The sequence below is a fragment of the Orbicella faveolata genome, unplaced genomic scaffold (assembly GCF_042242905.1).
Source record: "Orbicella faveolata isolate gen_17 unplaced genomic scaffold, um_ofav_v1 contig_25, whole genome shotgun sequence".
Taxonomy (NCBI): domain Eukaryota; kingdom Metazoa; phylum Cnidaria; class Anthozoa; order Scleractinia; family Merulinidae; genus Orbicella; species Orbicella faveolata.
Genome location: NW_028301553.1, coordinates 25,826,693 through 26,109,008, shown reverse-complemented (window position 1 = coordinate 26,109,008; position 282,316 = coordinate 25,826,693). Strand labels below are relative to the sequence as shown.

Here is a 282,316-nt window from a genome sequence, read left to right as displayed (position 1 = left end):
GGCGCCTTTGTCAAATGAATGTATTTGTCACGTGACTTGTGTGGCCAAAGTCACGTGACAAAATGTTTCTGTACAAGGCTGGAAGTTCGAACCCGTTGAGCAGCCTTGTACCAGGCTTTGTGCGGAGACATTTTGGCTCGTGACTTTGGCCACACAAGCTCACGTGACAAATAGATCTTGACAAAGACGCCGCAATGACGTCGAAAGCTTGGTGTGGGTTTTTTTCACACTGAGGGTTTTGTTAATCATCACGCTTATTTTAGTCAGGTTATGCTTAAATTTTATAAGACAAGTAGTAAGTCCCCGTATATAATAGTTATGCTGTGTTATGCCCTGTTATTGGTGTGAAATAACACTGTTTTTTGATCCGTTATTTTCTGTAGCTGGGTCCTGGAGGTGTCATGGCGTGTTTGCAGGGATTCCTCTTACGGTACTTGTTGTATGAACAGTCATCTATAGAACAAGTTAAAAGGTAAGTGTTCGAAAGGTTGATCAACATGCCTTCCTCCATTCAGTCACGTGGGTCATTACGGACGTTTTTAAGAACAGTTGCAGGATCGCGCGCTTGCTCTGATTGGCTTGGAAACCCTATCAGTCTGGAATATAAAACACGGAAAAGTATGCTTTATTATTTATTATAATATAGATAGGACCCTGCGCGCGCTCTGATTGGTCAGAAACCCATGTCTTATTACAGTACAAAACATAGTAAAAACGTGTTTTATTGTTTTTCGCCACATTACCTCTATATCATAAAGCAAACGAAGAAACCTAGGGCGTGTATTACACTGTGATAAAACACTCCGGACATTTGAGAACACTCGAGAAATGTAGAAACACTCGCCTGCGGCTCGTGTTTTCTACATTTCCCTTGTGTTCTCAAATGCCGGTCGTGTTTTATCACAATGTAATACACGGCTTAGGCTTCTTTATTTGTTAATTATCTACACAAAAAGATATTATGTAGGTAAAGCCATGTATCATACTGTCAGAAAACAGGTCGTTAGAGAACTTAGACATGAAGGAAACCATTCGCATGCGACTCACTGCAGGCATTGATAGGGCATTGCAGCCGGACCCAGAGGGCATGGATTAAAATGCTATTGATTTTTTTACTTTCAACTCTTTTGGCAACTGTCAATGAACAATCTTGTAAACTCGCGTTTTCAACTTTGCCTGGGATTCTTTCAAAATTTTGCAGAAATTATCTCGGTGAAATATTTTAACCTCCATGAGGTTGCTTTTGATTATTTAGTTTAAGTTCCATAAATCGAGAAACTTTCACGGAGAAAAGTCAGTACAGATAGACTTAACTTGGTCTGATTGTTTGAACTTGAACCGCTTAGAGCGTATTATCTGGGATCATAAATAAGCTCAGTTCAATCGCTGTTTGAGATAAGTCAGAGTACTCCGAAAAGCTTATAATTTCAATAGCTGTTTCAGTTCACTTAAACTCTATGAGCTTTGAATGTGAGTAAATGCCCGAAATGAGCCTGTTACCTTGATTTGTTCCTCTGTTTTTCATAGCATGTTAACACCCATGTCTTCAGACCGTCAGAGGGCACTGATTACTGCCATGGCAAAGATGTTATGGCAAGCTGGAGGATACAAACATGCCACGGTCGCACTGTGAGTCTGATACTTGTATCCTTTCCCCTTCAGGGGTAGAGAGTTGCTCACATTATTGTACTGAGGGAGAGACTGGTGGTATAAGTGTGGGTTGGAAATCGTGTTTTGGTGCCGTTGAGCGTATTCCTCACCAACATCGTCTACAGGGTCTCTCATCTTCCCACCCTTCCCTCTCCTCTCAAGGTGAGAGACCCTGGGAACGACGTTGATACCTCACTTGACAAAATTTCGCAGTTGGTTATTATGCCGAAGTTTCGCAGAAGTTACAGAAGAAGTAATTATAAACGCAAAAGGGTGGCTAAAATTGGGAAAGACTAAGATGGATTACGACTAGCCTTCTACGCAGACGTTCTTATGGATCGCATTCCCCCCTGGAAAGATCACGTGACGGGCTCCAAGAGCGTCGGCCTAGGAGGCTAGATTTGAACTTGAAAAATTTAGGTTTAATTTTTCAAGATTCCTACTCGTGACGTTACCCCTTTCATTTCTATTTACAGACCGTGTGGTGAATGTAACTGGATAACAATGGAGGACTACAGAGAGGATCAGCTTACGGAAAAGGTATATTCGTACAGTTGAATTTCTTTAAAATAAAATTTTCCTGCTCAGTCTCGCGGAATAGATAGTGTTCTGTTCGAGTACTTTTCTCTTTTTTTCAACTTTATTCCCAAACGCAGACATTTGTGCATCGCACTAGAACAATAGTGCAGGAGTTTAGCCTCACTCTTTCTTCTCCGATTGGATAAACGGTTAAACGGGGGAGGGGAGGGTGAGGGGGACTTCTTCTTCCTCGCGTTTTTTCCCCCCCCTACCCCTTCCCCGTTTTACGTCTGCGACGCAGATTACGCTACCCTCCTAGTTTCCGAATCCACGACGGCGGACACCCAATCGAAATGCGCTCTCTCCGGCGCTTAAAAAATTCACCTTCATTGTATGCAAGGGTAACCATCGATGGACTTCTGTAGGATCCCATGCAGGAGAGCTGTAACCATGCAACAGAAAAAGCGCCGACAGTGATTAGTTATAAGCTACACCGATTTGTAGAATTCGAGAAGCCAAAATGCCTACCAACTTAGCTATGAAGCCATTAGAGGCAGGTTGTTTCGAACATAGAGTCACAGGGCTTATTAGAATTAAGAAACGCTGTGTTACATTGGATAATGGACGTGTTTTTTCTTCATAGCTTCATCTGTTTAGATTGACAAATTTTGCCGATCTTGAACGATTCCTCAAGAAGCAGTTATCTTTTGTAAGTACATGATGTTGCAAGATGTCTATCTTGTCATTTTGGCCCAAGTTGTGCGAAGGCCAGGTAACGCTTTACACTGGATTAGTGTTAAATCCGCCCTGGTTCTTAATGGTATGGATCTACTGGTTCTGTATTTGTCTTTCTCTATGGGGTCCAGACCTTTATAATAATCCTCTTGCTATCTATTTTTTTTATTTTTATAAACACCAAGGATTTATGTTACCCTTCGTGAATAAGAGTCCCACTCAAATTCCACCTTTTCACCTTATACTGACCGAGAATGCTTGGTTATTAGCCTTTTATTCCCAGGAGATCATCATCCCATTTCTCCTTACAACGTTATGACCTTGTCAAGCCGATAGGTAGTGAGAATAAAGAACCGTTAACTTGGGATATTGTCCTGAAGTGTTTGGGCCTAGCACCATAATATTTAAGTCAAATGTCTGCAGTCCTACATTTCAAACTTAACCATTCTCCGTTGATTTAATTTTTTTTTTCTCGGTGATTTTCTTTTGTAGTTCGAAAGCACAAACGGAAATGGTTGCATCCTGCTATTATATTCTGTAATCTTGTCAAGAACAATTGAAAGGTATGTCTGATTTTTTCGTTACAAACGTTTCTATTTTTTGTAAAGTGCGTCGAGTCTACACGCACAAACGTCTACGTTTACGCGAAAATTTTACGCTGTGTCGATCCCTTTAACGTAGCCGTTCTTTTTTTGCAACCATTACACGTAACAGCGTTTTCTAGCGACAGTTAAAGCCAAAGTCAAAGTATTCAGACCAAATTGATCACTACTCTGAAGCGCCTACTGCCATAAGAACAGTGAAACACAGACTCTCCTCCACAAACAGCCACCTCGAGCTCTCTGTTACAGCCACCTGAATACAACGGCCAGGATTTTCTTTCCGACCGTGCGCCAATACATTCATCTTCCCGCCTATCATTGAAAGGTCCCTACTACAGTGAATTCTGCTCTAGGATGGCCGTTATTGAGAGGTTCAACTCAGTACCGATCAGAAGCCGAAGCGGACAGACAGCGCGGACAACCATGTGACCGTTGTTAAAATGTAAACGAACGTGTAACCGGTGCCGAGCGCGGGAAAAACATGTAGCATGTGCCAAGCACGTGTGAGCATGTAGCCGGTACCAAATACGGGAAGACATGTGACCAGTGCTAAACTCGAACCGCCGGAAAACATAAAACATGCACCGCGGCCAAGCGCGGGAAAACACGCCACCGATTGCAAGCCGGCGGGAAAAGTCGTGCGAGTCAAATGACGATTGATTTTGGTCTTGCATTTGATTGGCTGAGTAAACGTTCCATCTGATTTGTTACGGCGGTCCTTTGCACGATTTTATTGACCAGTCACGGAGTTCAGCAACCGTAAAACACACGTAGACGTAGCATGTCTATAGAAACCGCCATATCACATAGATTTCAGACCTTTTTTGCACTCTGTATTCATGCTTTAAATGTTTCTGGTTATTTTTGTGTATTTCCAGTGTAATCGAGGACCTTGGAGATCCGAACTCGACTCTGATGGGCCCCCACGACTCGTGCACCCAGGTAGGAAACTTTGCCTCAGTCAGTTGCTGGAGCTTCTTCTTGCAAAATGTCTCCTATGATATTCTGATTGTGTACAAACACTTCGAGAGCTTTTTGTTGCTTAGCAACACGTTTCCTGAACATCGTGGGCTCAGTAGAAAGAGGCGACCGTTTCAGATGATAGACTGCAGTAAATATGAAGTAAACTTTTAAATTTGCAATGAATATCACATAAATAAATAATTTCTTACTCTTCTCTGCACAGGCCATGATTAACTTGATGCTTACCGGCAGAGCTGCTGCTAACGTATTCAATGGCGACATAGAGTGCAACAAAAGTGGACGAAAGCTGGTAAATGACGAACTGCATTCTGTGTTCTGTTTTGTCTTAGTTGCAGTTTTTTATTTGATTTTTGTCTGACAGATCTGTAATGATAAAGTTTGACACGCATTACACACTCCGATAAAAGAGAAAAAAAAAACATTTTCGTTCGAGCTAACTTGATGATTAGCGAGTCAGATTCAGATTCGAGAGATCTGGATTCGAGCCTTTGCCAAGATCACCGGCTATGTTGTGTTCTTGAGCAATACATTAGCTCTCACGGGCGCCTCTCCACGCAGGAGTATAACTGGGGACTGGCAAATTGTTAAGGACACCTGGTACCTGAATGGGGTAGACTGAATATTATGGAGCACTTGTTATTGTACATTCCATCATTGCTTAACCTTTTTTTTGGAATTTTGATAATCTTTCCCCAGCTCTCCCCTGTTTGATATAGGGTTGTGTACTCTCCCCACCCTCACCATATAGCTTTTGTAACGTTTCTCTCGTCCGCAGGCCCACCCTCTGCATGGCATTAAAGATCGAAGTGAGATCGGATTCTTATCTCTTGAAGAGCATTTCGATCCTAAATCGTTTCAGGTAATGTTAAAATGGGATAGCACGAAAATGACATCCATCTTTGAGCTAAGTAAATACTTGGAGACTGTTTGAGGATAAGTAACATGACGTAACATGTCCCCTCTGTGTTATTTGCTGACCAGGTTGGCAGCATGCTCAAGACTCCTAAGTTTCCAGTCTGGGTTGTGAAAACGGGTGAACGATATGGCGTGCTGTTCTCACTCAACAAGGACCTCGTCAATGATTGGTCAGTTAACTTTTTTATCTATTAGACTACTTGAGCCCCCTTAACGTTTCTTCTAAATCTTACATTTTTCACATACACGTGATAAGCAATGAAATAATACACATTCGGATTAAACACGAACCACATTTACACCAATTCCGTTCCTACTTTGAACCAGTGTCCATAAATCTCCGTTGATAAATTTTCCTTCACTTTCTTCCCTCTCCAGTACTTACTATCCCCTCGCTCTCCTTTGCTCTCCTTACCACCTGTGTGATGCGAGTCATTTGTGTGCTACAAGGGAAGTAGGATCTCTCTAGCATATGACTTTTTTGTTGTTGTTGTTGCTGTTTCAGTTTTCTCACATTAACGCAGTGTCTCTATTTTCTTTCTCAGGAAGCTGGAGCGAAGATTTGATTTACTGTTTTGCACTGGATCGGCAAATCGAAACAGTGGTACTTCAAACGAGTGTGTGTTGACCATAGGTAGAAAACCTTTTCTTTTCTATTTCTTTGTAACATTTTGGGCCACGTTGTCCCGTCGGGCGGCGATCAATGACTTTACATGCTTCTTACACAAAGCATGCTGGCGAAAAAACCTGAGAACAAGTGCTGTTGGCAAGACCTGGTTTTCACTGCGACCTATGTCCAAGTACAAGCATAACGGTAGTGAGGGCACCATAACACAAGCATAAGCATGTACGCATGTGCAGAATGGATACTGAATTGCCTTATTTTCGGTTCCATATCTCCTCGATAAAGCAAAACAAGATGGCGGACTTATCTTATGCTTGGGCATACAGCAGCGCGTTCTCACTTCACATAAGCTTAAGCACAAGAAGAACAGAACTTTTTGTTCTGCGTATATTTGTGCTTATGCTTGTGTTGTGGGCATCCCCACTACCGTGTTTACTTGCGCGTATGTAAACCAGGTTTAAAGTAAGGCTTAGAGATTAATTTAAACGGCGATTAAGTTGTATCCCTTGCAATTTTCACTTCCCCACGACAGAGCACAACAGCTTTTTCAGAAGACCTGCTTGTTGTTTCGTTAGAAAAGTCCAAGTTGTCAGAGAAAAACTTCGTAGCTCGTTAATTGTAACAAGTGATCATCAGTTTCACCACGCTGTTGTTGTTCCTTTTCTTACAGACACAAGAGATGTGTTTATCCCTGATGACGTATTCGGTGAAGAACCATCTGACTTGGAAAACTGCGTAAGAACCAAGTGAGTAGAGAATATGGTCGTATAAAGACATTTAGTTATTGGTTACACCGCTTTCTTTCCTTTTAGTAAAACGAAACTTTTCTTACAAAAGTGATGAAGATGCGGAGATTTTAAAACATCTCCCCTAGGTAACTATATCAAGTTTTTTGGCGTGGCTCTAATTTATTTTCGATTCATCTGCACCCCTCACCGCTACCAATTGTCAAGCTTTTTTCAAGTTTTTGTAATTTTTTTCCACTGGAGCTGGGAGAAGAATAGTATGTACAGCGCGAATTTGTACTTCTGTAAGTGTTTTGTTAGTTGAACACGCTTTTACTCAAGACAACGATTCACATCACGTTTTCGTAGCCCCAGTGGTTCCGAAAAGTAGTACTAACACCAAGTTCTAATTTGTCATAACGATCACGGCGCAGCAGCCTTTGATCAAATTACTTCAATGCTGCACAGTGTATTAACTAAATACCTCTAGTGCAATCTGTGCACGCACAATGGCCAAGTTAAACGCATCACTTTCTGCACTGCAAAGCAAGTTAGCTGATACGTTTTTGACTGCCGGTTCCTATTACAGATGGCCTGGAGCACTGATTGAATTAAAAGATGGAAACAGCTGACAGGCAGCCATGAAACAAGTATCGTCCGAAGAGGAAGGGAAAATTGAATCAACGTGCACAGTTGCAGCGTCTGTGAAGGATGTTCGTGGTTGCTTAGGAACAGAGATGGTCGTTATGATGACAAGTTGATCGTCACGTGACAGTGTGGGCATTACTCTTGCTTTGTTCCGATTGAAGAAATATCGAAACATTTTGTTTGTTTTAGTCGATCACAAACTAACTCCAGCCCAAAAAAGGCTTCAATTTTCATTGTTTAAAAAACAGAAGGGGCCTCAAATTGCGAGAAAATGTTGTCCAACTAGGAAGAATATTTTTAAAAGAACTTGTATGTAAATTTGTCGAGAAGTAACTGTATGCTGCCAGCTTTGAGTGAAGTTTAAAGTACCTAAAGTGCTGTGCAAATTATTTTTATAATCAGGATTTGTTGGGCCAAGTTTTTGTCATGAAAATGCGTACTATTTTACAAAAAAGAATATAATTTACGTGAAGTTCCTATTTAACTACATATAAGCGAAAGCTGGTCAGTTTTAAAGCAAAGTCGGTGTGTAAATGTTGTTTTCTAAGAAAACAATAGTTGTAACCTGTCGTTTGAGTGTAAAAAGAAAAATATAAATAAAATTGTGAATTTTAATTTAACTGAGGAAGCCAACCCTTTTCAAGAGTATTGTAGAACATTGCTGAACGTAACTGCTGTTTCAGGAAAACCGTACCATGGAATGCCTGGATCGAAAAAGGAGCGAGGGTCCTGGGAAGGAGATAACTTTACTTTCACTCATTCTGTCTCTGGTGACTGGAGACGGGAACCAAACGACAATTTAAATTGTTAATAAATACCATATGAGTGCAGTGAAGCTATAAAAGGGTGTTATTTTAAAATTATCTCATTCCTTGTCGGATACGAGAGGGTGAATTTCAATCGACTGGATGGTGTGGACACTTCATTGTGATCTAAACGAACGGATATTTTGAAAACGCGGCAAATTTGTGGTGCGGTTTTCCCTGTTTGAGTTGAATCATGGGTAGTATCCGTGGTTGAATTAAACGAGTGGAGAGCGAGCGAGACAGAGTTTTCTTCCGAATTATTTCTCGCACAATCTCCTCAGGCTCTAAAGTTGTTTATATTCTGGAAATGTGCGACAAACGAGAAAGGAGATCAGAGGAAATAGCGTTCCTGATCACTAGATTCCCTGTGCAAGTCAAAATGAAGTTAGAGTCTCAGAGGTGGCGGAGCATTTTGAAACATGGGGGGCTCATCGTTAAGCCAAGCACATACCTCTATTCATATTTTACAAAATGTCTTTTGCGTTGTTCATTTACACAAACAAACTTCTTTGCGATGTTCAATGTGTCCGTAATAAAGTTATGACAATGCGGGAGGAGGCAGTTGTTTAAACGATCCTGCTTCACCGTGCCTCTAAGGTGGGTTTCAGTTTGTGCTCGGAAGTTGCCAACGTCCTATGGGGCGCCGTTTGTAAAAAAAATGATTTAGCTTAATTTTGTCATTTTTTTCGTTATTTACTAAATAAAGTTTTGTGATGATATCATACGTCGATGATTTGATATAATAAATCCTGATTTCAAATCATGCGCTTATGATTTGATATAATAAATTATTATTTCAAAATCACAATTTATTGAACATATGAAATAAGTTTTAGTTAATCAACAACTATTGTTTCGATTTTGAGCTATGTGCTTTGCTAATCATCTGTTCATCGACCTTGGATGGCCTCACGTGAGAATCCTGAAAACCAGCCAATCAGAGTGAACTTTAGCATCTTGATACGTGGTTGCTAAATTTGGCCAATGTCTTTTGCTCTCACACGAGATAGACTACAGTGCGACATTTTGTCTAGAATATTTTCTATTCCCTCCCACCCACCCAAAAGCACTTGCCCGCTCATAGGTCTCTGTAGTAATATAGTTTGCCTGAGGGCTTTTCCAATCATCTAGGATATTTTGTAGTACAACTTAAATTGTAGGGCGACATCAGTTTGACACCTAAGTTGTAATGTACACGATTATAATAAAAACTCCTGGTATAACATGTCAATCTTGAGGGTTCAAGCACCACTTTTAGTTGTATTTAATAGATGCGTTAATTGTTAAGATAAGCAATGGGACTCTTAGAATAAGTACCTCTTTTGAGGTTTCTTTGTGTACACTCGAATTAAAATTACCAAAACGAACATTTATAACTTTTAGAGCAATTACATACCACATTTGAGGTAGTTTAGACATGTCAATCTATTGAAGGATCTTTACGATTCTCAGAGACACTTAAGTATGTTACTTATCTGAACGAACTAAGTACCTCGCTTAGGTTTGTTTATGTCGATTAGAACAGTCTGCCAGTCCAGTAATACATACTTGAGATCATAATTCACAATTTATACTTTTTTATATTGTTACCGTTCTTTGCAAGTTCTGTTAAGGTTGGTCAAATAAACACGGGAATGGGGATGAAGTGCTCCTCTCGTCACACTCTTGCCCCATAGACTCGATTTTCGGAGGCCAACTCCCTCCAATTTTACCCCCTGGAGTTAGGTTAGTGGAGGCCCACTCCCTCCAGTCAGAGAGGAGGCCCACTCCCTCCTCTCTACCCAGGAATGTTTACAGTTGCCCTGAGTGAAGGCCTACTCCCTTCTCTCCATCCACTGTCTACATCTCCTTGGACTGTAGGTTTTGTTTTCTTGACACTCCAGGGGTTCATGGGGCTAAAATATTAACTGAGCACTCTGTCACCCAGTTCCCCATTTTCAGCCACACAAAGTTGTTGTTGTCCTTATTTTAAGAGAAGCAAGGGGAGGTTAATTAATCATGTGTTTATTATTTGATTTATTAAATCCTGATTTCAAATCAGACGTTTATGATTTGATATAATAACTCCTGATTTCAAATCATATGTTTATGATTTGATATAAATACTAATTTCAAATCTTGCGGTTATTATTTCAAATCACGACTTACTGATTTAAAATCATAGCTCAGTCATTGACTATTTGATGTCCAGCGGATGATGGTTAATTCAATCGCTTATTTGAAACCACGAAAAGCCTTATTTCAAATAATAAATCATTATTTGATATCAGTAAAACCATGATTTAATTCAATAAGTAATAAGTAACCGCAGCGCGTCTATGTGACTTGGCAAGTGGGTTACTAGCGCGGGAGTAATCGTAAAGATGACTAGTTATCGAGGTCAATCGCTTCTGCGGTCTCTAGAGCCGTAGAAAAGGCGGTTGGCCAAGTTTTGTCATCGCTTCCTAGCCTTCCTGGGAATTCAGGTTTTGCTCTTGCGACACAAGAGGTATGTACTATTGATGTATCACTGCATATGCATCGCTGGGTGATGACCTGTGTGTCGATGTGTGATAAAAAAAGAACTCATTATTAAAAGATGTCTTCCCTGCGCCTCTTCTATTTCTTACATGTTGCGCTGCATCATTAGTTAAGGGGGTCGCATGTTAATCGGAAAGCTATGAGTATATTTAGGAGGGAAAGAGGAGAGAACAACCTGACATGGTGGGAAGGAGAGGCCTTCCTGTTGGCCGTGCCTGCAACATGATATGGTAAACAAATTTATATGTGAAGAGGTACGTAAATAGGCGTAGCATTGAGACTCAGGTCTGGCGACAAATCGGTGTAATTTGTACCATTTTGCGGGAATATATATATTTAGTATATACCACACAAGTGAATAGTACTTTTCGCGCACGCTGATTGGCTAGCTCGGAGGCGATTAGCCAAGTACTATTCACCTCCGAGCGCGCCAATTTTTTTGTCCTACCATTTGTCGGTATATTGTCACAAATAAAGTTACTCTTTGGTCCGCTAGTTATTCAGCTTGTGTGGTATATGCCAAAACAATTTTCACCTCAGTGTCGGTGAAAGTGGTGGATATTTACCTCCACTTCGGTGAACAATTGTTAAATATTTCATCATCATCATCTTTTTATTTGCCTCGCCGTAAATAATAATAAAAATAATAATAGTCTCGCTACAGTAGCTATTTCCGGTAACACCACTGTGCACTGCTTGTGATATGTATTTATCATGTGGACATCAGGTTCTTAAAAGCCCATCATGTCGATTTTTCAGTCCAAACTAGAATTATGAACGGGTTAGACTTTGTTAACGTTTACTAAACAAACCCGTCCATGAGAAACATATTTACGTACCTCTTCACATACACAGCATGAAATTTTAAATTTACGAATCCGTAAAGATGTCGTAACTGAGTGCGCCAGACAAGCGAAAGGTCCAAAAGTAGGTTGTTCTCTCCTCTTTCCCTCATAAACATAGTCATAGTTTTCCGATTAACATGTAATCCCCTTAACTAATGATGCAGCGCAACATGTAAGAAATAGAAGAGGCGCAGGGAAGACATCTTTTAATAATGAGTTTTTTTTATCACACATCGACACACAGGTCATCACCCAGCGATGCATATGCAGTGATACATCAATGGTACATACCTCTTGTGTCGCAAGAGCAAAACCTGAATTCCCAGGAAGGCTAGGAAGCGATGACAAAACTTGGTCAACCGCCCTTTCTACGGCTCTAGAGACCGCAGAAGCGATTGACCTCGATAACTGGTCATCTTTGCGATTACTCCCGCGCTAGTAACCCACCTGCCAAGTCACATAGACGCGCCGCGGTTACTTATTACTTATTGAATTAAATCATGGTTTTACTGATATCAAATAATGATTTATTATTTGAAATAAGGCTTTTCGTGGTTTCAAATAAGCTATTGAATTAACCGTCATCCGCTGGACATCAAATAGTCAATGACTTAGCTATGATTTCATATCAGTAAGTCGTGATTTGAAATAATAACCGCAAGATTCGAAATCAGGATTTATTATATCAAATTGTAAACTTATGATTTGAAATCAGGATTTATTATATCAAATCATAAACGTCTGATTTGAAATCAGGATTCATCATATCAAATCATAAACACACGACTTGAAATAAGAATTTATTATATCAAATCATAAGCGCATGATTTGAAATCAGGATTTATTATATCAAATCATCAACGTATGATATCGTATCACAAAACTTTATTTAATAAATAACGAAAAAATGACAAAATTAAGGTAAATCATTTTTTTTACAAACGGCGCCCCATAGGGCGTTGGCCACCTCTGAGCACAAACTGAAACCCACCTTAGAGGCACCGTGAAGCAGGATCGTTTAAACAACTGCCTCCTCCCGCATTGTCATAACTTTATTACGGACACATTGAACATCGCAAAGAAGTTTGTTTGTGCAAACAAACAACGTAAAAGACATTTTGTAAAATATGAGTAGAGGTATGTGCTTTGCTTAACGATGAGCCCCCCATGTTTCAAAATGCTCCGCCACCTCTGAGACTCTAACTTCATTTTGACTTGCACAGGGAATCTAGTGATCAAGAACGCTAATTTTTGGGGGCTGAGCTCCCCAAAAATTGTCGTTTCGGGGGGGGGGGGGGGGGGGAGCGCCTTGTTTCGTCGCCTATGACTCAACTTGTTTACTTACGGCGATTTCATCATAAAGTCTGTGATTGTCTGTCTACTCTATCTCTGAATCAGGTGTTGCTGACCGTCAAGTTTCGCCATTTTCAAACTTGAGCCAACAACAACTAACATGTCGCAACACGTCGCAACAGAGTGGCCAAACGCGTGCAACATGTTGCGCTCAACAAAGTTGCGATATAAAGTCGCGTTGAAATGTTGCGATCGTTTGGCTGGGGCTCTCCATGTACCAAAGTTAAGCTTAATTCTGTGGATTTTTCAAATTTTCGGGAAGGTATTGCCCATTGGTTATTGTATTCTCGCGGTAACTGCTCATCACCTAATTTGCAATTTCAGTAATTTTTTTACCGATGGAACTTTTCGCCTACCGCCAAAATTTAAGTTAAACGGCACTTGCCAAAATCATTTTCAGAAAATGCATTATCCGAGGTTGAGAGAACATGTAGCAAAATTACCGTGATAGTTTCCTTCAATTGGCCGTTGTAGATATGATTTAATAAGAGGTATATTTGTTAGGAGTGACAAATACAGACTGGCGCACAACTGGCACAAAAAAAAGTTTAAAAAAAGTTACGCTGTGTACTAAGAAACCTTTTTGGCTTGAGCGGTCGGTTTTCCCATTACAGACCACATGATATTCTCTAGAGAATTGACTAATTATTTATTCATATACACGCGACTGTTTGAAAATTTGAAAGCAAGAATTCTCATGAGTGTCATTACATGGTCTGAAATGGGGCAAAAAACCGCCCAAGCTAAAAAGGTCTATTGGGCAGTGAGATCAGAACAAGAAGGTCAGCGAAGATCTCAGTATCTGTAAGTAACAAGGATAACTGAATCATCAACAAAATTAAATTTATTTTGATATCACCATGCTAGTATTGACTGATTTCCCCTTAATTTAATTTGATTGTAACATGATCTCACTCAAAATCTACTACATACCAAAAATCAAAACTATTATTAACATTTGGAGCTCGAACAATAAACCCTTAACTACCATGAGTGATAGACATCAACTTTCTCCTTACAAGATCAATACACTGTCAAGCAGTCACGTGGTGAGAATAGGGAAAATCATCAACTGAGGGGACGTTAATGTAATCCACCACAAATCGGTGAGAATCCACCACAAATAAAGGGGTTAATTCTGAACTTCTACCATTACAGAGGGGCCTTTCCTACTGTTTTTCACTAGGAAAATGTAATTTGGGTCACTGGGACTAGAAATCACAAGCAAACAATGGGAACGAGACTAAGGTTTGGGCAACGATTGCATGGGAATTGGCATTTTAACCCCTTCCCTTCTTGACTCTCCTAACTGGCAGAGATTATCTTAATGTTCTAAGAAATTCTCAGAAGTAACATTGAATAAAGTGTATTGCACTCAGTAAGGAGAATTGATGTTTTGAGAACCGACACAAAAAGCAGTGATATTCTTGTAAGAAAAAAATTGGTGTTGGCTTTTCTAGCCACTACTTTCGGTCTGTTTCAACTAGCATTAACTGGCTTACGTTTAAATGGTTCTGTTACGTATGAATAAATGTAACTGAGTCTCCAATGTTTTAAATGGTGTAAACGTAATCAGTGTCTATCAGTAAACGAAAACTTCCATTTAATTTAATCATGAAGCCAAGAGCTCACACTTCAAAAGGTAGAAAAAATCACTTAAGACAGCATGTCATGGTGTCTTAAGTGTCTAAATCGAAAACAAGAACTTTGAGACATTTTTAAAATGATATAACTCGTGAACAAAGTCTACCGTTTTTTTTCGCCCAAGGGACTTTTTCTTTATCCGGGTGGGCGCTGGCCACGTGATTCATGAATTCTGATTGGTTGTCTTTGAACGTGGCGCCACAATCTTCGCACACGAACATCTTGGCACGCCTCTCACGGAAGCCAAACTTATGGACCACGCCGTGAACACGTGTCTGGTGTGCCTCCAATGAACAGCGCTGAGTGAACGACTTGTCACACTGTTCGCACTTGAATGGCTTGATGCCAGTGTGAGTTCTTACATGACGCTTCAAGTCAAATGTATCGTTGAAGCCCTTGTCACAGAACGAGCACGTGTAACGCTTGTAGAACGAATGAGTTTTAAGATGCCGGTTGAGCAGCCGTCGAAGTGGGAATGTACTATTGCAGATTTCACATCTGTGGTTGTGGGTGGTGTTTGAAGATATTTTGCTTGCTTCGTCGCGACACTTGTTCGCCAGCATGCTAATCTGAGGTCGAACACCGAAACCCCCATTGGCCGTCACCCAAAAAGGCGGGCTTGAGGCTGTTCCGGTCAGTTCAGGGCGAACGTTAACTTGCGGTGTTTTAGTTTCTTTACTTAGCAGCCAAAGGGTTGAATGGTCTGAAAACACCTTTCCGTTTGGCTTTTCAACAGCGCGCCGCTTTGCATCTTTAGGCAGCAGTAAAGTTTCAAGATCATCTTTTTTCACATCCGTCACCACTATGCTCGTGCTTACACTGTCTGGAGATGCAGGCGAAACAGGGGAGTTGTCACATTCTCTTTTATCCACAGGGCTAAAAGGTTCAGAAATGCGACCATTCTGATAACCATTCGAGTTTCTTATGTTCTTGATAATACTGTGATCTGGAGAATTACTTCTTGATTTCTCGTCACTACGCAGTTCCTGTTCTACTGATTTCCTTTGATGGCCTCGCTTAGGATCTTTTCCATCAATGATTGATTTTCCATCAGTGATCAGTGTATTTACAGCACTGTAGTCCTCTCTGATGGGTTTCGGACTGACTAGGCCATCTTGTAACCAAGCCTTGTGCCTTTCAGAGGAGAATTTGGACTCTATCGGTTTCTTGTCTACCTCATTCGGGCTTAACATCACTGTCTTTTCTCTAGTGTCATGCAAGAGACCGTTCCGTTCCCCCTCCACCTGGGAATTCCAGGCGTCTTTTTCAAGGGAGCCATTCAAAACTCTGGCCGCTTCTTCGTTTGCCGGTGTCCTCAAGTCAGCAGGAAACCACACCGTGCTTGGTGCACTTCTCCTTCGCTCTCTCGCTGGGTACGCACTATGATAATTAAATATGTTCATATAAGGCACAGACATGCGCCTGTCATAATGACAGCGTTGGCTGGTAGCGTTGAGGTCCAGCTCAGATTCCATTCGATCAATGATCTGTTCACTCTGTACTGTGCTCGATTCGTCTTGTTTCAAACTTTTCTTAATAATCCCTGAGTCTTTTTCTAGACCCTTGTTTTCTTCCAGTGATCTCTGGGGCTTCACCTCTCGGTGACTGAAACATGGTTCGATCGAATTGCTGACACTTTCTGGACTTACACTGCGGGCTCTTTGATGACCTTTACCGGTCAATATTTCCCTTTCTTCGTCCATCCGTTTTCTTTTCAGTGAGTCAAAAACGTCTCCAAAGGGTCGGTGATCAAACGAACAAATCTCACTGCGCTCTCCGTTTATCTTTCTATCAGGAAATGGAAATTTTGGCGGAGTATGGAACCCAGTTGATGATGGTAACCATATTGACGAAGTTGTGTCTAGATAATGGTACGGCGGCGGTACACTCTTATCATTGCTGACTGTTCCTCGAGTTTCTACATCATCTGGTGTCTTCCGACCAGGATTTACCTTTAACACACTCTCTCTTCTTGGTAACGATCGACCATCCTCTAAGGTCTGAGAGGATTGCAACTTTGAAATGGGCACAGCATGTTCGGCGAAATAATTACCTTGTGTTAATAACGGTGGAAAGAAGAACATCCGATGGGGCATGAATGGCCAATTTTCCATTAGTCTTTCTCCTGTAACACTGTTTCGCGAGAATGAATCGAAGATTTGTTCCCTTGGAATGCCTCCTCCATGTGAAATACGCGTGCTTTCAACACGATGGTTGTATAAACGTCGCAATGTGTCCTCGTAGTGTTTGACGTTCAACATATCGTCTCTTGACGTTGAAGAGCAACGTTGAGAGAAGTCACCGATATCTGAAGACAAAAGGCAAAAATAATAGTATTAATCAGTGTTAAAAATGGACGCAGAAGGGTAAATTGTTGAAAAGAGAGACGAAAACGTGAAATCATGATAGCTCTTAAAAGAATGTATGCATGTGGATCACACAGGCTTAAACAATTTGTAAAGGGCTTTAACATACATTTGTTGTTAAGTTTGACTACCAAATTTCGCAGTTCCACATGTAGGAATGACACATGCTCCAAGAAACAAACCAAAACGAACGAGATTTGAGAAGGAAAGTCCCATGCGTCTTGACAGAATCGTTTGCAAGATTAATTTAACTGGTATTTGAACTTACTCTTGTTTTTGATACTATTGGTTTGCACTTGTAATAACTTGTTATTAGGAAATGAGAGCGACGCGGCGCTTCTTAAAGTAACGGAATAGATAAGTAACAAAAACAACACACTGCCGAACCACAAATAGAAAAATTCTTTCACGAGAAAATCCCAGTCAACTTTTCGTTTGCTTCCAGAATGAATTATGAATGAAACTGTCGTAAAAACCCGTTATGCTATTGGTAAAAGCAGACGTGCTATTAGAAGAGAAATTCAATGCTGTCAAATTGAGGGCAAAATGTAAATTTTGCTCCATTTGTTGTCTTCGAATGGTGTCCAAAACGCTGACAAAACAGCTTCAATACTTAAGCGGATTATGCCGTGAAAAAATGCAGTGTTTTGACCACGTTCAATAGGCCAGTGCAACACACACTAAGGTCTAAACCCTCTTTAGACGTTGCACTTTCGAAAACGTTCAACTTGAAACGAAACGGTCTGTGATATGGATATGCATAAGAATCGGAAATTAGCAAACACTGTTTAGTTTAACGAGAGTGCTGTGTGCTTTTGCTAACCAAACAAAATCATGTCGTCGCTGGAACCAGCTGTAGTTATCTGGCAAGCTTTTCGTGTCCATGTAACACATTCGTGACATCTTGAGTAATATTCAGCAGAAGTTTTCCTGTAGACTTGCCCCTCTGACCCCAAACTAACTAAATCTTGTATGTCAGAGATAACCCCTCAGAAAACAAGGCTTTACCCAGAGGATTATATCTCCCGCCCGCCGTCTTTGTTTCAGAAAACACGCGAATGTTTCGCGGTTGGCTAATTACGCTCAAAATTCAACCGCGCGAGAACTTGTAGCGCCTCAAAATATACCAACAAAAAAAGGATCACACTCAGATTTGCGCGAAGTTTATTGATTTGAAATTGCCGATAGATTTAAACACTTTAGGCAATTGTTTTTAATTGCAGTTCAAAATTTCATCGTCTTTGAAATGATAATTTCACTTGCAAGGGCAAGTTTCCGGTTCGCGTCTTAACAGAGAAAACGAAATTGCACAATTTAGTGTAAATTACAGTTTTCGAGCGAAACAAAAAAGGGACAGCCTATCGTTTGGTTTTTTACGGTTTGAAGTCTTCGGTGGACGCGTGCTACATCCGTGAACAAACAAAGCGACCTTTCAGATGTCAATAGCAATTTCCATTAGCTTCTTTATGTAACCATCTTTATTTCGCATTTGAATATGAAAGCCCATTGAAAAGAACTATTAAGTTTCGTTTGTCAATTAACTCGAAGAAAAGATTTCCAATTTTCACTTTTGTCTCGATCATTTACAAAGCTTTGCAAGCCGTCGAGCCGATCGAGTCAAAACTACAGTTGATCGCACTAGCTTTAAAATTTCCTTTGTACGAATTTGCGTGTATCTTAAAATGCATCCAAATGAAAAAATTCCGTGACGATCAGTTGTTATTGCGACCACCATAAAATGAATTATAAGCCCCTGCGGCGGCTGTTCAGTTGTGTTCTTTGGCAAGCGTTCGTCTTTTGTTTTATTCACAGAACACAAAAAGAGACCGTGTTAGCATAACCTGTTAAACGCTTGTACCGCTTCAATGGTGATTGGATTCCACGCTACACTTGAAATAACTGTGATCAGCGCAAGATTTTCGTGACTCTGGAGTGGCTTGAGCGATTTAAATCGATCGAAAGAGGCTTGAATATTCGTAGAGTAAAATCGCTTGGTATTGATTAATACTAGACAAAGGGGAAGAAAACATGTCGCTATCATCCAAGATGAATTCTACGTGACCTCAATGCCCTCGAGGAAAATAAGGCCTCAGCATGAATATTTTCTCAAAACATCTCGTTGAGTAAAAAGATCGCGAAATAAAATGTTTTGACGATTAAATAATCGTTCAGCAAATACTCCCCGCATTGAGGACAAGAAATAGGTCACACTAAACGTATTTATAACGGTGGAGGAAAAATTTGCAAGGAAGGAACAATCGATTTCCCAAGACATAGTACGAAATTCTCATCTCTCAACATCAAACCTTACACAACGCAAAAATTATAATTTACTCACCAGTAGCACCGGTCCTGCTTTCTCCTTCGCCAAGATCGAGACGACGCTTCGCCTTTTTCACTAGGAAGGCTTTTGGCATGGTGGTTTCGGCAAAAATCAGCTCAAAATCGAGAAGATGAAAGAAGGAACGGTTCGAACCTTGAGAAGTTTACCCACACCAAATTTGGACCGACTGATGAAATTTCAGCTCGTAACAGCCGTGCAGTTTGTACGACACGTGCTGATGTGATCGGTGCTGCGAACCATGAGAGACCGTTAGAGGTGCGAAGTAAATTTATAGCTCATTCGCTTATAGCGTTCACTCGGTCATGTGATACCGGATTACAGCCAATTACCCCGATATCATGGTATCCGATGATTACGTCTTTGTCCGCTCTCGACGCGAACAATAGCACAAGAAGTCAACAAACACAATACACAATACAAGTCTCTTTGAGGGTCTTTTATATTGGTGTTGTCATTTAATTTGGCAGTTCAATTGAGCACTTGTTACGCGCCGTAAATAGCAGTTTTATTTTGGGCCAAGTGGTTTTGGGCAGCGAAGCGCAAAAAAGATTCGCACCATCGTGAATTTACCGAGTTTCAATCGAAAAGCACTAAATAAATTAACTTCAACAGTCCTATAACGTGTTTTGTCCGAAAAGAGAGTTAATACCACTTCAAAGTTAACCGGACATTGACTTTATTTCGCTCGCCATGGCATTAAGTAAAGAAGGAAAAATGTCTTTTCTTCCCCATGCAGAACATATTTTGTTATACTATGTGTCCATAAAGTGACGACTTTCCGCAATGTGAATTGCGTCAATTCGCCCACTCATTCTGCCAAGTGAAACTACCTACCACTAAAAATAGTACCCGCGTGTATATTTAGTCAACTCATGAATAAAACACAATTCAAGCTGAGGTGAATCGCGTCAAAGACGGCAGCATTCCACATAGACGTCATATTCAAGCGAGCGGTTCGTTTGCAAAGTCGCAATGATCTGTTTTCGAAACAGACCAAAAATAATTCTGGTATATACTTTCTGCTAAGACAGAAAGTTTGTATCGAGTTTTTAATATTGATTACGAACGAGGCAAAGTTCATTAGTCAAAGCGGAATTTTATAGCAACTGTCACAGCTACAGTGAACCGCAAAATTGGAGACCAGCAGCGGACGTGAACTAAAACCACCAAAAAGACAACAGTACAGCTAAAATGAACTTGAGAAATATAAATTTCAAACGCATCCATTGAAATTTTGATAAATAAACATTGAAAACGATTTTTTAATAAAAAGTCCTCCATTTTCAATTAAACCTAGGATCTGGCGTTTGTTTTTTCTTTCGCGGTAAAAATTTATTGTCTTGTTATGATCACAAATCAATTAAATTTATTTCACAGTTATGATCGCAAGCAAGTTTAACAAGCCAAAGTGATAATGCAATTAAGTAACGTGTGAGAAAGCGTTTCAGACCGTTTCAGATCAACAGTAAACCATCGTCACTGTGAACGGTAGCCACTAATTTACACATTGGCACAAACCTAAGAATACTTTACTAGAACATGTAAATTAGGCAGACGTTTTCAAGGTATTAGGAACTGCAAAGGAAAACCAGACAGCACAAGGAATATTTAATAATGAAGTAATTCAAATCGTCTAGTAAAGACACCGTGACTGTCATGTAGTTTAGTAGTTTACTGCTAAAAAAAGGCGAGTTCGAATGACCCAGGGCAACAGTTATCGGAAGCAATGCCGACTGTCGGAAGCGGAATTTTTCATTAATATCCTTTTCTTTTATTGTGTTATATGATTCTATGCGTTCTCTGTCGGAAAGCAAGACCATGACAGTTTATAACCCAATTTCAATATTTTCAAGTCATGCAAGGTTTTTTAGAAAAAAAAAAAACGTTCGACTGAAGCATTTACTGAACAAAAACCCCATCAATTTGTACGTTATAGATTCTTGGTCAAAGATACAGGTTCGACTGATCCTGTGGGTCTAAGACTTTTCTAGAAAACAGCGAAAAAGTTCTACCTCTTCACGAGGTGGAAAATATCTGCCAGGAGATAAATTAGACTGACAACTTCACTGAAAAAAAAATGAATGTTGAAAGTACAGCTTATAGTTTTAATCCGGCTTTCATTGTATTGTGTTCTTGGGCTGGCAAGACACTTTATTCTCACAGTGCCATTCTCCACCCAGGTGTACAAATGGGTGCCGGCTGGAAGTAACCCTGTGATGGGCCAGCATCTCATCCAGGGGGAAGTAGAAATACTCCTAGTCGCTTCATGTTACGGAAACCGGGATAAGCTCCGGCCTGACGTACCAGTGACTTGGCTCGTATGCAGACTTTACCTATACCAGGTGTTTAAAGCCGCTATGTATGATTTTTACTGTTTATGAACGAGTGAACCTTTCCATGGTCATCGGAAAGTCCTGTTTGTGATTACAAAAATTTTAAGATTTTACAGTCAAAAATGACTACCATTAAACAAAAAAGAAATTTAAAAAGGGAAATTAACTGCCATAGCGAGCGCGGTGCATGCAGTGGACGTTTGGAGTGTTAGCCTTAAGTACAACTACACAGTGCAAAGTGCAAAGTATAAAACACTCTGCTCTGACAAAGGGCTATAAACACTCAAAACGTCAGCTTCACTAAATCGCAACGGTGGCTACCTTCAAGTTGATAAATAATAATAATAATAATAATAATAATAATTTTTTTTTCAACTATTATATATATTTATTTTAAATTTTGCTTTTGCAACATTTTTTAACGAAGTTAGTTTTACTAAAGTAGTTTAGTTCCTCGAAGGCCACATAGGTTACGCTGTGCGCCCTATGCGGTCAACGCTTCGCATCCCTACGTTTTACACTGCATATAAAAAGAAATACAAAGCCTTAGAATAATTTAAAACCATTCTTTTTACAAGTCTCATAAAATACTTAACATTAAAAAAGATAAATGCATTTAAAACCTTATTAGCCGGCCGACGCAGCTCGATAGCAGTTATTTTAGAAACTAATACTTTCGTTCATCTAAAAAAAAGATTTGATATGACATATCAATATATCATAAACAGAAATACTTAATAAAAAATAGTCCGCTGTTGTTTTAAGCCGGGGATAAGTAAACCAACGCTCATCCACGCAGATCGGACGAGAAATAAGTTCGTTTCGTAGAAAGTAAAGGCTGCTTGCGTCACCTCAGGCGGCAGTTGTCGCGCTCCAAAACAGTGTCGTAGATATTTGATATTAGCGTTACAAAATATGTTATTGCAAAAAAACAACAACAAAATCTTAACTTGAAATGGCATGAAATGCCTGATGGAGTCACGTTTTGCAGTTTTGCAGGATCATAATTTTCGGAGAAAAAAAAAAATTCCATCCGCTTTTTGATCTTTTTCTGATAGAAAGCGAAGCACAAAAAAGACACCAGTAAATCATTAGTTATATTGATATTTCCAACGAAGGAAGCAAGGGGAAAAAAATTGGGGGGAGGGGAAGTCATCTTTTGCATTTCCTTTTTTAGGTGGATAATGAAACTTTCCGCGTCAATTATAATTACATCACAATTTTATGATAAATGGTGCACGAGTACAGTTGCTGGGTTTTAAATAGCCGCGAGCTGAACATAAATAATCTGATATTTATCACATTGCTGTAAATTGTTTTAAAAGAGTTTTCAAGTGTTTTGGCAGTGGGCCTCTATAGAGACGTATGTGTACGTGTTAGGCTATTCTCACGTCACCTTTCCCATGTTATATAACTTAAAACCTAGATCACATATAATGGCACGCAAACGTGAGTTAAGTAGAGGTACACGTAGATGCAGAGAAGGAACTGGTAAAGAGCGACTTTGTTCGTTGCGGGGCAAATATAGGGCAAATGCCGAGTTCCTGGTTTTGTGTGCTAGTCAAACTGTGATAAATAAAGAATCATTGCATACAAGAAGGAAAAAACGTTTCTTTTTTCGATAAATAAAGAATCATCGCGTACAAGGAGGAAATTGTAAAACAAACCGGTTTCTGCCCTTTACGATGTTTGTTTGTCATGAAAGCTGTTTTTACTGTAACTGCGACGTTTTTATGAATAAAATTTGCATAAAAAAATACGAGTCACAAAGCGAGTTCACTGAGGAAGCTCAAAGGTTACCATCAGTAGGTGATGCCGTGGTCAGTGAGTGAACGTTCAGTAAACCAATTTCGATATATATTTAAAATTCAGCCTAGCACAATAGACCTCTGCACGAGGCTCTGGTTAATAAATCCCACAAACTCTGTAGTTTTTCCCAAGATCCTCGAAGTGAGGTCTATTGTTTTAGGCTGAATTTTAATATATCGAAATTGGTCTATTGAGATCTACTGAGCAATACCTTTGGCCCTGAAATTGTGCTGAACACGGTGGTTCTATTTAAAGGAGTTCGCCGGATGAAACCGGATCTAGTGTGTGACCGTTCAAATGAAAACTATTGAGCAGTACCTTCATGTGGTACTGTTTATTTTGGCTTACAAGGTTGTTGTAACAGTTACATCTGGGGAACAAACCCTGGTGTGTGAATTCAAATAAAAGCTATTGACTAGCACTTTCATGTTATGCTGTTCGTCTTACCGTGAAAAGTGGTTCTAACGTTTTGTCGATGGATGAGACCCTAGTGTGTGACCATTCAAATGAAATTACTGAAGCAGTACTTTCATGTGGTTCTTTTATACGCTTTTCAAGGTAGTTCTAACTTCCAATATTTTCTGTGGACGAAGCCCCAGTGTGTGACTATTCAAATAAAAGCTCATATTTAGCATTACTTTATCGTGATCTTGTTTATTGTGCGGCTGTGCAATGTTAGTATATGAATTCAAATAAAGAGTTATTGGAGTACAAACGTGAAATAAGTTTACTTGGGACAGTATTTTCCGATCCCTTTGCAAGTCTACACCAGATCCACAAATGCAGAATTAAATTCTCTTGCACTGATCTCCACATATACCTCTCGTTTTCTAATGTCACAGGAGCAACGTCAGGATGTGAACATCTCGCAAAGTTTCGCTTAAATTTGTGAAGTTTGTCGTTTGTAATCTGCGTCAATCTTTTCCATCCTTAACCATTCTTGTTCCTTAGAGGTTTATTATTATGTCTTTGGTGTTTTTCTATCTTTCTATCAGTTTACCTTCAATTTAAAGGTAATTTTGTACATGGCCAAAATAACTCAAGATAACGTAAATGAACTTCTTCAACACAAGCGGTGTCATTATGTTTTCTTAGTTTCGCTTCATAGCATATGAGTATTTTCACAGGCAATATAAGGGTTCTTCCGCAAACTGACGTCAATATTAAACAAACATATACCGGATGAGGAAAAGATTACAAAAACAGACTCTATTTTGTTATTTGTGATGTTCTGTTCTCTCTTGACAACCTCTCCTTTGGAGTCCGCAAGGCTCCACAAAATCAAGACCAACGTCGTTAGGCTGATTTCGTCAATTCATGTGTTGTAGCAACATTATTCACTAAAAAAATGTTTAGGATGAACAAAACGAAGTAACTTGTTCTTCCCGGTTGATGCGCAACGCTTGAAGGGATACATAAATTCAAGAGAAAAAACAAAGAAGAAATGTCCGAAACGTTTGTGATTTTTCACAAGATGACATTTGCACATTTGATTTTTATTGATGACCATGGAACCGGAGAGGTCCACTAAAAAATAAATAAATACATAATAAATACATAACAAGCTGTCTCCATGAGAACTTCTTGCAATTTATATAACTGCATGGCCCTTTTTGTCCTTGCTTACAAACGCAAAAGAGATTATATTTGAAAGTTTCTAAATTTGTAAGTGAAGTCTGTATCCACTCGTCACTTAGTTTAGCAGACCATGAAAGTAACCATAGAAACACTCAATTTTAGGTTAAAAATAAATTTCAATCTCTACAAGTGCGGAATCAATTTTATTTTTTACTTTTAGTAAGTGGAACAAAGTACTCAAAGATAACGTGGGTGTATGATGACTTTAATATTGGCGTCATGCTACGTCACGAATCGTCAGAGGATGACGTCAGATCACGTGTAATGGGACAAGCTGTCGACGGACGCGAGCGGTACTTGTACTGGTCTGTTCGCTCCAGCGACTTGACGAACTTATTTTAAATCTAATATCAGCACCCTGGCTACGAAGCTAATATTAAGATATTAGGCGTCCGTCGATTTACTTTGATCTGAACAAATTGACGTGCAGTCGGAAAATAACTAGTGCAACAGAGTGAGTCCTGCTGGTAGACGGGCAGTTATAAGTTTACGTGGAGTAATAGAATAATTCTTGCCAGAAGGCAAGCAACAAGGAGAAAATAATACCACGGAGAGCGAGGAAAACACTTTTCTATTTACAAAACAGAAACGGCCTCAAATGGAACGACGTTGTCAATGAAGTTCAACCTCATTCTTATGGCGAGGGGGGACAATCACCATGGAAACAAGGTTGATACAGGAGAATTAAAAACACGATTTGAAGACATTTGCATTTTGCTGCTTCTTAAGCAAAGGCCAAGGTAAACTGCTATATTATGCCACCTCAAGCAATAAAGCAGAAGTAAGCTTGAACACAAAACTTTTGGAGCGGTTTCACATCAGCTCCGTGTTCACAGGTCTAACTCCGGAATGTTATGTTTCCCAGTAGCATGTGTCATTGATAGATTAACATCTATCTTATCTCATTACCAAGCTCATCATATACCCTCATTTCTTTCCAACTCGAATGTAGTTTGTCATAAGATCTCACTGGATCTCGCTGTTCGGGACTTATTACAATTTCGAAACGTGAAATTACAGATCGACGAGGCGAACAGATCACTGGTCACAGAAAGTTACTTTAAAACTTGCCTTCGCACTCCACCAGGCCTGCTCAGGAGCTGATGCTTCTTTTTTTTTAAAAAAAAAATTAAAATGTTCAATGTTGTTGTTTATAGAGGTCAATGTGCTTAGCTACACCTAGCTAGTTCACAGGCATGCCACTTAAACGGAAAGAAACAAATGTATCAACTAAACATGATAGGCTACTGGCGGGAGGCAGACCAGTTGGCTATTTACAAGCATGACCGAGGAGTTGAACTAGGGTCTACTGAGAAACAACTTCAGCTGAGGGGTCAGAGCGGGACTGGAATCCGCACGCAGTCTCCTTCGTTCTTTGAGTCAAGAGAAATTTGGGGGAAGAACGGTAATTCGTAAAGAAGAAAAAGAAAATATCCTTGGGATTGTAACTGGAAGTTTTTTTCCTTTTTGCAAATTGGCATGCATGTCTCCATCAATGGCCTGACTTACCAGAGAGATTTGAAATTTACCAGTGTTACTTTTAAATAGGTTAGTTAAGCTCAACAGTTTGCGCACACTGAAAAAATTTTAAACGTACCCTGTAAACCAATCAAAGCAAAAAATGTTGCTCTACCCGAACTATTAATGTTCAAACCAAGACCGGTTTATGTGGTTTTCCCACGCGCGCTTTCCACGCGTGAACACGTGCGATTGTTGTATTTGCGGAAAGACCCTGGGAACGAAGGTGGAGATCAATTTCCCTGGTACCAGCTTTGGGACATCCTCTAGAAGACCCGCGCTGTAAAATTACGCGAGGGAAAAGGAAAAATTTATGTACACACAACACGTACGGAATAGTACTTCGGTGTGGCTCGAATAGTGATCCGCGGGTACGAACCAAATTACTCCGTTTAGTTACACTTTGATATTTGGCAACTGATTAAACACAGTTGACGAATATATCCGTAAAGCAATTTTATCGTATAGAATCAGCTGTTGAGGCAGAAAATATTGCAAAAAAGAGAAAGGACACCTTGCATCTTCTTGCCAAATAAGATAAAGAAACAAAATAGACAAAAGGGAAAGCCGTCAAAATAATTTTCATTTGCAAAAAAAACTTTGATTTGTTTGTTCAATGAGCTGGCAGGTGAAACGAAACTTGCCTCGTTTTAACCCATAAGGATTAAGGTACTATCATTATTGATACAAATATCCGGTCAAAAGATCGTAATACGTATTACTTATCCGGGGGGAATTTGAGACTAGTTTGTCAGGTACAACCAAAGTTTCGAGCATTAGCCCTTGCATAGTCCCCAGTCGCCCGCGCGATGGTCAAAAAGTATTTTAACTACTGAGGAGGGGCGCGGGGACTTATGGGAAGGAGAGGAAACGCAGAGAAATTTCTTTTCCTATTTCTCTCCTTCCCATCACTGCCCGCACTCCTCACTCACTACCACCTCCCACTCGGGCTTTCTTGCTCACTCCCAGTCTCCCAATTGCTCTCGTATAGTGCGCTATGAGAAAAAAAGGAAAGCCTGTGGTGCGCTAGCCCGGCCTGGTTGTGCATAATTCTGGTATTATTTTGCGTTAGCTCCCACTTTTTTAAAAGAACTTTCACTCAATTTCAAGTTACAGTTTGAGATTGGCCAAGACTACAGGACCAAAGAAGGAGATGGTTATTGCTAACTAAATTCCTAGCCTGCGGAAGTTGTGCATGGAAAGGAGAGGGGCGCAAGACCCTGTACAACGCCCGTTGACAGTGATGCTGAACGAAAAACTTGCAAAATACCCCTAACATACATTACACTGTGTTCTTGTGAAAGACACTTTACTCTCATAGTGTCTCTCTCCGCCCAGGTGTGTAAATCATTGGTACCTGCAAATTTAATGCTGGAGGTGGGGGGCGGGGGGCGGTAACCCGGGATAAACTTGCATGCCATCTAGGGGATAAGTAGGAATACTCTTAGTTGTTTAATACAACAGAAACCTTTATAAGTTCCAGCTTTACTTGTTTAAAGGATGTACAACGCTATCCAGTGGATAAGTGTTGGCAAAACAAACTACGTTTCCAACTGGATAGTGATTTATCCGCTGAACAACCGAAGCCTGGTTGTTAAGTTTAATATTTTCGGACTGATGGGTCAGGCTGATATACCCTTCTAAACCACAAGATTCCATGCTACAAGGAAACGAAACTAAGCAACAACATAAACTGATATTTTTGTTTATTATTTACTGCTTGCAGTGCATCTGATGAAGAACGACACAAGTTTTGCTTTCTAGAATGTGAACTGTTTAGCTGTCTAACTAAAGGAGTAATTTTGCTTGGTTGCGTTTTTGACAGAGAATGCTGTGAGAGTTCAAGGAATTGTGTCACCTGGTCTTAACATTGGAATAAAAAAATTCTCCTTAATTACCGTCGGTATCTTGTGATGTAACTTTAGAGAATCTGGCGGTAAATCAGGACAATGTTTCCCAATTGAAGATTCCCGTCTGGCTACATACCTACGTTGCACGAACAACTTGTTCTAGCATACAACTTGATTTTCAAATGAAAAAAAACAACAACAACAACACATAAATGTGAAAGTAAAATCGTGTCCATTTGAAGATTAGGTTGACGAGTAAATTAATTTGTCCTTAGAAATGAGGCGTAGTTCCTTCTAGTCCTTTCACGGCAAGCTTAGATTTTAAGCATGAGTCTGTTGACGTGACAACCTGGTGACACAGCTCCTTTAACCTGCTGCGCAGTAGTACTAGAGTACCACAAAATGCGTTTATACAGTCCAGCAGGGTTAGGATATACAAAGCTAGCCGTTTTCGAAGCGTTCCTTTTATTTAAATAAAGATCACACTGCAAAGAAAATCACCTTCGCTCTGCATTTGAGTCTAGTCCAAATGGAGTTTGATCCCAAAAGGTTGTTCTTGCGCTAAAGTCCGCCTCATTCAAGCCTCATTTTCAGTATAGCTCTTGAGAACGAGGCTGGCCCTTACCGCCCTTTTGCACATGATCTTAGCTTCGTCGCGAGCATTTCAGTGATTATAATTAATGTCAGCAGTTTAGAAACTGTATTAACAGAAACATTAAACACCGCATGATAGTGTTCGTGATTCTAAGAACTACATGAGGCATTTACTGTCAGACAGACCATATGGACAGACAGACAACCTTCATTTAAGAACGATTAAAATTAAAGCTCAGTAGCTTATGAGGTCGTGGGAAAAGAGCGAGTATTATAGCCGAGACATTAGAGCATTAAGTAAATCCATTTTAGCCAGGAAGGGCATAACACGCGAAAAGCCTATTACTTTTTTCAAATTAATTAAAGATGACTTCTACATCTAAATCTACATTTAATTACGTTTTTAAAAATCGTGAGACCAAATCTTTCATCGCGACAGCAAAAGTGATTTTCCGTGCCGTGTAAGTCTAGTAAAACCCCTCGAAAACCAAAATCACAGCAAAGCAGCTTATGCCAAATCATTTTTTCTACAAAACAATTTTACATTTCCCAAAATTTTACAGCATACGCTTCACAAACGCGAAATTATGCAACTTCTTGGATTCTCTTTCTTTTCAATCTTCAAGAAATTTACAATCTCAATCGATATTCAAAATTGATCGAATGTTATTTTATATACATTACATAACAGGAGAACATTTTCAGCTGGCGAAATTGGAACATAATGAACGACATTACAATAACTGTGGTTAAATAACATTCGCAGAACGACTGAAAAGGTTTTGAATACACTTTAAAACACAACTAATGTAGTATGTAAATTTGAAATATTATTTAATATCTGTAACTCTGGGTTTTATATAACGTTAACATAACATTGGGCTCATTAAATATGATAAATATTTCTGGGATAAATTATTCTTCGATAAAGTAAGAGGATTTAGTCTTATCAATTAAGGCTAAAGGACTAAACATTTATTGCGAGTGACCGTTGAATGAGAACGATTCGAATTCTCTCCACTGCAAGGGAACAACCTGAACTGAACTAGCTCGAAAATACACAGACGGGTGTATAAGAAAGCTTAGAAAAAATCTCACCGAATTTCAGAAAGAATACTTTCCGTGTATTACTAAACTACGACCTTTGTGTTCTTTCCCTGAGAACGTCAAGCAATGAATGAAAAAAGCGAGAGGTAGATTGCTAAAAACAATGCACTCTATTTTCCTGAGCAGCTTTGTTGAAAAAATGTCATACATAAAGCAGAACATGTTGCTTATTTTCATGACATTAGCCCTACTCCGTGATATAACTGGGAATTCAACGTTCCGACAAGATTTTAAAGAAGTGCGAGCGGAACTTGAAAACGTGAACCTGGCGTTTTCAAGTTTGTCCATTGTGTAATCCATTTCCACCCGCGCCAGCCTTAGTATCCTCACTCTTAATGGGTTCCTGTCTTTGACGAGTACCATTGCGCTAATGCAAACCATTATATATGTATAATTGCTGTGATCTAGAAAGATGAAGATGTCCACGGTGCCCTCTCTATTGTTAGAAAGCTTGATTTATGGTGCGTATCGCAAAAAATATACTTTTGGTGACTAAATGCTTAAAGAACACACGCGTGAGAAACATGCAACACTTCACGCGAGTTTCTCTCGTGTGTCGCGAATCGAGAGAAGAAGAAAGTTGAATTGAATTTCGATTGAAATCAAGAGTGTTGTTCAATTTTAACTGAACTGTCCATTCGCAGTTGAAATATATCTCTTTACAAGACGATCAAGAATTTATAACTAATAGACTTAAAATGCTGTAACCTCTGCCACATCTTATTCAGTTATCACCTGCAATTTTCTGAGCAAATCCTCCATTTCTCCGCGCCCTCATGATTTTCTCAGTCTCGGGGTGAAACTCGTGCAGATGCTTCATAAAATCGGAATTTTCCGTAAACGTGCTGCCGCAGTCTTCGCAAACGAACATTTTCGAGCGCCTCTCTCGGAAACCAAACTTGTGTACCACGCCGTGCACGCGTGTTAGGTGCGCCTCGAGCGAACAACGCTGCGTAAACGACTTGTCACATCGGCTGCACTTAAATGGCTTTATTCCTGTGTGTGTCCTTATATGGCGCTTCAGATCGAAGGTATCATTGAAGCCTTTGGTACAGTACTGGCAGTGATACCGTTTGTAAAAGGAGTGAGTCTTCATGTGGCGATTGAGCAGGCGTTGGAGCGTGAACGAACTGTTGCAAATCTCGCATTTGTATTTCGTCTCGTCGTTTTCGCCAGTCTTTCTGTCCTGGTCCTTGTTTTGGAGATTCGTAAGGCACTCTTGTTGCTGGTGAGATGGTGGTAGAAATGGATGGCTGTGAATGAAGAAATGGTTTCCATTAAACTGCGGAGCGGACGCCTGCTGTGGAATGCTTGGGCAGAGCGAGGACTCCCGATGACTATCCGAAACATGCCGAAGGTTCAACGATACTTCACGAAGCCCATCTAAAGACGCACGAACAGGTATTGATTCGGGAATGGATGGTACCCTGTGGTCGTGGAAGTTAACAACGGCGAAACTGTTGGCTGTTAATGGAAAGTGATGCCTCTGATTCAAAGTAATGACAGAATGTTGGTCCGACGAATGGGCATGGTGTACTTTCGATAAACCGTTTCTCGGCACGGAACTGATAAGTTTAGGTGGTGGGGGAAGGTTTTGTAATTCATATCTTGAGCTGAAGCTACTCCACCAAAACAGATCATTACCATTCGCCCGCTCAGTTGTCGCTTCTCGCTTTTCAACTCGTTCAGCGGAGAAGGCGTCGCCTTCACATTTCAACCTTGGCATGGAAATCGCCATTTCATGCTCCAAGCCCTTGCTTAATGCGCTGTCTCTGAAATCAACCCCCTCGGTCTTTTCCTCCTCGTCAATTAACTCGGCTTTTAACATTTCTTCTGACGAAGTAGGCTTTTCATCTGAGAAGGAACCACAGAAGGATTTCTCGTGAATTATTTGCCGTTCGTAAAATCAAAACAAACATTAGCAGCAGACAGGAGTTAATTAAGGAAAAAGTGTTTTATCTTTTCGATTTTTTGGAAGTTATGAATCATGGATAACAACACGATGGCAAGTTATTTAATAGCTCAGTTTTGCAAATTACGTCAAGCGTTGAGAAAATTTCTTCCTTCCAGAACACTTGCACATAACAAGAATTTTATTTCAATGAAAAGTCACCCAATTCACTACACAAACAATGCGTTTAGAGAAATCTAAAGGAAAAAACTCACAAAATTTATCAATAAAAGGTGTAAAAAAAAACCTCGAAAGAAAAACGTGCTCTTAAAAAATTCACCACAGAGGCAAGATCTTGAGTAAATAAGGTGTTTCAGGGTGTTGTACACAGAAGGAATCATAAAAAAATGTCAAATTGTAGCTAGCATACCCGCATTCGACAAATTGAACGTGTTTTGTCGCTACAGGTTTAATAAGCTCACAGTCTAAATTAACTATAAATATCCACGGGTAGTTTTTTCAACACCTTTGGTTTTTCAGATTTCTGGGCAATTTAGCTGTGTTGTGAAATAAATAATGAACAAGGAACATCTGCAGCGTTTGAGAAAGGTTTCCAAGATTACTCGAGGGATAAATAAAATACTGCTTCGCTCAGTTCAAGAAAAGTTTCTTTTCTTCAGTGTCGTTTTCTAAATACCCGATGAAACCTGTTAAGGGGAGGAGGAACAAATATTTTCATTTAATTTCATTCTGCAATCGAATACAAGCTATCCCACGTGTTCGTTAATAAAGAAAGACAATTCAGTCACCAGAAAAAAGGGTGAAACTGTTCATCGAATCCACGTTATTATTTTACGCATTCAACCCGCATAACACTTTACACTCTTGAGAATCTTTGACACCAACGCAAAAACTAATTTCAAAACTGGTTGCGAGAATAAAACGCAGATTTATGAAACCAGAATAAAAACGCTGTCAGTATCGTATCGTATTTCAGTGCCACGTTTTTGCAATATCACATTTTGCGGTTAGAAAGAAGCGCTGTATCGAAGAGTACAAACCCTTGTCATTCTGTCAAAACATGAAGCAGCTAATTCCTCTTTGCGTCTCGACCTTGCTTCGTAATTTCCAATCATCTGTTATCTGTTAGAAATTGCTTTTCGAAACAACTCGTTTTATCACAAAAGGGCGGCTTTCACATCTTTCGAGCTCAAACCACAGAAAAACCGATACCCGGGTTTTACAAACAACTAGGACTCGCTTAAACGGACCCCAAATGGAATGTTCCATTTGTACACGGTAAAAGGTCACTTGTAAGGTTGTTCGGCTCGCAAGAAATCGGGGGAACAGTTGCACATCCATGACAACATTTAAAAAGAAGGGTTTTGCCTATTTGAATGAATGGTTCATATGAAAAGATTTGCGTTCAACCTAATTTTAATCCCACCTGTAACAGAAATTTTCTGTCTAACAAATTCAAGCACACGAAGGGTGAAAACTTGTATCACAAAGTTCTTCATCACGCTCAAAACAAGAAACATCACGCTTTTAAAACTGAAACTCGTGGCTAGCTTGTATTACATGAAAAGAAGAAATGAAAGTTTACAAAAGGCTTTTCTCGGAAATATCTACAATTCTTTAGTTGCTTTATACAGGTACGAAAACAAAATTGTACAACAGTTTCTACTGTCTGTGGAATTAGTCCAATTTAAAGTAACTCGAGAAAATGTATCGACAATGAAAGATTTGGATCCAACAGTTTCTGGTTCAAAAACGAAACGAGACAATATTTGTAAGTAAACACGATTTCTCAATGATCTTAAAAAGCAAGAGATGTTGAATTAACTTGTGACTTACGCGGATAAGACTGCATTTTTATCTTTTAAAAAATCTATAAAAGGGAAGCAAACAATTATAAAGAACGTGGATTTACTTTTAATGTAATTTCAACACGCTAGGTTTCATTCTAAAAACTTTGATTTTATGCCATGTTCACGGTGTCACGACAGATACGAATCTTCTATCTCCATTTGACTTTTCGTTTCAGATATAAAATTCGATACTCGCAAAAATCTTCACACCTTTATCGATGCTCAAAGGCAAAGTTAAGAGGAAATATATAATTACATTTGAAAGAAGAGTATACAAAATGGTCATAAAATCTTGGTGAGAAAAGCTGAAGCGTGCGTGGTACTTAAAGACAAGTTTGTGAAGTAAACAAACAGCCGGAGAAAAATATATGAATTGTCGATTTTTCTAACATCAAAGACAAAGAATTTTATTTTATAGAGTGCGCGAGTTTTGTCCACACAATAAGTCCATAAAATCATATTGTGATCTGAGTTCTTTATCTCGCATGACAAAGTGACAACACAGGAAGGGAACTCTTCCGTTTGGGTACAGTAATTTTCTAAGCTTGCATTTCGTTGAACAAACTTGGCGCTGATGGGTCGGGTGTTTCCAGCTCCCTTTCTTTCTATTCTAGTCAATTAAAGCTGGCTTGAGTCACTCTAATTTCATTAATTTGGACACCTCGCAGAAAAAGAAAATTTATTGAATTAAAAGCCCTGCAATGTTCTCAATCACAAAGTGGTTTATTAAATGAAATCTATCACCTAGGACGAACCTTTACAAACACGGTGGTGAAAATTAAAATTCTATTAGCAGAGAGCCCCAAAGTAGCCGGGGCGAACTGACAAGCTAAAATCGGCAAACGCCCGCGTGAAAGTTTCGAGAAGAATTGATCTGTTTCTACGAAACTCGAACTCGTGGTTTCGAATCTTGAGAAGCGCGCACCAGTCCTGTCTTAAATCGACTATGTCCCTATGCGGAAACCACTGGGCACATTCTCGAGTGTTCTACTTTTCAGAAAAGCCTTTGATCGAAAGGCATTTACGTTAAGGGGTTAAGTAGCCTTTCTGTCAAGTTTGCGGCCAAAAGAGTAAGAATTAGAAGTAAGAACATCTGCTGTGTTCTCGCAACTCAAATGTCCTTGTCCGGCTGCTGGCCGGCTGATCATGTTTAAGATGTCGGTGCTTTTGCGCCTAAAAATGCTCGAGTTAAGTGTTATGAGTCTTGTCTTGTACCGACTCGAACCACTGGAAAGCTGCTTAGAAAGGCGTGGAAAAAGAGAAGGCCAAACAAAAGTGCCGACCGGGTTTTTGTTTTCGATATAATGCGTCTAAACACAGCGAAATTGACAAGTAGAGAATCGGTTTACACGTCATTTGGAAAACCACGAGAAATGGACAGCATTTGAAAGATCTCGCATTTTAAGTGATGAGAATTTACATAAATTTAAATTAACCATAATTGTTGCGACCGGATCGATTGATTTCTTGCCCTAAATTTTCGTGAACGATTCCAACGAGGGGGAGAGAAATTCACGGGAAAGGGAACAACGCCAGCGTGGAAAAGATCGCGAAGGAAGGAACCGGACGGAATATTTTTGTTTAACGGAAAGCCACGCGCTATGCTCTAAACGCTATACAAAATCTTCATTGTACGTCAATTGATGTATCCATTAGTCTCTTTGTGAAATGGCGTTTATCACTACACAGTGCAAAATTTGAATATGAATGAATCAATGATCTGCATTGTTGAATTCTTTTTTCCTGATTATCTTTACGACGAGACCAAAACACTTATCTGTTATTCGGGGCGATATTTAGCCAGCTAAGCGGTAGAAATCAATTCGGCGCCGAATGCGGCTGTCATTGGCTTTGTGTTTTTGCCTTCAGTGTACACAATGTAATCACTGAAAGCTTTCGAATTACTTTCCGTGACTAGGCAGCGTATGTTTTTACGTGCACACAGACTACAAACATTACCGTGTAATAGGTTGTGGCACAAACAGGGCCCTATCGAATATCCGTTGCATTTAACCTCAATTCTAAGCCCGTTGAAACCGGAATACATTGAGCGCGTCCAAATCTTCGCTTCTCCTCCTCGGCGCCCGAAAAATCAAAACCTATGTCGCCAAAACGCGATTTTTCTCCCTGCGATCATAAAAAGCTCTTAAACGGAAACCAATTGCCAAAGCTGTGATTTCTGCCGATAAGCATCGGTTTACTATTTGTAGTAACATATCCCTATTGTTCTTTGAAGTTGCTTTCTGTACACCCCGCGAGGACAACACTTCGGGCCTTTAAAAAGTCCCATCTCGAAGGCAACATAAACGACCACAGACACAGCCTGAAGGCGTAGATTCGAAAAGGCGACATTTTTACGTGAGAGAAATAAAAAATGGATCCCGTTATAGCACCGTTCGACCACCAACATCTGCGCCCGTAATTCTGTGACACTTTATAACGGTGAACATCACACAGGAAATGTTAGAAAGAAACTGCGAACAAAATCGTTTGTCAAAGGGTCAAGTAGAACAAGGAATGAACAATATTTTAGGCTTAAAGGGAAGTTCAGTTCTTCATGGTCTTACCTGAGTGGTTTTCTTCTCGCGGAGCAGACATCGCGCCTTCCAAGATCTCGCCATCTTCAGTGCGGCGCACTGCTTTCTTGTTCTTGACTAAGAACGATTTCGGCATCTTGCCGGCGCGGGCCAACGTATGTTCAAGTTCTGTAAACCACGGAAACCACTTCTTTAAAGTTTAGACAAAACTGCTCCAGATCTACCGGGTAGAAACTGACGAAGCGAGACGCTAGTCGAGAAGAAAAACCACGCCGCTGATATCGCGCGTTCGAGAAACGGTTTGATACAAGGCCGTTTAAACCGCATACACGCTTAGCGAGCTTGGCTGGCTGTCGCAGGCCCGAGGACCGTTACCTTGTTTGCAAGCTTATTCTTTCTCCCCGAAGCGCGGGTGTGATCATCTGATATATTGTTACGCACCAAACAATGTTAATTAATTTATAATGTACAGCACCTATCAATCATTCGACGAGCCAACGTAGAGTCGGGAACACAGTTTAACAATGGAAAAATCAAAAAACAACAAACATTAACAAAGGCTGGAATCACGTTTAATTTACGTGGAACCCCCCAATTAAAATTTCCCTTCCGAGCATTGACTCTCGAAGAGTCAACTTTACGTCAAAACCACGCCGAAACTGGACACGGTTGAGCTTAAAATTTCTTGGATATCCCACGCAAATTTTTTCTCGCTACTTTTCTTGAGCCGGAGTCGCGAGTGTCGCAGAGGAGGAGCTTCGAGGCAAAAGCCAATTATTTCGGTTAGCAAACAAAACGTAGTAGTATTTTTTCAGATAATGGAATTGTAATTCACAAACGACAGAAAACGCTGTTAAATCTTTTGTTCCTGTGGACCTAGGTGTCCATCGAATCATTATAATTACATCTGGAATGAAAAATAGCCCCGGAGTTTTTTCTTTTCAAGAGCGAAATGGAGAATTTTTCTTTCGCTAGGCAAAGACGGCGAAACAAAGCAAAGGAAAAAGAGATGCAATTTGACTTGGCAGTCGGGTTTCATTTACTGTTTGTCTTACGTGTTTGTAAGGTTTAATTTTTAAAAGGGAGCATGAATAGTGTTTTTAATTCGCGTAAGGCGATTGTCCGATTCAATATGCTTTCAGGCGAGAGCAAAATGCGCCACTAAAAGTGATTTATCTTCGTTAATTTCCTTCTGTCCACGATATCCTCCACATTCATAGTAACGGTAGTTGCTTTTAACAATGCTAACGTAACGGGTGAAGGCTATTGGGTTTATTTCTTGCCAGCCAACTTCATTAAAATGTAAGCGAGAACTAGATGGGTTTATGCAAATCGAGCGACAAGGCCTCCTGTTGCTCGTAATATGTAGCAGATAACACGATAAAACGCCAAACCACGCTCGCAAAATTCATTTCACCGGCCGCGAAGTTAATTTAATTTTACTTCAGCATATTACACGATTAAAAACTGATTAAAGCTACGGTCCACGGTGAATTACACGTTTGAAGAAGATGATTGACTTTCACGCTTGATGCGAGAATAAATTACTATGTGGTTTTTCTGCTGAGAAAAATATTCACGATGCTGAACAACAGAGCACAATTCCATTTAACTTCACGTCAAGAAATTGAAGCGCATTGACAAATTTTCTATTTTAATTTAACGATCGAAAAGAAAAATCTTCGATTTCCTTTATGACGGCTTAAAAGGAAACTACTATTTTCATTATGACGCGCAATTTTTTCCTTACAAACCATTACACTGTTTTGGAGAAATATTAAAAGGTGTTTCTCCATTGCTGAATGAAAGGAAGCAATTCAAGCTGGTAAATTCTTATTATGGAAGCGCGTGTAACTAAGCCACTAGATGAATGGAAAGCGATACGTCTTGCACCTCCCGTCGTGCTCAAAAACCACACGTCTAGAAACAAAGAATGGCGAGAAAACAATCAAAACAACAAAAATATAGCATGCTCATTTTGATTTTAACTCACGTCGGGGAATCCAGCACAATTTTGAAGACTAAATGCTTTTCTATTCTTCTCGACTTCGCGCCCTGCAGGGATTGTTATCAAATTCGCAGATCGACTAAAAGCTTCCTAAGTGAATGTTTTTCTTCCAAGCAACCGGTCCGACCGTTTTATAACAAACAAAACCTTTGGTTTTGAACGAACACCAGCATTAATTTTAGAAACACAGAATGTTATGCGATAAAAAATTCAATAGCTTAATTTCTCGGGGCGTGGTGTAAAATTTGGAGCAAGCCAAATATTTATGTTTTTCCGAAAACACTGAGGGTTCCATCTCACTCGCAACTGGCTTTATTGACGACAAATTATTTTGTCTCCGCGATCTCATTAAACCCTTTGCCTCCAGCTGTAGGGGGAGATCTCTAGGCGTCTTTTAATTTTGCGGCGCGGTTTATTAAAATTACTTTAAGACTCGTGCCAAATTTACCACGACACGCTTTCAGCAAGTCAAGCGAAAGAATATTTAATTTCAGATGCTGTGCGAGGAAAACACTACGCTAAATTCTAAACAGCCGCAACAACACTTGCCAAAGAGTAAACCAAATAGATTTTAAAACAAGAAAAACATAGGGTTCGCGTTAACATTGCAGCACAAGGAGTTAAGCACCACTACAAAAAATCCACATGACCAAAATAGACAATTTTCCCACCGAAACTACAGCCAAAACAATGAAAAACTAATCACAAGCTATATTACCTATTTAATATACCCTGCATAGTGTAAGAAAGACCGCCGACAAGCGAAAATAACTTCACATCTTAACAGAGAAATGAGTTAATCAAGGAAATGTGGAATTATTCTCTGAGAGAAATTCGCGCGCAAAAAAAAATGTTTCTTCCTTCCAACCAGCATAAAAAGAGAATGTAAACAAGAAGGGCAATAATACTAAGTTAGTTGATACAGGTTTCCTTTTAACTAAACCAGGATGTCCATCGGCGTATACTCAAGATGTGAGCAGATGGCACCTGTAAACATTACCTACTTACATCGCGGAAAGCAGTTTGATATAATAGGCGATTCGATGGCTGTAAACAATCCTCTCGGGTGCGTGTTTAAAGTCCATTTGCGCGAGACCGGCCAAACGCCTCGCGTGAGTACAGCAAACCCGTTGACAATCTCGTGAAAGAGTACGTCAGATTTTTTCGATAACCGATGTTTTTATATTCCGCCGACTTGTCAACGAAGAAAAGCCCATGTTCATCAACATGCACGCAACGGATAATCAGAAGTCGAAATTTCCATAAAAAAAAATGATTCCCTGCAAACTTTGACAGGTCGGCACAAAAACTGCGACAAGCTGTTATTAATGCCTTATGGCAAACGCACGAAGTAGAACCTTGAAAGCCTTGATCTTTGCTAGCGTGCATTTCGCAGGCGATGTAACTCGAGATTCTGCCCTGTTCGAGAAAGAAAACTAGACATATGCTAAATGGAAATATTTCAAGTGGCTTGCTTTTTTTGACAGTTATTCATGGAAGAGTATTCGTGAGAACAAGAGTTGCGCTACAGACATGGCCTTGCCCTTTACTAAAGTGCTAAACGATTTTCAAAGCGAAACAATGCTCGACCTTTGGCATCTCTCAGTGCACGCATGAAGTCTTTTTTTATATTAACGGTTCGGTGTTTTCAACCCGTTAACTCTAATCTCTCGCTGGTAATCTTGTTTGGGGTCAAGATGTTTCGGGCATTATACATTCCAACTCGATAAGAAATGCTTTGGAAAGAGCTGGAACAGGTAGGAACAAAGCCCCACAGCTTTAAATGATTTTCTTAAAAAAAAAAAAAAACACAGAGCGCCCAAACGAGAGTATCTTTCTTCGGTAATTCTCCAAGCGTGCAAGTTTTCAATGGCCGTGATGGTTGAGCGATTAATGTAATGGCGGTTAGAACAGTTCCCATTTGAAAAGCCACAAACCTTCATCAATCAGCAACGACTCAAAATAACATTATTGTTATTGCTTTGGCTGCAATCGAAAAACGTGCCACAAAAAATGCCCCACCTTGTGTTTACGTTGCAAGGGTGTAGCAGCACTTAGACACCAGAAAATATTTCATGGTCTGCTGAGCGGCGAAAATCCTGTTTAAAATACTTTCCTCTGAAATGTACATTGTGCATTTGTGCGTCTAATGAGAACAACAAAGGATATAGAAATACCGTAATTAGAAAATAAGCGATCGAGAAATTCACTGCTTAGAATTTCTTTTTAAACTTTACTTTATTTAAGGAGGAAATGTTTTCTGACTACATCGTAGATTCAAAAACCGAACACTAGTCTCGCGAAAGACCGACATTATCAAACAACTTAGATCTCTTTGCTGATTATTCTACAACACATTAATTATTCTGGGTGGAGATGTCAACGACGAAGAATTTTCGCAAAAGCTCGACAAGAACTATAAATAAGAACAAATTCCAAATGAATTATCTTAGGCTAAGAGAAGTGCTTAGGCTGTAGTTCTAAGCCATCTTCGAACGAACGTTGCACATCGAGAGATGTTCTCCCAAGCTTTCTTCTTACCGATAAAATTGTACGTGAGCACTCTTGTAATATGGTTTATTCTCACAGCAAATCGCAAGGCACCGCGTTAAAAACACGTTTTGTAAAGAGAACAAAGAATGCTGTTTTTGCACACTCACTGAAAAGGAACAAAGAACATTATTTTAATCCATCTTGACTCGGGTATTCGGTTACAACCACAAGATCACCTAGGACCACTGAAACGACCAAGTTCTCCTTTTTCAGCTGCTTTCAATAATCGTCTTGACTAATTTATGAGACAGACTAAGTATTAAGCAATTCTTCCATTAGCAAGACGTTAAAATACAGGGATGCAAGAAGAAAGCCCAAATTATCCAAGAACAAATTTGTAAAAAAAAAAAATAAAAATAAAAATAAATGCGAGCAAGGCTGCGCGTGTAAAAACAAGTTAATCCACGCGCAAATAAAATTTTTTCTTCATTGACATAAACTTGCCAGTGAGTTACAGACCTGAGAATTCTCTGACCGAGACATACTTCCAGCAGCGTTGGTTCAATTAAGCTTCTTTTTACTCAGCTGTACTGGTAACAAACATTAGAATATTTTAATTAGGAAACCAACTCTAGAATCGGCAATTAAGAATTTCTAAATACGTTGATAAATTTCGATTGCGAGTAGTTTAACAAGGAAGGAGAAATGGAAAACATAATATTTTAGGAAACTGCAAATCATCAGCGATAAAGTGTGTGTCAAATGATATCTAAAGCTTGCGTGTATTACTGGTTTTGCAGCTTTCAGGAAGAAATACGAGAAGTTAAAGCGATAACGTTTGGCCATTTCGTTAACAATACGCCCCCACGACTTAACGATACGATATTTATAAACTGGGGGTGTAGAAAGCCAAATAGCGTATTTATATTTCCTGACTTGTAGATAAGTAATTGATTTCTCGCAAAAATGAACTTCTCAAAATAGGGAAGTTCGTGCCGGATTTCGCGAAGAAAAATCTGGAAGGAGTAAAATAATATCAAAAGCAACTGATTTTTGAGTTAGAAATGCAAGAAAGAAACCGCTAAAAAGTTTGCGTGATCCGCCAAAGCCAAAAAGAGCCATGTGAATTGAAACCCTACCAGGGCTATTAACACATAGCGGAACGGGCTTGGCGACTGCATGTCGCGCTCTTGGCCTTTCTTGCCTCTTGAGACAAGAGGAAGTTAAATAAAAGTTACCTGCAAACGCATGGACACGAAATAATTTAACGAGCAAAGAGGTTTGTTTATCGCCGCTAAGGATTGACTTCGGTCGGCGAGGGGTCGAGACAATAGGGCGACATGACTGAAGGAGAACTGTTTTAGTCGGAGAAAGATGGTTGAGAGGAGCAAAATACACCATGAATGACCTAGAACGTAAAGAGCCAATAATTTATCTAGCTTTGTCGAGCAACACTCGACAAACAATCAGAAGGCATTATCGAGTGAGTCTGACTAGCAAGGACGAAAGAGGAAATGGATGGCAAGGTGAACAAACTTGAAAATGCGAAGGTCAAGTTATCGCAACTTTTAAAACTCATTAAATTTTCATTTCATAAATTGAGGGAAAAAGTCATGAATGTGTTATACTTTTGACAGAACAAACTACATGCATGCGCTTGGTGACAGGGCTAATTTAGATCAACATGAATTTTCTCCTGTAAAAATCTGTACATTGTCAACCAGGCAGGTGAAGAGAAAAAAGAAAATCATCAACCAAGAGGTATTGTGCTGATATACTACCAAATTCCCACAACTAACACTGATAGAAATTTATGGAAATAGTTACGAGAATTAATCTGTTGATATCAAGTCGTTTCAACCGAGCGCCGCACAAGGAGAATTTAAGACTGCGGATGGTATAGCCTGCAGTGGAGGCGTAATATTGGCTCGCGAGAGGACGTTTTCGTATCAGGCTCCGTGCTTAGCGAGGGCCGTACAATAGTAACACTGAGGGTCTTTTCTCTGCACGGAATTCCTCAGCAAATTTGGTTAATGAGAAAATCTACAGGTAGACTTTGTGAATGAAAAGGAGAAACAGAAAACAACAGCTCAAGCCGGGAGAACAAAAGTAATTGATCTCCACTATTTTCATTCGTTCTTGTTAATCTGTACCTCCTTCGTTTGTATTCTTTATCTATTGTTTCGTTCGACCAATAATAAACAAACTTGTGAATGGTGCAGGGCGCCATTAAAAGGAAGATACGACGATTTCAAATAGATTAAAATGAGTCGTTCAGTCAATTTTTCAAGTACGCCGATTTTAATCCTTCGTAACCATCCTCAATCGCAGATAACCTTCTTCATTTTAGGTTCATTTGTATTTCTTTGGTGTTTTTCTACACTTACAACGTTCTTACTCTGAGCTTTCCTTCAATTTCAAAGTAAATTTGCAAACCACTTCTTAAAATATCGCGACAAAGCTCCGTCAAGAAGATCAGGAAGTTCACGCGGTAAAGTACCCTAGAAACGTTTGGCGCAGCAATGGAGCGGCATCCAAACTGGTTGATTTATGCTCGGCCTGCTCAGCTTTAATTGTTGACATAGCCACGTCAGTTTACACCCAGTCAACATTAAACGTGCGCGCAGTCATACACCGTGGTAACGGACAAACAACCAATAGGACGTAAACACGGATCTTTGTAGAACTACAGCTGAATCACGAAAACAAAACAGTTCGAGATAACGGGAGTTGAGATAGCTGATAGCAAATGACTGAAAAGTATACCGTAAACTTCCGCTTATAAGCCATCCTGATTATAAGCCCTTCCAGTTATAAACCCATCTTCTTGCAGACAAAATATTACTTCCGATTATTACCCCCCCCCCCCCCCCCATCTAGCTAACATGAAATGAGTTAGATTTATTACGATGTTTTAAAGCTTAATTGAAAATCATGAAAAACTTATTTTGATCAATACTGTTACATTTCGAAACATTTTCATTATGCTACTTATAAGCTCCCTGGATATAAGCCCCAGAGTTCGCTCCATAATGGAAGCTAAATGTTTTGGAGTTATTTACAAGTTTACTACTGTACTGTAAATATCTCGGACGCTTAAAATTTCAAATGGTTTTGTTTTCGGACACTTTTTTGTCCGAAATTAAAATCGTCCGAATTTTTTTTTTTTTTTTTAAATTTATGTATCATATTAAAGCAGACATCAGTAAAAGTCAGATGCAATGCATTTTATTTACTTGTTTCGTGTCTAACGCTTAGCACATTGTACTCGTTTTACACTATAGCCGGATGAAAAATGTCCTCGTTTTGAAAACGGAATTATCTCTGAACTAGGAAATGTTGAGTTTGTGTTTGTAAGAGCGAGCACCTTGTAGGCTTTAGATAAGTAACTCCAGGGTTGAAACAACACTCCACAAGCCTTGAGCATGCACAGTTCTTGAAGAAAGATGACCAGAGCATTCCGACATTCCTTTAGGTCGGCGTCAGGTCGCCCGCTGAGAACCAGTGTCTACGGAGGTCTGGTAACAAGATGCCGGACCGATTCTCATTTGCACTGATGTACGGTGATCTACGTAAAGGTTGGCAGATTGAGAAATGCGCAAGGATTCTTCAACTGATTCTGAGCCGGTGTAGGTTTCTGAGTAGAATGCTAACACCCAATAGTGTTGCAAATACTAAAGGAAAGGACCCACTGTCACCGACGCTTTTAGAAAGCAGTAAAAACATGTGCGACGTTTTTGAAGGAAAAGACCATCAAGCCAAAATATTTCCACGAACGAACAGTACTGACGGAGAAACGATACATTTTCGACCTTTACTCGGCGTTTCTCGGTAGATTTTCGGACAGTCGTCGCTTCGTTGAAAATTATTTCAAGAACTCCGTCTGAAAACCTGGGTCGTGGTTGAATACGTTGATAATGAATTAATCACGTGAGATTAAACACATTACTATGAAGGAACTATGATGTATGGTTGAAATGGAACAAAGGCACCTTTCTCGTGACAGACAATGATCCACTTGGGTCGTACAAAGGCCAAGGACGGGTTTTCGTCGAGAGCCTGGGAACGAAGATCAGGCCATTTTCGATATTTTAAAATTCTAACATGGCTCCGAGGCTTGGGGGAATAAAACAAAAGAAATTAATTATTCATCACTCAACATCGATGTGATTTCTTTTGTTTTATTCCCCCAAGCCTCGGAGCCAAGATAGAATTTTAATATATCGAAAATGGTCTATTGAGTGAAGTGCTTGCTGATATGTTTAACGGTGTGAAAAAGATTTAGAACTGTTTTGTATACGAAGGCACTTGCTACAACAAAAGGAAACGTTTACAATTATCGGTGGTTTGTTATTTGTTTTGACGTTTTATTTATGCCACAATGAAAACCCCCGTTTAAGAGCCAACATTTTTTGAAGTCTGGCAAAATAGGTTCTTGTATTTTGGGGTAGTTAATGGCAACTTAGACTAAGTAGGTTCTTAATTAGGTTCTTAATTTCTATGAAGGAGGTAAAGTTGTTGATTACCAGAAAAATAAATAAACTTGTATTCCCAACTGTAAAATGTACTTTCTTGTAATATAAATTTGCAATCTCAAAGTTACACTCCTCGGTTAAAAAGGCTTGCATTATTTAGCTGTAACCCACATATAAGAACCTGGTTCATCTTGATTGGCTAAACAGGTTCTTATACTTTTAATTAAATCACCAGGTTTTTACACGCAGGTTTTTACTGTTTCTGAGTAGCCTTGTAACGACTTTCAAAATTACACAGTAAGAAAGCTTCTCTGCGAAGGTTCCATTTGAAAGAGACTAGTTAAACCTTGTCAATTTTACTGTATTAAAAGCTAAAAGCAATCACGGTTGATCAATAATCATACGCACCTCATCAAAATTTTTGTCCCAGTTTTCGTTGGTTATGACAAAGTCCACAGTGTCGCTCATGTAATCCTCAACAGTTCTAACAGAGGAAAATAAGACGACTAATGTATCTCAACGCAGTGACCGAAAACGAGACAAAGAGAAGACAAAGAAGGAAAATTCGTTTACAATAAAATAAATAACAAATTATACCCTTGTTAAAAGCACTTTCAAATCAAGTCACTTTGTTAGAAATCTTGTAATTTTGTCATTTCACTCGTCTTTTCTCACAATGCATTAAATTTTTTAATACTTTTTCCCTTCAACGATTTTGGACTAGAATGTTGCCCCCTATAACAGTTAAACAAGGCATTTACCCATTATAGGCCGTGATGTATCTTATCAGGAGTCTCCTGGTCTTGCTTTCAATTTCACCATACAACATGAAATGCTTGTGAGAGAAGAAGTCTGGTAACGAGGGAAGGTCTTCTGAGCCCGAGGTAACGTCGTCAGCGGATTCTACTTTACCTGGGAAACGCCAAACAGGAAGAAATAACCCAACAATGATACACTATTTCTAAACGAAGATTAACTGGAACTGAAGAATTCCGACAACACGCTCAAGACAACATACGAGTTCCCACTAATCAGTTTTTAATACTTTGGGAAAGACCAGAGCGCTGAGTTTTTGTTCAAATTTCATAAAGTTTGTCCGCAGACTTTCCCAGGTTAAAAAATCCTTTAATTCACTACAGTTTGTGAACTAACTGACAGACCATAGCGCTCCTAAACTTGCATTTCTTCGTGAGAAATACCTTTGTTTGTGGTTTCTTCTTGTTCATCATCAGTTGAACCACCATAAATATCTTCTGCTTCTTTTTCTTCTTCTTCTTGAACTCTGCAAAGAACAGAATAAAACGTGACACTAGACGTCAGTTCCTCCAGTCCTGGACTACTTTGAGACATGGACATCCCTCCCTCTCCTCTTAAAACAGTGTTGGCAATGTTGCTTGGAACCAAATGTGAACCAGTGTACATTAAGTCACAAACAAATAACATTGAATAATTGGCGGGTAAGAAGAATGTGATTTTTTGAGGAGTCTTAGGGGCCTTAATTTTACAAAGTGCGGATTCTGGATTTGTCTCAACGCGGTTTTGGCCAAAATTGTAACTTGTTGCCAGCCGACACAACATAACAAGCAAGTTCTCCAAATCGGTTACATAGGTATGGCGGGACGCGGGATAAAAGTACTTCGACGAGAGCTGGATTTGCTCATTTTGGACGCCGGATAGTTTCAAAATTGACGGCGGGATGCGGGACGGGACGTTACGCGGAGAACTGCAGCGACTGTAACCAGGCGGGCTCGGGAGAAACATTCTCTTTGTGGCGGGATGGGGGGGATTGAGCTTAAACAGTGGCGGGATGCGGGATTGAACAAGTCTCTACTGGACCCCTACCATCTTGCCGAACATTTCACGGGATCATGATGCAACGAATGGACATTATCAACAACAACCCCGCTAAAACCTGCCAGTGTTTTTAAAGAAGAATGAGGAGGTTTTGGATTACAGGAACCGAAAGCAGACCATTGTTCTCGTATAAGGGACGCACCATTAATTGTTTTACGTAGGGAGGTGGGGGGGGGGGGGGGGTTGAGCAATTTCCAAACATAAAATTTATACACAGCAACAACTGCGGCAAAAAAAATCTTGCAAGGAGAACCATGGGGAAGAAAAATCGAGCAAGTACTCTCTACTGACCAGGTCCTGTGCTAGACTTGAAAAAATTTTTGCACAAGCTATTGCCCACCAAAAAAACCCATGCACAACCTAAAGGTGAGAAAAAAGTCTTTATACCCCGGAAAATTCCCCGACCCCCACCCCAATCCCCCCCCCCCCTAAAAAAATGCTCCGTCCCTAATCTTCAGACTAGTGTATTTGACCTTTTCAGTTCGTCCTCAGTGTCACGGTCACTGGATGATGTCTCTTTTGGAGTCAATGGAGATGACACTTTTTCAGTCTTGTCATTTTGATTTGGTTCTCCAGACTCGTCATCAGTTGAACCGCCATATGTGTCATCTTCATCGTCTGTTTTCTTGGGCCCATCTGACACGAAAAACAAGACAAATAGAATTAGTACTGAACCAGGAAGGAGCTTCAGACAAATTAACTTGCGCCCTTATCAAGCTCGTTACCACTCCTCATTTGCCGGAGAAACATCGTTGAAGTACTGGGAAGTAATTAGGAAGGTCACGTGGGATTGTGGGAAGACACTATTGGCCTTCCATTGATACAATTCGACCAATAATTTTTGAGATTACAAGGCACGACCGTGAAGACAATGATGGTCGTAATGTTCCTGATATGTTGTGGCAAAATGCCAAAATCAGGCAAATTTGCTGTTTGCAACAAATACACCAATCAACAAAATGTTACCAGAAGGGTACACATGAAATTTGGGATTCACCCGGGTCTACATAAAATGAAGGCTGATTTTTGATTTCGCCAGTGGGTTTATAGGCTCGATTTTGTCTCTCTCGAGCAAGCAAGAATTCTTTATTATTAAATAGTAAATGCCAAAAGAAACATGTCTAGAGTCATACGTCTGGACTTACAATTTCATATAACTAACTGCTATAAAAAACTATTTGCAAATGTATGAATAACAGTTAGCCTGGTGTACGTTCCTTCCCCCCCCCCCCCCCCCCCCACTCCTCTCCTTTTCCGTACGCGGCTGCTAATCGAGCAAAGTGGGTAGCCTAGTAGCCCTGTACCACAACCTTGAACGGAGCTGAAGCGCTGAATATTAAATGTTGATGATAACCTCCGATTTAAGCTTCTGAGAGTTTGGTTGTTCATCAAGATAATTGCTATATCGTAATTGATGGATATCTTTAGTATTCTCGGCAACTGGTTACGCAACATAATATGCAATGTAAGGAGAAGCTCATTGTCGATCAGTCTGTACGTATTTTACCTTTCTTTTCAGTGGAAACTTCATCCTTGCTCTCCATGTGAGGTTTCGAGCTTCCTGAGGGTGTGTCGTCCTTTATGCAAACAAGATCATGAACATTGTCAGCAATAAATAAGACATATCAATTTATCAGTTTGACTTCGCATAAATTGAACATCGACTAAGTTTCCCGTTAGGAAATTTTAAAGTGGCAAGGAATGTACTGAAGAAGGTTAATCTCCATTTCAGGTTAAAGGTGCTACGTCACGGAATGCGCATCTTGAAAAAATTAGCCTAAATTTTTCAAGTTTTTCGTTTGTAATCCGTGTTAATCTTCTCCATCCTCAACCATCCTTGTTTCTTTATGGTTTATTTTTATCTCTTTGGTGGTTTTCTATTTAAGTAAACTATTATTTTCAGGTTTCCTTCAATTTAAAGGTTATTTTGTACATGGCCAAAATAACGTGACTGAGCTCCTTTAATCAAAGTCTTGTGTAAGTGTTTCTTCAGGCTTTTGTGCCACTTCTCTTACAGCATAATGGTATCTGTATCTGTAAATTTTCTGGGAAAATCTGACAACAAGTGTTGAATCAACCTGCGATAGAGTAACATCCCGGAACGAGCATTAGGGCGAGGATAGTTCTGAAAAGAACTTTAGTTGGCGACTGATGTTTTGATAACCTGATCGGAAAAGTCATCTTCAGAGACAAGTAAAAAGTGTTAATCAGTCGATGGTGTTATAAGTCTGGTCTGTTAAAACATATTGGTCAGTTTAGCTGTGATGGTATTGGATGTACAACTTGTGTAATGTTTATCAGCAGTGATTCAAACCTGGCATTTTTATTATTCCTAACAACTGTTCAGATATTTTATTGGGAACTAATTGTGCAACAAAAGAATTCAGAGCACTTTTAGAACGCAGCAGCGCTAACGTTTTACGAAGAATGGCAAACACACTGCGACAGCGACGTGCTCGGTCAGTTGTCAAAAGAACTGAATGCAACCTAATAATTTAACACCGTAGCTAATGCTCAGCTAATCCTGGGTTAGCTTAATCGGGCTTTGACTGACAACCCGGCCCAGATGATTGATGCTATTGCTCACGTGAACAACAAATCACGTGACTCATTTATCTAACCTTTAACTCAGTGTCACTCGCCCCAGCTTTCTTGTGATTATTACTGTCTGTGTCCTTTTTCTTTTTTGCCGGCGGCGGTTTAGGTTTGGCTTTTTCCTCTTCGCTACTTTCTTCAGATGAACTGCTATCACCCGGCAAATGGTAGCTTGACAATGAGAGATAAGTCAAAGTTATGGAAAAATTATTCGGTTAAAAAGGCAAGTCAAAAAAACTATTCCAGAAGCTGTGAGTTCGTACTAAAATCTTGGCGATGTAAAAATTATTTTGAAAAATTTCTGTAGTAGAAAGAGGATTCTTTTGGTGCTGTTGTTCTGTTACAGCGACGGAACATATCTTTATTTCTACGCCGTAAGCAAATTTTAGAAGAACGAAAAAAGACAAAATTTCCCTGAAGGAATCCCCTCCATTCTCCACTAAGATCAAAAGAAAACATAGATAACTTACTTTCGAGTTGGCAAGCGCTTGTTCTTCTTGAAACAGTCAGTTATCCATTTCTTGGTCACAATCTTTCCTTTTCCTGAAAAAAAAAAAACGAGCGAAACAACTGTTCAACAAAGGGTTTCAATAAATACAACGATAACCTTAGCATACCGTAAAATTCCGGTCATAAGCCCTGGGCATATACAACTTTATACGGGGTTTGGGTAGGCTTATAAACGAGGGAGCGGGGCTTATACCCTCGGGATATTCCAACCGTTTTGGGTGGGCTTATAAACTGGCGGGGGGGGGGGGGCATATATCCGTGGGAGCTTGATATAAGCGGTATTAAAAAAAGCGTTTCGAAATAAGCCGATGAAACCAACAACCAGCAGTGCACAAAGATGTTTTATGTTCTTTAGAACAAGAAACACAAGGAACATTTAAGGAAAAAAGCCCGGAAAAAAGTACGCAAAGCACAGAGGGCGTTGTATGAAGCTTATTCATAACAGGCCAATACCGGCCGGTAAGGTACACAATGTGAAGGAGGCCTTATATCCGGGGTACCTACACCGGAATAGTTGACTGAGCATGCGTTTTATGTCGTCAGAGGTGTTACCATGAAATAGGCCTTTTCGGTGTTACCTTGGACCTGTTTCAGAATGAGTCCTCGTTCAAAACCTTTCTTATGAAAATGACTTTGATTTGCATGAAAAAGAACCTGTAGGCAGAACTCATTTTCATATCAATGGTTCGCACGAAGACTCGTTTTAAGAGGCGACTCGGAAATGACCTATTTGATGTCAAATGATAAAAAAAATCTGTATTATTAAGATTTGCCCAAGGTAACAACTTCCACATCATTACCTTTAACTTGATTGAACTTGGGCGTGTTGGCGAAGGCACAACTGTGATTGAAATAAGACCAGAAGCTCAAATTAATGTTGTCCTTCAAATCAGGTTATTATAATTGCTCATATTCCATGATGTCTAAGCCAGTGAAAACTCTTGAATTGCATTATCCAATGATCCATTTTTTGATACATCTATTTATCCAATGCTTTCAACCCTTCGAACAACTGGGCCTACAATGAACGACAGAAGTGTTGAGACACTTCGCAGTGAAACTCGATTTTCGAGCATCTTAAAGCCATTTCCCTCCGTTCCTCACCAAACAATGTTGATTTTTCTATTTCTAAGACTGCACAGACCACAGCACCTAGAGTACACAACATCGAATTGGGGACCAAGAGTGTCAAATGCGAATGAAATAGAATAACAGGTTAAATATTGAGTGTCGCAACTACTTTTGTCGCCCATCGTAGGTTCCGTATAATAATCTAGAAAGCTATTTTGCGAAGTTGGATGAATCAGTAACAAAAATAGGGACAACGTTTCACCTTTTAATCACCCATCAAACTTTTGACAGACTACATAACGGAAGAGTTCATTCAAGAAGACTTTGAATTAGAACATAACGCACTTACACGAGCATGCTTAAAACAAGTGTTCTGTATCATAAATGTCCGACTCACATTAGATGGGTACATCCTTTACCCCAGTCTTGCCTAAACTGCGCACCCATCTGCAAGGCTTTGTCACGGAGATTGCCTCGCTCGGGGTTCACAAACCCACTCATTACAAACACAACACCTTTCTGAAACAAACAAATACAAAAAGCGACAAGTGTCACAACATGGCTGTTCCTGAGGCAATAACAACAAACGCAACTGTACGGATTACCCGGTACGTTTAAAAATGTCTATGTCCAGGGGAAAGCAAAAGGGTTTAACCCCTAAAAGGAACCATAATCTCGTTTTGTGGGCGTGACTCGAACGACTGAGTTTTTCTCCTGAGAGGGGACAATTCGGAAACAACACCAGTGGATATTTTCACAACTTAGGACGTTTTTGTGGATATCTTTTTCTTTGGTAGGTAACTCCTTTTATTTTTGCTGAACACGTATAAAAGTACGGCAAGAACTCTTAACTAACGGTGGCCATTCTAGGGTCAGACACAGGTACCGTACCAAAAATTTTAACCCTTAAAGGTTCGGCGATTTACCCTTGTCGCGTTTATGCGGGGGCCTCCCCCCTTCTCCCTTCCTCTCAGAAGTCTACCTGTCTTTTCAAATACGAGGTACACGTAACACAGGACTAAAAAAAAGAGTCGTACGGATGCATCTCAGCTACACCTCTAAACCTGTCGCCAAGAATTTTCACCTTTCTGCCATTCTACACTTCTTTTCTCTTCACAACTCGCGAAATTCGCAAAACCTCACTGAGAACGGAATTTCTTTAAAATCGGCACCTTAGTCATGGTTTCCCATAGGATCGTTAACGAGGTCTCATTTACATTAGACTACGCCTAATCCATCTTTCGATATTTCCCGCGGACATTTCTTTCTCGTTTTTTTTTTTTTTACGCGTCACGCACGACGGACTAAGTGAAAGAGGGACTACTCGTAGTCTACGTTTACGTGAATTTATGACTGAAGTTTTAGTTGCCTTATTGCTTAACAGCGTAACTCCAGACAACATACAGACTCACGCATCTAAAGCACACATGCAGTTACACACGAACGACGAATACTCTTCTACCTGATTTGCTTAGTCCTCGTCCACAATACGCCGCAGAAATTTGAAAACGCAGCTTTATTTCTACGGTTAGGCCTACCGTCCTCTCTAATCCGTCAAGAAAATGGAGCTTTTCAAAAACGTTCTTCAAACCGGAGAAATTGAAACAGGCTCGCTTTTCGTTTTGGTGTGGACGGAAAACATTTTGAAAACGGAGCTTTTCGAAAACGATACAGTGACGATAATCACGTGATTTCTCTATCCGTGTTTTCCTCAAACACAAATCCAAAATGACCGGTGATTGTTGCGTTTTCAAATTCCTCCGGCTTACTGTGAACGGCGAAAATATTTGATGCGTTTTCAGAGTGAAAACGCCGTTTTCAACTCCCTCCGGCGTAGTGTAGATGGGGCCTTAAACGAAGAGCTAACCCTCGAAATGTTTGCTCCTCAAACACGCTACGGTTGTTGATTCACCTTTAGCAACTTCGAATTGAGACACAGATGTTTCACTCGCCCGCCAAAATAACACAGTTGCTTCAAAACGACTCGCTTTTGTGGTTGATAGGCTGTCTGAAGTTCCTGCTGCGCGAACACGCTGCCCAAGTGGACAGATAGGATCGAAATGCACCAATCACAGCCGACCTTTGTGATATAAATGATACCGTGCAATCAGTCGACCTTATCGCCTGAAGAAGACTAGCAGTAAGCTGTCGAAACATCGCGATATACATCTTAAGTGACTACATCGTGTGACAAACGATAATACACTTTATTATCAGATAATTTATGTTCGGAGGACAGACGCTAGCTAGACTCACCATAACTTCATCGAATGAGACTGAACTGTTACCAAGGTTAGGAGATTCTGAAGGAAGAAAACAAGACGATTAATCTGACATAAGACGAATAAGTAATCAGGTCAATAACAACTGCTTTATATCTTCATAGTTTGGCTTATCACAGGAAGAAATACTTCACCAGAGAACATCGCATTTTTTACTTAACGCTTCGTCGCAAAACCCGCTTACGCAGCCGGTTAGACAAAGAAAAAAAACAGTTTTATTTTTAAACTATCCATAGCTGTTTAGACTAATGCAGGCAATGTGTTATTGAGAAGAGGCGTTGGCCAAACATTTAACTCATTTCACGCCTTATCAAGAACTCCACCTTTGAGCTGTGTTGTTTTACATGGTACTATCTGTACCACAGAGCCCTTTTCCCAACAGGAGGATACTGATTGCTGGCAAACTGTATGAGCAACGTAGCAAAATGCTGAGGAATACCTTGTCGTGAACTAGTATCCCATTAGACCAGCTGTACCAATAGTAGCAGGAGCATTCGCCCCCAATTAAGTTAGCACCATCCGAGTTCGCACCTCACTTTTTTGAAAGGTCGACCGACTTCGCTGCATACTCTTGATGTCAGCCTGGAGTATCCTAGAAAATTGAAGTTTCCCCGACTACCTTTGGTTTTACTCTTGAGAGTGAAAACAGTGTTTACATCTCTCAGTTACTACGCTCGCTCTGATCGGTCAATTTAGCGGTCCGTATTCTACTGTACGGCCCGCTCAAATTTAAAGCTGTTTTTATTGCCCAAATGTTTCGTGATTTACCGCCAAGTGTTCTTAACTTTTATAACAAGTTAAAGTTTAAAACTTTCTTTCACTTTAAATTTTGTATTATAACGTGCTAACGACTTAACAACGATTTCAAATTGACTCGTTTTGCTTTCGCAGTGCGTAAGAATTTGAAGTCCGCGTGAATAGAAATCATTACGGGCGCTTGTGCCATAAACTGAAGGGGAAAAAAATCGGTCCGTAACTTACAGTAAAGACCTCGAACTTGGTTAGCAGGAGGCATGTACGAGACTGAATGCTGGAGGTAAACTCAATCTCGGTGCAAACTTGAAAATGCGGGCGCGAACTCGACTGAGTGCAAAACCTCCACAATTCGTCTAGTCACTTCATGAAACCAAAACTGATTATTAGACTATCAGAACAAAAACAAGCGCGAGTCTCATTATTAGAATTTTATGGTAAAACGTATTGATCTTAATAAAACATATATATTGCAGACTCAAAACAGCCTTCTCAAACCCACAAAAGGGACCTGCTCTGTTATAAACTGAATGAGAATCAAATCCGCGTCCATCCTAGGAGAATTGACATTAAGTTAAGACGCTTGCCCTTAAATGATCAGATCTCTAATTTCATCTCTTGTCTTCTTGTATTGAAAAGTTAAGAGAAGAATGATTGGTCGCTACATGCTTGGCCCAGGCCCCTCGTTGGCCACGCACGAAATAGAACTGTTAAAAGGTGGACGGCGGACGGTGTGTGAACAAATTCTCGCGCGCGCCATTCTCCTTCCTCCAGTGAACAGTCAACTGAAGCAATGATAGACTTTCAATCTTTTAGAGGTTATGTTTTGAGGGGATGCAGCACTATCCTTTCCTTTGTTCTGCTTCATCCAAATTGAAATAAGTTTTTATCTCTAGGAAAGTCTTACCTCGTTTCTTTTTTGCTGGAGGTGGCGATTTGCTGTTTTTGTTTTCCTTTGGTGAATCTTCGTATTTCCGTTTTGCACTCTGAACAAAAAAAAAAGGGAAAACAATTCGTATGCCTTTCAACTACGAAATTCTGAAAAGATATTTTAGATCATAAGACTGTCACAAACACTGAATGACTATCTAACGTGACTGTGTTTATATGCTGAAGAGTTCCTTGCACACTGTAGTTCAATCTTTGCCGTTTTCTTCAGTGTAAAACCTGCGTGACGATATTAATAATTTTGCATAAAAATATAATTGCTTGGCAAACTGTACCTCACTAGTTCTCCTCTGAACAGGTTTTTCATCTGGTTTTGGAGAGGATCTTCCTCCAATTTTCTCTGCTCTGTGTTTAGCCACTGGGTGTCTGTCTTTATTCAACGAGTGTCCGTCCTTAGCTACTGGGTGTCGGACGTCTTGAACACTGCTGACAACACTTGGCTTCCTGTCATCTGATGAGGTGGTAGCTGTCGATGCTGCTCTAACTTCAGCTGCAGTAGACATGGGAGGCGGGGAAGCTTTCTTTTGTAGTTTCTTGAAAAATAGACTTCCAGATGAAACCTTTTTTTTCTCTTCACTGTCACTGTCATCTTTTAAAATAAAGCGACCAAGTCTCTTTGAAGCCTGAAATTATTATTTAGAAACAATATTTATAACATCAGCTATTTTTATTACACTTTGGCTTTACATATGTTGGAGATAAAGCGGCCTTGTTGATTATTAGTTGTGAAATAAGCTACCAAGCGAAATTAAAACCCTCCCATCACTATTTAGTTTTAAAAATCGTATCTGTAAATTTGATTTTAAGTGTAATGGTAGAAGATGACAATTGTTCCAACTGCATCTTTTGTAATGCTTAATTCTTTTTAATAATTTATCTCATTAGTTGATTGTTATTAGAAAACAGTTTGCTGGTTTTTTAACTATATTATATTGTTAATTACATTGTTAGGCTTTTTAATACTTCATTAGAAAATAGTTAGTAGGTTACTAATAATGGTAGTAAGACTGAGGAGTCCAATTCAGTCTGTAATCATACAAGTGATTAACAAAATCGGACGACAGCAAAGCGGGAGTTCGATTTGTTAATCACGAGTATGATTACAGACTGAATTGGACGACACGATGTCCTGTTACCAATTAATCAAAACTATGACAAAATTAGAGAAACGAAAAAACCATCGATTGATTGCTGAAAGATTAAACGTCGTTATGAATGCTGAAAAACACAGCAGTTTACTCAACAAAGTGCACCGCAACAGCACCCGCAAAATGACATGTACTGTCCAATTACAAGCATGACGCATACACTGTCCAATTAATGCTCAAATTGGGCTGCTGATAGCCAATCATGTTCGAGAATTTTGTTATAGTTTTGATTAATAATTATTATATTAAGTGTCCCCAATCAGTAGAGGGTTTTTTTTCTCCATCGGCTAGATGTTAAGACACATTAATAAAGCTTATGTATGTATGTATGCCCCGCCCAGACTGGTCTCCTTTAGAGGTTTAACTCACATTTTACGACGAGCATCCCCTACCTTTCATATGGGAGTCCCCCGAGAAAAATAAGTCCAGTAAAAAGAGATTTGACCCCCTGTGGAAACCAATTGCCTTCCTACTGAAAACCTTAATGAAAACCTAAAGGACTACTTTGTTATACTTACTGTGACTGGAGGACTTGCTACAGCTTTCTCTGCATTGTCACCATTGGTATCATCAGGAGGAGAATGGAGGTTGATAAATGACAAGCCATACTGTTCATTCTGTGAGACAAACAATGCACACTTTACTTTGATCAAGGTAAGGGTAAAGTTTGCATACAAGCCAAGTGGCCCATCAGGCCAGAGCTTATCCCAGTTTCTGTAGCATGAAGCGACTAGGAATATTTCTACCCCCCCCCCCCCCCCCTGGATGGGATGCTAGTCCATCACAGGGTTACCCACATCATTTAATTCACTTGTACCCATTTATACACCTGGGTCGAGAGAGGCACTGTGAGAGTAAAGTGTCTTGCCCAAGAACACAACACAATGTTCCATGCCAGGGCTCGAACCCAGACTGCTCAATCCAGAGTCGGCAAGTTCAAAATGCACAGGTATTTATTTCACCCTTTGCATTTCTTAGTTTGTTGGTGCTTGATGATCTGTGTAAGAGAACATTGTATTGGTGTATACCAATATTCAATAGGCTATTGGTTTCAAACAACTTTATTCCATTTGGTAGCAGAAGCATAGTGTATAATTGAAGCAAGAATCAGTCAATATAATATGTAGTATGTAGTTCAAAATCTGCAAAGTAATACAAAAATGTCCATTTATGATCTTCAGATAACAGAAAGAAATACAAAAGAATATTTACCCAATGGTCTTCAGATAATGTCTTATCACAGTTGTTTCTGTGTCAATTGGTCAGTGATACAGTAATTAGGCAATTATTGTTTGTCACATTACGCACGCGTAATTATGTGAAATTATAATCAATGACGATACAAACATACAGTGGAACCCTGCTGACTATGGACACCCACTAATTATGGGCACTTCTGTTTGTTGCAATGAAAACCTCAGCAAATGTTTTCTCTCACTAGAACCTGCTTAAATTATATGCACACTGCATAATAAATTACAGACAACAGACACTTCTCAAAACCAGGTGACATGCTCTCATACAAAGTTAACTTTGATTTATGGACACTGGACAAATACAGGCTGTAAATTTTCATCTTTCTTGATTATTTTGTGGTAGGTGTGGTGGCCTCAGGCTTCCTGCGCTCATCTCAGGATTGAGCGGTCCAGGTTCAAGCCATGACCAGGGACATTACATTGTGTTCTTGGACAAGACACTTTACTCTCACAGTGCCTCTCTCCACCCAGGTGAATAAATGGGCACCAAAGAACTTAATGCTGAGGATAACCCTGTGATGGACTAGCATCCCATCCAGGGGGAGTAGAAATACTCCTAGTCACTTCATGCTACTGAAACCAGGATAAGCTCTGGCTTGATGGACCACTTGGCTCGTATACAGACTTATTATTAATTATTATGATTATTTTGTGATTTATTGTTAGTACCCTGTTGGAAAACAAAATCTTTCTTCAAGTAAATGTGAATTTGTTTCAGTCAAGGAATATAATAAATGATGAGTATTTTTCTGTTTTTTACACTGGCATGAGAACATAAGCACAATGTTGCTTTAGTTCAATTATAACACTGTTCTGTTACTTTCAAATTGTATGCTGACATTTCCATTCATGATGCTTATCCTGAGTGTCTGCTAAATAAGGACACCCTGAAAATAATTTGCATGTCCCTTTGGTGCCCATATTAACCTGCTTACACTGTAGTTAAACTCCAAATTAGTTTTACCACATGAATGTGGAGGTGCAGTGGGCCCATGGTTAGTGACCTCACCTCCGAAACGAGTGGTCCAGTTTCAAACCCCGGCTGGGGACGTCATGTTGTGTTCTTGAGCAAGACACTTTACTCTCACAGTGACTCACTCCACTCAGGTGTATAAATGGGTAGTAGCTAATTTAGTGCTGGGGGAGATACCTTAACCCTACAATGGACTAGCATCCATCCAGGGGGAGTAGAAATACATCTAGCCGCTTCATGCTACTAAAACCACAGATAAACGTTGGTCTGATGATCCACTTGGCACACATGCAGACTTCACCTCACATAAATGATAATAATATTACACTTCGTACTATTTACTTAATTTTGATCAATGATGCACAAACTGAGCAATAAGTTATTTACCTTGTTAAATGGCTGTGTACAGACTAACTTGACTCGGTCCCACTTCTGTGCTGCTACAGGCTTGGAAAGTTTATCAGCACCTGCAAAAGGCAAAATATGATTTTTAATTGAGGGACTGTCCACAGTATCAAACCTGAGCATACACAATTTTAACTCACAAAAATAAAACAATGCTCTTGCTTACCAAACATCCTGACTCTATTGATATTGGTAAATGATTTACTTTCAGCTGGGCTCATGAAAGAAGATGCAACAAGAAGCACCTGAAAATAGGGACAAAAAATATTTAAAATACATACACAGTAGGGTGACTGATGGTGTAAATGTATCAATCCTAGACTGAGGGAAGACTACCTTGTCCCGGGTTTAATTTCTACCTGTGTAAAACCCAAAATGTAACGTATCAGTGTATCGCAAAATTGACCATTTTTTTTAAAAAATTGTTTTCAATTGACTTTTTCATATAGAGCTTACTGATATCTTGTATTTAAAAACAGTGCTGTGGAAAAACATTGATTCCAAGCAAAGCCATAAATGAAAAATGTTTCTTTCCATTAATTATCTCTAATTGATAGCTGTCAACAGGTTGTCACAAGAAGTAGACTCCCATTAAAAATTGGCATGATGGATGATTGTCACATTTTTTTTTTGCAATCAAAGAGCTGCTTCAAATGTGCTGTGCTTTTAGATTTAAGCTTATATACATGTAGTCCATGTCGTGGAAAAAGAAACACAAAAGTTCATATCCTTTGCAAGTGCGAAGAAAGCACTAAAAGCCAAAAAAGGTTTTTGAAATTATTCAACAAGAAATCGGCTGGTGCGTCAGTCACTAGCGACGAAGGTTCCTACTTCGAGCAGGAGTAGTTGCTTTGTCGTTATTTAAGCATCACTCAGCACTTTTGTCATTCGAAGCAGAAACGGCAACATCTCGATGGTATCTTGTGGGTTTCCTTTACAGTGTTACAAAATGCCTTTTTAGTTGTCTGCGGCATCTCTCAACAAGCTTTCATTGCTTAATTTTCTAATGGGTATGAATACCATACTTGATGATATTCCAACTTCTAATTTTTTCTGTGCTCAATTTTCTGCAAACAAAACCTGCACTTACAAATAGGAAAAAAGAGAGTTGGAAATCTGCAACGTGTCCACCATCTTGGAAATTTCAGATTAGCTCAATTTATTAACAAAGTTGAACTGGTACCGTTGATAGTTTTGGGCTTTGTTATTTCTTTTTCCCATTAATTTTATAGGTGGTCAGTAGGGGGATCAGTAAGGAGGCCAGTAAGGGGTCAGTGTTTTGTTGAAACCTGTATTAGAAACTAACATCATTTTGTTAATGCTGCCCTCCATAAGTTTCACGAGAGTCTGCTTTGTATTAGCAAACAAATAAAGAAACAAAAGAAACAAAGTAGCTAATTTGCATTGTTTATGCATCACGGAACTTAAAACTAGTGTCATCTGGTCATCCAGATTTTCCTGTCAAACCCTGTAAGTAACTTCCATTCTCACTGGTTCCCAGCCAAGTCATCTGCCAACTAAATTTATTAATAAGAAACATACAGTTATAAATGAAGACTTGCCCAGGGCAAGCAAAATTTGAGGGCTGTTTGTCAAAATGGCAATCTAATGTTTTCACACCCTGCCTCATATCAGATATAGAAAACAAAACTGTACTTAATCTCAAATCTTGACGACCAATAAATTGATTCCCACCTGAAATTGTTCATTAGAGCTCCATGAAGACCTGCCAACTAACACTTCTACAAGTGCAGAACCATTGTTGCCTGCAAAAATAATTGGCAAAATTCAGTTTGACCCTTTCATCAGAACCTTGGCTTCTGAACCAGCTATTATTAAAAGAGAAAATTACAATAATATTTTGCTTTGAGCAGTATTTTATATGTCATTCTTATTTACCAGTATTGTAATTTAATTTAGTTCAAACTAGGTTTTTGCATTGAGTAACAACTCTCCTCAATTATCTGGGAGACTCCAGGACACAGACTAAAGCTCCCAGTCTCCTGTATGAGTCACCACATCTCCCAGATACAAAGGAAAGGACTCAAAGTACATTTATCATACTTGTATTGGCCAATTTTTGGCAGTTTGGGCAGAAAATTTGGCACATTTGATACATCCTGTGATTAAATCAGCAGAGCTCTACTTTTAAGAGAGTTTTTTAAGGTCCAGGAAGTAAACTTGATGATTTCCAAGGTTTCAATTGTTTTAGATTTGAATCTTTGTTAAGCTGCACTCATTCTATTCTACTCTTCATAAGTCCTGCATATTCCAGCAGCCTACATGAGATGGTAACAAAACAGTTCTTCATTTTACCACTTTCTGACAGCATCCTCACACAAACTACATGTACGTTACTACATCCCAACTTGAAATTTTATTGTGCTACTTAATAATAGCAGTCATTTATAGTTAACAATATTACTCTACAAGGACGTGATGGATACAAGATGATAGATAGCTGGTGTTAGATAGATAGCCAACAAGGCATGACTAGCACCAAGTTGGCTATAAATCATCATCTCACATCCAGCAAGCGCAAGTGGAGCAATTGTTTTATTAAAAATGCCCCCCCCCCCCCCCCAAAAAAAAAAACAAACAAAAAAAAATATGTGTACTGTGTGCTTACCATAATTAATTGTAGAGCATGGTATACCATGATGGCTAACCGCTAGTAAGCCAATGAAACCTCTTGAATTGCATTATCTAGTGATACAGTTTTTAATAATGTCCATTTAAAAATATTTGTACCTACCTATATCAATGGAGTGTATCTGTGTTGCCTTCTCAAGCTGAATAATGAAAAGAAAACAGCTTTTAATCATGCATTAAGTTGCAAATATGTTAGCAAGACTTGATTGTTCAGGGATTTTCAAAAGGAAACTTCCCCAAACAAAAGGTATTTAAAGCAAAATGCCCCAAGATTTGCTTCGGTTGGAAAAGAGGGAGGCATTTATATCGTTTTTGGAATTAACTCTTCCATTAAATTCAACAGTTTTTCTCCATTAACACTCACCTCTAAAATGACCGAAGCCTGTTTCTCTCCTGCAGTCGCACATCTCCATTTTCTATATGTTTCTGATTTAAGCAGGTTCTGTGCTGGCTGAGCCTAAAGAGCAGTTTGAAATGAAAGCTCTTAAAAATTCGTCGTTTCCTGGAAAGTTTTGTAGAAAACGTAAACGAGCAATTTTACATCAGCTGTAGAAAATATCGATCTTACCACATCTTCGCTGCTAAAGGATAGCACATGCCTGGGTCGAATAAGAGGCATGACTTAGTGAAGCTTTTCAAACCTCAGAAATGGTAAGTTTGTGTTGTACTTCAAAGGCAATGAAACACAAACCTCGCCAGGCGTTCCCCGCCACAGATGTGATTAAGCCTGGACTCTAGTTTGTCACGTCATGTTCCCGCCAACTTCCTGTCCAGCTTCTAAGGTTGTGCTACATGTGATTCGGCTGAACGAGCTTACACTTGAACCCCATCTTTACGAATATCATTTTTCAAGCTTTTCGCTTCCTACACAACCCTTGCTTAGGTCCTTAAGAAGAATGTCAGCGAATAGACGCTTCTATATCGGTAAGTCGAAACAATTTCCGTTTATAGTTAAGATAAACTGGTCTAAAGCACGTTCATAGCTCCGGTTTAAAACACGAGTTTACACTCAGATGTTTTTACATCTGTTTTTACCCAGCGTTTGTAAGCTTAATTCTCAGCTGTTTATGTTGTTTTGGTTGATTTTTCACCGCTTCAAACTGCTTTGGTTATTTGCTCATGACGTTATTGGGCATATTTTAGCTTCTGGACGCCCCGCGCCGAAGCTGTCAATATTTCGTTTGAATTGAAGTTGTCACGTTTAGTGTTGTAATCCTACAAACCACCTCGCCCCAGCTGACTCGAGTCAAATGTCACTGATAAAAACTTAGATCAAAATATGAACTGCAAGGCTAACTACAGTTTGCGAAGTCGTGGCTTTGAATTGCACAAGAAGTTGTGGTGGACGTCGTACATGAAACCGTGCACGCGGTAAAATCTGAAGCTGCTATTTACGCTAACATTGCCATACATGTGCATGCATTGAAATTTTTCTCCTTTCAAATCTCTGATCAGTCAGTAGCGGTCTTTTATGAACCCAGAGTGGTCCTCTGGGTAACGGAAGTCGCCATGAAAGAACATCTGTTTATTTCTTCCATAAGAGACCTACTTGTCTGATTTGGGCACTCGACATTTTACAAGACAAGGACGGGTCCAATAATTATTATTGGAAAGGTGGATAGCATTATCCACTGAACAAGTTTCTGGGCTACAATATGGCAGTCGTTAGATCGCCAGAGACGACTCAAAACCCACCAGGGCGACTCACAATGGAGGTTTTATCTGCCAATGTATGTCTTCAATACAAAACAATTGGGTGTGAAGTATTGCAAAGTATGATTCTACCTGTAAAATAAGAATAAATAACAAGTATTTTAATTGGACTAATTTTCTGTTCTTTTCCCCAATTCTGATTTTACTGACGTTAGTGAATGTTAAGTTCACAATTGAAAATTCCAATTAAGGGGAAACCATAAACAATTCTGAGCCATACGGAATCCATCAAGATTGATTTCTCTGTTGACACTTGCCCAATTCTAGACCATAGTTAGCTTGATTTTGTAACTCTATAGACCATTTTACAGTTGTCTGCTCAGTGACCTGGCCTTTGAATGGCAGCGAGGCTGGAGGTGACCTTGTTTTGATCAAGACCTCACTGTTTTTGTTGTGTAAATCAAGTTGTTCTTATGCTAACTAGTTGGCATTTACATGAGAAAAGCAGAGAGGCCTGTATCAAAGCAAGGTCACCTCCAGCCTCGACAACACACACAACTGTAAAATGGCCTATTCGATCTAGACTAGGCACCAAAAACCCCTACCCTATCCCAGACTCGCTAATTTCCATGCAGAAACTTTATCAATATCATAGTCCAACATACACTAACTAAAGCAATATCTTACAAAGTCGCTTCTGACTTTCAGTTTCAACTATAGAACCCAGGGTAAAGAACCTTGTTCTGGACTAAATTATTTACAAACGACCCACTTTCCCAGTAAATTATACCCTAATCTAGACCAAAACTGTCTGATTTTTACACCCTATTGTAGACTAAACTCAGTGTTTTCAAAACAAGCCAGTGGCCGCAAGAGTTCCTCTGCCTACTTGATTATATAATTATTGCCAGTTACTCAGGTTATAGCATAGATCTTTAAGATGGCAGAGTAATTTCAATTTTGCAGGAATAATTTCTCATGCAATATTAGGAAGCAAGCTTGTTAAAAAGAAAGCTCAGATCATCCACTGTATTTTCTGCCCTTCGCATTATCGTGTTTTTGTAGCCATCTCATCTTCCAGTTTTAAATAAGTGGCTGGGTTACCAGACCTTCCAAAGTCTAAAACCCCCAAATCTTGAGGTCTCAAAAATTTACCCCAAAAAGTATCAAGATTTGGGTCCCCAATTAGTGAGATTTACAAAAATGCTTTAAAACAAAGGAATGTTAATGCTAGTAATGCCTAGCAGGGTTCAAACTGCCATAATTAGTGCCAGTTTAGCATTAATTAACACCTTAGGACATGAAACACCGACAGGAGAGTCTTTGACATCTCGTTCTGCCACCTTGAACACATGAAACAACGCGTTTGCGAGGAGAGTTGGTGCTGTGATTGGATATTAGAACAAGGTTTGAAAATAGCTTGGTCCAGATTCCCCAGTGAGAAGAAACGCAAACATTTTAATATTCAATCCTTAAGCGAGTTGATTTGTATTTGCAACTATTATTTTAAATCGAGTTGATTTTAGTCCAGATCTGATTGAGGTTGTAATTCATTCTGGAAAACCGTGAGATTTTGAGGTTAAATTGTGAAACCATGAGATGAGTTCTGAAATCGTGAGTCTAACGACCAAATCGTGAGAGTTGGAAGTTCTGGGTTACCTCATTTGGCTGTTGCTTCTAACATCATGGCAGCAAAACGATCGCAAAAAACTGATTTTTTTCTTTTGGCTTCAAAAAGTCAAGCTTGGTAGGTAGATGAAAAATTTGGCCAATACACATAAGAAATCATTTTGTGAGTTGTTGGACTTTGTTATTGTTCATTCGACCATATGATTACTTTGTTTTATATTATAACAGATAAGGTGGGAGATCACAGCCCACTATAAATGATATTAAAAGACAAAATGAAAAGTCTTTACTTTAACTAGCATGAATACTGGAATCTAAAATTGTGTTGCTAATTGATAGCAACAATTTGAGCTCTTAAGTTCAACTATTTTTTCCTCCGGCCATCAAATTCTGGGGAGATAATTTGCACATGTGGAAGCAAAGCAAAATCTAAACCTGCTTTTGAAACATGACTGTGCTGTTTCACAGTTACCACATTTAAAACCGGAATTTTAAATGAAACTATCCTGGCCTTTTTTTAATTGATAACAATAAATAAAGAATAAGAGAAAAATGGCAAGAACGACCTTTCATTTGGAAATAATTTTAGGTTTGAAAAGATAAAAAAATTTGCATACTTACAAAACAATGAGTAATGTGAAATTTGAAACCTTCAACCAATGTGATGTTTCACATTATTTTTTGCGGGGAGGGGTCATGCCCTCAGACCCCAAGGACAAGGGGCGTTGTGGCCCCTAACTTGTCACAGCCGCCTACTCTTCCAGCTGCAAACATCTACTTCAAAACATTTCGAAACCCCTGTGAACTGCCTGAAAACCATACCCTTTGTAGCGGCATATACCTATATGGCTTATATACAGGAGTACTTACCTCGGACATCGAGTCCCTGCAAAAAGACTTTACAGCCCTACTTGGGGCCTGCAGTTTTAACTGATTATTTTGGTATGCCTTGTTGTGCAGGAAATCTCTCCCTTAAAGCAACAAAAGAGGACTTGGCTCGCCACTTTGGCCTTGATAGCACTCCATACCTGCGATCATCGTCATGGATTGAATTGGCCGTGGACCGGCCTGGTGCCTCACAAGGGTTTGGTTTTATTAATGTTCCAGAACATCTTGCAGGTACATTTTAGAGAAACTCTAGGAGGACTTCTGCTTGTTATATCAAAAAAAAAATGGCTTGGAATTTCTAATGGCACTCCAAGCTCAAGGTTAGCAGAAATCACCTTTTGGCTACAGGGGTTAGAGGTGAATTCAAGTGTAAAGTGCCTTCAGTTAGAGTTAACTTTTAGCCAATCTTGATAACATTGGAAAGTTCAAGAGCTGGATTGATACGCATTTTTGTAACTGTCAACGTGGTAAACAAGTGTTATAGAACTATTGTAACAGAACTTTTTTCTTCAATCTAGGTCAATTGCTTCAATTAAATGGAACTAAACTCTATGATAAAATCATAAAAGTTGAACCAGCCAAAAACTCGGGAGGAGGCCGCAGTGGCAGAGTGTCTATTCCATCAATGATTCCTCCATCTTATGTCATGCCAATTCCACAGATGAGCAATTATGCTTATGGTTCAAACCAGTATAATTATAACCAAAAGGGTTGGAGGAACAGGCGACGCCCTCAAGGCCCTAATGACATTGTGACAGTTCCTGATGATAAAGTGTTGCAGCTCATTGATGTGGGGGTTAATCTACCAAATAAAGTGTAAGTTTCGACAAGTTTGCTTTCAAGCCTAGTGGCCCATCAGGCTGGGAGGTATCTACGGTTTCCATATCAGGAAGTGAAATGAAATAGTTTTAGACCCCTTGATAGGAAGCCAGTCCTTCGCTAAATTACCCCAGAATTTGCTGGTACTCATTTATTCACCTGTGGGGAGAGAGGCTCAAACCCTAACTGCTACATGTAAATCCATATTTAAGGGCACTAACCATTTGGCCACTGTGCCTGTCATAAAGAGTGTAGTGCACTATAATAATGGCTGTATTTGCTAAGATTTTATATATACCAGAGGTAAATATAATGGCCAAACAGCAACTTTACATTTTCATGTCTAGAAGATGCACACAACAGAGTGGGATATATAAATTATGAGTCTAGGTACTGTAAATGTGGGATGCATAAAACAAACAAAATTTACTTTTTCCTTATATAAGCTGTCAAGGTGTGAACTGTTAGAAACTTTCTCTCAACGATTTTGAACCTAATTGAACCTGATGCTCTTACTGTAATTTTGATGGAGTGTATGTGTAATATATGGTGGAGGTGCAGTGGCCTCATTGTTAGTGTGCTCGTCCCCAGCTCGAGCGGTCTGGGTTCGAGCCCTGGCCAGGGACACTGTGTTGTGTTCTTGGGCATGGTACTTAACTCTGACAGCGTCTCTCTCCACCCAGGAGTATAAATGGGTACTGGTGAATTCTGGGGAAACCTAACAAATTGTGGGGGAGTGACCTGCGATGGACTACCATCCCGTCCAGGGGTAGTAGAAATACTCCTAGCCACCTGAATAAGCTGCGGAAGCTATGAGCCAGTTGGGTCCAAGGCTTCACTTTTATGTGTTATATGCCTTTCTAGGTGAATGCAGCGAGTGTGTGTAGTGCCTACTGTTACTGGTTAATTCCAAGTAAATTTGAGAGTATTTTCCTTAATTGTACTGGTTTTCATGTTGGATTGGTCTTTGTTCTTCCCTTTTAGATTTTCCAGAGATATTCGAAATGTTATAGAGCAGGCTGAAGTTGTAGGAATCAAGCAGATGATTCTAACAGGAAACACATTACAGATGAGTCAGTCAGCTGTCCTTCAAGCTAAAGCTCATCCACGTGTCCTGTATGCATCTGTGGGTGTACATCCTCATTTTACAACAAAGGAATGGAATGAAAAAACTGCCAAGGAGATTGAAGAATTAGCAAAGGATCCCGTAGTTGTCGCCATTGGTGAAGTTGGTTTGGATTTTCACAGGAATTACTCAGACGAGAAGGCACAGATTGAAGCATTCACAAAACAGGTACTTCCTCCTAATTTGAGCTATTTTTGTTGGTTAAATAAAGGTTTCAAGGTTTATCAAACAGACCAAAAGCAGTTACAGTTTCTTTCAAGTCAAGTCAGAGTAAATCTTAATATTTACATATAGTCCTTGAGGTGTGCATGCAAGATTACTACAACAATGAAACAAATTTGGTGAGCTGTCAACATTGACATTTTGTCATACAGCATACTTACAGGACCAGACAAAAATCCTCTTCAATCAACCCTTTGAGGAGTGTGAAAGTTATTGCTAGTAGTGCTACTCAAGAAATTATGCATCATTTGTTGGGGGGGGGGGGGGGGGGGGGTCACAGTCTTTTTGAATTACTCTTGACTGAGGGAAAGTACACAGGGCACATTGTTCCGTAAAAAGGGTTAAAGGCAGGACAGTGAGGTTTTCAAAAATCAAGAGATTTTTATTACAAGCTGGCCAAGAAATTCCCAAATATTCCCAGGCTGCACACCTATGTGGTACTGAGTTGTATGTTATTGGTGTATTTAACAGGATGCCATGCAGTGACTGTCAATGTCATATGTGGTAACGATGCTTGGTCACAACTTTTTTTAAATAGAAGTCGTATATAGTAATGTTGTAACCTGACCTGACTGTGCACTTTCTTAGTCCTGTGTTAATCCTAATTCTCCCAAGTGAATCATGCAAAATGTTGACAGGTGGTGAGGAGAATATCTCTGTTGACCTTGGAATTTGCTCTGTTTTCATGTTAGGTCGAGATTGCCTGTGAAGTTCAGAAACCACTCTTAGCACATGAGCGAGCATCACATCAGAAATTCATTGAAGTGTTGAGTCAGTTTAGTGGCAGATTACCATCTATCGTGATTCACTGTTTCACTGGTAGTGTTTCAGAAATGAGTGCCTATGTTGCAATGGGATTCTATATTGGCATTTGTGGATTTATTTGCAAAGGTTAGTGGAGCAACGTTTGTCATTATTTAGAAAACAGCCCTAAGAAAATATGCGTGCTGATTGGTTAAAAATCGTGTTCCTTTAACTCGATAGAAACACAGAACTAGCACGAGCTGTTGACGTAATGATGGCGCGTGCAAAGAGAATTTACATTTTGATGATCAAAGTAAACAAGTTGTTTTCCTTTTTTTTTCGTCGCGGTGCTTTCTAAAAGAAATAGAAAACATGTTCTCCGTGTTTCTATCGCGTTGTAGAAACACTCGTGAAAGTTTGGGAGAACTCGAAAAAGCTGTGGAAAAACTCGCCTGCGGCTGGTGTTCCCACAGCATTTCTTGTTCTCCCAAACTTCCACTCGTGTTTCTGTTTTCTATTTCTTAAATGGTGATCAATAATGTCAAAAAAGGCTGTCATTTGTATTAAGGGTGATAAAGAAAAGATATATATGCCTTCTGTTGACCAAGCATGAGGTCAAGATGGCTAGATATTGGCCAAGTTCGTTTTTTCTTTTGGGGGTGTTCTTGGACCAAGACGGAGTTAAACAAACAAGGTCAATAAACCCACGGAAAATGTTTTTGCGGGACACAGCAGGTAGTCCCGAGCAGGCGAGATAGTACCTGCCCAGTCAGGTAGCCAATCACATGGCATGATTTGGTTTATCTTGCCTGCTCACGGAGCTAGCCAAACAATAAGAGACGTTACGTGGTAATGTGATGCAATTTGCTACAAACACAGATCAAACTTTAAATTTTGAAGTTCTTTTTGGATATAAATCACTCCTAGTCGTAGAAGCCTGACTTAGTCAAACGCTGAAGTGAATTGAAAAAGAAAAAAAAGCCTCGAAGTATTTTTAGGAAGGAAACAGGTTCACTGTCAAGCATGATCTTTTACAACCGTTGGGAATTTATGTTTTCTCTAGAAACCCCTGGCAAAGCACTGAGAGATGCTCTCAAAGAGGGTGTTCTTCCATTGGACAGAGTTCTTCTTGAAAGTGATGCACCTTACATGATCCCAAATGCGCCGGAAAAGGACTTAGATGATGTTTGCAAGTCCCTTCTAAAGAGATGCCAGCCTGGACGAAATGAGCCGTGTACTCTGCCAATAGTAGCTCACACTGTCGCAAAATGTCTCGGTGTTGATGCGGAAGAGGTGGCCCGCGCGTCAGCAGAAAATGCAAGGCGGGTTTTTGATTTGAAGCCCCCTGCACCCACGACACAGCCCGCTGCTGTCAATGGAGCGGAAAGAGAATAATTATTAATGATATTATGAGAGTAAGGAGTCCTTGTTTTAACAGACCTGCAGATAGTAAAAATGGAAATATGCAATTTTTGCTATTCCAGTAAACGTTTTGACAATCGTCCAGCTCGTTATTGGACGTCATTTTTTTCTTCTTTTTTAGTTAATGTAGAATTTTAAGAAATCTCTTAACGTCTTTCTTCTGATGGCTATTTAGTTGGAAGTCTCTTTGTGGCGATAGAGATTTAGATGGCTTTTTTGAAAGCGACAATCATGTTTACCTGTACTACCCACTCAAAAAGGTTTCTGCTAGAAAGTTTCAAATGTACAGTGTATCATTTTAGCATAAGGTCGAAATCAGAGATTATGGGCAAGTCTTGTGCTGAATATTGTGCTACGCCACCCGGGATCGATAAGGTATATTCTGCCGCACATTGGAGATATTTCGGACGTGTAGAACAAATTTACGTAAACTGGCTTGCGGAACAGTCAGATAATTATTATAAGCAAGTATTTTGAAAGGTTAGAAAAAGGGAAAGCAAATCACTTCAACTCAGACCTTCGAAGATTACAATATAGTCAACTATTACGTGTAACAGAGAAGTGATATTTGTTAGTAATTTGTTACAATGTTTTGTTAAAGTTTTGGTCCAGTGTAGTTAATAGTAGGAATCTTGCTATCAATAGATGTACTTTCTGCCAAAAAGAGTCCAGGAGAAAGTGTACATTTGGGCTGTACCTGGCACCAAAAATGTTTTAGGCGAGTGAGGGTTGTGTCTCGGTTGCCTATAAGTTATTTATTAAGGCTAATTCTAGCAATACGTTTGTTGTCAACTTCAAACCCTTGTCCGTCTTTTGCATGAGTAAGTGGTATTTGCTAAGTGTTAGCTCCGTCAGTGTTTAGAGTTCAGAATGTGCTACGTTAGTTTTGTTACATTGGTTTCTGTTTGGGTCAGTTCGCTCTGATTTAAAATACTCAATTCAAGATAAAAGTATTCATTTCGATTAAATAGGTTAGTCTAGAAGTGATTTTCACGTTACAGTTTTTTTAGAGTTTAAGTGCTATAAAAAGAGTTTGTAAAATTGCGATATCGATATTACAAATATTATACTGTTATTGAGAGACATTGGTTCTTTCTGATGTTTTCTTTGCAGTATTTAGTTGCTATTTCTGTTGTGAGAAACACGCAGTAAACCTTTTGGAGGTTTTTATTTGCGATTTAATTACGATAAATGTTTTTAATGGGCATTTTTCTTGCCACAACAGAGAGGCGAGTTTCTTGTTAGGGAGGGGACTGAAACTAATTTGAACCCAGCATAGGTAAAACTCGACCTCTTGCGTTCACATACCATATGTTTCCTCGTGCACTCTCCCATGCGTTCTCCCAGCTGTCCGCTTTCTATTTCTCTTGCATTTCCATGTACGTTTCCTTTATGCGCCACTCATGATTTCCCAGTTGAGTTTGTAGCCACGGAGTCTCAATTTTGTTGTGCTTTCGCGTTTTAGGCCTTTGTTTTCCGTCTTTTAGTTGTTCCGTGCATATGATACTTAGTTTCGCCAATTATTTTCAGTTACGCAACGTTTCATATTTTCGTGTACATTTTTTCATCTGTTTTCTCTATTGTTAAGTATAGCTTCTTCTGCCGTTAGTTTTTGATGTCCGTTGTCATGTTTTACTCGTCGCAGTCGCCAGACAAAGCTTGTAAGTTTCGTTATTTTTCGGTCATCATTGCTTGCTTGATTCATATTTCGTTTTGGTTTCCTGTTCTGTATATTAGCTTGTTTATGTTTGTTTTCGGTGAATCGCTAGTAAAAGTGCGAATTTCCTGACTCTTTCCCGTACACCGTTCATTGTTCCCTATTTTATCCCCGACACCTGGGTCTTCACTCAACACTGGGTCAATACCATGCCGTGGACAAAAGTCACAAAACCCAAACCTTATTGCTCTTGTTAACCAATCCTGGACCGACACCCAGTCCATTCCGTTTGATCTGATTTGAAACCAGTCTCCTCCATTTTGTACCAGAGGCCATAATTTTATGACGGAATACCAATTGATGGGAATAAAACTTTTTGCGTTCGAGAGAACGCAGTTCTAATCGGGTAAGGCGGTAAAATTCGAGTTCGTGTGTGTATCTTTCTATGGACACCAATTTGGCCCCCAAAAACAATTCTTCAGGGGCGAATGACATCATATCCATGTCTCTCGATTGTTCTACAATATTGCGGACTTTCGAGTGGACTGTAGCGGACAAGTTGTTGATTTAAAGTTCGAAGTCGGTGTTAATGGCATTTAAAAACCTTTTCGTACGAACAGAAAGCTGTAGTTTTGCTGCGTGTTGTGTGTTGTGTACCCTCTTAGGACCATTTAGTAGCTTGTATGGGGTGGGTTATGAGTGCTCCAGTTTTCATTTATATACAAACTTGGTTCGATAAATACATCCTGCATTCTCTTTCTTGCTTTCTGTTTTGCCTTTTATGGGGCGATTTTCTACATTCAAGATTTGAACGACCTTGACGAGGCCAACAAAGATCGCCAGCACATCAAGAAGTTTAGTTACTTCATAATGTTTAATATTTAAAACATTTGTTAGGTTACAACTGTATCGTCCAATCCTAAATCACGTTCCAGAGTTTTGCAGTGCTTAGTTACTTTATTGTTAGACACTGTAATGAATTCGACACTTCATCACTTCTGGTAAGGGATGGACTTTTGAGGGTGGGGGAGGAGTTTGGTGGGTGATTTGGTACAGGGACGAATTGTTTTGGGCTCTTTCATGCACTAGGGAATTTTTTTTTTCTCGGGACGCGTGCCGCGGAACGCATGACATTTTTTATCCGTATAACATTTTTTGTTCGGCTCACTGAACGTTTGTGAATCTGTTTTTTTTTTTCGATAGTGGTCGTGTGTATGATTTTCATTTTGGTACAAGTATGCCCATAGGATATTTTTTCAAAATCAGCTATCCCCCAAAATTCATACAGTTCACCCCTAAGTGAAGTGAGATATGGACGAATACATGTTTCTTTGTAACAACGTTGCCTTCTATCATACATGGCAAATGTATGCGGTTAACTTAGGAACAAGGTTGAGTAAATATTTCTATTATTTCGTGAGTTAATGCTAAACGGTACACGCAGAAAAACCCGTACAACAAAATAACCACACAGGGTTAGTTTTGTGGGAAGTCCAAACTCCACTCCTTAATCCTCCTGTTCAAACCATAAGTGAAGGAAAAGACACTTTACAAAGGTACTTGCACTTTCATCCAACACAGTGGTCAATGGTTGTTTTCCAGAAAGGTTCCGGAGAACATTGAAGGCCACTCAGGTTCAACGGTGATGAATGGATAGCAAAACTCCTGTGAAGAGATGACAGCAGTAAATCACAGTAACTCTATTAGTTTGCAATCAGTAATAGATCTAGAGGGGAGGGGTGCGGGCGATACCCCGTTACATTTCGTCAAAAGAAAATCCTTTTCAAAAACTGGCATTCGCGAATACTAACTTCCTGAATAATTTCTGAATAATATTTTAAAATTGAAAACGGGGGCTCGTTTTCGGCTCACAGCAGAGGAATCCGTTTACCTACTGGTCCCTGGATTTAGCTAAGCACGTGATTCGTTGTAATTCAGGCGGGAAAAAGCGTAATAAAAGGCGGGAAATCTGTGCCGGCTTTCGCAGGACATTCAAAGCGCCTTTCGTTGTTTTCGTTGTCTTTTTGCTGAAACAAGGTGAGTTTCTTTGATTTTATTTATCAAAAGAAAACTTCCGCTTTACACTCAAACCTAAAGTTCTTTAATAAGGAACACAAAAGAAGGCGATAATTGCCCTTATCACGGTTTTGGAAGCTCTCTTGGTATGCAGCACGCGTTAGAAATTAGTGTTGTATGGGAATAAGACGGCAAACGATTTTCTTCAAGACTGAATTCTGAACAATTTATGAACAGCATATTAAGATAAATGGCAAATTTGAGGGATGTAGCTGCGCTCAAAATCGTCCAGTCGTGTTTTTAATTTTCACTACATTTTCTATCAATTTGACGTGGCTTTAGAAATTACAAGTTCGCGGAAATAATTACAGACAAATGTACAGAAAATTATAAACACCACTGGACGCTTTGGAGCACACTTTAATACATCCCTCAAATATGGTTAATACAATCTTTTACCTAGTGAACCAACTTTGCTATTCGTAAATTGTTCAGAATTTAATCTTTAAGAAAATTGTTTGCCATCCGATTTCAGTGCAAAACACTGTAACCTATACAAAGAGGCGTGTTGCCCACCCTTCAAGATGGCTTCCAAAATTGTCATAAGAACCGTTTGCATATACAAGTACGAATAAATTTATTTCTTCGCCATTATGCGGAGTAATTTAGTCATCTAATCAGTTCAACTTAATGTGTAGAAAGTAAGAAACGGCTTCTCCTCTTTACCAATGTTTACTCACCGAATATTTTCGAGAGTTGAATAAAAAATCACGCAAGCAAAGGGATTGCGTGCACGAATGGAGGTTTTAATTAATGCTTTTGTTTTCCCGGTCTGATACAAAGAAAGATTTGGGAACTAAAATTGGGTACTAAAATGTATCTATGTTTTGGTTATTTTTTGTGGAAGTGATTCAACATGTTTTTAAAACCTGATTCTCAAAAAAAAAAAACAGTGGCAATATTTTTTGAAATCCGACGAGAGAGTTTTTCCTCATTTCACCAAATTAACCTCAAATTCGGTCCTGTTTGGATTTGCAAGTTTCACGATCCAAAATCCAAGGCAAACATTTTGAAAACGGAGCTTTTCGAAAACGATGCTGTCACTATATTTAAATAAATGATTTCCCTGACCGAGTTTTCCTCAAACACGTGTGGACGGAAAACATGCTCGTTTTCAGCGTGAAATCTCCGTATTCAAATTCCTCCGACGTAGTGTGGAACGAATCTGAGTCTCTTTATGAATTTCAGTCTAATTTCACCCAGTAAAAGCTGATTGGTAATGAATTTAAAAAATACAGGGTCGGCCAGGGATTTTGGTTTTACCGACAGAATTTTTAAGGTATACATTTGTATACGTTGAAACGAGGGCTTCTGATATTTGCTTCTTATTTTGGGTGTCATGTGCTTTTTCAGGTTGTGTGTGTTTGGTGGAAATCTTGGCTATTTATCTGGAAAGTTTTTTACGTTTAAGGTATGTTTCTTTACCATACTGAGCTCCCTCCCTTTCTGAGTGTCGAAAGTCAGGCAAATACTTTTTTTTGGTTTTAGTTTTGGTTTTGGTTTTTCGACATTCAATTGAAAACACAAACAAAGAATGTTACCTGAAGCAAAGGTGAAGGGAAGTTTGGAGAATCCAGGGAGGAGTAACTCAGGAACCAGTTTGTCTGCTCTGGCACCATCACTCTGTGAAATCCATGGGGACCAATCGTGACGTTGGGTGGGGCACCAGGACTAAAATTCCGCATCCGGGGGGCGCGCTGTACATAGCCATAGTAAGGGTGGGATGGGCTGGACAGGTTTGCACATACTGGAAGAAGTCTTGGCTGCTCTTGGAGTAGATTTGGAGAACCTTGTTTCGCACTTAAAACATCATCTGTGTTGGCCTCTGTCAGATTGTTTTCGCTGGATTCGGCAGGATGTCCTGGAAGTTTAAAGAGGGAATGAGTTAGAAGAGAAACCACTCTCAACAGAACATCATTCAAAGTACACTACCATAAGTGATGCGAACAAATGAAATGACATATTCACATCAATGAGAAGCGAAAAATGATAGTCCAGCATTCAAAAAATTACCGTAGTCTTAAAAATGAAACTATTAAACGGGTGTTGTTACGAGTCACACCCTCAAGATTCTGATTTCAAATTGAAAAGAAAAGTCGGGGAACATTCTTCTAGAGCTATCAAGATCCGACTTGTCAGCGACAGGCGGTTAGAACTGACCGAAAAAGACAACGCGTGCTGCTGAACTCAAACAAAAAAACGTGTGTTTTTTTGTTTTTTTGGTTTTTTTTTTTTACAGAAAAAAAAACAATTAAAAAAAAACGACAAAAGAAATGAATCAGAGATCACGAAAAACTCTAAAAAAAAGTTTAAAACTTTTTCAAATAACGCCAACACTATTGTCGTTTTTGGGAAAAGCGATCATTTGTCGACAAAAAATACAAAAAGCAGAAAAATAGAATTTCGCATCGTGTTAGTCTTTATACACTGATGTATCGATGCTCAAACTACAGTAATCATTTAACGGAGAAATTTCGATAATCCTCTGTATTTTCAAAAACTATTTGGGTCATAAAGCTCAAGATTAAGCTAACTTTAAATGATCGGTTACTGCCTCACAGTGACACATTTTTGTCAAAGACAGCCATACTTGTTCTTGCCCCGAAACGATGATTAGTTTCAATCTTGATTACTAAAGAGCAAAGCCTCTACAGCATTCCGAACGTACGACTTAAAAATTTTACCTTTCCCCGGCAAACATGAAGTTGGTAAGGCATCTGCCATTGTGGGGTCGATCAAAGCTTTGCTCGTGTTCAAATCTTCTCGCTTTTGCATCATTTTCTTCCTCGTGCGTAGTTTTTCGCCGACTACCTCCGTTTGACGTCCTGGTTTTATCGCAAGAAGATTTCTTTCCGAGATCAAACCACACCCCTCACAGTTACATTGCCTGTGCGGACAAACATTTCTGTGGCCTTTCAACGGAACATGATAAATGCCGTGATTTCTACAACGGGCGCATTTAGGCTTTTGTCTGGAATGCACTGAGATGTTCGAATTGGATTTGGAAAGCATAATCTTCTGCGCTTACAGTAACTGTAGTGAAGGTGATTAAAATAACAGTTACTGTACAGTAGCAAGATTTGATTGAAAATAACTAAGCCTTCACGGGGACAGCTTTCAAATAGCATACTTAAAATTGATTGACAGCCTGTAACGGTTATTTCTATTGGACGATTTCGGGGAAAACAATCCAAAGATGCGTGTATGCCTTTCCCCCCAAAAACGTCTTCTCTATATTTTTCCGTTTTCTGCTTTAATTTAAGACATACATCACATATACAGTACTCCTGAACGTTGTTAGGAAAGGATAAGCGATGAAAAAGGGACCTGTTGAAATGGAACCGAAAGCTGTAAACAACTCCTTATTAGTCAAAAGAAAGCCCTTTAAAATCGCACGTCTTCAAGAGGTCAGACGTCTTTTTGTGATAGTTCTGCGCGAAAAAAAACACCAGAAACAAACATAGAAGACCAGATTCGATTCGGTAGTAATATAATGGAAGTAATATAATATAATCGGTAGTAACATAATATAGCGATGAAAAAGGGACCTGTTGAAATGGAACCGAAAGCTGTAAACAACTCCTTATTAGTCAAAGGAAGCCCTTTCAAATCGCAAGTACCTCACTTCAAGAGGTCAGAGGTCTTTTTGTGATAGTTCTGCACGGAAAAAAAAAAACAGAAACAAACATAGACGACCAGATTCGATTCGGTAGTAATATAATGGTACCTTAAAGACAAGTAAAACTCTAGGTATCTGATCAGATGGAAGCCAAGACAACTAGACTAGTGTCTGCTACATAACAACGACGTACACAGACCACTGATTACATCAATTTTCTCACGCCCAAAAGGCACTCATATGATTCATTCACGGGTTACATTTGTTTCGTAATCTGATGTGATGAAGGCTACGGACATTGCTTATTGAGCTATTTTCTTCCATAAGTTTTATTGATAAGACGTCCATACGGGCGTTTCAGTAAGGGGTTGGCCTAAAAACAAATGTTGCAATTGCTCACGTGAGAAGCCTCAAAACACTACTGTTTTTAATACCGAGTCTGATCTGAAATACTAAGCCCGTAACTTTGATTTGCGTGTACTTGCGAGTCCGTTTGGTCACTCTACGCAAGTCGAACTTGCAGCTTCTTGCCACAACTTGCGAGTCCGTTTGGCCAAAGCTTAAGGTGATCATCATAATCAGTTCCGCTTCTCGGTGTGGAGATTGCGGCAAGAGGCTTAAGATGGGAGTCTACCTGAATTTAAGTGAAGTTTAGGAAGTTTAAAGAGAGATTAAACAGGAAAAAAAAAGTTTTGGAACACCAGACAGCTGAACGTCCCCCGAAAGGGCACTCCGGGTTGTAGCCTGCGTAACTTCGCGGTTTTTAAGCAACTTGAGTGTACGTCTACCAATTTTTAACTTCAAATTCTAATTTTAAAACAACATCAAATCTTCCAAATTTCCTATTTCCATAAATTTTACTAATCCTTTGAGAAAACTATTTATCCCCAAATATACCCAAAAATCACCAAAAAATGTACAGAACAGCCCAAAACGTAGATATGTGGGATGAGCAGAGAGATTTTTGACTGCTTGAAACGTGAACGAGATATTTGCGTTAAAACCATAATACCCAGCCAAAATACGGCCTTCAAGTTGACCCCCGCCTTAAGGTAGTAGAGAAAATTAGTTTCTCATGGAACCACGTAACACAAAAACAGGCAACTTCTTCTCAAACTAGATAGTCCACACCACAAAGTAGGTTTCCCTTTGTGTAGAAAATCTTCAGTAACACTTTTGACTTCGCTAAGAGAAAGCATTTAGTCCACTTATACCGGGTCACAATGTCTGTCTAGCAATATACAGTAAAGCAAGCTCTACGCAACGAAACAACTGTCTTTGAGAGTGACGTTTTTATTCAGTAGTCCTCAAGCAAAGGAAAACCAAGACACGGCTCACTGTATCAATACGATGGACTGGAGTTATAAAACACTTCGAAGAAAAGGCAAAACTTGTCACTGCAGTTATCAGTCCCTTTGACGTTGTGTAACGCTGGTAATCACCAACGTGACGGCGTGAGAGAGAAGCCGGGCTGATAGTATTGTTATAATGGAGTTCACTTTCAATATTTTACAGCAAAGATCAAAAGTATCTTGCAACTAATATTACTGCGTCTATTTTCGAGTGTCTTTTCAATGTGCGACTTTTATTCTTATTGCTACTCATTTGATTCACTTCTTCTTCTTTTTACTCTTTTTCCTGGACGGCGATCTTGATCGGGATCTCGATCGCTTCTTTCGTGACGAACTTTTCTTGGCGGGTGTTCCACTCCGTGATCTGGACCGTTTACGCCTCTGTTTTCCAACAGGAGAACGACTTCGGGACCGAGACCTTCCGCGCCCGCGGGATGAACTCCGGCTGCGGGATCGTGACCGTCTTGAATTGGAAGGCGAAGGTGTGCGCGACTCGTAGTGCTTTAAAGACTGAAGGAAAAAAACCCAGAAATATCAGATGTTAACGGCAATCTATTGATAACTAAAGAATTATATCAAATAATTTTCGAAAGCTAACGTACCTGCAGTGATGTTGTCAATGGCGATCGTGACCTGCTCCGCGCGGGAGATCTCGAAGGAGAGCGACTTTCAGAGGACTGGGACCGACGACCTCGCTTCTTGGACGATGGGGACTTGGAACGACTGCGAGACTTCTTTCGGCGAGACTCCGATGGGGAGTTAGTATGGCTGCTTCCCTTTTTCTTTTTCTCCTTCGATTCTTTCGGTTCAATTGCCTAGTGAATGAATATAGGATATAAGATCAAGGATTTGACAACGGACAATGAATTGCATTGATATCTCAAGGACGCTTATCTGAAACAACTTCCGCGGAAAGGGCAGGGGAGGGGGTGGGACGGGGGAAGGGGGCCGGGGGAAGGGGGCTTATCAAAGGCGCTAAATCGAATCATTACAATACCATCAGATTTTCATAACTAGAACTATCTGAAGATCAGTAAAGAGATTTGTATTTCTAATCTTAAAACTGAAAACATTAAAACGCTCTAAGGATTTCCTGCCATGTCATCCAAAGGCAGCCATATTCAATGAAATATGATAAATCATGTCTTTCTAACCTCAAGTAACTTGGCCCTGTACACATCGCACTGCTGAGCTAGGTTGCTCGCGCCTTTTGCTTCCAGTTTCTGAGCGTATTCTGCAACTTTCAGTTCGATTTCTCGAAGCTTTCTCCGTCTGCTTTCGTCGATTTCCATGGTTCGCGGGGTTTCTACGGAAGCACTCGGCTGTTCTTCGGGTCTGTTCGGAGAATCTTCTTTGACAGGGGGTCTAACGAACAGAATGGTTACAAATAAGTTTTTTTTTTTTCATTTTTGATTATTACCAGAAGTTAAACATTTTAAACTTCATGTGCAATATAACATAATAGAACAAGCGAGAACTAAGAAAAGAAGAAAGCCCATTTTTTTCTTTATTCGTATGGTTCTGGGCCGTTTTTGTAAAACAGAGAACGCTTACCAACCAGATTATGATTAGATTATGAGCTCGAGACTTCTATCGCGCGATAGTTGACGAGGATGCGTCCGTTATCACGCATAGAAATCGAGAAAGAATAAATAATCTAATTGTTTTAGTATAAATCTACTGGTCGTTCAAAACTTTATCTAAATCCTCTTCACACACACTTCAAAAACGCTGAGGAGCGGCCGCCAGTTTGTTAGCAAGCGCACACTGCTAGGCTACTCACTATCTACCACAGAATAGATAGTAAGTAGCGTAGTCAATCAGAGAACGGCATTCGTGATAGAATGCTATCAGATTTATACTAATCGGTATTAGTGTAAATATATCTCGAGCTCATAATCTACTTGTTTAATAAAACTCGTTGTTTGAATGAAACCCTTCAACCAGATTCAAATCCTTTCGGGTCTGTTCTCGATGATCACGACGAGTACTCACTTTGGTGAAGGCTCACGCTCCTCAATTCTCTCCCAGTCAGGCTGATCCCATTTTGACGCAACGTGAGGAACATCTGATCAAAGAATGAGGTGGTTAAAAAAATTGTAATGATAATCAGCGATGCTAACAATAGACATTGAGGTAGGCTGGAAACCAGTCTCATCTACACTCCGTTTAGGTGAAGGGAAACTCTGGAGAGCGTCCCTTACAATTCTCTGTAGGAAAAAACATGGCGAATAGTACATTTACCCTTAATTCATAGCGCAAGAAAAAATCCGAAAAACGCTCATAAATACGTTCAGAAAAGTTCTAAAACTTTCAACTCTAGCATGCACAGCGTTGTTAACACAGAGACAAAGAGTGCAAAGAAATGGCTGTCCTTGTGCTTTATAGGCTGTGTCAGGTTCGCAAGGCATTGTGGTAAAATGTAAATCCGCCATCTTTTGTCGCATGGAGGATTCTAGGCTCCATCCTACAGCCATAAGTTGAAGGATGGGGCTCTGCGGTCTCACTGCTGGTATTTAGCACTTTGTATCTCAAGACGTGTCTTCTAGGTGCTCAGGTCAAGATGAACCTTGTTGCCAGCTTTCCATGTTGGGCAAAATGTGTTACTGTATTGACTGAATTTACCAATTTGGGCCCGAAACTTCTTACCTTTATCACGTGACTTGTCTGGGGTCTTTTTATTGTCCACTGAGGTGAGAAAGACAAAAACAAACACATAACATAAAAAACTTAAACTTAAAAAAACTTAATAGAAAGGTAATATGAAGCAAACGAGGGCTGCCCCCCCCCCCCTCCCATAACATTTGTCTTTAATTAACAAATAAAGAAGCCTCGACTGTGCTCTGTTCTGTTGTAAAGCACGCAGGAAGCGGTAGAGCACGAAAGAAGTGTAGGGGAAAACACGAGACGAAGTTGAGTGTTTTTCCCTACTTCTTGAGTGCTCTACTGCTTCCTAAGTACTTTACAACAGAACAGAACACAGTCGAGGCTTCTTTATTTGTTTTATGATCAAGAATCCGATAATTTTCCCACGTATTTGGCTGAATTTTCAAACCAAACTTTATTTTCCAAACGAGCAAAAGTGGCGTCACCCGTGCTCTGTTCTCTGATAAAGCACGCTCTTTCAGCCAATTAGAACGCGCGTTATATGGAAACTTTATTATAAAACTCAGTAAATTATTCTTCAGAGTTATATCACTCGCCCAACATGTAGTTTAGCTGAATACACTTAACTGCACCTTTCAATAACATGCGGACTCTAAAATTCAAAGCTCAACCGACAAATGCGTTTTTCGCTGCCGTCAATCAAATGTTTGGCGGCTCCTCCCAGCTTCCGACTACTGCCGAGCGCGCGGTAATCAAATCGTTGAGCACAGTTCAGACAACAAAACAGTGCTCGGCAGTTGTCGGAAGCCGGGAGGAGCCACCGAACACTTGTTTGATGGTAGCGAAAAACTCATTTATCGGTTGAGCTTTCAATTTTAGAGTTCGCATCTTATTGAAAGGCGCAGTAAAAAAACATTTTAGCAAATACATCTTGTGATGACGTTTATAGAGCAAGAATGGAGTGCAGTAGTACATGACCCACTCCTCTATCAACAAAACAAATTGTGACTGAGGCAATGATTTTTGTTTGTTTATTTATTTCCTAGCAGTGTTTTACTTTTCCTCTTAAAGAAAACAAAACAACAACGACGAAGAAAAACTGACTGAGGCAATAGCCCTTTTCAAGGTTACCTTTGCTCATTTGCATTACAATAAAATCTCGCATGTATGTGAGGCAATTTCGGGCTATTTTGTAGTGTTAGCCCGAAATTACCTCGCATCCACGTTGGATTACATTGTAATGCAAATTAAAAAAATTAACCGTGAAAAGTGCTATTGTTACTAGCTACAGCCCTGACATATACCCAAACTTACTTGGCATTCCATCAATATCATCTCCAGATAATGGAACCCCATCAATGTCAATCTGTTTCAAGGGAACGCCGTCCATGTCCTTTGACTTTATAGGGACACCATCAACGTCTAGCGGCGCCCCATCTAAATCATCCTTAGTGCTACCAAAGCTTCCGTCTAGTGGATAGAGAGACTTGAGGGGTTGATCCGCAACCTAGGGCAAGAGAACCAAAAAGCTGGAAATTGGTGAACAATGCTTTCAACCCCCTACAAGCTTAGGTATGCTTAGGTATATGGTAGTCAGTATAGCAATTTTTACACAAAAAACTGTTCAAAAAAACTGCAAAAAACTGTTCATCCATAAAGTGGAAATAACTCTTGCGTCTCTAATAATCAGACTTTACTGCAACGATTGAACTGTTTCATTTTTTTTTTAGATCTTTTAATTAAGGAAAGTTTTCTTGACAGACCAAGAATAAAGGAAGATAATAATTATTTTTGCATTAGCTTGTGCTGAAAGCAAACTTGCATTGTGGTACAGTCAAACTTCCCCTTACGGACACCTCCACATAATGAACAGTTCAGCTGGTCCCAGAGAAACCAGAATTCATATGATTTCTTCCTCTATAATGAGGACACCTCCATAGTACTGACGCTAGGGTCTGCTCCTTTGATGTATGCATCAAAGAGGTTTGACTGCTGAACAATCAAGTTCTGCCAGTTATAGTGAAAAACAAAGTAATTGGGTTACAAGAAGAAACACTTTTTTTCACCTCAGAAAACCATCCTGGCCGAAAGCAAGATCCTCCCAAAAAGAATGACAAAAATTATGAACAATAGTAAGGAGAATTCAAATACTCATCTACATTACCTCTGATTGATTAGATTTTTCACCTTGACCCAGAAATATATTTTGGAGATCATACAAGAAATCTGGGGTGTAGACAGCCCAGTCCATCCATGCTGCAACACAGCGAAGAACTTGTTTCTGAAAATAAAAGTCAACAAAGTTTGAGATAGTACAGACGTCAAGAGTTGCTAATTCACTTAAAAGAAGTCTTCCTTGTGTTCCTGCCATAGTAATGTCCTGGGAATTCCTATGACTCTGTAAAAATCACATTCCCTGGGGTACATTTTAATATTCTCAGCTGGGTTGTTCAAAGCCTGATTAAGCTGACGCAGGATTAGCAAGAATTTTGATTTCAGGTTTTGTAACTTTTCGGTGAGGTTTTCTGATTATAATTTTTGTCCTTCAGTTTTTAGCTTGAGTAATCTCAAAAAACACAAAACATAAGTGAAAAATATTTTTATTCGAGAAAATATAATACTTTGGTTAACTTTTAATCTTTTTGTAATAGTATCTCAATAATCTATTTGTAATGGTTTTGTAATGATTACAAGATGTTTTGGGGCTCACAAAGAGCAGGAACAAAAAAGGGACAGTTTTGACAAACTTACCCTGAAAGTCTCAGCTTTCATGCGAGCATTTATAGCTTTGAAAGAAGCACTAAGGTTACCAAATATCTCTGGGAGCATTGTCTGAAACCTGAAACAGAAAAATTATCCAGTGGGTCTTGTTATCACCAATAAAGAGATAGATCCCTAGAATATACCTTCGTATGGTACTCAAGTGTCTGTGTGGCAGTGTTCACAGTCTCTTAAATCAAGATATCTTGCAACAGATTCTAACACTTAGATTTGAAACTTAACTGTTAAGTGTTATTGTCAATATAATGCGAGAGCAAGTAAAGAACATACTGCAATGTACATGCTGACTGCCTTTTTAATTCATTTATTTCTACTCTGACACAGGTAAAGTCATTTTACAGTTCAAAATTTAGGCTGCAAAAACGGAGAGGATGGACATAGTAGCCTACCCTTTCCTGTAGTATGACACATTTGGTACTTTAACAGAGCAGTTATGCAGAATGTCTGACACCAGGTACAACCGTGCAACCTAGAGGATGAAAAAAATACCTGGTTTAAGGTTAAGTCTTACCAAAAGGCTAGTTATTACAGTACTGATCAGAGATAAGGGAACAACATGTTAAAATGAAATGGTGTTTTTTCATGTGCACATGTTTTGGGGCATCTTTGTGTATATCATGTCAACAACCACCTTGGCTTTTGATAGTGTGAATCATTTCAGAGTATTGCTACTTGACTCTGATTGGGATGCCAGTCCAATGCAGGGCTACCTACAGAATTTTCTTAGGCCGGCATTTTAACATTGGCCAGTCAATTGGAAGGGGTACAGAGAAAAAGTATAATTTCCAAAAAGAGGGTGATACGCCTTCTCACCTTGACCTGTAACGGTGTTTCCAAGATTGACAGTGACTCAGCAATGCATTCAACAACCTGTATAAACACAGTAAACAGGATTAGACAAGAAGCTGCACTGCGATGTACATGTAGTGTGAATACACAGTAACTGCACTACAATGCAGACATGACACAGCAATGTACATGACTTCCTCCCTAGTGAACTGACGAACGGTGACAGCCTGTCGTGATCCATCACGATCATGTTGATCTGCTGACATTTCTAACCCACTTCGTAGGGCAAGAGTGAAATTTTTGTTAAGTCTCTCATGAACAGACATGGTAGCATGCCGTTGCAATCCATCACAGATTGTGTTGATCCACACACATTTCGCTCCCCTTCTGCTTCATAATATCAGGATAAATTTTTTTGAGTCTTTTGTGTCAGAGATGGTCAACCCTTTGGCGACCTGCTCTGGATCAGAGTATTGGGCAACCCTCGCATCTTGGTTACACAAATAACTGCATCTCCAACTTACAATTGCCTTATGGGCAGTCCCTATCTAAGCAGCATTCAAGGGGAGAAAAAATTGCAGAGAGCTATCTTTTAAATTACCTCCTCAGCACAGTCAGCATGATTAACACAGAACACCATACACCTAGCAATCTTGGCCCTTTCTGGCATTAAATCCCTCAACATATCCTCCAGCTTGTCACGTTGTCTGCAACACAAGAATATACACTTACAACTAAGAACAATATCGTTAACACTGGGATGGTTTTTGCAACTTACTTTTTGCAACATTAACAGACTGCTACCTGTTATGATTTAGAACAAATGCACACTTGACCAAAATTGGAGTTGTTTCTCTTAATGCCAGTAAGTAATATATCAAACAAAAGAGAAAGTGTTTTATCACATTTCCAAACACCAAGAAGAGAGTGAAAAGCATGATGCACAGCAGAGCATTTTTGATGACCTTCCAGGTGTTTAGAAATGTGGTAAAACACTGGGTAAAACACTGTCTAAGCAACTAAATCGAAACTAAAACTTAGCTCACAAGAAAAAAAGAAAAGAGATAAAATCATAAAAATCCATGCTAATATTAGGACACTGTCACAGACATAATTTCCTTTGTTTAAACTTGATGAATTAATAGTGAAGGTCTTGTTATTGTCGTGTCCAACTCAACTTATCAAGTTTGACTAAACCAGCACTGCAACTTATAGCTGATTCAACCACCATACTATTATCGTGTTGAATTTAATTGCAATTCGCCTCAACTTTTTTGTTTCCAACATTTGATTCCTTTTTCTAACAGCTCCAGCTTGACAGAAGTTGGCTGCTGGGTTATGCCAATAGCTGATAGTTGACAAGAGGCTAAAGAAATAAACCCTCACTTATTGGAAAGGGAAGCCTTCCGACTACTTGCTGCTGTGGATGACTGTGTAACACTACTGCTGCTGCTGCTACCACTTGAACTGTGTGAGGAAGGTGCAGAAGTTGTTGTTGGCTGTGACGGTGGTGCTAGGGGTGTCTCCACTTGAGGTACAGGTTGTTTATTGGCGTTAAAAGCTGCAGCACTCATGGTGTACTGATGACACTGAGGAGGTCTCCACACTGAACCATTTTGGAACATTTTGAATTTTTCTGTCCGCCACTTTGTTGGTGAATCACCCTAGATGTATGTCATTACATATTGGTGAGAAATTTTGGTTGGAGTACTTCTATATGTCAAGGTACATATCTTGCAGTACCTAACAAAAGCAGGGTTGGAGTGGATTTTTTTTATGGGGGGGTGGGGGACAAGAAAATTTTGGTACAGGTTGGAATGCATACACAAAGTTTGCTCTAAGGTACTGGTAATAATGGTGATAACTTGGGATTCATCTGTTTAAAGACAATTCCATCCTTTGATCGACTGAGCCCAGCTACATGTATACATTAATTAAGCTATATTTCAATGAATCTTGTTTTAATGCCTCTACAAACGGTTCAGCCAAAGTCTGTCCCCTTGAAAATCTATTTTTTGTTCCCATTTCAACTTTGATGTAAGAGCGAAAGTTGTTCAATACTGTCACTCATGTACACTCTCTGGGTGAAAATCTCCAACAGCGTTAAAAAATGTAACAAACCTGGAGGATGGAAAACAACTTCCAGCGATAATAGATGTGTTCTGGGCTCTGGTTGTCAAACAAGAACCTGTTGATGGTCAAAGATTAATACATTTAACACTGTGAATGTTAAAATGGAAGACTTCATATATTTGTGATAAAAACTGAGCAATAAAACAATTGCGGATGAAATACATGACTGCCTTAGAAAATCCTGTTTTTAAAAGAGACATCATCACAGTGACTATGAGGCCTTTTTTATGAAAACAGCACTAAAATAATTTGATGACTGAATACCTCCTACAACACCGAGATGAAGATATTAAGCGACAGTTTGCTATTAAGGCCAGAGCAAGTTGCAAAAATACTATTTTTGAGCAATTTTTGTAAGACACTTTGAACCCACTGAAAAAAATCTCCAGACTATTTCAATTTGATATACTGGTAATAAGGTTGTGTAAGCATAACTCATTACAATATTCAATTTATTTATAGCTTCTGCACACTTAAATAGTTCTATATTCTTAAACAATCAACTGGACCATTATATGTAGGTTTTTGTCAATGAAAATTTCTCTTTTATTCTTTTCACTTTTAAATTTCATGCTCGTTATAACGCCACTTTAACAAAGTCTTCCATGCAACTTTGTAAAGTTTGACAAAAGTCAAAGATAAAATTTCACAATTTCAAATATCTCACCTGTACATAGGGTTATTCAATTCCTTGTTCATAATCATGGCCTCAAACATTGGTCCCTCACGCACCACAAACTCAACCATACGGTGAACAAGGCACAGCAGATTCCTGTTGGAATTACCAAGGTTACCACAACAACAAACAACAGGCCAAAGTTAGTGACTGTCACCATGAAATTGTACATGGTAAAAGTTCATCACAAAGCTAGAGAAGATACATGAACCTACTGTTGCAAAGATAAATTGTATCGATTGATTTAGATCCAAAACTTTGCTGCATGTTAGTAACTCTGTGTAGTGCACAACCAAAAAATGTCAGGGTTTTTTCATGTTTCAAAACTTAACAATACACGAGGCACCAAATGATGTTGAAAGATGAAAGTTGTAAATACTTTTGGCATAATGCAGGCAGTGCATCATACAAAGTCACATGCAGCAAAGAAATATCATCCAAGTTGACTTTCCACAGATAAAATCACCATGTAAACTAGAGCTGTAAGCATGACTATGTGAGGCTGGCTTGGTTAAAATAACTATGTGATGTTCTGATTGAATGAAGCAGGTATTTGTTTGTTTTTTGGAATTATCTTATGTATAATTACTGTTTTTGGAAACAAAAAAGAAGGGATCAATTACAGTCTTAACAGGAGCTAGGCTATGCCATTTTATGTTACTATATACCATTGAAAACTGGTTGTGAAATCAAATAAAAAAATTGTTTTTGTATAAAGAACCAAAAGGATTTTTTTTGTCGAAAAATTGAACAGACAAACATTGGGAATTTAACATAATAACCCTTTACTATGCAGTGTTAAATGTTATGAACCATTCCTGAAGAACAACAAATGTTCAATTCATCAACAGTTTTAAAAGAAAAAGTGAGGCAGTAAACAGAAAGTGACATCGATTGAAAAGACACACAGTACATTAAATTTACGAAAAAAACAACAATAACACATACACTAGTAGTCGCTACAATAATTACCAAACTACAGTATCAAAAAATGTACAGACATCTTAGCAAGTTGAAATACGTATCAATTCCGCCACAAGAAGGTTGCTTGGAAAACACATCAGCCAGGGTATTCCACAAGGGAATAACAAAACAACAGTCAATTTTCATTAAAAAGGTACCTTTCCGTCGGGATTACAACTTTCACGACCGCATTGGCTAAGGTCTAAGAGACAATTGCCAAAGACTTTGTGAGTATTGAGAAAAAAAAAGCCAACAAGATGTAGAACTACATTATTTTACTGTATATTAACATAAGTACAGAGAATCTCTGCTGTAAGAACTGGATTGAAACTAATTTTACAACTGCATGCATTCCTTGGTATGTTACATTATTTTATACTAAAGGAATTCTTGAGTTTACTTAGAAAAAACTGTTTGCTTGGGAAAATATAAGTTAATTGATGTCATTGAGAATGAAGAAAAGGGGGAAATATTCTTCCCGAAAAATTTTCTATTTCAAAGAAGAGTTTCTCAAATGGAGCCTTGCATGTGCATTAAAAACACCAATAACAGGATTGTATCTATAAGGTGAGGTGTCCTTTTAATAAGTTTCCCAACACACAAGCAACAATCTAAAGATACAGCACTATTACATAACAAAATAACACCCAGAAAAGGCTAAAAACATTTCAAAAAAAAAACATTTTAGAAGAAGAACATGCATCTCTAATTGTGTCAAAAAGCAAGGTTATAATGTGGGATTTTGTGAGAAAAATCATGCTTACAAGGCTTTACAAATCGAGTTAATTAAGAGTGGAATATAAAGATAAGTAAGACATAACAATTCAACTAATAGATTGCTTCAAATAACAAAGCCCTGAAAGTCGAATATGTCCTTCATGACCATGGAAGTCTTAATAAAAGTACCAAGAGAAAACATGTTTGAGAAAACAGGGTTTTTCTAAGCTATCTGTGGTAATACATGTAAATTAATGTGTGAGTGCAAAAGACTGTGGTTATTATCTTTGCATGCCTCACCTCCTTATCAAAGCCATTTGCATCAACATCACGTTTGCCTTCCTCGTCTGCTCCCTGTGGGGGAGGAGCATTGGAATAGTCGTCCTTCTTTTTGTCAGTTTGGGCATTAAATGGCAAGCCTGATGGGGGAGGTGGCGTCGTGTCCTCTTGCATTTCAGGGGGAATATAGATAGGGTGGGGTGGTATGGGGACACTTTTGCCCCACCCAAGCTTCATCTCATATGACATGACCTCTTTTCCTGTTATAAAAAATATACATGTGTTATTGATAAGAACTAGTAACTGGATCAAGTAGAGTACAATCCAGGGAGTAACTGGGTGGGAAGTTTCAAACTTGGATAAACCTGCCATGTCAGGCTGATTGAAATTACGAACACAATTACTCTCTAAATTGAATAACAAGAAACTGAATGAAAATTTCTAGCAACCCTGCCCAACCTTTCAATGCATTCAGAGCTTTTTCGCCATCTTTCCTCCTCATGTAGGCAACGAACCCACAGTTTCTGTTCCTGGCTTTTTCCTCTTCAGTCCTGGGCCACATTATTTTTACACTGGCCAGGGGTCCGTACTTGCCAAAGAGTCGCATTAACATCTCTTCTGTCATCTAATTTTAAAAATAAAAAGCTTAGTTTAGACTGTGGTAGAGCTTTGCTCAGATATTGTTTTCCTTTTATATCTCTAGTTATAATGGCTGAAGTATTTCCAAATAATGTTTACATCACACAAGTGGAATACCCTTGGGGGGAGACCCAATAGCTAGCGTGTCAGATCCCAGGGCTGTGTTCTACAAACACCCAGGTGCCACAGGGTACTAACATTTGCCTTAGGGTGACTGGAAAAACTCACTTTATTCATATAAGCTTACGTGCTGGGCACCCAGGATTTCATGGTTAGGAAACTTTGGGTGCCTCATAATTTTTCTTAAACCACAGGCCTGGATCCCAGATCAAGCTTCATGTTCTAGGGTAAGACATTTCACTCCTATAACACTACTTGTGGACCACAATTTAAAAGCAAAAAGAAAAGAAAAAGCTGGGTTATTGGACCAGCATCCAATTTTGTTAAACACTTATTTGACTACTTGACAATTTTACTACTTGGCTCCACAGATCACTTTTTGAAGACTTTTCCAAGGACAGAAACACAAAATAATATAGTGTCTTTGCAACGATGCTTATTTGGAGATCTACATGTATTAGTGCACTACAAAATAAATCTTTTTTCATTCCATACAGTGCAGTGCATGAAATGGATGGCTGACTGGTCAATAGAAGCCTCACAGTAAACATTTGAGAGAATTTCTACTAACTCACTCAATCCTCTTCGTTTGTGGTGGAACATAGGTCTTTCACTAAAGAATTTCTACAACATATAAAAATGCAGCTACAGAAAAATGCACCTAAGTATTAATAATTATTTTAAATTTCAACTTACTGTTGGATTGATATTTCCAATGTACAGGTTTGTGGTGGAAGGATCCCCAGTATCATGTGAACCATAAGAATAGCTTTCCTCTGAAATGAAACAAAATGCCTCAACAAGTTTAACTTTAATATCAGTAGTAGTAACTTAGCATCCTCAAAACCTCTTCATGGCTACTCAAAAGACCTAGAACAGGATCCCCTGCAGTAAATTTTGTGCTGTACCAGCTGTATTGTATGTTTAATGTGGTCATACATGTACACTGTACAATACAGCTGGTACTGCACAAAATTTCACTAACTAAGTATTCATAACTGCCCACTCTGCAAATTGATAAAATATTAGAAATTCACGGTATTCAGGTGTTTCCAATAGTAATAATCCAAGTCCAGGTACAATGCAAAATAGCAGTTCTTAAGAAACAAATCTCAGCTATAGTTTTACACTTGAAAATTCAATTCAATTCAATTCAATTCATAGGTCAGATGTAATTACTGATTGGTACTTTTGTACGAAAACCGTTCAAACAAAACCATAAAACAGAGAACAAGTTGCCAAACATACCCTTTGAAGGCATAAGAAGTGAGGGTGCCATTGTTTCTAGAACCTCTTTAGGAATATCTGCTAAATCTCCTTTCTTGATCCTGTGCCTTATCTCTCGCTCCTTCTGTTGTCTGTTGAAAATGAGAAAATACCATGTAAAAATTAATAAATTTGTTTTTCTATGACAAGAGAATGCCTAGGAGTATAAGACACCAAATTTATCACTGAAGCAAAAGACCACTGTGACTTTCTTACATGTACGTTTTTCTAAGATGATTATTAAAGTCATTATTGCAAGCCTGCAAATAATTTTCTTCTTTAAGGAAGTCATTTGTCAGTCCAGAGAGAATATAAATTTACATGTCACAAAGTCAGTAGTGTGTATGCAATTTCAGCAAATACCATGTTTGAAAAAGGTTCAAGGAGCAATTGAATCCATTCCATATTTGTACTCATTGTCATTATTGCAAATCATTCCTAGTTTAAAAAGAGCTGCGTAATACTGCTTAAAATTCCTTGTAAACCATTTACACTCATTTTAAGAAGTTGATGACAGGTTGACAATTTAAGTGAGTTAATATTAATTTTCATCCTTGAACAAACTTAATGTTCCATATTCACCTTTTTAATTCTTCTTTAAAGATTTCTAAGTTACTCTTCTTCTTTTCCTTCTCTTTGGCTTTTTTCTTTAATTCCTGAAAGAAATTAGAGAACCTTTAACTTTGTTGTACCTGGCAACAGTGAGTCCATTGTGGGGTATGACAAAACACTCGATGACTGTTGCTACAGCTACAGGACACCTGTAGCTTGTTTTGTTTCCTCATGGAAAAGCGACTGAGGATATAAAACTAGCCATTCACATGTACCTCAGTGCCAGCTAGTGAAATAATTAGCAGCTGATGTCAACAAGATCACTACACGAAGAGCAAAGGGCACCCTACTCGCATTGAGAAAGCCCACAGTTATGGAGTGGAGCTAAAGCACACACCAACCTGTTAACTTGCTGTAATCTCTGTGACCTATTGCATAGCTATAACTTACAGATGTTAAGTCCTGTAAAATGCACTGATGTGTTTACACAGCCTCGTGCAAAATATGCCAGTTATAATGATCAACAGTTTATAAAATCAAGTACACACCAACTTGGGTGGAGCCAGTTCAGTCTTAATTTTCTGTTCCATAACAGTAGCAGACAGCTTTGCCATTGGCTTGTACAATGCTCCAGCTTGCGCTGAAGCAGTTTCCTCTGCAAAGACATTACACGACAAAACCTTGTCAACATGGTTGAGATCTTTTGATAAAGCATCAAAGGCATTACCAATAACCAATAACAATAAATTATTATTGAAATATCATGTGGCATAACTGGGTTTTATGGGTTTTAACTTTTATGATTTTGCAGTTTTCTCCACAAATATCTGCAAAAAAGTTCCCACAAAAAAAGGTCCTGCAAAACTTTACTCCACTGGTAAAATTAAACATCCAAAGATCACATGTAGAATGTTGTTGGTGGCATTTATTTAAAACATCTCTTTCATTCAGAAACAAAACAATGAAATTACCCTTGGTACACTACAGGTGTGCTGTAGTTGCTAAAAAGTTTACAGAAAAGGATTGTCTGATGGTCTTGTCAGCCACACTAGGGCAAGATGTACAACAGTGACACTGATTACCATTTTTTACATCTCTGTATGTCGTTTTCACTTGTCTATTGCATGTAGTTTAATACAAAAATGAAAATGTTGTACCTCAATTAAAAGCTACTTCTGAAAATTGCAAAAATTAATACCCAGCAAGAAAAACCAGTCTTTCACAATCGCAAAATTACATGTAGTTCCAACAAAATACAAACAATCACCGAGCCGTGAAATAAATTCTTGCAAAAATTCCATGCCACACAGTAAGATGACATAGTGAGTTTTTAACTGAGTTTCCTTCTCACCCAAAAATTTACCTTGGGGATATATCTTAATAAAACAGGTTATACATCAAAATATAACATATGCAAGGTGTGTAAAACAACAAATTTGCTACAAAACATTGACCATTTCATAAACTGATTTTACATGACAGTTGATTCTGTATTAAAAAAAACTTCCAATACTATTACTGTACCTTTTGTTTCAGGGTTGATCGTGTTACCACGTACAAAAGTTTTACCAGCCACTCGGGAATCTTCAAATGATGCCACAAAATCTGCAAACACTTCTGCACACTCTGATTCTGCTTTCTAAATACACACACGAGGGCAAATTGTTATCAGTCATGTTAAATGCCCCACTAATTAAGGGTTATCAAGAGTCATGTTATGATGCGACTAATCGAACCAGGTCACCTAGAGGAAAACTAACCAATCAAAATGTAAACTTAGAGCAATGTATTGGTAGCTTTCTCGTGTCGGCAAGTAATAAAGGTCTGTTTGACATGAATACAGAAATACTATCGACTCCTATGTGATATAGACACTTTAAGAGATTCAGTCCTTGACAGCGAATTATCATTGTAAATCTAGCTCGAAAAATTTAGGTTGGAAACTCATTTTGCTACTAAACCGAAACCATTGAAAACTGTACTAAGTTTAGAATGAAAACTAACCAATCAACAATTCACAAATTTTCCTGAGAGGTTTGCAACACTTCACACTTTGTTGGGTTTTCAATTTTGTTAAGAACTATTGTTTGTATTCTTCAATGTCATTGGTTCATTTGAGGAAAAGATTGCTATCCTTTGTTCTCAAGTAACATACTAATTGATTAACTCTTTTCCAAGTGGATCAGTTCAGGTAGTCACACTGTAAACATAATCACAGCATCTACAGATTAGGTGTTCTACAGATCTCTTCCTTCTGTACCTGCTATACATGTAAATTTTAACTGATGTCAAAGGGTATACTGTCATTTTATTTCTAGCCTCCTACACACTGTTATTTTGGTTATCATGCAGTGCTTCTTCCCATTAACAGCAGCCACATTCTAATCTGCAGGTTAGTCAGTCATAACTTCCCTCGCATGATCTTGAGCCAGTCATGCTAAAATTTGCTGACTACACCAATCAAAAGCTGTGTCTTGTTATGACTCTTGGGCCAGCAATGTCAAAGGGCTCTCAACATGTCACCTTCATTTTGTCATGATCTTGAAAGGCTATTTGCCCTTGGCTCATGATAACCAGTGTTTTCTTCAAATATCTTGTTGGCTGTACTGAGTAATGCATGGTCCATTTTCTCACGCTAACTTTAGAGCTTTGATTAACGTTTCCCAATACTTTTTCCCAATCTCTGACCGAAAAGGTCGGCCTTACATTTTCGGCTAAGTATTCTCTCTAGTTCATATGGTTGAACTTAAAATACTTCCTCAATGGCTCGATAAAAAGAGCTCTCTATATCAAGCTCATCAATCTTACTTTTTCTTTTTCGTAGCTATAGCTAACTATTTGTTAACACTACTAGATCTTAGATCTCATGATCGGGAAAATTACGACAGTACAGTGGCATCCAATTGATACCTTTTTCTTCTCCTCAGCATCCTGCTTTGATTTAACGGGTTTCTTCAGTCCAGCGTTCATCATGCCGATAGAAAAAGACTTCAACTTGCTCTGTGAGATCGTCTGCAGGAAACATGGTGAAGCAATGAACTTGATTTCAGCGCGTGAAACAACGAAACTCGAGAGGTAAAGTGAACATTTTTGGGCAAAAGTTGCTTACTAAAATATCGGGAACTTGCTTACCTTCATCGATCCAGGAGCTAACCCTTCTGGGGACAAGCCCCAAGGAAGACTTTTGTCTGGATCTAGCTTCTTCGCCGCCATTACATCTTGGTGAGCGTACTACCCAGGATGCTTTGTTCTGAAACGGCACTACGCATGCCTATGTCAATCACCATAACTAAGTCAATTATATACTAAAAATTTTCTTCTCACCCCAAGTCAGCCCGGCTAGCTCAGTCGGTAGAGCATGAGACTCTTAATCTCAGGGTCGTGGGTTCGAGCCCCACGTTGGGCGACAAAATGTTTTTGCTTCTTTTTTTCACTGCCATTTTTTGGGTAGCATGTACTTATTTAAAAATTATACACGCCGAATAGCAAAGGAAAAAATTTTAAAGATATTATCAAAACTCACTTTCTTTTTTAACTAATATGCGATTTTCGGTCGTTCGAGGGTGATTTTTTTCTCATGTGTGTCCCAGGGTTGGAGCATTTGATCGCGTACTGAAAGTAAGTTTTAGAACACACTTTTTACCCCGAGGGATGGGGATTCATAGTTTAAAATGCTCCAGGAGGGAGACTGTCCGGGGGATCGCACGGGGGAGATGTGAAACATTAATTTGCGATTGAAATCCCGCATTTTTTGGTGATATTCCATGTAGGCTTGAATCTTTCTGAAAAACGACGAATATTCCTTTACAGACAGTTTCCCCAAAAAATCACCTTTACATACTCAGAAATAAACAACAGGTATCAGAGGAGGTTAAGTATATAACAACTGGTAACATATATAAACAACTACTTTGTAATGCTACGATAAGCGACATGAGCGACCCCAACAGCTCTGGGGTTTTTTTTAAACAAAACAAAACAAGAAATCACGTGTTGAATAAGCATACCTAAATTACAGAGAGAAATAGTTGCAAATTTAAAATTTGATTCTGTAGATATAATTAAATGCAAAATTTTGAAAAATATAACATCCCTACCACTTCCGCTGCATGAAAAAAATCTTTCTAAAAAGTAGTTCAGTGTGGCACGAAACTTTTGCAGATCGGCGATTTTTTGTAATTTACGGGAACTAATTTTTGCGATTGTAAAAGACTGGTTTTTCTTGCCGGTTATTACTTTTTTCAATTTTCAAGGATTACCTCCTAAGCGTTTAGCCACCAACCAGAACCTGGAAGTTGTTCATGATTAGCCCCCAATTACATGTAACCAGAAGTCTATTTCACTGTCTATTGCTCGTTCTTGTAAGAACATGCTGGCTGATAGACTTCTGGTTGCGGGCTAACCTGCTAGGGGCGAATCGACTTGGTGGCTAAACGACCGGTATAAACCTTTTCGGAAAGTTGCGTTTAATTGTAATCTGTTGTTGTTTTTTTAATTAAACTACATCAACTGAAACCTGAACATGCAGATTGCAGAGATGTAAAACATGGTAATCAGCATCAATCCGGTGGAGTAAAGTTTTGCGGATAAAATTGTTGCGGGAATATATTTTTGCGGGAACTTATTTTTGCGGATCATGCAAAAACGGCAAAAAATCGCAAAACCCGCAAAAATTTCGAGTACGGTCTGTGATGTCACATCCGGCTGAGTAGATCAAGGCCAATCTAATGGCAGATCACGTGTCCAGACGCATGATATCTTCGAAAATATGGCGGGTGATTATACATGGCGGGTATTGTTTCAAGCAAGATAAGGTATTTTGGCGTTTTTCTCTTTTTATTTGCTCTTCTGTGGCATGTTCTTTTATTATCGTACGTAAGATTTGCTCATTCAAATTGAAAAGCAACTTGCAGAAGTTAATGCAAGTGGAAGGAAGTGGTTTTAGAAGGTGAATTTGAGCACATGGCCACAACAGTAACAAATTATGACTTTATTTGGGCTTCAATACCAGTCAGTACATAGTCTAAGCTGTTATATCACCAGGTTGGCCTTCATAACAATTAGTGTCCAAGAACAAATAGCTGTGCATATTTTTGAACCCAGCTGCTTGAAACTATATTGCAAGGCTTTCATTTAATTGACGTTTTTAGGACTTCGTTAGGCAGGAGCTCATTACTGGTTTCCACAGTGGGCGGAACTTTTTGAAATGATCTTCATACCTTCATACAGAAAACTTTCCTCTAGATTGTCAAACCTAGGCAGGCAAAACCATTCTCAATTTGATAGTGCCTGGCCCTTCATGAAACTCTCTGCGAATTGTTGATGTTAACCCTCTAAATTATCAAAATGATTAGAAATCCCTGAATTCCGGTCCAGTTTTAGTGCTTCATTGTATTATTAATATATGGCTACTTCCCTGAGTAGGCAAGTTTAACCAAATCCTGTGCTGTGATTAGCTATCCCAGCAGGCAGGATGGCGCTCTCTTACCACTCGGGGTTATGCGTTATGGCCCATAAAAGAATTTCTATATTGACCAGGCTTGTGTGGTCAAGATGGCTGAATATTGGCCTTGTTCTTTTTTTGCGTGTTGATGGACCTTGACTCTTTTTGGTCCATAAACATGCAAAAACAAAACTTGGCCAATATCCAGCCATCTTGACCCCACTCTTGGTCAGCAACTCATATGTTATTGGACTGGGTGGAGCACAATAATTATTCAGGGTGTAATCGCATGAGTAATTTCAAATCAACTAAACATGCAGATCAGGGTCGATTACTAATAATCCCAATGATAACCAACTTCAAGATTAAAAAAGGCTTTAAAGAACTTCTTTTGAGCAAAGAATTCAGGAGTGTTTTCCATAAGTTATAAACACTGAAGAAAACATTAAGAAGAAAGCTAGGGAAGTGCAATTAAGTGATGTTTGAAGGGCATTGGTATCCAATTACAAAGTTTAGTTGTGACTGGATACCTGCAATATTTTAATTGGACATCCAAGTGACTGCACGATGAATGATCAATTTTGTTATAGCTAGGATTATCAAAATAATTTCTGAATTCTGATTGGTCAATGACATATGCACATTCAGGGTACAGAGTACAAAACTGAGTAACTGTAGAGTACAACATGATAGTTCATAGAGTCACTCAGACATAAATTTAATTATAAAATATAATGTAGAATGAATGTATGTAATATAGTTACTTTAAGAGACACCTGGTACATGTAAAATTTTTGTTCCCACAGAATGAAACACATCAAAGTGAAAGGAGCCTAGTTTTTCAAGACGGCACATGAAAATATCAACATGGAAACTATGATTAGTAGGTAAGTGATAACAGTACAGTGAAACCTGTATTTAGCAGACCCCATATTAAGCGAACACCCTCTATTAAGAGGACAACAAGCTGAGTCCCTAAAATTTCTTCCCACCTTTACTGGATTCAACAAACCTGCATTCGGTGCACACCTCTGTTAACCAATTGACCCCTGGAGATTTTCAACAAAAAAAGCATTTTTGGACATGTTGGACATAATCTGCATGGATATCGGCTAAAGTAGCTCCAATCTACCCAAAAGGGCATTTTCAATAAGACAGCAGCCTTTCTTTCCCACGCTAGCATCGCTTTTTATGACATTTTTGCTTGGGCATGTGCAGAAATCAAAATTTTGAACTAGAAAACGGTACAAATGATGCCAATTTTGGTCAAAGGTGATGATGCACTCAGAAGTGGAACAAAAGCCAACGCTCGTCACGGGTGGCTACAGGCAGCACAGGCATCAATGGGTTAAGCAGATACGGACACAAATAGCCATTGTATCACACAAAACCTGCAATAAGCAGACACTTCAAGGGATTTTTCCTTCTTAAAGCTCAGCTCGGACTCCGTTACAGTGTTCCAGATAAGTGAGGAGTCTCCAGTCAAAAATCAGATAAGGTCAGCTACATGACCCAACAAATTAATAGAAAAATGATAATGATTTGGTGGGAGCAGTGGGAATTGGCCTGTTGGTATTCCTTATTGACACTCTGCCTTGTAAACATATCTGGAACTCTGCTTTAATGTTGTCCTGGGATACCGTTTTAAAGCTGAGTAGCTTAATTTCAAAAGGGTTAATAATTAACTACTATTGCACATTTCAAAATATATGAGAACCTGTTTAGAGCAGACACCCTGTATTAAGCGGACAGTAGTGAGTGTCCCAACAGGCAAGTTCACTTGTAACATCAAGGTCCCATCAATCATACCCAGCCACCTCAGCCATAACAGGTGTTACAGGTTATGGCAGCCCTGACAAATTTGGTTTTACAACTTTCACAGTATTTTCTTTCTTGACTAGTGAAATGGTGGCCAACACAGGTTTTGGAGTAGACAGATACACTGTAGTTCATGATGTTGCCCAATTCTTTTAAAAGACCTGAGTCCTATCCGGATCATGTTTACTTAAGGCATCTGTCGACCGAGTATTGGTCGATACTATCGGCTGATATGTTGGCTGACAGTTGGCTGACATATCAACTGACATCGACTGACACGCATGTCAGCCAAGAGTGGGCTGATACTTCACTGCTACTTGGCCGAAACTTTACTGACACTTGGCCAACACTACACTCATTTGGTCAGCTCTTGTTACTGACTTGAAGCTTCTCTACTCAAATATTAGCTAATCTTTTCTAGCCCTTTGAGAGGGTCTTTTGGTAGCGGTCTTTCGGTGGCGGTCATCCGCTTTTGGCTTTTCATGCCGGCAACATTCATCTGTGTCAAAGACTGTGTTTATTCCTCATCACCACTTTATATATGACCCTCGTTACTTTTGGAAATAGGAGCCTCCAGGGCTAGTTGCTTTCAGAGGGTCATTACTTTTGGAGAGCAAAAAATGATATAAAAAGTTGGTACTACTCTCTTCCTGCCACATGATGAGTTGTTTATTTCTAGATCCTGTGATATTTCACAATGCTTTGTGGCATAAGCAATACCTTCCCTTGTTGCAGAGTGCCTTAATTCAAGTTATCATACATAACTTTCACCTGACTATTGATCAGTGGAAAATAAAATTTTAATATGCTATTGAACCTGGGTCTCACTATTTTTGGTGAGATGGGGTTGTTGAGGGTGGGCTAGCTACTTTCGGAGGGCTTGTTACCTTCAAGGGGTCGCTACTATCTGGATTTAATAGCGGGCCACAATTTTTTGATGTTATTTCCGGGGAGTCACTTTCAAGGGGTCTTTTGGAAGTTTATGGTAGGTGTTTAGCAGTTGTTACTTCAGCTGTCAACTGCTATTGATTTTTCAGCATTGATTTGTTAGTTACATTTCTTCGGCATTTCCTCATTTATTCATTGCTTCCTTCGTTCGTAAGCCAGAGCAATGGAAGTTGCTAGAGTTACCGCAGCATTCCAGCATTAGATATGTATTCAAAATGAGGGCAGTTTGAGCTTCAACTTCGCTCTATCAACATATGAGCATAGGCGATAGAGACTCTTCTTTCGTGTCCCCTGTGGGTAAGGGGACAGCTGCACACTGTACAGATTCAAGACACCTTATTCATTTATCTTTTTAAGGGGACTGTGATGTAGACCTTGGAGACTCAAGCATTTGTAGCTATTAGTGACAGGCTGTTTCTAGCATTAATTTTTGACAGTGTTGTTTTCGCTTGCGCTTGAATCAAATTTGCCAACAAATAACAGCTGTTGAAGTGACAGGTTTCAGTCTTGCAAAAAAATCGAAAGATGACAATGAGTGGATTTAAAACTAACCTCTAAAGTACATTTTCTGCAAATAAGCAAACAGATGTATAACTCACAAAAATTAATTGTTAGGTCTATGATCAATATCTCACTGTATATATACCATCATGGGTCAGATCAGGGCTTCAGGCCAGATCGAATTGCATTTGTAATGCTATCAGTAGTGTAACTCTTGCATTCTGTTTACTCAATTTATATTTTACTTTTAGCATGGGAGTAGCCTGTACAGGCTATCATCAGAACATAGTCTTTAGACTTAAAAGCAATACTTGAATTACCTGGAACTTATTCTTGATTCCTCTGATATCAGTATTGTTTCATTCCATGACATAAAGCAACAAACAACGAAACAGAGCTGCGTAGACAACATGGCATTCAAAACTGTGTGACAATCTGTTTTAGGAAACCCTTTTGATAAAGGGTCATAAATACTGAAGTGCCAAAAAACTGAATGCAACCATAACAGAAGTAAAATCTAGGGATAACAATGAACTGAAGAAAAACTATCATATAATGCGCACATTGCCAGAGTAAGCAAACAGGAATAAATTACGAAAACTAATTGTCAATAAGGGTCGAATCTGGCCAGATCAAGGCAGATTGAATTTTATTCGTAAAATCAACAGGAGTAAAAATGTATACTGTCTATTCGATCTAGCATTGCGCTTGCATCACACTTGTTTGGTTTGGCAGTGGATTTCTTTGCACAAAGCAAGTGACATAAGGCAACCCAGCCGGGGCCTTTGATACAGAAATGCCGCATTCACCAACATGTTCTTGGGTTGCTCAATTGGCAGCATTCACGTGGTCATCAAACCACACTGCAAAGTAGATGAGGTGAAATCAATCTACAATGCCTGACTCCTACCAGTGTTTTGACTCTAGTTCAAGGGTCGACCAAGTTATTTCTCATTATTTTGTGAACTTTCAGGCCAAAGTTCTTTGTTTTTTTTGGCACAAAACAATGACCTTTGGCCTTTTGCCATGCATGCATGTATAGAACAGTTTATTTATTCCAGTTGAGCGAGCAAATAGAGATGTTATTGTTTCACAGTTTAGCTATTGCACCACGTTGTGTTCTTGGACATGACATGTTACTCTCACAGTGCGTCCCTCCCTCCACCCAGATATACAAATAAGAATTGGGTGAATTTCATAGTGGGGCTAACCTTGCAACAGACTAGCATCCCATTTAAAGGGGGGAGGGGGAGTAGAAAGACGCCTTATCAATTGCCACAGAAACTGGGATAAGTTTGGATCACTTGGCCTGATGAAGACTTTACCTTACTTTGTCATTGAAACTCCCCCTGTAGGGTTGAAACTTTAAAAATCTGATGACTTATGAGATCAAGGAATTCCACAAAGGATAAAATGTTTTATTTTTTGTTTCTTACTAGATACAAAATAGAGGAGCAAGGAAAAGAACAGTTGAGACTCATTGGAGAAATCAATTTGAGACATTGGATCCCAAAGTAGGTGACAATCACGATTTTATTTATGTTTGGTATCATGTACTATGAATAATTGTGGGTGTACAAAAAGACTAGAATGCCTGGGGTACTGTTGTCGAGGAGTATTGTTTTGTGGGAGGAGAGACACGGTGCTGTAATGGTTAGTGTACTGGACTGTGCAAGCAGTCTGGGTTTGAGCCAATAGTTAGCTTCTTTGTATTGAGGTCTTGGCCAAGACACTTTACTCTCGCTCTACCTCTCTCCACCTAGGTGTACAAACAGGTAATGGGTGAATTTAATACTGGGTGCCAACCCTGCAACTGACTTGGATCCCATTCAGGCAGGATATAAATATGCCTTATCACTGCAACAGAGACCTGGACAAGCTGTGGTGGTTTTGATTACTTGGCCTGATGAAGACTTAACCTTACCTTCACTGTCAAAACTTGCCCCTGCAGGGTTGGAAATGGAAAAAAATCTGATGGTTTATTTTTAGCTGTGTAGTAGTTTTTGAAATTAAGAGATAAATGATGTCATAAAGGTTAAAACATTTCCTGATTCTTACTAGATTCAAAACAGAGAAGAAACAATACAAGCTGCGCTGAGACTCAAGAAGAAAAAGAATCACATTGAGTCGCTGGATCCCTTATCAGGTGAGTCACAATTTTCTTTTAAAAGGAAGGGTTTCTAATCACTTGATGGTGCATGTGTTAGGGATGTCATTGTTTCACTGGTCAGATATTTCAAGAACCCTTGCTCTATGGCTAACTGGATACCCTTGCTCTTCGGGGTTAGGTGATACAAACATTCCTTAAGAATGCAATGCCAGAGGTACTTTTGTTGTTGGATATTCAAATTGTGAGACAAGGGGCTTAATTGGATCAACGACCAATTATTATTGCTTTCCAGTTCATGCATCAATGCTTCCTTAGTCATTAAGCCTCCCGAGTGATCAGCCTAAAATTTCTCCTGACAGTCTTAAACATAATCATGAAGAAGTGGTTAAGAGGATTTACAGTAATCTCGAAAAAGAGTTGTCTAGATAACTCAAAACCAGAAAGAAGAATTTGTTCTCTGACCAAGGACTCTGAATAAGGACTAAGCAATGAGAAGAAAGGTTAAGAACTAGAGGATATTGTCTTGATGTTGCATGGCTGAACCGGTCAGCGGTGTAAAGGAGAATTCTGATTGGTCCGAATTTTGCAATGCGAGACCTCAGAAACTAATGTTCACTACGCATACTCAAAACACAATACGCATGCTCAAATGTGTGTCATATGTTTGACACAATGATTCCCACACACGTGAAAAACGATCAAAACGTAGTTGTCAACAACTAAAGCAGGAAAAGGGAAACTGCTAAATTGTCGACAATTAAATTTAGCGTTTAGTTGTCGACAACTCATCTCACACACCATGTTACTTGTCAATAGTCCGTGGAGGCCCTTAGAAAACGATTTTTGCTTGTTTGCATAAGTGGTGCATTTGAACAACAATTTGCGTAAATATTTCAATTTTTGGTTGTATTTGGTCGTAAGCGTCCATAACCTTGATTTTAATACTGTAAAAATGTAAAGCTACCCAAAACCTTTTTGTTTTTAAAAATTTCACGAGTTATTTTAAGATTGCATTGGTGACTATTAACCACGCATAAATTCATCCTCAGAAAGAAAATGAAAATACTGCCCGTCTCGGCCGACATTTTTGCCTTATATTTTTCAGTGTGCTATTCGCTGATGAGCTTTTCGCCTGCAACCTTGAGAATGAAGGCTAATTTTAAAGTGCTATATTTAGCCGGTGCTATTTATTTTGTGTTGCTGCTTGTCCTCGTTTTAAGTTGTTCTTAATGTCATTATGTAAACTCCGGGTATTTCTATGATGACGATATAACCAAACGATAAGTGCGTTCCCGATGAGAGAATTAGCTTGTAAACTTTTGTTGAGCATACACTCTCTTTGCCTTTGGGTTTCATTGTACCCATTGTTAATAGGACGTTTAATTTATATGTCTTTCAGGTGTAAATGCTGTGGCATTAACATGGAGAAAGAAGCAAAGGAAAGCAAAGAACTTCGTTTAGTTGTTTCCTCAATGGATCAACGTGTTAAAAGAAAGGTAGATTTACAAGGCAAAGGTTATCTCAATTGAGTTTCTTGCGAAAGATTGTTAGGCGGAGCACGTGTTAGTGATTTCAAACCACAAAACTCGAAAGTGAAGACTTTTTTATTTAAACATATTTGGAATTACTGTCAAATTGTGTAGTTTCTGCGGAATTGTCTTGTATCTTGCTAGTTTTCCAGGAAGCCGTAAATTGTATTTCAAGTTTGTAGAAAGTCTCGTTATTAAACTCGTTGAAGCTACTGTCTAATTGTCTAGTATCTAAATTTACTGAAATCTTTCTAGTTTTCGAAGACGCATTGAAGAGGTTGCGCTTTTAAAAGGGCCAAGAAAAAACTCGACGAGTGGCAAAATTGTCCTTAGAAAAAAAAGTCTGCAATTTTAAATGGTGTCTGGTTTCGAGTCAAACTTATACTGAGTTTTTTGGCGGAAAAAATCTTGCGCCACGTAAGATTTTTTCCATTAAAAGTCACAGCATATGTTTGATTGCTGGCTAGACTCTGTTCAAAAGCGCAGAATTTTTTTTCTTTTTGGCAACCCTACATAGTCAAAAAATAGTAAAAGAGATAGCCTACATTTTGACTAGTTACCAGGCCCTTTTAAAAGCGCAATTTTTTTCATTTTGTTTACTTATTCAAATTCTTTGTAATTAATTTTAATTGATTAGTGAAAAGCCGATAAAAGTTTCATTGAAGACGCGTGTGTAATTGACTTCTATTTGCTGTAGTATTATTATTATCTTTTATATTTTTCAACAATACTAAAATAATGTACACAATAAAAGCCACCACTTTTTGATTTCATTTAATTTTTATTGTCTTGCAATAAGTAACTAATTATTGAAAATCAGTTAAGTTTAAAGAGTGAAGGAAAAAGTTCGCGTTTAAAAACTAAGACTTTTGGCGGGAAAATTTGAAAAAATTTGCACAGCGTTTCCCCTTACAACTTTTTTTGAGAAAAATTTAAAGAGGTTACCCTTCAGAAGTTTTTTTTATCGCCAAAAAATTCTCAAAGACAACAGTTGACAGAATATTACGTGAAAAACTACTGCACCACCTCGCATTGAAAAAGTAATTTTGATATTTCAAAAGGGTTTTTTCCGTCTCGAAAAAAATTTTTGCCAAACAGTCTACAAATTTCGTTTTTCAACGTACTTCGCGACGGTTTTGTGCGAGGTGACGCAAGAGTTCCTCGAGACGTGAAAAAGATGAAATGACAAACGGATCAAATAGGCGACAGAATAAAATTTAATTCCGAAATGGGTAATTTAAATCTCGCAAAGTAAACTTGACCATGAGTTTAATTTCATATCCAATCGAGTTTGATCTGCAACTGTTTGTAGCTTGTCATTTCATCTTCCTCTGTCAGACGATAATATAGATGGTACTCTTCGGAGCAGTTGCACAGGAGCAAGAACACTTATCAATCATTGTCCGCCCGAAAACTTGCTCAGTTTCTATGGTGTTACTTTTTAGCCCACTGTAGTTTTGAAGTGAGTTAATTTTCTCTTCCGATACGACCGTTCGGTCCATTCTCTTTTTCCGTGCAACAGCCAAAGAGTAAACACCACAAAATAATCAATATCTGGTAGCACAAAGATGTTTATACCTAAAATAACGCAAAATTTATTCCGCCGGTTCAGTATATTTTATGAACTCGTCAAAATGTCGGAATAATCCACCGTGAAAACTGAACTATCTCGTTGAAAAGTTTTCGAAAATATTTTACTCTGTTATGAACAAAGCTTATCAATGAAAAATGTTTAGGTTCTTCTTTTGGGCGTCCAGAAATTTAAATGTTAGAAATGACAAAGGAAAACAAACCTATTTTGCAAAGGCGCCACGAGAACTTGTATAATAAGGCACGTTTTTAATACCAATTCATATGCAAATATTACCATCCTTGTTTACAAATTTGTTGCTGGTCTTCCTAGTTTTGGGTAATGATTGTTACATAATTGTTGGCAGCCTTTTAAATCTTGAAAAACAATCAGCACAATTGCTCGTTTTAAATGTTTATGGTGTAGTAGTTTGATGCGAAAGGTTCTCTTTTTGGAGGTCATTGGTAGACAATTAGCTACAATTGTTGAAAACAAACGATGCCAGAATCGAATTTGATTTGCAAATGTTAAAGAATTTAGAGAAACACGTTTTGTCTTGTTGTTCTCCGAGATCCTGAACTCGTCCGTACTTTAAAGTTAAAATAAGAATTCTCCTTAACGATTGTCTCACTTGCTCTTGACTGTAGTTCTGAGAATTTGGTAGCACATGAAGACAATATCTCCTAATTGATTATTTTTGTTTATCACTCTCGTCTTCTCTGCTTTTTTTTTCCTTTTTACAACACCTTTTTTACACCAGATATTGATTATAGAAGCCTAAACCTTCAATATCTAGAGGTTAAACAAACGTTGATTGGTCGTTAAGGTGGCACTTTCAAAAATAAAGAGTTGGTAGTGTGTTCAATAACCTGAAGACATTTTCAATTTATTTTAAAAGTAACTGTGGTACAATTTGCAAGAAAAGCTTCGATTTCCCTATCGCCTTCCGATTTTCGTTACCATTGGGAAAGATTCGGAAGTCTTCGAAAACCTTATAGTGATCTCCGGAATTCTATCGTCGGTGATCTTCGGAAACTTCCTTTTTCTTTAGAAATCTTCGTTGTAATTTGCAATCGAGGTATTTGGCCAGATTTGATATTTGTTTTTAAGTGTGTTTCAGATTGTCGGTACATGCCTGCAAGTATAATTATTTCTTAAATTATACAACTGTGTGTTCATGTGATTAATCCAGATGACCATCCATACTCTTTCAAGAGTAATTTTCATCGTCCTGCCATTTTTCTGCTTTATTTCATCATAAGATTGAGAATTTAGTGGTTGAAGATAATTTTGATAGTAGCAAGACAACTTAAATTTGTTATAGAATAATTTTGTTTGTTTCAAAATTTTTTTTCCTATTTCAGGCTACAGGCATGCGGTCCAATTAGTCTCCTTTTGCATTAAAAAACACTGAATATATCGGAGATGTTATTCGATATGAACTGAGAGAGTAAAGTGTTGCGCGATAATCTTGATTATAGCAAGACAATTTATTCGTTGTAGACTGAATTTCGTTTTTGCGAAATATATTTTTTCGTTGTCGTACAGGCCATTTAAATGTCTCCTTTTGCCTGAAAAAAAACACCCAATGTTACATTACTTTGTCGATTCCGAAATAAAACGTACAGGCGATTTGATCACAAAAAGTTAGATAGTGTTGTCAAATATAGTGCCACCGTAATAACTCAACGTTGTTTATCCACTAAAAATATCTCCTGAAATCATGTCGACCAAAATAGTGGCAACCAAAATCGAGATCTCAGATAAATTACAACGTAAGCTTCAAATATATTGCCACCATTTTAATCTAAAGTTGTCAAATTAAAATTCTTATCTCGTTGTCATCTCCAATGTAGAATAACCATTAACTCGTCGTGAATATCAATATATTCTTTGACTTCTTTCGTTCGCCGGGTCATACCAATGCCGTGAGGCCATTTCCTTTCCTTAAAAAGAAGACAAAAAAGAGCAACATAAGCTCTTTGTCGGGACAAATGTATTTCTAAGATACACTATTACTACCAGGACAAGCAGCGACCAGAGCTCATATGAACCGGCTGCACGTGGTAACGGTTTTCAACTTCCCGGGAGCAACACACAACAAGAAGAACAGCAAATATCAAACAAATTCAGCGCAACGGTATCTTACAAACTTTCGCAAAAACTATTTCCTTCACTGGAATGTTTCATCTTAGTGATCGCAAGACTAAAACTATCTGGTTTTGTGAACGAAGCTGTGTGCAGCTCGGTAAAGAAAATTGCGAGCGAAGGGTTGAACTTAACTTTAGGAAGGTAGAAATTGTTCCGTTTGGTGAAGAGCAAAAAGATTGAAACGTACTCTCACCATTAATATTTCAATACTTCTATCTCGTCCTGCTTTATCTTCTTCGAAGGAAGAACATTACTAGATGTGACATCACTAGGAGCACATAAATCCACGTCTTCACACTATGACCAAGTGTTTGGTTTGACGCATATTCCACAAGTAGTCATGAATATTGATTACAAACTAGAACCAATCGCTGACAAAAACGTCGCCACATATTTTCACGACTTGCATTTTAATTCTCATCCAAAACAGTTGTATCATTTCAAAAATATCAATTTCACTCCATATTTTTGCATTTTAAGGCGTTATTAAGACAGTAATATACGTGAAATTAAATACCTTAACCTTTTGTAAGACTGATTCACGCGGCCGTCATGTTTCGTTAAATACCACTATTTTTCTTTTCTTGTGTAGGTTTTTGATTTCCTCTGATGGCCTGCGAATCAAAGCTTATTAGGTACAACTGGTTAGTAACAACTTAAAAAAAATAAAAGAACTGCTTTAATTAAACCGTTTTTGACAGTTTGATATTTGTATGACTTTATTACTTTTAAGTGTTGTTGAAGGGCATTCAAACGAAATTGAGTTATTTTCGTTGGATGGGTTCCCACCTACTTTCTCCTTGCATTCACAACCCCGCAGGCTTTTGATTGTTTTTTTCACCGTGCACTCACTTACCTTTCTCTTTCCATTTCCCCTTCCAATCCCTGCGCTTTCCGCCACACGCAAAATCGTTCATTCATCTGTGGGTCTCCATCACTGACATTGTGAATTCGTAATGGCTTTTCATATGTGTTATCTCGTCCGTTACGTCGTGACCTCCTTGCGTTATGCGCTTCACGTGCATTGTCATGGGTTTTCCAACGTTCGGCTATGTCTTTCCTTGTGCGTTGAGCTACAGTGAAATTCAGTTAATCCTATCACCAACTGGCCAGAAAGATCTTGCCATATCAAAGGGGTACTTTAGAAAACATGACTAAATGAGCTTTTGATCGGGTCAAAATAAAGTGCTGGTAATAACGAGGTGGACGTATAAACAGGATAGCAGTAAGGTGGGGCTCCACTTTGCGTGCGTTCCTCCATGCGCAACCCAGTGCGATCCCCCTCGGTTTTCTGGTGGGGTCTCTCCTACGTTCCCTGTTGATTCACCGTGGGATCCCCCATGTTCTTTCCCGTCTGTTACACATGCGTTCCTCGTGAGTTCTCTCTTACATTTTCCGTTTATTTACTGTGGGTTCCCCACTGCCTCTTCTTATCCGATATTCCGTGCATTCATTGTTTGAATCGTGCAATTTATCTCGGCTCCCCGTGCGTTAACGTTCCGTGGGCCTTTCCTCGAATTTTCGGTTCATGTTTCCTTATGTTTTCCAATATATTCCTTCATGGTTCTCCGGGAGTCCCTGTAATATTCGCCTTACCTTCCTTGTTTCTGACACCGCGGGTTTCCTATGCGCTCAGTTGTTCCTTGTAGATTTTGCCACAAGTTTCTTGTTCAATCCACGAGCTTTTCCCTCCGTTTTCCGGTTTGCGTTTTACGTTTTTCCTAGTCCTTCCCTGTATGTTGTAACATACGTAATCCGAGCGTTCTTTTATGGTTTCCCAGTGGGTTTCCTCCGATGTTACCCTTACACTTTAATTTAAGTCCCACACACATTTAATAGTTTGTGACACCGTACTAGACTATGATTAGCACTAATTCAACACTGATTTCCTTCCCGAAAGGACCCACTGGTTGATCTCTAACTGAAACCGTTAGATTTCAGCACCTACAGAGATTTAATCAAAAGTTCCTTAGAGCTACCTCATGGTATTATGTATCTATTTTTTTTTTCGATTGCCCCTTGTGTTGTGTTTTTGTTAATTTGCGCCTCTGTCCTAACCCCCCAATACAATTCGTACTGAAACTTTGGGGACAAAAGCAAACCTAGGAGGGGAGGTAGTGGAAATCTTTTTCAATCCAGGTTTAATGCTTTAGTATTGTCTAACAGAATGGACTGAGAGAGTGAATTCGAGGTCCATTTCTAAACCTCTTAGCATGACTTAAGTCATAACAGGAGGTAAAAATGAAATTCTGACCGGAAAGTGGCAATAAATGTTTGGAGGACGAACAGTTTTAGTAACATTTACAGAGTGATGTATTCCAGAAGGAATTAGCACTAAATTAGTACTTTTAAAAAACTAGTGAGACAATCTCAGATAGTGCAATGTAATTTATGGCTCTGGTACAGTAGTCACACTGGTCCTCACACCTACCGTTCTCTATACCTCTTAATACTAATCGAGTTCGAGGTGCATATTGTAAGTTACGGACCGAGTTTTTTCCCCATCGATTTATGGACCAAGCGCGAAGCGCACGGGCCATAAATCGAAGGGGAAAAACAAAGATCCGTAACTTACAGTACGGACCGAGAAAACGAGGTTAGTGAGATATTTATTATATCGCTACTGTGTGTCTGTCGGGTTCGGAAACGATTTCTATTCACGCGGAACGGCTTCAAACTTCTGACGCACGTTAAAAGCAAAACGAGACAATTTGAAATCGTTGTTAAGGTGGCTGAACACAGTTTTTGATACCTGTGTTTCATTCACCTTTTTCTCTCAAATCCTTGATCCCTCGGTCGTCAAAAATGGCAGCAAGCAAGTTAACAACACAAACTACGTTTTTTTTTATGGTTAAGCTGACGTATGTACCGTTGCCATGGCAACGTGAATTAATATAAATAGGCCTTTAAAATCGGTTTTGTTTATTTGCAGAAAATCTAGTCATTAGATTTTCTTTATAATTTGCATGCAACAAACTTGTAACGATTCTCACAAGTTAACACCATTTTGCTAATAATTTAACAGAGAGATCTTTAATTATCCCTTGTTGAAGGTTCACTTGAATATCTAGAATTTCTCTTGTTAAAGTTCAATTATTTTCGATACTCCAGTTACTTATTTCCTGAAGTATTTTCGTGCCAAATTTCGTGAAATTCTAATGAGTGGTTCTCGAGAAATAGGCGTATTTCCGAGAGTGCAATTTTCATTCAATCGCAATTTTTTGACTCACTACGCGTTCTTTCGGTAAGAAAGAAGAAGCTGAGAATTGCTGGGTTCTTTGCATCGTTACCTTTTCTAACATATCTTTGTAATAAAAGACTAAAGCCATCAATACGCTGCGTTCAATTATCGAGAAAAATAGCACAGCTAGCGCAGGTGTTGAGTAAATAAAATGATCGCTCTATTGACATGTTTGTTTTTTTTGCAATCCTTGTGCGCGCGCTGAATTGCATCAGCAAAAGCGCGCGCGAAAACTGTGTTCGGCCACCTTAAGTTACTTTTAAGGTGGCTCCATAGGGTAATCATTTATGGCGTTGCGCGCGCAAGTGTTATGTTTTGAATGCTGTTTTTGCATTCGCTTTCACACCTAGTCCTCTCAAACTTATTACATGTAATAAGCAATGATTAAATAGTGTTTTACTATCATCTCTGTTAAAGTTTTGGGATTTAGTCTTAAATCATAAATACCCAAACAAATGTGTTTTTTACTGTTTTTATGGCTTTATTTGTGATTTTTTACATCATCGCTTCCAGCGGGATACGAATTTTAAACACGAAGAAAGAAGGGTTGTAAAGGCAGTTTTTTCAATATTTTCAAATTTATGTCTTTTACCGAAAAATCTGGTCTTATGGATTTCCCTGAAAAACGAGCTCCGACTAAAGTAAAATATTTACTACCAATCTGCCAAATTTTACGGAATTTCACCGAAGGAAACGCGAGAAATTTCACAGTCAGTTTTGCTTTTTGTGCTCATGTTGACGTAATAAAATATCGAAAAACACTGACGTTTTCCTTTGAGCGCGCGCAGATTACTTCCTCAACGCTCGCGCGATCGTAAAACTATAGGGAGCCACCTTAAAGTGATTCCTTATTATTGCATTGCGCATCCCTACTACGCACGATTTTCGCGTCATTAGCGCGCGCAGATGAGCGCGTGCGCGTACAAAACGTAAGAGATTTCCCTCAAACTAAGGCCCAGTTCATACGTCGCATTTCTGCCGTGTCGAATTCAATTCAATTAAATGCGACAGAAATGCGACTGTGGATTCATACGTCGCACTTGTGTCGCACTTAATTCAGAATTTATACTTTCGGATATGTCGGCCAGCGGAAAATGCTTTAAACGTAGTAGTATTCAATATGGCGGACGCAAATACCGAGCGACGAAGGACTTTAATTTTGCGAAAAATTGTCCGCCAATAGAACAAGAAGGAAAAGGCTGACAACGGAGCAGTACGTGTTGCAATATGTTCAGGTTGCTTTGGGTCGAGAATGGCCAAGTTTCTTTTTCTTTGGCAGGAAAACACTTACGCATGCTCAAACATTAACGTAATGTATGCATTAGATTCGACACGGCAGAAATTCGACGTCTGAATCGGTGTCGCATCTCTGCTGGATAATGCGACAAGACCAGTCGAACGTGCGGCAGAAATGCGGCAGCCGATTCAGACGTCGAATTTCTGTCGAATTTAATTCATTGAATTGAATTCGACACGGCAGAAATGCGACGTATGAACCGGGCCTAAGCTCGATAGCGAAATAAATGCTCCTTTTCTTTTAAACGAGCACGGTGACCCCCACTTTTTATTTCATAATTTCAATGAGAACAATATCCTCAATAACGGAGAAAAACATTAGCAGAAATCTATAGCTACTTTTTTTAGCAAATGAAATAAATACTACAGAGGGAGACATGACGGGCCCAACAGCGCATGTCCAAATTATTTTTCCTTTAAGGATAAAAACATGCAGGGTATTTGAAGACATTTTTTCTGGGACGTAGATGAATAACCAATCAAAGGAAGTCAAACTCTGTGTGATATAACCCGCTGCATTAAAAAATAATCGAGCTTATTTTGCTGCGCACGGAGATGACCAAAAATCACCTAAATAACCGTATTTGTTAGCATTGTGGCGTGAAAACAGGCACGGTGACCCCTCTTTTTTACTATGTTTTTAATATCTTTTTGTCCTGTAACAACAGCATACCAAGTTTCAACGGAAATCTATGGCGGGTTCTTTTACTAAGGAATCACCTTAAGTCGTTTGCAGGTTTTAATACACAATCTTAGAAGTAAACGAAAGTTTTACACTTTTACTTGCTATAAAAGTTAAGAACACTTGGCGATATATCACGAAACATGTTGACAAAAACAGCTTTATATTTTAGCGGCCTGTACAGTAGAATACGGCCCGCTAAATTGACCAATCACAACGCGCGTGCTAACTGAGAGATATAATAAGAGGAACAAGTACTTTCATGCCGACGTTTGTAACTCAATACTTTTGTTTTCCTCGCCAAGGTATGCAACATGATACCATTGTGTCCTCGAAAATTTAAGAAAGATGTGTATGTTTTACACACTACTGGAGATTAATGTTGATAAATGGAATGAAGTTAAAATTAAATGTAGAAATGACATCAACTCGGAAAAAATCCGAGTTCCAGATGCGATCTGAACCCACGACCCTCCGTGATCTAGCCGGATGCTCTAACCACTGAGCTACTGGAGACTCTATGGTGAACAAGGGTGAAATGTGGGTCTTTGACTGGAACCGCATGTAATACTCACTTTGGAGGAAGGTAAAATTCTGATGAAAAATGGAAGAGGAACGATTTTGCTTCATTCAAAACTCAAATTTTCATTTCACCGATAAACAAGAACTAATCTAATTATCAAAAAGTCACGCCGAGTCACGGAATAACACGTTTTTATTCCGTTGCCACCTTTGGCTTTAACCATTAAACCACGTGAAACTAATACACAGTGCTATCGATTTATATTACTGAGGTGCGTTTCAACGAGAAGAACTAAAAGTAAAGATCGTTACTTGACCGAGTCACCCCAAAGACTGATGTAATTCATTGGCGGTTTCAGTAAGTGCCACGGAGCCTGTAGCAATAATTGCGAAGTTTCTTTTGTCACAAAATTACTAGTTTTACATGCATTATTATTAGACATTTTAAAAAGTTTTACTCTGAATATTTCTTTCTAATTGTTTCTTTTTTTTCTATTTATTGTGACTCAAAATTAGTATGGGATTTTCTCAGGCTACAAGGCATTTTTTTAATTGACACGTTAATAAAGTTTCTATTCTATTCTATTTTGTTCTATTCTACTCTATTCTATACTAATGAAGAAGAGACTGACCACAGCACTTAAACAGTGTAACATATTTCAACAAAGAAAAACAGATTTCCTTTTGCCGAGAGTCAGGTAATTAAGTGATCATTGCACTTTTTCAGTCCTGAAACTGGTTACACAGGACAGATTTTAACAAAAACGCTAATTTCCTTCTTCAGTCTCCTTTTCCAGTCAGGTAGGAACACTGGTTGCAACAGAAGTTCCAAATAGAAACAACTCTTTAAGATGAACAACTGGAACAGACTTGACAATCTGGACTTGAAAGGTGAGGGGGGTAGAAGAGTGACGAAATGGAACTATAGACACAATCAGTCCTGGACGTGCTGCTACAAACCTGCAAGATAAAAACACATTTTGCATCCAATTATTGGTCAGCATGCAATTTATACAGAGGTTTATGTCACTGAAGCCTTTTCATACATTGCAGGTCCAGGCAAGTGATGCACACAGAGCGCTACATTCCTATAAGGCTTTCCAAACAGACGCTGAACAATTTTTGTATGTAGCTCTTATCATGCACATCGAAGCACAAAGCAACAATAGCATTCCCCATCAGACGGCAGCCACACAACGCATCCAACGCACTCCTTAATATACGATTACTCCTAGTAAATGACTGACCAGAATCATAGGTAAGCAATGCGTGCAGAGAGCTATGCGGCTGTAACCCTTTTCACACATTATAGACGTATGATGCTAGTCAGTTACTGATTAGAATCATAGGCAAGCAATGCGTGCAGAGAGCTATGCAGCTGTAGCCCTTTTCACACATTACAGACCTATGATGCTAGTCAGTTACTGATTAGACTCGTAGGTAAGCAATGCGTGCACAGAGCCATACGGTTGTAACCCTTTTCACACATTACAGACCTATGATGCTAGTCAGTTACTGATTAGAATCATAGGCAGGCAATGCATGCAGAGAGCTATGCGGTTGTAACCTTTTTCACACATTACAGACCTATGATGCTAGTCAGTTACTGATAAGAATCATAGGCAAGCAATGCGTGCAGAGAACGATGTGGCTGAAGCCATTTTCACACATTGCAGACCTATGATTCTAACCAAGTAAGCAATGCATGCAGAGAGCTATGTAGCTGAAGCCATTTTCACACATTGCAGACCTATGATTCTAATCAAGTAAGTGATGCATGCACAGAGCTATGTAGCTGAAGCCCTTTTCACACATTGCAGACCTATGAAGCTCCTCAGTAACAGGTCAGATCGCAAGTAAGCAATGCGTGCGGAGAGAGATGAGAGAACAGTGAAGAGAAAATGGGGAAACAAAATGCTACAACTGTATGCTAATAAGATATTATGATTAGAAATTCAAACACAGACCAAAATTATGATTTCCTTTGTTAAACTTGATAAATTATCAATGAGTCTGAAGTGTACCTTTGCTTCACAGAATCCATCATGACTTTGCTGGCTTTAATTGTTATATCACAGAGTACTTGAAAATAATACAGCTTACAACACTGTAAGAAAGATATAGAACAACATCATAAATTGGTTCCATGGTAACTGTTATTACCATTAAATTCAAAGAGTTCTTGCATTAGAAGCTAAAAACCTAGACGTATGTTACTGTGGAACATCAAAATATTATTAATCGAGAAATTGTTTTTCCTTAGTCCTCAGTTTTGAAGAAAACTGTAAAAGTGATGTGCTTTTTCTGCAGTCACCATCACCCAGAAGATTTTAAACTTATGTTTTGCTTTCAAAAACTAGAGCTTTTCAGCAAAGCTTTGTTATTGTGGGAGTGCAGAAAAGCTAAACATTTCCAGCATAAATCAAAATAGTTTTTTAAAAAGTTAGCTTATTGTTTAATTACTTATTGAGAACTTTGCTCACTAAAGAATTCTGAAAAATAAACTCATAGAGAGCCTCTGCCTGCAGCTCAGCTGAAATACCATCATTTCTTTCTGTGCAAGTAATTACAATCTCTACGTAAATCATTATTATATCATTTACTGAACATTAAGCCCCCTATAATTTTGAAATCAAAGCTGAGAGTAAGAAGAGGATAAACTGAGTAATTTAGTTGTTCATTTAGGAAAGTACCTTATGATTTTCCTTCCTATTTTAGAAAATAAGATTCACACATTAAAATAGCAAAGGGCTAGCAAAAGATAGAGCTAATGAGAGCCTCTTGTGGGGAGAAAATGCTTTTACAGTTGAACCTCTGGTTGTGACCAGGTCTTGTAACGACCACCTCTCCTTAGGGACCAGTTTTCCAAATTACCCAAAGTTTCCATATCAAATCACTACATTTAAAACCTCCTGTAAGCGACCACCTCTCATAAGCGACCGGGACCACTTTAAAGCCGAAAGTTTGGAATTTTCTTTTGTTTCTAACCTTCTGTAAGTGATCACTGGACAGACAATAGAGCATAAATTGGATAATAAGGTGTTATAACATTATCGCATTCCTTGGTAGTACAAGAGATGGCAATTTCTCAATAGGAAGTACCAGAGTTTTTATGGAAATGGACTTTTTGCATGAATAAAACGTTAAAACAGAGAGTAAGTCTCTGTAGTTACCATATGCTAATGAGGCAAAATTATGACCCGATATGGTCTATGCTCTCGTAAGCAACCACCTGCCATAAGCCACCACCTAGGCTTGACATTTTGGGTGGTCGCTTACTGGAGGTTCGACTGTATTTTAAATTAAATTTGACTGCCATTTTCACTGACTTAGGTTAGATATTAAAGTAATCTACTCAGACATCTCATATTTAATACCTTTTCGAATAGTGAGACAACAACTCGGGAATCTATCTTCATAGGACCATGCTTGGCAATGATGCAAACACGTTCAAGATGCTTTGATTCTCCAAGTGACAACAGAAATGATTCAGCGATTTTGAAGTGTGGTTGTTCAAGTCTGGAAAAAAATCATTTCATCCCTTCAGTGTGTTATTGGAATACAATCCAAAAATGTGCAGTTCCAGAAAATATCCATACCCACCCCATAGAAGGTCAATGGAAACTCTGAGGGGGGTGAGGATCTCAAAAGCCAAAAATTTAAAGAAAACTGTCAAGCTAAACCAAAGGGGATTTTGAAACCAAAAAAACTCCCACGAGAAGGGTATGGATTTTCTCTATTTTCAATCTGTGAATGGTGATACTGAACAGAATTTCAATTGTTTCACAGAAGACAAATGCAAGAGCAAAATGTCAAGAAAAAAATCTTTCTTTGTTGCTTTTTAGCATCTTGAGGTTTAAGTTGATTAATTGTTGACTTAAGAAACTTTAAGAGCAGACATTAAGTGGATGGAACCCAAGGGTGACCACCTAGTGCTAAAAATTACTTCCTTGGTCTTAAAAGGGTCCTCTTACATAACCATTAGCTAGGTACTATTCTGGGATTATCAAGTGGACAAAGTTTGAGAATTTCTTCAACACTCCTTTTTCAGTGGAATTACCTAAAGACATAGAGCTGTTGGAAGTTAAAGCATACTGACAACCATACAATTATTTTCTTTTCCTGAAAATTACTAGATGCTGACTTGCTAAATATTGGCAAACATATTCGATCTCAGATTGCTGAGCACTGTATACACCATCTTTGATGACAGCAACTGTGCAACCATGAACCCTGTTTAGGACATGATCAGACCCAGTTTAGGACGGACTCAAATAAAATTATTATCCTTTTCAGGGCTGAAGTAATGCCAAAAACCTTATCATCTGGCAGCAACTCCCTGTACAGCCCATACAAGAGAGTACCCTCTCCAAAGGGTACTATTACAGCTACCATACAAATCTTACCTGAAGTCTCTAAGTTGATGGCAACATGAAAGAGCTTCTTGAAGAAGTGCCACATTCCCTGAATGACTGAGATTAGCCAAGGTTGCAAGAGACAAGAACTGAAGATTGGAACAGTTCTGTGCTATGGTAACAAGGCAATCCAAACTGCATTGCATGAATGGCGCTAGAGAAAACACACAAAAAATACATGGAATAATTTCTTAAACTGCATAGTTACAAATGACCAGTCAGTTTGTTTAATAATGATAAATTGATAACAAAATTTTATGTCAGAAAAAGCAAGTGTAAAATGAGGGTAGAATCAAGACTGTGGGAAAGTCAGGAGTCACATGTACATGTAGATTCAACCTGTTACCAGGAAACCCCACAGCTACACCTAGGCCAAATCAACTGACAGCTGTAGAAATTAGGTAGCTGAGTGGGTAGTATGAACCTAAACTTGCATTTCCAGAGGGCTGTCCAGGGAAGTGCAGAGAGAGGTCAAATGAAAAGAAAACTGAAATGTTGATAGCTTGCACAACACCCCAGCCACCCTCTCCCTGTGTAAACACTGGACCTAGTTCCTTACAAACCTGCCAGTGTCAGTCTCTTCAAACCTTTCCAGTTGGCAATTGACGCCAAAGTGTCATATGTGCTTTTAATTGTGTAACAAGTTTCAGTGCATCGTTCTGCCAGAGCTCTGAAATTTAAAGAAAATTCTTGGTAAGAATAATAATTTTCACAAAATATTTATCTTATTTGATTCAAAATATATCAACAACAATAGCAGCAACAAATGTAAGTTTCAGTTAGAAATTTAAACTCTCATCTGACAGTTTAGAGTATTTATTTATTAGCATTTGTAAAGTTTTCAAAACTAACATTTTGACATGTTCTGGTATTGGTATCAATTGAAGGCTTTCGTGCAAAAAAGACATATATAGCTTTTAAGGCCGATTCTTATTTTTTGCAGGATCGAGCTCATTTTTGGCAGACTGACTTGTTTTGACATGAAAAGCATCGTTGCGTAATTGTTTTTGTTGATTTGCACTTCGTTTTCGAGAAATAACTTATGCAAAAAACTCAGTTTTCCAAGGGTATCTTTTGGAGATCTTTTGTTGAACGAAAAACAAAAGAAACCTTTTGTTTTGCCAAACTTTGAAGTCACCGAAATGTGGCATTTGCTGCTAGTTTTGTTACTCATATAATTACGCTATTCTCTTACTGTTGCTTTGTTAGCACAAGCGAATAAGGGGCTGAACAGGCCGGATTCGAGTTTGTTTTGTCGTGACACCGGTTTGATACAAGATCGGACGATTTTTTCTCCGGTCTATTTCTCTACTTCTTTCAAAAATAAAAACATCTATTTAAAAGTTAGTGAGACAATCTCAGATAGTGCAGAGTGTAATTTATGGCTCTGATACAGTAGTCACATAGGTCCTTAACCATTCCGTTCTCTCCCTTGGTTGTCAACTAGACCTTTTCCCCTTGCAGAATATGAGCAGACATAAACTTGACAAGACGTAATCTTAGCATTGTATAAGTTTCATGTTTGTATTTTCTTTCAAGGCCCAAAAATAACTTACAATAATTTATTACCGTTTACCAAGACGGCTTTGAATTTTATTGTGATGTTTTACGCTGAGTTTTAGTCATTTCAAATTCAATAATTTGCAGAAGTGGCAAAAATATGACAATTTTATTTTTCACTCCAATGTACGTAACATGATACTTTTGTTTTCCTCGCCGAGCTATGCAACATGATACCCTTGTTTCTTCAAAAATATAAGAAAGATGTGTATTTTTTTACTTACTGCTGGAGATAAATGGAATAAAGCTAAATATCTCATGAAAAATCGAAGAGGAACGATTTTGTTTTACTCCAAACGCAAATTTTCATTTCACAGAAAAACAAGAACTAATCTAATTATCAAATAGTCACGTCCAGTCACAGAATAGCTCGTTCTTATTCACGTCAAACTAGAATACAATGCTATCGATTAATACAACTGAGGGGCGTTTCAACAAGCAGTTTTGAAGGTAGAGACCGAAATTATATCCTGCATCGGTGAGAGAGTCACCTCAAAGACTGATGAAATTAATTGGCAGTTTCATTAAGTGCCACAGAGTCTGCAGCGATATTTGTGAAGTTTCTTGTGTTACAAATTTATTGGTTTTACATGTAACTAACGAGGGAAAGTTTCGGCTGAATATAAACTTTTTGCTCCCTTCATAGAAGAGGAAATAGACAAGCCGCTAGCCGCTACCACAAATTATCAACACCTGGTCCCTGGAGTGTCCATAATAGAGAGTTTAATTGTGCATGAATTTGCTCCCTAGAGCCGAGATTTAGTGTCCGTTGTCCGTTTTAGAGAGGGTCCGTATTATAGAGGCTTTTTTTTAGAAGAAATGTATGAGAATTTTGTTGGTACACTGTACATAGGAAACTGTCCATGTTAGAGAGGTGTCCATATGGAGAGGTGTCCATATTAGAGAGGTGTCCATATTAGAGAGGTGTCCATATGGAGAGGTTCGACTGTACCAATTTAAACAGATGAGTGGAGAGGGCCACTGTGAGAGTTAAGTGTAATTCTCAAGAACAAAACACAATGTCCTTCACTCAGCCAGGGCTTGAACATCGACCACAAATTCTCACAAATTTAATGCTGCTGGGAGAGGGTAACCATGTAGCATCCTGTGCTGCTCAGGGGGTAAAATCCTTCTGACTGCTTAATGTATAATGTGCATAGTTCTTATAGCTTGTATTAGATTTGATTTTAAATGATCTTTAATGAGCTCTGCTGATTACTCCATTGAGTTTAAATAAAGTTTTTCAGTTATGTTCAGTTCAACTCCGTTTAATGGACCACTTGGCCTGACTCAGACTTTGTACAGACTTTGCCTACCTATTAGATGACCTGTAGTAACTCTTCACAAATGTGGTTCCTGGTGATGAAGTACGGATGAGTTCAAATTCTGTTATTTTACTGCACACTTGAGTCAGGTAATCAAAAGTTCCCACACCACGTAACTCACAGCAAGGTGTTTGTGTTTGTGTGTCATTGGCAGCTGCGGCACTGTTTGAGCCTGTTACTGGATCACAACTTGACTGGCAGCCAGGAAGATTCCTTCCATGGCAAACCCTCTTGGTTCTTTTTACCACTTCTTCTTTAAAGCCACGCTTGCTACTCTTCTTGTTCTCAGCTGAACCTAGCACACAGTTGCAAATGCTCAGAGAAGTAAGACTGGTGAATTTGGAGATAATTTCCATGAAGCTATTTAGTTTTTCCTTAGAATCTTGACTGTAGTGAACTCCCTTGAGGTTCAACTGAGTCATGTTTGTGCAGCATAGTGCCAATGATTCCAGCCCTTGAATCTACAGTGAGAATGAAAATATTGATCTCACTTACTATCACTGATAACATTCTTAACATTTTGATTCCTAAGACAGACCAATAGCTAATTAAGTTAACTATACTTCATTATCAGGAAAACTAATATGAAAGTTTATCTAAACTGTTTTAATCAGTTTTATTATATGTATGACTAGCTCGGTGCACAGGCAAGATGGCTCAAATCCTGCCTTGTGATTGGCGGGCAAGATGGAGCTATCTTGCCTGCTCGGGACTACCCACCATGTCCCACAGGAAAAATCTCTTCAAAAGCCATATAATAAATCCTTTATTGACCAAGCTTATTTGATCAAGATGGCTTGATATTGGCCTCATTCTTTTTTTGCAAGTTTATGGACTGCGACTCCGTCTCGGTCCATTAACTTGCAAAAATAGAACTTGGCCAATATCCAGCCATCTTGACCTCACAATTGGTCAATAATCCATACATGTATATATTTTTAATAATTATTAATAAAGTAATATAGTCTTGTGTATTGTAAGTAGTCTTTGACATGGTTTTATAAGTAGCTGTAGCTGTAGATGGTAAGTAATGTCTATATTGAATCTTAAGTAACTGTCAGTAGCTTGCTAGCTTGAAGTAGCGTCCATTTTGTGTTGTATTGTAAGTACCTGCAGTATTGTAAGCAGTGTAAGTGCCCTAATAAAAATACAAAAGTATAGATATGTAAATAAATTCGACATTTGGGTGTAAATTGATTTGATATCCTGCACAAATCTGGGCATCAGCCATTCTGCTTTATCAAAATGCTGAGCTACAAAATGTGGTTCAGCAAAAAGACAAAAACGTTGCTTTATGCTCACACCAAAGGTTGGACATGCAAGGAACCATGAAACTATTCATTAGATCAAAAGCAAATAATTTTGTAGTTTACAGACTTACTGGTGTGAGGCAATTTCGGCAATCTTGTAAATTGAGAATCTTGAGGTTTGGCGAGGAAGTTGCAATCACTTGCAACATATGGCCAATAATGTCCATTCCAGTAAGATTCAAATATCTCAATGACTGTGCAGCGAGGATGGCAGTCAAACGGTCTGGATCTTGTTTACCCAGTGCTCCCAAATCCATGTTAACTATTGACGATTTAGTTGCCAACTTTTCGATGTGCTCATTGCAATTGTCAGATTGCACAAAATAATCAAAATGGGGCAAAACAAATGTATGAAGAGTTCCACGCTCAAGCTCGGGACCTGCTGCCCTTAAAGACATCGCTTGTAGACCAGTTAAATGATGATCATGATTGTACTGGGGTGTAGTGTTTGACAAAGAGACCGTTACTTGTTCTCCTTTCTGAAATTGAAGGCCACTTCCTTCAATAACAATCTCAACACATTGAATGGCTCTCTCTGTTACATCAAACCACTGGAGTGCAAATCTTTTCAGACTTAGTTCACGGCAAATGAGCGGCATTCCCAAGTTAAGTACAAATGGCACAAAAAACTTTAACTTATCAACAAGCACTGGAAACCGAATCATCAGTTGATCCAAACCCGCAAAACCAGTTGCAAGTCCCCTACAGAAAGACACCATTATGTCCCTAAAAGTTTCTCTTGAAATTGGGGTAGGAGGTAGGTAAAGATCACTAGCAGTAATAGACCAAGCCAAAGTTGTAAGATTACTGTTCAGTTTCAAAACAGAACAAAGGGTTTTCTTAGAGACACTGCAACCTAACACATTGAGAGATGTCAACTTTCTGCACTTTTGCAGTGCACTGGAAAGGGCACCACCTTTTAGCCAGTAACATTCTTGCAGATTTAATACTTGTAGGGAATGTTTGTACTTGCTGATGTACTTGCAGATCGTAGCAGAGGAGAGGTGCAGCTTGCCATGAAGGTCCACAAATCTGAAAAGAAAGAAGTACAGTCACTAGGTGCTAAGGTGATCAACATCTACCCTGATGGCCTTTACATTGTATTTTGCTTTCATGGTTATTATAAATACTTCACATTACGCATTCACCAGAAATTTATTAGTCTTATTATTAGCTCATAGTTTTTCTTGAGCTTCACTCTCGGAAAACTGTGCGACCTTCAGAACAGATAGTTAAAATGTCCGCGGACAAATATCTGAGCATGTTTTTGCACCAAATTGAGGTTATTGTATATCTATCATCATCATGTTCAATTTGATTGGGAGGTAAGCACAACAAAAATTACAGCAAATGTTTGGGAAAAGTTCAAAGTCTGAAGTCCACTAATTTGAGAGTGATAGATGTTCTTAAGATTTTATCTCTTACAAGGGAAAGATAGCCAGCCAAAACGTTTTTTGATCAAATTTCAAGAACATAAAGTTAATGTGAGATGAGGAATTGCACTTGATTTTTCATACAAATACAGTCAAACCCCGTTAATCGGGTTACCAACGAGCCACAAAAATCTGGCAGTATTAACGAGGTGGCCGTATTAAAGGGGTTCTTTAAATTTAAGAAAATGACTAAGCCTCTTTTCAGGCCAGAATAAATCAGCTGTAATGAAGAGGTGGCCGTATTAACGGGGTGGTCATGAGGCAGGGTTCCACTGTATCTCTAAATTTTCCAGCGAATTGTGACCCAGTTTTAAAGACAAATGTATGGAAAAAATTGAGGCTACTCTAACTAGGTTATTTCCCTCAAATGTGACCAGTAAATTCTTTTAACTGGTATCTTTAGTTTGAGGAGGCTCCCTATAGTTTTACAATTGCACATGCGCATAGGATGAAAGCTCAAGTAATCTGTGCACACTCAAAGGAAAACATAAGTGTCTTTCGATTTTTATGACGTCAATATGGGTACAAAAAGCAAAACTGACAGTGAATTTTCTCGCGTTCTTTCAGTGAATTTTTTTTTTTAATCTGGCTCAGTTGTAACCACATACAATTCCTATAAAATATCCTATTTTTGTTAAAACCTGTCAGAGCTAATCTAATATATTCACAAGATTGACAAATTACAGAATATTGGAAAAACCGTCTGGACAACCTTGACTTTTTACCAATTAAAAATGTCAGGCAATATCACTTCCATGATGTGGCAAAGTATGAAAAAACTTCACCAAAGGTTAGTATAAATATTAAGGAGTTCAGGCCAAAATGAGGAATATATCTGCCTGTCATTAGATGATATTTTGCCATGGTAACGGCCTTAATCCAAAAATTGACAACCAAAAAATAAGTCTTATTTTAACAGTACCCGTACTGGTAAATCTCTACAGGAAAAAGAGAAATTAACTAAGTTTCCTTTTCTAACTCGTGCTCTATAGGGAGGGTGTTCGTTAATACTCTAGAGAGCCACCTTAAACTCATAAGTGTTTCAGAATCCGAATTCTCCATGAGTTGTTAGACATTAGATTCTTCACCGAAATTTTTGCCGTCCCAAGAAAGATGGCGTCAGAATTAACCGTGAAAAGGTCTATTTTTCTACATTAAAAATCGTAAATCGTTTAAAACCTGTGTAGTCGAGGATTTAGCGCGAGGTCATGCCAGCGTCGGTTCACTCGTGATAAGTGTATAAGTTCTAACGGATGAAGATTTTGAAATATTGTGAATAACATTTCTTCTGGTAGTGACTCCATCTTTGTGGAAAGAGAAGACGGAAGTTTCAGAGACTAGGTTATATAAGAGGATCACGAAACTTAAAAATTCTTCCCAGGTTTTCACGGTCAAGATGGCGGACATCATTGCCGAATGATCACAAACTTCTTAACTTCTTTTTGTGTGAATGATGTCCAGCGAAATCGATTCTGGTGACTTAGATAGGCCATCTGAAACTGATAAAGTAGAAAATGTAGGAGAAGAGTCCGATTGTCCGCAAGATCCGGCAACTGGTCCTCAGAAAGGAACAGAGGATCCCAGTGCGAAAGATTCTGTTGCAGATAGTGGAGTCGCTCATCAGGTTGAAATTCTAACGGTGGGTCAGCAACCCGCCGAGGTTGATAAACAAGCCTTTGTTCAAAATGGAGTTCGAGACAGGGATGGGTCAAGATCAAGCCATTTAGAGGACAAATTAATCGATTCCGAACTTGAACGAGGCGCACCAATGCAAGACCAGGAAGTTGCTGAGGTGGCTGATCAAAATCTTCATCAAAATAAAGACGACGTTGATTCAAGGACAGCAAACTGTGGGGATAAATCAAATGATCGCGACATTGAAAGGGACACTCCAATGGAATCAGAAGACAACTACAGTGGTGAAGTGTAAGATTACTTAATTTTGTTCTTGAAATTGTTTTCTCTACCTGATCATGAACTGACCACCAGTCCACCATCAGGTGAGCCCCCTGTCCCCCCCCTTCCCCCCCTTCCCCCCCCCCCCCGCCCCCGCCCAAAAAAAAAAAGATCAGGCTACTGGCAGTCTACTGACAGCCAACAGTTGGTTGTGCATATGTTCATGCCTAATTAATAAGAACTTTCATTTCACTGTTGGTCTTTTTATTGGCTAACTTTTGGCTGCTTGTCACCTGAGTGTTAACCATTCACTGTTCTAAACTTTCTTGGGAGCTGTTCTTCACTTTTACTGAAGAGTTGGAGGTTGTGAACATGTTTGCGGAGAGGGAGAGGTTGGTTGGTTCCATTATGATTCTTTTAAATTTCAAATTGTGATTTAGATTGCCATTGGGGAAATATTTCAAACTGGGTTCAAAGTCTGTCAGTCCCTGTTTGCCTCAGAAATGCAGTGAGCAGTGTTGTAACTTCCTAAAACATGATACCCTGATACCCCACAGGTTACCTGCACCATACAGAAAGAAACTCTCCATTCAGTTCATTTCATTTCCTTTTGATTGGTTGAAAGACAATGGGAAGAACAATTCTGACAGAGTTACCCCTGTATTCAAATATATAACTTGAAAATCATGTACCATTTTTTGATGAGGGTGCAGTTCTTATTCCTAATGAAGGTAACTGTTTAATTGAACAAGGATGAAACATTCATGGTCATTTTGAACTTGGAAGCACTGCAATTCTGTCTTGCCTCAGTAGGTACTCTGTAGTTCACTATAACTTCAGTGAAGTTCCACAGCAAGTGACAGGAGCTTGGCAAGACTTTGACATCTCAACTTCAAACTTTCTTAAGGGTTGCAAATGGTGAGTGCAGGTATCATGGTGAACAACGTTCAGAGGACAGAAGGGAGGGGAGAGTGGGATTCCTATGCCACCAGTTTGAATTTCAACAAGCTGTGTCATATTACCTTGTATTCAAAGAAGTCCCAGTAACATCCAATGAAAGTTGGAGACCTGCTGAATAGGTTTACATGTATTTTTGCTCCAAGAGCTTTGAGTTTTAATTGCAGTGTAGAGTGCATGCTGAGAAGTGTACAAGATTTTATTCTTATTATTTATACTTTGTCTTTTTTTCCTGCATTGTTTGAAGGTCACCTGATGGCTCATGTTTACTGACAAACAGTGATGATAACATCCTTAGAATATTTAATCTTCCTGTGGAATTATACAGTGGGGTTGCTGTGCAAGGACTGTCGGAAATGGTAGGAAAACTCCACCACACCTCATCCTCTTCTTCTTTCTCCTGGTCCTCCACTTCTCTTCCTTCTTCTTGATAACATGATTTTAGGACAGCAAAAGCACAAGGCATTTTTTATTGCTTTATAGAATTGAGTAATATTAATCAACAGAGTTGTAATTAGACTTCTCACGTTCACATGGTTAGTGCGCTCAACTTGCTGGGGACATTATGTTGTGTTCTTGGGCAAGACACTTAACTCTCACACTGCCTCTCTCCACCCAGGTATATAAATGGGTACCAGTGAATTTAATGCTGGGGGGGGGGGGGGGGGGACCCTGTGATGGACAAGCATCCTATCCAGGAGGGGAGATAGAGATATTCCTAGTAGCTTTATGTTATAGAAACTGGATATAAGCAGCACCCACTTGGCTCATATGCACAGTTTACTCTTTTCACTGACTTTCCTTGTCTTTTGAAGGTGTCAGCACTAAAGATGCACGAGGGAGAGACCATTTATGATTATTGCTGGTATCCCTTTATGTCATCACTTGATCCTGACTCATGTTGGTATGTTTTTAGAATTTTTAAAATGAGGCCTGCAAGTAGTTAATTGGCAACTGACAAATGGCTTCAACTGTAAATGGCTGGAACGTTTTACAACTGTGTGTAATAAGGTAGCTAGTAAAAAACATTTTTATCAGTGACCATGCACAGTGAAAAACCTTGTCCAGCAGGAGATCTTAAGAATGTACAATCTTCAAAGGATCCTTGAAAGATCCCATAATAATAATAATAATAATAATAATAATAATAATAATAATAATAATAATAATATAAACATAATTATTTAACCAGGGTAAACCCCGTCAACAAATGCTGTTATCAAGAGGTGCCCTGAACAACTAAAAGTAGAATTAAAATAAACAAAACAATAAAAGTCGTAAGAACATTACAATAGATGTAGTAAAAGATAAAAAGACCACAGAAGGAAGAAAATATCATGACATCCTGACATAACTGATGTTGGAGACACTAATCAGACCCCTGTAGAGGTCACGAGTATGGAATTTCCTGACTTGAATAACAGATCTTTCTCAGATGGGGAGAACAGAATGCAGTACATTGGTTTATAGTGCAGTATATAAGATTGGCAAACATACCCTCTGCTTATGCAAACATGGAAAAGCCCTGAGATCAGAATGTTACATCCTTGGAAGGATTATGGCTATTTGCATGTTTATTTTAGACACTTGCATTGATGACTTATTTTTGTGAATTACCAACACATTACAGTTTATTGAGCACCAGTCGCGACCATCCTATCCACATGTGGGACGCTTTCACTGGGACAATAAGATGCACTTACAGAACTTATAACCACTTGGTAAGTTTCGTGTCAGTTCTGTTAAAATTGCTAATGAACAGCTGTCAGTGCTTCATCTAGGTATTGAATCTCCTGCAGTGGGGGATGATGAAAACTATCTTAAGCTGGAAAGTTTGACCTATCAACACTTTAACTTGCACACTGTCAAACATATGTAAAGTTGAACCAATTACTGCTGCAGTATGACCAAAGTAAGTCAATGACGACAGTTGCTCCAATTCTATGACTGACTGACAACAGGAAATTTTCCAAAGGTTTTCCTCTGAAATCTTCAGACATCATCAGATAAGGAAAGGGCCATCTTCAATATTCCTAGCTAGGGCATGACATTGTTTTTGTTTCATTATTTGCCATGTGTCTGTTCAGTAACAGATCACAGATAATTTACATCAAAATGTGGTGAAATGTGGTTAGGCTAGTGCGTCACTGATTGATGTTCTTACCACATTTTGACTTCTTCTGTGATCTATTACTGAACAGACACACTGCAACATGAAATCTATCTGTTTTATATAATAACAAAACAAAAACAATAATTGTTAATGATGTCATCTATGCATCTGGCCTCCAATAGATCATAAGTAAGAACCAATCAAAATGCGAGTCAGAAAAATTTGACGTATATTATAATAATACTGTACATAGGGGGATCATATTCATAAGGAGATCATAAATGTTTGATGATCACATTCACTCTTAAATGCTCTGTCAAATGTTTGGGTATTAGGATGAGCTGGTTGCTGCAAATTGTGTGTCATTTAACCTGGATGGCAGTCAGATCTACTGTGGTTTCAACAAGATGGTCAGAGTTTTTGACACAGCTAGACCAGGCAGAGATTTCCAGCAGAGACCAACAACAGGTGTGCAGTTTGAAATACCAAACATTTCTGATAATAAGCGTTACTCTGTTGCTCAGGATTGTAACTTCTAAACTGAATGGAAAACCTGTCAAGAAAAAAAAGCTTTCTCCTCCTTCATTCCATGTTGTTGAACCTGTAGATGCTGATGCACAATGAGCTGACATATAGCTCTTAATAAAGGTTTTCTTTACAAAAGCAAAAGTTTCTAAAAGCATGCAAGCACACTGATGGAAATGCTGGAGTTTAAAATGTATTTTAGGTCAGAATGATTTCAAACTAGGTTAATTTTTTTCAAACCAGTTTATTTAGTTTTTCTCACTCTTTTTCTTTCTTTTTTTGTGGGGGGGGGGGAGGGACAGGAGGGGGGGTTCTTAAAAGAATAACCTGTCACCACCCACCTTCATCAGTACCTAACCCTTCCAGGGGCCCATATCATCCTGCCTTACCGGTACCCGAACCCCCAGATCTCTTTTAATCATTATTTTGTATTCACCTAGATTTGAACACCTGATCTCTGACTTCATAGTCCACCCTTGTCTCCACTACGCCATGTAGTGGATCGTTGCAAATTTTCTTTTATTTAGTTGTCTAATAAGGTGTTGGTCTCAGATTCGCTCTTCCACTTTGATGAAAATTAAACTAGTTTGAAATCTAGATCATCCCAAATGAACACACCCCTCATATGCCAAGAAATTTAAAAAATCAAAATTTGTCATCCAATTCTGGTAAACACAGAGCAGACTGTGCATCACCTTAGTCTACAGAAAAATCATGCCACATTTCAGGAGTTTAATTGGCATGTTGTTCATTACAGTCAAAAAGGAAGGTCAGAATGGAATCATTTCAAGTATTGCATTCAGTCAGGACAACTCTGGGATGTATGCTTTGGGCTCCTATTCAAAATCAGGTTTGAATTTGAATTGACAAATTAAGTTAACGAGAAGTAATAGATAAATTAACATTAACTAATGGAGGGTGTGGTGGCCATGTGGATAGTGCGCTGGACTGCGGATTATGCAGCGTGGGTTCATTGACCAGGTCTGGGTCACTGTGACATGATCTTAAGCAAGACACTACTCTTAGTGTCACTCTACACCCAGGTGTATGCATGAGTGGGTAACCTTGTTATGGAATAGAATCCCATCTAGGTGTTAGTAAAAATACACCAGATTTACTTGTTTATGGCTTCAGAAACTGTGATAACCTCTATTGTGTGTGAATGCTTTCATTCATCAGTGGAGTCACAGATGCCAGGGATGAGGCCATAAGGAAATTTTTGCAAGAGGCAAAGCTGCAAAGGAAAAATCCATACTTTGTTGCTTTTAGCCATTGTGACAACATGTACTATTTGCAAAGTTAAACGAATTAGCTCTAATAAATTTTCCTCTTCTTAACCATCAGTTGGAGTCTACTCAGATTCAGATGGTGAGCTAATTTTTCTCCTCCAAGGACAGCAGGGTGGGGTCACTCATGTCATGTTCTCCCCAGATGGGACAAAGCTATATAGTGGCGGCAGAAAGGTACATGTAGGCAAACCTGCCTGAACCAAAGCTCAGTTTTTTGTATAAACCCCACAGCATTGACACTCTGTTAATGCAGCTAGTCAGAGTTTGTTTGCGGATTGGTCCAGATTTACAGTTTTCATTGCCTTTTTAGTCGGCTGGATTCTTTAATGAGATCTCTAGAGGCAAGAGCTCTCTAGAGCCAAGTACTGTACTGTCCTTGGGCTTGCTACTTTACTCCTGAAGGGTTTTTCTGAGGGGCAACATGACAAAAATGCTGGGAAGTTCTGTGTAGCTAGCATCCCATCCTGGGGGACTGGCAACAATTCTAGATGCGTCATGATACAAAAACTAGTAAGAATTATGTAGTAGGCACTCGCTGTAGACCGATGTTAACTTCCTGCAATAATAAAGGTATGCACTGATCTCTCTGAATGTTAATCTGAAGCACTTTTTTTAACAGGATGATGAAATTATATGCTGGGATGTGCGAAATCCTGGAACAGTCCTGTACTGTATGATGCGCTCAGTGGACACCAACCAGAGGGTGTATTTTGATATTGACAGGTATAAATCAATCATAACAGATGCACTTTCATACAGTTGACACCACACAGTCTGGCTAATGTTCAATAGTCAATAGATTGAGGAATATCGACATCTTAAGTCCCCTCCAAACAGGAATAAACTATCACCAAGTGTTTGAGGCACAGCAACAGGTGCTTCAATTTGAGCCAGGGTGGGGTCACTATGTTGTACTCTTCAAGACCAAGACACCACTCTCACAGTGCATGTCGCTCTTAACAACCCAAGACAAAAGCAGATAGGAAAGTTTTGCACAATACATCACAATTACATCAAGTTTGGAAAATGGAAATAATTAAAAAGCATAGAAAAATGTCTTAAATTTCGTATGAAATTTAATACAGAAACTGCAGTAAAGAGCCAGCTGTTCTGACCACTGACACTGTATACTGTGCTAATATTCATTATTATATATATTGTATTAATATCCATTATTATGTATGCTGTACTAATATTCATTTCGTAGGACTGGACAATACATAATCTCTGGCAATGCCGATGGTTGTGTTTCCATTTGGGATTCTACACTTCCTCCTCTCAATGACGACACAACAAAAGAAGCTACACTACAACCTGTCATGAAGTTTGTGGCTCATGGGGACTTTGTAAATGGTGCCAGGTATGATAATCCTTTAAGTCTCAAAAGTCATGACCAGTACATAATAGTATTGAAACACTGCTGTTCTTCTAACATTGGTCAACATGAGCACAAAGTGATCTGGCCTTTGTTGAAGAGAAAGGAAGTGGTAATTTAAGAACAGATGTTCCCATTTCAGACAATTTAGAAATCTGGTCTGAAACTGGGGATGGGTTTAAGGGCATATTCATGTAAATGTTTCTCTCTTTTCACCAGTTCACTTCATCCAAAAAGAAAAGTCAGCCGTCAAAATATAATTAATCTGACACAATAGAGAATGATTCAGGACATTAAGATACACACTCAGGTGACCTTTGCCTAGAAATGGATATGGAAAGTGAGGTACCTGTATTTTGGTCCAAAGAAGGGTCAGTGTTTGGGGAGCCAGGTGCCACACCCCACCAAAAAGACAAGGAGTACCACCTAGAGGGGGATGAACTGTCACATTAATTTAGTTGCCATGGAAACTGTACGCATGCATGGTTGGCAAGAATGTTTCAAGTTTGGGAATGGGTGTTAAATTTTAAGATATTTGGACTTCTTTTTTTAGTTTCCACCCCAGCCTTCCTCTACTGGCCACAACCTCTGGGCAACGCCAGTTTGAAGAACCTGGGAATGACAGTGATGATGAAAACACAATGGACCAGGACATAGTGGCACAAGTTGATAATTCACTTAGGATCTGGGCAGCTGGCACAAGTGTAAAATGAGAGCAACTCTGAGGCTGCTAAGAGTGAATTAGGAGACTAAAATGTACTTCAAGTTAAAAATCTGTAACAAAAGTAACAGCAAGAAGTACAAGGCTGCTTAGAGACTGGCTCTTTCCTGTGTGAAATTTACAGACAGCAGTGTTAAGCAAACTGTGACGACAGGTACACACAGAGGACCCAACAACTGGGAAAAGATTGTCCTTTTTGGAAATATATCCTCAGATATACTATTATGTATATAGCTTGTCCCACCGACATCTCCAAATAGTGCTTGCCATACAACCACAGTGTAAGAGACTCCAGAATGTAACCTCCAGCGTTTAGTTATTAACATTCAGGCAGCCATTTACTGTGTAGTGTCACTCAGTTGACTTTCCCAGCAAGGGTTTCCTAACTCATTATTTTTCACAAAGTTTAGTACTGGGACTTGTAAAGTGAAGATTCTTGTAACAGACACCAATCGCTGGTTCCAGCAGACTGTGTTTGTTTGCATGTTGAAACCAATCAACTGCAAGTATGACAACAGTACACCCAAGTTGAAATTAGAGGACAGAGAAAACACGCTTGACTCAATCAATGTGAACAGCTCACTCTCTATAATATGTGTATCCTGGAATTCCCTGAGCCAGCCTGTCTTCTAATGAAAATGTTTTGTGGTGCTTGGTTTATGACTGCATTGTGGCCATTCAACTGTTAACTGATGGTGGTTGCTGTCTGACAGTTGACAACCACTTTTTGGGTAGAGGTGGAGAGGGGGCTGTTCTTCCCTTTCAGTGACCTTTCAGTCCAATAAAATGAGCAATAAAATATTAGAACTATTTATTAATAGCAAATTGTCTTATGCAAGAAGTACAGTATGTAGAAGGCCAGTGTGTGTTTTGAAACTATTTGAAACATATAATTATAATTTGTGAATCTAATGGATGTAAAATAATAAATTTGTCCCAAGTTAACCATCACTATCACAGCTCTTGTTTCAACTCCATTGTCAACATACAAATTCTCCATACAGGTTTCCATTCACTTCTTATTGTGCTAGTCTAGTTGAAAAAAAAAAAACGTTTTAAATAAAATAGTTTCTCGTCATTGATCAATTCTTAAATCTCTACACTTGAATGCTTGTTTAGGTATTGGCACTTAATAAGGAGAATCACAAGTTGATCACTTGTTACTTTGTCAGCCAGAATACAAGGTCCTGATTGCACTTGCATTTACATGTAACACCTTTACTTGAAGTGTTAGAAACCTTTGTCATTCAGACATGTAATTGCACTCAAAATTAACTTGATGTAAGCAGAAACCCTGAAAATGGTCTACATAGGACAGATTTACACATATGGTAGGCTTCAAATGAAGTGTTTCTATGTAGCTGGCTGCATGAACGAGTAGTCCCTCTTTCGTTTAGTTTGTCGTGTATTGATCAAAAAGAAAACCACGAGAAAAAATGGCCGTGCGAACTCCTGGGGGTTTCACGCGGCCATTTTTTCCCCGCGGTTTATTTGGGGTCTCACTTGACAGACTAAGTGAAAGAGGGACTACTCATAGTCCTGTGTAATCACAGGATATGTCTATTAGCATAGGAGTGACTGTACAGGGTGATCTTTGCTTACATCACTGTTTACACTTTTCCACACTAACATATGACTTTGTGCAGAGAAGGCATTATGCCAGATACAAATTGACCCCAAACATTTAAAGAGCTGGTAAAACTTAGTAACTGGATACATTTTTGGCTTTTTGGGTGTAATATTTAATGCGAAACTGCAAAATGTCTGGGTGGGAAAATTTTGAGTTTCTAAACCTGTGTTGCACAAAAAAAGTACTCAATACAACAGGCTCAAATTCCTTGGGACAGTCAATAAAAATTGATAGTTCTGTAGCTTGATCAGATCTGAATCATTAATTTTATGACAATGGGGCAATTTTTGGGAACAAAGATTCCCCTCTAAGAACAAAAGAATTCACGGTTCTAAGTAGAACTTCCAAAACTATAATTTGTTCATTTGTGATGTTTGAAAGTAGCAAGATCTGCATTGTGTAGATCACACTACTTTTAAACATGACAGTTCATCAGTTGTTGTTTCTATCCTTCAGGAAGTGTTATAGAAACAGAAAGTGCAGAATAAAACTATTGACAAGGAAGTTAAATCCTTGATGTCATCTTCCAAGTTCAAGTTCTTGTATTTCCTTTATTAGAGATTCCTCTGCTGCTATTTTGTCCATCTGCAAAACAGTCCCAGAAAATAAGTAAGTAAAATAACTCACAGGTTGTAAATGTTTAGCTATAACTGCTTTACTAATTAAAAACCAATGATTTATTAGCTGAACCCTCCAAGTGAATTGTTATGAGTAACACTTTCACATACTTGACTTGTAAAATCAAGCTTCAAAGGTGTTATCTAAGTTAAATTTTCATGTTTGACTGACAAGGTAAAGAGCTGGGATATTAATGTCACTGCACCCTGTTTGTAAAAAGAAACCACAAGACAAGGATACTTTCAAATCCATCCCTGGTACTCACTTGTACATATTACTCTAATATCTGACCTGATTTTTCTCTAGTATTTTTCCTGATTTCTGTTGTTCCTTCAGGTCTTCAATTTGCCGCAGTTTCTAAACCGGAATTCAGTAAAAGAAATATAGTACAACATTGTACTAGGTTAGGGGAAATACACTGAATAGAAGGAGCAAATTCAATTCCAAAAGTGACTCAATTTGATTTCTATTAATAGCAAGCTTTTACAAAACATGCCTCTGAGTGTCTTAGATGAGAATCTCATTCAGTGGCAGATCTAGGGGAGGGGCCTGGGGGGCCAGACCCCTCCTTATTTTGTGTAAAAAATGAAGAAATCACAGAAGGAAGAAAAGCCTGCACGGTAAGCAGAAGAACCCCTCCCCATTAGCTCAAGGTCTGGATCTGCCACTGTCATTCTACAAGAGCTTTGCTCAGATTGCACCAATCAAAACTCAAGTTTTTAAGGAATAATGATAATACTAATTAAATAATAAATATTAGATTGTAATGACACAAATTTCCATCAAACACCTTTTTTAAATTCCTGAGCTTTTTTTCTTTCTCTGGTGGAAGAGTTGCACTGGTCACTGCTGATGATGGGGGAGGTGACGGTAGGGCTGCACTTGCTACCTGCAATAAAATAAACCGAGATTTTAGTGTGTAAAGCCACTGGGATATTAAACTACCTGCATAAACTAACTGTGGTCAGTTCAATGATTGTTAACTGACTCTATTGCAGGTCTGTCAGACAGACAGACAGACAGACAGGCTGGTTGTTCAACTTACTAGCCACAATGAAAAACTAAATACTGATTTACTGGATTGATTTAATCCTTGCCAGGCTTTAAGCCAGAATTTGAAAAGTGGCCATCCAAAATGTGCTATACGGCCTGCTCAAATGAACAATTTATAAGGCAAAATATGAAAAGAAAACAATTTTCATTAGAAAGTGGCTGTCTACAGGACACCTGGACACCCATCTAGCTAAAAGTTTGCTTCTTGCCCTGACAATGCCACATTTGTTTTATGAATTGCTTATTGATTCATGAATACAATGATTACTTCAAAACAACAAAAAAAATTCACACCTGTGCCTCTCCAGAAACCTCCTGTTCTTGCTTTGCTCTTGCTTTTGCCTCCCTCTTTTTCTTGTTCTTTGCAGCAGATTTAGACATTTCCTGCCCTTCTTTTTGCTTCAGGTTTTCTGCAGGTTCATTTTCATGCTGAAATAGAAAATTACACATAATTTAATAATCAACAGCCATTAAAATTACGAGCACTGAATTGTTCAATAGGGGGTCCAGTAATTACTAAATCATGGTATCAATAACAAATTTTGAGATACTAAAAAGCAAAAAGTCACTGGTGTTTCCCACAAGTTCTACAAGCAGTAGAGAAACATTAAGGAAGTCATGCGCATTAAAATGCATGTTGATTGGCATGCAAATGGTGTACATGTAGGTGTTCAATTACAAAAAGAGATTTAAGCTTGTTAGATTTTGTGCCTTCCTCAACCTCTTACTTTAAAGCTATACTTGCATCAATCAACCTAGGAAAGACATTTGCCTCACCACTTTCACTGATGGTGCAGTTCCTCTAAGGCCAGGGGGACGGTAAACATCTTTAGCTGAAAGATAATGTTATTTGTTACTTACAACAGTTATTATTCCATTTAATATTTTTATCCAACTCGACAAGACACATACATGGACCATATGGATAGATCTCCACAATAAAAAATGTAATTTAATCTTTACTGCTTTCATTACAAGAATGCTTTTTAGGGTGGTTTTTAATCCTGAGAGGGGTGCTTTAAACATTATTCTGGCCATAGGTCCAGTAGCCAGCGAATACAGGCGCCTCTTATTGCCCACTGCCGAGGGTGGTTGTACAACGACCCTTGAGGTGGGCGATGAGAGGCGGCTGTATTGGCAGGCTATAGCTCCAGGTTCTCTCCCATGTGACCGACAGCTTACGCTTTTCGATACAGATACAGATGTGCCAGTTTTAGTGGTCCTGTCTACATTATATTGTTATTGGGAGATTTCGTAATGTATTGACTATAAGATGTGAGCTCAAGGCTGAATCAACTATCACCTCATAGAAATCAAGAGCAAATGTTAGTACATCTATTATTTTTAGCACAAGTCTAGATAACTCAATATTGTTCAAATAACAATAATTGCCTACTATTTCTCTTGGTACTGAACTCTTAAGCAAAATGCAGCAGCCGAAATTCTGATGGAAATTTGCAGTTTTGTACGCTCACTCATCAGTATTTTCATTAATAATTTCAATTTTTTCGGGTCAAGCAATGGTAAATGTCCTTATCTCCTGGAAGTTAGTTGACCAGTTATGTTTCTAAATGTTTCCACTGAAACCTTAGAAAAACAAGAAAGTTGCCATTTTGTAAACAACCTCCAGCAACTGCACAGCAATAGCTAATAATCTTCGATAACCCAGCCACTCAATTTGTAACATTTTCACAAGTGACACATACAATGTAGAATTCTACTAAATGCAAATGCAGAGTTTTCTTGCATTTTAAGTATGCCACCAGTTAAAAGCTTAGACACATTAATGAAGTTATTGGCTGATTTGCGTGTAACATCTTGTTCAATGAGGATTTGCAGAGATAGTATTCAAAACTCTAAGATATGTGCAGGACTCTCCTTGCATTTACCCCAAGGGGGGCTCCCAGATACAAGGGACGGGGGTGATGGGGAACAGGGGTGTTTGTCAGAAATCTTGGAAAAAAAACCCTTAAGAAATACCAAGATACCGTTTTGTGGGTGTGGCTTGAAATTGTTTTTCACCCATAAGAAGTACCAATTCTAAAACAACATATTTACTGACATTCACTTTTTCGGCTCCACACCCCCCCAAAAAATAGGCACAGTTCCAGCAACTGGAAAAACAGCAACAAGAAGTGTTGAAGAACATTAAATTGGTGAGAAATGCAATGTAAGTAAAGCAAGCACCAGCCAAATCTATCCAAGAGCACTTAATGTCTACAAGGTGCAACATCATCTTATAGAAAGCAATCCAGGCAGATATTTATGGGGGGGGGGGGGGGGGCATTGGGGTATATTAGAAACCTAACAGGTACCAAACGCCCTTTTTCGAACCCTTAAAGGTACAGCAAGCACCCCCATCCCTTTTTATATGAGAGTCCCCCCACGGGCCATTTACACCTTCCCCTGTCAATCTTCACTTGTGTTTAACAGAAAGAAACATGTGACATATTTACAGTGCAGGAAGAAACTCAGTTCATGAGGGCAACATTTGTGAACCAAAACTAACTTTTCTGCTGCTCTTGACTTGCAGTGGAGGGAACAGCCCGATAATTGATCACTGGTTCTTTGAACACACCATCAGGAACAGGCTGCCACTTAACCTAGAAGCACAGGACAGTTAATTAAAGAGTGACGTCATCAAACCATCACATCAGTCCACTGATGCAATGGTATTGTAATGGATCTAGACAGCAACACAGTGAGCTAAATATGTGTAGGGCCAGACTTGTTGATACAAGCAGGTCCAGCTGTCAATGCCTTGCACATATCAGTAGTTCATTTAGTGCAAGCAATTCAGCCAATTTATCAAGACATTTTCCAACATAATCGGATGCTACAAAGGTGGTATCAATGATAGAAAGCTTATTGACTGAGTTAGGTTGGGCCAGTAAAAAAACATGTCTCTCAACCATTTTGGACAGCATGACCATGACGCCATCACTGTGCCCAGTCTTTTGTCAGTATTTTCCTATCTGGCCCTCTCACTCAATCAAGAAGGTCATGGTATCACCTTAGGGCAGACATACCTCCCAAAGTTCACCAACACTCTTTTCATGTAACAAACTTCCTGTGTAATGCCAGATTTTATAGCTGGTGAGAAAAATGATTCAATGTTGACATTCTATGGGCATAATTTGCATGCATCATATGAGCATCATAAAGACACTGAGAGTGAGCACACATATTTAACGTGACAGGATACAGACACAGAGGGTAATTCTTCCAGTCCCACTGAATACATCTGTTTCATAGCATGATTGGTCTACTGTGTCTAAAAGAAGTTGGTTGCTCAGTTATTGAATCTCCAATTTCTCCTAAACACTGACAAACATTATTTAGAACCGACAGAGTAGCCTTAGAAGTAGACATAAAAGATAAAATAAGATGCTTAAGGGGGGGTTCTTCTTAACCACCAAATTGGTCTAATTGTCATATTTTTGAAAACCAGACCTCCTAAGGATAAGTTGTTTGCACAGGTTTGTTCCATTGAGGAGTCCTGCAAGAGTTTCAAATCAAGGCCATACTTAACAAGTTACATACCAGAATGAGGGTCGTACAGGGGTATTCTCGTGATGTGTGATTGGCTGATTTTATTTTCCATGAAACGTGAATTTAGGAAATTATTCTTCGTGATCTGTGACCCAAAGGTTTTGTGCGACCTGTGAAGTACTTGAATTATTATATTAGTGATTTCACCACCCTATTCTATGTGATTTTGAGACGCCAGTCCTCCAGATGGTTAGAGTCATCTATTGAGAGTGACTTAGGTATGCAATTTGCAATATGCCTTGACTTAGCCTTTCATGATTTTTCTTTCTTCAAACAATCTTTCTAGTGTAGGAACAGGTTATTAAAAAGAGCATCTTATTTGCTTATTCTTGTGATTCGGGAAAACGAAATTTTTATATCTGTGATCCGTGAGCCTCTATTTTTTCTGTTCTTGAACTGTGCCAGAGACCCCGCTGTACAACCCTCCCAAATAGATAAAACCCTAAAACTTAAAAGACATCTAGATCTGAAAAAGTTCATCTAAATTAGTGTCAATAGATTAAGAACCTCCACGTGCTTAATGCTACATATGAGTTTTATGAAACTTGCATTATCATAAAAGTTTAGCAGACTTTCTACAGTAGCTTTCCTCTTTTATGTGTAAACAGTAATTCCATGTGTACGATTATAAAAAAAGGCTAAGTTATTTCTGATTCATAAGAAAAATCGGAACCCTTCCTCTTTTCTTTCAAGTTTTAGGGATTTAAAATTCTGACACGCAGTTTGGGACTGGCACTAGTTACACACGTGAAATTATATTTTTTCAAAGCAAATATTTCCTTATATAAAATTCACCATTTAGCACTGCAAAATGCTCCAAAATAACTTTCTTCTAAATATCACAATCAGCAATCCCTTAGCAACTGCTCTAAATCTGTAGTTAAGAAGGACCCCCTTAAAGAGACAAAGTGAAGATCAGCTCCCAGAAAATCCTGTCAGCCAACTGTCAACTTCTGTCAATTTACTGAGAATCTGATATAGAGCAATTGCTGACAAACACCCTAAAAGTTAACCTTACCCATTTCCTTCCCTGAGCCTTGGAGAGGTCGTAGCTGTTAAAATGTGCTCACCATCTGGAGACCATTCAAGTGATGTTGAGTCGCTGGCCTGTTAAATCATGTTATGATGTAATCATAAGTTATCTCGCTTGTCATTGCCAACACATTCACCACAAATAATGCATACCGCTACATGTGTTTATGCTCTCTAACTGGCCAATCAAAAATATATTACATTTTAAATTCCATGGAGAGAGCATCCACTATTGCCCATCTGAAATTGACTAAGTCCCAGATTGCCACATCCTCAAAGGGGGTGTTATGACCTTGGATGGAAATTCAAGAGACTGAGGGATCAGCTATGCCATTCTTATGGCATCTGGCAAAAAAGCTAAAAAGCTAAAAGCTAAAAAGCTAAAAAGCTAAAAATCAAAACAATAAGGAGAAGAAGGAAGTTTAATACATTATTCTGTTGAGGTGAGTGACAATTACCTGAGGTTTGCTTATAAGCTTTAAATCCTTTCTGCTCCACAGTTCCTGTAAAAGGAAAAAGAATATTTCCTTACACCAATAATAGTGGTTAGAGGAGCAGGCAATGGGTGTATAGTGTTATTGTTTGCAAGAAAACTTGTGTGCCTCACGAGCCTACAGAATAAGCACTGCACTCCCTTAATTTGCTTTTTATTGGGGAGTTGAGGAGAAATGACAAGAAATACTCACAGATGTCAATCTCGTTTTGGACTTGGTCATCATCTGATGCCATTGATGTGGCTTACACTGTAAATTTGTTTCAATTCGAACCCAAAGTGGAAGAGTCTCATGACCCCCAAAGAGACTAACTTTACCAACTTTTGCACAAACTTTACTAACTTTTCTAACTTTATTAACTTTTGCACTTATATTAAAATCAATAGTAATTTGCTTTTATTTAACCATGTGCTAGTAAACATACAATATTTCATTTCCATTTCCAGTAGGTGATATCCCAAAACATTGTGAACCAAAAACAAGGAGAAATAAAATTATTTGTTGCCTGCAATCTAAGGGTTTTCAGATTGGCCGGTAGCTAGATAATAATAAATTTTAAAGTGAATACCAGTTTAACAGTTGTGAAGGCTGACATTTGTGTATTGAATTGGAAACTGAACTCATGATCAACTTACCAGTTGGCCTCTGAGATTTCCAAAGCCAGCAAGGCATACAAGTATGATCAGTTAAGATTGACAAGAAATGTATTAAGAAGTTATTACACTGAGACGATTGTTGATCACTTTTGTGAATTAAAGGTCAATGAACAATGTGTAACAAAATGTCAATGAACAACAAACTACTCCCTAATTTTAGCAGAACATCTCATTATTAATTTCTAATATCACACATAACATCCAAATGACATCCAAAGAGGCATTGAAGAGACCTTACTCAAGTTATGTTAAATAATATTAAATAATCTGTTAAAGATTCCATACATTCAACTTTCAATTCTTTTTCCCTTCTGTTTTTTTTTAACATCAGATACAAGTATATGATTGGTCAGCTTACAATCACAATTGTGCACTTGAAGTTTGCAGTGCTTTTCCAATCTATGATCGTGGCATTGTTTTTCTAAACAGTTGCAATCATGTATGGTCCTTGTACTTGGTTAATAAGATAAATAAATAAATAATATTTATATAATCTGTTAGGACATTATTTCCTTGTGGATTGTAGAACAGATCATTCCTTTGTCCCGTTCCAAAGTCACTTGTGCCCAAAAGATTCCATATGTTGAACTTCCAACTCTCTTTCCCTTATATTTTCTTTTAATACCAGATACAAGTATATGACTACATGTAGTCAGCTCCCAATCAGAACTGTACACTTGAAGTTTACAGTGTTTTTCCAGTCTGTGATAGTGACAATGTTTTTCTAAACAGTTCCAATCATGTACGGTCCTTGTACTTGGTTAATAAGATAAATAAATAATATTTATATAATCTGTTAGGATATTATTTCCATGTGGATTGTAAAACACATTGTTCCTTGGTCCTGTTCCAAAGTCAAACAGAGGTTCACATTTGAGATCAAACAGTGTCGCCTTTGCTGGCATAACTGGTGTGGTTGTAAAATTAAACAGCAAGTTAAGGAAGGAATCAATAAAATTGATTATCCGTGAGTTCAAAAGTGGAATTGCGTAGAATCCAATTCATACACAAACTAAATTTGACTGTTTAACTCTGGTTCACACCACAACTAACCCTTGTACAAAAAGCACATTCAGGAAGGCAAGCATAAGCATTGTTGCTTGAAGTTCACTCACATGAAATGAGCATAGAACAATAAATACACAGGAAAAGCAACATCACGAAAAAATCCAGTGAAAATTCAACAAAAAGTCAAATAATAACTTATTATCATTAAGAAGTAGTGTCAAGTGGCAAAGGATACAACCATAGACCACGCAAAACTCTTTAGAGTTTGGGCTCCATTGTACAGAATAAATTGGTCCTCTCTTGGCTGGAGATCATAAAATGAAATGACACAAGATAAGACACCTAAAATTAAACACACTGGTTCTAGTTACATTGTATTTAGAGTGATGGTTGAAACATAGATCTAGAGCTGTATCAGAAATTATTATTAATTTTGGCTAGCTCCATGAGCAGGCAAGATGGCTCAAATCCTGCACTGTGATTGGCTACCTGAGGAGGCAAGATGGAGCTATCTTGCCCTCTCAGGACCACCTGCTGTGTCCCACAAGACAAATTTCCCTGAAAGCCATATAATAAATCCTTTATTGACCAAGCTTGTTTGGTCAAGATGGCTGGATATTGGCCTCGTTCTTTGGGGGATCACCCTCTCACCTAATTGTACCATGCTGCTCTCTCCAGAGGTGCTGATATACTGTAGTGTTTGTTCACCATAATAAGATGCCCCTGACTTGTCAACATCTGTTGCTGTAACAACAAGGACTGCCGAGCCTAAAGTTAGAAATTAGACTAGCTAAACAATGAACCACTGTACCTGCTGTGATGATTAAATGAACTGCCCTCTTTTCAATATGCAGTTCCTCCCCTACGGTTTTCCCAATAATAATTAATCAAATTTAAACTGCAATCAAGTTCTTGAAGACAGAGAGCTGGAGTTCATTTGGCATTGTAAGTTCAGGTGGCTAAGGCTACAATACATATACGAGGGATGGTGATTGGTAAATGCGAGACTTTGCGAGAAGGTGAAACTAGCATTTTCCTTTGCCAGCCCGAGACATTTTCCCTTCTTCAATTATGAGACTGAGATTTAAAAGCGTTTAAAATGCGAGCTCAAGACATTCAGGTTCTAAGATATTCAGAGGTCATTTAAAAAACAACCAAACAAACAAGCGGGTAATTTGAGACTTTCTTAGCCTTGCAAAAACCTGAGACTGCAATACTGCTTTGTGAAAAAATTGAGACTGTGAGATGTACATAACTGCTAAAAAACAAGACTGCAAGACCCATGAAATTTGATGAAAATTTTGCAAGACCCATGGTTTTTGAAGCACCATTTGCCACCCCATATAGGCTCACCACTCTTCCTTCAATGTACAGGTATCTGGAATAATCTTCTTGAACGGCAATTAAAATTTCACTGGTATATGTCCAAAGCACACTATCTTGTTCATCCAAAATTAAATCAATCATTTGGAATACTTAACTCCTGTAATCTTACAATTTCCCTCCTTGTCGCGTAATCAACCATACATTATTTTTAGGAAATGACTGTTGACTGGGTCAAATTGTCAATGATTATTATTGTTGTTACCCTCAGTCTTTATGTTGTACTTGCCTCTCTTGTTCCACAGCAATTTAACTCTGTCTGCCTTAAAGAAGCTCTTGTTTGCAAGGACAGAAGCTGGACTGTCAAAATTTGGGTGTCTAAATAGCCGTACATAACAAGGTGCACCCTGAAAAACAACAACAAATTAGTATTAAATACTTCTCCCTTGCATAATGATGGTAATGAATTTATGAGTGACTGATCAAGAGAGATTATTACATAAACTCATCCCAATAATATATCAACTATTGGTATAAATTTACTAGCATTCTATCACAAATGCCATCCTCTAATTGGTTATGCTTCTCACTATCTGTTCTGTTGTAAACAAACTGGCAGCCACTTCTTTGCATTTTCAAAGCGTCTGTGAAGAAGATTTTGTAGATTCATACTAAAACAATTAAATTCTTCACTGTCGATTTCCATGCATGATGGAAATCTCAAGCTCATAATCTAATTGCTTAATATAAACACATGTAAAGCTATCTCCGTCAATTTGCTGCAGAGACCATTGAAACCAGGTGGACTTACTAATAGTTCTATAAGCAACACACTTAACAGATCTAATAAAATTCTGTTCCCAAGGCAACTCACTCTTTTCTAGTCCCCTCTAACCTGTTTTCAATATTTTAGTCATTTTGAGCTTACAAACATTGTGTAGTTCCAGAAAATATCCATACCCACCCCAAGGAAGGTTAATGGAAATTTCAAGGGGGAGGTGGGTTTCAAAAGCCCATTTTTTTTAAAGGAAAGTATGACACTAAAATGGAATTTCCAGAGGGGTGGTGGGGGGGGGGGGGGGGGTTCCAAGCTACAAAACCTTCCGTGGAAGGGGTATGGATATTTTCTGGAACAGCACATTAAACCATGCCACAAACTGTACCTAACGTCACATTAAATGCTTGCCAGACCATGCAGATCAGGCATCAATGTCAAATAACAAAATGGAAAGCCAGTCAAAGTGGGTATGAGCCACTGAATTTGGAAAAAGATTATGAAAGGCTGATAAACTGACTTTTCATATTAATCCATATGCCATAGGATTTAACTCATCTTGCCCATCTGCTGAGCTACACATGCCCATAAAATAATGTATTACATGGGACATTTGAACTAATTTAAGTGTCATATTAGTTGTACTTTGAAGACAAAAGCAATTTTCAGTGGAGTGTCATAAAACCAAAGCCAATTGAAATAGAGCAGTTTTCAGTTGAGTGTCGAAAGTAATCAGGCAATTTCTTTGTTCCTGGTTTTGGTTTTAGAATGGTTCAAGACTGTTAAGTAATTAATTTGGTATTGGTTTCATGACACTCAATTGAAAACTGCTCTAATCATTCAAGCCAATCATCAATTACACAAACAATCTAGTGTCAAACCAATCAAAACTCAAAGCAAATACAGGTTTCTGATGCAAAGCATGGGAAATTGTGTGCAGGCAAGTCACAATTGGTTTTGGACAGCACATTGGCACAAGTATTTCACGCCAATCAAATGCACATGAATTACTTTCAACACTCCAGTGGAACTGCTCTGAATGTTCAATTATTAAAGGCAAAAAAGAAAATAACACTTCACCTTTGCACCAGGAACATAAGCAGCCACTGTGAAAGGTGGGGGACCTGGAGACAACTCAAAGTCTGTTACACCTTGAAGCCTTAGCTTAGTGACAATGGACGCTACAAAAGCAATTCACCTATTTTAATCCACTTGTCATTATTGTGTACTCCCTAAAAAATACAATCAATTGAGGTCTCTCTACAGTGGTCACCTTGCAGAAAGAGGAAAGTGGCTGTTGTAAAGAGGTTGATGTTATGGGGAGGGCTGTAACATGACGTCAAAAATAGATTCTATTCTTTGTTTTCAATTGTTGTTTTGTTGGGGAGAGATGGCCGTTAACGAAAGGTTAAAATTAGAGTGAATGTATAGACCATTCACTGGGACAAAAAAGGCCTTTGTAGAGTGATGACAGCTAACTAGATTTTTTTAACTAGATTTTAACTTTAGTCGATAAAATTGATGTTGGGCTATGCCTTTAGTCTATTTTTGTTGAATTTGTATTAGCATTAATTTCTAATGGATGGTCGTTAGATATACAGGTTTTAAAACAGTAGTAAAGATTACACACTATGTTTGTAAAAAGAAAGTGTTTATTTACCCTTATAAAAGCAAAAGTCAGATTGACTTTGGAAGATAGCCTGAACCACAAATTTTAAGGACTTTTACACTTTTCCCAAACTTAATCATTATTAATATGGGTTTGCATCAGCCAAGGTTTCTACCAAGTGACTCTTTTCTTATGTATTATGGTGCAAAAGAACAAATCCATCTTAACAAAACATCATGAAAGCATGCGGCATTTCCCTCAGAACACCATGGGACCACTGACCAACATTTGTGTTGTATCCACTTTCAGAATTTACATACATACATTTACATACATACATTTTATTGTGTTTTAAAATCAAAAGTACAATTAAAACATGCCCGCAGGTTTAAGAGTTGAAGCTTGGCCATCAGATTCATAGCTATCAGAACAGAGGAAATGATCTGCTGTGCCATCCACTCACAAAATCTGCTAAGTACCAGGGGAATTTAGAATAAATGGAGCTCGTGCATATAACAGTAATGTTCTCTCCTCAAAACATCAGGCGAGCTGAGAGTCTTGATGAATTGAAAATTAAGCTTAAATGTACTCTTATGTTACAGTGTATCTGTACTGTTGTCAAATTTATGTTGTACCAGGCTTCATTTAGACTAGCTGTGCTAAATTGGATGCCCCTAAATAAACATTGATTTACTGTTAAATAAGACAAAATAAATCGACAAATTTTGTCCAAATTTCATTTAGCCAAAATAAAGGTCAACTGAAAAAGACATGGATGCTATGTGCAGGATACATACTAAAGTCTGCATCATGGAAGCAATGTACTTCATTAGTGACAGAGCGAGCACACACTGACTCATCCTCACTCCACTTTGGTTGCCTGGAAGGAAACAAAAATGCCAGCATATTTTATGGTGATTCAAGATGTTTCTCTTATTACAATTCTCCCCTTTTCTCTTGCATCCTTCAAGGTTGAAAATTGGATCTTGCCTACTTGCCAGGATGAGACTCAAATCTTTTGGGCATTTCTAACCGTTATTACACATCACAAACTAGAGTAAAATGAAAATGAGCAGGGCTGCCACTAAGGGCCACAACCTGTAACACATGTTACGGCTTAGTATGCTTGATGGGCACCTGATGTTACAGGTCAACATGCCTGTAGTTGATACCATTCACCCATAAAGTAAAAAGTTTGTTTCAGGTGTGAAGATCAAGGCTATAGGTGAATCAAATCTTAATAAAAGGATTGATGAGAATTCTGATTGGCCTCCTGAGCGGTCCTAATTTTGCAAAACTGACAAGATAGATAGACTGCTCATGAATCTGGTTTCAGCAGATAGCTTTTTCAAAACATTGTTCAAACAAAACAGATTGAAAGTAAATTATTTCACTCTAAAGCTGGTATTTCCCAAGAACTGATCACAGAGACACACCAATTTATCAGCAGAGTTTTGAAGGATGGCAGCATTCCAATAGACACTTTTAATTCTTGAACTAGCTTGGTTAGCCCATTTTTGAGGGCAGGTTTTTAGACCTGAGTTGATCAATTAACTTCCAAAACAAGAACTTGACCAATATCTTGAACACAACTACAGACCTCACACTAGGATTACCACAAAGTATGTATCCAAACCATGGCTAAAAATTCATGAAACTTAATAGTTTGCCCAAGCAGTTTCCAGTCAATTTCAGATGGCTTTATACCCATTCAGGTAATTTGAAAGTTGTAAGTTGGCAACACTTACCAGGTCTCCTTTTTCTTCTGTGCAAACCCAGCAACTAATCTCCCTGCCTGAAGATTCCAGATTTCAAGATTGTTTGTTGGTGTAGTCTGATCTTTGCTGACTGGTTACAGAACACAGAAAAAGCCTTTTACTATTACTTTCAAGATGAAGACACCATGGAAATAATTGATAACCATCTGAGAAGGCATATATTACTTAATCCTTTTGATTAGTCTAGATAGTACCTTATAATAATAAGCAAATAATAAGTAAATTACAATAGTTAGAGTGAAAACCACATCAGTGCTAACTAGTTTTCATGCGGCTCCTTTATCCTGGTCCAATTGGAATTTGGAGATGTTGGTTTTTGTAGAGGAGAACCCAGAGAAAAACAATCAGAGCAAGGCAAGAACCAGCAACAAACTCAACCCACCTATGGCACCAGGCTGGAATCGAACCCAGGCCACATTGTGGGAGGTGAGTGCTCTCACCACTGCACCATCCTTGCTCCCCAAAGTTCAATGCCTGAGGGTATTGCTGAGTTACAAAACCACAGAGCAATATTTGAACAAGAGCAAATCATGCATCCCAACTACTATATAATTAACAATATACAAGAGGGAGTGGTGTATTTTCCAGTAAAACATCTGTGTCTATAATTATAACAACATTAAATTATTCATCAGCTCTCAGATTCCTTAACTTTGTTTTAAGAGACCAAGGCTTTTTTTTTCAAAGGTGATTGTTCATAGCTGTCAGGATTAATAATCATTTGTTGTGAGACCTAGAGATCAGAAATGATAAGAGTATATACAAAATATTGAAGGCTTATAGATTTACTCACTACTTCCTGACCTGAGTATTGCTCCCATGTTGACAAGTGAGTGCCTTTTGGTGAAAATGCCATGCAAAATATTTTCTCTTTAGGAATACGGCATACTAAACTGAACTGGGAAGTCTCCACAACTAGCACACTGTGAATTGAACAAACAGTCAGTCAGTAATGCAGGCAGGCAGGCAGGCAGGCAGGCAGGCAGGCAGGCAGGCAGACATACTGATGAACAGATAGAGAGACAGATAGAGAGATGAACTGGATAATACATTATTGTCTTAAAAATCAGTTTACAGCCAGGTCTCATCTGACATAATGTTACATAAGTACACAATCACACATTGTAGGATGTAATGTGAAAAAAGTATTTGAGTGACTGACGGACGGACAGACAGACAGACAAACAAATGGACCAGGATGGATGGACGGATGGACAGAAGGACAGATGGACAGAAGGACAGACAAATCAATTGATTGATGAACTGATCGATCAACTGATTGATTGACTTACTTGGCTAAGCAATGGATTAAGTGATTATTTCATTAATAATTGACTGATTCACTACATTGTAGCCCACTTGACCATAAGAGACATTGTTCTTTTTAGATCCAACTGATTGCTTCCAAACTTCTTTGAAAATTACAAAGCAAATTACTGTAACTGCAGCAATTTAGCTGGAAATGGGAAATAATACACACAATATGCAGTCTTCACCTCTGGCCGTTACACCAAGCAAACAAGGATCCATCAGAACTAAATGTCATTACTCTGCATCTTGGTGAGTTGTCGCTGAAAACAGAAGAATCATATCATTATAACTGCCACAATAAAACAATAATTAGAGGGAAAAGGACGCTAAACCAATCTAAGGATGGCAGATGTCTCCTTTGAGTGACTACTTGCCTCTCATCTTAACTATTTGTTATTAGCCTCAGCTACAGGACGGTGTTCTGTTGGAAATACATGAATCTGATTGGTTTTCTCATGATTTTCTATTTGCTGACAGACAATGATTGTGCATGCACTGCTCTTGAAACTGAATATCATTCTTAATTTTAGGCTAAAAATACAAACAAAAAATTACAGGTTTTGTGCAGTAATTCCATAGTGCCAAACAATATTTATTTGACTACTTACCCTCATTATTTAGGAGTGATAGTCAACTTGGCTACCCCTTAATGACTATTCATTCATGGAAAACTCAGGCTCATGGCCTAATTGTTGATATTATTTAGAAAACATTTTATCACCATCCCTTAGCAGGGGACTTCCAGCAATTCAAGCGGTCACCTTTCTTAAGGTGATAGACTCAGCATTAAAAAAATGGGACAAAAATGGGACACTTTTACTTGAAAAAACAGGGTTATTAAACTCCATAACTCAGCTCTTTGGTTTTGTACATACCAATTACTAAGTTGTCTCCAAACTGATTTTTGTCTGTCTTTTGAACATTTATTGAATTATTCAAGTTTTAGAAATGTCTACTTTCTCCTATCCTTAGCAACCCTATACATGTTCTTACCTGAGACTTACACATAGACTGACACTTCATCAGAATTCACTGTGAAACACTAGCTGACTACTCTAAGGTTTGACTTGAATTTACACAAATAGAGATATTTGTGCAAATATGCAACAAGAAATTCTTTAGTGCTAATGCAATGCTACTCAAATGTTGATATGATCCTCATTTGCTTAAAATACAACAACAAATCAAAGCAACAAGAAACATATCAGAAGCACTGCTCAGATCTGGTAACACTACACTGTATATATACCATCTGTATGAGATTCTCGACTTGTTACTCAGCTATTTTCTCCAGAAGGATCACAGTTTCAGAGTGCATTGGGCCATTCCATTTTTTACTTACACCCCACCCCACCCACAAATCCCCTAAAGAGGGTCTAGGAAATCTGAGGGGGAGGAGTGAGGTCTTTAGAGGCCGTTTCTGATGGGGCAACTATATGAGGTGTCTTTGATCTTTTACAAATCCTGAAGGGGGAAGTGTGTCGGCACTTTAATCTTACTTTCTTGGTGGGGGGGATAAAAAGTTAACTTTTCCGAGGGGGTAAAATTTAAAGCTTCTCGATAGGGGGGCAGGGGTACGGATATTAAATGGAATGGCCCTTCTCATAAGCTAAAATCCAAACGTAAACAACAAAATAAATAATGAAATATCGCAGACATCATCGCTTAAATCTTGAGGAAAAAAAGAAATGCAGTATCTCTTTGTAAAGATACTTTTATGAAAAAGTCACACTTAACGTTGTAAATTACAACCCCAATTTCTATTTAACTTATTAAAGCTTAACATAAAAGGTCATAACATCCACGCACAAACCTTCCAAATCCCTCGTGTTGCCTAAAGGATGGTGAACCATGAACCATAGATAACCCGTCTGTTCCTCTAACTACAACATAAATACAAACAATGTCATGTAATGACCAAGTCTGTAATGAGTCAAAATATATTTCAGCTTTATATTTGTAGAAGTTCAGTGAAAATTCTTTACCAGCCACAAGACTTTCCTTGGCCGCCATGTTGGCGCTAAAGCGACGGTAGAAAACTGGAAACGAATTCGTGAATAATTTTTGAAACGAGGCTACTAATGTCCAGTTTCTCGCGTGGTCACGAGAATGAAGGAAGAACTGTGAGGATGTGGCGGCGATCGAGATAAAAGAGGAATTTCACTACCAAAGAAAGATAATGGAATCCTGTGGACTGGGAATTTTATGTTGCTTAAGGCGATATCAGCAACCCAGGAATCCACAGCCGAGAGAGGTCCCCCAAGTGCAGCTGGATACAGGACACATGGGTGAGTGATTTCAACACTGCAAGTTGCTTTTATGAAAAGAGCCTGTCTGTTTTTCACACTTTGATTGATCGCTTGAGTGATTCAATTTGAGAACTTATGTATACTTCTTTAAGAGCTCGATTTGGTTTTTAGGAAATGAAGTTGTCATTGTGAAATCTGGGAAAAGAATTTGCGGTTCTGGAGCGGCTCTGGCGAACGCCGCAATCCTTCAAAACAAATGCTACTTTGAAATGAAAATACAATCAGGAGGTAAGCCGATTAAGAACCTTGTACCCTGTTAAAAAGGAGACTGTTCTTGCCCATCCTCCGTGTTTTCCCTGTGGTCCCCTGTGAATGACACTAGTAAACCTGGCACGCTCAATTGATGAAAATCGATCATTGTCAAAATAATCCATAATAATTAATCAATTATTATCGATTGTCGCAATTAATTGTTGAAAATCGATATGCACAATTCAACTCCTTGTAATTGCTATCAATTATATCGATATTTGTCATCGATTTTCATCAATCTTAATAGGCAAGTATTGAAAGAGGATACTCTTTCTGATATTAATCGATTATCGATTATATTGATTGGAATCGATTGTATCGATTAAATCGGTTTTCATTCATTGGGCACGCAGGGAAGTAAATGAATTAGAAGAGGAAATTCTCAAAATGGAGGTATTAGGCTACTATAATGACCATTAACCCATTGACTCCTGGATTTTTTCACCAAAAACGCATTTTTTGGCGATTTTCAGCCTTGATATGAGCAAAATTGGCTCCAATCTACTCAAAAAGGAATTTGCAACATGACAGCATACCTGTCTTTCTACTAGCACTGTGTTTTATGACATTTTTTGCTCTGGCATGCTCAGAAATCAAAATTGCGATAGAGTTTTTGGTCAAGAAAGTGACCTACGTCTTTAGGCTTTTTGTGTTTTTTTTTTTTAATTTTTTTTTTCACCTTTCCTTTTTCTCCTTTTTTTATCTTTTTGTGGCAGTGATTGACCTTCTACTGGGCTGGCTTCCAGTTGAAAAATTTCTGAGAAAGCATCATTGAGACGGGCAATTTTTACCATGGAGTAGCTAAGTGCAGTCGCAGGAAATTTTGCTGTGAGTTTTTTGCTCAAATTTCTGAGCATTTTCGTGTATATCTCAGGCTCCATCGAGTTGATCACTCTGATCTGGGTATCATTGGAAATATATATTCCTCCCGCAGAACTTGAGTATAGATGATGCCAATTTTGGTCAAAGGTGATAAACTCAGAAGGGGAACAAAGGCCGGCACAGGACTCAATGGGTTAAACAAGCATAATAACAGCATTAATAAGACCTTTGAGTTGGTTTGGAGGGCCAGTAATGAAAATCAACCAATCACATTGCTCTGCCGCTAGTCCAATATTCTTTAAGTGCTGGACCAGGCACTATCCTGAACTATCCAACACCACCACATTTGAGAGGTTAAGTCATACTCCCATCAGGGTTGGTTTGGTAAGAGGGGTTGGGGGGCTAAGAACCAAATTTTCCTGTCTGTTGACCTAACTCTGGAAAGGAGCATTTTATCATAGCACCTTTGCTAAGCTTGATTTGGTTAGAACTTTTTGAAAAACTCCCTGATGAATGATCTTAGCACTAAATGGAATATTAACATGTGCAACGCTAGAGAAATTTTTTGCACTGGACTGTTGTTCAATCTTGGGTACAGAGCAGAGTTCAACTGATTACATGGAGGCGCTCCATAACTGTGAAATAAGGTTCAGTTATAATAATGTACACATACATGTTTGACTCACAGGTGCTTGGGGTGTTGGACTTGCAACGAAAAGATGCGACTTGAACAAAATACCATTGGGAAACAATATGGAGAGCTGGGTTCTAAGATCTGATGGTTCTGTAGCTCATAATGGAATAGTACGACACAGAATACGAGAAATACCAGAAGAGGGAGACATGATTGTAAGTTTGTATGTGATAGAAAGCTTTCTTAAAATCCAATGCAAACCAGAAGCCCAGTAGTCTGATAACAAAAATATATGTTTAAGCGCTTGGTGTTATTCTTGATGATCTTACATTTTGTCTATTAAACAAAGAGATTCTGTATTGCTGTGCATCTGTCCAGTGATTGATTGCAGATGACACCAAACTGTTGTAACAACAATAAAAGGTGGCACACAGTGTGTTAGCTGAGCTTGTCACTAATGTTCTTGATGTCGTCTGTGATCAATTAGAAAATAGCTCAAAGAAAATTTGGGTACTGATTGGTTTAAAAGAGTGTTTCTATAACTTAATAGGAAAAAAAGAACTAGCACAAGCCCTTGACATAATGATGATACAAGCAAAGATAATTTACATTTTCATGATCAAAGTAAACAAGTTATTTATAAAAGCTGTTGAAGCACATGCCTGTCAGCTCCTGTTTGCACAACTTTTCTCATTCTCCCAAATGTCCACTCATGTTTCTATAACTCGACAAAAACATGGTACATGTTCTATTTCTTAAATAACGAAACAAAAAGATATTAATAAGATCATCTAGGCATCTGTCCTCCAAACCATTATAAGTATGAAATAATGCAAGAATAATTTGACAATTATTATATAAAATGACCACAATTTGCACCTGGCTAGAGTTTCAGTTTGAAACCTCTTCACATCTGTTATGACTTCCCTGGACATACAATGTACATACAAATAGTCTCAAGGGCTCCAACTGAAATTTTACAGCATGCAGCTGAGAAAGACTTTCATACAGATCAAGTGAAAAAGCTTATGGGACAATGTGGAAAGGTATGATAGTAGTAGTTTACCTTTGGTTGATTGAACCTGCGGTGTTTCAGTGCAAAGGAATTGCAAACCACAAATGCTTGTATTTATGACTTTCTTCTATATCGCCCTGACACACTGTGAACTTTGATCAACCAGCGGTAAACAACCTCTAACCATAATAGTAATACCTTTTGGTATTGTTAAGTACATGTAAGCTTTTACACTTCTGTAGGAAAACCTTTCTTGGAAGTTGTACTTGTTCAAGTGTTCTAAAATACTCAGGGTTATGTTTGCAAGGACCATGAGTGAGTATCTACCTCTTGTGGTGTGACTGAACGTGATATTTCCATGTTTTAGGCTTGTACGTATGACCATGTAGAACTTAACTTCTATCACAATGGAAAGCACTTGCACTGTCCATTGACAGGAATGAAGGGAACAGTGTATCCAGTATTCTATGGTAAGTATCACCTGATACAATGTTATACTAAGCCCACTGTTTGTTGTGGCTATAAAGGTTACACTGAACCTGTTCCCTAATGATGGTGATTACACCCAGTGCATGCAACTCTAGCTTTAAGGTCTTTCCCCAGTATTGCAGTGCGCATCCCTACTGCACATAATTTCACGCGTGATTAGCGTGCGTGCATTAAAAAATGGCGGCCTTTTCTTTATGGCTGGACCTCGCCAGGTAAATTGTCATGTTCTCGCAAATGAGTATGGTGACCTATCATTTTTTTTTTCTGTTGTTTTGAACGGAGTAATAAATTTCTCTGTGTAAAATAAATATGGACTAATCCTCAGTGTAGAACAAAAAGCAATCGTCGGAAATGTGAATTTAGCAAGCAATCGTGACAACAATCATGGTGCTATTATAAGGATATATTGGGTATAAACAAGGTGCTGTTGCTGCTAAACAAACATGGGGACCCCTAATTTTTATTTCAAAATTTAAGTTCCTATAATATAAACAATCAATAGGCAAAGTTTCACAAAAATTTCAGTGTAGGTTCTATTTCAGTGGAATGACCTTAAGTTAGATCTTGATATGCATGTTATAGAATAAAAATCTCTTTATTTTTATACTTCTTGGTGAAGACAGGTACAGTCTGTGATATTTAGCAACTTAACTACTTAGCAGTAGTTAAGCAAAGCTAAACACGTAAACGCGCAAAAGCAAATGACAAAAAAAAAGCGAAAAAAGCGTGAACAAACACACTAAGAGAAGTAAGATATACTTATACTAGGAAAGATGACTTAATTTTAGAGGTGAACACAGCAATACTAGAGGCATTTTGAATTTCAGTGCTGAGAGAATTAAATGATTTGCCAGGGCTTTGATGATGGGGGTATATTTAACAATCTTAAGGTATTTCTTTTTCTGTGTCAGATCAATGGGAATGACATAATTATCTTTTAAAACAAATAAGTATTATCTATCCCTCTTCACACATTGCATTATTTTAATACTAGATAATTCAAGTGATCTGCTTGCTTTGTGGGCTTATGATACTACATGATTAATTTGCACTAAGAAACTTCGATTTAATACATGTAACTTGTGTTAAATGTTATTAAATATCTCTTTGTTGATTCTGTTGTTTTGCAGTTGATGATGGTTCAATAATTGATGTTAATTTCTGTGATTTTGTATATCACGCTCCTGAAGGATTTCAAAAAATCATGTTCGAAAAAAGTCTTCTATGACCCATTACAAAGTGAATTAAAGTAGACATATATCTATGTAATTATTTTAAATTATATTATCCTGTATCATAAATTATGAGAAAGGCTTTCAGTATGTAATCCTATAGTCCTTTCCTAAAGTGTAGATGAGAGGAATAATTTTGTTGACATTGTTATTATTATTAATTTTCCTTCTTGACTTTGGATTTCACATTATGTAGTTCCAGAGAATATCCATACCTCCCCCGTAGAAGGAATTTGTTCTTCTAAGACCACCACACACCTCTGAAAATTCCAATTGATCTTCACACATTTTGTTAAATTTTTTGGTCTTAGAGAACCCTAGCCTGCAAACGCAAACATATTTCTGGCTGTCACTTGTCAGTTATTTTTGGCGGAACCAAGTGAAAGCCAGAAATACGTCTGTGTTGACAGGCTAAGAGATCTCCCCACCCCCCACCTCCCAGGAAATTCCAATCTCTTCTGTGGGTTAGTATGGATATTTTCTGGAACTGCACATGTAGGACCATGAAGAAAAAGTGAGAAAAAAAACTTTTAATATCCTCCGTGAGTAGTTTGCTGTTCAAAGCCTCAAAAATGAGTTCTTTGGATTCAAAAAGAAGTTTAAACTTTCCCAGGAACCAGGGTTCTGTGATAGGAAACTCTGCAAAACTGATGCTTGGATTAGGCCAGCATAGTTTTTAATTTAACCCAATCTTAACTGAAAGGACTTGTTACTACACTTTTGTGGGAATTATGAAATTTGTATTGTAACCAACGGTTGCATTTTCTGTTGTTGTCAGTTATCTGAGTAGCCTCCCACGCAGATGCGCTTAGGGCTTGTCACACGTTACATGTGTGACAAGCCCTAAGATTGTCTGCGTGCGAGGCTATCATCTAAGTAAACCTTGTTTAAATGAAGCTCACTTCATTCAGTGTAGTGGGTCATATCTGTGGATTTTGATTCAAAGATTTTGATCCAATTATATTTCTTGTCCTCAAGGTGCAGTATTTTGTTATAGTGCAGTATTATTATGATAATCATTGTGATTGGCAGCAGCAAAGAATCCAGTTGCTAGCTGGATTTTGAACCTCTGGGTTTCCATGTTTTTTAGTAGTACGTAGATGAGTAGGCACAAGTATCTTGAATTGTATAAATCAGAATCACCCGTGACATTCGTATTTTGCATTCTGGTTTTCTTATTTCCTATGTGCTAGAAGTTATGTGGAAATTCAAAATAAATGGGCAGTTATTGTATTCAGTTGAACAGTTTTGGGTGGGGATATATACATATAAGAAGAACAAAATGAAGTAAATCTTTTATCTAGAATAAAATTCTGTTCTTCTTCTAGTCAGTAAGTATAATGTTCTGACTTCATAAGCAAATAACATACATTAGATACATTATGTTAGTTTTGTGAATTTAGCAATAGTCTATATGAAGAAAGTGATCTCTCTATTTGATTGAAAACCTCTGGCCGGATTTATAACTTTGTTATTTAATATGTCATTTCAAAGTACTGACCAGTACTCCCGTGTGAATTTTTATTACATTGTGACATTGTTCAACTGTCATGAGATATTTTCTTTACAAAAAAGGTTGAGAAAGTTCATTGATTACAGCTTTTGAGGGTAGAATGTGAATTTGACAGATTATCTTGGTCCTCTTTATCATGATTTGAACAACCATATCTAGGTCCAGGTAATTAATTAATAAATATTATATTTGCATCTTTCATAGGCAAGAAACTCGAAAAAAAAAAAAGAAAAATCGATTCCAGATATTGTAATAAAATATCAATCTTGGCTTAAATTTTCTTGTCAATTAGTTGTTACCTATTACTTGATCATCTATCGAAGACCCCTGTCACAGTGATATGTGTATCCCCGTGATATGTGTATCCCCGCACACATATCACTAGTGATATGTGTATCCCCCGTGGGGATACACAAAACACTGATACGCGCCTGGACATTCAACGAACAAAATGGCGACTCGGTTGCGAGGTTCCGACGAGCGCTGTAAAGAGTAGAAGAAACCAGAAATGAATTCGCGCCCAACGGAGCAGATTAGGATTTCTTGAGTTTGGTTGAGTTCCAACCGACTCGATTGTATATCTGACTAAAACTTCGAACAGCGGATACGCATATCACTAATTATTTCATGGCGCGGTGATCTCAGTGTGTATCCCCTAAACACAGCCGTTAGATTGGCTATCTACCTGATCGAAGAAAATGGCCAATTATTGCCGAAACGTGCTGGCTGCTTACTCGCTACGACGTTTATACCCAGGTTGAGGTTTGCGGAGTTTGCAACTCGAATGTCTAAATATCTATACTGAAATCGCGTGCAGGGGATACACATATCACTAATTATTTCGTGGCGCAGTGATATGTGTATCCCCAGAAACACAACTGTTATAATATAGCGCATCAACCTTGTCAAAACTGCAGGCAATATTAGCACCCGACGTTTTTACACGGCTTGGGTTCACTGAAGTTTGAAACTCGATAATTCCACTAAAAACGCGTGCACGCGTGCACGGGATGATAAGGGATACACATATCACTGATTATTTCATGAACTAGTGATATGTGTATCCCCATGGACACAGCTGTTATATTGGCTTTCTACCCAAGAAGAAAAATGCCCATAACATTTGCATTGTCAAAACTGGCTTGCTAGAAATATTCACACCAGGCATTTATTCATAGCTTGGGATTTCTGGAGTTTCACTGACCTCGGTTGTACACCGTCGCCGACCGCATGCAGGGGATACACATATCACTAACTATTACATGGCGCAGTGATATGTGTATCCCCTGAAGACAGCCGTAATCTAGGCTAACTGCCGAAGAATAAACGTCGAATATTGTGAAACGTGCTAGCAATATTCGCAGTATAGCAATGTGTACAGCTTAAGACTTAACATATCTTACAAAAAGTCGAACTGAAAAGCGGGTGCAGGGGATACACGAGTGCCACTAATCATTTTATGGCGATCGGGTCGAAGCCGTGATATGTGTTTCACTCCACGAATAATTCAGATGCAAACATGGCGATGAACAGTGGAGAATATGCGTTACTCGAGGGGTGAGAATGCACCGCGCAATTAATATCGTCCTAGAAATCCGGTGCCGTGAAACTCAAATTGAAATATATCTAGATCCATTTGGTGTTCAACTTTAAATTCATTATCTCCTGTTCGCAGAAAACCAGTTAGGATCAAGAACACAATTCCAGCAGCAGATACGTAAACTTTTTCAACTACAAAAATTGAGATTTGTGTTTTACTGAAGCCTGTTTGGGTTAGTCGTTCGTCCAGTAAGCGACCGGACGACGAGAGCGCTTTAAAGGAGGATATTGCTTTTTAAAGTAGAGGGGAGGGGGGTGGGGGATACACATATCACTGGTCGCCATTTTGGAGGGGATACACATATCACTAGTGATATGTGTGCGGGGATACACATATCACGGGGATACACATATCACTGTGACACCTGTCCCTCTCCAGTTCAAACTTTGAGCAAGAAGTCCAAGAGGGACAGGGGAAAAATGTTTGTCTTCAGAGTATTCTGTCTTTTGAGACCCTGGAGATTTGGTCTCACCCTGTCCGTTTTTCGTGAAAAGTATTCTCGTTTTTCGTTTTTTTTTTTGGCGGAAAAGGTGCAGTCTTAGCCTGCGAACAGGCTCCCAGCGAGTACGGAAAAAAAATTTCGGCGAGCGCGAAACAGAAGAACTCGGAGAGCGAAGCGATCGGCTCACCGGGAGCCTGTTCGCAGGCTAGTGCAATCTCGATTTGTCAATCAGTATGGCTCTCTGGTTGTTCGTTCAAGTCGTTGGGAACAACTGCAAACTGGCATGGTCATTTATGTCAACGGGGCCAGGGATAAAGCTGGATTATTTTCGGGGAATAAGGAGCTCGTCGACTATTGACGGAGTGTCAGTAAAACGGCAGGGTCGAGATCTCTTTTTTATGTCTTTTTTTAATTATTATTAATATTATTCTATTTTGTTTTATTTTATTTCTGTTTTTGGAGCCAAACGTATTTTTTTTAATATTTTCTTTTTCATTTTATGTCCTTTTTTCTTTCCTTCTTTTTGACCGAAACGCCGATTTCTCGCGATTTGCATCAGCAGTGCATCATTGCTTTATCTTCCCATATAAAGGAAATGAAATGCGGTAGAGTCCATTTGTCAGGTACATCACAGTAAACAATTCGAGTCACATTTCAGTCAAGACAGTCGAAAATAGAAGTTGCATAGCTTTTTTTCTCTAGGTCAGCGCCAATTTTTAATTGTAATGAAAGTTTAAGGGTAGAAAGATCCCACGTTTGTTTGCCAGAATTTCTATGGACTCTAATTTATAGTTTTCAGTCAAATTGCCAACATATAATGCAAGTTATAACAATTCAGTTTAGAGTTTCTAGAGCCTTTAAGCTTGTGGTTATTTTCTTTTTTGTTGCGTCAGAAAAGCGTTCATGTAAACGCTTTGACCAAGCCCTTTGATGCATTATTTTCAGCGAAGAAGAGAAGTTTTTTTGAAGCTCATTAAACTCGTGAATCTGCCCCACTGTGATCTCGTTTATGGATGTGCACACCGTTGATGATAGCAAATACCATATTATTATTTTTACTATTCTTTTGTTAACAAAAATCGGTGTTGCATAGTTTTATGATGGAAAAGGGAGGGGGGGGGGGGGAAAGACATTGTAAAAAGAAACCTGGATCCACTGACGAAAGCTCGGCGCGAAAAATTAGAACTAGGCGAATAAATTAACAAGTTAACACATCAAGACTTTGCATTTAAGTGATTTTAATTAAGCTTATTAAATTTCTCTCGAACACGTAGGATATAATAAATTCATACTTTTCTGAAGCAATTACTTAAATCAACGTCTGTCCACCTTATGTAAAAACTTCAACGTTCAGCAATGTTGCAAGATTTATAACGAGAGCTGTTCATTTGGCTCAATCAGACTGGGGTCCACTCCGCCGGGCCCAGTCTCCTCCTCTTCATCTGCAAGGGCGTCATAGTCGATCCTTATCACGCTTTGAAACTCGCCTTCGTCACTATTCGCCGTCAGACCCTCTTCTGCTCGTAAAGCCGCTTTTCCGACTCCATCCAAAGTATCACCGACTGCTCCGTCATTGCCTTCGTCGGACTCCTCCATCGTGGTCGATTCTTTGCCGTTGGGGAGGGACTGTAATAGTTCCATCATGTCGCGCGACTCCGCTAAGCTCGTTTTCTCAAGGCCACCCCGCATTTTTAATCCTTCAAGTTCGGCTGTCTGTACTGAGGGATCGTGCCCATTAACCAAGAACTGAGAGCTATCACGATTCACCTCGGTCTCCTCATCCAGGGGGAGATCGTCAACATCTGGATCACGAATCTCATTCCAACCCGAAATTGAAGCGATGGCATTTTTAAGCGCTACTTCAGGAAGATCGGGCATGTCATTTTCGGTATTTCCTTTGTCCTCGTTCGGGACATTTCTGCCGGCTATCGGTGTGGTTTTAGTTTTGTTTGATGGTTCTGCTGGACTTGGGCTGGGGCCGACTAAGTTTGGCTGATTTGTATCAGATCCGTTGGTGGGTGATCTCACATTGCCATCTGGTCTTTGATTTGGGGTCGGCTTGTTCTCATGTCCACCCGAAGATGGACCTGGTTCAGGGTAGGGACCCTCTATCGGATTATATAAACAAAACAGCAGTCTAAAATAGAGGGAGGATTTGAGGAAATCTAAGCCCTCTTCTTCATCGATATGTTCCAAAGCTTCCTGTAGAATCTTGCGCAGACTGTGCTTTTGATCCGGGGAAAGTCCTTCGTCCCTCGCTTCCTCTAAAAAAGTAAACCAAAAACTATATTACCTCGAATACCATGCAAAGGTCAGTGGCCCAAGGATGCGCGGGCTCTATCGACACTTTAATCTTCTTGGAAAATTAAGAGCTAGTTCTTAATCTTCTTCGTTTTCCTGCTTCAAGTGATGTCCCTGACAAGTAATCCTTTTGAAGGTTTCCGACGACAGACCTTTCAATACGAAGTTCATGTACACTGAGACTAATAAAGAAATTTGCCTTTTCTGTTATGCTGTGAGCCGTCAACCAAACTGCTTTTTAGTCGCTGGAATGTGCTTATTATTAATTGTCATTTTCTTTTATCTTTTCTACATTGTTTTTCTTCCTCCGTTGCAATCTTCGATCTCATGTGAAAGGGACTTCTAAAGAAGCCTTCTCAGAATTAAAATGTTTAGAATCAAAGATTTTTACTACATACACCTTTATTTATTTAAGTCAGGGTACTCTGAACCCAGTCAGACTCTGTTATCAAAAGGAGTCTTTTTAAGACATCAGACTCAAACTCATTTTCATGCGAAAGATTTTAGCACGCGGACTCGTTTTGAAACAGAGGCAAGAGGCAACTCGGAAATGGCCTATTCGTATGTTCAAAAATTAAAAAAATTCGTTTGAAATACAGTTCGATTCGTTCACTTACCAAGGTCGTGTGTCTCGCCTCCTGTATGGAATATTCTAAGATCATGTTGGGGTGGTAGACTGGGAAGAGGTGACGAGAAACAAATCTTCAATCGCAGGATCAGCGATTTCTTCAAGACTTGGATGATGTCTTCGTCTCTGATCTCCTTCGCAGCAAGCAACAAAATCTGACGGATGTGCTCTCTTTCTTCCTGGTTCAATCCTTTCTCCTCGAAATGATGATCTTGACAGAGGAGAATGTTTTAGTGTTATTCTTAGAGTAGAGTAATTACAAAGAAAAACGTTTATGATGCTCCCCTCATTGCTTGAGAACGCTAAGGACTGGTGGTTACTGGAAAATGATTGGCCAACAATAGACACTATGAACTTCTATATGAAATACAGCTGTAAACGCAAATAAAACTCTCAACTCTCAAGACAACTATCCTAAAGTTTTGTACAACTTTCAATCCTTCTCTTTTGTCATCACGTCTCTTAAGTCGAATTTTTTTTCAAGTTTTCGGCAACAGCAACCCTGACTTGGCTTCGGTATTTTTCTCTCAAGATCGCGACTTTCCCCAACTAGCTAACGACGGCTTAATTGGTTTTCACTCGCGCATAAGAACAAGCATAAGCCTCATGTGCGAAGGTATTAAGGTGCCGCGATACTTTTTCTGAGGAACTTTTCCTAGCAGAGGCGCTAATGAAGGACAGTTGAAGGTCCTTGGAAGTCTTAACAAGTCTTTGTCAGATGTTCTGTATGCATTCAAGATGTTCAAGTGATTACATATCTTAATATCGTATCAGTGAAATTAAGCAGTGTATTAGAAACTTTTTTTTTTTTTTTTTGATAATTACAGTCTGTACGTTAAACTAAAGTTGCACAAAAATTCTTTCTGTCCGGGAAAAATCTTCCGCGTGTTGCAAGTTAATGATTACGCCTTTGCCACGTGGAGCTTGAAAAATTTCATAGTGTTATATGGGAATTAGTTTTCAACACAAGTCCCGTTGTTGAAAAAAGAAGAGTTCAAATAAAGCCCACGTGTGGAGTATTGTCAAAGCAAAATTGGAGAATGCCAAAATGAATTTTTGCCGTTCTAGCGGTAGGGTACATAATTTTATTAACTCGCAACATGTTCAGTGTGATTGAAATTTTTTAGCCGGCCGCAGCTGTTGTTGAAATAAGACATTTTCTACGAGCCGCACCGGGTAAAATTCTTTTTGTAACAGACCACAATGGTTTTACAAGTTATACCAAGTTCAGTCTCCGCATTACAAATGAAAGACTTTGCAACTTGCATGAATCATCAGCCGAATCCTTTTTCTTATTTATGGGTAATACACAAAACACTAACATTACTCACCGTTTGATTGAATTTTGGTGGGTAAACCAGAGCTTCGTTCATTCTCTACCAAGAAAAGAAAAACAACGAGAAGGGCAAAACCCGAAACACGACCCATCTTCTTCTTCTCTCTCACTCACTGTCAAAGACAAACAACGTGGTGTGGCGTTCTCACCTTTTTAATATAACGGTCTATTGATGATTCTATTGGTCGCTGAAAAAGCGTGCGCTTCCCCCAACACGCTGGAATTTGCAGCGAATGTTTTATTTTTTGTGTCACCTTGGTGTTGCAATTTTAGGTGGGAAAAAAATGAGTTTGAAAAATAAAAGAACTTATCTTTCAAGATGATGTAAAAAAGCAACAGTCCACCTTTCGCAAAGCACGATTTCCAACCCTTAACTGTAAACAAGAGATTATAATCTCTTGCTGTAAAATATTTCTGATTGATAAGATTTTTTCTGTCAAAGAACGCCATAAGTAAGTCGCGTTAAAGTCTTGGTGAGGACATGAGATATCAAAATGGACAGAATGGAAGCTGGTCGAAGAAGAAACAGTCACTCATCGTGTTTATAAGTTTAGCCCATAGGTCTTTTCAGGTATCACTCCGGAATCTCTACATCAGCTATCGCACTACTTTTTGATTGGTCAACTCTTTCAGCCCCAGGAGGGCCCCCTGGAGTCCCATATCCCAGCACCGAGGCAGGATGAGGAGAGAGGTCTGGCGCGAAACACAACATTTGAAAAGCGTAATGGCGGCGGCTTCAGTAGTAAAGAAAGATGGCATTCGTAAGAGGAGTTTTCCTCAAAGTTCTACAAAGCATATGCTTTCGACGCCCTACCATCTACAATGGTAAGGTTTTCCAGTAGTTCTCTGAGTGTATCACTCCTCAGTTTTCTTTTGCTGCTCACAATTTCAACGAAATATAACACAGATAGCTTAAATTCGATGTGCACGCGCAAAGTCAGCTGAAAGCAAATTAGAAGATTATATCTACTACTAGATTTATGATCTCCAAAAAAAGATTTACACTTTTAATAAGATTATTCAAATTGTTAGAAAGATTAGGAAACCAACTTTATGCTGACAGCAGTCCCTTAAGATCAGAACACCTTTTTAATCGAGAGAAACAGTGTTCATAATAATTTTTCTTCCTTAAAAGCTCACTTTTAGTGTGGGCTAGCTTTTAAGGACGGCACACACGAGGAGTAGTCCCTGCGACAAGTTGCGGGGACAAGTCCCATCGTGTGAACTAGCCATTTTTGTCCCAAAATGTAGTCGCAGGGACTTAAATTTGGGACAAGTCCCTGCAACTTGTTCCTCAAAACGCTTGGTGTGACCTGCTTGTAGGACAAGTCCCTGTGACTGGTCCCCTCGTGTAAACTCTTCAGGGCACTAGTTGTATGGCTAATCCCTTTGTGTGTGCGGACCTTTATGTCAAATCATAAATCAGATAGGTGGAGTGGTACAGAGACAAAAAATTCTCATTTTTGATTGTCAGCCAATCAAGTCTAACCAGAAGTGTATGAACTGCATTCTTTGACATAATTACGGTCATTTTGCTCCATGGTTAGACAGTGGGTTAGATTGCTCCTTGTCAGTTCGCTTTAACAAAAGTGAGATCGCTCCACACAAGTAACCAATTTTGGCTTGGCAGTGGATGAAAAAACAAGGAATAATCTATATGCATGTTGGAGCAAACTGACTTTGAGCAGCTTGAAGTGATCTAACCATGGAGAGAAGTGACTGGATACCCTTTGATAAATATTGGAATCAATGGTATCTGGTTGTTTAGCCCCCAACCCGAAGTCGAAAACACTGTCTATTTCTTGTTCTTTAATTGTGAAATTATTTCTGGTTGGGCTTATCCACTTACGGATTAAATGACTTTCATTCAAATCAGTCAGTGGTTGTTAATTTTTGTTGCTGACCAAAACAATCTAGGGGCAAGAATTTCAGTCAGTTTTTACCAGTGAAAGGCTTCTGCCCTCTTGACAAGATTTATCTTTGTACTACAGGCCTCTTCTGCAGATTGGAGGCAACAAAAAGATTGTTGACAAGATTAAAAAGTGAGATACCTGCCTAAATCTTCATTGCAAGTGTTAAAATTGTGTGATGGTATATTTTAATTTGTACAGTATGTGTGGTTACTAATCAGATAGTTTTAAGTTAGGATTTTACTGTAAAATAATTTTGTTGAGATTTCACATGTTTAGTGATGTCTAATATTCTCTTGATCTTACTCTTTGTAACTGATCACATCAGTTTGTGGAATGTAGATGGTGATTTTAATACAATTACAAGGACCATAGTATACTGATTCATTTTATTTTACTCACTCCAAAGTCTTAAAAGTAGACCAACCAGTATTACAACTCAATAGGGCAGTCAAGGTTCCATCTTGACACAAACAGTAACATGTAATTCTTTTTTTGTCAATGTTTTGTTTAGCAATAACTTAGCTTTAATTTCTAACCTATTTGTGACAATGAGGCTATCCCTTGTTGAGCGAATTCCTGGACCCTAAAAAACTGCCAGGTTCAATTAACACCTGGTCACCATGTCTACAATGTTGGGAATTGAATGAACACCCCTCGCCATTAATTGAAAAACTGTGCTATCTAGGTAAGAAAATGCTTGTGTTCCACAGAACACTTGGTCCCTTTCACTTTGAGCTTCTATGTACAAGAACAAGGAAAAAAAAGGAGCATGAAAAAGAGAGAGTAGAGAAACAAAAGCAGAGGTCCAGTCTTGTGATGGGGATCAATGAAGTTACAAAAGCTTTGGAAAGAGGAACCGTCAAGTTGGTGCTGGTATGTGTAAAGATTTTATTGAACTTCTGCTGAATGCCAGTCCTGAACTCCTAGGACTGACCCAAATACTTTGAGTTGAAGGGTTTCAAGCAGGGTCCAGAGAAAATCATTTTTCCAACTTAACCTTCAGACAACCTGTTACTAGGATGTACTCAATGGCCAGACAGTCATTTTCACTGGCCGAAAAAAATTTCCACTGACAACGTCAGTCATTTAACAATAATTTGATTTCCTATATGGATTTTCTACCAGCAATACAGTGGAACCCCACCTTACCACCCCGTTAATACGACCACCTCTTTATTACGGCCACTTTATTCTTGCCCAAAAAAAAGCTCAGTCAGTCATTTTCTTATTTAAAGAACCCCTTTAATACGACCACCCCGTTAATACGACCAGTTTTTCATGGTCCGAAGGTGGTCGTTTTAACAGGGTTCCACTGTAGTCACCTTTGACACACCTTGCTGACTATTTGAACATAGAAAATTTATGCTTACAAGCTTATATCAATCTATGAAATCATGTGTTATTTTTGTTGTATTTTAGGTTGATAGATCTATCCAGCCAGCTGCTCTGCTAGAGCACTGACGAAAGCTCGGCGCGAAAAATTAGAACTAGGCGAATAAATTAACAAGTTAACACATCAAGACTTTGCATTTAAGTGATTTTAATCAAGCTTATTAAATTTCTCTCGAACACGTAGGATATAATAAATTCATACTTTTCTGAAGCAATTACTTAAATCAACGTCTGTCCACCTTATGTAAAAACTTCAACGTTCAGCAATGTTGCAAGATTTATAACGAGAGCTGTTCATTTGGCTCAATCAGACTGGGGTCCACTCCGCCGGGCCCAGTCTCCTCCTCTTCATCTGCAAGGGCGTCATAGTCGATCCTTATCACGCTTTGAAACTCGCCTTCGTCACTATTCGCCGTCAGACCCTCTTCTGCTCGTAAAACCGCTTTTCCGACTCCATCCAAAGTATCACCGACTGCTCCGTCATTGCCTTCGTCGGACTCCTCCATCGTGGTCGATTCTTTGCCGTTGGGGAGGGACTGTAATAGTTCCATCATGTCGCGCGACTCCGCTAAGCTCGTTTTCTCAAGGCCACCGCGCATTTTTAATCCTTCAAGTTCGGCTGTCTGTACTGAGGGATCGTGCCCATTAACCAAGAACTGAGAGCTGTCACGATTCACCTCGGTCTCTTCATCGAGGGGGAGATCGTCAACATCTGGATCACGAATCTCATTCCAACCCGAAATTGAAGCGATGGCATTTTTAAGCGCTACTTCAGGAAGATCGGGCATGTCATTTTCGGTATTTCCTTTGTCCTCGTTAGGGACATTTCTGCCGGCTATCGGTGTGGTTTTAGTTTTGTTTAATGGTTCTGCTGGACTTGGGTTGGGGCCGACTAAGTTTGGCTGATTTGTATCAGATCCGTTGGTGGGTGATCTCACATTGCCATCTGGTCTTTGATTCGGGGTCGGCTTGTTCTCATGTCCACCCGAAGATGGACCTGGTTCAGGGTAGGGACCCTCTGTAGGATTATATAAACAAAACAGCAGTCTAAAATAGAAGGAGGATTTGAGGAAATCCAAGACCTCTTCTTCATCGATATGTTCCAAAGCTTCCTGTAGAATCTTGCGCAGACTGTGCTTTTGATCCGGGGAAAGTCCTTCGTCCCTCGCTTCCTCTAAAAAAGTAAACCAAAAACTATATTACCTCGAATACTATGCAAAGGTCAGTGGCCCAAGGATGCGCGGCCTCTATTGACACTTTTAATCTTCTTGGAAAATTAAGAGCTAGTTCTTAATCTTCTTCGCTTTCCTGCTTCAAGTGATGTCCCTGACAAGTAATCCTTTTGAAGGTTTCCAACGACAGACCTTTCAATACGAAGTTCATGTACACTGAGACTAATAAAGAAATTTGCCTTTTCTGTTATGCTGTGAGCCGTCAACCAAACTGCTTTTTAGTCGCTGGAATGTGCTTTATTATTAATTGTCATTTTCTTTTATCTTTTCTACATTGTTTTTCTTCCTCCGTTGCAATCTTCGATCTCATGTGAAGGGGACTTCTAAAGAAGCCTTCTCAGAATTAAAATGTTTAGAATCAAAGATTTTTACTACATACACCTTTATTTATTTAAGTCAGGGTACTCTGAACCCAGTCAGACTCTGTTATCAAAAGGAGTCTTTTTAAGACATCAGACTCAAACTCATTTTCATACGAAAGATTTTTGCACGCGGACTCGTTTTGAAACAGAGGCAAGAGGCAACTCGGAAATGGCCTATTCGTATGTTCAAAAATTAAAAAAATTCGTTTGAAATACAGTTCGATTCATTCACTTACCAAGGTCGTGTGTCTCGCCTCCTGTATGGAATATTCTAAGATCGTGTTGGGGCGGTAGACTGGGAAGAGGTGACGAGAAACAAATCTTCAATCGCAGGATCAGCGATTTCTTCAGGACTTGGATGATGTCTTCGTCTCTGATCTCCTTCGCAGCAAGCAACAAAATCTGACGGATGTGCTCTCTTTTTTCCTGGTTCAATCCTCTCTCCTCCTCCTCCTCGAAATGATGATCTTGACAGAGGAGAATGTTTTAGTGTTATTCTTAGAGTAGAGTAATTACAAAGTAAAATGTTTATGATGCTCCCCTCATTGCTTGAGAACGTTAAGGACTGGTGGTTACTGGAAAATGATTGGCCAACAATAGACACTATGAACTTCTATATGAAATACAGCTGTAAACGCAAATAAAACTCTCAACTCTCAAGACAACTATCCTAAAGTTTTGTACAACTTTCAATCCTTCTCTTTTGTCATCACGTCTCTTAAGTCGAATTTTTTTTCAAGTTTTCGGCAACAGCAACCCTGACTTGGCTTCGGTATTTTTCTCTTAAGATCGCGACTTTCCCCAACTAGCTAACGACGGCTTAATTGGTTTTCACTCGCGCATAAGAACAAGCATAAGCCTCATGTGCGAAGGTATTAAGGCGTCGCGATACTTTTTCTAAGGAACTTTTCCTAGCAGAGGCGCTAATGAAGGACAGTTGAAGGTCCTTGGAAGTCTTAACAAGTCTTTGTCAGATGTTCTGTATGCATTCAAGATGTTCAAGTGATTACATATCTTAATATCGTATCAGTGAAATTAAGCAGTGTATGAGAAACTTTTTTTTTTTTTTTTTGATAATTACAGTCTGTACGTTAAACTAAAGTTGCACAAAAATTCTTTCTGTCCGGGAAAAATCTTCCGCGTGTTGCAAGTTAATGATTACGCCTTTGCCACGTGGAGCTTGAAAAATTTCATAGTGTTATATGGGAATTAGTTTTCAACACAAGTCCCGTTGTTGAAAAACGAAGAGTTCAAATAAAGCCCACGTGTGGAGTATTGTCAAAGCAAAATTGGAGAATGCCAAAATGAATTTTTGCCGTTCTAGCGGTAGGGTACATAATTTTATTAACTCACAACATGTTCAGTGTGATTGAAATTTTTTAGCCGGCCGCAGCTGTTGTTGAAATAAGACATTTTCTACGAGCCGCACCGGGTAAAATTCTTTTTGTAACAGACCACAATGGTTTTACAAGTTATACCAAGTTCAGTCTCCGCATTACAACTGAAAGACTTTGCAACTTGCATGAATCATCAGCCGAATCCTTTCTCTTATTTATGGGTAATACACAAAACACTAACATTACTCACCGTTTGATTGAATTTTGGTGGGTAAACCAGAGCTTCGTTCATTCTCTACCAAGAAAAGAAAAACAACGAGAAGGGCAAAACCCGAAACACGACCCATCTTCTTCTTCTCTCTCACTCACTGTCAAAGACAAACAACGTGGTGTGGCGTTCTCACTTTTTTAATATAACGGTCTATTGATGATTCTATTGGTCGATGAAAAAGCGTGCGTTTCCCCCAACACGCTGGAATTTGCAGCGAATGCTTTATTTTTTGTGTCACCTTGGTGTTGCACTTTTAGGTGGGGAAAAAAGGAGTTTGAAAAATAAAAGGACTTGTCAGTTTCAAGATGATGTAAAAAAGCAACAGCTCACCTTTCGCAAAGCACGATTTCCAACCCTAAACTGTAAACAAGAGATTATAATCTCTTGCTGTAAAATATTTCTGATTGATTAGATTTTTTCTGTCAAAGAACGCCATAAGTAAGTCGCGTTAAAGTCTTGGTGAGGGCATGAGATATCAAAATGGACAGAGTGGAAGCTGGTCGAAGAAGAAACAGTCACTCATCGTGTTTATAAGTTTAGCCCATAGGTCTTTTCAGGTATCACTCCGGAATCTCTAGATCAGCTACCGCACTACTTTTTGATTGGTCAACTCTTTCAGCCCCAGGAGGGCCCCCAGGAGTCCCATATCCCAGCACCGAGGCAGGATGAGGAGAGAGGTCTGGGGCGAAACACAACATTTGAAAAGCGTAATGGCGGCGGCGTCAGTAGTAAAGAAAGATGGCATTCGTAAGAGGAGTTTTCCTCAAAGTTCTACAAAGCATATGCTTTCGACGCCCTACTATCTGCAATGGTAAGGTTTTCCAGTAGTTCTCTGAGTGTATCACTCCTCAGTTTTCTTTTGCTGCTCACAATTTCAACGAAATATAACACAGATAGCTTAAATTCGATGTGCACGCGCAAAGTCAGCTGAAAGCAAATTAGAAGATTATATCTACTACTAGATTAATGATCTCCAAAAAAAGATTTATAGTTTCAATAAGATTATTCAAATTGTTAGAAAGATTAGGAAACCAACTTTATGCTGACAGCAGTCCCTTAAGATCAGAACACCTTTTTAATCGAGAGAAACAGTGTTCATAATAATTTTTCTTCCTTAAAAGCTCACTTTTAGTGTGGGCTAGCTTTTAAGGACGGCACACACGAGGAGTAGTCCCTGCGACAAGTTGCGGGGACAAGTCCCATCGTGTGAACTAGCCATTTTTGTCCCAAAATGTAGTTGCAGGGACTTAAATTTGGGACAAGTCCCTGCAACTTGTTCCTCAAAACGCTTGGTGTGACCTGCTTGTAGGACAAGTCCCTGTGACTGGTCCCCTCGTGTAAACTCTTCAGGGCACTAGTTGTATGGCTAATCCCTTTGTTTGTGCGGACCTTTATTTCAAATCATAAATCAGATAGGTGGAGTGGTACAGAGACAAAAAATTCTCATTTTTGATTGTCAGCCAATCAAGTCTAACCAGAAGTGTATGAACTGCATTCTTTGACATAATTACGGTCATTTTGCTCCATGGTTAGACAGTGGGTTAGATCGCTCCTTGTCAGTTCGCTTTAACGAAAGTGAGATCACTCCACACAAGTAACCAATTTTGGCTTGGCAGTGGATGAAAAAACAAGGAATAATCTATATGCATGTTGGAGCAAACTGACTTTGAGCAGCTTGAAGTGATCTAACCATGGAGAGAAGTGACTGGATACCCTTTGATAAATATTGGAATCAATGGTATCTGGTTGTTTAGCCCCCAACCCGAAGTCGAAAACACTGTCTATTTCTTGTTCTTTAATTGTGAAATTATTTCTGGTTGGGCTTATCCACTTACGGATTAAATGACTTTCATTCAAATCAGTCAGTGGTTGTTAATTTTTGTTGCTGACCAAAACAATCTAGGGGCAAGAATTTCAGTCAGTTTTTACCAGTGAAAGGCTTCTGCCCTCTTGACAAGATTTATCTTTGTACTACAGGCCTCTTCTGCAGATTGGAGGCAACAAAAAGATTGTTGACAAGATTAAAAAGTGAGATACCTGCCTAAATCTTCATTGCAAGTGTTAAAATTGTGTGATGGTATATTTTAATTTGTACAGTATGTGTGGTTACTAATCAGATAGTTTTAAGTTAGGATTTTACTGTAAAATAATTTTGTTGAGATTTCACATGTTTAGTGATGTCTAATATTCTCTTGATCTTACCCTTTGTAACTGATCACATCAGTTTGTGGAATGTAGATGGTGATTTTAATACAATTACAAGGACCATAGTATACTGATTCATTTTATTTTACTCACTCCAAAGTCTTAAAAGTAGACCAACCAGTATTACAACTCAATAGGGCAGTCAAGGTTCCATCTTGACACAAACAGTAACATGTAATTCTTTTTTTGTCAATGTTTTGTTTAGCAATAACTTAGCTTTAATTTCTAACCTATTTGTGACAACGAGGCTATCCCTTGTTGAGCGAATTCCTGGACCCTAAAAAACTGCCAGGTTCAATTAACACCTGGTCACCATGTCTACAATGTTGGGAATTGAATGAACACCCCTCGCCATTAATTGAAAAACTGTGCTATCTAGGTAAGAAAATGCTTGTGTTCCACAGAACACTTGGTCCCTTTCACTTTGAGCTTCTATGTACAAGAACAAGGAAAAAAAAGGAGCATGAAAAAGAGAGAGTAGAGAAACAAAAGCAGAGGTCCAGTCTTGTGATGGGGATCAATGAAGTTACAAAAGCTTTGGAAAGAGGAACCGTCAAGTTGGTGCTGGTATGTGTAAAGATTTTATTGAACTTCTGCTGAATGCCAGTCCTGAACTCCAAGGACCGACCCAAATACTTTGAGTTGAAGGGTTTCAAGCAGGGTCCAGAGAAAATCATTTTTCCAACTTAACCTTCAGACAACCTGTTACTAGGATGTACTCAATGGCCAGACAGTCATTTTCACTGGCCGAAAAAAATTTCCACTGACAACGTCAGTCATTTAACAATAATTTGATTTCCTATATGGATTTTCTACCAGCAATACAGTGGAACCCCACCTTACCACCCCGTTAATACGACCACCTCTTTATTACGGCCACTCTATTCTTACCCAAAAAAAAGCTCAGTCAGTCATTTTCTTATTTAAAGAACCCCTTTAATACGACCACCCCATTAATGCAACCGGTTTTTCATGGTCCGAAGGTGGTCGTTTTAACAGGGTTCCACTGTAGTCACCTTTGACACACCTTGCTGACTATTTGAACATAGAAAATTTATGCTTACAAGCTTATAACAATCTATGAAATCATGTGTTATTTTTGTTGTATTTTAGGTTGATAGATCTATCCAGCCAGCTGCTCTGCTAGAGCATCTTCTATTGTTATGTGCCACACGGAAGGTACCAGCATGTGCTATTACTGGAATGAATGAGTCAACTTTTCCACCATTGCTTGGAGTCCACAAGGTTTCAACATTTGCATTCAAGGTAGATTAGCGATGAGCAGATCTTTTTCTTTTTGAAACATTTTCTGTTGTCAGGTAATAATGAAAATCAGATCAAGTCCAAGGTACCCGTGTGACATTTCAACTGTCATTTCAGAACACAGATACTCCTACAGTGTTTGACGACTTGGTTGAATTTATCACAAAGATAGCAGAACCACTGTATGTTCCTTGGTTGCACTCTAGAAAAGAAGGAGATACTCCTACCACCGCAAATCAGGGCACTGGTGTAGCAGATGATGATTCTGATGAACAACTGCCACATATCCAGGATATGCATCAGAAAAAGAAGAGAATGGAAGGGGATTCCATGGTTGTTGAAACTGACACTGTCAATTTACAATGTGCTGGTGATTCTGCCGTTCATTTCTCAGACACAAACAATTCTACTCTGAGTTTAGGAGGAACTAGTAATTCTGCTGTAAAAAAAACGGGAATGAACAGTCATTCTGCTGCAAACATACCTGGTACATGTGATGATGATGTAACAAAGGTACAAGCTAATGACAATAGCACTCTAAGTTCACAAGGTAATGAAAGTACACAAGTTGGAGTTGACACTACTGTAACCAACCCCAGTGGCAAGAGGAAAAGGAAAAGAAGAGCAAGAAAATCAAGCAAGACCAATCAGAATAACGTAGGCTTAGCATATCTAAGACCTTGTGTAAAGAGCTTTGATATAGGGAAAGATAAAAGAAATCAGGGAAAGTAATTATTTCATTGTGATGAATACTCAGCTGATTATTATTTATGGTACATATTTTTGTAAAGTGAGACACTAAGAAAGATGTCACAGGAAAAAGTCAAACATGGAGTCAGCTGTTGTTTCAAATATTGTAAAAAGTTTATTTCTAGTGATTCAAAATAAAACATTAAGATTGACCATGTACAAGACAAATATTAAGGGATACGCTTTTTCCCCTCACGTCATCAAGCAGCAAAGGTGTTAGTTTCTAAACAAACTGTTGAGCTGCATCATAAGGCAAATGAAGCACTTGAGACTGAAACACTTAGCTACTACAGTCCAACCCCTAGTAAGCAGCCACCCCTAGTATGCAGCCAGTAATCAAATTCCCGAAGAGGGCTTTTCTATTGTTTTCACTGCTTTTAAGCAGCCACTATCCATTTCCCTGAGGGTGGCCATTTAATAGTGGTTGAACTGTATTATCAACTTGAAGTCGATAAAGGTAAATTATCTGCCATAGGGAGTTTCTGAAGCTGATGTTTCTAGCATTAACCCTTTGTCAGGGAGAGCAACGTGATTTTCCCAACACATACTCAAACTATCAGCTTTAAAAACTAGCCACAGCAGGTATTTTAATTTAGTCAACTAAAAGTTGATAAATATACATAGTTAGAACTGCCACTTCTATTTATTTTGCACTGTTTTTAAACTGAAGGAATAGAAAAATAGACAAAAAATAATACTGGCAAGGAATTAAATATGGAGATAAAAAGAATATTATAAAACAAATACCATATGAGAAGGAAATACCACGACATATCTGAGCCTTTGAAATGCAATAGAGGTCTTAAGATACTTTTTAGACAGACTTCTCTCTCTAAACTGTTCACTTGATTACTCTAAATAATTTACATGTATGAGCAATTCAGATTGTTGCAATAACAAAAATGCAGGGGTTTCAGGTAATATATCAAACACGAAAGACCGTGTTTGACCACATAATTTTCAAAACACAGAGAAGAGAGTTGAAAATACGATGAGCAGTGGAGTGTTTTTGACGAACTTTGAGGTGTTTGAAAATGTGGCCACTGTCTTGAGTGTTTGATATATCTTCTCAATCAAACCTTAAATTAAGGAGAAAATGGAGAAATAAAATCGTAAAAATCTATGCTAACTAAGTCAGATAGGTGTTAACAGTCATGATTTCCCTTGTTTGAACTTGATCAATTATTAATGATTTTGAGAACAGTAGTTTTAGCAGGAGGGCAATTGATTTTCACTGACAGGCAAAGCTTTTTGAACTGAAATTCTCTATAAGGAAAATGCTACATGGTCAAACCAGGAGGACAAAATCTCCCAGCCAGTCAATTTGGTCAGTGTCCAGCCCATAATGAAACCCCTGCAAATGAGCTTTAAGATTATTCATGCTAAAGTTGCTTTTCCTTGTCCGGGTGTGTTGTGGCTGAAGTCCCCTCCTCTTGATTTCATGAATGTGTCATATCTGAAAAATAAATGTTCTTACTGAATTGTGTTTTTTGGGCCACAGCCCACATGTATAGCCCTGAGATCACTTTGACTACAAGCAGAAGCTTATCACCCCTGTTTGAAGTTATATGCTTCTGCTACAAGTTAACAATAAATATTATAGTGCTTGTCCAACAAGCTACAGAAAGTTTTAAATTATTCTGTAAGGGCACATCTCCATTTGGCAAATTTTTGGGCAGTGGTATACCAAGATACCTTTAAACAACTGTGCAATGTATGCAAAAAATTCACCCCAAAACATGCAGAAAATTTACAGCAAAGAAATAACAAAATTTAGAGCAGAATTGAAAACAAATGTTATACCACCTAGAAATACCCCTACGGCAGTTAAATGTACTACAATCATGTGCAATGTAACCATCACCCCACTCCCTGTGTGCCATAACTAGTTCCAAACTGACTATCCAGACAATGCAACATGTAAAGTTATAGAACATCTGGAATGGAAATAACAGCCAGTAACAATAACACATGAAAGTGTTGTGGCAGTTTAAACTATGACTGTTGGCGCACTCCTTATTTATTTGACTGTCTAAAGACCCAGTTTTGGCCAGGAGGCATTGCATGGTGTGCAGCACTGGGAAACAATAGAAACCTCGCTATCGTGTAAACCAAAACAGTAACAGATGCGTGAAAAGCATAATGGTGAATACCAGGTATGTTTCAAAGAGAATTACATACATTTCTTGGTATCTGTGCCTCTCGCTGTCTGATACAGAGGGACCCATAGATGATGCAGCCTGCAGCAAATCTGATTGGCTAATTTGTATTCCACCAGCTAGTTGATCATTAGCTAAGTCTGTCTTTGATACCTAAAACCAAGCACAGTCCTAATTTTAAGCCTGCAATTCCTAAGATGAAGAGATTTTTCCTAATAGTAGGAAAATGAAATCAACTTTGTTTCCTACAACTCTTTTAAGAGTTAAAATAGTGACTTAAAAGTCTGATATGGATGAAGATATCCTGGGAGCCAGAGGGTTTGTTTTGGCTTTGCCACTCACAATCGCAGCATCCAGGGTAGGATAAAGATGAACTGGATGTCGAATATACAAGAAAATATAACAGAGGGCAAATTGTCCTTCAAAGATATGCTCCAGAATTTTGACCAAATTTTGTAGGTCTTGCCATGTCATTTTCATTGATGCCTCCATTAAAGACCTCAATTTCTTTTGAATGGCTTTAAGAATGTCTGGCTTGCAGGAAACTTTTCCAGCCCTTTATTACATTACATACTTCAGTACAGCAAGGAAGTGAGCCATTTTTTTGAATGCAGTCTTTCACAAATACCATGTTATAATCTTAGCCCCTTTTTCAAGAATCTGCTAAAAACATTATGATACAGGATCATTACCTTTCCATTATTCTTACTGTGCTGAAGATTGTCATGGATAACTGAAACCTGAAAAGAAATCAAAGGCTTTCAGTCTTAAGATTTGAAATTTAGAAGGTTTAATAAGCAGTGACACAGTGGAAACCAAGGAGCCAGTGTGTGAACCATTCAAGTCAGTAGGCAATGTTATGTTGACCCTGAAAAGCCTCACTGGGGGAGAAGCTCATGAAGATATTTATTTATGTAACAAATATACATGTATAGCAAACACTCTTATTGTGCATGAAAAACTTAGCATTCTCTAGGAAACTGAAGTGCTAATCAGGCTAACCAGAGTGAATCCGACCCCAACTGGAAGCATGGAAAGCTATTCAGGCCAACTGGAGTGCATTACATTGCAAATGACCCAAAGCTTGCAAAGATTGCATGACTTGCTGGCATGCAGATAAACATGAGCTACTGACAGTAACTAACAGTGTAAAAACAAGGTTAGACCAATTTAATTGGCTTGGCTTTTGAGGAATAATAAGCTATTTTTGACTGGATTCAAGGGTTTGAGAGTGAATGAATGCTGGGTGTCAAAGAGAAAGAAATGAACTACCTCAAGCACTCAGATTGCCTTGTGCTTTTCTATGAATTTCTCTTCAGTTTCTTAAAATTCTTGTGTATTCATATAATATACTAGTTATTCCACAATTCCTTTGGGTCCTTTAACTATAATTCTCTTTCATTATTCCTGCATGAATCTGATCCTACCTCCGAATGTATCTTTGACAACTCCTCTCCAGAGACATCTGTAATATCTTCAACCAAACTACGAACGTAAATAATGTTCGCTTTTGCTTCATCTGAAACTACACCAGTTGGTGGGTCTTTTGCAATTTTTTCACCTTTGCTTGCTTTTTCTGTGTTACTGAAAACACCCTTGTAAAGTCCATTGCTACTGGTGTTCCTGTGGATGGCTGCCAACTGAGCATTGTAAAGAAGAGCTTTGAAGTCTGCTCCAGTGAAATGTTCACACATGTCAGAGATAGCAGGTAGGCTGGTGTCCTGTTCCAAGAGAAGGGATCTGGACATGGCTTGTAGGATATCTAGTCTCTCTGACTGAAAGACAGCAATTTCAAAATGTTTCACATTTATGTTTTTTGTCCAGTCAGAAAATGATGGTTCCACAAAATCTCTCAAAAGCTGTTCTGGTTTGACCCCCTCTTTCTGCCCTCTCCTCCCCTCTGAAAATTCCAGTTTGGCTCCATACTTCCTTCAAAAATTTCAGCCTTTGAAATCACCCTCCTCTGCAGAATTTCAGTGGCCTTCCTTGGGTATCTATGGATATTTCCTGGAACAGCGCATTCTAAATTAATTGTAATTGTCGAGTAATTTGATAAAAAACATTTTAAAGATCAACAAAAAATCAATCAGTCAATCAGGCCAAATAACAAGTGACCATGCAACAATCCCCTAGTCAAATACAATGTAAATTTAGTTTCATTATGGATTGGTTCAGTTGTGATATTTATCTGTAGAACAACAGGGTTACCAATTGAAAATTAGTCTTGAAAGAAGACACAGGGTTTTTAAGGTCAGTCCTTGCTGACAGCATGTCAAATAATAAAAAGGAACAGCTTCTTAAGCCCAACTGGCTCACAGCTCTGGGTGCTTAACTCTGAATGCTGTCACATGAAGTGGGAAGGAGTATTGACACTCCTCACTGGATAGGATGCTAATCCATTGTGGATAACTCCCTAGCATTCTGTGTAGAGGCATTGTGTCCTCATGGTTAGTGTGCTCGTCTCCAGATTGGGGGCATTGCATTGTGTTCTTGGGCAAGATACTTTACTCTAACAGTGCCTCTCTCCACCCAGGTGAGTAAATGAGCACCAACAAATTTGATGCTGGGGGTAATTCTTCAATGGACTAGCATCCTAATACAGGGGGGGGGGGGGGGGGGGAGTAGAAATACTCCTAGTTGCTTCATGCCACAGAAACTGGGATAAGCTCCCACCTGATGGGCCACTTGGCTTGTACGTAGACTTTACCTTTACCTAGCCTTGCATTCTGTCAGGCTGCCCCAACAACTCCCTAGTACACTTTTACTTGTGGGTGGAGAGAGACACTGTGAGAGTAACATATATTGCTCAAGAATACAACTAAATCACATTGGCTAGAGTTCAAACCCAGGATACTCCATCTGGAGTCCTGCTCACCAACTATTAAGCCACCACACCTACTACACCAGAAATACATGTTTAATGATCATTATGCTTACCTTATCTGGTATGCCACAATACAAACACTTGTCCAGTCTTCCTGGCCTGAGAAGGGCAGGGTCAATCAAATCTGGACGGCTGGTGGCAGCCAGAATGTAAACTCCATCCAGCCCCTCTACTCCATCCAGTTGAGTAAGAAGCTGATTAACCACTCTGTCTGTCACCCCTGTGCTGTCATGTCCACGGCGAGGAGCAAGTGAGTCAAACTCATCAAAGAAGAGAATACAAGGCTTGGCACTCTGGGCCCTGAATAGAACAAAACAGTTAACTTAGGCAAGAATGAGTCAATTGATGAAAGCTTAGAAGAGTTTTAATGCTTGCTGTTGCTTGCAACAGCAAATACAAACTTGTGTTCTGCCCAACTGACTCTTGGGTGGTATTATTGAATTTGCAACAAGATTTTTCCAAATATTTGTAAAGAAATCTAACCAAATCTACACTTCTCTGTTATTTAGGCCAAATCTACACTTCTCTGTTATTTAGGATGGGTGTAAGAAAGTACATCCAGTTTAGAAGCAAATAATTCTCTGCCAGGTAACAAGTTCTTACATCATCCTCTCTTTCTAATGGGTTCTTGTCATTTGTGAACTACTAACAAGTTTTTGTTTCTGAGCATGCTGAAAAAGCTGATCACAAATCGCCCCTTTAACAGTTGACTTTTTCAAAGTGTTTACTAATAATATTAACTTAAATGCTGTGGTTGTATTATTTATTTTGTGACAACTGTACAAGAAGCACTTAGTTACCTTGTGAACATGTCTCTGACAGCCTGCTCACTGGCTCCAATGTACTTGCTTAGTAACTCAGGACCTTTGATACTGATAAAATTGAGCCCACATTCCTTAGCAACCACACCAGCCAACAGTGTCTTGCCGGTACCTGGAGGTCCATAAAGAAGAAGGCCAGACCTCATGCGCAGGGGACATTTACTGAACAGCCAAGAATACTGAGAAACAGGAATTTGATTAACTCGTTTAATACAAAGTTAAAAGTACAAATTTTCATTTCTGATAGCTCTGTGCTCCTTTTCATTTTAGTTTAGAGAATTTGATGGTGCATCAAGAGAATATATGCTAAATTATAATTTTCTTTGTCCTTGATATGTCTGCTCGTAATGAGAAATTAGACTTTGATCACAGTCCCTCTGCACTCTGGTCTGATTTATTCTGCATGTCATGTAGGCGCTAAGTGCTCCATGATGCAACAATGACGGATGATGATGATGATGATGATGATGTCACATGTAACTTGTCAGAAAGTGGACAGAATTTTTTTCCAGTACAAAGTCTGTATCACAGTCAGAAAGGCTCAAGAGTTCATTAAGTCATTAACTGATGGAAATTTCAATTCCTTGATTGTTTTAAAATTTTGATTATTCAAAATGACTCAAATAAAATTTTTATTTGATTGTTCTCTGATTTCGCTTAAGGCATGCATTCAGTTACAGGATAATTTACGGGGAATTTAACATGTCCAAAATTTGCTTGATAATTTTTCAAAAGTCATGCAGAGATTTTTATCCCACTTTCTTTGGTCAGTGTACCCCAACAAATAGGTTATTAACTATTTTAGTGTTTTGGTGAAGTTAAAAAACAAGAGACTAGAAAAATATGCAGCTTGTATTTTTTTTTTCAATTTAGCAAATGTTCAAATTTTCACCTGTCTGACAGGTCAAGCTGGTCATCATTGATCCAATCAAACTTTCAGTGTTGAGTTTGGAATTGAGTATCATTTTAATGTTAGAGTGATTCTTTGGTTGAAGACAAAATGGGATCAGTGATAGAACATTTTTTGTAGCGACCACATCGGAATTATGGAAGCATGGTGGCCTCATGGTTAGTGCACTTGTCCCCAGATCAAACGGTCCAGGTTCGAGCCCGGGGACACTGTGTTGTGTTCTTGGGCAAGACAATTAACTCTCACAGTGTCTCTCTCCACCCAGGAGTTTAAATGGGTAAAGGTGAATTGTTGGGGAAACCTAACAAATTGCAGGGGAGTGACCTGTGATGGACTAGCATCCCATCCAGGGGGAGTAGAAATACTCCTAGCCGCTTCATGCTACAGAAACCGGGATAAGCTCCAGCAGCTATGAGCCAGTTGGCTCCAAGGCTTCACTTGTGGACACCTCCCGCAAGCTGACATACAATCACATCTAGAGTTCTGTTCAACAATTCTTCAGTCAAGTTGTCAAGCAAACCTTTGCTGGCCACAGAAGAGTCTCCATGAGGGCTCCCTTAACTGCGGCAAGTCCACCAACATCAGACCAGCCTAACTCTCCTGCAGTGTGCAAACACACTCCTCTCAATGCTGCTGGAGTAAATCCTTCAAGAGCCACCTTGAAATCCTCTGTGGTAATCGCAAAATGGATATCTTCGTCTGTCAATTGAAATAAATCAAGGAGTTTTTTCTTAAGGTTAGTGGGTCAGGAACAGCGCATCTTGAAACATTTAGTTTCCCGGTCAGGGTTTAAACCAGCCTGCAGTGCAGGCGTTTTCCATGTGTTCACAAATTAGCAGTGTTAGCTCACAATTGAGTAGTTTCACCACCATGAATCCAAGATGGCACTCGCTTGCTCACCAAAATACACCTGCATTGCAGGCTAGGGCTTAAATCAGACCTCTTAATCTAGGAACCAATGCACTAACTAATAATCACTTATCCACACAGACTGAAATCAGAATAAAACTCTAATTGAAGTCTTTAATTGAAAGATCTAGGTCTGAAGGAGAGTCTTCTCAAGTGTTTGACACTGGTTGAGTCATTCTTTATAAATCAACCAGATCTAATTGATTCAGACACCTGACTGTCCACCTGACTTATCTTGCTTTTTGATTTAGCCAACAATTTTAGTTTCAGATTATCCATCTGTTTTCGATCACATTTCACACTAAAACCTGGTAAACAGCTGTAATATTTTAGAGAGAGACTTTCAAATTTGCATTTGTCTTATTCATTACCTGTTAACTTTTTCATCTTTCTAACTGCTGCCCTGTGAGAAGCACGGCCAAGCAGTGACTGTAGATCTTTTGGTAAGAATCCCTCTGTTTTCTTTGCCAATAAACTGCAAACAGTGTCAAGATAACTTTTTATCAATATTCCAATACACAGCAATTTTAAGATATTTTAAACAATTAGATTATAAGCTTGACATTTCTATGAGGTGATAGCTGATGAGGCTGAAGGCCAAATCAACTTACACCTTATAGAAATGGATAGAGCCAGCCAGCTTCAGTTTCAGTTCTTGTTGTTGCTATGTTTCAAAGTCATGCAATAGTGATCATGAATCTCCTTCTGTTACTCTTCTTGGGAATATTTAACTAATCTATTAATATTTTCAAACCATTCTTTGAAACTTTGGAGAAACAAGAAAAGGTCACCACAATGTAGACAACTTCCAGCCAATGTACACGAATGGCAGACAGTATACAATCAGATTGCAGCATTTGCATAAGTATACTATTAGAATTCTAATTAAAAATCGTTAACCCTAGGAAAATGCTTTCAGGAGCTTTCAAAATTTTCAAGGATGCTTAATGAAACTAATGTACCAGAATCATTCCATCCAACTTACCTAAGTTCCAACCCCTCAGGGTCCTGCAAGGGAAACCTCTTCCTTATCATTGCATACAAGATCTGTTTTCTTTGATCATTATCGGGTGGGTGGAGCTCCACACAACACTGAAAGATGTGACAGCCTCTTGATGTCAGTAATGAAGGGTGCAATGAATCATGAGACTTGCTGGCTGCTATGACAACTACTTTGCTATTGTTGTTGATCTCCACGGTGATAAGGTCTTTGAATACTAGCAAAAAGAAGAAATAAAGGAACCATAATTTATAAGAATGACATCCAATATGTAGTTTGCTTATACTCTTAATAACAAATTGTTTCAAACAACATCTATATCTTAGATGTATAATTATATATAATATGGTCAGCTTGGAATAATATAGAACTAAACCCCAACTGTGCCAAATTAACAAAATTCTATTGAAATATGTATTGTTTATGTTGTGGTTTTAATTTCAATTAATTTTTGTTTATTTTAGTTTTGTAAGTTAATAGAGAAACATTTTACAGAAGAACACCTCTGCTTAGGCAGGGAATGACACTTTGCACAATATTCTTGTCCCTGCATGCAGGTTTGGTGTCATTGCTATGATATCTTGACTTATAATGCAATACCACACACCTGTGAACAAAATTAATAATCATTTAAATTTTTACATGCCTTTGAATGACAACATGAATATGATTACATTACCGCATTTTAACACATTAACAGTCAGACCACAAACAAATGACACACATTGCATGAGCCACAATTAGCTGAGAGGAACCACAGAATTTTTAATCATGCTAAAAACACATCGTTAATGGCATCTCACCCTGGGCAAGTTGACGCTTGTACAAAGCTTCTCCACCCATTTCTTGAAGGGCACTTGGGGCTGATATAACTTGATCTAAATCATCAAACAGGATGACAGATGGTTGATGCCATGCTGCGTCAATGAATATCTGTTGCCACTGCTTCTGAATAGTGTCAACTCTTTTCCCTACCAGGAGATACATTTTAACCATTTCATATTTTTTTCATGCTGAACAGAACCTTGACAGAAATTAAGAAAATGTTTTCATTATAATAATCATTCCTATTAGGTCCTTATTGATTGTGTAGGAGGGAAGTACAGAATGATCTATAGTTCAAACTGATGATGCATGGATATGTATTCCATTAAGTGACTGAGCTATACCTGAATTACTTAACCCCTTTCTTAGTCTGTCAACATCATGGATGATTTTCTGTTTTCTTCATGTCTCTGTTTAAAACCTGATTTTTTGCTAAGAAATTCTCTTTGTTTTGTCATGTGTTGTTGGGGAGATAACACAAGGGCAAATTTAGTGGGAGGAGGATTGGGAGAAGCAAAAATGATATTAAAATAAAAAATTTAAAGAGAGGTAAACACTATGGTTTAAATAAAAGCAAATACTCTTGACAAGTACATGTACCTCACTGCAATTCCAAAAACATAAAAAAAAATCTTGCCCACCAGTATATGAGATCATACAATATTTTTTTCAATTAATCAATACCTAATCGATACTTTGTGACATTACTAGTATTTCTTGTGCAACAGTTTTCAATTAGGTTCCAATTCTCAACATTTTGAGGGCATGCCCAATTGATTCTGCAACCCCAAGGTACCAGTCACCCACACCCCTCTGAAAAGTACTGTCCCTGATAACATTGTGTGTAAATCATTTTAACTGGTCAGTCAGACAAACAAATTAATGTTGTATAAAAGCGAAATCACTTCTGCAAGAATTTACTCAGCTTTTGGTTTCTGTCCCAAAAGTTGTTAAGTAATATTTTCCACTTTAGAAACAAGAAGAAATCAGAGATGAGTCTCCTCCTTCAGCCGCTCGTGGGATTGTTACTGTGGACAACATGGGTTATCCTCTTTTACTCCATTCCACAGTAATGGTCCCACAACTGACTGTGAGATGAGACTCACAAGATTCCTTCTCATTCCTTAAGTCAGCGTTGAATGAAGTATCCAGATTGTCCCATATGCCGGTGAGACAATTTTCAGAGTAATAGTAAGTATTTTGTTCTATGTTTTTTGATTTCATAACAAGAAATAAAAAACTATTTGAGTAATGCCATGCAACAGTTGCATCTCTGACTGCAATTACTATGGTGGACTAAAGCTTATTATTTACTACAATGAACCCCATTAATCTGGTCACCAATGGGTCGCAAAAAGCTGGCTGTATTAATAGGGTGGTCATCTTAAAGGGGCTCTTTAAATAAGAAAATGGCTGACTGAGCTTTTGTTCAGGCTAGAATAAAGTGGCCATAATAATGAGGTGACTGTATAAACTGGGATGGCTGTAAGGCCGGGTTCTACTACACCTCTAAATGGAATACAATCAACAAGTGTCACATGTGCACAGACTGGCCATTGCTGAAGTTGTTGGCACACTGCATGAGCGAGAGATGTCTTGCCACAGCCAATCCCAGCTCCAGTACCACTACCACAAATTAGCAGAGCACCACTGCATAACCCTGTCATGATGTCACCTCCAAGATGATTGATCAGCGGTCTCTGTCCTAGGGCAGACAAGGCATGATCAAGGCACTTGTGAAATGAATCTGTGACACCGCTATAAAAAGGAATGATGGTTGGCAAAGATAAGAGTTCAACTTCACAAGTGACTTGCAATAAAATTAAACATTCAATCAAAGTCAAGCTTCCATCAAGCAGTAATTACACCCCTTGGGTACCAAAGTGACAACCAAAGTTTCTGTAAGATACATGCCTGAACAATCAGCTGGCAAAAGCAGACTACTTTAGAATATAAGCAAGGGCAGTGTACCAAACAATCAGTGTTATATATTGCTGTTAGTATTCAATGTTAGTTTAAGTTTTAGCAATCAGTCATACTAGTTAATTTTTTTTTTCTTTGGGGGGGGAGGGGGGGTGAGCAATGCCTATGATTTCAGACTATTACAAAGTACATCATAATTTTCTAAAATTGATTTTCTTTGCACCCTGAGAATACCCATTAATGTTATGCTCCTGGGTTGAAAGAAGCACTGTGTGAAAGTTAAGTGTCTTGTAATCAGCTCTTGAACCTGGGAGTTCTACATGTTAAGTCTAACAAAGAAGGTCACTGCTGCTCCCTCACTGTCCCTTCACTGAAGGTAAACCAACAATGTTTGTTTTTTTTACCCCAAGTCCGTGATGCTACACTTTGGATGACGTGGATTGTTTTCTTGAGTACTCAAGGCTTGATCAACACCATACACCAAGTTTTTAGGAGTTCCCATGACAACTGTCACATTGTTAAGAGTCTCAGGTGTTAAATGATAATATGGAAGCCTGTCTGCTGAGCTGGACGTCTGCTGATGACTCAGTACTGTAACCACAAACTGAAGAGGTTGACCTTTTATAAAGAAAAAAATACAAATCAACTCAACTACAAGCAATACATATCTTCATCATAATTAGATGATCTTCTTTTCAAAGAAACAGCTCAGAAATGTTCAGGGTATTTTTTGCAAAAGGGAATCTATGACAATGACAGAAAAGTCCTCAATGATTCTGCCACGAGTACACCTTTAGCCCCCTGTCCTTGTTTTAAAAGCCCTCAAACTCAAAACCATATTTGAAACAAGTTGTATTATCTTTCCCAACAGTCCAAAAATATCTTGTATAACTCTTAAGCTACATGTATTTAATTTGTTTTTATCAAGCAGGCAAAGATAATTTCAATAATCATATTGCAATAAACAAATAATTTTCCTTTGTTTTCTTTGTGGTATTTTCCATGTGTCTGAATCAAGTTAAAGAAACACTCAATTTTTTTTTTAAATTTTCCCTATTTTTTAAATTTTCTACTTGGAAGCATTTCAAGACAAGATACCAAGGTAAACAGAATGGAGAGAGAAAGGCCCAACTATTGCTCTCAGGTACAGGGAAATTCTCGTAGATTAACTCCACAAAAGCATGGCCTACCTTGAAGGACGTCAAACGACATCATCATTCCATTACAAAGTACAAGAGGTGCCTCCATGCTGCAGACAGAAAGGACCCAACCTTGGAAGGCTTCTAATGCTGCATCAGCTGAAATGTCCTGAAGCTGTATGCCGGATGAAAGAAAACACATCAACTTGAAAATATCCTTTACTTAGTTACCAGATAAACTTTCTGACTGTTATCTGACACCTTAGACCCTATTAGGGGTTTTGGGAATACAGAATATTAAGGTAAAAAAAATAATGGGATAACGGATATTTGGGAAAAAATTCATAGAACATGGGATATTTATAACAGGTATTGCAGGATATCAAGAAGGAAAATTGATAACGCTTGAATCTGGAATTAATGTGATATGAAATATTTAGACCAAAAATTAACGGGATATGAGATACTTAGACCTCCCCTAATGGGGCCTCAAACCTTAAGCAATTTGTTTTACATCAAGGTAACAGATGAAAGTCTCCTCATAACCAGTTACAAAAATAAGCCAAGAAGATGAAATTTTACCTTATTCTCAAACCCTCTGTGCAAAAGCTCATTTAAATTTTGCATGATCAATAGAGGTCATGGCTCTTTTTATCTTTTCTGTAATATCTCCATCCCCTACCCTGGCTCATCCTGAATAGCACAACTTACTTTCTCTTACTTCAGCTACCATAATCACTGCAAGTTGAATTTTCCCTGACAGTTAAATATGTAATGAAGTCCCCCAGACTTCATAATTACCTTCTGTTCTGTATCTCCAAAGGGATGCAAGATAATTCCTTGGATCTCTGATGGTCCATGAGAGATGTTCTGAATTTTAACTAAAGACAAATCTCTTGTATTGAGAAGCTGGGACAGTTCTCTGGACATAACAACATGGCCTGGTAAAACATGTTCTGCCACACCCAAATCAAGTGATTTTTGTTTGATGGCAGCACTGTTTATACTGCTTGTCATCACCATCCTTACAATCCAACAAGGAAGAGACACATCTTTGGCAGATTCTGAATCAGGTGATGATTGACCAGTAACACCTGAAAAATGAGAAAATATAAACTCTCGTTGAACTAGCCAGTAACCTGTTGATTCACAAGGTTCAGATACATGGGTGGGTGCTTACTTTAAGACTTGATAGTGTCACTCTCTTAATTTATCAAAGTTTCTCTTTGTCAGTGCAGTGTTTCTCTAGTGGTATTGCTTGTTTTTTGTTTTTGGTATTGATTGTTACTTTCACTTGATTTTGAAATCACAGGTTATCCTGAGCATTTGCAGAGGTTGCCAACATAGTTGACAAGAATTTTCTTTGACCCCTAGCCAACATGACACTGGAGACTGTGCTTATCTGCTGCTGTTTATAGTAAACTAAGAACCAATGTTGCTGTACTCCACACCATGCATGCAATACATGCAAATACACTTTCAATCCAATTTTTGTTTCACAATCTTCCATGTTCCGTTTGCACCTTACATGTTGATAAAATTAGGTACAGGGGATTGTGGGTCTGAACTTCAGGCTTCCAGTGGCTCTTCGACTTGCTCTCTGTCAGTAATCTCCAGTAGTTCTCATCATTTTGTAGCTTTTGTTGTGCAAAACAATGTGTAGCCTGCGAATACAGGTGCCTCTCATCGCCCACCACCAAGGGTCATTGTGACCGAGAGACTCTCTCGCACGCAACAACCTCCAGCAGTGGGGGATGAGAGGCGGCTGTATTCGCAGGCTAAACAATGTGCAGTATTGCAGAATTTCTCACTATTCCTCGTGAACAGGGAATTTGCTACCTTGGGATTCAGTCTTTTCAGGTTTTCCACCCCCGTCATATCCCTTCAACCTAATTAGAAAACCTCACCTTGACTAGCACTGTTTGATGGCTCTGATGGCTCTGATTCTCTGTTTGTAGAATCCTGTGATTTGGATCCTGGGTTTTCCCGGCTACTTGGTCCCAAGTTACTTGTTCGAGATGCAGCCCTCTCTTTTGGAGATAACAGTCTACTTATTTGAACAGTTTTAACAACAGTGCCATCTGGGGGTGGAAATTGTGCTAAGTTACAAGTCCATGACTGCAGAACTAATGGTGGCAGAGATGCAAAATCAACAAACACTGTTGTAGGCTGCAGAAAATTGTGACTTACAGGTGTAGACTTACTTGTTTCATTCAAATTGGTTACATGCATTGTGAGCTCTGGTTGCACACGTAAGCACATATTTAAGTCAATTTCGCTAAAAATGTTTTCATTGTGTGTTCCTGAACTCTGCATTGAAGTAGAGAATGTTGTCCAGCTATCTTCATTCAATGTGCTTTTTTCCTGAGCTGGAGATTTAGAAGTTTGATTTTCACTAGTCGATTTGTCTCCTTCTTGGTTATAAAATAGTGTACGCAAATAACCAGAAAATCTTGACATAAAGTCACTGTTAGTAGGATTACTTTGTTCTTCCAAATTTGTGCTACTAGACGAACCAGCTGCTGACAAAACCTGATTGTCACTGTTACCAAAACGGGAAGCAGAAGCTGTATTTGTCATTGTACGTTCTTGTTCAGTATCTCTATTATTAGCTTGACTGCTTCTTGATGATGTTCCATCCTTACCAGGAGCAATGGAAACCTGTTGCTCTTTCTTTGGCTGTGAAAAAGTTCTTGTCTTTGGTGACACCAGTACCTCTGTAAACTCATCAAGTCTTACACAGTTGGCATTGGGCTCAAGATTAACTATAATTCAATAACAAAAAGAACAGGATCAAAGTCAAAAAGTGATTACAGTGTAATAATTAATGAGTTTTTCAAATGATTCCTAAAACTTACCAATCCGTACAATCACACAAGTGTTATTTTGAATCCAAATTGGTAATAACTGGTTTGGGAACACCACTCTAACTTGGTTAAGAAGCTGGCTTTCAATGTAACCAGCATGAAGTTCCTAAATATAAGAACAGCAACAACAATTCAATAACCAAATACTAGTTTCTTTTTCCATCAACGTATATTACATCGTCAAGTTGTATCTCTGACAAGTTTGCTAGGACTCCCAGTCAAGGTTAAGAAAGGTATCGTTGACAAGATAAATAAGGCAACAAGTTGTTTTACAAATTTTGTCTCAAACATTTCTGGGTAAAGTTTTGAATCCTTCTCTTTCCAAATGAGAATAGGAAAAGGTCTTACAAATTCCGTTTCAGTGACTAATTAAAGGACTCAGTATTCTCCATGGAACTTACTATGTACAGCATTTACCTACTTCCAACACTGTCCTAGGCAGAAATTGGTAAATGCCACAGATCAAATACTAATGTACTTCTGTGCAGGCCACCAGTTTTGACAAATATGGTGCCAAATGAATATTCTAGTTGGAAGCTAACAGATCTTACATTGACTGATCTGCTAGGAAGAGCTACAAGGGTGAGAAATGACAAGGGAGCCCTGGAGTAAAAGGTGTGAATGAAGCCTTTCCAGTCTATAGGAGGCCAGAAAGAGAGCGTGTGAACTGGGTTCCTAATGTGAGAGGAGCCTATTTAAACAGGAAGATAGTTTGCACCATTTTGACCTAGAAAAAGCACAAAGAGAAGGTAGCCAACCAAACTCACCAATATTTCCCAATCATTAGCACTGACTGGATCCACACTTATTCTGTTACATGATGGAATACTTATGACAGGTTCAACTAAGACCTGAAGGATTGTAATAAAAAACAAAAAACACTTAGAAGTAATTTTTAACCTTTGAAACTCTCTGGGGTTCCCATGGATATTTTTGTTACCTGTTGATCCTCATCCAGTCCCAGTGAATTTGCAAACTTCTTTCCAAGTTGGATAACAGATGATGAGCCATAAATGGGATCATGTTTCTTGCTGCATATAACCTCACCAGACCAGCTGGTAAAGGCTTTACCATCTGTCCACTGCAGTTGAAGAGCAAAAGGTTGACCCTGAAATGTTATTGAAGAAATACCTCAATGTTTGCTGCAGATGGAGATTCTGGGTACTTTCCTTTGTATAAATCATTTCCAGGATACTTTCAGCAAAGTCACACAGTTTTACTGCCTGTTGCGTACCAGTCAAAATGAAACTTTACCATCCCCTCCCTCCTCCTGGCAAGATTTGAACTTTTAGTTCAGTGTTTCCTAACTCCTGCAGCAGTACCTGATTACCTAAGGGTCATTCACACTTCTCAAACGATCATCCTAGACAACTACATAACACACTTTATTTACCCCCAAAAATAATACAAACATTATTGGCCCTCCTTAAAGAGGGCTTTTCAGTGACAATGATTTTAACTCTAAAGTCAACATAAGTTTACCCCCCACCCCACCCCCCAGCTATCCTAGATGAGGATATTTCACAACTACATAACTTTCAAATGAACCACATAGCTTAACATAAGTCTAACAGAATCAAGCTAGTGGAAAATTAAACGGTACAAATTCTAGTTACCCGAGTGGACAGTATACCCAAGAATTCTTCGAACACTTACCCGGTAGAATTACAGAGAATGGCGTACCTGAATTCTTAATCCTATCGTTTCTGCAAGGTCTCCAGACAAGCTGACAAAGCAGGTCTTTGATGAATTTGTCTTCACACATGCTGATCTAACCCGATTCATTTTAATTTTAAACGTTAAGGCTTTACATTTATGACAATTATCTCCACAACTAGCAGGCCACAGAGGCCGCCATTTTCAGCTGTATGAATCGCAGGCTCCCGCGAAGAAGTTGGTCGGGGGCTTTGTGGGTTGGGGGATTGGGGCCGAGGGAGGCGGGAAGAGCCGCAGTTTTTCGCGGGAAAGATCTAGACGTCTGCTATCAAGATCGATTATCAAAGATCCCACGTGCCCAGGGTCACAAAGGTGACTGACTGCGTCAAACTTAGTGTGCCTTACTTTTAGTACTGTAAAGGTCATACAGCGTTCTTTCGTTTATAAAGGTCTTTCAACAGATTAGGACCATGCGAAACAGAAGATCTTAACAAAGCTGGGTCTGTCCGTCTGGATTGGAATCCTGAAAGAAAACTACAACAATAAACAACAATAAACAACAACAACACACTTTATTTCTCACATGTACATTTATAAATTAAATTACAACTTTTTAATGTTTACAAATACCTTTTCAGTTTATAAATATTAAAGATAGAGTAAGGGAATCAAGTAAACCATTCGGTTTTCTAGTTGGCCCCCAAACTGGAGGAAGTCTCGTTTTTTTCCGAGATAATTAGCTTTGAATCTCGAACAAATATGCTCAGGTCAGTAAATTTCTAAAAAAAGAAGGGAAAGATATCTCTTCACAGATTTCCTCGTAACATATAAACACTTTTGGTATGTTTCTAATAACAAAATCGTCGCAACAACGCTTTTAGTGTCCCTGGCAGCTCTCCCCTGATTCAGCCAAGACAGTCCTAACTTAAACTTTTCCTCACAACCAGAAATTAATCACCATGGACTATGCCATCCACAGATACTTATTTAAAAACTGATTTCAGGGCAATTTTCTTCAGATAACAGCTTGCTTTTCTGGAAGCCGCTAACAGTTAATAGTTAGGGATTTGTTCCTGGTGTTACTGAATACAGGTTCATTACACTTGATTTGGCCGCAGTAAGAAATTTTGCTTTCATTCACGCGTATAAATTTTGTTACCGTAATTGATATTTTTTAGTGGCAACAGTCCTTGGCGCGCGTGACGTGTAAACCTATGAACATGTAAAATTGACTTTTCGCTGAAAGATGTTCCCTTATTCAATAACGATTCAAACTCTGTCTAACTTATGTTTTTTTTTGCTGTAGACACCAGACGAGTTTCACGTTGACCTGTAAATTACTTATGGAAGTTCATCTTCAGGATGGCAATAAGCCACCTGAGAGTTACCGCAGTGCGATTGGAGTACTAATCATCAAGCCCCGCGCTCCCTGTTTCCCGCCTTAACCATTTTGATGCATGGTACGTCCTGGAAAGAGCTGGTATCCAATCTTTTGATTTGATGAGTTGGTTCTGGTAGACCATTTTCACGCGATTACTACAGTTCTTTAGAGAGGTGCGATGGAAATTTGAATGTCGAAAAGTCTTAGAGGGAACCTTTGCTCTCTTTCACATGAGAGTAACTGCTAAAACAGTTGTCAGTAAGAATTTGGGGAAGTGCGAGATAATATTGCCTAACTCAGTTTTAACAGTCAGTTGTCAGTGGCGTAGCGATAGCTTTTAACGCGGCCAAACGGCAGATAACTGCAAAACGCAAGAACTTCAAAGATAAAGTTATAAGTATCACTATCGTGGACTTTCTCAAAGTCCGTCTCAGTTGTAAGTAGTCCAGGCGCGAAGGATGAGCTTCTTTTTCGCACTCTAGTTTTGCAGACATTTTTAGCTTTCCCAAAAAAAAAAAGATCAGTTGATGGGCCCTTAAAGTAACTAAATGACAGATTTCTCTATCCTTTCATATGCCTCAACTTGCAAAATCCCTACCTTATATACCTGAAACCTGAAAAAGGTACCCCTTTCTGGCGTAGCCTCCCCGTACAGGCCTTTATAGGGAGTACCCCCACCGGGATTTATCCTGGTTCATTTCCACTTTTACTGTGAATGAAATCTTCCATATTAAAAAGAAAAACTGTCAAAGGCGTTTGATCGTGGAAGAAACATAAACGACCGTACAGCAGACTAATTTAACTGTAAGGCCGGGCTTCACTGAAAGTAAAGGCTTGCAAATGGAGAGCACTACCCACCATGATGAAAAAAGGTTGAAACAACTAAAAAAATTACAGTTCCTTGAGGTGAACTCAAAACAGCGACGGCAATGATCGGCAAATGTTTGTTTCGAAGTCGTCTCAAAAATGTCTTACACAGTGTGCGGGAACTAACAGCTTTTGCCGACCACCTAATGTGACCCCACCCAGGCACGCATAATTGCTTACTAGCCAAGACTGAACAAACGTATCATAAAATATTTATCATATTGTTGCCTGACGTTTTCCTAAGCATCAAAAACATTTTCCAGACCACTGAGTGAAATGATACCGGTCCTCTGATCACAATTTACACGCCCTATGAGCAGCACAAACCAACACTCAGAAAGGTATTTTTACAAGTTTATTCCAAGTTTTTCTACAACCACACAAAAGTGCAATGTAGTTTGAAAGTCAAATCCAGTAAAACCAGTTTAGGCAGCTTCACCCTCCTCTTCTTCTTCCTCGTCAAACTCTCCTTCCTCTTCTGCCGTGGCATCTTGGTACTGTTGGTACTCAGAGACAAGATCATTCATGTTGGATTCAGCCTGTAAAAAGTTTGAACATAGAGAATTCCTTTGATACACCACTCCAGTTTCAATGAACATGCTTTGTCAGCCAACATTTTTAATTGCTGAAAATATTATCGTCCATCAATTTGCAGCAAGACAAATTCATGGGATCACCTCATTATAGGCTAACAGGAGAAATACCCTTTAAAAAGCTGAAGGAATTCAGTTATTAGTTTTGTTATCTTTTGCAATTTAAGAAGTGGGTGAAATTAGAAAAAATTATGTATGCACAGGGTAGGGGGTTCTTTGTTCACCAATTATAATACCAAGTTCAATTTTGCTTTGCATTCTGCAGTCTTTTTCTGACAGAATTAACATGTCAATCAAACTAGAACATTGAATATAAGAATAATTACAAAACATCACCTAATAAATAAAATCTTGAGGTATCAAATCCCTAAAACTAACATCCCAAAAAACTGGTATGCAGTAGGGAGAATTAACAATTGAAGCTTAGGATGAACTCCAAATTCCACAACACACCTCAGTAAACTCCATCTCATCCATACCCTCTCCAGTGTACCAGTGCAAGAAGGCTTTGCGCCTGAACATAGCAGTGAACTGTTCACTGATGCGCTTGAACAGCTCCTGGATAGCAGTGCTGTTACCAACAAAGGTGGCAGACATCTTTAGACCTCGAGGAGGAATGTCGCACACAGCAGTCTTCACATTGTTAGGGATCCATTCCACAAAGTAAGAGCTGTTCTTATTCTGCACATTCAGCATCTGCTCATCAACCTCCTTCATGGACATGCGGCCACGGAACATTGCAGCCACAGTCAGGTATCTTCCATGACGTGGATCACAGGCTGCCATCATGTTTTTGGCATCAAACATCTGTTGTGTGAGCTCTGGAACAGTCAGTGCACGGTACTGCTGGGAACCACGGCTCGTCAGAGGAGCAAAGCCAGGCATAAAGAAGTGAAGACGGGGAAAGGGAACCATGTTGACAGCAAGTTTTCTCAAATCAGCATTTAGCTAGATAGGAAAGCATTCATATCATTATAACTAGTTTAAGAGAGGGTAATGAAAACACTCTCACACCATATTGGGCAGAATACAATACAAACAATATAAAAATATTGTTTTCAATTTTTTAACTGCTTGACTTCAAAAATGGACATCTTGCTTTGAGGTGTCATCATTCATTCCATTCCCTGCAAGGGGTCTCTGATATTTGATCTAAAAATTCTCCCCTGATAATATACATGTAGTCTAGTCTGAGTACTGGTAGTATGTCTAATTGTTTATTGTTTAATTACTAGTATGACTACGTATTTCATTCCTTCGTTCACAGCCCCATAAGATAACCCAACATGTAAAAATATTGGTGTTTGATGTTGAATACCCTCCTTGATACCAAAACCTGCAATTTTAACACCTGAAAAATCTCAAGGTTGACCATAAGTACCCAAATCCCTTGTACACAGGAGTCTCCACCCAAACATGCAACAAGGAAGCTGTCTGTTTACTTAAGATGTAGAAATGTAAGAAATCATTAAAAAACTTTGATAAACTGTTTCTCACTACAATCTGCCATTTGAAAATGGGGCAAATGTAGAGGGAAATAGTGACTTGGTATGCAATTTCAGGGATTTCAAATTTCAAGTGTCAAATGATTTAAAAAATAAATTCATTAAGTGAAATATCCTTCAGCTACAATTTGAAAGAAAGCCCAGAGTGGGAAATCCAAGAGACTGCATTTTTAGTTTTCCATAACTTGAAAGACATCTCAGACTGCACAGTCTCAGATTTGTCAATGAAATACTAATACACAGAGAATGCAGAAACTTGTTTGAATGAAAATTTTTCGAAATAAAAGTCCCATAAAAACTTGTTCCTTGCTATGTTTGTCCCGGTTTCAAAATTTGGGATCTACAGTGAAAACGTCCATAACAAAAAATTAAAACTGCAGTTCAATTCATTATTTTTTCTAACATGTTTGCCTATTACACAATGGCTTCGTTTCGAAATGACGTACTTTCAACAAGGAAATAAGGCCAAACGGACACTTCAAAACCTTTTGACAGCTGTTGTTACTTACTTATGACCACATAACGTCATAGATTATAATGCAGTGTCTAAATGACAGGCAGACTTTACTGCAGCAAATCAAAAATAACCAGGTACAATTCTTTATACGGGCAAAATGTTTACAAACTTCCTCTAATCCTAATTACCTGGCCGGGAAATCTTAAGCAGGTTGTTACACCGCTCATTGTGGCAGAAACAAGATGGTTCAAGTCGCCATAAGTTGGGGTGGTCAGTTTCAGAGTTCTGAAGCAGATGTCGTAAAGCGCTTCGTTGTCGATGCAGTATGTTTCGTCGGTGTTTTCGACTAGCTGGTGAACTGAGAGCGTAGCGTTGTAGGGTTCGACGACGGTATCCGACACTTTAGGGGAAGGAACAACGCTAAAAGTGTTCATAATACGATCAGGGTATTCCTCACGGATCTTTGAAATCAGCAGAGTGCCCATTCCAGAGCCTGTTCCACCGCCGAGGGAGTGTGTTAGTTGAAATCCTTGCAGGCAGTCGCAGCTCTCCGCTTCCTTTCGGACTACATCTAGAACAGAATCTACCAGTTCGGCGCCTTCTGTGTAATGCCCTTTCGCCCAGTTATTTCCAGCCCCACTTTGCCCTGAATGAAGCAAAGAAAGAAAAACTTGATTAACGGAAATGAGATGGCGTAAAGATCTGTACATTAACCACTGAATTAATTAAGCATTGCAGAAGAGCAAAGTGTTGACTCTGTTCAGCCTACCGAAAACAAAATTGTCAGGTCTAAAAATTTGTCCAAAAGGTCCAGACCGAACTGAATCCATTGTTCCAGGTTCCAAATCGACCAATACAGCTCGTGGTACATATTTCCCTCCTGAAAATAAAGAACGAAAAATTCTAGTGTGGGAACAGTGAAAAGCGGGTCAGCCAAAATAGTCTTCAGTTATTTCTTCGAATTACGTACCAGTTGCTTCGTTGTAGTAAACGTTTATTCTTTCTAACTGGAGGTCAGAATCACCGTGATATGTACCAGTTGGGTCAATTCCATGTTCGTCTGAAATAACTTCCCAAAACTGAGGAAGAAACGAAAGTTTAGAGATGAATTGATGCGAAACAGCTGTGACCATTTGACAGCGCCACGACCGTTTCGCGCCTGTGATTTTCACGGCAAAGTTACTTCCAGTAAACCTTACCTTAGCACCAATCTGGTTTCCGCACTGACCCGCTTGAAGATGAACGATTTCACGCATTTTAAAAAGGTTAAAAAGTTGAACTCCCACAGAGAAATAACCTACAAACCGACTTCGACTCGAAACTGATTCGCGATAAACGAGCTCCTTGCTAACGTCATAATACTTACGTGTCCTTTTCAAGGAACGTCGTCTGATTGGTCAATTTTGAAATGTCGTGAGTAAATAAGCTTTGCTTGATTGGATAGTTACAGGTGACATTCCCGCCCTTTTTGGCAAATTGGAAATGGAGCTCTTTGCGGCTTTATAATATTTCTAACTTCATGGACAAAAATAATATATTTCTACAACCTTTTAGCAATCCACGAAACCTTTTGCACTCTCCTCATCCGTCTTGCTTTTTAGGTTTGCCTTCATGTCTCTCGAGTGCATATTTTAAGCAAGAAAACAATAAATCTTGCAGCTTCTTACGGGAAAGCATAACTTTATTTAGATAACATGTCACCAAAAGCTTAATAAAGACATGAACGGGTGCCTCATTCACCAAGCGTACATGGCAATAACACTGAGCAGAAAATATCAATTTCATAATTACTGAACTGGAAACAATGGGTAACTTTTATTCTCCGATCGTGTTTTTTCCAAGGCAATCAAACATTTCTAACGCGTGAGGTTTACTTTGTAACCAATTCAAACACTGTATTTGCATTTTTGATGCCAAGACGCTCTCCCAGGTTTTACTTTATCAAATCGCAGCAAAATGTTTATCAAAAATGCTTTGAAAGACAATAGAATGACGACATTTGCGTTATATTATAGCTTTTATAATCCATCAAATATTTTCGCTCGCACGCGATTGGTCTGTATGCGTCGCGTGACTGAAGTGGGGAATATCCGAGTGACATATCCCGCGTGTTGCGAAAAATAACAGAATGATAAACACAATATAGCTTCCATTTTTCGCGCCAAATGGATGGATTAAAAAGTGAAATCAATTAAAAATGTACGTCACAGGAAATACTGCATCTTCCAAGCGCAACAGATCATGAAGTTAAAATGTATTTAAACAATAGCCTCCATTTTGTGCGAAAATATGCTCAGGAGCGAACGGTTTTCCGAGGCCGAAGCTCAAGGGCTCCCGGAAAACTGTTAGCTTCGAGGTACAGATAATTATATAATATCCTAGGGAAAATAGTCCACCATATTCCGCACCAAACGGAGGCTATTGTTTTTATTTAAGACGAACCCAAAAATTTACCCCGAAACAAATTTTTTAAGTAGTCACTTTGGGCGCTTGGTTCCAGTTTTAATTTTCCTGAAATTTCCAGTGACGATTGAATACCATTCAGGGAAAGAGGACAACCTCGCAAGGTATACCCAAATTTTCCAAAGTTTCTTACCTGGAAATTACCTTCCATTTACGTTTTTTGTTCCCAGAATTTCCGGAATTCTTAGTTGAATGGTTCCCATTTCGGAAAAATAATAATTCTCGGATTTTCTGGACCTTTGTAGCTTTTAAGAAAGGGATTGGAAAACAGAAGTAAAAGTGGCATTCACATGTTTCTGTTACGGAGGACTTTACAACCATTGGACCTGGAGCTAGCTTGCAACTGAGGCCCAGTTCAGACGTTGTGCTTCTGTCGCGCCGAACTAAATTGCAATTAGATTTGACTGTAGCACGGCTGGAAAACAACTCTGATTCAGGCGTCATGCCAGAGTCGAACCAAATTCTGGATATACTAATGCCTCGTAACAATTCTCCTCCCAACTCCCCGTGGGAACGCAATCTCGCCAAAATACCTTAATATAATTTATGAATTTTGTTTAGCGCGGCAGAAGCACGACGTTTGAATAACTGCCGTGCCAAAGTCGTGAAGCACGGCAGAGCTTGTCGAACTTAATTGCTTGCCGAACTTAATTCAAAAGTTTGATTCAGACGCCGTGCTTCTGCCGTGCTTTTGTCGAACTTAATTCCTGAATTTAGCTCGGCACGGCAAAAGCACGACGTCTGAACAGGGCCTGAGGCTAATGCGGAGAGTCTTTTCAAATGCAAATTACATTTTTCTCTTTTTAATGATATTCCCCCGCAGAGCCTCCATTGCAAGCTAGTTTCAGTCCAATACCAAGAATGCGAATATAACCTATTTATGTGTCTTCCTGCCAGGGCCACCTTATTCTCGTCCCTGTAGCCCTTTTCGCTCCTCTTAGCCGGCGAGGCCTCAGCACGAGAATCGATTCTAGAGCTACGCACTGGCCTCTAGTTTCATGTTGCCCTTCCCTCGAGCTACTTACTTCCTGAATTTGAGTATGCTCAAGTAAAAACTTATATGAATTTTATTTTATTTTTTATAAAATTACTACTGCAATTAGAAAATATATAATCCACCTCAGAAAAAAAAAACGAGAGAGAGAGTGTCATCAAGTCCGTTTCCGTTACCATATCCCCACTTTGAAATCTCGGCCCCTTCAACTCGATATGCCTACACAGTAGGAGTTACAGTACTTTAATATACCAGTATATAGTTCTTAAATGAATCAGTGGAAAGCAAGTTTGATTTACATTCTATATAGTACTGTTGACCTCCGTTCAAAACGGTTCGTTTCCATGACATAAGAAAACCCTGCAAACCACAATGTCAGCAAATATTCGATGGCGCAGGAATAGAAAAATAAAAATAATCCAAACTTTTAAAACTCGGATTTTTCGATTCAACAATTCGATTCCAGGGTAAAAGAAACGGACCTATAGAAAAAAAAAGCACGCGAAATCGCGGCAAAAAACTTCGTGCCAAAGTCACTTGAATGGCCATCGTTGTCCTTGGCAGGTACCCTTGTTACATGACAAAACAACACGAATCACGCACACAGTAAGGGCGTAACCAAACGACATAATACTGCAAACGTTCTTACTTTCGTTTCTCTCGCTTCTCGCTAAATGGTACACGAACTATAAGGCATCCTCACAGGCTAGAGTGCTCGTGTTACGAATAATAACCAACAAGCGATCTGAAGCTGTTCCTGTGGCTGAGTCAGCTAGCCTAGCCATTTCCTCTTCAATGCTTCAGTAGACCCCACTCTTTATCACCACCAAGAGCTCTAGTTGAAACTACAGTATAATTCCAGCCCGTCTAAACTAGATTCCGAGTGACTAAAGGAAGCTGGTCAAGGCAGGGAATGGATTCTGTTTACTGACAACCAGTTTCTGGTGTTGGTGGGATATGTAGCCTTTGATGTAACCCTAAAACAAACACAAACAAACCGTGTAAGCTACGAGTCCCACCCTTACAGCCCAGGTTCGTACTTTTGTATGCAAAATCTCGAACTTTTTCCCAAATCACTCAGAGCTTTAAATTTCGACAGCTAACACAACTCTCACTTAACAACTACAAAGTGTTGCAAGTCGGAGAAAATTGCATAGTTTTTCTGTTAATTTCATTTTCTACACTCGTTCAAGGTTTTCTACGTTTTTTTCAATGGTGCAAAACATGGAAACGTCTCCAAATGTTTCGATCTCTTTTGGACACCTGCACCTGACTTACCATGTATATCAGATTCGCCACGATGCATTCAACCTCAATAACGTCAATGTCCTCAACCTTCAAACACGGGAGAAAAACTATTAAATTAAAACCCTTAAAACGATATTAGAAGGGAGGGAGTAAGGGAAGGAAGAAGAGGGGTGAGAGAGAAGGAGAAAAAAAGCGAAGGAGGGAAGGGGAAAGAGGATGGAAGGGAGAGACCGTCGAAGGGACGGAGGAAGACATGGGCAGATGGGGTTAAGAAGGGCAGAACAGGAAGAGTGGAAGGAAGGAGCAGGGAGGGAAGAAGGAAGGAAAAGAGAAAGGGAGAGGGGTTGAGACGAAAGCTACAATACAGGAACACAGTCAGACACTGTATTCCTTCTGCTAAATTTAGTTACTTTGGGACACCTACTCGACTAGTTCCATAAACTACCCAGGTGTACCAAACTCCACACAAAAAGTATTTGTCTTCCATTATCTCCTTTTCTTTCTTTCTTCCTTTCTTTCTTAAACACTTTATTTTTTAATCACAATTGTAAATATATACAGGCAAAAACTAACGATAGACAAATCCGACGTTTCGGCGACATCTTGGCGCCATTGTCAAGGGAAACTAATTAAATATGCGATTTCAAGAGTAACTAAGAGTTCAGAGTTTCTAATTTGCATAAGTTAGACAAAGACTTTAGCGCGAACTGAGTCTGATTGTACATTTAAACACGGTCGTAATTGTTTAATGAGTAACATCTCATTAATGAGACAATCAAACTTGTTGTGGCATTTTTTCAACACGCTCAAACAATTGCGAAGGTCATCCGGAATCCTGCCTGCGTGTCTATTATCATAGTGATTGCGTACTGACGAGGTCTTGCTTCTATGTCCATCAACGCGTACGAACAGATGGCCACGGGTGTAACCGACATAACCAGCATCGCACTGGTCACACTTGAAGTTATACACAACGCATTGTTGATCAATGAGCTGAGGCTTAGGTTCGCTTGTCGGGAACTCCTGGGCAATCTTGCGGCTCGTAAACACCGGTTGAACACTAGTCTGCAGCTTCACACTGAGATCTTTCAACTGTGTCTTCACGATATTAGCAGACTCCTGGTCTTTAAAGGGTATGACAACCCGAGTAGTGTTTTCTGTCGTAGATCTGGACCGTAATGAGGGCTGGTCAGCGACCTTTAAATTTAGGAAGGTTTTGACAGTGGAGTCAACAAGGTGCTTGGGATATTTCAGTTTAGAGAAAACAGACTTCAGTCGTTCGCACTCCTCAGTGAAGTAGGACCATGACGAAGACAGGCGATGTGCGCGATCGAGCATAGTTGTCAATAGTCCGCGCTTGTACCTATTATCGACATGACTGTGGTAATGGAGAAGCAGACCACTGTTTGTTGGCTTCACAAACACTTAAGTTTCAATACGAGGCGCTCTGTTTAGGAGTTGAGTACCGAGAAAGGGAAGCATTCCATCATTTTCGACCTCCATAGTGAAGTTGATGGCGGGGTGAGCGTGGTTGAGGGTGTTAAGAAAGTCCCTAGCTGTAGACAAATCGGGCATCACAGTGAATGTGTCGTCAACATATCGACGATAGTAAGGTGGCAGCTTGCCCTCAACATCTAATTTCTCTTCAATAGACGACATGAATACGTTGGCTAGCAAGGGCCCAAGGGGGGACCCCATCGCTACTCCGTCGATCTGTTCATACAGGGATCCATTAAATTGGAAAAGCTGCCCCTTGGTGGCCACACCCAAAAGATCAATAAGGTCTTGCTTTGAAATGTTCAAATCATACTCGGAATTAAACCAGTTGTTTCTAAAGGCTCTGTCTGCGAGAATCGTAATGGTTTCATCCAAAGGTACATTCGTGAACAAGGAGGACACATCATAGGACACCAGCAAGTCACCAGGTGTTATGTTGAGGTCTCGCGGTAGTTCGTTCACAAAATCGAAAATGTCCGTGACTGTGTACTGATTTAACGACAACGGTTTGAGCTTGTTGTCCAACCATTTCGCCAGAGCATAATTATACGTATTAGTCGCTGATAGGATTGGTCGCATGGCTAATTTCTCCTTGTGTGTTTTCGGTAACCCGTACAGGTGTGCCAGTCTAGAACCGGTCGGACGAAGAGACTGGGCCACAGCGTGAGGGAGGATCCTTGTGATGATAGATTGTACAAGAGCCTCCTTTACTAAAAGCGGATGATAGTGCTTGGGTGGTCTACCTCGGGTTTTTGGTCGTTCAGAAGGAATGGGACGAAATTTGCTGGTGTCATTGACAGAAGCTTCGGATAGTAGATGTATATATTCCGACTTATCCATTACAACGACACCTGCTCAGGTGTCAAAGCAAGACCTTATTGATCTTTTGGGTGTGGCCACCAAGGGGCAGCTTTTCCAATTTAATGGATCCCTGTATGAACAGATCGACGGAGTAGCGATGGGGTCCCCCCTTGGGCCCTTGCTAGCCAACGTATTCATGTCGTCTATTGAAGAGAAATTAGATGTTGAGGGCAAGCTGCCACCTTACTATCGTCGATATGTTGACGACACATTCACTGTGATGCCCGATTTGTCTACAGCTAGGGACTTTCTTAACACCCTCAACCACGCTCACCCCGCCATCAACTTCACTATGGAGGTCGAAAATGATGGAATGCTTCCCTTTCTCGGTACTCAACTCCTAAACAGAGCGCCTCGTACTGAAACTAAAGTGTTTGTGAAGCCAACAAACAGTGGTCTGCTTCTCCATTACCACAGTCATGTCGATAATAGGTACAAGCGCGGACTATTGACAACTATGCTCGATCGCGCACATCGCCTGTCTTCGTCATGGTCCTACTTCACTGAGGAGTGCGAACGACTGAAGTCTGTTTTCTCTAAACTGAAATATCCCAAGCACCTTGTTGACTCCACTGTCAAAACCTTCCTAAATTTAAAGGTCGCTGACCAGCCCTCATTACGGTCCAGATCTACGACAGAAAACACTACTCGGGTTGTCATACCCTTTAAAGACCAGGAGTCTGCTAATATCGTGAAGACACAGTTGAAAGATCTCAGTGTGAAGCTGCAGACTAGTGTTCAACCGGTGTTTACGAGCCGCAAGATTGCCCAGGAGTTCCCGACAAGCGAACCTAAGCCTCAGCTCATTGATCAACAATGCGTTGTGTATAACTTCAAGTGTGACCAGTGCGATGCTGGTTATGTCGGTTACACCCGTGGCCATCTGTTCGTACGCGTTGATGGACATAGAAGCAAGACCTCGTCAGTACGCAATCACTATGATAATAGACACGCAGGCAGGATTCCGGATGACCTTCGCAATTGTTTGAGCGTGTTGAAAAAATGCCACAACAAGTTTGATTGTCTCATTAATGAGATGTTACTCATTAAACAATTACGACCGTGTTTAAATGTACAATCAGACTCAGTTCGCGCTAAAGTCTTTGTCTAACTTATGCAAATTAGAAACTCTGAACTCTTAGTTACTCTTGAAATCGCATATTTAATTAGTTTCCCTTGACAATGGCGCCAAGATGTCGCCGAAACGTCGGATTTGTCTATCGTTAGTTTTTGCCTGTATATGTTTATCTAAATCATTGTTGATTACAATTGTAAATTATTTCATTAATGCTATTTATCACCTTCTATATGTAATTTGTACATATTTATAGGTAATCTATTTTTTTTGACACCTGTAAAATTAATGTTTGTGAGAGTTAAAATTAAAATTGAATTGTCACTCGCAGAGACGTTCTCAAATCTTGATACAATGAAACCTCTATTAAGCGGACACCCTCAGGACCTTCCCAAGTGTCCGCTTCAGTAGAGGGTGTCCGCTTAATAAAGGTTTATAACAATTGCGCAATGTTAACATTCAACGGTTCCTCTGCACTGTTATAAAGTTCCAGGTTGTTAACGAAGCTATCCAGAGTTCAAGTTAATCATCTTTCATTACCAACTTTAATTTGTTTGTAATAATGCCCTTTCAATACAGCAACGATAATACGGTACATTTAATCGACTATTTAATCGACTAATTCGAGGACGTAATCCAATGCCACATTGTTATTTCCGTGTGTCCTCGTCCGCTTAATAGAGGTGTCCGCTGAATAGGGGTTCATTATAAAGGGAAATAAAGGCCATTAATTTTGGGACCAGGCTAAGTGTCCGCTTAATAGAGGGTTTCCGCTTAATTGGGGGTCCGCATAATCATGGGGGTTTCATTGTAGTTGTCGACCGACTAAACATGTCACAGGTTTAAATCAAGCTTCAAATTCCGGCTGTCACCTGAACATCGTATGAAACAGCAAGGGAAAAACTGTAAGAAAAATAACTAAATTACAATCCAAGCAAAATGTAACAAATACAAAAAAACAAAACAAAACGAAAAAGAAAAAAAAAAACAAAACCGAACGCTTTTAACCAATGATATCAAAACTGTGAATGGCTGTCACAAAGCAGAAACTTTAAGACGTGACATCTATATCGCGATATTCCGAACCAGACTCAACATTTGGTCAAAATAAGAGAAACAAATAAGTATTTATAGCACTTTCATTTGCATGAGATGAGGTAGTCTGCGCCGGGTCAAGTATCACATATACAGCTGGCGTAATAAGCGACTAGGAGTATTTTTACTATCCCCTGGATGGGATCCTCCGTCTCCGAAGAAGTTTTGTTCTCGCCCCAATTTTCGCATGACCAGCAGGCGAGAAACATTTCTCTCTCACGGAAGCGCTTGCTACCAAGGTTGAAAATAAATAAAAGTGCCTTGCACAAGAACACAAGGCACTGATCCCGCCCGAGGCTGGAACCCAGATCGTTCGGTTCAGAGTTAGAGCACTGATCACAACGCCGTCTTGTCTCCCACAGATCGCGTAATTTCTTCATAGCTCCATTTTAATTATCGATTATTATATAAACAAATTGTTTCACACTGTCCCTCAAGATCGTTAAATTCTTCGGATGTAGTCAATTCATGCCCATTGCTGACACTGTGTTTACTCGAGTTCGAGGTAGTAACATAATACAATTCAGTCATGACATTAAAATGCCTCGGAAAAAAAAATAGCTACTGACAAACTCCAGGTTGTTTTTATGTCCAATTTCTAACATTTGAATTGTGTTATTTGAATTGAACAGGTCATAGACGGTGAGAATGTATTTGATATTGATTTCCTATGAAACTCAAAAGCACATTTTCTTTGTACTAGAAAGAAAATGTGCTTTTGTTTGGGTGTAATTAAATCATCTTTCCGGCGCTAATGATGTTGTTACAGAAAAGGAAAATTCTCCTGAAATATACAAGAGCTTTTCACTTAAACACTAGAATATGATCTGCGGACCTTACAACTATCTTATTTGCTCGCAAAAAGAATAATTTCGCCACTTTACGATGGCGTAATGGCGATCACTCAACCAGGGCGCAAATGATAATAAGATTGTTATTTACACAGAGAAATCAAACATTTTTTTCCACCCACCGCCTAGCTACTGAGTTCAAGGAGATGAACCAAAGGAAAACTAGAAAAAAGAGTCTTGCACTTTTTCTGAAGAGAAAGCGAAGGAAGCTGGATCAAATGTTAAAAGTGACGCCAACATGTTGTCTAAAAAAAGGATGGCGTGACAAGCTACAAATAGCCACGTTAAAAATCTCAAATGCACCATGGTAACGGATTACTGCCTTGAGTCGGCGGGTCACGGAGGAAGGGAGACGAAGTACATAGGCGAACAATCACAGAAACCTAGCCGTGTGTCAATATGGGAATGACAGTATCCCGGCAATCCACCAATGTCACAGCTACTAACCAGCAGCAGCAGCAGCAGCAGCAGCAGCAGCAAGGGCAGTCACAACCGCCGTTAGCCGAGGAGACGGACGGAAGCCCCCGAGTCGTGTTAATCACCGGTTGTTCAACGGGCATCGGCCTGTCGACAGCCGCCATACTTGCTGCAGATGCTGACAAACGCTTTAAGGTTTACGCTACCATGCGAAACCTGGAAAAAAAGAATGCACTAGAAGAGGCAGCTGGAAAGCATCTTGAAGAAACACTGTTTATCAAAGCCTTGGATGTTTGCAGTGAAGACTCCGTCAACAGTTTGGTAACAGAAATCGAGAGCGTAGAAGGACGGATTGATGTGCTTGGTGAGTTGTAACCCAATGTCTTTGTCTATTCCCTCGTTCCCTATTAAAACTTGGCCTAAGATCAGAATTGCTTAGTCCTTTGGGGTGGGTTCTCGCCGAGGAGTCGCGCTTAACAACAAAGTAGTTAACATATTCTCTCGCCAACTTGGGAATATGCAGATCTCCCAAGAGCATTTAAAAATACCAGTTTAGGACAAATCTGGGGACAAACAGAGTGAATTATAGGAAATTGGAAAATAGAGAATTGGTCTGACCTTTATAAGTTAGCCTGTAAGTTAAGGTCATTCCACTGAAATAGAACCTGCACTGAGATCTTTGTCAAACTTTGCCTATTGATTGTTTATATTATAGGAACTTAAATTTTGAAATAAAAATGAGGGGTCCCCATGTTCGTTTAGGAGCAAAAGCACCTTGTTTATACCCATATAAATCCTTACAATAGCACCATGATTATAGTCACGATTGCTTGCTAAATTCACGTTTCCGACGATTGCTTTTTGTTCTACCCTGAGAATTGGTCCATATTTTTTTTACACAGAGAAATTTATTACTCAATTCAAAACAACAGAAAAAAATGAAAGGTCACCATACTCGTTTGCGAGAAAATGACGATTTACCTCTATGGCGAAGTCCAGCTGTAAAGAAAAAGCCGCCATTTTTTAATGCGCGCGCGCTAATCACGCGTGAAATTATGCGCAGTAGGGATGCGCAATGCAATACTGGGGAATAACCTTGACCCGCAACTTAACACACAGAGGCATTCAGTGTTAATGAGACACCTAACAATTTTGTTTCAATAGTGCGGTGTCTTTATGAATAAGTAAAATTAATTGGTACTTCATTGGGCTCGATTTCTCACGAGGGGTTCGCTCGATCGAGAGTGGAAAAAAGAAAAAGACACGCCGGTGGTCAGACTACGAGCGAGTTTTTAACCCATGTTTTCTATTTTTCGCTCCCGCTGTCAGTAAACAATGCTGGACAAGGACTGGTGAGTGTGTTTGAATGCATTCCAATCGAGACAGCCCAGAACTTGTTTGACACCAACTTCTTCGGTGCCATGCGAGTACTCAAGGCGGTTCTTCCGGGCATGAAGGCGAGGCAGAAAGGTCGCATCATCAACGTCAGCAGTATCATTGGAGTGAACGGCCACCCGTTCAGTGAAATATACAGTGCATCGAAATTCGCTTTGGAAGGACTGACTGAGAGCCTTGCTCCAACGCTGAGAAAATTCAACATCAGGTAAGAGAAAAGAAGCAAAAAAACAAACAATAATGTGTAACTATACCCTGAACTCGTAGTTTTAAGCGAAGAAGCGCATAAACTATAGAGCACTGAACTTAAGTATATTTTTGCAACTGCTGTCTAGATCTTTTTATTTAACATTTTCATGCCAGACACAAGTAGACCCAGGCGGGGGAGGGGTGCGCATGCAGGTGTAACACACACCGGGGGTGGGTATGTAAGCCTTGAAATTTTCAGAGTACTCACTCATGCTTAGAGATTCTGTAATGACTTTGTTGGGCGTGAAAGATTCTGATACGGTCGTTTTGCCCGGTTTTGGATTTGCCTAATGCGCAACCCTTGATTCTAAACCATGTGCCTAACAATTTCGAATTTTTCTAGGTTACACTCTAGGCCGATGGACTTCTTTTCAGTCTGGTCTTAGTCTAATACGAGTTAACTGGGTCTGACAATTTCACCTTACATCGCATCTCTCTAATAACAATATACCTGAGTACCCCCATAGCTGGATAAGCGGGTTTCACGAGTATCGCCTTTGATTTTTCCTCAGGTGTTCCCTTATCGAGCCCGGGCCAGTGACCACTTCGTTCACTGCTAACGCCAAATTGATAAGAGAAGGGATCGATACATCTAGTGCAGATGAAAAAACTCAAGCTTTGTTGAAGGAGGCTTTGAAAGAAATGTACCGCACCGTCACATCACATGGCCAGGTGGCTGAAGAGGTTGCAAGCATTATTAAAAACGTGTTGCTGAGTTCAGCGCCACATCTGCGCTATCAAACAAATAGCCAATACGGGCCAGGAGAAGTGCAAGCTAAGTTTTCTGATCCCACCGGAGATAACGCTATTGATCTCATAGAGAGACGTTTCTATCCGGATACAAAGTAACCCAGTCGTGATAAAAAAACGTTCAAGTATGCTAAAAGTGTAGCTGCTATTGTAAGCTGCTATTGCTTTATTATTGTAGCAGCTGTCATTGTTTTAGAGCTGGGGGTATTGTTTCTGTTTTATTTGTTCTATTTAACAAATCGATGTCAGTTTTTCATGCGTCTGCCGTGTTATTGACAATAAATTTCGTCACAACATTGTCAAAGCAGCTGGGGATCTGCAGACTACTTTGACAATGTTATGACGAAATTTATTGTCAATAACAATAGACACATGAAAAACTGACGCATGACCAACGCATGAAAAACTGAAGTCAATTTGTTTTTTTACAATAACAAACTGTCAAATTGTCCGCTCTCAGTCATTGATGCATCGCATTAATTATAAATTCATTTGTCTGTCTGCTTATTGACAATGAAAATTAGCCAATGAGCGCACAAGTCATGACATGCGAGACCTTGCGAGCGCTGCTACATGACCCAATTATGTAGAGAGGAGAAATCATAGTCGGGTCCTCGCATAATTCATTATTTTACCGTCAGAACTGCTGAATAGGGAACAGGAAGCTTGGAAGTGAGAGAGGGGAGGGAAAAACAGCAAGGGGATGACACAGGAGGGCTAGGGAAGGGATGAGGGGAAAATGGGATAGGCGGGGGAACCGAACAGGGCATCGAAAAAGTATCACAAAAATCATAAAGCTTGTAAATTCAAACAAATGTAACAGACTTCGCTCAAACTTTACTGGTAGGATGTAAATGCAAGTGATTTTTTTTTTTACAATACTCTGTGCTTGTTGAACGTAACTTAAACAGACTCACATGAGAGGCGCCCTGAACTAGTTTAAACACACCCCTTCTTAGTTAGATTGGTTAAGACGTGCTCCCTATGAAACTGGAAATTACATTATTATGACATAAATCAGCAATCTCAATGATCGTTTCTTACCTGCATTGTTTTAAGAGCGATAACAAAAGCATCTAAAGGAAGCTGATGAGTTTTTAACAGCAGAGCCCTAAAAAGAAAACAAAAAAAAAATTGAAATGAATATATAAAAGATCTTAAATCTGATCATTCATGTCTTTACAAAAACAACTCCACTGATTAACGAAATTTAGAAGTTACTGATCAGAGTTCACTGCCTATAGCATTTCTGGCTGACTAATAACCTTTTATGCCTATAATTTTGTGCATGGTAAAAATAGGCCAATTTTGACATATTTAATGACTGGGCTCCAAGCCTTGGGGAACAAAACAAAAGTAATGAATTCCCATTAATTTTGGCTCTCCAGAAAAGTTGTTAAGAGCATCTCTTGTTGCTCTCTAACAGGTGCTGCCTCAGAGCAGTCACCTACTACAAATCTTATTGAAAGCACTACATCCAACCACATTATAGTCCTTCTGAAAAGATGCATTAACACTCATTTGCACCACATACTTACACTTTTTTAAACAAGTTTCTATATGTTATGATCTTTAACTTCTCTAAGATAAGGTAAACACCACACTGAATAAAAAATGCCTGGAACAAATAAAGAAAGAAGAATGCTAAACAATAATGTTGGATATTTACAATCATTTTGCACACAGGTGCTGGGTGGATAATAAATCACATTTCTACCTTGGCAAAAGTACACATAATGAACATGTATCGAGCAATACTGCAGTATATTTACCGGTACACGCATTTTACACAGGAAATAGTGTATTTAGTAATTTTTATTCAAACCAATAAGTTACTACGATTACCAGTTGAGTAAAGTGTGACAAAAGTTTGGTCACCAAGTTTTAACGTGAAAATTATGGTAGAGTCATGGGCAACAGGCTCCGTTTCCAGTGGCAACTTGTTGGCCTTTGATGTCATTGGCAGCAAAGCTCACAAAACACAACAGACAATGCACGGCTGTTGATATTGTTACCACTGGAAACAAGGATAGTTTCCTATGACAGCACCATAATTTTATGGCTAAAACTTTGTCACCAAACTTCCTTTGTGCCTTACTCAACTGATAATCGTAGTATTGATCCTGCTTCATTTTTATCATTGTAGTGACATTGTACTTTTTATTAAACCAATAATATATTTTAATTTTTAAAGGCAATATTTTGTTAATTAGGTATGAAGATCCTCTCAGGGAACCTAATAAATCTTCTTTATTGTACTATTTCAAAACAAGAAACTGTGGCAGTGTCAGTGATCGATGCTCAGACTCTTGTGGTCTATTGCCCATAACCTATTTTTTTCACTTCCTTGCTGAATTCACACATCACCAACACACACTGAACAAAACATGATTTCAAAAACTTTCAAATTTGCTTTCAAATTTGCTGGAGGTTCATGAAATAGGTGCCAGTTGATGAAAAACATTCTTCATCCTTTGAACACTAACACCTGCAGATTTGGTCTGCTTTGGTATAAATTACATAACAAAGAATTTTAAATTAATCCACGTTTTTAAACCCTTATCAGATTACCTGTTGTCCCTCCAGTGTCTCATTTAAAAGTGCAAGATTTCCCATCCTGAAAATTGCATGTAAATTATTAATCTCAAATTTCAAGACAAAATCTGAACAAAGTATTGAAAAGCGTGATCTGATGTGCATTTCCTAACTTGAATTCTTACCTTACAGATCTAACAATGTCAACAAACTGAGTCAAGTTGTATTTATAAAGAATTTCTTCTTTTGGTATATAGCCCTGGAGTCAAAGAAAAAGAAAAGAATGACAAATGGATTTCATCAAAAGGCAATTTGGACATCATACAAGTTACTGCCAGTAATAACTTAATAATTTATTAAGCATGATAAAGTTAATCCACGAATAGCAATTATTTTGATTTCAGATCTGTAACTTTTCAGAGATATTTCAATTCTCTCCTGACTATTGATTTGATGTAATGCTAAACTCCAAAAGACATAAGACAGGGCAAAAAATTTTTTCGCATTTCACTTGTCCATCAGATGGGTACTTTCCAGTTTTTGGTCATCCGAACATGAAATCCATGAAACATGAAATAGATGATGAACAACTTGCGCCTTACATAGGAAAATTCATTACCTGATGAGGGAATTCCATGTTAAATTCCACGCAAAAAACTGATATCAGTTTTTCAAGTGAAATTTAACATGAAATTCACTAGTCAGGTCATGAATTTTCCTTGAATCACATAGCCTTCTTTTTAAATGAAAGAAAACCCTGTTTCATTTACATCTGTGAAAATGTTGCAATATTCAACGCGCCTCGCTTTCAAGAGTCGCAATTCCACGCTGAATACCTCACCTTGATAACCAATCAGGGTGAGGAATTCTCTGAGCTATACCATTCTACTAAAACAACAGATAGAAATAAAACATACTTATCCGCATATATCACTTTATCTATAAGTTTCACTCAAAGTGGACCAAAATACTGAACAAGATTTGTGTATTTGCGTATAATTTTGTGTACAATATTGGTGTATTTTTTACATCCTTTTACAACATGTAACATTTTGGATTACATTCCTTACTGCTGGCACTGGTGGTAGGTACAACGATGAGATATTGCAAGCTTTCTTGTTCAGTACTCTGTAACCTGCTTTATACACAAATCTCTAACATTTACCAACAGCATCTTGACTGGTATAAGATACACTAAGATTGCCCTGTAAAGATGGGATAAAAAGAAAAGATTAATAAAACAGCATTTTGTTGGATGCACAACGAAAATGTGAATCACAAAAGATAATTTACGAGAACCCATGACAAAAAAGATTGATGCAATATTCAGTCATAGGTACATTCTCAGCTGGTGTAAAAACCGCTCCTACCAATATCAGTCAGCCTCTCTAATGACTACCTCTTTTTCAACATGATCTGTGACCTTTCTCCCACTTTGAGAACAATAATTATCATCAACTGAATCTTATAATCATTGCTATCTGAAATTGGTTTGGTCTTCTTTTACTGCTTTCACTGATTGGTTTAAAATCTTTACTCAGATGCATCACCACTTGCTCAAATGCTGGTTACATGTGTTTGCTCCAAGTTTTCTATCATTCATGTTTGTTGCAATGAGTTATTGTTAATGCTTTAGGTTTGGTCTTACAACACCCACTTGGAAAACCTCTTTTAAGACTGCAAAGCATGTCAAAACAGTCCAAAATATTATTACCTCTTATTTTTACTGGACGATATGTTACAGTGTTGAAATGCAAATGATAGATATTCATCAGCTGAAAAAGGATCAATGAATGATTATCAATAATATGCTGTGAGAAATGACTACCACTGAGTAATGATTAAGTACAATTATTCATTCATATACCCAAATGTGAAAGTGTTAGAAAACAACAAACCACAAACAACATGACGTTATAGATTTATGGGAAGACTGACTCAGTGTGGGGATAGTCAAAACTAAAGCTTTAATAATAGATAATAATAATAATAATACACGATAATAATTAAAGCTTTTAGCTTTAATTATTATCATGTTTAAATAAAGTTTATTTATCTATGTATCTATCTATCTAAAACTCAAGATTGTTTCCTTAAGGCATATGACAATCAAAAACCAGGAGTAAAATTAAAATGAAACAATACCAGCAGAGACATTGTTTGGTTCACATTATCATGAGATTATTGAAGTCAAGCATTTGCCAAATCGAGATTCCACTGTAAATACTGCTGCCTGTACATTTGAACAGTCGTACACGCTACAGGCTTTGAAGATAACTAAAGAATTAAATTAATTTAACTGAATTTTGGTTTGACGCAACTAGCAAATATGCAAAAGCACAATGGACTCACAAAACAGTTTACTCCAGTAACAAAAAATAATACCTCCATGTGTGACATTTCAACTTACCAGCTTTGAAATCACTATCAAACATTGCCTTCCTTCCCACAAAATATCTAGTAAATAAAGTTGGATAAAAAAAGAAAACAGAACATAATTACCGGGATTTATCTAAATAGCATAAACCCAGCTTGGTTGACTGTTCCAGTTCAAGAGAACAGACTAGGCAAATGCTCATCAGTGCTGGGGTTTAATTCCCAGGGGAGAGCAGAGGACTCCAAGATAAAAAGTTCGGGGATGTTCTTCACTCAAGATGTTCTGAACAAAACCCCATTATTTTTAAGTCATCAAGGTATCTTTTAGGGTTGATCTTCAAGAAATAATCAAAAATGCTATTAGGGTTTAACTTAAATTTTTCAAAAAATTTACATGTCCCCAACTTTTTCACATAGCAGTCCCCTGGGGGAAGGGGGGAATGGGGGAACAGGGGAAGGGGGAAGGGGGGCTAAACTCCAGTTTCTTTCATGTAGGAATACAGTCCTAGGTGGGATGCTGGTCCATTGCAGCATACCACTTGGCATTTGTCAGGTTACCCTGGCAGTCCACAGTTTAAGCATGCAGTGGATAGAGATAATATGGGAGTAAGGAGCTTTCTCAAGAACACAACACCTGGACCCTGGTTGACGACTTACTCTAAGCACACTAACTATTAAGCCATCACATGTCATACACAATCCATACTATACCTGTAAGTAACCAGATGGGCCAGCTTAAACTGGTCTTTTATTGTTGCACTATCTATTGCTCTGATTAGGGGCTTGCACAAGTGAAGTTTATTAATCTGAAAAAAAATTAAACATATACACATATTATTAGACATATGTTAAAATTTTATGACCTTGAAGTTCATTTATTTAGGAACTTTCTTGGCATAATGGAACATCTTGACTGATGGGTATATCAGGTCTAAACTACTCCGGTACGTAAGGTTGTCACTAACAGGTGTCTTCCTGGACCAATACAAGATTAGATGTAACAACTGCAGCTTAGAGACTATAGGGAACTGCAAATTATGCACTATATGATATTGTGAAACCCATGAACCCTTAAAATAGGTTTGAAATGCCACATTTCCATTTTCACAGGAAACACAAAACTGTGAGAATACGCTGCAGTTTGTCGGCCAGTATTTCATTCTAGTTTCAGAAAATATGATTGCTCACAGCTTGTTTGTACTCTTGTAATTGATCTTTTATATATTTCACCAAGCAAAGTGCAAAATATTGTTAAAGAAAAAAAATACAGTGTAGGAGTTGGAGAAGGAACCTATAACATGCATAACATTATGCTTCCTCGTGGTAGTAAACATTTCGGAAACTTTGCTCGGAATCATCTGATTAATGGCTTAACACAGATGACTAGAGATTAGAATTAAAGCATTTCTGCTGTTATTCTACAGCTGCTATAAAATATACTTCTTCTAACATAGAAGGCATAACTTGAAAACCCATATGGTGTAACATTTAATAACTAAAGTTAATTTGGAAAGAAAAAGTCAAGCTATTATTTTATGACATATAAACATTTCAGAAGAGCTGCTAACAGTAACTTGCACCAAATAACACTAAAGAAAATAATATATTGTAAGCAACAAACAACTTGTGATCTAAATAGTACCTTGAAGTAAATCTTGAACAAATGATTGACAAGAGCAAGCATGCCCCACTTCTTGGATACATCAAGGGAAGATCGACTACCAAGAAAAAGCATTTAGATAAAGTTATAAATTTGTTGAATATATAAAAACCGTGGCAGTGAAATATATCAATTCTGCTGAGGAAATAATAGCCCCTGGGTTGGTACATGTACAGACTATACAAGGCTTTTATTCCATGTTTACACTGTACCAACTTCTGATATTGAATACATCAAACAGGAAAAAAGATCTTGGCCTGAATCAATAGCCATCAGGCTTGTAACTTTGTAACTTTGCTACAAGCCAACATTTACCTGACCTCTGGGGATCAATAGACACTGTGTCTGAAACAATAGCCACTGGACTTTAGATTGTGGTAACTGACCTGTCACTTGCACAGACTCTGAAGCAACCCATCATAACTTCTGCTGCCTTCTCTAGCATCTCACCAGGTTTGCCTTGTCCTTTTTTTATTTGCTGTTTGTCTGCCTATTAAAATGACAAAAAGGCAATGTACACAAATAATAACATGCATTTACTGTAGTTAAAAGGTTGATGAAATCAAACAATCATTATAGTATATTATAACAGTAAAAAAGGTAAAGTCTTCATACGAGCCAAGTGGCCCACCAGGCCAGAGCTTATCCCGGTTTCTGTAGCATGAAGTGATATTTTATTTTTTAACAGTACAAGAAAATACATTACTTACAATACTACATACTGACACTAATAACAATACACTGTCACATACGGCTAATTAATAACTTACTTACAGTACTTACAATACTGGTTACTTACACAACTGTCAATTACAATATTATCCTTACACTATTTGCATCCTTTCTTTTTTCTTAATTGTTATTATGTTACACTGACACCTAATATATGCATGTTTTTTTTCCCTATATGTACAAGCTTAAAGTTAGGTAATAAATATGAAATTAAATATTAATTAACCATAAACATCAGCAGCATATAAACTTAACATAGAAAGGCCCATGTGCGATAAAATTTTGGAAGTGCTTTTTTAGCAGTTGCAATCTCTTTAAGAATATTTCAAGTTTTCTGGGAATGAACGATAGAAAGTTTTGAAAATCTAAAACATCTCGGCGAAGGCTTGTGCAGAAAATACAATATTTGGCTATCAGTAGACAATAATTCAGGACTTGCTAATGCTTTGTCCTATCATGCCAGCCGTAGAGTATATGACTTATGGATAACGTTATTGTTTCATTTGTTTTTTTGGTACCACCCCTGGATGGGATGCTAATCCATCACAGGGTTACCCTCAGCATTAAGTTTGCCGGTACCCATTTATACACCTGGGTGGAGAGAGGCACTGTGAGAGTAAAGTGTCTTGCCCAAGTGGCCAAATTTGGTTGTTCTTCTTGCCCAAGAACACAATGCAATGTCCCTGGCCAGGGCTTGAACCCGGACCACTCGATCCGGAAACGAGCTCACTAACCATGAGGCCACTGCGCCTCCCACATATTATAACAGTACTTCATATTATATATACCTGCATGGCAAACAATCTCAGATCTAATGTGACCACATTCATCAGGGGCAGTGCCCTATTGGAGGAAGGAAATCAGGGTTAAAAGAGAACAGTCTAAGAAGAGATTCACAAGGGAAAAACATTTTCTGGAACTGGGGAAACACAAAATAATGATTTTACAACAGGGCATGGTTTAATTCAACAGAATGAGCCTCTGCTAAATTTTGTTGACTATTACATTGTATCTGGTAAAAACCTCAAGTGCACAGTCTAGTCACTGAATACATTTGATTTAAACAGACAACAATAATTCAATGTAACTTGTTAAACTAACCTACCAGTTTTCATCTTTTTGACTCTGGAAAGCCCGGGTAAAAGATCTACATTTGTTAAGATCAATACCTCATGCATAAGAAATAAGAAAAATAATATTACATGTATACAATCTTGCAAACTGTTTAATAAAACTGAGACTCTTTGGATTCATTGATTTTTTTACAGTCAAACCCACATAAGAAGAAATTTACATCAGTATGAGAAACACTGTTCAAAGTTTGCACATAATGCTCTTGAAATGTGCTGACACAGGACAAATAAATCAAATCATGCCATAATGTGGCTATACACTTCGTGTAAGCCACACAAAAACAACAGACAGCTGAGAGACAAGCTTTTAAAAGGATATTGAACGACAACAGCTTGGGCAGCGTGTGCTTCCACATAATCCCCATTAGCGACAGCCCAGACAGCTCTGAAAAAACAAAGTCAAAATGTTTTAAGGTCATACGAATCCCTCTGATATCATAAAGTTGCTAAGCAGGTAACCCTCAGTCACAGCAATGGACTAGTTCTAGGCATTCTATCCTAGGGGACTAGAAATACTCAGTTCATGCCACAGAGAGCAGAGTAAAACATTGGACTTTTCTATCATGAATGTACATGTACACCAAAACAATAACCAATGCATGAAAAGCATAACGGTCAATACTGGGTCTTTAAGTAAGGAGTTCAAAGGCCAACACAAGACGATAAAATCGTGAAGACCCCTGATACAAAAACAACAAAACTGAACCAGACAACACAACCTAAGCTTATCCCAAAATCCTCAACATGAAGCAACTATCAATATTGCTCCTCTCCCTGGATCAGACCCTGGTTCATTGCAGGTCACCACAGGTTTCTGGCAGAACAATGTTTAAACTACCTGAGGTGAGATGCTACCATTTCATCATAAGGTTGTTCAAACCATTTTTCACATTGCATCTGTGAATCTGGCAACTAAAAATGAAAAAAATGTCATCAGTAAGCGAACTTTTTCTTTAAAAGGTTAAAGATTTTGCCCACACTAGACGACTAAACAAACTCAGAAGGTTTTGAATCAAGGGCACATTACTTAGCCAGTCCTAAGACACATTTTTAGAGGACAGTATCAGTGCCCGAAAAAAGGGCTGTCCGATTGTCCGGGACAAGACGAAGTAGATTCTCCTTCTGGGCGAGTAACTTTTTAGTATCACTTACCCAATGGGCAAGGAATCAGGCAAGTCGTCTGCCAACTAAATCACTAAAAGAGCAAACTAAGACTTGCCCTGGGCAAGCACAATTTTAGAGCTACTTGTCCCAAGGGCAAGCTGAAATTTAAGTTTTTCTTCGAGTCCTGAGTATGCAACTAAATAATTTCCAATAGGGTGGGCAGGGGGGTGACACTTGAAATATACTCCTGGAGAAGAGGGGATGTGATCAATTTTTCCTAGAACAGCAGATTACTGAGAAATCTCTACAAAGGTGAAGCACCCTTTAAAATAGTGCAACCATTGCCGCACAATAAAATGCATGGTAACCAAGTGTAGTAAAATTGGATAATGTGTACTAAAAGCATCCACGATCGAGTGTCGATCGATACCCTTGATCAATACTCGATCAACACTCCAGCGATACTCAATCGACACTCCATCAACACCTTGGTTGATGCTCGATCAACACTCGATCGACATCTCAGGTGACAATCGGTCGAGAGTTAACTAATTTTTGATCGATACATATGAGTCGGCCGACACTCGGCCGACTACCGACCGGCTGTTGATCAAGTGTCAATCAATTGTTGACCGAGTACTGATTAGGATGTCGATCGAGGTGTAGATCAAGGATATCGATCAAGAGTATCGATCGCCACTCGACTGCGGGTGCCTTTAGTACACATGATCCGTAAAATTTAAAAACCAAAAAAATCTGTATAATTTTTGTTCACTGTTTTTTGGGTCACACTGTGAAACAGAACCACAACTAGATGGGAAAAAAATTACTTTATTTATGCAACCTTAACATTGAGTTTAAGCTTACATTTCTCCACTTTTCTATTTTATAGCTATAGGGGAACTAATCAAGGTCATAAGCTAATTAAAGCTAAATTAATAAGATTTATACCTGCAGTCTTGTACTAGCAATATGTGGATGGCGAAAAGAAAAAAGTTCCTGCAAGGTAAACAGATGACTTTTCAATCTCAGAATTGGCTTAACCATACTCAGTCTAAAGGTACGAGGAAATAAATGATAAGTATGCTAAATTTTAGAAAACGCGCGAGGTAAACAAAGAACCTTACCGCTAAAATATCACCATTTTTGGACACAAGTCCCTTTTCCACCTAAAGATTAAACATTGTACGTAAAATTTGAGCACCATAAAATTAACTCAGGAGCTAAACCATGACAAATTTCTTCAAACCTGATCCAAATACTGCTCAAAACTCATGTGCGCCATCTTGGAAAGGTTGTTGTTGCTGCGCATGTTTTGTAGAAATTCCGCTGGCATTAATAATGTGACCCGCCAAAATACTTTTGGCGGGAAAAAAAAGCGGTTGGCTCGTCCAGCACTGGTGAAAAATTAAAAAAAAAAAAAATTTCTGTCTTGCTCGAAAAATACTTATTCCGGCTGCCGCAAAGTTTGTTTCCGTAAGTAAATGTATTAAAGTCGTTCAGTCCCTAAGTCGATTAGCTCCTAACGGCTCCTACAGGGTTAGCCCCCAACCAGAAGTCGATTAGCCCCCATTCGCCCTCGAATTCACACTTTACAGAACGTGAAACAGACAGTGAGTTGTTTTCGACTTCTGGTTGTGGGCGAAAGGGTCTGGATCTAATCTATTTTGGGGCTAAATGACGGGATACCACGAAAATGGGAGCAGGTGAGTAATTCAACTGGAAATTCTGCCTTTTCACATTGGATATTGTCATTTTTTTTTCTCGTACTCGACGTAAGTTCGGCGGGATTGGCATTTTTTCCAAAAAAAAGGCAAATTTCCCTGGGGTCTAGACAGATAAGCACAGGTGAAATGCACGGGAGTGGGAGCAGAAAAAGAAGACAAATTCCCCTCTGCCTGGCTTATCCAGGAAATAATACTGTTTGAAATTTCATAAATCGCAATGAAAAAGTGTTAATTTACCCTCAATATTTTGTTAGCAAATGCATTTATCCTTCCATTGTACACAACGTTGTATAAAGATTCCCTTAACAACGCTGCAGGATAGCCGCCATTGGCTAATTTCGGTTTGCTATTTTGTTAAATTACTTATGATAACAGTCATATGCATTTTGTCATGACATAGGTGAACAATGCTAAATACAAATTGTCATATTGAAAAATTAAAGACGTAAGATTCTTTATTGACAAAACAAACAATACGAGGTCATGCAGTGCTCTACCAACTGAGCTATCAAGCCATCTGAGAGCTGGTCACATTGTCAGTTCGTTAGACTACGAGTAGTCCCTCTTTCGCTTAATCCGTCGTGCGTGATGCGAAAGAAAACCGCGAGAAAAAAATAGCCGCGCGAAAGAAAACTGCGAGAAAAAATAGCCCTTTTCGCTTCTCTTAGCTACGAGAAGCGAAAAGGGCTATTCGGACGAGAATGGAATGATTTTTTTTCTCAGGCTGTTTTTTTTTTTTTTTTTGCGCAACCGTCGCTTTTAAGCTGGGTACAAATGAAGCTTTCATTTATAAAATCTTTCTCTCGCAGCTCAAATATATGTACGATATCTCCTAAATATATGATTCATTGTCTTTCTTCATCTTCTACGGAATACTACGAAATCACAATCTGGTTCCCAGGTACCAGGTTTTCGCAGTTACAATATAACCTCGCCACACGGCCACCCGTTAACACGACCACCTGGTTACAAGTGGGTCTTCTTACGACTTTTTACTTTGGTCCGAAGAATATGCTTAGTCACGCAGTCATTTTTTCAGTTTATAAAACCCCTTAAATACGACCGCAATTTTATGGAGGAAATGCAATGATCTTTCATTTAAAAAAGTTTCTTTCCCCTAAATATGTGTTTTGAATTTTTAACTCTTTAGGCATACGTCACTAAGGAGATTTGAATCGCAAATTTAACTTCCTTTCGTGTTTCTAATCTAGGCAATAGCTAATCATGCTTAATTCAAACAGTCGCTGAAACCTCCGGAGAACTGAAAGTCAAGATCGAGAAGACTTAATTTCTCTTGTGATTTTAACTGGAATGATTTTTATAGGAAAATATTGCCGATGCACGAATTTTCAGTGTTTTAACCACAACGAGCATAATGTATCGGAAATAAGCTCACATTTAAATACTGGGGTTGGAAAACACGGTAAATTAAGCGGTAGAATTCTCAAAATCTGTAACCGAGATTGTTTCGCCGACGGAAAAAAATCTCTAATCACCCTATGTAATCTACACTGCCAAAAAGCTTATTTCTCGAAGAATAATCTATGTCTTCTCTTTCCATCCTTTTCACCGGAGGTTGGAAATCGTTGTATCCGTCGATTATTGATTGCTTGTTTAAAAAAAACTTCCTTTTGAAGAGTAAACTTAGATCGCTGCTGTTTTCCCTCTTACGTGCTACTTGAGTGGACAAATCAACATTGTTTACCTACAAGGTACAGCTGAGACAACTTTACAGATTTTTCGAATTTTTTTTTGTATTCTATTGTCTCTATTATATTGTTCAAGAGAAAACATTTTCCCAACGCATGCATGTTCCTTCCTGAAATCAAAACAATTACTTAAAACTAATTTATGACGGACTTATTGTTATACAAGTGTGTTCGATTTATTTATCGATCTCGATACCCCAGTCTTATCTCCACAACCAAAGGCTAATACATTTCTCTCACCCCTAATTCAAACGGATCCGTCGTATTCATTATAAGACCTTCTTTCATACTTCTATTTGTACTTCTTAAATACTTTCGTTTATACTCTTAAATGATTAGGACTGGAGGGAATAATTACTTGTACTGCTTTTGGCCACATAGAGATTTCGTTGAATGCTCGATTCCGACTTTAACATGGAAGAAATTAGCGTCGAGTCCAGATAATTTATGATGCTCTTAACAAATAATACAAACCTGGAAACGTGGGCTCGAACAAAAACATTTGAGGGGTACTATATATATATATATACACCAACGATTGCATCCTTGCGATCACGTTTTTTTTTTTTTTTTTTTTTTTGAATAATAACTTTCGTAAATCCATAGAGTTTTCAATTCTTTGGTTATCATTTTCTGCGCTCGAAGTTAACGAATCCTTTTGGGCAAGTCAAGGATTCACGGAACACTATACCAGTGACTTTTCGTCTTAACAAGTGGTAGCTGGTAAACTAAAGTTAGTAAGGCGAATAACGATTTTTTGGAATTAAAACGTAGGTAGGGACAAACAAGGAACCAATTCAGTCAGAATTTACCGGGGACCATGCTTTAGACTTTGCCAAAAGGTTCATCTTGTAATACTTATCACAATTCGATAATAAAATATGGGGGTCACTGAGCTGGATTTTTAGTTATTAGGACTAAGCACTAAAATTAAGGGTGTTTTTTTTATCAGGTGACACTGTTGCTATGGTAACCTCTAGTGTAACGAAAATTATAACAACGTGTACATTAGCAGTGGTTATAATGACTGAACATGATTTAAATCTAAGTCTTGGAAAGTGCTGGAAAATGGTGCTAGCCACCTTAAGCCATTTCCCCTAGCTATTTTCATGCTGTGGTATAATAGGGTCACTTACATGTAGAATCAGAGAAACAAAATGAAAGCTTAACCTCGCTCTTCACGCAGTATTCTGAAATGAAATATCTATTTCCTTTATGATTTAGAACTGATATACTAAAGAATATTGGTAAAGTTTTCGTTCTGGTATCACCCATGGCCTCCTGGTATCACCCCTGCCATTCTGTTGATAATTCCTGCCAGTCTTCTGGTTATGGTGACCAGTCTCGTGTAACCTGCGATCATACCCTCCCTCCCTTATATTCCCTTTTCCCTCCTTCTTTCCAAAAAAAAAAAAGAGCTTGATCGCAGGTTAAGTCTCGTGAGACTCTCTTGAGAATTTTTCCTGTGCGTTCACCTCTCGCTGAACCGTGGACGACTTATTTACCAGTGTCCGTAATTAATAACTTTGATCTCATTTAAGTAGACCTTCTAAGAGTCCTTTCCGATAATTCTTCCCTGACCTGTTGGTAATAAGAAAAGGTCGACTTGTGGCAAGTCTATGATTTAGGGTGCAAGGAAACTTTTGCTGTTCATCCTAGTAGACGTGGACAAATGGGTTGAGTAAACCTTGTACTACAGGGCTCTTTCCATGCGCCACATGGTTTTTCAATTAATATTGCCCTCCGGATTTGGCTCAACCAAACAAATGGGGGATCCTGGGAGAAAATCAAAGGGTAGGTGTAGTTACACGATCGCCGAAGGTGCGTCCTTCCTTGTGCAATGAAGGACGGGGGTGGGGAGGTGGGGTGGAAATGTTTCGGAACTGTTCGCTCAGGATGTTACCATTTACAGTCATACCAGAAGTAAGGGAGAGCGGTTTAAGCACAAGGCGGGGAGCGGGGAGCAGATTCTCTGTAAGCAATAGATAAAAAGACACAAAGCAGCAAGGACAACTGGTTTAAAGTGGATGAGGCCACAAGCTAAGGATCGGAAAGATCTTTTAAGAGAGAATGAATTTCAACTTGATGAGAAACTAGGGTTTTAGTCAAGGGCGCGCGCGGGCTAAAAGGTTAGCCAAATATCTATCATCAAGCAGGATAGAGTGGCTTTACTATGAAACGTCTTTAGTCATGCAAAATGATGGATTGACCTATTTGATCCAGCTGTTGCGAGCAGATATTTGCGTGTATGCAAACAATATTCAACTGAACGCCACCTAGTCGCAAAATGATGTGCGCAGCTACCACAGTTAATCAACCCACTGGTTGATCGCAAAAGTGCTCATGCAAAAGTGCTCTCTGATCCCACTTCTTCAAGCCAACAGGTCAGTCAAACTGTCAGCAGTTAACCAAAGCAGTGGATATAACTCGAAATTCTCAGAACTCAATAGATTTTAAACTGAATGTGTTGCAGCCAAGAACGAAAAATTGGAATATTTTAAGCTAATTAGAGACTGATCTGAGCACACGAAGGATGTCCGTCGAACATTCGAACTAACTGTTTTAAATGGCCCAGCAAAACTGAATTACTACTTGTGCCTGATTACAACGAAGAGGATCAGGAGCTATCAGGACTAACAGGATCACCGGCGTCTCGAAAGCCCAGCTGTTAGGACCGTAGGAGGCAAACCCCAGTCATTTTTTTCGTTTTTGCTGTTTTTTTTTTTTCGAAGGGGGAAAGTAAAACACGATTAAATACCTAGGAAGAGAATAGAACCACAGACATTGCCTCAGTAATAATTTTGTTCATGCTATGGCCCTTCGCTGTTTACAGTGTCACGTGAATGATGATGAGTTGACAGAAACCCTCTGGGAACACTGCCAATAAGAGCTCGAATTTCTTGAGTCAACATTTTATGAGGTAACGTGACGTCACATAGTAAGATCTAAATTATTTAGACTTATATATATGGCTGAAGATATGTGCCTTCACTAAATATTAAGCATGCTGGATTGTATAGCCTTACATGTAATATTCTAGAGGTCATTTTGGATAGACTGATTACGTAACCAAGAAACTTTAAAATATTGAAAAACGTCTGTGTCATCAAGAATATATGTTTTCAAAAAAGTAAGAAATCCATCAGTTTGGTTACAGCCATTAATGTCAGTCACTCGCTGAATTAATTATTCATTTCTTAATTTCGAACGCCAGTAGTGCCACCTAATCGTTGAGACAAGCCTGACAGGGTTCAACAAAAGTGGTATCCAAAATATTTCCACTAGAACAATCTATTTCTGAGACAGATGTCGAATTTCTTTCTCCGATTGACGGACAACGAAAAGCACAATAACAAACGACAACTAACAAACGAAAATTAAACAAAACTGATCAGTGATCGGCATGAGATCTACGACAATGTTTTGGAAATGATGGAAATGTATTCAAATAATTGCGAAACTAAGGGGAAAACACTAAATCGTCCGTTCAATTGTTATGTTCAAGGTTACGTGACACGTCAATCACTGAATCAAGCTGGACTTCGCAGTTTTCGTTTCACGGTCAATAAACCTAGGGAGAGATATTTTTTCGTATCTTTTTTCCTGTTTCTTCCACTTTGTCACGATGTAACGGCGTTTTTGCCGAATATTTTTTGGCGACGTTTAGATATTTATAAATAACCACATATTTTCCAATACTCAAGGGACAGCTAAGTGACAACTGTCACGGCACATGCGTTGTACAACTGGTATTGGAAGAAAAATTTACTGCTCATTTCCGTTCTTCTTAACAGCCTTGTTTACAGATTTCTGATCCAAGTTAGTTGACACCGGAGAAGAACTCAGTGAGAATCTCTCGTGTGCGTTCAATCTATTAAATAGCGCGTAACCAAATGCCGGGAAGTCGGTAGATGTTCTTAATTTATCTACCCAGTTCAACAAGACCGCACTTCAATCGAATCTCCTCAGCTCACCTGGTTCAACAGGACCGCGACATTTATAGACCTTATATGATTCTCGTCAGCTTATCAGAGGTTTTTCAGTTCAGGTTGGTTCCTCATCAAAGCAGTCAATCCTCGATGTGTCGGATCGCTTATGCGGCCGACAGAAGTGGGAGCCCTCTTCACATGGAGTAAAAGCCGTTGCCAGTTGTTGTATTACAGTGGATTCTTACGGTTGCCTTCACCACTGTGGCTTCTTGTTGTCTTAATGCTACTTTTCAGTGCTGCAACATCGGGTGTGGGCGAAGAGATAGACATTAAGTCTGTCAATTGTTGCGGAATGCGACTAAACAATTCTAAATGCTGGACTAATCTGGCGTGTGTTTGTGAAGACTGTGGGAACGGAACTCAAGACGATGCAGGAGTTACCCACAGCTCGTACCGCTTGGAATTTTGTTCATCCTTTCCGATAAATGAAGTTTTGAATGGTGCATTACAGCGGAACAGAACTTTTTGTCAACAACAATTAAACGTGCTACAAGGGGTGGACAATACGGCTTATCATAGTTACACAAGTTTCGAGGGAATTATACAGCGGACTGATTGCGGAGAAACAAGGGAGGCAAACACTTACTCTGCAACTTCAACTTGCCTCGACTGTCTGGTGAGTAATTTGAATGTAAATGTACATCAAATTCTTTTTAATGAAGGATGAAAATGTTAAATGATTCTCGTGCTGTGTGTATTTTACGTGATATGTTTTGTTTCTCAGGACTAAATTGCTCGCAATCTTTTCGCAACGCTCGATGTGTTGATTACGCCAGACTTACAGCAGTAATAAAACATAATTTGACAAAAACAAAGAAGTAACTCTCTTAAACCCTTTGTCGCCACAGTGAGGCCACTTAGCTCATCGCGATCATTCAAGTAATGTTTTTCTCTTTCTTTGATTAATCAAATTCTCCCGTTCGAGAAATTAGAAAATATAGCGTAACGCCGCTTTTGTTCTTGCTACCTTTTACATCGTTCGTCTTCTTTGTTGATGAACATTGAAGCGTGAAAAAATCACTGCGGTCTCCTTCGCTCTATTCACTAATTTGCGCGGGCTTCTAAGCTCATAAGTAAAGGATGAAGTTTAAACTCTGTCAGTGCTGTTTAATTAAGATGCGTCAGAGCTTCATATTTTATTCCTCATATTTTACTTGGATTATTATGAACTGCCGAAGCAGGTGGAAGGGAAGTACTTTTCTTCCCCGCTGTTTTAAATCACGTCGTTTTTCCATTGACGCTGTTTTAATGTTGAGTAAAACACAGTCAGGCAGGTACAGTAAATATATATTTTAATGGATCCGGCAAATCGTTATTTCTGGGAGTGTTTACATCAAACGACCGTGAAACCATCTTCATTTACTATACCATATCGAAAAGACTTGTAATCGACCAAATTATGGACACGATAATTTATTTGAATGGACTCTGTTTTTATTTTTATTTGATGGTTTGGGAAGTCTTGACATGTACGCTGCAACTGATATGGCTCGATAAGGTAAAGCTTTCTCTCTTCTTAGGAAAAAAAATCCCCACGATCGCTCCTCAATAGGATTAAGCCGCGAGAAAATGTCACAATGGAGCCCTAAATACTATTTAAGTCATCAACAATCTCTAAGTGCCATCGGTTGTAATACTGTTTCAACATTCACATATTGTATCCCGTCTTTATTCGAGAGCAAGGTCTTCGCAAACAAAGAGAAAAGAGCCGTATTAGTGAACGCCTTTCTTTCAAAAGGTAAGCAGATGTAAACGTGCGGTTTCGAAGATCGATTATTTGACATGGGAAAATTGCGTATTCGAGAATGTAAAATACGCGCGAATCTTTTGCACCCCGCTGTGAATTGGCGGTTTTTCGTTGTATGAAGAAAATGACATCTCCATCTTTTTGGTTTTTATTCAATGGCCGAATTTTTCAATCGATTCTGGAACATTCGGACGGCCCTTGACGTTAAACGCTCTTCCAATTTTGGCATCGGCAGAAATGATGTTAAGTACGATGTTTTCGTGATTTTTGATGGGTGTCGGATCGTACATATGCGCATTTGATGTACAGACAAATGTGTTTGCATTTTGTCATTTTGCATGACGATCTTTGTTTAGATTTTAAGAGCAATCAAAAATTAAAGTCACCATATGTTTGGAATATAATTGCACATAAGCGTCTCTTTTTCTTTTGAGAATGTTCAAAAGAGCTCGGCCTTAAATTCAGAAGTCAAAAGGATTTAGGAAGAAATCATGCAACTTTGATTTTCTCCGGTGATGTTTTGTAAAATTGATGTATGTTGAAGTTTGCAAATTATTGTATTCGTATTTGGAATAATCAACGCAGTGAGAAAATAACGAGAATAAAAAAAAAGATAATTGATAAACTAGAAAATATGGTCTTGATGTCTCACCAAACTCACAGAATTTAGAATTTAGAATTTTATAATATCAGAATAAGAAGGAACTTTTTAATTATTCAGTAAATAGATTTCATATTTGCTGCTGTTTTTTGGTCTGAAAGTGTTAAATGGTTTTTATATAAATTATGTATTTTTGCATTTTATTTCAATTTGAGGGTTTATTGATCATCTGCAAATATGCTATTTCCAGTATATTTGGTCGCTGTCTTTTAGGAGCAGAACTTTCTTAAAATTGTCCTTATCATTCACAACTGTGTTTGATTTAAATATTAAACATCTTTTTTCTTGATTTTCTGCAGGTGATAACTCCATCTAATCATTATTTGGCCTTTAAATTCAAACAACTTAAATTTGAAACTGCTTGTCCAGAATCAACCCCCTGCTAAATTTATCCTAGTACAAAATCAGTTTTCATTGCCCTTGCTATTTTTTTCAAAAAGATCTCCATGTATTATTAATTATTAGGGCAGTTTACGATACAGAATATTTCCACCGAATTAACTCTAAGAAGACTATCATTTATGCATGTATTGCGTTAAAACATACATTTTGCACCAAAGCTTCCTATTTTAAACTCTTTATTATTCTTTCATAGCAAAACACAATTTTTTATTAATTTAATGAAATATTTTCTCCTACTGTTAACGCATTCTAAATTATACCTTACAATGAGAATTTTTAAATTTTCTTTTCAATTGGGTTTGTATTTGATTCCCTTTGGCCATCAGGGAATCAAAAATTTTATATTCATTAAATTTTACATTATCATATGTCTGTTATTTCCCTTTTTCCATTTATCTGTTATAAATTTTTTTCTCCCACAAAGTCAATATTTACATAAAAAACCCAAGCGACCCTCTGTAGAGTTTAATTGAGTTTAGGTAGCTTGTGTTTAATGAGTATAGCTTATTGGAACATGCATTTATGGTTTTAAAGAATTTAAAGATTCAGAATATAAAAAACTCAAGAGAAATACAAAACTTGTCATTTGAATATTCTATTAAGTCATTGTCAAAAGCTCTGAAACACAATACTGTATGAACACCGTCATTGTTCAGACTATACACAGTATGGTTACACCATAAACATTGGGTTTGTACACAGTTTTGAAAAAAACCAGAAGAAATAATTAATGGCAATGAACAAAGTAGAGAACATATGTTTTCATGATGAATATTCCATGCTTGCACTTAATTACTTGTCAGGAATGTTCTTTGTTGATCACTTAAACCCCAGCATGCACTAATCAATAATTCCCTTTATCTGTCATAAATCATCTTGAAGTACGCCATGTTCAAGGACCCTTAGATATAGGCCACCAACCATGAAGTAATGTACCAGCTCAAGATTCAATAAACATTTTTTTGCTCCCATGGGTGTCTAAGTTCAAAACATTGAAAAGATTGAGCTATTCCGCACTTTTAGTTTTGACAACATAAAAAAAACAACGAGTGCTTTATGAATGTTGAGCAGCTAAAAGTCATTCACTGCGGTACTTTCTTCCAGACCAAAAAGTATGCACAGAATAACAAACATTATCCAACTGCAGTGAATACCATCCAAATAACAGTACAAATATACAGCGATATTGTACAGTTATTCGTACAGTAGAAAACCCGTTTGCTGTACAGGTTGGTGCGTGCATGCAAAGCTCTCACATTCTCCCTCTTTTCATTGATAAATTTATTGACTACAGCAGTTGGATAATAAATCTCTTATTAGATGTTTTGGTGTGTAGTATCGCTTTATAGTTTTACTTGTTGTTTGTATTTTGACGAGCCCATAGGGCGAGTCAAAATACAGCACAACTTGTAAAAATATATAGCGATACTACACACCCCAAAACATCTAATAAGATTTAAATAGTACTTTGCACCTGATCGATGTGAATATTTTATTTGATAGGTTTTCTTTGAATGCTCACCAAGGCCATAGCCAGAAAAAATAAGACTGAGGCAATTTTCATGGTTAAATTCTCTTCCTAGGTATTTAGCAGTGTTTCACATTTTCCTTTGAAAAGAAAACCAACAAAAACAAAAAACATGACCGAGGCAATTAGTGCCTCGGTTTACCTCAAACTAGTTACAGCCCTGCTCATTCGCTAGGGTTTCTACATACTTTCAAACATTTGTGCATCACAATAAACAGCGCTAGACAAAAGCACAGCTTGAAAGCAAGCTTATATTTAGATGATCTATAGTTATGTTCTTTCCACAAATAGTAACAGGGATTTCACTAGAAGGTGGCAACAGGCTGATTTTCACCTTCTGTCCAGGCCATATAAAGTATACAGCTCCCTGTTCTAGCTTGGAAGTCAAGGCTTAATATGTAATCTTAAACCAAGTGATGAAAATGCTACTAACTGATAATCCTGTGGAGAGGTTTTACAAGGTGGTAAACAGTATCATATAAAAGTACTGCACAATAGCTATAAATTATTTGAATAGTCGCACACTAGGGTTTCAGCCAGGGTTAACATTAAGAACCACTTTGAACAGCATATATACATGTATGGCAACTATTATCACTGTTGTCATGTCTTAGAAAAATCTCTAAAATACTATTTCATAATATTCTCTTCCTTTAACAAATTATTTAAATTATTAATATCTTCATCTTGGGTTTTTAGCGAGGAGTACATTGTGAACAAGAAAAAGAACTCAACAGTAATTTTAGCTCTGCTTTCACCAAAAATGCAACAAAATCACCGTGACAGTATCTCTTGAAAAGCTAAAATACAATTTCCAGGCCTACCTTAAACTGACACTTATCTTCTTACCAATAAGACTTAATGAGTGATCTGGATCATCGTTAAACCCAGTAGTTTGAAATGATTAGAGCTACAAATGAACCATGCTTTCTACATTATTACATGCTGTACATTATCACCTGGTGAATTAGGAACATGCGGAGCTGTCTCTAGATAAACTAATGTTAAGATATGTAATGCAACCCAAGGTTATGGTTTTTGATCTGAAATTTGCTGTCTTCGGTCTAAAATAGAGATGGCATAATTCTTTTTATGAGGAAATGTAAGACCACATTGTTATTTTGGGAACAGCTGGACAAGGGGCCTTCAGTGCTGTAGACTACAGATTGCAAGGTTATGTGAGCCTAGCAAGCCTGGACAAGAGCCTTGATTAACTGGGGAAGATAGTTCACTGTCACTGACAGTGTTTCTTTTGTGTAAAATTAGTGAATTATCCTTTTATCTTGGTTAATTGATAATAAGGCCCCTTTCTTCATTATTTTTCTCCTACAAAAGCAATCACAATAAAAAAGAAATACATATTTTTAATGTAAGGGAAATTTTGATTCAAATGGAAAATAGGTTGCAAGTGAAAAGAGGATAAAGGATATAAAGAAAATTAAAGGAATGAAATAGTGAAATTGTTAGCTAATGTGAAAATTTTAAAGGCACTCTTAAAGTTGAATTTTAAGTGCTCTTTTTGCATGTTTGCATGAAAAACACTTTCCTCATCACACTGTGACACTCTCACAGAGCCTCTCTCTACCCAGGTGTATAAATGGGTATTTAATGCTTTGGGGGAACCCTGTGATGGACAAGCATCCTATCCAGATTTGGGAGGTGGGGAGGGGTGTAGTCTTGGTGGCTTCATGTTAGTCAGAATCTAAGATAAGCATCACCTAGCCTCAAATGCAGACTCATGGTATCACTATGCCTCAATTTCACTCAGAAATACAATTTTTCTGTATTTTAATCACTGGCTAGACAATTTTGTGCACTTTCTTTTTCAAAAAATTTGGAATGATAATTATAAGCTCTTTTGGTTTTAGAGATACAGAGGATAAACGATTTTGAATTTGTAATTACCGCTGACAAAACGTTGACAAATTCCTGTCATTGCTTTTGAATTCACCCTCTGTCACTGTATATTGCTCAATGCCCAGGCTCGATTGCATGACCAGAGTGGACTAGAGTTATTATCCTTCATGCGATCACGCTTCGATTCCCTGGTTCTCTAGAGTTGTCCATAGTTTCTTTATTTGATTATTTTATTCGCCATTTCTACATTCCAAATTTTTGATGTCTTCAGAGAAACAGATACTATTGTGCCCTTTACGGTTTTAATGGTATGATAACAAGCCACTTTCCACTTCAGAGGTTGCCGATTTTGCAGTGAGCAATCATGGCCATAAGGCATTATTTCATTTAAGCGTCTGTTCACTTGGATTTTCCATGCCCTGGAATATCACGACATTGAGCTTGTTGCAATTCGTTTCCTCACTATTTGACCTATAGCCGGTTTGTGATATTCTTCACATCATTATAGCTGTTCATCGTTCAAATCATCAACATACCTGGATAATAAAATTACAAGCGGATGTTCAGTAGCATGACTAAACTGAGTACCCAATGAGAAATCTCACTGCATTTCACTATGTCTTGAGCTACCATATGTAGTATTATATTGTTTTGATGTCTGTGAAATACAGATTGTCATAAACACTATGATTACGGCAAGCTGATCCTTGGAGTCATCTGTCAGTACATCAGTAAATCTTACACTTGGTGTGTCATCAATTGCTTAGAAGAAACCAATTTGGAAATTAATAAATTAAAGCTTTTTTCATCTGTGTCTCTAAAATTTAAAAAAAGCAGTAGGTACATGAAGGTGCGTTTTAAGTTCATTTGCAACCACCTTTGGACAGATTTGGCTGAAATGTTCATGGATAGATGCTCTACTCGGATTAGTTAATTTCAATCTGGTTATGGCTTTGTTTGTCAAAGGATACTTTGTTTGCCAAAGGATACCCCAAGTGTTTGAATGTTAAACTTTAAAATAGTATAAAAAGAAAACAATGAGTGATCTTTGAGAAATTGGAGACACACTTTCGAAGGGCATTGTGTCATGAATCAATTCTGACATTAATCACATTGCTGCTAGTCCATAAAGTCCGTACATACATACATTTTACATACATACATTTTATTTGTTATAAAGACGAAAGGGTTAAAACTGCTTTCTTATGCAAAATTTCTAAACCTTTTATAGTTTCAAAAAGATAAAAAACATTTTTGAATTCCTCATTTATTAAGCTTTCAGGAAATGTATACTTTATTGGGGGATATTTTCAAAGCATCCACATAAAAATGTGCTATTAAACGTGAGACGGTCAATTCAGGTATACTGATACCGTAAACTATCATTGTGTATTCTCTTGAGTTAATTGTACAGGCCTCTGTACATTTTGTTTGCTTTGCAAATATTTAATTTTCATTCACATCAAACAATCAATTGACAAAAAGTAAAGAGCGAAGTAATGCATTTGACACAAAAACCAGCAATATTTCAAGCATATTTTTGGAACATTACAACTACTCAATGTTTACAGCTCCTGACTTGACATTATTTCTAATTTAACAAAAAAGAAAAAGAAAAAATCAGTGTGATTTGGGTCACAAAATAAGCTATACCATGCTCTGAAAAGAACTATGTTTAGCAAATTTATGTGAACAATAAGGTAGGTAAAGTCTGCATATGAAGCAAGTGGTTCATCAGGCTGGAACTTATCCTGGTTTCAGTAGCATGAAGCGACTAGGAGTATTTCTGCTCCCCCCTGGATGGGATGCTAGTCTATCCCAGGGTTACCCCCTGGCATTAAATTCGCTGGTACCCATTTATACACCTGGGTGGAGAGAGGCACCATGAGAGTAAAGTGTCTTGCACAAGAACACAACACAATGTCCCCGGCCAGGGCTCAAACCCAGACCACTCGCTCTGGAGTCGAGCGCACTAACCATGAGGCCACCGTCCTCCCATGTTGACAGTGTTTTGTTAATATTACTTTTAGGAAGCCTATAAAAACTGGATATGCTTTACCATGTTATCAGCAGCAACAAAGAGCAAGAAGAGAACTTGTGTAGATCTTTGTCTGACTGTGTTGCAGAGATGTCCACATTTTCTGCCAGTTCCAAATGATGAAGGAAACTTAGTACAAGTAGGATATTCAGCTTTTAATTGTCTTGACACAGGTGTGTAGTATTGATATATTTTTAACCAGATTACATGTATGGTGTTGAGTAAAGTCGGGGAATCATCCCTTAGTTTCCCCCCAAATATCCTGTATCCTTTTAATTTTTTGCCTGAATATCCTGTATTCCAGAAACCCCGTATAGGGCATCATGAGAGACATGTGAGGTGTGAACTGGTGATAATGTACCACTGGAGTGCTAATGTGTGTCTCTCTTTAATTGGTTGTTACATGACCATGAATTTTGCTTGTATTGAAGTGACAAGTTGTCAGGAAGACTACAAAATGCCTTGAGTTTGATATTTTATCTCCAGTGACACTGACATTTTTAATATAGTCAAACCTCTATTAAGCATTCACCCTCCATTAAGCTATTACTCTGTGAATATTGCTTTGTTTTACATCATTCAGCAGCTTATTGTTAACATTCTTTTTGTCTAGAAATGATGTCAGCAAAGTTCAATTTTATTCCATTTATTTGTTACAAATATTACAGGGTATCATAATCTGATCCAAAGCAGAAAAATGGTTTATAAAATTTCAAACCAAGCACAATTGTTGAGCCATATAAAATATTTGCCCAGATCTTTCCAAAATATGACTAGATAGATCCTAATAAGATTGAGGATGTCTGCAAGATTCTGTTTAAGATATTGGTCACGTGACCAATACTTTCTAAACTTTTAGCTACAGCTGTGCAAATTTTGTAACTGGAAAGAGTATGTTTTAAAGACTCTCTGTCGACCGGCATGCATCCAACGAAGTGAATGAAGGTATTTCCTCTAAGTTCTGTGATTTAAGAAGTGAAAGGTGCCAGAGACAAGGTTGTGTCTGTCAAAACATAACTTTGGTGAACTGGCTGGGTCAATCTTGAGAATCTCTTAAAAACATCCTGGGATATGTTCAGATAATATTATGATTAGGCCATCTAGAAAGTCCTTGCTCTCTCTGGATAAATATCCATGTTTTCAAAAATAAAATTGGAGGTTTTCTTCAAAACAAACATGACACTCAACTGTTACATTATGCATGTGTGATGTAGTGATGTAGGATGAATATGGGTTGTAAATGAGATCATGTGTACATACACACATTGAATTACACAGTAATACTGGTGTTTCTTTTCCTCCTAACAGAATGGAAACAGGAGTATAGGTACTCAGATGATTGCTTACATGTTGATCCAATGGTGAAATGTAAACAGAACAATTATACGTCAACAGTGCAACCAACATTACCCACAACAAACTTGCCAACTGGTAATTCAACAACAAATTCTACAAGCAATGGGCGCAGATAGTATTGACATAACTATTTCCCTGTACAGGATTGTTTTTTTTTTGTGATGGAATTTTGGAATGTTCATCTCTAGTATCTAACAATTTCAGTTAGTTCTTTATATACTCTGGAATGTTGATTCAGTAGGTAACCAAACATTTCCGTAGTTCCACAACTTTATAAATGAAAGATTTATGTTATTGATGTCCAAAGAGAAATTTATTTCAAGGATTTACATTGGGGCATCGATAACCATTATTTTTGACGCATATTTTGACCATGATATTATTTAGCAGTATTTAAACTCATTTTGTAACTCAACTGTTTTGCTTAATAGTGGCTGGCCATAAAAAATGTACAAAAAGCAGAGCAGTTTTGCCGTCAAAATAATAAGTTCTCACTTTGAAACTTACAAAAATATGTTACTTTGAGGTTATTATCATAGGTGAAAATTGGAATAATATTGCAAATATATTGTGTTATTTTTAAATTTGAGAAAAAACGGTGATTTATGCTATTGAAAATTTCAAAACACAGCATTGTATATTACAAAAAGTTCCACACTAGCATAGTTGTGAATTGACTAAAGGTGTACTGTAAAATGGCTGGGGACCCAGGAAAGACTAATCACAGAATAGCAAAGTGGCCAACAGTCTCTTAAACTAATCAACAGATCAACAAATTTAAACAAAGGAGAGCATAATTGTCATGGTTTCTGGATTTCTGATCTTAATTGGCATTAATTTTTTATGTTTTTATTTCTCCATTAAAAATTCTCGTTAGTTATTGTTTTGATTGAGACAATGCTTTGGTATGTTTCTAAACACCTTGAAGTGCATCAATCAGCTGTGCATTATGTTTTCAACTCTCTTTTTGGAGTTTGGATATCTCGCTGAAACACTGTCTGTTGTGTTTGATATATTACTTCTCAGTGTTTTGAAATATGGTAAAACAGTCTCTAATGTTGGTATAGTAGTTTCATTGAATTATTTATTTTCACAGCTGCTTAAGTCATATGCATAATTGTGAGGATCATTCATGTCTCTACCAGGAATGCATACAGTTTGTATTGTTTTCATCATCATTTAACTTGTCTTGATTAATCCAACGAACAAAGAATCAATTTCTTTTGCCTGTTTCTATTCCTGCCTTTACCCAGAAACTGAAAACATTTCATTGGAAACCTTTTATTTTATCTAACAATGTTCAAAATCATATTATAATATATACCATTGTATTTAATTACATGATCAGCTCAATTCAGTGTTTGAGAGAGCTAGCTATCTTGAACAGATTTCCCTCAAATTTCCACCTACAATAGCAAAAATGCAAATCAGTTGGCAAATCAGGTAAATAAATAATCTGTTATCTGACTGTTGGTACTTGTGCAGGAGTATGAGAATGTAAGAACAGAACAGGTTTACAGAAAATAGTATTTTAGTTTAGATTTTAAAATTCTTATGTTAGTGATAGATGCAAACCATTAATACTTACAATCACCTTAAACTGGAGTGGTTTAGAAAACTGCTAGCATGAATAAACAGACACCTCTCTGGCACATGTGCTCAATTCTTCCACCTCTCAAGGGGTGTCTGAAATTTTATCCAAGAAAAAAAAAATTCCACACTGTAGATGCACCTTGACAGAGATTTGCAAAGTGTAATGATATGGTTGTTCCTTGGACATCAAAAAACTTAAAAGTCAACAACAACAGCAACAAGCAATTGTCACTAAACAGATCTCCGAAGAGCTTCATCATAAGTATGTCAAATATGCCAGCCAGATCTTACTCTTCTCTCCATCAAGAGAGAAGAAAGGCTCTGCTTAGATTGCAATGTTTCTCGAGTTGAAAGAATTAAGTGCGCACAAAAGGGAAACGTCTGTGTATTCATGCAGCATAGGTTACACTGGTGCCTTAACTAAACACAGAGAAATGTGTATTTTACCGGGTTATGTCAACAGGCCTTATTCCAGAATAAGAATCTTCTTTTGTTTACTTTGATGTATCCATTGACCCATGCTCATATTGTTGAGTACTTGTCCACATCCTGTGAACAACTTGGCCTTGTGGACTAAATATTGTTAAATAGAACCCACTTTGTAACCAAGGTAGGAGATAGCTCATCAGGTGTAAAGTTACCTCAGCAACAGAACATTCCATTGGTCAACAGTGGCAGATTTGGGGGGCGGGGGTGGGGAGTTGACTGGGTGGTAGCCACCCACTCCCTTTTGGGGAAGTTTAAAAAAATTGAGAGTATTAAGACAGACACTCTGGAGAGGTACCACAGTGTAATTTATTAATGATTATACTGCTGTTTTTCTGCTTTGTGGCATTGCTAGTATTTCTCTAGTGTAACAGTAGTCAAGTAGGTTCTAGTTCTCCAATAGCAACATTTTGGGGGCATGCCCCATTGATTCTGCAACCCCAGGGTACCACCCCCCCCCTTGAAAAATCCTGGATCCACCCCTGGTTCACCCATAACTCCAATTCACTTTATTGCTGCATCCCAGTTAATGGCCCCATCCCTGTGTAGGTTGTTAGAAAGAAGAAACAACTTTTCTTGTTTTTCTTCACATCATTGCATTGTTCATTGGCATATGCATTCAGAAATTTTAAGTGTAAATTTTATTGCTATGTGGTGTAATAGTATCTTCTGGGATATCACAAAATGCACTCCTATTCCACCTGGTATGTTGTAGATTGAAATGTACTGGGTATAAAAGACATGCAGAAACAAGAGGCAACTTAGTGTCTCTTACATGTCTCTTACATGTTTTTATTTTTTTTAGATTCTGTTTAATTTTTAAGGTATTTTCCTATATTTTTTTAGTTTTTAAGTTTCTTAGAGTAAAATTGTAGTTTTTAGGGATAGTAATGGATGTGTGCGCTATATAAATGAACTATTATTATTATTATTATTTGTTTATTTCATGAAGTTTCTCACTATTGCAGGCCTAACATTGGCTGCGTGTAACTTTTGTAGCTCTCCAATAAGCCTAGTAACACCAACTCGAAAGGGTTTCTAAGCATGAGAAGCTTCATGTAACACTCAGCCAACCTGCCAAAAATACCTACTTTTCATATTCTGGAATAAGGTCAAAAAAATGTACCCGTTTAGTTAGTTGTTAAAATCAAGAATACAAGTTAATTGTACAGAAGGCAGGAACTGTTGAAAGTAACAATTCTGCTTACTTTCTTGTAATTATTTCTTCTTAAAATGTATTTTACTCTTGTATAAATATATTCTATACAGTATTTTCTGGCAATAATTAAAACGTTGCTTTTAATGTGGCAAATGTTTAAATAATTTTTATTGGGTTAAGGGAGGTAGTAAAGCCATTCTACTTATTGTATTATCTATATTTTTTAGAAAAAACTCAGCACCAGAAGGGGAGAACCTGTGAACTTACCTTTATTATGCACATAATGAACATCAATGATATGGGTTTTTGAAAACCTAACCAACATTATTTCACGACTAAGTTCAGAGGGCCAACAACTAAAATCAACCAGTACGATTGCTCCATTGTCGGTCCAGTATTCTCTAATATTGACCAGGCAGCTGTCTCGAATGATCCTGTGTGATCACTCTGTAAAATGTTCTGCGGTTTTATGACTTACGTTTCTGAAAGAACTTGCTGTCACATAACAGACTTCAGATTTGAGTTTACCCTAGTCGGCTACCAATCAATTGCGTGTTTGAAGCCCCGGTTTGAGGGGGGAGGGAGGGAGTACTCCCATATTTGGGCTATAATTATACATGTGTGTAGGGTTTTTTGAGGTTCTCGAAATAGGTGATCTATTTTCATAACGGGATGAGGGTTTAAGACTCACACACCTATCACACACGTATCAGATATTTGTGGTAGTACCCCCTGAGGGTATGACGTTTGCGATGTTTTTTCAGTCCATGTTCGAAGCATTACCATTTTCAGTCAAGTAATCTCTCTTTAACCAAGCTCTCTCGCTCTTTTTGTATGGTTTTGTCAAGACCTTGGGCCATATTCTCCAAGTATGGCTGGTTAGTAAGATGTATTTTTTCAGTCCTAAGTTAGCTCAGAGGGCCAATAACTAAAATCAGCATATCTGATTTCTTCATTGCCATTCCAATATTCTCTAAGTTTTGGACCTGGCGCTGTCCCGAATGGTCCCGCATTATCACACGTGAAGATTTTCTGGTAAATGTAGCTTTATGATTTACAATAATTCTGAGAGAACTTGCTTTCACATAAACGATTCCTTTTCTTTTTCCTCCAACTATGTTTCCCAAGCTTCTGTTTTGAATAACATCAGACGTGAGTATACACCCCCCCGGGGGGGGGGTACTTTGGGAATTTCTGGGTGGGGATGTGCTGTTGTGACCCTGGAACCCTTAGCCTATACCAAAGCTAGTTCAGCTGAATTTTGCTAACCTATACTAGAGTAAACTCCCCAAATCCCCCCATCTAGCGACACTGTTGAGGCTGATTTGCGTAAATTTAAACTTGGCGATTTGATTTTTTTATATTTTTAAGTGGCAATTCCTGTTTTCCTTACTCTAGATAAAATCTTTAACCAACCAGTCAGTTTTGTGAAAAATGATACCTTATTCTAGACTCAAACGCTCTGATTTATATACCCTATCCTAGCGTAAACTGCTTGAAAGCCATACCCTTCACAGCGGCACATACCTATATAGCCCATATATGGCAGTGCCCTCCCCCCCCGGTATACACCTCTCCCAATCAGAATTACGCGCTTGGAGTTTGAAATATTCTCCATTTTGTGATCGTCGCATTTTGTCTAAACATTTTTAGCCTCTTCCAGGCGTTCAGTTCGTTGGGTAGTTGGGGCGCAGCGCGAAAAACGGCGCACGAAAAAAATTGAAAAAAGCACGGCGAGAAGACGCGCTTTTTTTATTTTTTCGCGCGCCGTTTCTCGCGCTGCGCCGCAACTGAACGCTTGGAAGGGGCCAAACATTTTTCGTCCAGTAATAAATCTCAACTGAGCCTGTCTGGGACCGTATTGCAAGCATATGATTTATCGGCCCTTGTTATGCGAAAATGTACTCAATTTTCTTGGGAGTCCTCAGCTGTCTGCAAATTTGAGGATATTGTGAACATCTTGTGTTAGCACACATGACATACATCTACTACTTCACCCATTGGTGTTTGTGTCATTTTCAAAATCGAAGTGCTGGAAGTTGTTTCGAGCCACCTTAATTAAGTGTCAACAAATGGCCAAAATGAACGACCAAGTGCCCCAGGAGAGACTGGGCACTAGTGGTTTAATGACGTTTTTCTCAAAACCTACCCGTGTGACCCTACCTAAAATTTTAGGAATTAGAAATTGGCTCTGATTAAACATTCATGAAAAGTAAAATAAAAATAAGACACATTTTTCGTAAACTAAGAAAATGTGAAATTTTGCTTATTTCAAAAATAGCTCAAAATCTGTCTCACAGATTTTTTTAATTTTGCATTTTAACGCGATTCACCCTACAAATCAGCTGTAAAAATTTCCTCATCGGTTGTACGGTAGGTTTTCGAGCAATCTTTTTTATAACCTTGCGCGGGATTTGAACTGCGCATGTCTATTTATGTCTTTTACAGTGTATGTGCGAGAAAGCATGAGTAAATTGGAACTCATTTCCCGGTTGTTAACGACCTTTTTTGTAATATTTTGTTGGTTCTAGGCTTTAACACACTTTTGAAAACAGTTTGAAACTGGCGCTACGTATACCAGAGTGCTTTAACGCGATTCAAGGGCTGAAATGGTTTTCGTTTATTCTTAGGTTTACATGCGTCTTTTTTGCACTCTCGACTAATACTGACGTCTGGCAGACGATCATCCTCATAAACTTTATTTATACTCTAATCACCCTGAAACGATTATAAAATATTTTGTAACTAATCTTAATAAACACAAACACAGCATCAGGGGCGGGCATCTCGTTTATTGATGGAGGATACAGCGAGCGTTACATCATCATAAAGAAAATACAGCAGTGAATAAACAGAAAAATTAAAAAGCAAAGTTGAAAGAGATGCCTTCGAGTGGCTCTTGCATAACTTACAAATTCTTAAATAGCCTACTAGCCCCTTAGGGATTCACGCCTAAAATACTTCTACAGTTAACACGAACCATACATAGTGAACATACTCCAGTGTAATTAGCGAAGCGTTACAAAATATATTTATACTCTAATCACCCTGAAACGATTATAAAATATTTTGTAACTAATCTTAATAAACACAAACACAGCATCAGGGGCGGGCATCTCGTTTATTGATGCCCGCTTTCGAAAATAAAGAAAGAGAACAAAGGAATCTAAGTGTGCAAACTTCAAGACACTGAAAGTAAAGATTCTAACTTATCTTAATATAGCCGTAAGAAGCTAGCCGTCCTTGGCTTGATAAGTCTTCCATCTGCCGTGACATAAAAAGTGTAGATTGCTGATACCTGCTTCTTAGCGGCCCCTGTTCTTAAGCTATGTAGATCAAACAAGTGTATAAGATATCCTAGTTCCGCACACGCATGCCAAGTCTAAAACTTTATTTTACTACGAATTTTTTGAGAGCAAAATATGCTATATCTTCGAGAAAATAAATTCATAAAATTAAAACTAAAAATTACATATAATAAACATCTGATTTGCTCTCACATGTATAAATTCTGACAAATGTATCGCAAAAACTAACGTCACAACAACGAAGGCTAGCTAACTCGTTGCGGCGGAGAAAAGCCGTTAGGCAGTCACGCAAATTGCAGCTAAGCGAAGATTAGAAGGATTAGCCTGGGGGTCCGCAAACCTATTATATATCCTCAAAATCATCTCGGGAGTAACAGCGCCCCCCTTTTTATGAAAACAGGTTTTGCAAGCTCAATTTTAGCCGCCTCGAGAACACTTCAAGTCAAATCGCAAATCGGAAAGCCATACCGATGGTGTGCCAATTTATGCCATAACAGGCAGACTCAAGTGTGGAGTAGAGGGAACTCTGCTGCAGCAAAATACTCCAAATAAGGAGCAACTGACGTCTCATCAGACGGCAAACAAGCGACTTCCTCAAAGCGCGAAGACCATTCTCTAAATGTTTGAAAGTCACTTGAATAACGCTCTGTTGTTGAAGGGGCCTTTGCTTTAGAGGGACGCAAGGGAAGACCTTCCGTCGACTTGCGAAGCCGTCTGGATCTCTTGAGTGGGCAACCTTTGAAGTAAACACTCATCCCTTTGTAGACTTGAAAGATAACAAAAGAAATGTGAGAACAATTAGAAAAAACAAAAATGCAACAACACGCAGATCAGAACATAAGAAAGGCCCAGAGGCCTAAATCTTGCATTCAGCACACTATATACTGGCAGTCCTGCACAAAAACGGCATGGCTCAACGGCCTAAAACAGTGTAATCACCTAAGATCAACACGTGATAAACGGGCAGTCCCGCACAAAGACGACATGGTCCAACGGCCTAAAACAGTGCAATCACCTAAGATCAACCCACGATAAACGGGCAGTCCCGCACAAAAATTACATGGCCCAATGGCCTAAAACAGTGCAATCATTTAAGATCAACACATGATAAACGGGCAGTCCCGCACAAAGATGACATGGCCCAACGGCCTAAAACAGCTTAATCGTGACCACGCGGCATGACTTCTCCATAGACAGATTCTACTGGACATTAGACTGTACAACGCCGACAAGCTACTAAAATTCTCCGAGCCAAAAGGGAACTATTATTTGCCCCATGGAGATAAACATCTTTACCGTTCTCAAGAGAAAATCAATAACAAAAGATCTGAAACCCCACCTACGATCCACCAAAAATTAAAGGCCAAAAGGGAGCTGAAAGGCAAATAAAGAGTAACCAGTTCTATTAACAAAAACATATGTGGCGGAAGACATTTTTATCTAACGAAAACAGGTGGCACTAGCCAACAGGTTTCTCCTAGCCAACTAAATGCTACGGAATATTCGAATAGAAACTGGGAAAACTTGAATTTTTTTTTTTTTTAACTGGGAAAGTAATCAATTGAACAGGGACCCAAATAACAGGTTACTTCATGAAAATAGCTATCTTTAACTGACCAGTCTTCAACCGACGATCTTGCATAAGTAATCAGCTGAACGAGGTATCAACTCAGCCTCGATTTTGATATTACTTTCTTGGCGGTATCAAATATATCACCGGCGAGTTGAAGCGAACACAGTTTCATACTACCAGAATCGACGATAAAAGGTACAGTTTGGTTGTCTGTAAACCACTTAACAGAGCACCCTGAAAGAAGATGGGCAAACTTTTCAAAGCAAAACGAACAGAGTAGAGTTCTCTCCACGTGGTACTAAATCTGGTATACGTCTACATAGAATCTCAGTTTTTGCGCAAAAACAGGCATGTTACCAATGGCAATGAAAGCAGCCAATCCAATAGCGCTAACATCCGAGTATACAATACGAGATAGTCTGCGAGCAACGTCTGCAAAACACTGGAATTGAGATAAGAAACATTGTTCTTCCAGAACTCCAACTGTATGGAAACTGACAACGGGTTAACAACAGCAGGAGCACACGCGCACTCGACCACTGAACCTGTGGCCAGAAGATCAGAAATAGGCTGCTCGACAAATCACTGTACTGGACTGGATGGCTGAGTGATTATTAGAAAACTGAGCTGAGGGTAGAATGTAAATAAAGAGAATCTGATACCCATCAAAAATAGTATCACGAATAAAGCAAGAAGCACCTGTATGATTTCAAAACTCTACATTAACCTTAAGGTTGCCTTTAACTTAAATCAGGAGCCATAATCGGGGACGGAGACCGTAACTCTTGAGATCCGCGCGCACCTATGATATGGGACAATTTTTCTATTTTTAGAACAAATTGCGCCATCCTGACGTCATATATCCGCGCGGATCCACGCACATGTCGGGAGCTCTCGCGTTGATGTTGTCACGTTGCGTGATCAAATGGTGAGAGTTGAGAGACCTTGAGAGATTATCTTGCGTATTTTTCACGGCGATGGCAGGGAATAAGAACCAGGGCGTTTATATGTAGTTTTATGCTCTGAGCCAACGGAAAAGGTGGGTTTTTCAGGGTCGAAAACAAGACTTCAATCTCCCGCTGGGAATGAATAATAAGATCTGGTCGCGCTAGTTGTAAGCTTACGCGTATGTTTTTGCGTTTGTTCTGACTTAAGAATATAGCAAGAAAACTCTCTACTCTGGTATCGAGTTAATTTGTGAGTTTCTCAGACAATGGTTAATCTAACCAAACCCTGTTTTGATGGTTTCTTATTGTTTCTGCTTGTTTGGTGAGTTTGCAAAAGTTTTTGAAAGGAAAGTCTGACGCGTACAATTAGCTCATTTGCATAGTGCAGCTCGTGCACTTTCAAGTCCGAGTCGGTGTTTTCAATTGTCAACAAATCTTGACAAAGATTTCTTTTGTTATCTTTTGTGCTGAGATGCTGCAACAAATTTCACGAACGCAAAAAATGCTACTAACATCATGTGTGTTTCTTCAACATAAGCATAGTGAAGTTTTACACTGCGAAAATGAAAATAAACAAGGAGTTTTGATAACTCGATCAACAAAATCGAAATCGTTATTCGAAGTTGATTAAAGAAAGCGTCAATGTAACTTTGCTGATTATTTCTGCTTTATTCACATATTTTTAGCTTAGCTTTTAATATGTTCTCAAAATTTATCAATCTTAAACATATTTAAAAACTATAGAGTTATTGTTTGAGTTCGATGTACGTTTTCGCACGAAAGTGCGGCGCAAGTACAATTTGTCATGTTTACTGACTGTACAAAACAAGCATCGGCGGGCGCTCTCATTCATCGACAACAGAGAATTTAGTGGATTTTTACACGAATAAAACTGAGCAGTATCTACGGACGTAAAGTTATTGGGCCTTGATGAAACAGCAAGCGTTGCTTACAATTCAGGCGAAACTCAAACTGACCAAACTAGCAATTATTTTGTTTTACTTTTCAGTCGCGATAGACTGGCAAATTGCTCGCAAGCGTGTGGCAAGAGGAGCTAGGAAACTATGAAGTCCTAAAGCTCTACTATATCTAAATATATCCAGCTAGTTTTTTGCTGTGTAATGGAAAAGCTGTTAATCCTCAACATATGTGAAATTTAAAGTGGAGTAATGTACAGTTCATGTAAAAGAAGCATCCGTCGGAACACAACTTGGTCAGCGATATATATATAAGCTTGAAGCGGAACACCTAAATTCGACACTGTCTTACTTCACTCAAACTGGAGCAGCTTACGACGAAAATACTTAAGAAAAATTCTAACAGACGTAAACGCGTTGACTTGTGGGCCAAAAACAAGAAAAATTTCGGGAATTTCGGTCGCCATTTCCCCCGCGCGACATCCGCAAAAATCCTCGCAGCATGTACGCGCGTGTGCCGCAGGCGATGGCGTAATTTGTTCTAAAAATAGAATTATTATATAGCTAGCTCCGCGAGCGGGCAAGATGAATCAAATCCTGCGCTGTGATTGGTTACCCGAGCGGGCAAGATGGAGCTATCTTGCCCGCTCGGGACTACCCGCCGTGTCCCGCGAGAAAAATTTCCTCGAAAGCCATATAATAAATCCTTTATTGACCAAGCTTGTTCGGCCAAGATGGCTGGATATTGGCCTCGTTCTTTTTTTGCGAGTTTATGGACCTCGACTCCGTCTCGGTCCATAAACACGCAAAAAAAGAACTTGGCCAATATCCAGCCATCTTGACCTCACACTTGGTCAATAACCCATATTTATTATTGTCCCATATCATGGGGACAACCCCAATACCAGAAATGGCGCGCGCTTTCGGTCTCCGTCCCCGATTATGGCTCCTGCTTAAATATAATGCGTTCCGTCCTGATAATCAGTCTTTTACTCACTCATTCAGTCATCAGGGCTAGTACAATCGTTAACCCTCGGACTAATACTCCCATCGTGGTACAAGGAGGATGAAACCCCCTCCTTGGGTTTTCGTTCTATTAAGGCACAGAAAATAAATTTACATTCATTAAATAGAAAACCCTGAGCCTGCTCTATAAAATAATGACATAATTTTTGGCTGTGACGTCGCATGACGTCATTTGACCCGCCATCTTGGATTTTACTATTTTCTTAAAAAAGTCAAAAAATAATCTAGAATGCTTATGAAGCCAGAATGCTTATGAAATGTACAATTTGGTGAAGTTCAGCAAAATGATGAGCAAAGCTGAAAAAAAAAATACAGAAGTATGTCAAAAAAGTTGATCTTTGTCTAGACCTATAAGAAGTTTGCGGTTGCCATGACAAAGTCAAAAGTAATGGACGCAATTGACATATCCAAAGTTTACGCGAACGATGAATGAACAGCTACAGAAATTTTTCAGCCCCTTAGAGAAAATTGTCTTTTCAAGACTTCCAAAAACCTTGAATCACACGGTTCAACAAAATTATCAATAAGTTCAACTGGGTCAAAGTCTTCCAATCATTTGATTAAATTGAATAAATTATATACTCATCTTATCCCATTCTCTTCAATGCAGCTTGGTATTTGCCATAAGTATGTATTTTTACCGCTTGGAGGGGCTGCAGCGGCTCCTCTAAAACGGCTTCGGTAGGAAGATGGATTTGCTCAGTGGCTTCTTTGGCCGCATCTGAAACTCTTGTCTGCTAGTTGAGGCTGACGTCCACGAAAGGACTGCATGCGAAAAAAACAAAAAGGCTGATTAGAAGAAAAATAATTGGACAGGCCATGAGTGGATGGAGCTTCAGTGGATGTTGAGCGGGTAGCTGTAGAGTTGGCCAGCTAGACGCATTTTTCCGCTTTTTCTCCCGGATCTTAGCTAGCGTTCGTATTTCGGCTGATAAGAGCTTTTTCTCTTCCTCTGAATCTTCGGCGAGTTCGTCCGATTCGTACTTGCACTGCTGCCCAAGCAGCGGGGTTCTTGTCCGCGGAACGAAATAACTTGGCTGCTGAAAGGTTTCCTTTTGAGATGGTCTTGCTGGTTCCGTCTGTTGCATCCAGTAGAGAGTTGCTGAACTCGTATTGTACTTTAGAGTTAAAAGAACTCGAATCCTTGGACACCGTTTTTAGCCTCTACAGTTGAGACTGAGTGGCAGCTTGTTTCTAGTCGAGATCGCGTTTGAATGCAGCGAACTTCTGATCAAACTTAACGTCCAAAAGACGAGGAAACAATGTTCGTGAAGCAGTCTCATGAAAAGGATCTCCCTTAGTGAAGGATTGCGCGATCGAAGCGGGAACGCTCGCTCGTTCAGTATCCGACGACATAACAGCAAAAGCAAAGTTGAAAGAGATGCCTTCGAGTGGCTCTTGCATAACTTACAAATTCTTAAATAGCCTACTAGCCCCTTAGGGATTCACGCCTAAAATACTTCTACAGTTAACACGAACCATACATAGTGAACATACTCCAGTGTAATTAGCGAAACGTTACAAAATATATTTACTCTCTAATTTGCAGAGTAGCATTGTTCCTAACTTCTTCAAGCTTCCTTATGCTAGAAATTAGAAATAGCGCGCGCTAATGGATCTTTGAAAAACTGTAGTAAACCACCTCAAAGCTAAAAGTAAGGGTGTTTTTAACAGGTTGTTCTGTTGCTATGGTAACCTGTTACATTAAAGAAAAATGACCGCAACTTGTTAACCAATGATTGGGCATTTGTGTGGTGCTGTTACTGTAGCATCACCTGATAAACAGTGGTAGTATTCATCCTCATAAGTATAGCTAATAGAAAAGTGCTGGAAACTGTTTTAAGTTGATAGCGTTAAATGACCCCTCCTGTCTATTCCGCTGAGAAAGTACAGGAAAGTAGCAATAAAATTCCACGGTTTGTTCAACAAATCCCAGGAGTAACTTCAACTAATGAAATCTCCGAAAGTAGCGTCATGAAACACAACTTCATTCGGAATGACAACCCGTTATCACTCTACTTTCGTGTGTTCTTTCACGACCATTGTTGTATCGGTCATACTCTGGTACGTTTTTCAGCGAGGGAAGCTTACATTTTGACTTACTGCAGTGAGTAATAGAAATTTGGGAAATCATGTAGGATGTTAGCGAGAAAGATACTTCACGATTCGCTTGTTTAGATGAACAATGAACTGCATGCAGAATGAATGCTTGGTGTTATACGGAAATCTTGCCATGGTTTTTGCTGTAATTATAAATATGTGACTCTTGAAAATTGAAGAATAAACGAAAATACGAACACTTTTGTCACCTTCATACCTAATATTCAGGTGACGAACAAGAAAATGTTGGGCTTTTTGACGAATGTAGCAAAATTCATCTTAGCACTGGAAGTATACCTAGACAATTAATTTTATAAATATTAATGTTTTGGCATAGAATTGTCTCTAGTATTGCAATTGATCATGGTCGGGTGCACATGCAACACCGTATTTTATCCCTTCATAAACAGACTCCGTCTAATCTTAAGTGGACTCTTTCTCTAACTCCCAATGGTCAACATCGTTTCCAAAATCCTGAGAACAAGGTTGAAACAGTAAGGACTTAAGCCATCCTCGGTTACATGGTTTCCTTCAAACCCTGGAATAAAGTTGTGTTTTTGCTTTATCAATGACGTCAATGAAATAGATTAATAAAATATTTATTACAAGATTATTTTGTCGTTTAACTGATTTACAAACCATGCATGGTGTATTTAAAGAATCTGAGCACAAGTCAATCATCAACATTCAGCTCCTATATTTCATATTTTATGTAGAAATAAGCGCAATAATTAACCTAGTACTAGTATCTGCTTCACATAGTTGCTTAATTTTTCTAAAAATTCTTTGATATTGTATTATTGCATATTTTGGCACGAATCAACAGTAAAACTATAGAAACATAATTGTCCTGATTTGCAGAGCAAATTATTTGTCATCCAATTGATGTCGCCGTTTTCAATAGTGCATGCACCGATCTTTCAGCATGATCTGGAATATCGTATTGCCAGTTCTGTTCATTGGAATTTTTTGTTCCGAAGGCAGTTTTACCCAGAAACAAGGTATTTTATTCTATATTTGTCAGTAACTGTGGTGAGATATTTTACAATTGCCTGTGCCAAAAGTAAATCATTCCTTAAAATAGAAATTACCTTAAAATATTCTGTACTCCTAATTTCCTTTATATTTTATGAAAAGCATTGCTTATACCCAACCACCCATTTAATATAATTGCAATTTATTTTAAAATGTTTCCGAGACCATTACATAAGAGAGCGGATACCGTCCTAATATTTTTTTATGGTACTAGTATCTTTCAATAGTTATGAAGATGTTCTGATTGGCTACTAAGGTCATTTGTTTCACACTAGATGTCAGGTATTTCAAACGTCCTTGCAAGTTGTTGGACTTACATCAGCTGTGAAAACGAGCAAACACTAAAACTCGAACTGAATATATATATATAAATGAAAAAAAACAAACAGTTAAAGACTTGTGAAATTCATGCTACAAAATAAATTAATCAGGAAGGAAATACCATGGGAACAAAAATCACCTCTCTTTAGTAATGGTCTCTTGAAAAACTGCATAAAATGATTAATACAATTTCTTATTAGAAAACTAACTGTAACAGTTGTCCTATTTGCAAAGTGTCTAATTTTGAAGTAAATTTCTCATCACAATATGCGATTTGGACGACCATTGAGAACTACAATTTACTTATTAATTGGTACGTGGTCATGAACTTAAGTTCGTCTCCACAAACATGTTATACAATTCATGCTAAATCAGAGTGTTAAGCCCTTTGTTGCTCTTTTTGCCTTGTCAAGGACAAAACTTAGTGGTTCCCTTGAGTTGTTAAGCTCAGTCTCATTATTAGGGGCAAAATAAGTACAATATATTGTGACTCGACGAGAACGAATTTCTAATAAATGAGTTGCAGTTGTCAGAAAAACATGCGAGCAATTAAGGCAAAAAATAAAGTTACCAAAAAAACCTCATAAAATGGTAACATTCTTAACACAGTTAAGAAGAACTTATCGAGACTTGGCGCTCTCAAGGAAACCTAGCGAGAGAAAATTGAATATCCATTTTAATTAAATCGAACGTTTCACGTCGGTTCAAAACAAAATGGCACCTACTTTAAGCATTTTTACGAGGTTTGACTTTCACACATGCTTAAGAACATAATCGCAGGGTCACTTAGAGAAGTGAATTTAGCGTGATGTTACAAATTGTATTCAAAATGTTCCCGTGCTAGATTAGTAGTAAAAATTTTTGACACTTATTGCTCGAACTTTGAGCAGAATCCATATTAAACATGTCTTAAACAACAAGTGAGTTTCTTTATTTTTTGTTTTCAATTTTTTTTTGATATCACTCAGCTGTTTAGCAGAAAAGGAAGAGGCTTTCCTTTTATCACTAAAAGTAATGGGATGAAGTAGTCAGGTTAAAAGAATCCTCATTTAAGGAACCTGAAGACTATCCGAGTCTTTTGAGTCTTGATCTTTTTAAGCTGTGCGAGCAATTCAAGAGGTTCAATACTAGCGTGCTACATGTCACTTAGCAACCCTCCAAGACGATAAATAGAGCCCAGTCAACTTGCACAAACGTGACCCCAACAAGAAAAGTTATAGTTTTTGTGATTGCAGGTAACAGCTGAAACCAACGTCGGGAATTGAACAAATTTCTCTTCATTTTGTTTTCTTTCCCGATGATTCTGCAGTTCCAGATTTCTTTGTCCTTCCATCTTGGCATATATGCTGTGTTAGTCAGTCAGAACAAGAAATCACAATTTGATACAATCCAACATGAGTATTTCAAAAAATTGTAACAGTGATCTGTTCGGAAATGTATCTCTAGTACTAAAAAAAATATGTTTACTCTACAAAAACTGCCTGCCGGTAGATTCAAATAATAGCTCTTTTCTGGAATCTCTTGGCAGTTCAGTGAGAAAAAAAAAAGTTGTCAAACAGCAGCATTACACTCTTCCATCATCGTGGCTCACACAGAACGTGAACAAATTCAGAAGGAAAAAATTATACTTGATCTTTTATGTACTGGAAGTCACTCATTTTTTGATGTCAAAACATTGTACATGGGCTTTAACCAGCAACTAAGTCTTAACGAAATAAAGAAACAGGCTTCGATCTTGAGACTAAATAACTATCCTTACTACGTTAAGACACTGCTAAATTAGTTTGGCAGATCGCCAATGTCTGTGATGGGATCTCCTCCATTTCCATTACCATTTCCGTTACCATTGTTGTTATAGACGTTTTTCATGCAGACAGTACAGCGACTAACATGCTCACGCTGGTTTCCTGATTTTATAGTTTGGGATGTTGGCGTTCGGAACTGGTCCTCATTTTTGACAATTGTTAGCCAGAAACTGTACGTGCTCCCATAATAGTGGCACGTGCCGCGACCGTGGCATTCTATGAAGGGGCTGGTACGGAAATCCTCCAAACAGGAGCCTGGGGATGAAAGAAGCTGGCCTGCCCCATCGTTACCAGCGCTTGTGTGCTGTAAAGAATAAATCAAAAGTTAGTGTCACGACCTTCTCAACCTTCTCAGAGAAGAAACCTCAGTTGCTTTAGGCACATTGATCTCTCACTTTGAGCAACACAAAATGGTTAATACTGAAAGTTCAATTCATTCCCTATGGCTGCCTCATTATAACTGCCCCCTTGTTTTGTCCTGAATCAACGTGAAGCTGTCATGCATTTTAGTACTCACTGCACCTAACCAAGCGTATCTGTCTTGAAGCAAATTTGAAAGTAACTTTATACCAGTTTCTGCAGCACTGTATGTCACACTCACCATTAGAAAGCTGTAACCTCTCCACAGAGGTTTCCATTGTTCTGGACAGTCTGGCTCAATCATGCTTTGACTGTGAAGTGCCATGACCATAGCGGGTGCCTCACACACCCGGCAGCGACTAATAAAGGGCTTCACGTCCTGATCTGCCACAGGCATCATGGGTATAGGTTCCGTGGTTGACAACCAGAAAGTGTAGTCATTCCGGGAGGCCAGGTTGCAGTTTTCGTTCAGGTTACAAAACAGGAAGGGCATGGTGCTGAATTTTGGCAGACAAGAGCCTGGTTGGCCGAGGTCTTGCCCATGTGCGCGTTCGTTACCCTGGACGTAAAGCAAGCTGTACCCTTCCCAAAGTGACACCGTATCGTCCGGGCATTGTGGCAGTTCCGCCGTTTGGCTGTGTCGTACAACATAGAAGCCGAAATCTGCTTCACCGGGGGGTCCGGGTTGACCGGCCTCTCCCGGAGGACCTGGAAGTCCTGGTTCACCGGGGGGTCCAGGCAGACCTAAAATTCCATCTGCGCCCTTGTCACCTAAAAAAGGCCGAGAGCCAATCAACTGCAGCCTATAGTAACCACACTCAATAGCATGCTAGATTTACATCAAAACAGCAGCTGGCAACTAGCTTACATCCATAATAAATTCACTTTAAAATTGAAGTTATACAGTATGAACCCTATCTTAATCTCTCTTCTTTCTTCCTTAAAGGAGCTCAGTCACGGTATTTTGAGTTATTTTGGCCACATACAAAATTACCTTTAAATGGTAGGAAACCTGAAAATAACAGTTTAATAAGATAGAACAACACCAAAGAGATAATGATAAACCATAAAGTAACAAGGATGGCTAAGGATGGAGAAGATTAACACGGATTACAAACTACGAATTTGAAAAATTGAGGCTAAACTTTCGCAAACCGTGACTGAGTTCCTTTAAGAAACGATCTAAAAATGAGGGATACAAAACATTACCAACTATTTTCAATAGTGAAAAGTCAGAAAGAGGAAGGCTACTAGGATTTTGGTAGCCTGCATCGCACAGTTTAAACCGCTGGTATAGTCCGTCTACGCAACGGCTCTTAGAAGCTTGTTCTGATATCCGGCAGTTTTGCACGGATATCTGTATCCATTTCTGATTGGCTAGTTTCTTACGTGCTTTGTGATAGGATAAATTCTTGCGAAATTGATCACGAAACTATCACGCAATGCTAAAAATAAATTTGTTCTCGAGTATTACGTACATATATAACATCAAGATTACTTTTAGTTGGAAATAAGATATCTGCGATTACAGAAGGAAGTTGGCAAAAAGCGTTCAAAGCCGTGAAAGAGCAGTCTGAAGTTGATAATCTTCCACCTGAACAGGAAAACTCGCTTCGCGAATTTTTTGGAGGTCAAAATATCCTTGTAAATTTGCTGACGCGTCGGGCAACGCCTTCCGATCGCTGTTGTGATCGCATGGAAGACCATATTCAATATCTTAACGACAGGGGTTGCCAGCGATCATATTTTGGTGTAGTCTGCTCGCAGGCTCTTCACGTGGCAAGAAGGGGTCTTCTACCCTTTCCTGCTCTCTTTCCCCTCGAGGAGCCTGCTCGCAGGCTAATTTCGGTGTAAAATGTGGTTGACGGGCCTGGAAGACTTCTACTTTTCGTGGCATTTGTGCATTTGCCGTTCTCTTTTAACCTAGGCTCAATTACCAGCCGCTGTTCGTGAAAGGAACCCGCGCTCCTCCCCCGAACTCACTCACTCCTCTCTTCTCGGGGAGGAACGTAGACTGGACTCGAGAAAGCGGCGGAAATCGAGCCTTTCTTTGCTTCACTCACCTTTCTTTGCTTCACTCGTGTTTTTGAAGGGCACCTTATGCTCTGTTATTAGGAGGAATTTGAAGTTGAGTGGAGCCGTTTCACTATGCTATTGCAAATTTTATAGAGGTCATAGGTCTGCAGACCTCTGCATGGTTCCCGCTGTTATCTACAGGTCGCTTTGCTTGACACCTCTGTAATTTGCATTGTGCTTATACAATGTTTTGGCTCATTTCTGTTGCAAGCTGTTTTAAGATCTCTACGCATTGGCTTTTTTCAAGGGACAAAGTTTGAAATATTCCGTGAACGTGCTGCTTACTTGCATTGGATATTGTGATGCCCGGCCCGGCTGTTCGATCAGAACTGTTCGGAAGTACAGTATGTTGTTTCTTTAATCTTATGTCTCTTATCGCGGATATAATATTTATCTTTGTCCGGTTTTTCTTTGGAGACTGCCGCAGCTTTATTTCGAGAAAGCTATACGTTTGTATTGATACGCTCTTGTGTTTCTTGCATCAATTTGATCGAGCTCATGTCTCTTGGACTTCTCGATCTCGATGTTAGCATTGCGTGATCTAGTTCCCCAAGAATATGACCAATCACAGGGCGCGTAAGAAACTAGCCAATCAGAAATGGATACAGATATCCGTGCAAAACTGCGGGATATCAGAACAAGCTTTTGGGGGCTGTTGCGCAGACGAACTATACCGCAGGTTTTGTGACACGTTCGGCTGCAACGCAGGCTAGGATTTTGCTGAGCATCATGGACACAAGAACACTGTAGTTAGCGCAGCATAGAGGCATTTTTACGCGGTCTCAAAACAAAGACTTGAACATCACGCTGATGGAAATGAAATACAGTGGAACCTCGTCAATTCGGACACCAACGGACCACAAAAATCTGGCCGTATTAACGGGGTGGCTATATTAAAGGGGTTCTTTAAATAAGATGACTCACTTAGCTTTTGTTCGGGCCAATATCAAGTGGCCGTAAGGCGGGGCTACCCTTTAAATCATTCAGCTTTTACACCCTAATAGGATTTCCTTTGTTTCTGTAAGGACCACCCACCTTTTGGTCCTTCTACTCCATCAATTCCTCTATCCCCAGGATCCCCTCTTGGCCCCTCGGGTCCGGGAGGTCCCACAGGTCCAATGTTACCCTTCTGGCCTTCAATTCCTGGAATACCGTCCTCACCAGGATCGCCTTTCTCCCCAGGAGAACCTAAAAAGCAAAACAAGGATCTTGTAAGTACTCAAGTCAGCATCACTACTCTTTCTTTTATGCTCTTGAACAAGGAGGTGGAGTGTGGAACATAAATACTCCTCATTACAATGTTTAACTTGGCCAGCAACATACATGGTGGATACATTGTTACTAAAACAAGTGGTTGTTTATTGTGACAGTAAGGATTTCTTACCCATTCCGAGTCCGGGATCTCCTTTCTCTCCTTGCGGGCCATTTGCTCCAGGCTCACCTTGCAGCCCAGGAACTCCAGGGAATCCTTCATCTCCCTTTAGTCCGGGAGGTCCAGCAGCACCTTCCTCCCCCTGTTCTCCAGGGTTGCCAGTGTCCCCAGGTAGCCCTATCTCGCCAGGTTCTCCTTTAGGCCCGGGTGATCCACTTGGTCCAACTGACCCTGGGTCTCCCTTAACCCCTTCCTCACCCAGAGGACCAGGTTCACCTTTTTCTCCAGGCTGGCCATCTGATCCAGGCGAACCAGGACTTCCCTCAGGCCCTACAACAGAAAGCTGACTTGTTAACCTTTCAAAGACCAAAATCCATTAGAATTCCTATCTTACCAATATATTTGCATGCTTGTTTTTTAATCAGGCCATAACTATCTGTATTGAAAAAACGAACTATCTGGAGTTTGCAAAATGAACAACCGAGTGCCTAAGGATATAATGGGCACAAGTATTTTTAATAACCTTTTTCTCAAAATCTATCCGTATGGCCCCACCTCAAAATTTCAGGAATTAAAAGTAAAATAAAAATCTATAAGCGAGATTTTTCGCAAACTAAGAAAATGCGAAATTTTGCCTATTTCAAAAATAGCTCAAAATCTGTGTTACAGATTTTTTTAAAATTTTGGTTCTAAACGCGGTTCACCCCTACAAATTAACAGTGAAAATTTTATCATGGGTTGTATCGTAGGTTTTCGAGCCATCTTGGATCAAAGACCAGCTTTTACAGCCTTGGATGCGAACTGAACTGCGCATGCCTTTTATTTAAGGGCGCGCTCATGTGACGCCATGTATCCCGTACAAAAGAGAAAGAGTAAATTAGAACTCTTTTACTGGTTGTTTATCGACATTTTGTCATATTTTGTTGGTCCTATGTTTGAAAGCAGTTTGAAACTATCGCTACGTACACCAAGGTGGTTAAACGCGATTCACGGGCTGAAGTTGTTTTTGTTTCTTTTCAGGGTTACTTGCGTCATTTTTGCATGCGCGACTAAAGCTGATGTCTGGCAGGCAATTGCTGCGCCGCGCTACTGAGTCTCGGAAAAACTGTAGTAAGCCACCTTAACGGTTCAAGTTTCACATTAAATGGTAAAAGACTTAGGCAAACAGGAAATAGAGAAAGGAAAAACATCTTGGAACATTTTTCAAAAGAGTTAAAAGTTCGGCTATTATACCGTACAATTCCGAAAGTAACGGCCCGGTTACTTTTGCATTTAGCAGGCAAAAGGGGCCGTTACTTACGGGTAGCAGTTAATTTCGGATGGTTAAAAAAAGTTTCTGACGGTAACATTCGTTTCAAACAAAGCGGACGCGTAACACATGAAATGAAAAGTTCCGTTAATGTATATTCCTAACTATCCACATAAACAAAGCTGACTGCTTAAACAGGAAAGGCCTAAACGTTGGTACTGTAGGGAGAAAGTATAACGGTCGCATTATATCGCGTATATCATATGTATAACATTTGACTCTGCTGCTAGCCAACTGAATACAGCTCATAAGTCATAGTTTCAAGAAAAATTCAGTTCAGTTCGAAATCAAATCACAAATAACTCCTCAAGTTGTTCAGTCCTGCAGTCAGGCTGTTCCACCCACCAGTGCTCAATTTAAGATCAGAGAGTTTCTCTTTCAGTGACTTGTTCAAAGGGCCGTTACTTTCGGGATTCCATAGGAAGACGGGAAGGTAAACAACTAACGTTACTTTCGGTAAGCCGTTATTTGGGGGGCCGTTACTTTTAGAATTCTACGGTAATCCATCAAAACTGCAGTAACCCACCTTAATTAAACAGATCTAACCTAGTTGTAACCTAGGATAACAAACGTCTGACCCAAACTACACCAGGTGTAACCTAGGCTTTACTAGGTTTAAATAGACTGCATTTACCTGGAGCTCCCTGTTGTCCTTTCAATCCCGGTTTTCCGTCAGCTCCAGTTTCACCAGGAGGCCCAACATCACCCTGTTCACCTGGGTCGCCTGGAAAGCCTTCAACACCTGGATCCCCTGGAATTCCAGGCTGGCCAGCTGAACCATTGTCACCTTTCTCTCCCGGAGCCCCAGGGACTCCGGGAGGACCCATCTCACCAGGGAAGCCAATGCTACCAGCTTCGCCAGGATCTCCTTGCTCACCTGCAGTCAGCCACAACACCATAGCAACATCAACTCACTGCTTAGCCAAAGTTGAAACATGTAGGCCCCGATTGTTGAGGAGCAGATATGGTAAGTAAAATGCATCTTAACAAGCCATATGGAAGATGCTAACAGCTCATTTTGTTTTGAAGTAGTCAAGACAGAGCGTATATGTAACGTATAAGAACAAGAGAACATCTTCATTTACAGTCATCAAACAGTAAAAAGAGTTACAAATTCAGTGCAACTTTGCCTTATGACCACAAGTTTATAACCAGAGGTTGGTTGTCCTAATGGGTCTCACTGCATTTACTTCGGAACATTCAAAAAACAAAACCCCCAAATATGTTCTCTGATGATGTTACTCAAAGTAAGAAAATCAAAATGAAAATAATATTAATAATGATAATGATAATGATAATGATAATGATAATAATGATAATAACAATAATAAGCTAAGAAGATTACTACCCACATTCATATTCCTTCGAGAAATAGTCTTGATGTTAATTTTGTTGGATAATATATCTTGGAAGTGGTACCCGAACTATTATTGAGGCACAGATTTCCATACTGATGTTATTACCCACATAATAGAGACGTTAAGCACGACGTTTACGGCAAACGGCTCACGGCTAAAATGAAACTTTCGCCGTCTCTCTTCAGCTGCCTCTACAGTAGAGTGAAAATATTTGTATTTGCGGTGAATAGTAGGAGATATTTTTCTATTTTTGTGTGATTTATTTAAGGATCAGAAGAAAAGAATAAAACATCAGAGGCCAACTTTGCCGTTTTCCGTCTGCCGTAAACGTCACGCTTAAACTCTCTAATATTGCTGTACACTAATGCACCACTTGGCTAGGATAGTAACAGACGATCACAGACATAACTTATTTCTTTTTACTCTTTTATAGTGGGACTACAAGCCTGTAATTCAAATTAGTGCTTCTCTGAGCCACCCTCTGGGAAATTGTGGTTCTAGCCTTACTCTCATAAGGAGATTGGTGTGATATGTTGCCACCCTTAAGATCCAGAAGTTCCAGCATGTATATCGATTGCAGACAAGTTATAAACACTGTGGTTGAAGCCTAAATGTCAAACTGTTGCCTTGCTTACCTTTGGCTCCTGCAGGTCCAACATCTCCCGAAGGTCCGGGGGGACCTCTCTGGCCCTTTTCTCCATCAACCCCATCCAGACCATTGGTGCCGTTCACACCAGGTTCACCCTTTTGCCCTTCGACAACTGTGGTTTCACCTGTTGTTCCCTTGTCTCCTTTATCCCCTTGGGCACCTTATAAAATGACCACAAAAACCCACATCAACATGGTTTTCAATTTGATGATGAGTGACAAGGGGGATGGGATGTTGTTGCTTGGTTATTGGAAAAAGGATCAGTTTTAAAAGAGAAAAGCTGTAAAGACCTCAGAAAATAAGACCCAGCAACCTCAGATGCAAAAGCCGTGACCTTGAAAAGTAAACCCAACTCCTCCAGATTTATAAAGTATTACTTAAAATAGCCCAGAGCACCTTTCACTGGGTGTTGAAAATTATTCAGTCACTTTGGTCTTGCTCTACATGAGTGGCTTAAAAAACTGGCACTGCTTTGTCATCCAATCAGAAGTAAAATCAAAGCCAATCTTATCTTACTTGCAAATTTTCTTCCGCTTTATGCGTCAGCTACATGTATTTGCTTCAAGTTTTAATTGATTTACTAGATTGTCTGTGCAATTTGTGACTGAAAGGTCACAGGTCATTATTTCAGTTTTGGTTTTGTGACAGTCAATTGATAACAGCTCAATAATTCCTCAACATTTTAAGCACTCATTATTGGTGGTTGCTGTTTTTTGAACTTGACACTTTAAATTGAAACTTTAATAACAAGCATTGCGGCTGCCGCAACAGCAGCGTACCTGCATCTCCTGGTGGCCCGAAGGGTCCTGGAGGTCCCGGTTCTCCAGCTGCTCCTTTTTCTCCCTTTTCTCCATCTTTTCCTGGTTCTCCTTCTCTTCCAGGTTCACCAGCATCCCCACGTTCACCAGGCACGCCAATCCCAGGATTTCCAGCATCACCCTTGATCCCTACAACAAAGCACATACTATGAGCCTGCAGAGGAGTTGGTGAATGTCTTCTCTTTTCTTGCGACCAATTAAATGACCACCAGAGGAGTTAGACAAACTACGTGTGCAATTGTGTACAGAAAGCATGCGCAAAGCACCACAAAGCAATCAGCTCACCTCAATCATGTGACGCCTTACCTTCTTTTCCACGTTCTCCTGGATCACCACGAAGCCCCTGTTCTCCAGGAGGCCCCTGAATACCTTTCTGGCCCTTGAAACCTTCAGGTCCCTCTGGCCCCTGTATTCCAGGTGTCCCTTTGCTACCTTTCTCTCCTTCTTCACCAGGTGGACCTTGTACACCGGGAGTTCCAGGCTCCCCCCTGGGACCAGGTTCCCCAGGGAGACCAACTTCTCCTGCTGCTCCTGGATTTCCATCCACACCTTTGTAGCACAAAATAATTTGACCATGAGTCAGCTTGCTGCCTTTATTCTTACGTTTGAGGGATACCAATGCATGGTACCTTTCAAGGAGCAGTTTGTGATATTAGAAATGCTGAAAATATTTTATTTTTATTTTAACCTGTGATCTGCCGGGCTCCCCTATTTAAATGACTCACTGTTGACAGGGTTCGTACTCTTTGAAGCTTTTAAAATTCTATGACTTTCCATGACCTTTCCGAGTTTTCCAGGACAAAAGTTAAGCAGTTGTTCTCACAGCAGTATCAAAACAATCATTTATTTAACGTATTTTCCAACATTATAATGCATATAATGTGTGCTTCTGTCTATTTCTACTGAAATTAAAGCCTGTTTCTGACTCATCTGTTATTTTTTTCAATTTTTAAAATATCTTTTTGCCAAGCACATTGCTTTTCTATGACTTTCCATGACCTTCACTTAAATTCCATGACTTTCCAGGTTTTCCATGACCTGTACGAGTCCCCAAATTTTTTGCTTTTTCGACATGAGTTGGTTGTACAACAAAAGTTAAAAAAAAAACATGGGAACATGAGAATATTCGAAAAGTGAATGTCACATGAAGTGCATGTTATAAGTTAGGAAGTCCTACCATTAATTCCCGGTGGGCCAGCAGGACCTGGATTGCCTTTGTCTCCTTTAGGTCCTGGTATGACTGTGGCATTTGATTTTCCTGGTGGGCCAGTTTCACCTGTCATACCACGGTCACCCTTAATTCCTGGGAAGCCCTGTCTGCCTGGTGGGCCAACTTCACCTTCAACACCTTTATACCAACACCAGAAAGACAAATACTTACACAACAAGTCCTTATATCAATAAGGGAACAACTGGTTGTGAGACCAGCAAGGGAACCTTTAGACATAAACACACTCTCTGGAGTGAAACCACAGGAAATATGGATATCCTGTTCAGAGGTAGATTTAAATTCACACACTGCACAAACCAGAGTGAAAAAACAATTTGTCATTATTATATGGCTTCTGTTTGTAGCTGATAAAATTGCACTCTGATTGAGGACATTATTCTCCCATGATGCTCACAGCCCAATTAAATGAGTCTACAACAAAGCAAAAGGTAATTAAGAAACTTTTCTTTTGGAAATTGTAACGGCTGAAAATGATGAGTGACGAGGAACACTCTGAGAGTGAATTATACTACCCAGAAGAACTACAATTTTAGGACAACAGTGGATTCACCACAATGAACAAGTTGTTGCTGGAGAGGATGAAGGAAAAAGCAAAGCAGCTTTGTGTAAGCCGTATAATTAACTACTTATTAACATCGAACGTTCAGTCTTTAGGGAAAAATATCACACTGCGGCCTTGCCTTATGTCATGCTTAAAGACCCCTCTCTCGGTAAATAAGTAGTTTCAGTGATCTATCCTCTGATTATTTGATTGAAATTATTTCGTGAAAACATTATAATTACTCATTTTAGTGAAAAAAGTTTCTCCTCATTCTGCTGGTCAGTACAACATCCATTAGTCAGGTGGTACTATGATTGACAGCTGTCATTCATATACAAACCTGGCTCGCCCTTGGGGCCTGGCTGTCCAGCAGGTCCATCATCACCCTGAGAACCTTTCTCACCGCGGCGCCCAGGGATACCCGGAAGTCCAGGTTCACCAATATCACCTGGCTCACCAACTTCTCCTTTACTGCCTTCTGGACCCTCTACACCGGGTGGACCTTGTGGACCTGTTGCTCCTTTCTCGCCAGGACTTCCCACATCGCCATCTCTTCCAGGATCTCCATCTCTGCCAGGTGCGCCGGGCTCACCCTTCTGCCCAGGCTGACCTAAAATAGACATTAATCACCTTAAACAGTGACAAAGCAAGTTTTGTAAATGTGTAATTTCTGACCAGCACACCTATAATAAAACTTTTAAGTCCCGACTGCTGAGCTTTATGTTATGTCAATGGTTTGTTGGTAGCCATCTTTTCAGTGTCTACCCAAGAACACCAAAATTTGGATCCATGTCTGGACCACTGGTTTCAGAGTTCACCACATGCCACAAGGGCAGCACCCCTAAAACCTCTGACAAAATCTTGAAAATGTTTTATTCAAATGAGAATAGTACTAAAGCTACAAAGTGGTCTGAAGTAATAATTCATATTGTATGAACAGATTAAGTGAGAGGTATATGAGTTTCCCACCCTTCACACCTTCCTTCTATGGGGTGTTTCTTTTGCCTGTCTATTCCATGGCATAAAAAAGCCACTGAAGCATCATGGGACCACAAGATTTAGGTCCCAGGGCTTAGTTGATATACTCAGGCCCCTCGTTTTTGTTCCTCTTTTTGGGGGCAGGGGTTTGGGGAAGGTTACCCATCTGTTGACAATAAAATGTGGTTTTAAGCACTAACCAGGAAATTCCTACCATTGGAATGAAGTCTGAGATATAATTACAGGTATTAGAGCTGCTGTCAGCCATGCTAAGACAAAAATATCATACCTTGGGGACCAGTCTTGCCAGGTGGCCCTTGAGGGCCAATAACAGCTCTACCCTTCATTCCCACATCTCCTGGTAACCCTGGTGGACCTCGCTGGCCTGTATCACCTGTTGATGAAAATAGGGTGCAGAGTGTCACTAGTGTCTGCCAAAGAATCACATTTGTTGACTTTTTTAAGGAGTGGTGAATGGTCCTTCAAAATCTCTGGGTCTCGCAGTCTCATTTTTTTGGCGGTTATGTGCGTCTCGCAGTCTCGATTTTTATACGAAGCTCTCTTGGAGTCTCAACTTTTTGCAAGGTTAAGGGTTTGGAAGTCCCATTTCGTTTGTTTGCCTTAATAAATGACGTCTTCTCATCACTTGATATTGAATTACAATAAAGCAACTCTCAAATCTCAGAGAAGGAGTTAATCCTAACTTCTGCCAAATTGTCTGAATTCCACAAAAAGCTACAAAACTTACCACAACGTCATTTTGGTGCCAAAAAACAGTTATTTTGTTCTAGGATATCCTAACGTGGTGTGTTATAGTTGAATTTCCAGTTTGAGCTTGTTTGCAAAGGCTGGCTAAAAGGCTAAAAGGGGAATCAAGAAGCCACACACAACCCACAATAGCTCATGATGAAACCCACAAAGTCGAAGAACTTATCTGTTGTCCCCTGTAGAACTGTGTGAAGGCACAAGTATTTACGACAAAAGGCTCCTTTGTAAGACTTCTGCACAAGCTCATTCTTGCTCATTCTTATAGCTCTCAACTAAATCTGGGGCTCGAATTTTAAGAGTCTGAGCCCCTCGTGCTCGCACTCAAAACACTTTGAAGTCTTGGTCTCGCAATCTTAAAGTCGATATGTCTCGCGCTCACAAAGAAAAGCACTGGTTTCGCTGTCTTGCAAAGTCTCGCATTTACCATTCACCACCGATCGATGAAAATTTGAATCACCACTACGACCCAAGTTTTTTCTCCTTCAATTTGCACAAGGGCCATAAAACGAATGAGAAACACAAGGATCTGTAAGCTAATACAGACCAAGAAGACAGGGTTAGGAAGATATGAATTTTATATTTACTGTGTGTCTGATAGGTGCAGGGAAACGATAATAGGACCTGCTAAATTTACCACTCACAGCACAAGTAGTTACTGAAATAATTACAATTTATTTAGTCCAAGAGTGCATGGAAATGAATCCTGCAATTGAATTAGAACTGTGCAGATTTTCTGTCTCTGCTCATGGTAACTGTCATGCTGTCACAAGTTTTATTACAGTGAATTGAGAGAGGGACAACAATGCCCAATAAACACAAAATGATACCGTTTGAAATTACAACTTTACCACCCGTACAGTTTGACAGATTGTAAAAGACTAATGAGATGCAATTTTCCAACCATATACGGATTGAACACAGCCTTTACCATCCATACAAACCGTTCAGCTGGACAAGATGTGTTACCCCCTTGACTATAGCGAGACATAATTTATATTCAAAATCCCCCTAATGAGATGCAATTTTCTGATCATATATGGATCAAAAACATTCTTTTACTGTCTGTCAAACTGTACAGATTGAAAAGTTGCTTTTTCAAACCATATAAGATTGTGTGTATTGGACAACCCTCGAGAGAGAAGGGAAAATAGTGATCTCTTTTTTAAACTACACAAACCCTTGCATGCACCAGTTCTATTCTTTGTTATACAAACCTGGCCGGCCAATCGGGCCAGTACTTCCTTTCGTGCCCGGTGCACCAGGTAAACCTTGTTGGCCACGGTCGCCTTTGTCGCCAGGGTCCCCTGGGGGACCATTTTTTCCAGGAGTTCCAGGTATTCCAGGTTGACCAACTGCTCCAACCGGGCCTTTTTCACCTTTGGAGCCATCAGAGCCTTGAGGGCCTGGAGGGCCTGTCACACCTGTGTCGCCTGCTTTTCCTTTGTCACCTGAGACACCAGGACAAAAACATAAGGTGAACTACAGAGAACACAGTGGATTGTAGTAACAATTAAGGTCCCCACAAACAAAACATCCTTACAGATACATTGTTTCACAAAACTGCTTCCTTGGTGTAAAAATAATGAAGAAATGTTTCCTTTGGGAACAAAAATAAAAAAAAGTATTGTTTCTACAACACATTTTCATGTGCAAATGGGGAAATATTTAACAAAACACAAAACAATGTTTCCTTTTTTTGCAGGGCTACTAAACAATAGAAAATATCAAGAGCACAGGCTGTGGTTATTCAAAAGAAGTTTAAATTGACCTCAGCTTAGAGCTGAGATGAAGCTACTTTTATTGTTAACCTGTGAGTAAAACAGAATCTTTGATTAAGGTTTGTTAACCTGAGGTTAAATAGCAGCTAAAAACAGGTTTGATAGGCTGGTTAGTTAACCTTGAATCACAACAATAGTATTATGCAATCAGGTCATGATCAGTCCTCTATCACCGTCATGTTTTCAAGAGGTCAGTGGTAGTCTTTCTAATAAACTCAAGCACTAGCCCTGCTGCACCAGTTTCACCTCCATAAGTTACCTTTAGGTCCATCTCCTCCAGTCTCTCCTTGTTGACCAGGAGGTCCAGGGGGGCCACGGCTCCCCTCGCCTCTGTCACCCTTCTCCCCTGGATTTCCTGCTGTTCCATTACTGCCCTTCATGCCTCTGGGTCCAGGTTCTCCCTGCTGACCATTTTCCCCACGGTCTCCAGGTTCTCCCTTGTTGCCCTTTGTCATATTTTTAAGTTGTCCTGCAAATGCGCAAGAATCACCTGTGCACAAAAAGAATTTCAAAAAGATGTCAGCGTGAAGAGAAAGTCACCCGTAGCTGGTTTGCATCAGGGTACTCCACCAAATTGTAATTATAGCAATTTGAAAATGTTGGTCTTTAGAAGCAAGAAAAACTTGAGGACCTGGAGGAAGCCCCTTGGAACAAGGTGAGAGAACTGTTCAACCCATATATGATTTCCAGCCAGAATTGAATTGAATCCAGACCATATTGCTGGAAAGGTAACAGCTACCAGCTACCTGACTGTCTGATACAAAGTCCCTTGAGATGGCTAGTCCTACTTCTTGAAACGACAAATTTCTGTTGGAAGTGCTTAGGAATTACAAAAACTCTTTGAATTATTACTCTTATGGGAAATATTATAGGATTACATCAAAGTAATTCAAAGACTGAGTGCAGATTTTGAGATAGGGGAGAGATTTTGCTAGGTGAAACTGTGTTGTGTGCATTACAATCTGGGATCAGTTTTTCCACCATCTGATCAGATGGAAACCATCTTGTATGTCTTGTATGTGTAGTCAAGGTTGTGCAGATGAAAACTCAAAATTTTTCGGAGGAGGTAATGCTGATTGGCTTAAACTTTTGTGAATTCACTTGCATGCGATGCTATTCTGCAGATACCGTAAATCCTCCAATTAGCACCCAGGGCGCTTATTTCAAATTTAGGAGAAGACGTGAACGCTTATTTGAGGGGGGCGTTTAATCAAGAGGGGGTGGGGGGGCTTATTTAATTTCTGAAATTGTGGCCTGACATGATCATTTTTTTAATATGTCATCTGCGCGTAAACAACAGCATAAGCTGTTTATCAACACAAAAAGCTAATCCCAACATTTAAAATCCGGCACCATTAGTACTTAACGTGTTCAACGTGTTCACTTAACGTGTTCACAAACTGAAACAATGCACAAATCTAATACTACATGACAAACACTATACATCCTTTGTTGTCTCATAAGAGGGGGGCGCTAATTTGAGGGGGGCACTTATTTTAAATTTCGCCCAATAGGAGAGGTGCTTATTTGAAGGGGGCGCTTATTCGAAGGGACGCTAATTAGCGGATTTATGGTAGATTCATTTGATACTTTGTTGCCCACCAGCTTTGATCATATTCCAGTCAGTATCACTGGGTAAGATAAATACCTTTCTGCCTTCTTGGTCCTTCAGTACAATACTGAAGGATAGATTGATAACTTGGTTCCAGTTGGCTTTTGAATAATTTCATTATGTACCATTATGCATGATAAATACCTTTTTCTCCTTTTGCTCCATCAGTACCAGGCTGGCCTTGTTCTCCTTTCTTTCCGTCCACTCCATCTATCCCAGGGGGTCCTACTACAACTTGCCCAGGTTCTCCTCTAATGCCATCATCACCTTTATCACCTTTTGGCCCAGGGATTCCATTTTCTCCATCATTGCCTGGTTCACCCTTCCAAGGTAAGAAGGGTAATAAGATTCAGTAGATGTACGTAAATGCAGCTTGGATTGGGAATAATCATCACCAACAGAAGGGGATAGTTTTTCTATTCCTTACTTCACCATGCTACTTTTGCAATAACTCATGAATTTTTCTTACTTACTATACCCAAATTCTCACTGATGATGGCACAAACCTTGTTTCCTGGGGGGCCTCTTTGTCCAGGAGGGCCATAATCCCCAGGATCTCCTTGTTTTCCGTCAGCACCTTGCTCTCCTGGAAATCCCTCAGGACCTGGTTCACCTTTCTCACCTTTAGCACCTACAACACGGAGGACTTGTCCCTTTTCACCTTTAGGGCCTGGAGGGCCTATATCTCCAGGCTCGCCCTGGATACCCTAGAAATGAGCAGCAACAATAACTTAGATTTTTCTGTTGAACCTGCAAAAGGCAGTTAGTGTCTTCTGGCTAGTAGTGAAAATGATATTAAGAAAAAACATGTGAGGTTAAGATAGACAGTAAGGGATCAGAGAAAGCATAATAACCACTTTTGCTTACACTTAACTCTAATATCCACAACAATTACTCTAATTATCTTCCTGGGAGGGAAAACCACGATGGCAATGGCAATGTCACTAAATGCCAATGTCAGTAAACCAAAGGTTTAATGAGCATTGAAATAGCTGTAAAAGTGAAGCCTTGGAGCTGACTGGCTCATAGCTGCTGGAGCTTATCCTGGTTTCTATAGCATGGAGTGGCTAGGAGTATTTCTACTCCCCCTGGATGGGATGCTAGTCCACCACAGGTCACTCCCCCCGCAATTTGTTAGGTTTTCCCAACAATTCGCTGGTACCCATTTATACTCCTGGGTGGAGAGAGGCACTGCAAGAGTTAAGTGTCTTGCCCAAGAACACAACACAGTGTCCCCGGCCACCGCTCGATCTGGAGATGAGTGCACTAACCATGAGGCCACCGTGCCTCCACATTGAAATAGCTGTGCACATGCATTATAATTCTTGGTACATGTCTTTGCCACCCTCTGAAAAACAACATGAAATGACCAAATTTTTGCACTGTATGGGGAACATGAACCATGTTATGATGGCTCATTTTCTATTTCAAATTAAATGCTGTGTTCCATACTCAGTTTTGAGATGGTTTTGACAAAGAGAAACAAACTAAGCACCTTGAGCCCATGTGGCACAAAAGACCGTTACATGCTCAATATTTGGTTGATTTTTAATCAAACTGGAACAGCAAAAAGGTCTTGGACAGATCTGTCGTTTGAAAGCATAAAATCCTAACCCTCTCCTATTTGAGACTTGATTAACCACCCCCACAAATTGTGCAACTTTTTCCTCTTAGACTTTTCAGGTCAAGTTAATATCTGACAATAATCCACACATTAAGAGCTGCACAATGAGCTATAGTTCAGGCCTGGGTTGTTTGAAAGGTGGATAATGCTATCCAGCTGATAAATCACTATCAAGCGGATAGTGCAGTTTGTTTTGTTAACACGTATCCACTGGATAGTGATTTATCTGGTGGATAGCATTATCCAGCCTTCGAACAACTGGAGCCAGGGGTATACCTCAACTACTCAAGGAGTTTGATATTTTTTTAATGTTTTTCGTTTTGAATGCTTTTCAATTCAAACTGAGGCTTCCACTGTGGCTGTTAGTATGATTTATGGTATCCCACGAATAATATCTTTTAAACAGTATATTATGTGTGGTCCTTGGGTCTATTGTTACCGTTTTACAAAATATGTGGTTTTTCCTATGGGATTGAAAGGGTTAAGAGTATCGCAAGATTCACAGGTAAAAGATAAATTTATTTAGTTTTTGACATTGTCCTGCTAAACTGCCTATTACTCCATGGCAGGCTATCCCCAGCTATGTCAGCTCATATAATTTACTAGTACTTTACTGTTACTTAACAGGGTGAGATGAAATTCAAAAACTCTGCTTGCCCTTCAGGCAAGCTGTAATTTCATCTTACTAGCCCAACTCTCTGAGGAGCTAGCTGAAATTATTTTATTAAGGATAATTAAATCAATTTTAATATGCAAAAATAATGTTAATTAATAATATGGAGCTTAGATGAACCAATTCTCTTCGATTTCCTTTTTGAATTAAACCTTATACAATAAAACATTTAGAACACTTAATGTGTGGTTCTTGAAAATATCCATACCCCCCACGGAGGGTTTTCCAGTTTGACCCCAGCCCCCAGGATTTTCCGTTCCAGGGGGTTTCACAGTACTCCCCCCATCCCCTGCAATTTCTATGACTTTTTTATTTGCGTCCCCCTACCCCTTGGAAATTTCATATCCATAAATAACAAGACTTAAGCAATTCATTTTTATCTCCTAGGTACTGTAATAAAATTTAGCCGCGGCTATTCATGCTTATATTGTAAATGAAGACGCAGGGCGACATACTTTTTCACAAGCAATTGTAAACCTTGATTTGGTCACATGACTTGCGCTATTTTATCTAACATTACATATGGAGATATTTACTAGATCAGGATTAAAGCTGCTAGGTAATGAAAGATTAAGGCTCTGAGATTTAATTAATTTTCCAAAAAATGCCCCTGGAAAATTCTAGACGTAAATTCATGTCATGTTAACAATGAGTTTGAACTAACAACTGACTTAGAAGTGCTTCACTCCCAAATGGCATAGCAGCTGACTTTTTCTTCATTCAAAGAAGTTTTCATACAAGAATCTAAGAAAGTACTGAAAATTTAAGCTCTTTTAGAAAACCCAGTCGAAGTTTTAATTTATGGATAGTCAAAACAAGATATTGAATTACTTTACACACGTAGTTATCGCGGGAAAGAAAAGCCATCATGCAACATGTTTTTAAAAAAGTTGTTTGCCAAATATCGCTGCAATTTTTCTTTCAGGAAAGGAATAAGTCAGTATTAATTAAAGTCATATGCTTTGTCTTATTTTGTAGTTTGTCAATGATAGTAAATTCATTTTATGCCCTGACGTTTTTAATTTGTGTCACGCTTCATGTAAGTGAAACACAATTTGTTCAGTCGTACTATAAATAACCAAATGAAATCTTGGCTAACGCTCCAGTGCTCCTTGCTATTCAGGGCTATACACATGCTTTAAGACACATGCTTTCTTGAGCAAACTATTAACTGCAAGGTAACGATGAAAATATGTGATAACTTTGTTACAGGAAGTTTTTGTCTTGCACCGCTGCTGCACTGTTGGGGCATGTGATTGGGAAAAAATTGATATTAGTCGCTTAAATTTTACATTTTACTCTCTCTTAGACAAAACATTTCTATCGTTTCACTTTCTCTCACGAACTGTCTGTTAAACACAACATGTGAAGTTTGTCATTAGGAAAAAAGAAAACAAACAAACAAACAAAAAAAAGAAACAGTCTTTCACTCATGTCCACTCCATGCTTGCCTGTTGGGCAACCTGCAATAAGACAGTGCTAGCCTGACCGATCATTTCACTAGTCCTGGATTATTGGACAGCCTTTTCGTTGTGCCCTGCTTAACATTCCTGAGTCTTGATTTACATTAAAAATTAAAAAGCATCAGAAAATCTCTAATTATCAAGCCACGGCACCATCTAGACACAAGGATAGTTCATAGCAGAGCTCTGGTGGAGCCCCATAACTATAGGAACAGAACCACATGCATGAATAGAAATAAAAAAAAAAACATGGACTATTTTTTCATGGTCTACAGGGCTAGTGGTGTGGATTGCAGACACATGTAACCTTAGATGAAAAACGACATGGCAGCCATACTTCAGCTAATAGGTCGACCAAGGTGTGCAGCCATGGTTTATGTGTACATCTTTGATATTGGACATCCATGTTATGGTCAACTGACACCTGTCAAATCAAGGTATCTGCTGACCAGTATCACGTGACTATATCAAGGGCTCAGGTTTAGAGCTCATGGAGGTCACATGTTTTTTTTTGACTGGTGACCAGGAACTGTTTTTTTTTTAATTGGATTGCAGGCTCAAGTCAGGTTAATTTACTGTAATAGGAGTTCTGCTTTTAGGCTTGGCTTAATCTATATATTATCAGAGTAGTGATTATGTTTACCGGGTCTCCAGGATCTCCATTTGATCCATCACTTCCTGGAGCACCAGGATCACCTTCCGGCCCAGTCGCACCAGGCGGTCCAACAGCTCCATCTTCACCAGAATCACCAACAGAGCCAGGGTCCCCTGAGGGTCCTCTAGGGGGTGGTGGACAATCACCGCACTCTTCACCTTTTTCTCCTTGGGTTCCCTTAGGTCCAGCATCTCCCGGTGGGCCATTTTGTCCTTGGTCACCTTTAGGGCCTGGTGGTCCATTTGTGCTCTCCCCTTACAAGCCAACATATTGTGTCAGTGTTGGAAATTACAAGGAGTGACAGAAATGTTGGGCAAGTGTAAGTCATCGGTCACTTTCCTGTTTGGTGAGTATTCATCTGTAGGTAATTTTTCTATCTTTACTTCTCAAAACACATACCTAATGCCTCTACTGTGTTACATGATTCTAAATGATTTTTGAGAAAAAAGTCATGGAAACAACTAGTGCCCAGACTTGCCTTAACTTTCGCTGTTCTTTTTGGCTACTTGATAATGCATACGCATTGTTTAAGTGTTGCATACTATGAAAACAGTAATTAAAGACTTAGAGGATATTACATGGCCGCATGGAGATATGAAATATTTTTCAACACGAGAAGAGAAATTTGATATCTCCAATGGCCATGTAATGCTCTATTTATTATATAACCACCAATGAAATCCCAACCCATTTCACTTTTGCTGCTTGAGGTGCCATTTATTATGTAACCATGGCAATGGTGATCTTTTTACATGTTAAGGAAATATGTTATTTTCAGGTGTGATGTCATGAAAGATCACCTGGTATTTCATTGGTTTTTAAATAATAAAACACCTATCTTTAGGCAGAAGGTTTTACTCCATCAAAACTGTATTGAGCCACGTTTGTGTCACATCATGCCATTTGCAGCTGTGTGGCAAGTTTGTTACCTGGTGGTCCAGGGAATCCATTTTCACCCTTTTGACCAGCCTCTCCGCGTAATCCAGGACTTCCGTCTATACCAGGGGGACCTTGAACAGAGACTCCACGGCTCCCTTTCTTTCCTGGTGGGCCAGGTGGTCCAATGGGTCCCTGTTGACCTGGTGGGCCTTTCATTCCGGCCTCACCTAAGAATCAGCTTGACTACATTATTACTAATGGTACTCTCAAAATGGAATCACCATAACTATACGAGCAGAACCACATACATGCATACAAATGGAAAACCATGCAACTCTTTTTTCAGGGTCAACGTAGCCAACGGCATGGACCATGGGACGTGGGTGCATGCACGCTATGACGTAAATGACGAAAAATGACAATGGCGTCACACAACATGGCGGCCATACTCAAGCTGAGTGATTGAGACTAACTTAAAGACTTTGCACTAGGGATGGTAGACAAAGGCACTAAATCGCTTAGATCACATGGATTTGTGGGAAGTTTTTTTTCCCTAAGTATAGAATGACTGCTTGATCCTATATCCTGCAGAGAAAGGCCACACAGCAGGTAATGAAGTCACAGAACAAGTCATATTGCAATATATTAAGTTATCAATTTTTTCCAATCCACAATATTGCAAGGAAATGTGAGCAAACATTAACAACAATGTAATGATTCTAAGTAAAAGATTCTTTTGCATTACCTGGATTTCCAGTTTTTCCTGGGGGCCCAATAGGGCCAACATCTCCAGTGGAGCCTTCTGGTCCAGGGGGGCCTGGGTCACCAGCACGGCCTGGATTTCCAGTTGCTCCTTTGAATCCTTTAAGGCCAGGTAAGCCGGGAGGGCCTTGGGCCCCTTTAGCTCCATCAGGACCTGGTGGTCCAACTCCCTCTGGACCCTAAAAGCCGACCACAAAGGTTTGTTTAAAGGTCTTGTCAGAATTCCATGGATGTTTGGTTTTGTTGAAACATCAATTTTTCAATGTTTTCAAGTTGCACTTAATTACATTCAAACGGCAAAATGGTATTTTCCATTAACTAAGGCTGATTTTCACTAATGCATAAACATGAGCATGAATAACATGGGCAAACACAGGAAGGTACTGTTAAGTAGCTCCTTTTGATTGAACATTTTCTTGACAAAAAGTTTGTCTTACTCAGTCTGTATGTTGCTTATGCCTATGTCTAAGCAATTAAAAAACAGCCTTTTAAAATATGAGGTGGGTGTTTGCAAACAGGGTCACATGTAAGAAGCCAATGTCATCCCTAAGATGTACAGAAAAAAAAAGTACCACTTTGTTTATTTAGTTTCTTAGGTGATAAAAGTACAAAACTCACTATTCTGTTTCTATGGAGAAAAAAGTTTAATTAAAACTCGCTTTTTCAGACTTTGTTTCTAAGGAGATAAAGGTTGAATTAAAACCTGCTATTTCACTCTTTGTTTCTAAGAAGATAAATGTTTAATTAAAACTTACTATATCACTCTTTGATTCTAAGGAGATAAAAGTTTAATTAAAACTCTCCATTTCTACCTGTGTTTCTAAGGAAGATAACAGATGCAAAACTCACTATTTCACCCTTTGTTTCTAAGGAGATAACAGTTTAGAACTCACTGTTTTACCGTTTGTTTCTAAGGTAGATAACAGTTTAAAACTTGCTATTTCACCCTTTGTTTCTAAGGAGGTAACAGTTGAAAACTCACTGTTTCACCCTTTGTTTCTAAGGACAACAGTTTGAAACTTCTTGTTTAACCCTTTGTTTCTATAAGGAGATATCACTTTAAAACTCTCTATTTCACCTTTTGTTTCTAAGGAGATAACAGTTTTAATACTCACTGTTTCACCCGTTTGGCCTTTTTCCCCTGGGTCTCCCTGTGGTCCAGGTGGTCCAGTTGGTCCTATATCACCAGGAGGGCCCTGGTCACCCTGTGAGCCTGTCTCTCCCTGTAAGAATTGCAAGGATTATTTATTCATGAAAACAGGTAGGCAGCATGAAAGGGCTCTGCCACAAAGTGAAGGTTAGGCTCTCTTTGACACTTTGTTCTTTGACCCCAGAATGATTTCAGCCTAGGATAATTTGTTCCAACCTAGGTTAAATTTTTCAAACCAGTTTATCTATTTTTCACTTTTTTGGGGGTTCTTTAAAAGAATAACATGCACTCCACCCTTCTTCCGATTCTCTGATTACAATTTTCCAAGTTACAGTCCCCATTTTTTTCTTTAACACCTCTCAAACCATTTGTGATCAGAAGACAAGATCTTGGTTCTATCCAGGATGACTGAATGATCTTTGCAGTCTGGGTGGATGTACTTAGAGACTTCAGAATTATTTGCTTGAGCTCCTCCTCCTGTGTTCCATGTATCTTGTGCTCATAGTGCTTATAGTCCTCCCTGTCTAACCTATGTAGCTTGCATCAATATACACAACCCGTTTTATGAAGCTCGGTTAGGAATAGAAATTTTCGTGGAGCTCTACGACTAGGTGTAGAAATTTTCGTGGAGCTCTATGACTCTACGGTAGTATTTTGAATGTTTAAGCTCCGTTTCTCTCAAAAATGCGTACACCGTAGAGGTGTAGCAGCATATAGTTATTGTAGCAAATATTATTTCGCTTAGGAAATATGTTGAGTGTTATTAAGGATTGCAGTGTTTTAATAATTGTTTTCAATTTACAATTCTGTATTGAGTTTACCCTGACTACGCTCTACCCCATATGTTCTTCCATCTAGGGTCAACACACTACGCCCTTAAAGCTCTTACACTCCATGTGCCACCATCTACGCTCTATGCTTTACGTATTTACGAGTTTATCAGTTCAAGAATTTTTTAAATTTTAGGGGGCCACACGATTAGCGCTAATGGTATGGCCCCCAAAATATAACAACATACAATAACGTGTGCATTAAGGAGTTTCTTGTAACTTCCCTTTACAGCATGTTTCAGCAGTTATTCACTTCCATCGGAAGTTAAACTTAGGCACGCTTATGTGCTATATATGCTGTTCAATGTTAGTTGTGATCATTCCTGAAGAAGTCTCAGACAGAGACGAAACATGTCCCAAATAAATGAAAAAGCTTACAAATACAAGAAGTCTTCCTTTGTGCTGCTCACCAGTCTTCATTAAAAAATTGAAAAATTAACAAAAAATAGGAAAAAAGTGCAATAACCTTTTAAGCAGACAGGCTTAGAGGGTAGATCATAGATCTTAGAGCATAGAGCGTAGAGTGTAGATTGAATAGAGTAGCTGGTAGAACGTAGAGAGTAGAGTGTAGATGGGCTTACAGGATAGATGGTAGATTGTAAAGCGTAAAGCGTAGAGCGTAGATTGAAGAGAGTAGCTGGTAGAACGTAGAGAGTAGAATGTAGATGGTAAAATATATAGCGTAGAGCGTAAACTTAATACAGAACTGTACATTAAAAAGATTATTAAAATACTGTAAACCGTAATAACACTAAACATTCCCCATGGGCTTTAATATTTGCTACAATAACAGGAAGCCTCTATGCCTGTACATAGAACCGTTGAGCGTAGATGGTAGACGGTAAACTCAATATAGAATTTTAAATTGAAAACGATTAAAACACTGTAAACCGTAATAACTCTTTTAATTAATATATATGATATATGCGAGGAATATGCTACAAATTGAAATCAAATGTTACGAAATAAGCAGGTAACCATAGTAACAATACACAACTACGGTAAAAGCTATCAAGTAGGAGGTAATGTATCTTTCCAACACGTAGGAGGAGACTGATGACGAAAGTGTAGAGTCGTAGAGCTCTACAAAAATTTCTATGCCAAATCGAGCTTCATAAAACGGGTGCCAGTTGTGCATCAAGGTGATCACAGTCATCACAGAATATGTGATAGGCTGGATCAACAATCCTATCCTTCTCTCATTTATTTGCATGAAAGCTTTTAAATTAAAACTTAAGCTTTTAAAATGTTGTAAATTTTAACATTGTAGTAGAGTCCGTGTCAAACACAACTTCGAATGTATACTACTGATGTCCATCCCTTGCTGCAATTTTAACATTCTTAGATTAAGCTTTTAAACATTTAATTTCGTTTTCCTGATGAGATAAAAAGCGAATACTTGTATGAATCAGAAAAATACAATTTGTATAGGTAATCATACGGTTTTTCACATTCAATTTGGAATTAATTTGCACAAGTGAGTTTTTCAAAAAGCTGAAATTTCAGCTTTCTGAAAAACTCACAAGTGCAAATTAATTCCAAGTTGAACATGAAAAACCGTATGATTACTTATTAATAATATGAACATGAAAAAATTTGCATGGAGGAAGTGCCAGAAGATCTTTCTTGAAGCCATTTTTTCTCATTTGAGAAAACTTCTTTTTAAGTTTCTGCAGAAAATTCTTGTCATCATTTTACGTGATATCATTGGCTTCGAAAATTTCCTGTTATCTTTCAGCCAATCATAATCCAGAATTACGATGTGTAATTTGCACTGGTGTTACACTTGAACTATACTGCTCTTAGCCAATCAGAATCGAGTAATTTTTTCATGTATATTATTATCTGAGTTAATTGCACTATTCTTTAATTGAATTTAATTAGCACTCACTTCACCATAATAAAGTGAAGTTTTACTGAACAATATGGTGGGACTAACTACAACATAATTTGAGTAAAAGGAGAGGGTCAGGGGTCAGGGGTCAGGGTAGAGTGGCACAAAAAAATAACCTTCCCAACACTTTTGTCATGCTGGGTTGCAGGTTAAGTTAAAATCTTTGTTTTGAAATGTTACCTTAGGTCCATTAACTCCCCTGTCACCTTTCTCACCATCATCTCCCTTAAAAAAGCAACAACAACAAATGTTTCAATAGCTAGACATGCCATTGTGGCAGCATCACCTTGTATGTGTAGTTAAATCAGCAGGATGTGTCGTTGTGGTGGGCAATACCCTATAGTTACAATAACTGGACATGCCATTGTGGTGGCAATACCTCGTAATTACATCAGCTGGATGTGCCAGTGTGCCAGCATTACCCTATAGTTACAATAGCTGGGCATGCCATTGTGGTGGCAGTACCTTGCAGTTTGAAGTGTGTGTTACTAATTATCTTTCTCTAGCCTCATCTAAATTCCAGAATGGTTAGGTTGTGTAAATATTACTGCAGCAGCTTATCTTGCTTGTGGCAGCAGTTTGTCAGGGGGAGGGGCCGGGGGGATACACTTTATAAGACGCTCACCTGTTCACCCCTTTGACCGGGTTCTCCTTTGGGTCCAACCTCTCCTTGGAGACCGTCGCCCTGAAACAGACAACAAGCAATCAAACACATATCTCACTACAGTAAGGAGCAGTTATGATACAGCAAACTCAAACCTTTCCAGCTGTGTTCCATCAATAAAAAATACCTTAAAAATAATGATGGAAGGTAAAAAAGGGCCACAAGCCAAAGGAAACTAGGATAGATTAGTTTAAATTTAATAAGGGTTATTGACCGAGCAAAAGGTGAAAGTGACCCAAAAAAATGTCAATACAGTAAATGCTTAATTTTTACAATCGTGTACTGAGAATGGATCACAGGGTGCATCAATTTAACAGCAGGGTTCTAAAAGAGCCATTATAAATTGAAAATACTTTACTGAACTTCAGTCAAACCTCTATTAAGAGGCCACCCTCTCTTGTTGTCAGTAAAATACTGTAGCCACAGTCACCCAAAAATTAATACATGTATGTCAAGTGGTTTGGCTTTATTTTGGAAAAGACGATGCACAGAGAAGAGTGCAAAATAGAAAGTGACCACTGATTAAAGCATTCAAACACACGTTGATTACTGTCTTTACATGATTCCAAGTTGCCTTAAAGCATGTTTGTATTTGAATAAATTGGTATTTTTGTTAAGCCTCATGATAATAATAATATTATTTCCAACAAACCCTTATTAAGCAGCTAACCCATATTAAGTTCAAATGTAGTTTGTTCAGTCTGTGTTGGGGAATATGGGTCTTGCTCTTTTGGAACATTTATGGACCTCACCTGCTTATGTTGGTTTGGCTTGCAAGAAAAGAATGGTTCCCATGCTAGTTCAATAAAATTATTATAATATGCAAAATTCCTTGAAATTGGTCATCTCTAAAAGATATATTGAAATAGTCACCATTTCTATATCCTATCAGCGGTTTACATTTCTCAGACTTACTAAAATGTAAGGGCTGTTTAAATAATTACAGTGCTTACATTTATATTTTATAGTTAGTTCAAGGATGACGTTGTATCAACTTGAATGTTCATAAAAGATACTTACAGCATCAGATCCGCGTTCTCCTTTTTGTCCAGGGCTACCAGTGTTGCCCTAAAGTTGAAAACATCAGCCATGCATTCAGGTACATAATTATAAAAAGACACCTTTGTTACATGCCCCACAGTTTGTTAATAGCCACTTGCATATAGTACTATTAATATTATGCCCTCACTAGAATGTTTAGCAACCCTCTTCCCAAGATGCCACATGAATTCTAAAAGGGAGGACAACTTGATAAAACTTGATGGTTTTGGCATTCTCTGGTCACTTTATTTATCTGATTTGGTGAAGTTGTGTTATAACAAAGTGATACAATTTCAACAGTCTCCCACACCTATTTTATTGTACACCATTAGTATGGCCATTTTCTCAGATGGAATAAGCCTGTTCATGTGTCGGTAACATGCTCCTCCCACATCCAATGCTTTCCAACAAATTTTGTTGTAAAATTATTCCCCAAAAAGGCAAAATGACCTTGGCTACTGGCTTACTAGTGGTTGGTTGATCTTGAATCTAACAATTGGTTCATCATGCCTTCACAAATATCCTTGCTTGTTGTACAACATATTTTTCATAGTAGTTATCAATACCTTTTCTCCTTTTGGCCCTTTGGGTCCCTGAAAACAAGAGCAACAACAATATTCAGGTCAAAGAAATCTCTTAATATAATAAAAATGATGCATAATCACAACATTCAAATAAACAGGCCCACCATATTTCACTGCTCATAGTTACTTGTTAAGTTCACACATTACACTCTCATGGATAACAAAAAACCAGGCATAACCACATTGGCTGGTAGGGTAGGAAATAACAGCTGCTTGATGGCCAGTCAAGATGACAGGCCAAATGAATTTAGCTTGGAAATACCTCATTTCTAGCTGGTCAAATATATTAACATGTAATTTCAGCTCAGTCTTCATGTATTTCCGATTGAATGAATTGATTGTTATCTACAGTGTTGCTTACTTTAGGTAGGTGCTTTTAATGTAAATGATAAACTGCTGAATTTTACTGCTTATCAGTCAGATTGTGGTGCTAAAAAAGTTGTACAGTGATCCAAGTTGTGACTGGAATGAGTGGTCAAAACACATGTGTGTTATATGTATAAATTCATGTAATTTGTAGAAAGTGAAGTCTTTCCTTGGCGTCAATTACCCATCATTTCCAATGTATCATGTGAAGAATTGTGTTGGAATTGAACATGTCTTTAACACACAGAGGAGGTTAATATAGCTTCAACTTCAACCAGATATTTGTTTCCTTATTGGTTACTTAAGAATACTTAAGAATACTGTGTCGAGCTGTAACGGATAGTTAAGAAAAGCGTGGAAACTTCAGTTTATTTCAATATGATCAATTGAACGTGGCTGGTCAATGTGACTGTTAAGATGAAAGTTTGACCAGTCAAATCTCCAATCAGGCTGTGGACATTGTCTGATGACTACAGCCATTATTTCCAGCCCTCGGGCCTAATGAGAAATGAAAACTTGTTTAAGAATTTCCCTTCAATTGCCAGCAGAGATGCTGGCAACTGAAGGTGTTGCACCATTTCTAAGTCGGAAAGTAAGATGTTGTGGAATGAGCATAAATGAACAGATGTTCAACAATTTCCTTACAGGTATAACAGTTGAGTTAAGTGTTCCGACTTCACTTAAACCTCCTGGCTTTCCTTTTTCTCCTTTAATCCCCTTTTGTCCTGGGGCACCTTTCTCACCCTGCTTATCAACACCTGGATATCCCTATGGTGACAGATAAAACAAACCATTAGTAAACATATGTTATTTGCTGGATGGGAGGTCTGTATTGGGAAAAATTGTGCCTGACAAACAACAAACCAATTCTTCGTTTGCACTGTCACGCAATGCCGTATTTATTCGCCTATAAGCCGATCCCGGCTATAAGCTGAGACCCTAAACTTGAGAGAACTGACGATGGGCTTAAGCTTGTCAAAAAAAAATTGGAAAACTCTCGGCTATGAGCTGAGACCAAAGTTTCGCAGAAAAATTTCACCTTTGAAGCGTCCCTCTCAGGAAACATATGTTGATTGTTGAACAAATTAACACAACCAAATGAATATTCAAAAGTTTATTGTAAACAGTTAGTGAATCAGCGAGAATGTGAATATCAATTGATCCTAACTAGTCTATAAGTACAGCTGAACATAACGAATTCCACCATTCAGACTAAGTTTCAAACAAACACTTCCCAAAATTATCAGTTTACATATCGTCCGCAATCATATTCATCATGCCAAAAGTTTGCTGTACTTCTTACAACATGGCTTTTAAGCTCAAAGTTGTTGCTGAGGCTGAAGCTGTTGAAAACAACCCAGAGATCACCCGAAACTACGGGTTTAGCGAGTCGATGGTTCGTCGATGGAGAAGAGACCAGGTAAAACTTTTCAACAGTGAGCTGAAGATGTCTGCAAAACCAACAACGTTGGGCCGCTTCACTCCAAAGTATCCAGAGCTAGACCAGCAGATGTTGGAATGGTTTTCAGACCAAAGAGAGCAAGGTGAGTACTCATCGCTTCATGTCAAATCGGATAAACATTTCGTGTAGATTCAATTGACTTTTTATTATCGAAATCGATCAAAAAGTTTTCCCTCAATCTCTTCGCACGAGCGAGTGCACGTGAGTTTGTTTGTCGACCTGTGGGAACCAACGCTTGTGATTGGCCAGATTTAGAAATTGTCAAAACAAATTAACAATGCCTGTCAACGCAAAGTAAACAGAACACTTCGCTTTGATCACTTCGTTCACTTGAATTTTTATTTATCCTGGACGGT

At 38.8% G+C, this 282,316-nt stretch overlaps 22 protein-coding genes, 1 non-coding gene and 1 pseudogene across 39 annotated transcripts in view; 10 read left to right on the top strand and 14 right to left on the bottom strand.

The window, feature by feature from the left end:
• LOC110068351 (putative ubiquitin carboxyl-terminal hydrolase MINDY-4) overlaps positions 1 to 8,023 on the top strand; it is a 16,586-nt gene extending 8,563 nt beyond the window's left edge. For 3 of the 4 annotated variants that reach the window (XM_020775727.2, XM_020775742.2, XM_020775732.2), the window contains exons 9-20: positions 384 to 472; positions 1,528 to 1,629; positions 2,127 to 2,190; positions 2,813 to 2,878; positions 3,397 to 3,467; positions 4,385 to 4,448; positions 4,693 to 4,779; positions 5,266 to 5,349; positions 5,472 to 5,575; positions 5,951 to 6,039; positions 6,701 to 6,776; positions 7,345 to 8,023. In XM_020775727.2, the coding sequence (XP_020631386.2) occupies positions 384 to 472; positions 1,528 to 1,629; positions 2,127 to 2,190; positions 2,813 to 2,878; positions 3,397 to 3,467; positions 4,385 to 4,448; positions 4,693 to 4,779; positions 5,266 to 5,349; positions 5,472 to 5,575; positions 5,951 to 6,039; positions 6,701 to 6,776; positions 7,345 to 7,387 (939 nt within the window). In that variant the 3' untranslated portion in view covers positions 7,388 to 8,023. The other variant, XM_020775748.2, reaches the window with a different exon arrangement.
• A 5,730-nt stretch (positions 8,024 to 13,753) lies between these two features.
• Positions 13,754 to 20,494, bottom strand: LOC110067752 (uncharacterized). The gene is made up of 2 exons (XM_020775078.2): positions 19,276 to 20,494; positions 13,754 to 16,879 (listed from the first exon to the last, which is right to left on the bottom strand). The coding sequence occupies exons 1-2, from the start codon at positions 19,352 to 19,354 to the stop codon at positions 14,646 to 14,648; spliced, it is 2,313 nt and encodes a 770-aa protein (XP_020630737.2). The 5' UTR covers positions 19,355 to 20,494; the 3' UTR covers positions 13,754 to 14,645.
• Positions 20,495 to 28,268: 7,774 nt separating this feature from the next.
• Positions 28,269 to 43,771, bottom strand: LOC110067761 (uncharacterized). 2 transcript variants are annotated; one of them, XM_020775097.2, is made up of 2 exons: positions 39,446 to 43,771; positions 28,269 to 31,984 (listed from the first exon to the last, which is right to left on the bottom strand). In XM_020775097.2, the coding sequence occupies exon 2, from the start codon at positions 31,956 to 31,958 to the stop codon at positions 30,855 to 30,857; it is 1,104 nt and encodes a 367-aa protein (XP_020630756.1). In that variant the 5' UTR covers positions 31,959 to 31,984; positions 39,446 to 43,771; the 3' UTR covers positions 28,269 to 30,854. The 2 variants fall into 2 exon arrangements, with proteins under 2 accessions (XP_020630756.1, XP_020630748.1); XM_020775089.2 differs by lacking the exon at positions 39,446 to 43,771 and adding an exon at positions 36,460 to 39,439.
• Positions 43,772 to 44,136: 365 nt separating this feature from the next.
• Positions 44,137 to 62,565, bottom strand: LOC110067989 (DNA repair protein XRCC1-like). The gene is made up of 20 exons (XM_089293512.1): positions 62,421 to 62,565; positions 62,217 to 62,309; positions 61,956 to 61,992; positions 60,896 to 60,966; positions 59,367 to 59,445; positions 59,183 to 59,262; positions 57,085 to 57,183; positions 55,694 to 56,041; positions 55,378 to 55,456; positions 53,692 to 53,738; positions 51,833 to 51,954; positions 51,165 to 51,205; positions 50,325 to 50,397; positions 49,881 to 50,025; positions 48,767 to 48,836; positions 47,733 to 47,895; positions 46,605 to 46,687; positions 46,167 to 46,317; positions 45,814 to 45,889; positions 44,137 to 44,989 (listed from the first exon to the last, which is right to left on the bottom strand). Exons 1-20 carry the CDS (start codon positions 62,469 to 62,471, stop codon positions 44,879 to 44,881), a joined length of 2,019 nt encoding a protein of 672 aa, XP_089149638.1. The 5' UTR covers positions 62,472 to 62,565; the 3' UTR covers positions 44,137 to 44,878.
• A 56-nt stretch (positions 62,566 to 62,621) lies between these two features.
• Positions 62,622 to 71,438, top strand: LOC110068241 (uncharacterized). Of its 2 annotated transcripts, XM_020775625.2 has the most exons (6): positions 62,622 to 62,776; positions 66,095 to 66,253; positions 66,541 to 66,838; positions 67,826 to 68,135; positions 68,882 to 69,080; positions 69,997 to 71,438. In XM_020775625.2, the coding sequence occupies exons 1-6, from the start codon at positions 62,749 to 62,751 to the stop codon at positions 70,326 to 70,328; spliced, it is 1,326 nt and encodes a 441-aa protein (XP_020631284.2). In that variant the 5' UTR covers positions 62,622 to 62,748; the 3' UTR covers positions 70,329 to 71,438. The 2 variants fall into 2 exon arrangements, with proteins under 2 accessions (XP_020631284.2, XP_089150215.1); XM_089294089.1 differs by lacking the exon at positions 62,622 to 62,776 and having other exon boundaries at positions 65,849 to 66,253.
• Positions 71,439 to 72,900: 1,462 nt separating this feature from the next.
• LOC110067978 (uncharacterized) lies at positions 72,901 to 76,866 on the bottom strand. Its single transcript, XM_089294656.1, has 3 exons — positions 76,773 to 76,866; positions 75,630 to 75,949; positions 72,901 to 73,677 (listed from the first exon to the last, which is right to left on the bottom strand). Exons 1-3 carry the CDS (start codon positions 76,864 to 76,866, stop codon positions 73,597 to 73,599), a joined length of 495 nt encoding a protein of 164 aa, XP_089150782.1. The 3' UTR covers positions 72,901 to 73,596.
• A 2,114-nt stretch (positions 76,867 to 78,980) lies between these two features.
• Positions 78,981 to 95,829, bottom strand: LOC110067776 (U2 snRNP-associated SURP motif-containing protein-like). Its single transcript, XM_020775110.2, has 24 exons — positions 95,714 to 95,829; positions 95,492 to 95,593; positions 94,106 to 94,220; positions 93,130 to 93,236; positions 92,612 to 92,685; positions 92,012 to 92,121; positions 91,460 to 91,539; positions 90,464 to 90,629; positions 90,026 to 90,264; positions 89,167 to 89,210; positions 88,037 to 88,141; positions 87,358 to 87,424; positions 86,623 to 86,900; positions 85,838 to 85,943; positions 85,261 to 85,317; positions 84,837 to 84,916; positions 84,418 to 84,505; positions 83,831 to 83,947; positions 82,981 to 83,173; positions 81,709 to 81,747; positions 81,055 to 81,127; positions 80,214 to 80,424; positions 79,662 to 79,874; positions 78,981 to 79,569 (listed from the first exon to the last, which is right to left on the bottom strand). Exons 1-24 carry the CDS (start codon positions 95,792 to 95,794, stop codon positions 79,318 to 79,320), a joined length of 2,997 nt encoding a protein of 998 aa, XP_020630769.2. The 5' UTR covers positions 95,795 to 95,829; the 3' UTR covers positions 78,981 to 79,317.
• An 85-nt stretch (positions 95,830 to 95,914) lies between these two features.
• Trnak-cuu (transfer RNA lysine (anticodon CUU)) lies at positions 95,915 to 95,987 on the top strand. Its single transcript has one exon. It is a non-coding gene; the product is annotated as a tRNA-Lys (tRNA).
• Positions 95,988 to 97,303: 1,316 nt separating this feature from the next.
• LOC110067675 (uncharacterized) lies at positions 97,304 to 105,703 on the top strand. 3 transcript variants are annotated; one of them, XM_089294537.1, is made up of 4 exons: positions 97,304 to 97,395; positions 102,731 to 102,805; positions 103,353 to 103,437; positions 104,801 to 105,703. In XM_089294537.1, exons 1-4 carry the CDS (start codon positions 97,309 to 97,311, stop codon positions 104,860 to 104,862), a joined length of 309 nt encoding a protein of 102 aa, XP_089150663.1. In that variant the 5' UTR covers positions 97,304 to 97,308; the 3' UTR covers positions 104,863 to 105,703. The 3 variants fall into 3 exon arrangements, 1 of the variants encoding a protein (XP_089150663.1); XR_016208712.1 differs by lacking the exon at positions 104,801 to 105,703 and adding an exon at positions 98,831 to 98,911 and having other exon boundaries at positions 97,317 to 97,395; positions 103,353 to 103,410; XR_002298694.2 differs by lacking the exons at positions 103,353 to 103,437; positions 104,801 to 105,703 and adding an exon at positions 98,831 to 98,911 and having other exon boundaries at positions 97,317 to 97,395; positions 102,731 to 102,808.
• An 8,864-nt stretch (positions 105,704 to 114,567) lies between these two features.
• On the bottom strand, positions 114,568 to 125,772 carry LOC110067454 (F-box/LRR-repeat protein 18-like). Its single transcript, XM_020774784.2, has 8 exons — positions 125,615 to 125,772; positions 123,074 to 124,034; positions 121,684 to 122,153; positions 119,371 to 119,477; positions 118,799 to 118,961; positions 117,770 to 117,911; positions 116,417 to 116,499; positions 114,568 to 115,352 (listed from the first exon to the last, which is right to left on the bottom strand). The coding sequence occupies exons 1-8, from the start codon at positions 125,737 to 125,739 to the stop codon at positions 115,190 to 115,192; spliced, it is 2,214 nt and encodes a 737-aa protein (XP_020630443.2). The 5' UTR covers positions 125,740 to 125,772; the 3' UTR covers positions 114,568 to 115,189.
• A 46-nt stretch (positions 125,773 to 125,818) lies between these two features.
• Positions 125,819 to 134,262, top strand: LOC110067476 (telomerase Cajal body protein 1-like). 2 transcript variants are annotated; one of them, XM_020774812.2, is made up of 11 exons: positions 125,819 to 126,361; positions 127,145 to 127,249; positions 127,536 to 127,647; positions 128,104 to 128,192; positions 128,919 to 129,009; positions 129,737 to 129,869; positions 130,684 to 130,776; positions 131,271 to 131,389; positions 131,835 to 131,938; positions 132,423 to 132,575; positions 133,144 to 134,262. In XM_020774812.2, exons 1-11 carry the CDS (start codon positions 125,886 to 125,888, stop codon positions 133,301 to 133,303), a joined length of 1,635 nt encoding a protein of 544 aa, XP_020630471.1. In that variant the 5' UTR covers positions 125,819 to 125,885; the 3' UTR covers positions 133,304 to 134,262. The 2 variants fall into 2 exon arrangements, with proteins under 2 accessions (XP_020630471.1, XP_020630464.1); XM_020774805.2 differs by having other exon boundaries at positions 127,142 to 127,249.
• On the bottom strand, positions 134,106 to 152,204 carry LOC110067465 (eukaryotic translation initiation factor 2A-like). The gene is made up of 21 exons (XM_020774795.2): positions 152,136 to 152,204; positions 151,964 to 152,033; positions 150,336 to 150,410; positions 149,644 to 149,762; positions 148,810 to 148,909; positions 147,859 to 147,941; positions 146,533 to 146,633; positions 144,967 to 145,084; positions 144,006 to 144,122; positions 143,590 to 143,658; positions 143,152 to 143,253; positions 142,326 to 142,366; positions 141,655 to 141,699; positions 141,183 to 141,271; positions 139,642 to 139,705; positions 139,122 to 139,215; positions 137,390 to 137,445; positions 136,907 to 137,041; positions 136,350 to 136,448; positions 135,851 to 135,916; positions 134,106 to 135,526 (listed from the first exon to the last, which is right to left on the bottom strand). The coding sequence occupies exons 1-21, from the start codon at positions 152,161 to 152,163 to the stop codon at positions 135,461 to 135,463; spliced, it is 1,737 nt and encodes a 578-aa protein (XP_020630454.1). The 5' UTR covers positions 152,164 to 152,204; the 3' UTR covers positions 134,106 to 135,460.
• Positions 152,205 to 152,235: 31 nt separating this feature from the next.
• Positions 152,236 to 158,692, top strand: LOC110067502 (SPRY domain-containing protein 7-like). 2 transcript variants are annotated; one of them, XM_020774842.2, is made up of 6 exons: positions 152,236 to 152,438; positions 152,571 to 152,687; positions 154,222 to 154,382; positions 155,151 to 155,213; positions 155,550 to 155,652; positions 156,802 to 158,692. In XM_020774842.2, exons 1-6 carry the CDS (start codon positions 152,330 to 152,332, stop codon positions 156,897 to 156,899), a joined length of 651 nt encoding a protein of 216 aa, XP_020630501.1. In that variant the 5' UTR covers positions 152,236 to 152,329; the 3' UTR covers positions 156,900 to 158,692. The 2 variants fall into 2 exon arrangements, with proteins under 2 accessions (XP_020630501.1, XP_020630509.1); XM_020774850.2 differs by lacking the exon at positions 155,151 to 155,213 and having other exon boundaries at positions 152,238 to 152,438.
• A 2,982-nt stretch (positions 158,693 to 161,674) lies between these two features.
• Positions 161,675 to 164,847, bottom strand: LOC110068119 (uncharacterized). Its single transcript, XM_020775496.2, has 3 exons — positions 164,719 to 164,847; positions 163,377 to 163,598; positions 161,675 to 162,722 (listed from the first exon to the last, which is right to left on the bottom strand). The coding sequence occupies exons 1-3, from the start codon at positions 164,813 to 164,815 to the stop codon at positions 161,827 to 161,829; spliced, it is 1,215 nt and encodes a 404-aa protein (XP_020631155.2). The 5' UTR covers positions 164,816 to 164,847; the 3' UTR covers positions 161,675 to 161,826.
• Positions 164,848 to 165,378: 531 nt separating this feature from the next.
• On the top strand, positions 165,379 to 176,929 carry LOC110068129 (uncharacterized). 4 transcript variants are annotated; one of them, XM_020775525.2, is made up of 7 exons: positions 165,382 to 165,548; positions 166,715 to 166,765; positions 167,347 to 167,509; positions 173,208 to 173,258; positions 173,840 to 174,002; positions 174,549 to 174,701; positions 174,816 to 176,929. In XM_020775525.2, exons 3-7 carry the CDS (start codon positions 167,463 to 167,465, stop codon positions 175,428 to 175,430), a joined length of 1,029 nt encoding a protein of 342 aa, XP_020631184.1. In that variant the 5' UTR covers positions 165,382 to 165,548; positions 166,715 to 166,765; positions 167,347 to 167,462; the 3' UTR covers positions 175,431 to 176,929. The 4 variants fall into 4 exon arrangements, with proteins under 4 accessions (XP_089150221.1, XP_020631184.1, XP_020631200.1 ...); XM_020775541.2 differs by lacking the exon at positions 166,715 to 166,765; XM_089294095.1 differs by lacking the exons at positions 173,208 to 173,258; positions 173,840 to 174,002 and having other exon boundaries at positions 165,379 to 165,548; positions 174,816 to 175,616.
• On the bottom strand, positions 168,160 to 171,335 carry LOC110068111 (uncharacterized). The gene is made up of 3 exons (XM_020775485.2): positions 171,210 to 171,335; positions 169,859 to 170,089; positions 168,160 to 169,202 (listed from the first exon to the last, which is right to left on the bottom strand). Exons 1-3 carry the CDS (start codon positions 171,304 to 171,306, stop codon positions 168,307 to 168,309), a joined length of 1,224 nt encoding a protein of 407 aa, XP_020631144.2. The 5' UTR covers positions 171,307 to 171,335; the 3' UTR covers positions 168,160 to 168,306.
• On the bottom strand, positions 175,541 to 192,762 carry LOC110068438 (peroxisomal ATPase PEX1-like). Of its 3 annotated transcripts, XM_020775832.2 has the most exons (20): positions 192,569 to 192,762; positions 191,826 to 191,993; positions 191,653 to 191,736; positions 190,877 to 190,991; positions 190,664 to 190,783; positions 189,926 to 190,099; positions 188,820 to 189,112; positions 188,070 to 188,193; positions 187,284 to 187,497; positions 186,464 to 186,714; positions 184,935 to 185,102; positions 184,117 to 184,348; positions 183,503 to 183,606; positions 182,743 to 182,921; positions 181,292 to 181,491; positions 180,545 to 180,791; positions 179,035 to 179,382; positions 178,300 to 178,347; positions 177,630 to 177,760; positions 175,541 to 176,904 (listed from the first exon to the last, which is right to left on the bottom strand). In XM_020775832.2, exons 1-20 carry the CDS (start codon positions 192,668 to 192,670, stop codon positions 176,826 to 176,828), a joined length of 3,381 nt encoding a protein of 1,126 aa, XP_020631491.2. In that variant the 5' UTR covers positions 192,671 to 192,762; the 3' UTR covers positions 175,541 to 176,825. The 3 variants fall into 3 exon arrangements, with proteins under 3 accessions (XP_020631491.2, XP_020631478.2, XP_020631485.2); XM_020775819.2 differs by having other exon boundaries at positions 189,926 to 190,783; XM_020775826.2 differs by lacking the exons at positions 175,541 to 176,904; positions 177,630 to 177,760; positions 178,300 to 178,347; positions 179,035 to 179,382 and adding an exon at positions 179,395 to 179,614 and having other exon boundaries at positions 189,926 to 190,783.
• A 2,369-nt stretch (positions 192,763 to 195,131) lies between these two features.
• LOC110068427 (tubulin beta chain) lies at positions 195,132 to 198,696 on the bottom strand. Its single transcript, XM_020775807.2, has 6 exons — positions 198,544 to 198,696; positions 198,315 to 198,423; positions 198,114 to 198,224; positions 197,533 to 197,990; positions 195,836 to 196,330; positions 195,132 to 195,328 (listed from the first exon to the last, which is right to left on the bottom strand). Exons 1-6 carry the CDS (start codon positions 198,598 to 198,600, stop codon positions 195,215 to 195,217), a joined length of 1,344 nt encoding a protein of 447 aa, XP_020631466.1. The 5' UTR covers positions 198,601 to 198,696; the 3' UTR covers positions 195,132 to 195,214.
• Positions 198,697 to 200,856: 2,160 nt separating this feature from the next.
• On the bottom strand, positions 200,857 to 221,271 carry LOC110068230 (PCI domain-containing protein 2-like). The gene is made up of 19 exons (XM_020775618.2): positions 221,029 to 221,271; positions 220,907 to 220,948; positions 220,731 to 220,778; positions 219,514 to 219,587; positions 218,995 to 219,060; positions 218,648 to 218,689; positions 218,331 to 218,385; positions 217,197 to 217,300; positions 216,793 to 216,868; positions 215,862 to 215,956; positions 215,185 to 215,231; positions 214,489 to 214,549; positions 213,940 to 213,979; positions 212,960 to 213,033; positions 212,811 to 212,856; positions 211,778 to 211,857; positions 211,284 to 211,350; positions 202,080 to 202,136; positions 200,857 to 201,778 (listed from the first exon to the last, which is right to left on the bottom strand). The coding sequence occupies exons 1-19, from the start codon at positions 221,113 to 221,115 to the stop codon at positions 201,689 to 201,691; spliced, it is 1,251 nt and encodes a 416-aa protein (XP_020631277.1). The 5' UTR covers positions 221,116 to 221,271; the 3' UTR covers positions 200,857 to 201,688.
• On the bottom strand, positions 202,561 to 204,420 carry LOC149109667 (uncharacterized; annotated as a pseudogene).
• LOC149109666 (retinol dehydrogenase 8-like) lies at positions 207,746 to 212,515 on the top strand. Its single transcript, XM_089293446.1, has 3 exons — positions 207,746 to 208,209; positions 209,175 to 209,448; positions 210,002 to 212,515. Exons 1-3 carry the CDS (start codon positions 207,828 to 207,830, stop codon positions 210,336 to 210,338), a joined length of 993 nt encoding a protein of 330 aa, XP_089149572.1. The 5' UTR covers positions 207,746 to 207,827; the 3' UTR covers positions 210,339 to 212,515.
• Positions 221,272 to 226,824: 5,553 nt separating the features above from the next.
• LOC110068318 (uncharacterized) lies at positions 226,825 to 240,184 on the top strand. The gene is made up of 3 exons (XM_020775697.2): positions 226,825 to 227,820; positions 235,430 to 235,610; positions 236,746 to 240,184. The coding sequence occupies exons 1-3, from the start codon at positions 227,311 to 227,313 to the stop codon at positions 236,907 to 236,909; spliced, it is 855 nt and encodes a 284-aa protein (XP_020631356.2). The 5' UTR covers positions 226,825 to 227,310; the 3' UTR covers positions 236,910 to 240,184.
• Positions 240,185 to 250,485: 10,301 nt separating this feature from the next.
• LOC110067959 (uncharacterized) overlaps positions 250,486 to 282,316 on the bottom strand; it is a 51,162-nt gene continuing 19,331 nt past the window's right edge. For all 3 annotated transcript variants that reach the window (XM_089293915.1, XM_089293916.1, XM_089293917.1), the window contains 24 exons: positions 281,144 to 281,266; positions 280,115 to 280,141; positions 279,528 to 279,575; positions 278,469 to 278,528; positions 278,024 to 278,068; positions 275,085 to 275,192; positions 273,953 to 274,148; positions 273,258 to 273,434; positions 272,317 to 272,582; positions 268,420 to 268,620; positions 268,058 to 268,235; positions 266,561 to 266,791; positions 265,738 to 265,971; positions 264,045 to 264,149; positions 263,118 to 263,387; positions 262,183 to 262,353; positions 261,312 to 261,554; positions 260,967 to 261,134; positions 260,174 to 260,347; positions 258,815 to 259,057; positions 256,884 to 257,201; positions 256,535 to 256,687; positions 253,665 to 254,194; positions 250,486 to 253,367 (listed from right to left, as the gene is read on the bottom strand). In XM_089293915.1, the coding sequence (XP_089150041.1) occupies positions 253,038 to 253,367; positions 253,665 to 254,194; positions 256,535 to 256,687; positions 256,884 to 257,201; positions 258,815 to 259,057; positions 260,174 to 260,347; positions 260,967 to 261,134; positions 261,312 to 261,554; positions 262,183 to 262,353; positions 263,118 to 263,387; positions 264,045 to 264,149; positions 265,738 to 265,971; positions 266,561 to 266,791; positions 268,058 to 268,235; positions 268,420 to 268,620; positions 272,317 to 272,582; positions 273,258 to 273,434; positions 273,953 to 274,148; positions 275,085 to 275,192; positions 278,024 to 278,068; positions 278,469 to 278,528; positions 279,528 to 279,575; positions 280,115 to 280,141; positions 281,144 to 281,266 (4,599 nt within the window). In that variant the 3' untranslated portion in view covers positions 250,486 to 253,037. The remainder of the gene's footprint in view (positions 253,368 to 253,664; positions 254,195 to 256,534; positions 256,688 to 256,883; positions 257,202 to 258,814; positions 259,058 to 260,173; positions 260,348 to 260,966; positions 261,135 to 261,311; positions 261,555 to 262,182; positions 262,354 to 263,117; positions 263,388 to 264,044; positions 264,150 to 265,737; positions 265,972 to 266,560; positions 266,792 to 268,057; positions 268,236 to 268,419; positions 268,621 to 272,316; positions 272,583 to 273,257; positions 273,435 to 273,952; positions 274,149 to 275,084; positions 275,193 to 278,023; positions 278,069 to 278,468; positions 278,529 to 279,527; positions 279,576 to 280,114; positions 280,142 to 281,143; positions 281,267 to 282,316) is intronic.
• LOC149109665 (uncharacterized) lies at positions 281,775 to 282,268 on the top strand. The gene has a single exon (XM_089293919.1). The coding sequence runs from the start codon at positions 281,775 to 281,777 to the stop codon at positions 282,087 to 282,089; it is 315 nt and encodes a 104-aa protein (XP_089150045.1). The 3' UTR covers positions 282,090 to 282,268.

What these genes read in the sequence shown, in the direction of transcription:
- LOC110067454 (XM_020774784.2), bottom strand. Translation starts at nt 125,739, where the DNA reads ATGGAGTCACTACCAGAAGAAATGTTATTCACAATATTTCAAAATCTT. An exon ending in CTAAATCCTCGACTACACAG is followed by an intron (nt 124,035 to 125,614) that starts GTTTTAAACGAT and finishes CTTTCTTTTCAG; the next exon opens with ATTTGTGGACCTTCATGGCA. An exon ending in ATGGATTCTGTGAAGCAAAG is followed by an intron (nt 115,353 to 116,416) that starts GTACACTTCAGA and finishes TTTATCTTGCAG; the next exon opens with GTTTGTAGCAGCACGTCCAG.
- LOC110068438 (XM_020775819.2), bottom strand. Translation starts at nt 192,670, where the DNA reads ATGAATCGGGTTAGATCAGCATGTGTGAAGACAAATTCATCAAAGACC. An exon ending in GTCGTTTGACGTCCTTCAAG is followed by an intron (nt 187,498 to 188,069) that starts GTAGGCCATGCT and finishes TCTTTATAAAAG; the next exon opens with GTCAACCTCTTCAGTTTGTG. An exon ending in ACAGTAAGAATAATGGAAAG is followed by an intron (nt 177,761 to 178,299) that starts GTAATGATCCTG and finishes GCTTGGTTTTAG; the next exon opens with GTATCAAAGACAGACTTAGC.
- LOC110068230 (XM_020775618.2), bottom strand. Translation starts at nt 221,115, where the DNA reads ATGCCAGCGGAATTTCTACAAAACATGCGCAGCAACAACAACCTTTCC. An exon ending in AAAATGGTGATATTTTAGCG is followed by an intron (nt 220,779 to 220,906) that starts GTAAGGTTCTTT and finishes TTTACCTTGCAG; the next exon opens with GAACTTTTTTCTTTTCGCCA. An exon ending in GCCCATCTGGTTACTTACAG is followed by an intron (nt 215,232 to 215,861) that starts GTATAGTATGGA and finishes TTTATTTACTAG; the next exon opens with ATATTTTGTGGGAAGGAAGG.
- LOC110068318 (XM_020775697.2), top strand. Translation starts at nt 227,311, where the DNA reads ATGCGGCCGACAGAAGTGGGAGCCCTCTTCACATGGAGTAAAAGCCGT. An exon ending in CAACTTGCCTCGACTGTCTG is followed by an intron (nt 227,821 to 235,429) that starts GTGAGTAATTTG and finishes TATTACTTTTAG; the next exon opens with GAAGCCTATAAAAACTGGAT. An exon ending in TTTTAATTGTCTTGACACAG is followed by an intron (nt 235,611 to 236,745) that starts GTGTGTAGTATT and finishes TCCTCCTAACAG; the next exon opens with AATGGAAACAGGAGTATAGG.
- LOC110068119 (XM_020775496.2), bottom strand. Translation starts at nt 164,815, where the DNA reads ATGGGTCGTGTTTCGGGTTTTGCCCTTCTCGTTGTTTTTCTTTTCTTG. An exon ending in CACCAAAATTCAATCAAACG is followed by an intron (nt 163,599 to 164,718) that starts GTGAGTAATGTT and finishes TCCTCTGTCAAG; the next exon opens with ATCATCATTTCGAGGAGAAA. An exon ending in AGGCGAGACACACGACCTTG is followed by an intron (nt 162,723 to 163,376) that starts GTAAGTGAACGA and finishes TTACTTTTTTAG; the next exon opens with AGGAAGCGAGGGACGAAGGA.
- LOC110068111 (XM_020775485.2), bottom strand. Translation starts at nt 171,306, where the DNA reads ATGGGTCGTGTTTCGGGTTTTGCCCTTCTCGTTGTTTTTCTTTTCTTG. An exon ending in CACCAAAATTCAATCAAACG is followed by an intron (nt 170,090 to 171,209) that starts GTGAGTAATGTT and finishes TCCTCTGTCAAG; the next exon opens with ATCATCATTTCGAGGAGGAG. An exon ending in AGGCGAGACACACGACCTTG is followed by an intron (nt 169,203 to 169,858) that starts GTAAGTGAATGA and finishes TTACTTTTTTAG; the next exon opens with AGGAAGCGAGGGACGAAGGA.
- LOC110067761 (XM_020775089.2), bottom strand. Translation starts at nt 36,565, where the DNA reads ATGCCGAAATCGTTCTTAGTCAAGAACAAGAAAGCAGTGCGCCGCACT. An exon ending in GCGAGAAGAAAACCACTCAG is followed by an intron (nt 31,985 to 36,459) that starts GTAAGACCATGA and finishes GTTCCTTCTCAG; the next exon opens with ATGAAAAGCCTACTTCGTCA.
- LOC110067978 (XM_089294656.1), bottom strand. Translation starts at nt 76,866, where the DNA reads ATGATGCAAAAGCGAGAAGATTTGAACACGAGCAAAGCTTTGATCGAC. An exon ending in TTCATGTTTGCCGGGGAAAG is followed by an intron (nt 75,950 to 76,772) that starts GTAAAATTTTTA and finishes TTAAACTTCCAG; the next exon opens with GACATCCTGCCGAATCCAGC. An exon ending in TCCCTTCACCTTTGCTTCAG is followed by an intron (nt 73,678 to 75,629) that starts GTAACATTCTTT and finishes ATCTCTTCACAG; the next exon opens with GAGTTTTGCTATCCATTCAT.
- LOC110067502 (XM_020774842.2), top strand. Translation starts at nt 152,330, where the DNA reads ATGGAATCCTGTGGACTGGGAATTTTATGTTGCTTAAGGCGATATCAG. An exon ending in GCTGGATACAGGACACATGG is followed by an intron (nt 152,439 to 152,570) that starts GTGAGTGATTTC and finishes TTTGGTTTTTAG; the next exon opens with GAAATGAAGTTGTCATTGTG. An exon ending in TTATGGGACAATGTGGAAAG is followed by an intron (nt 155,214 to 155,549) that starts GTATGATAGTAG and finishes TCCATGTTTTAG; the next exon opens with GCTTGTACGTATGACCATGT.
- LOC110068427 (XM_020775807.2), bottom strand. Translation starts at nt 198,600, where the DNA reads ATGCGTGAAATCGTTCATCTTCAAGCGGGTCAGTGCGGAAACCAGATT. An exon ending in GAAACCAGATTGGTGCTAAG is followed by an intron (nt 198,424 to 198,543) that starts GTAAGGTTTACT and finishes TTTCTTCCTCAG; the next exon opens with TTTTGGGAAGTTATTTCAGA. An exon ending in ACCTGACAATTTTGTTTTCG is followed by an intron (nt 197,991 to 198,113) that starts GTAGGCTGAACA and finishes TGCTTCATTCAG; the next exon opens with GGCAAAGTGGGGCTGGAAAT.
- LOC110067465 (XM_020774795.2), bottom strand. Translation starts at nt 152,163, where the DNA reads ATGGCGGCCAAGGAAAGTCTTGTGGCTG. An exon ending in GAGCAGCATGGTACAATTAG is followed by an intron (nt 143,659 to 144,005) that starts GTGAGAGGGTGA and finishes TATGATCTCCAG; the next exon opens with CCAAGAGAGGACCAATTTAT. An exon ending in GTGTTGGTGAACTTTGGGAG is followed by an intron (nt 139,216 to 139,641) that starts GTATGTCTGCCC and finishes CTGTGCTTCTAG; the next exon opens with GTTAAGTGGCAGCCTGTTCC.
- LOC110067476 (XM_020774805.2), top strand. Translation starts at nt 125,886, where the DNA reads ATGATGTCCAGCGAAATCGATTCTGGTGACTTAGATAGGCCATCTGAA. An exon ending in TTTCTTAAGGGTTGCAAATG is followed by an intron (nt 127,250 to 127,535) that starts GTGAGTGCAGGT and finishes CATTGTTTGAAG; the next exon opens with GTCACCTGATGGCTCATGTT. An exon ending in GTGTATTTTGATATTGACAG is followed by an intron (nt 131,939 to 132,422) that starts GTATAAATCAAT and finishes TTCATTTCGTAG; the next exon opens with GACTGGACAATACATAATCT.
- LOC110068129 (XM_020775508.2), top strand. Translation starts at nt 171,896, where the DNA reads ATGAGGAGAGAGGTCTGGGGCGAAACACAACATTTGAAAAGCGTAATG. An exon ending in ACGCCCTACTATCTGCAATG is followed by an intron (nt 172,042 to 173,207) that starts GTAAGGTTTTCC and finishes TTTGTACTACAG; the next exon opens with GCCTCTTCTGCAGATTGGAG. An exon ending in ATTGTTGACAAGATTAAAAA is followed by an intron (nt 173,259 to 173,839) that starts GTGAGATACCTG and finishes TGTGTTCCACAG; the next exon opens with AACACTTGGTCCCTTTCACT.
- LOC149109665 (XM_089293919.1), top strand. Translation starts at nt 281,775, where the DNA reads ATGCCAAAAGTTTGCTGTACTTCTTACAACATGGCTTTTAAGCTCAAA.
- LOC110067776 (XM_020775110.2), bottom strand. Translation starts at nt 95,794, where the DNA reads ATGGCGGCGAAGAAGCTAGATCCAGACAAAAGTCTTCCTTGGGGCTTG. An exon ending in ATGCTGAGGAGAAGAAAAAG is followed by an intron (nt 94,221 to 95,491) that starts GTATCAATTGGA and finishes GTGTGTATTTAG; the next exon opens with AAAGCAGAATCAGAGTGTGC. An exon ending in TGATATTGATGGAATGCCAA is followed by an intron (nt 81,748 to 82,980) that starts GTAAGTTTGGGT and finishes TTCTCACCTCAG; the next exon opens with TGGACAATAAAAAGACCCCA.
- LOC110068241 (XM_089294089.1), top strand. Translation starts at nt 65,980, where the DNA reads ATGGCTTATATACAGGAGTACTTACCTCGGACATCGAGTCCCTGCAAA. An exon ending in GTTAATCTACCAAATAAAGT is followed by an intron (nt 66,839 to 67,825) that starts GTAAGTTTCGAC and finishes CTTCCCTTTTAG; the next exon opens with ATTTTCCAGAGATATTCGAA. An exon ending in TTGTGGATTTATTTGCAAAG is followed by an intron (nt 69,081 to 69,996) that starts GTTAGTGGAGCA and finishes TGTTTTCTCTAG; the next exon opens with AAACCCCTGGCAAAGCACTG.
- LOC110067989 (XM_089293512.1), bottom strand. Translation starts at nt 62,471, where the DNA reads ATGCCTCTTATTCGACCCAGGCATGTGCTATCCTTTAGCAGCGAAGAT. An exon ending in CAAGTTCAATCAAGTTAAAG is followed by an intron (nt 50,398 to 51,164) that starts GTAATGATGTGG and finishes TTTTTTTTTCAG; the next exon opens with GAAAAGGAAAGATTGTGACC. An exon ending in AAGCGCTTGCCAACTCGAAA is followed by an intron (nt 50,026 to 50,324) that starts GTAAGTTATCTA and finishes CTCATTGTCAAG; the next exon opens with CTACCATTTGCCGGGTGATA.
- LOC149109666 (XM_089293446.1), top strand. Translation starts at nt 207,828, where the DNA reads ATGGGAATGACAGTATCCCGGCAATCCACCAATGTCACAGCTACTAAC. An exon ending in AGGACGGATTGATGTGCTTG is followed by an intron (nt 208,210 to 209,174) that starts GTGAGTTGTAAC and finishes TCCCGCTGTCAG; the next exon opens with TAAACAATGCTGGACAAGGA. An exon ending in CTGAGAAAATTCAACATCAG is followed by an intron (nt 209,449 to 210,001) that starts GTAAGAGAAAAG and finishes ATTTTTCCTCAG; the next exon opens with GTGTTCCCTTATCGAGCCCG.
- LOC110067752 (XM_020775078.2), bottom strand. Translation starts at nt 19,354, where the DNA reads ATGCCAAAAGCCTTCCTAGTGAAAAAGGCGAAGCGTCGTCTCGATCTT. An exon ending in AAGCAGGACCGGTGCTACTG is followed by an intron (nt 16,880 to 19,275) that starts GTGAGTAAATTA and finishes TTTTGTCTTCAG; the next exon opens with ATATCGGTGACTTCTCTCAA.
- LOC110067675 (XM_089294537.1), top strand. Translation starts at nt 97,309, where the DNA reads ATGGCAGATCACGTGTCCAGACGCATGATATCTTCGAAAATATGGCGG. An exon ending in ATTGTTTCAAGCAAGATAAG is followed by an intron (nt 97,396 to 102,730) that starts GTATTTTGGCGT and finishes GTTTCTTACTAG; the next exon opens with ATACAAAATAGAGGAGCAAG. An exon ending in GTCGCTGGATCCCTTATCAG is followed by an intron (nt 103,438 to 104,800) that starts GTGAGTCACAAT and finishes TATGTCTTTCAG; the next exon opens with GTGTAAATGCTGTGGCATTA.